This window comes from Schistocerca piceifrons, chromosome 1 (genome assembly GCF_021461385.2).
Source record: "Schistocerca piceifrons isolate TAMUIC-IGC-003096 chromosome 1, iqSchPice1.1, whole genome shotgun sequence".
Taxonomy (NCBI): Eukaryota; Metazoa; Arthropoda; class Insecta; order Orthoptera; family Acrididae; genus Schistocerca; species Schistocerca piceifrons.
The window spans coordinates 576,013,074-576,301,431 of NC_060138.1; the positions used below are offsets into that span (position 1 = coordinate 576,013,074).

Genomic DNA, 288,358 nt, shown 5'->3' on the forward strand with positions numbered 1-288,358 from the left:
GTATGTCCTGTTACATTTTTTCATGTTCTTACGGAAACACCTTGTATATAATGATGTATACATTAAAGTGTGGTAGCATGATCCAAGCCAACCTAACAAAACTTCCAATAAAATATTTCTTTGCAATAACAAGTTAATTTTCATAAAGTTCAAACTGATATGAAGGAGACGTTGAGTCGCAAACAGGCACAACGAAAATAATGCTATACTTTTAAGCGTTTGGCTAAAAGATCTTCTTCTAAAGTAAAAAACGCACACACATTCACGCAAGCATCACACATACTAGTACGCATGACCACTGTCTCTGGCCACTGAGGTCAGACTGCTCGCAGTATTGCACCTCATGGGAGAAGCAACCCATAGGTGATGGAGAAAGGAGAGGGCTGCAGTGGGTAGGGAAACGGGCAGCAGGGTAGGGCTTAGGGAAGGTGTAGTTAAACTTGTGGGAGCGTGCAACGATGCGCTGGTGACAGGGTAGGGCTGCTAGGCAGTCGGGAAGTTTCGGGCGAGGAAGGAGGAAATGGGAAAGGAGAGAAGCAGATGATTTTCCATTGTTATTCTATAGTATGATATCGTGGTGAACAACGGAAAATTCAGATTCGTAGTTCAGATCATGCTCCATGATTTGGAGGTAAACAATTGGTTAAAAACAGTGTGTGTCCTCGCGACGTAGTGATCGTTTGTATTCCATGTGATTCAAAACAATTTAAAATATTAGTATTACAGACACCCCATTTTAATTCGTAGCTCTCTAGCCTTGTGTACTGTGACAGCACCAGAAGGGACTTGTCCATTTTATTAGGTACAACGTTCGTGCTACAATGCAAATAGAAACGTTTCACAACACTTAGCATTATTTATTTAAAGCGATTCAAAAGAAGCTAGGGACAATTATTTGGTTAAAGCGATTCAAAAGAAGCTAGGGCATTGCACTTAGAATACGATGTTAAAGTTTATAACAGCTTTGACCGCTACCGCCTCATGATCTCATTTATGCTTAGCTGTTATGCCTCGACCACTTCCTGGAATTTCGCATTTCATCTTCCCATGCTGGCCTTTTACGATGAGGCGCCGAAGAGTTATCAGCCTTGCTGAAGCTTAATTGTATGCAATTTTAAGACCGATTAAACTGCTATAATCCGCTGTACACGTAAAACGATCGGCGTTAACTGGTCTTTACTACATGCTGCATCGGTGTCCGTCCTTAGAACCTGCATGCAGCCGACGTACTCGATGGGGCCGTAACTCTTCAGAGACGCTTTCCACCTGACAGTGGGTAGCCAAGGACGCCATATCCCATCGACAGCCCAGTGGCTTGTCCCACGCACTCAGATTCCCTTTCAGAGCGGTGTTCTGACCTGTAGTTACCACAACGCATTGCGCGGCTGACGGAAAAACATCAAAGGATCGGGAAGGTGGTTATTAGAATGACTCGTCGCTTGCGCGGTACATTTCAATACATACAGTTCAAAACCATCTTGGTTCGTTTATTTGTGGTTTTGTGGCAGTGGCGAATTTTATTTTTATCTACAACATCTCTTTTGTTAGTACCTACGTTGAAAGTCACTTCTTAAGTACACTACAGCGTCTTCGTTTATTCTATCACTAATAATTTGTTCATTTCCAAAGATGCAATAATATTCTTCGGCACATATCCCATTACGCAGGGAACACGAACCAATATGCATGACCTCACGACATGGTATAACCCGACCTCCATGGACAAAGTTTCGGAAGTTTATATATATATATTGCCTGAGTATTCTGGAATAAGGGACCCCTGGTCCCCAGTGGCTCGTTAAAAAGTAATTACTTGTTATTTTCACTCAAAAGGTAGGAGTAAGCTACAGGGAAAGATGTGTGATATACAATGTGTGTAAGAACCAAGAGGGAACAGTAAGACTGGAACACCAAGAATGAAGTGTTCGGATTAAACAGGAAGTAAGGCTGGGACGCAGTATTTCGCCCCACCTGTTCAAAAAAAATGTTCAAATGTGTGTGAAATCTTATGGGACTTAACTGCTAAGGTTATCAGTCCCTAAGCTTACACACTAGTTAACCTAAATTATCCTAAGGACAAACACACACAACCATGCCCGAGGGAGGACTCGAACCTCCGCTGGGACCAGCCGCACAGTCCACCTGTTCAATCGATACCACGAAGAAGCAATGACAGCAATGAAAGAAAGATTCAAGAATAGGATTAAAATTCAATATGAAAGGATGTCAAGATAAGATTCGCTGTCGACATTGCTATCCTCAGTGAAAGTGAAGAAGAACTACAAGATCTCTGGAATGGAATGAATAGTCTAACGAGTACACAAAATGGGTTTAAAGTAAACCGGAAAAAGACAAAATTAATGAGGAGCAGCATAGATGAGAATGGTCAGATACTTAACATCAGAATTGATGGTCACGAAGTACACGAAATTAAGGAATTCTGCTATCTCGGAAACAAAATAACCTATGATGAATGAAGTGTGGAGGACATAAGAAGCAGCCTACCAAAGGCAAAGAGGACATTCCAGGCCAGGAGAAGTTTACTGTCATCTAACATAGGCCTTATTTTGAGGAAGCAAATCCTGGGAATGTAGGAGCACAGCTTTGTATGGTAGTGAATCATGGACAGTGGGAAAACCGGAACTGAAGAGAATGGACGCGTTTAAGATGTTGTGCTGCAGACGAATGTCGAAAATTAGTGAACTGATAAGGTAGGGAATGAGGAGGTTCACGTAGAATCGAATAGGAAAGGAATAAGTAAAAAATATTGACAAGGAGAAGGGACACAGCATGATAGTACATGTATTAAGGCATCAGCGAATAACCTCCATAGTGCTAGAGGGAACTGCAGAGGGTAAAGACTGCAGGGGAATTCAGGGCTTTGAATACTTCCAGCAAATAATTGAGGACGTAGGTTGCAAGTGCTACTCTGAGATGAAGAGGTTAGCACAGGAGAGAAATTCGTGGCGGCCGCATCAAACCAGTCAGAAGATTGACGACAAGAAGAAAAGAGAGGGGAAGGTATAAAAGAGGCTAAGAAAGAGATTGCACTGAAAATTTCTTCACAACAGTGCGAATGTCTAGAAAAAAATTTGTTCTATTCACTAACGGTGTATGCTGTTGAAAATACTAACGTTCATTTCGATCTTTGCCCTTAGCTTGCATTCGATACTGCTTTGTTCAGTCCCAGTTTTTTTGTTTTTATTTTATTGCAGTGTTCCTTGTGCGTACGTACACAGAAGGATGAATAGGCTTATCGCTAAGGAGTTGGCCGATATGCACTTCGTGTATGGGCTCACTGGATGCAATGGAAGAGCGACACGGCGTCACTACGCTGGGCTGTTCCCGCAGCGACGGTAACCACTTCATAGTACTTTTGAATTCGAGAATTTATTGTTGCAGTACTCTAAATTTTATGTTGTTCGTTCTGGTGATTGCAAGTTACGAGCCTTTTCCCTGACGTGAATATAGTTTTTACAGAAACAGTGGTAACTGGTGTAACAAACTGAACAAATGATAATTACGTTATTACTTTGTAATGATCCACCGAAGACTACGGGTCGCTTACGACAAAATATTCCGAAACCATCTCTAAAAACCTCCGTAATTTTGCCTGTGAACCTCGGGTTCACCCTGCTCAATGTTCCGTCCCTTATGATTCCGGCTGCAATGAGGAACTGACCTTTTTTGCAGTACCTAGCTACGCTAAGTTCTTGGGATTCGTTTAAGCAAGCTCATGTATAAATGTCACATTCGACGTCCGTGTGTGTAGAACAAGCAAAGGTACTCTAGTGCATTATTTGCCTTACTTAACATTTGCTTGTGTTAATTCCTTTCCCTGAAATGCAACACACTATGCATCAAATTAACTCTCCAGTCCTTGGGAGAACGTTGTTTACAGCAGTTTACAGCACTTATTAATTGTAACATGTTTCAAAAAACATTTTCCAGTGGTCTAAGCCGCAAGACTTATGCTTGTTCTCACGGACTGAAACGCACAACGTTTACGAAGAACTGTGTTCGAAGTACATAAATGCGCTGCTCGGTTTTTATATCCATTCGGCAACATCTAAACTCATTAAAGTGAAGGAACCAAAAAACTTACATAGAAGTAAACCTTCTTTTAACCTCACACGTAGCTCCTGGAAAGCTAATCACTTTGTACCTTACGCGGAAAAATTTCCATAGTTCTTTTCGAAGGAAGAATAGAAAATTAGAATTAACATTCCGTCGACAGCGAGGTCGTTAGAGACGGACCGCAAGCTCGGGCTACGAAAGTGTGAGGAAGGAAATCGACCGCACCCTCTTCAAAGTGCCATCCCGGCGTTTGCCCGGAGCAATTTGGGAAAGTCATGGAAAACCTTAATCTGGATGGTCGGATGGGGATTTGAACCGTCGTCCTCCCGAATTCAGTGAGCTAACAAGTGCACCATCACACTTGGTTTGTTCTTTTCGATTTTATCAACTATACGGGATCCAATACGTATGAAACTACGTCTTTGAAACCAGCTTCCAGATTTTACGCAGCACTCTACAAACAAAATTATACCCTTGTACAATCGTTAACATAATCATAGCCAAAACTTGAAGGTAAGCTAAAGATTAAGCTGACCACAAGCATTTTCGTCTATAATTTTACAAAATATTTTTAAAAATCCACACAAAGCTCTTGCGTTTGTGTGCTGTGCAATTACCCAACGTAGTGAAAAAAATCGGTCCCTCCATTCCTAAATCGTGAATCACCTTCCCAACTATTCATCAGTTACGCATCTTTTTTCAGCTAAAGCCCTCCTCATTTGCAGACGCATCCTTTAATTCCTGATATCCAATGTGGCTTATCTCAGTTTTTCCGCCTATGTACGTATACACTGTTGTCCAGAATTGAAGCAACAAACCGCTGTTTCCCCGTCCTGTTTCTAATTCACCATATAGCCATACTAACTGTCAACAGACGTCCGTAGAATCGTGTTCTGCAAGGAAGATGCCAATCCGGTCAACGGACAACCACACCAACAATGACGTCAGGGCACCTATCAAACGGGGTAGTGTTTGCCTGGTATTCCCACAATCACAATCGCTCTGTGCTCTGTCACAGACGGTACAGTATGGCACAGAGAAGACGCCTGCCAGTCACTTTGCAGTGGACGACCGCAGGAAGATTGGAAGCAGGACAGTCGCAAACTGATGTGGCCCGATGGCTGAAAGTGAATCGTTCTGCTGTTTCCCGGATCCTGCGACAGTTTATAGAGACCGAAACTGTTTCCCGAAGACCGGGGCAGGGCCGACCACGTATGACATAGAAAGAGAGCACCGTTGTTTGGCTGTAAGGGCACGACATGCCGCCTCAGTATTGGACTGCAACTGGCATTTGACGTCGCAACACGCACTGGACGTGTTGTACTGAGGCAAACGGTATACAGAAGGCTTCGGCAGAGTGGCGTTTATTGGCGGAGACCTGCTGTCTGTCTGCCTCTGACACGTCTTCACAGAAGGGAACGTCTAGAATGGAGTCGTCAACGAGCCATCTGGACGATTGAACAGAGAGGCAATGTTCCTTTTACAGATGAGTATCGATTTGGTCTGGAGAGTGATTTACATCTGGATGCCACGTGAAGCACGATTTCGGGACCCAGACATTATGAAAAGAGACCGATATTGAGGAGGATCTCTAATGGTGTGGACATGGATTACGTTGACTACTCTAACACCTCTTTATGAAATTGTACAGGGGAATCAGCAAAGCTTAACTGCTGTCAGATGTCGTGACGAGACCTTGAGGCCTCATGCACGGTTGTTGCGAGGTGCTGTAGGCTCAGACTTCGTATTCAAGTACGATAACGCTCCACCTCATAAAGCGTGGCTGGTTGATGTTTCCTTGGAAACGGAAGATATTCCACGGCGGGCGTCGCCTGTTCACCCTCCTGGTTTAAACCCCATAGAGCAAGTCTGGAATGCACTAGAGAGACGGCTTCCACCACATCAACATACACCAACCTCTCTCCAAGACTGCAAGCAGCTCTACAGGAAGAATGGACGTTACTGCCTCCAACATTAGTCTGATGACATCGATCACAGCATGCCCCGTCGTTATCTGGCCATTATTGCTCTCAGAGGTGGTTCAAATGGCTCTGAGCACTATGGGACTTAACATCTGAGGTCATAAGTCCCCTAGAACTTAGAACTACTTAAACCTAACTAACCTAAGGACATCACACACATCCAGGCCCGAGGCAGGATTCGAACCTGCGACTGTAGCGGTCGCGCGGTTCCAGACTGTAGCGCCTAGAACCGCTCGGCACTCCGGCCGGCTCTCAGAGGTGGTCAGACCCCATACTGAGCACATTAACCAGTTGTCGGAATGTATGTACAAGTTGGAAAAAACGAAAAACATTTTTGTCTAGCGTTATGCTTGTTGCAGTGGGTTACGTTCTGTATTCTACAAATTGTTCCTACCTTACTATCACTTGTTCATTTTGATTTGTGTAAAAATAAATACAGTGTTGCAAAATTTCCGTTTGTTGCTTTAATTTTGGATACCAATATAATTCCAGGGCCGTATCAAGATTACTCGATATCAAGTAAAAGAGGGAAAATCTGGCGTACTTACCACCTTTCCGTGTAAAACACTTTAAACCATTTGACAAACTACAGCTCGTTTTCATCCTTAAAGTGCTATTTTCTGAAAAATCTGCATCCATCTTATCACATGCCCCCTCCATCGTTCGTTCTTATCTGGGTATCACTATAAACCACAATAGATCTCTTGTTCTCTATCCTCTTACCTAATTATTCCATTCTATCCCTATATCCTACACACCACACACAGCTACACACGAATTCTTATTTCCTTCATTATATACAAACAAAGACAAAAAAAAGACGTACCGCGAAGGAATTATCCGAATTGGATGGAAATCGGTAGACGTGATGTATATGCATAGACAAACAAATTATTATAATTTCAGAAAAACTGGATGATTTATTCACTTATAATCATCACTTATAAAGAAAAGCGAAACTGCAAATACTTTTTTAAATAGTTACGAGTACCGATGAGAAACTATCAGCCTGCTCAAATGGTTGTTTCCCCGTGACGAAATGGTGAAAGTTTTTTTCTCAGCAGTTCTCTATGTCTTTTTTGGGATGTTGAACCCGAATATCAGGTTTGCTGGGTTGTAAGAGATCGTTCTTTTTTAACGAACAAGGCTAAAAACTCCAACATTTTCGCACTTTTTTCAGTTTTTTGCTTCTACGTCGAAAACTATGCGCTTTTCGAAGATGACCACATTATACAAAATTAAACCAGATGAAATTTCCTACAAAATGCGCTAGTTGTGTTTGATTTAATGACGATCGGTATCGGCTACAGCACGTTGAAAAGCAGTGACTTTTTGGCCCTTCTGCAAAAACGTCAAAAACGTGCTCTCCTGCCCCCTAAAATTCGAAAATATACATGTTACCAACAAACCCCCTACACCACATGAAAGTACATTTAATTTCGCGCAATATAGGTCTGTAACATTTAATTTTCTCATAAGGGGGAAGGGAGCAACGCGAAAATTACGAAAAATACCTTCTGCGTCTATCCCTCAACGGCGCCATACCTTCGGTGTATTACGCTTAAAAGAGGCTGTTTTGAATGAATTCATGAAAAAGCATGTTTGATGAAAACGTTAATGAATTATATTTACAACATACACTGACACAAAAAAATTGCAACAGCAAAAGTGAATGCGTTGTGTTGTACAGGTGCCGAACGTCAGGTGAATGGAGCTATGCCTGTTGCACTTGGTCGGTTAATGCTGCCTGCGGATGCGCTGGAGTTGTCGTCTCATGATGTCCCATATATTCTCGATTGGAAACAGATTTGGTGATCGAGCTGACCAAGGCAACATGTAGACACTCTGTAGAGCATGTTCAGTTACAACAGCGGTATGTGGGCAAGCGTTATCCTGTTGGAATACACCCCACGGAATTCTGTTCATGAATGTCAACAAAACGGGTCGAATCACCAGTCTGACGTACAAATTTGCAGTCAAGGTGCACGGGATAACCACGAGAATGCTCCTGCACTCCAGACAGTAACTCCAGGTGTACTTCTGTCCAGCACACGGCTATCAGTGGCCGCGAAGCAGAATCAGCCGTCACCAGAAAACACAACAGACCTTCACCCTGCCCTTGACTGAGCTCTTGCTTGACACCACGGAAGTCGCAAATAGCGCTGGTTAGCGGTCGGTGGATGCACGTTAGAGGGCATCTTGTTAGGGTGTCTGAAGTAACCGATTTATAACAGTAAGGTGTGTCAGTGTGGTGCCACCTGCTGCACAGATTGCTGAGCCATACGCCGAACACCACGATCTTCCTTCTCGGCAGTGCCACGTTGCCGCCCGGACCCGAGTCTTCTTGCGACCGTACATTCTCATAACCACAGCTGCCAGCAATCACGTGAAGTGGCTACATTCCTACCAAGTCTTTCTGCAGTGTAGCAGTAGGTACATCTAGCTTTTCATAGTCCTATTACACGAGCTCGCCGAAACTCAGGATGGCGCTGATGATGGCGTCTTTGCCACCTTAAAAAGATTCTTGATTAACACCAACTCATCACATTCAGTCTCAAAGATAACTAACGGTCACGACCGTTACAGCGTGTTTTTACAGCCAAACTGATTTGTATCCACATAGTGGCAGTACTGGCGTCACTCTTATGCGACTGGCATGAAATTTCAATATACATCATCTTTCAGATGTAGAAAGATGCCTGCCAACTTTAGTTTATGTTGCAGAACTTCTTGATGCTGCAATTTTCTTCCATCAGTGTATTAGGCACATGACACCGAACAGAAAGATGAATATGAGATCTATATATAGTAACGTAAATGTGTTATGAAATGAGTGAATGTCGAGCCCAGGACCGGGTCATCACTTCGATTAGGTACTCCATCTCGAAAAGAAAGAAGGCATTTAGTGACAGAATATGGCTTGAGAAGACTGATAAGCTGTATTGCAAACTGTCGACGCATGAAGAAATACTTGTGCTGATGTAATGTGCACGGTTTTAGTCTTTTATATCCGAATTGTCAATGCTGGAACACGACTCTTAACATTGCTGACACTGTTTCGTACAGAACAGTACTGCCCGACTACACCCACACCAACATTGTCAACATATAAGCTGAAGAAGCGTCACTAGAGCCGAGGGTTTTCGTGTAGCAATGGGAGCAAACTCATTTTTTATCAACTTCCACTGAATCTCTCCGTGTGAATATCGCTCGAGCACAACTGTCGCACTTTGACAGGAAATACTTCGTACATAATGGATATATGAGTCGCAAATTTGTTCAGAACTATGCTCACTTGACCATACAAATCTCTGCAACAATACTGTTTTACTTGGATCCAAAGCAGAGTTGGCGGAAGGTGAAAAATATTAGTTAGCTCCCAATACCACACAGTCTTCTTCAGTTTGTATCTTGGAAATGCAAGACAGAATGCCAAGGTCGGTTTGAGTGTAGGCGAAACGACTGCTCTGTACGAAACTCTGTTATCAATGTAAAAGGATGAGCTCTAACATGGACAGTTTCAATATAGAAGATAAACACGACCTGGACGAGCCCTTTGCAGTACCATTGTCTGGAGCTGCTGAGACTGCAGAAGGTATTAAGTACGTAATACTTAATTACTTACTTACCTGGCCGGCCGGAGTGGCCAAGCGGTTAAAGGCGTTACAGTCTGGAACCGCACGACCGTTACGGTCGCAGGTTCGAATCCTGCCTCGGGCATGGATGTGTGTGATGTCCTTAGGTTAGTTAGGTTTAAGTAGTTCTAAGTTCTAGGGGACTTATGACCACAGCAGTTGAGTCCCATAGTGCTCAGAGCCATTTGAACCATTTTTTGACTTACTTACTCACAGGTCATACCTGACTCGAAAGTCCATTACCACAGCAACGTATTTTCGCCATCTGTCCCTGTCTTGGGCTATTTCCTTCCATTCACCTTCAACACCTAGGCTCATCAAATCAGCCTTCACATTGTCCTCCCATCTACGTCTCGGTCTCCCCACAGGACATTTTCCTTCTAGGTGCCCTACCAGTACTCTGCGAGCTGCCCTGCCTTCATCCATTCGAGCTACGTAACCCGTCCATCGCAGCCTACGTGATTTAATAATACTGATTATGTCAGGGCTTGAATAGAGTTCGTGAACCTCTTCGTTATGCAGTTTTCGCCACTCTCCGCCAATGTCATCCCTTTTTGCTCCGAAAATTTTCCTCAAAATTTTGTCTTCAAATACTCGAAACGGCTTTTCATTTTGCATAGTGAGAGACCAAGTCTCACACCCATACAGCATAACTGGTAGAACAATAGTTTTGTATATTCTAACCTTTAAATTCCTAGACAATATCCGTGATGAAAGTAATCTATTCAGTGAGAAGTAGCACGTATTTACCGCCTATAATCTCTTCTTCAGTTCGGATTTCATTTCTCGAAGTAATATTTTCCAGAATTAAACATCTTTACTGATCAGCTCTTCTTTATCACAGCATTAATAATTCATTTACAGTTTGTTTTTTTCAGTCGAAGAACAGTAACAACTCGCCGTTCAGCCTGGACACTCCACAGCTGCTGACGCGTTTCCTGGAGCTTCCGTTGTCCAATATCCTTCACCTGGACCGTCTAGTGCCCAAAAAACATTGCCTGGACGATCAACAGCCAAACGAAGCCAAATAAATAAAAAATAAAAAAAACCGTGCACATGGCGGCAGTACAAGTATTTCTTCATACATCGATAGTTTATTATGCAACTTACCTTCTTTTGAAATCATATTTTGTCATTAAATGCCTCGTTTCTTTTCCAAATCGAGAATCTGCTCGAAGTGATAACACATCCCTGGGCTCGACAATCGCCATTTCATGACAGATATAGGTCTCATATTCATCCTTCTATTCAGTGTTATGTACCTAATATGTTGTAAATATAATTTTTTAATGTTTTCATCAGACATGCTTTTCCACCAATTCATTCAAAACAGCCTCTTTTAAGCGTAATACATCGAAGGTATAGGGCCAGTGAGGGAGAGGGAGGTGGGAGGGGTCGTTTGGCTGAACGTCGCAAAAGAAATTTTTCGTAATTTTCGTTTTTCTCCCTCCCCGTTATGAGAAAATTCAAACGTCACAGACGTCTCTTGGAGAAAATTTAATGTACTTTCACGTGGTGTAGAGGTTTTTTGCTAATAAAATGTATAATTTTCGAGTTGTAGGGGGTTGGTGTCGACATTTTTGACGTTTTCGCAGAATAGGCAAACGAGCACTGCCTTTCAGCGCACTCTAGTGTCGGTACCTCTCTTCATAAAACCAACCTGACTAGTGCGTTTTCTAGGAAATTTTATCTACTTTCGTTTTGTATAAAGTGGTCATCTTCGAGATATAAGAGGAAAACTGACAAAAAGTGCGAAAATGTTGAGGTTTTTAGCGTTTTTCGTTGTGTAACAGACCTCCTACAAGGAAGCAAACATGAAATTCGAATTCAGCACGCCAAAAACATATAGAACAGTTGACCAAAAAAAACTTGCGCAATTTTGTTACGAAAACGAGTTTTTTGACTGGGCTGGATGGACTATGTGTGAGTATTTTTAACCTTAACCATGTCGATACGTTACTTTTTCTCCGTTTCTCTCCTATCTCTCAGCCACCACTCTTCCCCTCTTCACATTTATTTGCTTCCCTGCTCCCAGCTTCCTTTCTCTGCCCTTGTCGTGCCTCTACCCTCCACACTCTCTCCGGTCATCAATACCCCCTCCCTCCTCTCATCTCTCTTCATCTCACTCTTGTATACACACAAACACACACACACACACACACACACACACACACACACACACACACACACACACACACACATAATATATATGCTGCCGATATGGTTGCACTATCGGTTGGAGGATGGCATTCACGTATCGCACAGCCGTTACGGCGCCTTCCGTGACCACCAGCGCATACATCGGCCCCACATAATGCCACCCCAAAATAGCAGGGAACCTCCTCCTTGCTACACATACACATGCGCGTGCGCACGCGCTTTCGCGCGCCGCACACACACTCACGTACATGATTGATCTGTTGGTTGCAGCTCTGAGATTGTCTCACTTCCAGCCACTTCTGGGCTACACAGGGTAAGAATGCGCTCTCTAAATTAACGTACTCGTTGAGAAAATGCACCCTAACTGGCGTAGCAGTGCTGTAATACGTTGCCGTACACATGCTGCTCCAAGGGGAGGGTCATAACCACTTCCAAAGAACTATTTATTAAAATAATTCCTATTTTGCATACATAAATTTCCAGTCTTTGTAGTTAAGTTATAGAGACAAAACTATATTACGTTCATCGTAAGAATAAAACTTATGCAAACATTTCATTATATATTATTTCGTGTCTGCTGGGACCACAATGGATTTCGTTACACGAGGGCAGTCAAGTACAACAACGAGGACTCATTTTGTGCAGTGCGTTCCCCGTACATCGACTGAGCGATGATACGGGGAAGTGCTTCACCGCCGCACTTAATTTGGACAGCATTGGTCAGGCAAATGATCCACCTAATTTGCAGTGATATGAACAGTTGCAGTCGGGATGTAAAAAGAGACAGACAGAGAATGTTTTTTTAATTTTTAAATAGGATGAAATTATAAATAGCATATCTCAGGCAATACACCTCTTAGGTAATCAGACGGAAAACATAACGTGCTCTCGATCTTAGCTAATATAGCACGGCTTTGCAATTAAAAACAAGAGTGATGGAAATTCCCGACTTAAACAAGGATAATTTTTCTGTGTGAACTGTGCGCGATGTAAAAGCGCGGTCTTTAGGTTTCACCATATGGTTATATATTGAAGCCACTGAAGGTATTACAGTCAGTCGTCTGGTAATGTCTGAACTCTTACCCTATCCAACTCCGGGTAATATATTTCAGTACTGGATCTGTCGTCCGCTTCGTTCAAAATGAAGCGATCAACAAAATCTCCAAAGCCACCCATTCCTCTTTTATGATATGCTGTTCTACATTTCGCCAGCGTTCGGCAGTGACGCGTGATAAGGGTTCCTGCATTAGATCCAGTACGTCTGGCAGCTTAAATTTGAAGTTATTTCTCGCAACAAATACCTTAACTTGGCTATTGATAATGTTTTCTTAACTTAATCTTTAACAACCTTTCATAAAACATCAATAATTAAGAATTACATTTTCAATGATAACTGGAAATTTGCTTTTGATACACATATCAAAAAATGTTTTGCATCACCTCGGTTCTGAGAGTTCCGGAATCTGTACAGAAAATTGGAATAGAGATCAACATAAACATCATTTACACCCTTTTTATTGCTCATGAAAACCACTCATTGCATGTTGTACCACCACACAGCGAGACTTTCAGAGGTCGTGGTCCAGATTGCTGTACACAACGGTACCTCTGATACCCAATAGCACGTCCTCTTGTAACGATGCATGCCTGTATTTGTCGTGGCATACTATCCACAAGTTCATCAAGACACTGTTGGTCCAGATTGTCCCACTCCCCAATGGCGATTCGGCATAGATCCCTCAGAGTGGTTGGTGGGTCACGTCGTCCATAAACAGTCCTCTTCAATCTATCAAAGGCATGTGCGATAGGGTTCATGTCTGGAGAACATGCTGGCCACTCTAGTCGAGTGATGTCGTTATCCTGAAGGAAGTCTTTCACAAGATGTGCACGATGGGGGCGCGAATTGTCGTCCATGAAGACGAATGCCTCGCCAATATGCTGCCGATATGGTTGCACTATCGGTTGGAGGATGGCATTCACGTATCGCACAGCCGTTACGGCGCCTTCCGTGACCACCAGCGCATACATCGGCCCCACATAATGCCACCCCAAAATAGCAGGGAACCTCCTCCTTGCTACACTCGCTGCTGACCGGGTTGCCTCCAAACACGTGTCAGATGATTGTCTGGTTGAAGTCATATGCGACACTCATCAGTGAAGAGAACGTGATGCCAATCCTGAGCGGCCCCTTGCGGCATGTTGTTGGGTTGGGTTGTTTTGGGGAAGGAGACCAGACAGCGAGGTCATCGGTCTCATCGGATTAGGGAAGGACGGGGAAGGAAGTCGGCCGTGCCCTTTGAAAGGAACCATCCCGGCATTTGCTGGAGCGATTTAGGGAAATCACGGAAAACCTAAATCAGGATGGCCGGACGCGGGATTGAACCGTCGTCCTGCCGAATACCAGTCCAGTGTTTAACCACTGCGCCACCTCGCTCGGTCATGTTGTTGGGCTCATCTGTACCGCGCTGCATGGTGTCGTGGTTGCAGAGATGGACCTCGCCGTGGACGTCGGGAGTGAAGTTGCGCATCATGCAGCCTATTGCGCACAGTTTGAGTGGTAACGCGACGCCCTGTGGCTGCACGAAAAGCATTATTCAACATGGTGGCGTTGCTGTGAGGGTTCCTCCAAGCCATAATCCGTAGGTAGCGGCCATCCACTGCAGTAGTAGCCATTGAGCAGCCTGAGCGAGGCATGCCATCGATAGTTCCTGCCTCTCAGTATCTCCTCCATGTCCGAACAACATCGCTTTGGTTCACTCCGAGACGCCTGGACACTTCCCTTGTTGAGAGCCCTTCCTGGCACAAAGTAACAATGCGTACGCTATCGAACCGCGGTATTGACCGTCTAGGCATGATTGAACTACAGACAACACGAGCCGTGTACCTCCTTTCTGGTAGAATGACTGGAACTGATCGGCTGTCGGACCATCTCCGTCTAATAGGCGCTGCTCATGCATGTTTGTTTACATCTTTGGGCGGGTTTAGTGACATCTTTGAACAGTCAAAGGGAGTGTGTCTGTGATGCAGCATCCACAGTCAACGTCTATCTTCAGGAGTTCTGGGAACCGAGGTGATGCAAAACTTAATGTGTGTATAATTAGAAACAAGAAGATGTGAATTTTTCATGAAAGATGGTGGTTAATTATGTGTTTATCAGCATATATCTGACGAATTTCATATTTAAATGATTTAGGTATTCAAACTGAACGAAAAAAGTTAATGACCAGTGCTATTTACGAACCGCCATCCTGCAGATTGCTCGATTACAGACAGCAATGCTACGTTTGCGCCACGCATTGCCTTCACAGGGTGTCCTTATATTTAATAAATATTGTTTCTCGAACAACTTCAAAGCCGATCTTCTTCGTAATCTAGTGAAAATCGTTAAGGCAATGTATTTCTCGCCATTTTTATCGGCATTCTGCGCACATGCTTCACTCCGAAGCAAGGAGCAGTGTCATCCATTTACACAATCAGAGCACAAGTAGCGTTTACAGAGACTGTGACTGTACACGATATTTCAAATAAAAATTACATAGTTAAAATATGATTAAGAAAAACGTTGATGGCTCTTGATACATTGGAATATCTTAAATTTTCTTTTACAGTTACGTAATAGCAAGATATCTAATTTATAACTTGGACCTACTTCTAAGTGCGTAATAACACAAGTGTACTTGCGCTACAGCTGCTGGCCAATCATCGCGTTTGTGTTTGTTTACATCGGGTTTTGTTCTTATGATGAACAAAGTATAGAATAAAACCTAAGGGCCTCGATAACAGGGAAGAATTCCCATTTTTAGTTACTTGCCTGACGGCTAGCTCACGTGGATGGGCTTTCGACCATCCTGGATGCATAAAACAGCCCAGATAGTTAAATGAACTGCTGTCAGTAACAAATACGACATGTTCGTGAGTCCGAGGAAGTTGAGTAGGGCAAGAAGGAAGGGGAAGATCTTCAACTACGAAATTACGTAACAGATTGACTGGCGTGCCCAAACGCAGACGGAAGCAAATGAAACAAGCAGCATTCTTCCCATTTACACGCTTGCATTGCTACAGCTGTAAGACCTGTCTTCAGAAACGTAATGGTAAAGGAGATACTGTACTGATAACTGTGAGCGTAAGTTTCGATTTTATATCGTATGTGGCATGCTGAAACTTAAAAACAAGGGGTATGTGCACATGGATAATCTACAGTGAAAGTTCTAGTACCTTCCGCCGCGGAAGTCGAACCCGCGGCAGAACAAATGGACGTGGTCAGCCCATAGAGGGCTCCGCCACCGCGGCGGCTATTCCGCGCAGCGGCTCTCGCGCAGCGAGGGCGCCACCGCTACGCCACGTGCAGACAGCGGCCAATAGCCGCTCCCTCCGGTTTCGTATATAGGGACCCGCTCTGCCCTAGTCAAGCATGATTTCTACCTCACCCTTTATGGTCGTCCCATCCAGCTCACCCCCACCCTGAAATACCTTGGCCTCACCCTCGACCGACATCTCACCTGGACCCCTCATCTCCAGACCGTCCAGCAGAAAGTCCATTCCCGCCTCCGCCTTCTGAAACTCCTGTCTGGCCGAACATGGGGATCCTTCTACCATCCTCCACACCTACAAACCCCTCATCCATCCTATCCTCTGTTATGCCAGCGTTGCCTGGATCTCCGCCCCCACCCGCTTTTACAAGGCCCTCCAAATTCTTGAGCGCCATGCGCTCCGCCTTGCCTTCCGTATCCGCCTTCCTTCCCCCACACGGCTCCTGTATGAACTGATCCCCTTCCCTCACCTCCTCCTCTTCCTCCAACATCTCCTCATCCTTTACATTGTCCGCAGGCTTGATCCCCCCCACCCTCTGGTTTCCTCCTTCCTCTCCACCCCCCGCCCATTGCCGCACCTCTATCGCTGTATCCCTCCCTCTCCCTACCTCCACACCCTCCATCTCCTTCATCAGGGCAATTTCCAACGCCTCCCCCTCCCGGATGACGAACTTCGCCATGACATCTACCCTTCCTTCCAACTATAACCTGGCCTTGTCCCCCCCCCCTCCCCAGGGCCCCCTTTTTTCCTCTTCCCTCCTTCTCCCAGAGCGGATTTGCCTCCTTCCCCCCCCCCCCTCCCCTGAGACCCTGCACCCCATACTTGCCTCTTTCCTTCCCACATCCCTCCCTACCTGGCCCTCTTCAGCGCGCCCCCTGCTCATCTCCCCCATCTCTTCCCCTCCCTCCCTTCTTCCAGTCTCCCTCATCTCCTTGCGCCTGGCAGATCCGCTGTTTTGATCATCATCAGTGTGCCACATCAGTGTGTGTTTAGTGCTGTTTCTCCTGTGCGTCAAGAGGTGTGATTTTAATTGTGTACTGCCTTGAGGTTCGCCGTGAGTGTTTGTTATTTGCTACGCCATCCGTCGATACCTTTTATGCTCCAGTCATACTGTGCCTTGTGTTCTTTTAATTGTCGCAGTGTGTGGCTTTTTGTGTGTGCTACTTTTAAACAGTTTTCACAGTTTTTTATCTCCATTTTACGGTCACCCCGTTTTTTGTCTATTGCCTTCCATGATGTTCCCCCCTTTTTTATATCTATGTTCACCACATTCTCTCCTTTGTTATTTTTAAATGTCTTCTATTGTTTGTTCTACGTCTTTCGGCTGAAGAGCAGCGCATATGCTGCTGCCAGCCCGCCCCAATGGGGAATTGATATACAAAATAGAAAAAAAAAACCTAGTCAAGCCAGTCTGGTACTCGCTCTGGAATTCGTTTCTATCTCGGCGGTACTGCGTTCTGGTCGTTGCTTGTTGCTGACATTTGCCTGGCTCTGGTTCTGAGTGGATTTACGTTTGGTGTTTGGTGTTGTGGTTTCCACAAGCCTCCGTTGTTTATCTCTTCCTTGTTGTGCCGCTCATAGTCGGTCGTGGTCGGTTGTTGTCAGCTGTCGTTTGTCTGTCGTCCGACTCGTCCTGTGTTTACCCGGTGGTGCGTGCACCACCGCCGGCAGCTTCCCCGCCTGGCGGCTCCGATCCGCGGCCCAAGGCGTTCCCGCTGTTGGCTGTGGTTACTACATTTGGCGACAAGGTAAACGGAACATAGGGGTATGGAAGAGAAATTACTCACTCTCTTAGAGCAACAGTGGCAGCTCATGTCACAGCAGCAGCAGCAGCAGCAGTTGGAGGTCTTACAGACCTCACTGCAGTTGCTCTTGGACAGGGTCAATAAGCGGGATTCCCTCCCACCTCTTTCCCCAGGTGCCCCGCTTTCAGACACGTTCCCACGTCCGCCGTCGTTCCCAGCGTTCAACGGCGCAAAAGAGGATTGGGAAACGTACCTGTATCGTCTGAAGCAACATTTCACGGCCTTTCAGGTGTCGGATGACTCTCTGCAGCGGTCGTTGTTCTTGTCTTGGGCCTCACCAGACACGTTTTTCTTGCTCCGCAAGTTGGCACATTGGTCGACCCCGTGGCTCTCTCCTTTCACGAGATCTGTGTGTTGCTAACTAACTATTATTCCCAGCGATACCACGTGGTTGCGTCTCGCTTGGAATTCCATCAATACCACAAGCAGCCGGGTCAGTCCTACCGTTCCTAAGTGCCGGATTTGCAAGGCCTCAGCCGCAAATGCAACTTCACGTGCACCAATCAGCAGTGCAAGGCGTCATATGCAGATTCGTTAATTCGGGCTGTGGTCGTTCAACTGGCGCCCGATCCAGAGGTCCGCACTGCGGCGTTAAAGTTGGACAACCCCTCGTTGGAAGACATTCTGCGTATTGCCCATTCCTTCGAAATTGCTCAAGTGGCGAACTAACATCTCATGACGCGGCCCCAGGTGGCATCGGTCGAGTCCACTTCACGCTCCACTCCTTATCGCCGTCGACGGGGCGCAGTCTCGACCGCCGTCGAGATTTCTCGCTGTCTGACGTTTCTATGGCGTCCGAACCGCCGGTCGCCCCTCGACGGCGGTCGCGTGGCCCCCTCCCGTCGTGCCCCCAGTGCTTCTCGACCCACACTCGAGCTGACTGTCCCCATCTTTGGAAGACCTGTTCGCTCTGTGAGAAAGAGGGCCACCTTCGATCTGTCTGTCGTAGCCGCTCGATCCGCCCCCGTCCCGCCACTGCGGGCCAACAGGAAGCCGTCCATGCTTTATACATTGGCTCAAAAGTTATTCCTCACCCTACGCATCTTTAATGAGGACGTCCATTTCCAGGTCGATATGGGGGCCACAGTTTCTTTGGTCAATCTGACGACATATGCACGTCTCGGGTTTCCTGAATTGTCCCCACCCTCCCGGAGGTTGGTCGCCTATGGCGACGGTTCCATCCCTCTCCGTGGGCAGTTTTCTGTTATGGCCATATACAAAAACGTTCCCCGGCCCCTTACCCTATTTGTGGTGGACCACCCGTCGGCTTCGGATATTTTTGGACTAGATGCGTTTACACGGTTTGGCTTTTCCATTCAAGACAAAGTGCAGTTCGTTTCCACTACGGTTCCATTTCAGGACCTAGACGATCTGTGCGCGTCCTTTTCCTCCCTGTTTTCGGCAGATCTGGGCTGCGCTTCCGATTTCCAGGCACACACATCACTTTACTGCCGAACGCACGGCCTCGCTTTTGTCGGGCTCGGCCTATTCCGGTAGCTTTGCGTGCGGCCGTCAAGCAGGAACTCGATTGGCTCCAGGCTGCGGGGGCTATCGAGCCAGTACAATCGAGTGCCTGGGCAACGCCCTTAGTGGTCATCAAGAAACCCAATGGATCGCTTCGTCTTTGTGGGGAGTTTGGGGCTACGGTCAACGCTCAGTCTTTGGTCGAAACTTATCCCATTCCTTGACAGGAAGACCTTATCGCTAAACTAGCAGGTGGCGAGTACTTTTCTAAGATTGATCTGGCAGAAGCCTATCACCAATTGCCGTTGGATGAGGAATCGCAGGCCATCGTCGTCATCAACACACCTTTCGGTCTCTATAAATACAAGCGTCTTCCATTTGGCATTTCCTCTGCCCCTGCGATTTTCCGGCGGTATCTCGAGAAACTTACGCAACCAATACCGGCTTGTGTCAATTACCTCGATGATATCTTAGTCATGGGGCGCACGCGCCAGGAACATCTGGGCAACCTCAGTACTTTATTTCACGCCCTGCAGGCTGCGTGTTTACGTTGTCGACTGGAGAAGTGGAGTTTTTTTCAACCGGAAGTGGAATACTTAGGATATTGGCTCAGTAAAGATGGCATTCGCCCTTCGGACCGCAATGTCGCAGCCATCGATGCCCTTCCCTGTCCACAAAACTTATCGAACTCCAGGTATTTTTTGGGGAAAGTCAATTATTACTTAAAGTTCTTACCCCAAGCCGCCCACATTGCACATCCCCTGAATCGCCTGCATCGCAAAGGGGTATCTTACATGTGGACTTGTGCCTGTGGTCAGGCTTTCACCCACCTGAAGATGCTGAATCTGCCCCTTGCCTGACGCCTTTCTCTCCGGATCGTCCCTTGGTGGTGGCGGCCGATGCCTCAGCGTACGGGATTGGGGCAGTCCTGGCACACAGGAATGAGGATGGGTCGGAACAATCTGTGGCATATGCATCCAAGATGTTAACCCTGTGCAAAGGAATTACTCTCAGATCGAAAAGGAGGCTCTTGCCATTATTTTTGTAGTTCAGAAATTTCACATTTACCTGTTTGGGGCGCGATTCAACATCCTCAGATCACAAGCCCTTAGTGTCGCTTTTTGGGTCCCATTCGCACCTCCCAGAATGGACGGCTCAGCGTCTTCAGTGCTGGGCATTGTTCTTGCGTAATTACACTTACACCATCCGCTATAAGCCCACCAGTCAACACACTAATGCAGATGCCTTGTCACGTCTCCCAGCAGGACCCGATCCGGCGTTCGACCAGCAGGAAGTCCTGCGCTTCCACATCGACTCTGCCCGCCAGGAGACTCTCGATGGATTTCCTCTGACAGCCACGCACATCGCCGCTTCCACGTGCAGGGACCCCATTCTGAGGCAAGTCCTCCGCTACGTGACCCATGGTTGGCCTCCCTACCTTACCCGACGTTTGAAACCCCGTGGCGTCACGTCTCACACAGACTTTCGGTGATGGAGGACGTCCTCCTGTTGTTCACGGGCTCGGACGCCCATCGGGTGATCATCCCTCTGGACTTACGCCACACGCCACTGCGTCCTGCACTTATTACACTGCGGGCACTGGGGGATGTCTTGCATGAAGGCATTGGCTCGATGACATGTCTATTGTCCAGGAATCAATGGAGACGTTGAGCATCTGGTCCGTGGTTGCACAGTGTGTGCGCGTCATCAGGCTAGTCCTCCACAATCTTTCGTGCCCTGGCCAACTCCCAGCCAACCCTGGGACAGGATCCACCTCGATTTTGCAGGCCCCTTCTTAGGCTCCATGTGGCTCCTCATCATTGATGCCTATTCCAGATACCCATATGTGGTTTGCATGGTGTCCACCACCACTGACGCCACCCTCACCGCCTTGACCCAGGTGTTGGCCATTGAAGGCCTTCCTCGGACGTTGGTCACAGATAACGGGCCCCAATTCACGGCGTCCTCGCTCCAGGCCTTCTGCTCTGCTAACGGTATCAAACACATTCGCTCTCCCCCCTTCCATCCTCCATTCAATGGCGCGGCGGAGCCGTCGACCACCACCTCGGCCCTGACCTTGTTTCTAAGCACCTACCGCACTACGCCGGTGGTTGGTCATAGTCCTACCTAACTCCTTCACGGGCGACAACCTTGGACCCTCCTCCACCTGCTGACACCATCCCCTTCTGGGCCCCGCTCTCGCCCCACCCGGCGCTATGCCCCAGGCATGGCCATGTGGGCCCGCTCCAATGGCAGCACACCTGCATGGACGCCCGCTACGGTGACAGTGGCACATGGGCGGCGAGTGACGACCGTACAGACACACAGGGGGCTCGAGCGTCGCCACCATAACCAACTCCGCCCTCGGGCCCCTGCCTTTATTCCTCCCTCACTGCCTTCCCTGCTTCCTGGTGCGGACACATCCCTCGAGGTGGAGCCCTTCCCTTCAACCTCCATCTCCTCGCCGGCTCTGCAGGCACCCCTTCCGCCTCGCCGGGATGTAGCGACGCCCACGGACCCCCTGCCCTCTGGTGACACCTTGATGGATGCCACAGACAGTCTGCCCTCCCCTCCCCCAATGGTCCCTCCGGACGTCTCACAACCCGTGCCCTTGTTCCGTCCGCCTCGGCATCTTCCGGGGCATTTCCGCCCCTATGCACCACTTTCGGGGGAGGGGGGGTGGGGGGGCGGCTATTCCGCGCAGCGGCTCTCGCGCAGCGAGGGCGCCACCGCTAAGCCACGTGCAGACAGCGGCCAATAGCCGCTCCCTCCGGTTTCGTATGTAGGGACCCGCTCTGCCCTAGTCAAGCCAGTCTGGTACTCGCTCTGGAGTTCGTTTCTATCTCGGCGGTACTGCGTTCTGGAGTTCGTTTCTATCTCGGCAGTACTGCGTTCTGGTCGTTGCTCGTTGCTGACATTTGCCTGGCTCTGGTTCCGAGTGGATTTACGTTTGGTGTTTGGTGTTGTGGTTTCCACAAGCCTCCGTTGTTTATCTCTTCCTTGTTGTGTCGCTCATAGTCGGTCGTGGTCGGTTGTTGACAGTTGTCGTTGGTCTGTCGTCCGACTCGTCCTGTGTTTACCCCGTGGTGCGTGCTCCACCGCCGGCGGCTTCCCCGCCTGGCGGCTCCGATCCGCGGCCCAAGGCTTTCCCGCTGTTGGTTGTGGTTACTACAAAAGTAGCCTTCATATCGGAAGGCGTTTTGGCGTCTCTCTGAGCCTCTTTCCCCCAAAGGAAACGCCGAAAGTTAAACATATTTTGAAAATCATCCAAAATATTCAACAAAATGTCACCCTTCACCGAAACCGAATCCTCGATCCGCACCTGGTGGTACAAGTCTTCAGAATTATTGCACGACATTACTCATCGTGCTAATCGAACCTTTCGACTGGGCGTCAGTTTTAAGGTTCTTAAATTAAGACTACCTGCATCAGCTGCCATCACTAAGTGCAGGAAGAACTTGCTACGGCTAACTCCGCGGTAAATGCCAAACTGCTGGAAGACGTGTCATATATCGATAGCCTACTCATATAATGTAGTGTTCTGATTGTACTGAGGCGGTGACGCTAATACTTTTGGTTTTCTCCTGAGATAAAGAGGCACTTAACCAATGTGTGAACTTAAAACTGGTGTAGTTTTCGTTCATGTCCATTATTGGCGTATAGTTTTGAATAATTATAGAACTTTGAAGGTACTATTGTTTTCTACTGTATCGCAGATTCTGTCCGATGGGAAGGAGCTAGACATTCTTGATTAGTTTTCTAAATATTAATGTGTTAACGCATGGAGACATTCGTTGGTTGTAGGATAGGTAAGTTCATAGGAAGGTTGGGTATTATCAGCATAAATTCAAAAGAAGAAAAAGGAAGGTACCGCGAAGGAGTTATCCAAACGGGACAGAAATGACCAGATGTGATGTACATATACAGGCAAACAAATGAGTGTAATTTCAGAAAAAATGGATGATTTGCTCAACAGAAAGATCTTCACAAACTGAGCAAGTCAATAACGCATTTCTCCACCTCTGGTCCTTATGCAACAGTTATTCGGCTTGGTATTAAGGAAGGTAAATTAGGTTTAAAGTCCCGTCGACGTCGAGGTCATCAGAGGGTGTCAAGGACGGGGAAGGAAAACGACCGTGCCCTTTCAAAGGAACCATCTCGGCATTTGCCTGGAGCGATTTAGGAAATCAACGAAAACCTACGTCTGGATGTCCGGACACGGGTTTGAAACGTCGTCTTCCTGAATACGAGTCCAGTGTGTTAACCAGCGCGCCACCTCGAACCACACCTCAAACTGCTACTCCTTTCGTGTACACCACTTATCGAAAAATTTGCTTCGGTGTATTGAATATTTTATGTTGTGTACGAAGACTTCTCCTTATATGGGATACCCTGTTCATTGTATAAAATATTGTCGGGCTTCTTGTCGCATCAATTCATGGCAAACGTGGAGCTGTCGACGATTATCTCCATCGTATTTGTCAGGAGCAATTGGCTCTCAAAACTGCTGCCGTGGCGGCGTTATTAAAGCGATACACGGCTTGTGATTGATCGGCAATCACGTCATGCTGTCACAGATGGTGACGACGTCTGCACGGTGGCAACACCGCTCCCGCCGTATCGTAAACGTTCGGACGAATATCTCTGGCTCAACTCTGCATCGAGAGCTCGCTTCCATGTTCCGCTAAGATTATATCCGGTGTCACGATTGACGTTTCTCTCAGGCTGTCTTATTTCTGCAGCATCTTTAATTACAGAATCTCAGCCTACAGAGCCTGGGACCAAACTTAAGTTTCGTCAAACAATATTTTGTGTTTGTGTGTAAGACTGAACTCAACAATATCAGATTTCTTCAGTTCTTGATTTTTAATATTATGTTGATCTTCCGCACAGCGGTCGGAAACGGTACGTATGGACTAACGTATGTAACTGCTTCCGCACTCATGAGGGAGGTTATAAACCCCAAGCATCCTGAGCCCCAGACTGTCCTTAACAGGGCGTAGCATCTCCTTTATCTTCTTAGAAGGTCGGAAAATAGGTCTTACACCTCCTCTTCCCAGAACTCTATTCTCTGGAAATGAAGGAATACTGTCTGTGGCGCATAACGTGAATGTTAAACATTTTCACGTTTCCTTTTTCTTGGATAACGCTGACTTCATATCACGCGAACTGAAGCCGTTTTTCGGGACTCGTACTTCAGATGATTGATTTCGAAATCCAAGTGGTCCTCGCCAGAGACATTTGTTGCTTCATGTACCAATGTACTTAAAACTGCTCTCTTCTGAACTGGATGATGAAAACTCTGGGCGTTAAGGTATAAATCAGTGTACACCGGCTTGCCGTACACACCCATCCGACTTACGTTGTACAAAACCTCTAAAAATGGCAGCCTTCCTTCATTGTCTGTCTCGGCAGTGAACTGGATGTTTGGGTGCATGCTCTTCGTGTGTTCAAGGAACTGCTCAAAAGCTTATACACCGTGTGGCCAGACAATTAGCGTGTCGTCAGTATAGTGATAGAATGAAGATGGACGAAGCAGGAAAGGGAGGGGGGGGGCAGGCAACATTAACGAACGTTCCTCAAAATGTTCCATAAAAAAGTTGGCCACTGCTGGAGACAACGGAGAAAGCTTAGCCATTCCGTCCATTATTTAATAAAATTTTCCACCATAACATGCCGAAACAAAAGTATTTGTTCAGGCTAATGCTCTGCCAACAGTTTCAATTTGTCCTCCGCTGGAACTCTTGTAAACAGTGGGACCGTTTCCAGACTCCAGAAGACGATGGAGGTAAGCGTCGAAAGCTCGAGGTTCTACCCTGAAATAACGCGGAAAGGTGCAAGTTGTTTTGTATAGGGTCTCCCACATAAAACCAGTATGACTCACGAACCGGTCAATTATCTGTAGTCGAAATGCGTGCGAAGTGGCAACACTACCTCGAAAGTTGGCTGCGCTGCATTTTATCCGAAAGTTCACTGTCGCTGTGTGCTCGTGCGTCAGTTGTGAGAAGCTCTTATTGTGAGTTGTTACAGAAATACGACCGTTTGCATTAGAACAGCGAACTGCTATTGTGGAGTGTTACATAAAGAGAGCCTCCGTCAAGAAATGTAGAGAAATATTTCAGGCGAAGTATCTTCGTAGGAAACTCCCCACGACCAGCGAGATCTGTACAAGAAATGGAGAGCTGAAGGATCCATTCAGAATGTGCGGAGAAATAGGTGACCGACAGTGAGGACACCTGAAACTATAGACAGAAGTCCCCGCATGTCGGTAAGGAGGCTATCACAGCAGGATGGCGTATCTCGTACATTGTGTACTATAAAAATATGAAATTAAAAGCTTATCGTGTGGATTTAAATTTGAGGTTCAGGAAAAAAGAATTCATTATTGTAAATGGTTGTTAACATCAATTGCTAACAGTTACGCGGACGCCTTGCATTAATTCAAGTCAGATGGGGCCTGCTTTCATTTATCAGGTTATATGAAGGGCTTATTTCAATAGTGGTACAAGTCCATTTTTGTTCATTGTGAGACACAGAGTCCTAAAGCTCAACGAGCGGTGAAAAATCTGCAGTTGAGATGCAAGAAATATTCAAGCGTATGGCTTCTTGCTAGAAATGAACCTTTATTTTTGTTTGTTTGGATCATTAATTTCAGAAGCATCATAGGCAGAAAAGTGGAGGTAACGGACTTTTACCACTACTGAAATAAGCCCTTCATATCAACTCCCAGAACAGCAGATACTGGTCGCAGGACAACCCACTTATTCTACCTTAAGAATCTCTCCACTCAGAGAAGTTAGGTGTTTGGTGAGCGTTGTCCGACATGCGCATTATTGGCCTCACATTTTTCAATTACGTCTTAAACAGTGCCAGATGCTTAGAGATCTCTGACCCTTTCTATGCTAGATTAACAGATGCAGAGAAGCTGTATGCAGTATTCCAGCAGGATGGAGCAACCGCTCACACGTCCAATCAAAGTATGGCCCACACCACCAATGTGTTATCTGAAGACATACAGTGGTGAAAATATTTATTGCATCACCATGAATTACTTCGTCTTTTTGTCGTTTGCAGCAGTTTGCTTCAAGTTACACCAGTCCCATTGTTGCTAAACTCTGTTGACATATTCTTGCCTTAATAATCTGACTTCTTCACACATATTTTCCAACAATACAGAACTCTTTGTTTTTGTCGTTTGGTTTTACAATGAAACTAGTGTTTATACTGCCATTTTGAGTTGAGACTTTGCAGTGAGAAGTTGGCAGGGCAGTTGAATTAACGCCAGAAAAGAAAGCTGCTACACTTGCTTATTCGTCTGTTGGTCTCATCACCAGAGAGATAGCCTCTAAGGCAGGATTTAACCAGCCTACGATTTCGACGTTACTGAAAAAACACAGGGAAATGTTGATCGTGAGAAAGGAAGAGGTCGGAAAAGGGCGTCTACTGCCAAACAGGACATAGCATTAAAAAGGCTTTCGCTCAACGATCGTCGCCTGTCATCAACTGAACTAAAGCGAGACTGAGAAGAAATGTGCGACATATCAGTAACCAGTAGAACGGTAAGAAATAGACTACTGGAGGCTGGACTCTCAGTCCGTCGTCCTAGAAGGAAGCCTTTATTGACCAAGATAACGCGTCAACAGTGACTACAGTGGGAAAAGTCACATGCGACATGGACACCAGAGATGTGGAACAAAGTAATCTTTTCAGACGAGTCCAAATTTAATCTGCATGGCTCAGATGGAAAAGTGTCCGTGCGTCGAAGAAAAAGTGAAGAATTTTTGCCATCATGTATAACACATACAGTCAAACACCCACAAGGACAGATGGTCTGGGGGTGCATTTCCAGCCACGGAGTAGGTCGTCTGGACTTCATCAATGGCACTGTCAACGCACATGCCTACATAAGCATCCTTGAAAGGAAGCTTATGCCAACCATTGGAGAACAGTTTGGAGATGTTTCCAATTGCAATTTTCAAGGTGAATCCACTCCTTGCCATAGAGCTTTGAAGGTGAGTCCTATGACTAATATTTGTACCAAACACGAAGCAGGTTACTTTCTTGGTTAATTATCACGTACTTCTACATTTCAGGTAAATTCTTTTCTTCGACAAATAGGGTTCGAGTATTAGAGTGGCCCAGAAACAGCCCTGATCTCAGTCCTATTGAGAACTGTTGGAAGGTTATGGGAAATGCTATCACCAAAAAGAAGGCACGGAATAAACGGGAACTGTTGGAGACCCTTGTGCGTGGGTGGTTTCATGAACTGAGTGAGGAGTACATTAAAAAGTTAATTCTTTCAATGCCTTCACGACGCCAAGCGGTGATTAAGGCGCGTGGTGGAGCAACAAAATAGTAAATGCAACAGTGTGTTCATAAAAGGCAATACAAAAACTAAAATCCGTCAGTGTTATGTTACAACATTGATATGCAGTGTCTCTTTCAACATTAGTATTCATATTTCAGAATAGCAAACAATACCTGACATATCCACTTACACTCATTTTTCAAGAAAGTGTTAAATTATAAAAAACAAACATTTTTATATAAACAAAAATTAAGAATAAAAACAATTTGACAAAAATTATGGTGCATATTCATTTCTGATAGAAATCAAGAGAAATCAGGCAAATTTAGCTCAGTTATTCACTCATTGTAACAAAATTTGTTAATTGTAAGAGGTGATGCAATAAATATTTCCACCACTATACTTGTCATTAGAGGCCTCTGGCGCCCCAGGGCCCCCATGTCTTAACATCCTGTGATTTTTATTTATGGGTCACACTAAAAAGCAAAGTGTATGCTGACAATCCTCGCACAAAAGACAATTTTAAATAGATCATTACTAGCGAAATTAACAATATTACAGCGTGTTGCTGGTAAAGTCATCACACGAAGTCAACGATGCCTGGAAGCTCACGGCCAACACTTCTAGCACCCTTTATAAACTGGTAACTATACTTTTTTTAACGTTACTGTTATCTATTCTTTTTTAGCTAGTTCATTGTTACTTGAATGTCGGGTGTGAGGCGTTCCGGTTTAATGAGAGACACCCTGCACAATAGTGCCGTACGAAAGATTCCGTACTCACCCAGTACATTGCTCCCCTTTCAAAAGAACAGAAAGCACCAAGGACGGTATTTAAAAAGCGAATAGGCCTAAAGGATTACACAGAATGGTACCGATGCGCTACAGGCGACCGACGATGTGTAATGGACGAATAGATACCGCAAACACCCAGTCAAATGTGGGAGAATAAAAGCCGTGGCCGCCGGCCGCGGTGGTCTCGCGGTTCTAGGCGCGCAGTCCGGAACCGTGCGACTGCTACGGTCGCAGGTTCGAATCCTGCCTCGGGCATGGATGTGTGTGATGTCCTTAGGTTAGTTAGGTTTAAGTAGTTCTAAGTTCTAGGGGACTGATGACCACAGCTGTTAAATCCCATAGTGCTCAGAGCCATTTGAACCATTTTGAATAAAAGCCGTGTCTATCAAAATAGACGTCGCTCGAGTGAAAACTGCAGTGTACAGCAATTAATCTTCCGAGCAATTGACGGTGCGAGGAAATGCAGCTCGTGGGAATGAGTGCCGTTTAGAGGTGCAACGGCCGTACAGACAGGGCGGGCGGCCGAGCAGGCCAGTAATTAAACAGCAGGAGGAGCCGCGGCGAAACCTGTTTGTGGCCCTGCCGCCGCTGCCGGGACGCGACAAAGACCTACCGCCGACACTGTGACCCTCCTGTGCCTCAGCCACACCTATTCCCCGGTTCACCCGTTCTGTTCATCGCGATAGCTGATGCAGTTATCATACAGAGAATACACACTGAGGCGACAAAAGTCATGAGATAGCGATATGCGCACATACACTACTGGCCATTAAAATTGCCATACCACGAAGATGATATGCTACAGACTCTAAATTTAACCGACAGGAAGAAGATGCTGCGATATGCAAATGATCAGCTTTTCAGAGCATTCACACAAGGCTGGCGCCGGTGGCGACACCTATAACGTGCTCACATGAGGAAAGTTTCCAACCGATTTCTCGTACACAATCAGCAGCTGACCGTCGTTGCCTGGTGAAACGTTTTTGTGATGCCTCGTGTAAGGAGGAGAAATGCGTACCATCACGTTTCCGACTTTGATAAAGGTCGGATTGTAGCCTATCGCGATTGCGGTTTATCGTATCGCGACATTGCTGCTCGCGTTCCTCGAGATCCAATGACTGTTAGCAGAATATGGAATCGGTGGTTTCAGGAGGGTAATACGGAATGCCGCGCTGGATCCCAACGGCCTCGTATCACTAGCAGTCGAGATGACAGGCTGTAACGGATCGTGCAGCCACGTCTCGATCTCTGAGTCAATAGATGGGGACGTTTGCAAGACAACAACCATCTGCACGAACAGTTCGACGACGTTTGCAGCAGCATGGACTATCAGCTCGGAGACCATGGCTGCGGTTACCCTTGACGCTGCATCAGAGACAGGAGCGCCTGCGATGGTGTACTCAACGACGAACCTAGGTGCACGAATGGCAAAACGTCATTTTTTCGGATGAATCCAGGTTCTGTTTACAGCATCATGATGGTCGCATCCGTGTTTGGCGACATCGCGGTGAGCGCACATTGGAAGTGTGTATTCGTCATCGCCATCGTGTTACGACCCGTGGCTCTACCCTTCATTCGATCCCTGCAAAACCTAACATTTCAGCAGGATAATGCACGACCGCATGTTGCAGTTCCTGTACGGGCTTTTCTGGATATAAAAAATGTTCGACTGCTTCCTTGCCAGCACATTCTCCAGATCTCTCACCAATTGAAAACGTCTGGTCAATGGTGGGCGAGCAACTGGCTCGTCACAATACGCCAGTCACTACTCTTGATGAACTGTGGTATCGTGTTGAAGCTGCATGGGCAGCTGTACCTGTACACGCCATCCAAGCTGTGTTTGAGTCAATGCCCAGGCGTATCAATGCCGTTACTACGGCCAAAGGTGGTTGTTTTGGGTACTGATTTCTCAGGATCTATGCACCCAAATTGCGTGAAAATGTAATCACACGTCAGTTCTAGTATAATATATTTGTCCAATGAATACCCGTCTATCATCTGCATTTCTTCTTGGTGTAGCAATTTTAATGGCCAGTAGTGTACAAATGGCAGTAAGATCGTGTACACAAAGCATAGAAGGACAGTGCGTTGGCGGATCAGTTATTCGTACTCAAGTGATTTATGTGAAAAGGTTTTCGACGTGATTATGGTCGCACGACGGGAATTAATATACTTTGAACGCGGAATGGCGGAGCTAGACGCAGGGGACATACCATTTACGAAATCGTTAGGGAATTCAATATTCTGAGAGCCATTTCGTCAAGAGGGAGCCGACAATATAAAATTTCAGGCAGTACCTCTCACCAAAAATAAAGTAGTAGCCGACGTCCTTCACTGAACGACCGAGAGCGTCGGCGTTTGCGTAGGGTTGTCAGTGCTAACAGATAATCAACACTGCATGAAATATCCGGACAAATCAATGTGGGACATAAGACGAACGTATCCGTTACGACAGTGCGGCGAAATTTGGCTTTAATGGGCTATGGCAGCAGACGACCGACGTCAGTGCCTTCCCTAATAGACGACATCGCCTGCAGCACCTCCCTGGGTTCGTGACCATTACATTTGGGCCCTTCACGATTGGAAAAGTGTGGCCTGGCCAGATGAGTCCCGCTTTCGGTTGTTAAGATGTGATGGTAGGGTTCGAGTGTGTCGCAGACCCTACGAAGCCATGGACGCAAGTTGTTATCAAGGTGCTGTGCAAGTTGGTGGTGGCTCTATAATGGTGTCGGCCGGATATTGCGGAGACATGGCTTAGCCACAGCCTGGGGGATGTTTCCAGAATGAGATTTTCACTCTGCAGAGGAGTGTGCGCTGATATGAAACTTCCTGGCAGATTAAAACTGTGTGCCAGACCGAGACTGGAACTCGGGACCTTTGCCTTTCGCGGGCAAGTGCTCTATCAACTGAGCAACCCAGGCACGACTCACACCCCGAGGTTTTGGCAGAAGTAAAGCTGTGAGGACGGGGCGTGAGTCGTGCTTGGGTAGCTCAGTTGGTGCCGGCACGGTAACTCAGCGTGTTCGGTCAGGGGGTTCGCTGCCCTCTGTAATAAAAAAACTGAGTTAATGGATCAACGACGAACTGAATCGGGTGTCTTGCGACGTCCGCCCAGAGGAGATACATCGAACAAAAACGAACAAAATGAGATTAAAAAAAATAAGAAGAAGAAGTTGGTAGAGCACTTGCCCGCGAAAGGCAAAGGTCCCAAGTTCGAGTCTTGGTCCGGCACACAGTTTTAATCTTCCAGGAAGTTCCATATCAGCGCACACTCCGCTGCAGAGTGAAAATCTCAATCTGGAAGTGTCATATTTATTATATAAAATACGAGAATGTGTATGTGATATTTCAGGAGGTTACAATATTTTTAAATTATCATATTCTATTCTTTCATCAATTCTTATATTAATTCTAATGTTTATTCTTCTTGGTACATTTCCTTGGCGGATACCGATTGTAGAAACATTCGAAATTTGAAATTACCGACACCACGAGCATCACGAGAAGGCACGTTTGCCACAGAGAAATTTCTTCGTATGAATCTCATTCGGAAAATAAAGATCGTTATCACTGCTCAAGATTTCACGCGCTGTAATAATTTGGCGGCAAACCGCGTATTATGGACCACTTTATACGTAGAAAACTGGCGCTTGCGATTCATTATAAACCAAGACACACAACAGGAATTCCTCGAAAAAAATTTCAAAAAGTTTCCCAACGTTATTTAAATATACGTTGGTAAACATTCGTGCACTAATCCTCCACGGCATAGATTGGTAAACAAAAGCAAAAATAATAACAATAATCAGGTTTCGAACACGGGGAGCCGAAGTGTGAAACTGCGATGTAGTCACTGTGCCACCGCTTCTGCTGAATTGTTTACTCGCTAAGAGGCACATAAAGCACCTCGAAAACTTTGACCGTCGTTTTCTCAGAAACGGTCGAATATCTACGGACAAGCCCACACAAGAACTCGCTCATTACGACCCTTCTTTCACTGAGCCAAGTTACTGGGAAATCGGGTTGTGGTACTTGCCGTCAGGGTGGCTTCTGTCCCAAATTTTAGTCAAACTATTAATTTCTACACTGATTCCACTTTATATGGAAACAACTTAGCAAGCATCGAGATTCTGTTTTTCTATCCCTTGACACTAAGTAACCTCCGTACTGTATATGGCACTCTCGTATCTTATTTAAATTCTACTGAAGTTTGCTTCCATTCAGTTACATTCGCCTAATTACATCCTCCCTAACCATCCATCCTACATATGCACGCTGTCTGATCCTTCGCCTTTTTGATGACTTGAGCTCTGCTGGGGTCACTTTCAGTGAGGTGTCTGAATGTCTTCTCCAAGCGCCGAAATCAGAGGAGGTAGTGATGTTGTACGCTCGGGTCCGGAGCAAAGTCTACGTCCTAATTTATCCAAAATACGTTCCATTGGGTTCCACTAGGGGCTCTGGGCAGGCCAATCCATTTCGGAGCTGTTATTTTCCACAAACCATTGCCTAACAGATGCTGCTTTATTACGTGGTCCATTGTTAAGCCAATACAAACAGTCATCATCTCCACTCTATTGTATACAGTACACAATGCTATATAATATGTATGTTATACATGGACTCTATGGAAATAATTCCAGCCTTGGCACCAATGTGCTCATGTTATGATGAGTCAGACAATGTCTACGACACTAATGACAGCACGTCCCACTGCAAGATGATGACAATGTGCCATATTATTGCAGAGGTAGGACAATGATATATTAATCTTGAGTGGAAAGCCTTGCACAGATCTTACATTAGTACACTGTCCAGTCACGTTAATGTGACCACTTGTCAAAAGCCTTAATAACCACCTATTGCAGCGCAGACCTTTGTGCGACACGCAGGAAGAGAGTCAATTAGATTCTGGCACTACCGACAGGAATGTGTAGCCATGCCGACTCCAAGGCTGTGGCCGGTTGCCCTAGGTTTCTCGGTTGAGGATCCACTACACGTACAGCCCGATCGAGATGGCCCCACAGATTCTCGATTGGGTTTAAATCAGGGGAGTTAGATGGCCAGGGAAGTACGGTAAACTCATCGTGGTGCTTTCCTAAGCACGCGCGTACGCTGCGAGCTGTGTGACTCATTGGATTGTCCAGCTGGTAGATGCCATTGTGCCGAGGAAAGACAAACCGTAGGTATGAGTGGACATAGTCCCAAGATAGATGCATACTTGTGTTGATCCATTGTGTCTTCCAGTAGGACGAGTTGATCCAAGGGATACCACGAAAACATTCCCAAGGCCATAACGTTCTCTACTCCGGACCTGAACCCTTCCAGCGGTTCTTTCAGAGCCGTTCACTCCATCTGTCCGATGGAGCATAAAACGTGGTACATCTGAAAACACCACCTGTCGCCACGCTTTGGACGTCCAGTTTCGGTACTGGAGTGTACATTCCAGCCTTCGTCGCCGATGAACAACAGTCAGCATGGGTGCACGAACCAGGCGCCTGCGGTGAAGGCACATACACAACAATGCTCTCCAACCGCTCAACAGGTGCCCGTGTACTCGTCCGTACACATCTCCACAGCCGTCACTCACCCCTACCTTCTATGGCCCGTGGTGCGCCACAGCGGCGTCAGCACCGATTTGGATAACTCCATTTTGCCATGTACGGTATACTTTGAGCACTGTGGCAAGTGAACAGTTTACAGACTTGGTCGTTTCGGAAATGCTTCCACCCTTGACCCGAAAGCCGATGTTCGTGCCCTTTTGGATGTCAGATAAATCGGTCCGTTTCCCATTATGACAACGAATGCAGTGTTTTTCTCGTTCGCCGATCCATTTTTTATACCCTCTGCTGCTAGTGCTGCCACCTATGCCGTCTGTGAGTGGTTATTGCACCTTGATGTCGAACGTAGGCGGTGATGTATGGGATGTGATAGTCCTAAACTATTTTAGAACACATTGATTCACAATATGCAAAGTAAAACTAGATACAAGGCTGAAAAGAAACAGAGAGCAAAAAGTTAGAAATGTAGATAATGAGTATTTATGTAAGAATAGCAACGTATCGAAAACTAAAATAAGCAACTACTTTGCAGCTTACAAGATGGAGATTCTACATAGACACAAGGGGCGATTATTTAAAAAAACTACTAATGCTAATGGTGAAAGATATTACAGTTAAGCGAAAGCAAACAACGTAACTCTCATCATCTTCTGGCCACCATCTTCGCCAGGAGATGACGAGAGTGACGTTCTTCGAAACGTCGCGGTGTTCCAACGCAGTCATTCGAATTCAAGCCCGAGAAGATTTCGTAAGCAGTACCTACCAGGAAAGTCGAAATTCAGAGAAAAAGCAAAGAAACTCAAACTGAACAAGGTATCTATTAAAAGGAAGGCGACAGTTCGAGGTAAAGTGTAATATGAACGTGTATAATATGCTGAATTACGAAAAGCTGTATGAAACTGTGGTGAAAAGGATGTGACAAGATAAAATGATAATTCTGAGAGAAACATACAAAATAAGAATAACATTTATCGAATTTTCTCTAGGTGTTTGGCAGAAAATAATGATAATAATATTAAAAAGGGGAAACGTTTCCTAATGTTCTGCAAAATTATATTTTTTCGCCACGAACCGCTTTTCGGATTCTCAGACCATTTCAGATGACAAATGAATGTCGCAAACACAGATAAACGTGACGTGCGACTTACACAGATAATAACTCTACAGAAAATACAAAAGTGAGAAAGTGTTTATATAGGACACATAAGAAAAATATTACAATAATTACATTAACTAGAAAATGTTAAACAAAATTTGTATGTGGAAATTCATAGAACAAATGATGAGAGATAAAATGAATTTACAGTTTGAATCTAGTATTTGTAATGAAAATTTAATTTAACAAGGGAGCAAATGGAAACCGAGTGTGATCATCTAATAGCGCGCTGGCATTCTGTGACATGTGTTTGTCGATTTCCATTATTTTCAGTAGGGTCATCTATCTGCGTTTTTGACAGAATGTACTCCGCCCCCGGTAGCTGCGTGGTCAGCGCGACAGACTGTCAATCCTAAGGGCCCGGGTTCGATTCCCGGCAGAGTCGGAGATTTTCTTCGCTCAGGGACTGGGTGTTGTGTTGTCCTAATGATCATCATTTCATCCCCATCGACGCGCAAGTCGCCGAAGTGGCGTCAAATCGAAAGACTTGCACCAGGCGAGCGGACTACCCGATGGGAGGCTCTCGTCACACGCCATTAATTAATTAATTGACAGAATGTAGAAGTTCACATTCTGCATCATTTGGATGGTTCTCTGCTGAAAGATGCACAGCAAAGGTCGAATCTTTCTTCTTTAGTTGCCCGAAAATACTCTAGTTAACGAAGTTCGGTGGCACTCGCAATTAAGATTTGCAACACAAGGCAGTAGAAACACACTGTCTGTAGTCTGTCCGAGATGCAGGAGCACGCTTATTTTCACATGTTTGCGCAGTATATCTGTCAGTCATTGTACAGTGCTTGACAAGTAGCAGTATTAGCCACTTCCTGTCTTAATCAAGGGAGAGAGGGGGAAAAAGGGCTGCCCTTATGCCCTCGTCGTCGCCCTAATCCCTCCTGCCTTACTCACACGTTATCTCACACGTTGACACACTTATCATTCGATTTCACAAAAACTATTTGGCCCAAAAATTTGATTTTTACACATCTTCTTGACTGATTCCTTCCCCCCATAAATGACTTAATTTTGAAGAGTTTGCAGAGGTCAAAGTCCATAGCGTATACTTTCCGTATGGTCGATTTTAGTTGCCATAAATAAATGAGATATTGTTATACAGTAAATTTTATATGAAATTTAGGTATATTGTCCACATTTCATTCTCAACATTGTGGCAACTAAAAGCGACCATATGGAAAGTATACTCTATGGACTTTTACCTCTGCAAACTCTTCAAAATTTCGTGCATGGTTTACTATATTTAATGCTGCATAATAACTGCGTTGAACATCGAAACAAAATTAAGTCATTTATGGGGGGAAGGTATCAGTCAAGAAGACGTATAAAAATCGAATTTTTGGGCCAAATAGTTTTTGTGGAATCGAGTGATAAGAGTGTCCAAGCAGTCGGAACACCATGTGTCTGCACAGGCGAGCAGTGCAGTGAGAAAATCGCGCACAGCGCGAAATGCACGGAGCACGTCTTTGTAGCAGCGAAAGGGTTAATGCGGCCTTGGTGGCTTTACTTCATGAACTGCGCGCTCCCCCCTACACGTAAGCTTGCGAACTAAGCTATACTATGGCGCTGCTTCTCTTGACGCGTGCGTCGTGTGCAACTGACAACGCAGCAATCTCCCGCGTCTGGACGGGCATGCGCGAGCCGCCAAGATAAAAGAATTGAACTATAACCTGTTACGATCATATCAACATAACTCTTTCGGCATCTTCCGTTAGAACGACTTGATACGGATCCCAAACACTGAAGCAGAGCTCGAAAATACTATAGTTTTGTACGCAGACAGACAGCACTTCCACATAGTACTCCCAACTAAATCATTTCCTTCCTTTCACCTTCGCTACTAATGGTTCCGCATGTTCGTTCCAGATTTTTCGTTCTTCGTGCTCATTATTATTCATTTATCCACAGGTAAGAAAGCAAAAAATTCCATTCAGCAAGTGAAAATACCAAGTCGTTCTGCGTTTCCTTGGTCACTTGTAAGTGTATTATCATATCGCTGGCTTAGTGTGGAGTGTCTTTGCGGGCGGCCGCGTCTGTAGAGTCGAGCATGGGACACGGAACTGTTACGTTGTATTGTGTGTAGGTCTGCATGTGAGAGGCATTGTTAGTATGGAAGTTGAAGTGTTGCTACAAGTGCTATTACAGTAAAGTGATAAAATAAGCAAATGATTCAGAGGAAAGTGAGTCAAGAAGTAATTTAAAAATGAGCAGTGCCGTCGATAACGGATTTATGTATCCTCTCGTTGCTTGTCGCACAGCATCGATCATCCGAACCGCGTTCGGTCTCCCAGAATGAACCAATGTGAATCAGTAAAAATTAGTTACCATAAAAGAGTGCAGTCAAGTGCCAGTGTCTTGTAGCGAGCGTGAGAACGTGCGCTCAATCATCGCGTTCCGCATCATCAACAATCAACCGCGCCGGGACGGTTACGCGCACGCTCGTACAACTAAGAACTGTGAACTGTAAATTTAACTTTGTGAACAGTGTTAAAATTTACTACTAGTGTCAAGGAGGACTGGTACCAAATATCCGTGTATGCGTGACGAGCGTAAGAACTTTCGTGAGATCATTCGACTTCCACATCATCAACAATCTTCCGCGTCGTGTCGGTTACGCGTACGTTCGTCTGAGTGATATTGAGGACTGGTAATCATCCATTAATTGGGATAAACACTTATGAATTAAAATGTAAACAGTGCAACCTGAGATTTTCTTTAATCGTCTCAAAATATAGTTGTGTTTTAACACTGAGTGGCTCCCCTAAACCCGCTTGCATATTTCGATAGATAATTTCAGGCAAGCCAGCAGCAGTGTGGAGCAGGGCAATACGGCTGCCGCGGGATTATCAGGTACGTGGTGTGGACAGGCCGCACGGTCAAGAAAAGCAGGTATGACAACCAGTTTAAGGTACCCCTCCCTATTGTACTCCCGGGCGTATTACACACTCAGCGACAATATTTTTCTGTACACATCGTCGTCATCTGCGATCACTCTGAAATGCCACAGAATGGTAAATGTGTTAACAACCTCATACGGCTCATTTGAGCAGCATCCTGTCATCCACTGTTAATTTCTTTCCAGTAGCTGTCCATCATAGCCATTGATTTCCGCCAGCCAAAAATTCGTCAAACCAAGAAAATACTCTGCATGATTGAAATTATCACTTAAGTTAACCATGTTTCTTTAAGATCCTCGATTAGATATTCTATGAGAAACGGCAAGAACACATTCGTAATCATTTATTTCATTTTAATTTCACAGTATGAGAACTTCTGGATCAAAAAATGGTTCAAATGGCTCTAAGCACTATAGGACTTAACGTCTGAGGTCATCAGTCCCCTAGACTTAGAATCACGTAAACCTAACTAACCTAAGGACATCACACACATCCATGCCAGAGGCAGGATTCGAACCTGCGACCGTAGCAGCAGCGCGGTTCCGGATTGAAGTGCCTAGAACCGCTCGGTTACAGAGGCCGGCGTGCTTCTGGTTCACTAATGTTTTCATTACAATAGTGATGCGGTCCAATGACGTCGTACGTCACATTTACAAGTGTAATTTCATTTAGTGCAAGTTATTGTTCCGTCCCTTTTAATCGTTTCCACAGAAAACATTATGAATTTCAGTTCTCTAAAATTCATTTCAAAGGTCAACTGTATGCTAGTTTCACGTTGTATGAGTTCTTACGTAGAGGTCGTCCTGTGTTTTAAACGTATTCGCAACTGCGAATATGCGCAACCATCAGCTGCAGAATGGAATGAGGCCAATAAAAATTTGTGCCGGACCGAGACTCGAATCCAGATTTCTCGCTTATCGCCAGCGGTCGCCTTACCATTTGGCTATTTGTGCACGTCTCACGCCCAATCCAAACTTCTAAAAACTGCACTCATGCATACGTTGTGTATATTCCCGTACAGGTGACACAATTTACTTGACAGTCGCTACCTCAGTGTCGGCTTATAAATCTAGTACTGCAATGTTGTTCAGCATACGACGTCCGCATGGTTAACTGAGTGGTAACGTGTTTGCCTACCATGCAGCGGACCCGGGTTCGATTGCCAGGAGGGTTGGAGATTTTCCCGCTAGTGGGCTGGGTGTTGTGTTGTCATCATCATTTCATCATCACCTACACGCGATCGCCCAGGTGTCATCTGAAACAAGACTTGCAACTCGGCGGCCGAACTCTGCCGGAAGGGGCCTCTCGGCCATCAATGACACACCATCATTTCATTTCATTTCATTTCTGAAACCGATGCATGTCTAGAGGAACAGGCACTGCGGCGACTGCAGCCGTTATGAAATAGATTAACTGTATTCGCAATTGAGACTATGCACGGCCTTCATCTGTAGAATGGAATGACGACAATGAAAATTTGTGCCGGACCGGACTCGAAAACGGATTTCTTATATATTGTGAGCGGTCGGCTTGGCTATCCGTGTACGACTCATGGCCAGATCCAAATTTCCACATGTCATCAACCATGCGTCTACAACAGTGGCTCCCAAGCCTGGAGGGTAATTACATCCTGAGGGACAAAATGAAATTTTCTGAGGGGTAAAAACTAAACGAGCCGATTCTGTTTCATCATTAAACTAAATTACTTTCAAAAGATCATTACTATTATCACAATTTTGTAAGACTCTAATAATGATTACATATTATTATTATTATTATTATTATTATTATTATTATTGTTGTTATTATCAGCGAATGTCCCTACTGGAGAAAGATAACCAGGTGATTTTCAATCTGTATTAAGGTTCTCCTTATTTTCCCAACATTTCTTCATTTTCTCCACGAAGACCTTCTTTGTTTCTTCGGCCCACTTTTGTCGGTATGGTTCTGGTTCCCTCTCTGCACTAAACTTCCGCCTGTCAATTTTGCTTCTGAATGTATCCCTGTCTGGTGTGTTTGTTATGTCAATTTTTGCTTTTGCCAAATCCTTTTTAACTTCAGTTACGCTGGCTATGGGTACTTTGAGTATCATCACATAGTCCTATAGACGTTTATTTAGTCTGTTTCCAGGTAATCTGTCTAGGTGTCCATAGAAATTCATTCGTCTCTTTCTGATGTCAGTTTCGATGTTTGATACTTTTTCTGTTGCCTCGGTGGTTTGCAGTTTGTATCCATCTTGTGTGTATCGCGTTCCCAGAATTTTTCTAATAAATTTTCTCTTCACTTTTTTAATTTCTTGTGAATCTAGTTTTCGATTCAATGAGAGTGTTTTACTTGCGTATGTGACTGTCGGTTTGTTTACTGTGTTGTAGTATCCGACTTTAGTGCCTTTTGACAGGCATTTTTTGTAATACAAGACTTGCAACTCGGCGGCCGAACTCTGCCGGAAGGGGCCTCTCGGCCATCAATGACACACCATCATTTCATTTCATTTCATTTCTGAAACCGATGCATGTCTAGAGGAACAGGCACTGCGGCGACTGCAGCCGTTATGAAATAGATTAACTGTATTCGCAATTGAGAGTATGCACGGCCTTCATCTGTAGAATGGAATGACGACAATGAAAATTTGTGCCGGACCGGACTCGAAAACGGATTTCTTATATATTGTGAGCGGTCGGCTTGGCTATCCGTGTACGACTCACGGCCAGATCCAAATTTCCACATGTCATCAACCATGCGTCTACAACAGTGGCTCCCAAGCCTGGAGGGTAATTACATCCTGAGGGACAAAATGAAATTTTCTGAGGGGTAAAAACTAAACGAGCCGATTCTGTTTCATCATTAAACTAAATTACTTTCAAAAGATCATTACTATTATCACAATTTTGTAAGACTCTAATAATGATTACATATTATTATTATTATTATTATTATTATTATTATTATTATTGTTATTATCAGCGAATGTCCCTACTGGAGAAAGATAACCAGGTGATTTTCAATCTGTATTAAGGTTCTCCTTATTTTCCCAACATTTCTTCATTTTCTCCACGAAGACCTTCTTTGTTTCTTCGGCCCACTTTTGTCGGTATGGTTCTGGTTCCCTCTCTGCACTAAACTTCCGCCTGTCAATTTTGCTTCTGAATGTATCCCTGTCTGGTGTGTTTGTTATGTCAATTTTTGCTTTTGCCAAATCCTTTTTAACTTCAGTTACGCTGGCTATGGGTACTTTGAGTATCATCACATAGTCCTATAGACGTTTATTTAGTCTGTTTCCAGGTAATCTGTCTAGGTGTCCATAGAAATTCATTCGTCTCTTTCTGATGTCAGTTTCGATGTTTGATACTTTTTCTGTTGCCTCGGTGGTTTGCAGTTTGTATCCATCTTGTGTGTATCGCGTTCCCAGAATTTTTCTAATAAATTTTCTCTTCACTTTTTTAATTTCTTGTGAATCTAGTTTTCGATTCAATGAGAGTGTTTTACTTGCGTATGTGACTGTCGGTTTGTTTACTGTGTTGTAGTATCCGACTTTAGTGCCTTTTGACAGGCATTTTTTGTAATACAAATTTTGAACAAGTCCGGATGCCTTCTTGATTTTCTACAATCTATTTTTTTTTTTTTTGCTACTTTTTCAAGTACTGTTGATTCATTGATTTCATCGAGATACTTAAAGTGTTTGACTGTTGATTTCACCATAATTTATTTTAAGTTTCGGAATGTCTCATTTGGAACAGATGAATACAATCTTCCCAAAGGAGACCTGCAGGCCAAACTTCTCTGCACATTCTTTGAGGGTCTCGATTTTGTTTTAATGCTGTTTCTTCACTGTTGGCTAGGTTACTAAGTCATCTGCGAACGTTAAATATGGAACGTTCAGTTTTCCTTGACCTCTTCCTAGTCGACTGGCTTTCAGAAGTTTTGTTTTCTTAGTTCCATTTTCCATTCTTTCATCACTTTGTCTAACATTATTGTTGTTGTGGTCTTCAGTCCTGAGACTGGTTTGATGCAGCTCTACATGCTACTCTATCCTGTGCAAGATTCTTCATCTCCCAGTACCTACTGCAACCTACATCCTTCTGAATCTGCTTAGTGTATTCATCTCTTGGTCCCCCTCTACGATTTTTACCCTCCACGCTGCCCTCCAATACTAAATTGGTGATCCCTTGATGCCTCAGAACATGTCCTACCAACCGATCCCTTCTCCCAGTCAAGTTGTGCCACAAACTTCTCTTCTCCCCAATCCTATTCAATACCTCCGCATTAGTTATATGATCTACCCATCTAATCTTCAGCATTCTTCTGTAGCACCACATTTCGAAAGCTTCTATTCTCTTCTTGTCCAAACTATTTATCGTCCATACTTCACTTCCATACATGGCTACACTCCATACAAATACTTTCAGAAACGACTTCCTGACCCTTAAATCTATACTCGATGTTAACAAATTTCTCTTCTTCAGAAACGCTTTCCTTGCCATTGCCAGTCCACATTTGATATCCTCTCTACTTCGACCATCATCAGTTATTTTGCTTCCCAAATAGCAAAACTCCTTTACTACTTTAAGTGCCTCATTTCCTAATCTGATTCCCTCAGCATCACCCGACTTAATTCGACTACTTTCCATTATCCTCGTTTTGCTTTTGTTGATGTTCATCTTATATCCTCCTTTCAAGACACTGTCCATTCCGTTCAACTGCTCTTCTAAGTCCTTTGCTGTCTCTGACAGAATTACAATGTCATCGGCGAACCTCAAAGTTTTTATTTCTTCTCCATGGATTTTAATACCTACTCCGAATTTTTCTTTTGTTATGTTGAATAATAGTGGCGAGATCCCATCTCCTTCTCTTACTCCCGTTTTAACTAAGATTGATTCCGAAATTTCGTCCACGAATTTAATTTTTGATGTCTGTCCTTTACTGTTCTATCAGTTTTCGGGTTTTGGTGTTTAGTCCACGTTCTTCTAGAATACTTAGAGATTGTCTATCTATAGAATCGTATGCTTTTTAAAAATCAACGAATGCGCAGACTAGTTTTAAGATTAAAGTTCTGTTCCGGCCGATCTATTAGGTCGAAAGGCTGATTGGTAATCTGATATTATATGTTCTAGTTATTCTTGAGCCCTCTTTAGGAGACACGATGATAAAATTTTGTAAATAACCGGAAAAAGTGAAATGCCTCTGTGGTTGTTTGCATCTGATCTGTCTCCCTTTTTGTTCAACCGATGAATTAGTGCACATTTTCAGTCCACTGGAATATTTTTTGTCAGCCAAATTTCTTGGATGATTTGAGTGATCTCTCTTAATGAATTTGGATCACGGTTCTTTAGTTACTCAACTACAATTCCATCCTCTACGGATGACTTATTATTTTTGAGCTTTCTACTGTGACTAAATTTCTTCGTGAACTGGAGGTAGTAAAGTTTCATTTCTGTGTTCTGGTTGTGGCCTGGGAAATCTCTTATTTAGTTGTGAGCAATTCAGAAGTTGTGAGGCTAATTGGTTATATAAGTTATCAATAATTACCTTTACTCTATTAGTAGCACTAATGCAGTGGAGCTTACAGATCCCTCATATAGTCCACCCACTACACACATACGTTGTGCTTTGCCTTGTACGTCACTGATGATAAAAGTGAGACATATACGTAACACATGCTAACTATCTCAAGAAAATGTCTTCTCCAAATCGTAGACAGTAATTGCAGTAGTCCAGAAATCGCTTCATTACTCGCTTCGAAATAGATAAACGAATTAATTGAGAGCACAGCGCAGCAATAACTACATGAGGGCTGCTATAGTGCTGTACACATTATTATTATTATTATTATTATTATTACTGTGGCCAGACACAAAGCATTAATGGCCTGAAGTCTTCCAGTCCCTGTCTGTTCTGAAGTAAAGAATGCAGTAATCAAGTAATTTACGAACAGTATGTATAGTGTTCACATTTTAACTTGGTTGCTTTTAAATGAGGTTGCGGTGTGGAGGTCAAGTATGTGTAGCAGAGGAGAGGATTAATGCTGGGGAAGTATGTTTTGTAACAAGTGTTTACCCTGAAACATCCTGGCGGATTAAAACTGTGTGCCGCACCGAGACTCGAACTCGGGACCTTTGCCTTTTGCGGGCAAGTGCTCTAGCATCTGAGCTATCCAAGCTTGGCCCGGCACACAGTTTTAATCTTCCAGGAAGTTTCGTATCAGCGCACACTCCGCTGCAGAATGAAAATCTCATCCTGGAGTGTTTACCTGCATTGTGGATAGTTAGCTCTCCTATCTGAGAAGGAGTTGTGCTAGCACTCGTGATGCACCGCCAGTTCCTTCCTCATTCAAATTCTCTCTCTCTCTCTCTCTCTCTCTCTCTCTCTCTCTCTCTCTCTCTCTCTATCACACACACACACACACACACACACACACACACACACACACACACACACACACACAACTAACTAACTAAATATCACTTCGCTTACATCATTTTAAAAATAAAAGTGTTCCAAGGAAAGTCTTTCGTCCTACAGATTATTTAGGTGCTACAATTGGTGATAATGTGGGGGGGAGGGGGGGGGGGGGGAATAGACAGCAGGGTAGGGGAGAGGGTTGGGGTACTAGTTAATGTCTAATTGCACTCAGGAGTAACGGTCGAAGAAAGGTTGGGAAAAACTGGCCTACAACCTGTACTCGTACATCCTTTAAAGGCAGGATGAGCGTGGATATATCGAAAAAACATAGATACAAGTTAAGAGTATAAATAAATAATTACATAAGGTATGTAATTAGTATTAGTATATAAGTATTTGTATATAGGATCGATTATTATAAGCGGTCGTATCGATTGTGGCGTTCAACCGCTGAAACATTAAAATAATTACGCAGTTCAGTTGCCTTGCCGAGAAGACGGCACCTTTTTTTTTGTTCTGGAAGCCGTCCTGATCGGACGCAAATCTGCCATTGCTGCAGATAATTATTTGGCACACCATCGTTATTATAGACATTGAGAAGCAATCTCGCTAGGCACACAGCAACAGAATTAATGTAAGTGTTTGTGTTATTCAGTTTGCTATATTTTGTGAATACAGTGATATTATTTAATCTTATGTTTCATTTATGTTGCAAGCTACTGTTCCATTTAAACGGCGTCTTGGCAAGGCTAAAGGTTCCGTGTTACAAATTATATCAAAGGTCCAGTACGAACCGAAGTTTGGGAATTAGTCAATGTACGAAGTCCGATAAAGAATCACACTTGGTCAAACTTACAATGAACAGACCTTACGCAGAAAGCCATTGTCAAGCGCGTAAAGTTTGTATAAAGTGATCACATACTGTTATTAATAATTATTATCATTTATCTGTTGTCTGATATTCAAAAACCAGACAGGAAATGCAACGGCGAGAAAAATAAAAATCCATTATATATATTCCTATACGGGTGAGACATTTTACCGAAAATCGCTTGCGCCGTGTCGTCAGATAAACACGATATTGCAGTGGCTATATTATTTTGAATACGATGCACAGATCCTTTGGACGTGCATGCATGCCGAAAAGAACAGGTACGGTGGCGACTTTAGCCATTGTGAAATACATTAAATGCCGTGGAGGTATTTACCGTCTATGCAACTAATTGAAGACAGTTTGTTTATTGCCATACGCGTTTCACTTCTTTCATCTGGGAAGCATCATCAGTGGCGGTGTGGTCCTGGAGATGTATTAGTTAGTTTCCATACTCCAGCTGGCCGATTTCTGGCGTTCTTTCACCCACATTCGCGATGTGACAAATGTGGGTGAAAGAACGCCGGAAATCGGCCAGCTGGAGTATGAAAACTAACTAATACATCTCCAGGACCACACACGAGTTAACAGCGCTGGAAATCGCCACTGATGATGCTTCCCAATTAAAAGAAGCGAAACGCGTATGGCAATAAACAAACTGCCTTCCGTTAGTTGCATAAACAGAATATACCTCCAGGAATTTAAAGCAGCTAGGGGAAAGACGGAAAACATGAAAATGACGATACATTAAATGTATTCTCAGCTGCGAATATGCGCAACCATCAATTGTGGAATGGAATGACATCAATGAAAATTTGTGCACGACATCAATGAAAATTTGTGCACGGAAATCAAATGCGAAAGCGACCGCTAGCGATAAGCGGGAAATCCAGATGCGAGCCCCTTCGGGCACAAATTTTTACTGTCGCCATTCCATACTGCAGCTGATGGTTGTGCATATTGACAACTGCGAATCCGTTTAATGAGTTTCAGTATGGCTGTAGTGACCGCAGTGCCTGTTCCTTAGGTCATGCATGCAATATCGCATTTATCTGCCGACAGCGGACAAGCGATTTTCAAGTAAAATTTTTACCTTTACAGGAGTATACATAATGGATGTATGAGTACAGTTTGTAGACGCCTGGTTGACAACACGTGGATGTTTGGGTGTGGACGTGAGTCGTGCACGGATACCCAAAAGGTAAGGCTACCGCTCGCGATAACCGGGAAATCCGGGTTCGAGTCCCAATTCGGCCTCAATTTTCATTGTCGTCATTCCATTCTGCAGCTGAAGATTGTGCATATTCTCTGTTGCGAATCATTTAATATTTTTATAACGAATCTAGTCGCCGCTGTCCCTGCACGTGTCCAAAGTATCTCTGCATTGTATACAGAATAACACAGGCACTGCAATATCGCATCCTCAGTGTTTGGTGCCATGTTACGTGCCACATACTATGCCGTCAACAAGCCATAATGTTATCGATACGAGCTGCTGAACTCCGACAAACACTGAATACACAGAACTGCTGAGGAAAAGAAGAAATTGGGACCATACATCGAATTCGGGAAACCCAGTGGGGGTCATAAAGCAATCAGCTTATCTTCTCTTCAGTGAGGTCTGCACTTTTTTGCTGTGTTGCTGTTTCAACCGATTATGTAACTCTATTACGTTTTACCCGTGCAGCTGATTCCTGTCAGAGATCATAAAATACACTGACAGAAAAAAATCGCGTCACTAAAAAATTATTAATCTAGAGTGACAAAATTTTTTGAATACATTTATCATCTTTACGTGAATAACACTGCAAGATTCCAGGTTAATGTAATTGCAAGATAAGCCATTGCAAATGTGAAATGCTGGTCATTAATAACTAGTGTAACCACCAGCATGTTGCACGCAAACATGCAAAGTTGCATGTACTGTCTGTTAGAGGTGTCACATGTTTTGTGGTATGGAGTTCCCCGCCTGCTTCACTTGATCCGGCCAATATACGAACAGACAGTTAACGCTATTTCTGAATGACGCTGTAGTTGTCGTCCGATGTTATCCTGTATGTGCTCGATTGGAGACCGATCTGGAAATGGTCCTGACTTCTGTCAAACGATTGGCAGCTGCTGCGAATTCGTGTGTTGGAAGAGCTCCCTAGAGTTGTGTACCTATGATACCGCTACTAGAAGTACCCCAAGTACTGTCCTCTCCTGTGGGTCCTGTCTCCTCTGCAGAACGCACAGGATCTGTCATTACTCGTCCATTTGACTGCGAGTGGTGTGTCAGTCCTGTATGGGGTGGATGGGGAGCAGGGAGGGTTCAGGTTTTTGTACCGATCCCCCTAACCAACAAATATGAGGTGCTGTGTTTGTCTAAAACTGAAACTGAGTCAGTCACCTAAATTGGCGAAACCTGTTTTGTCCGGTATCAAGAGGAGTCAAACGCAAAAGGGTAGGCGTCTATTAATCTTCGGCAGTTCAAACATATGGCGTGATGGTACCCCTCAGGAAAATGGCAGCAAGGGATAGGAAAGGGTAACAGGTGCGCTCAGTGTGTATGCCTGGAGGCCCCAGTCATCATGTTGAACAGGTCATTCCAGTAGCCATTGAGAAAACAGGTTGGAACCAACTGCACATTGTTGCGCACGTTGGAGTAAATGGTGCCTGTCGTCTGGGCTCCGAGGTCATACTTGATCATTCCAGCGACCGTCAGAGAAAGTTGAGAAGACTAATCTTGTGCATGGAGTTTCAACGAAGCTCACAATTTGCAGCATTGTCCCCAGAACTGATCCTGACAATTTGCAGCATTGTCCCCTTTGGTTCTGAGTCGAGTGGAAGGAGTGAACCAGGGACTTAGAAGCTTCTGTGACAAGCTAGGATGCTATTTCCTGTACTTGCGGGATAGGGTAGCGAACTGTAGGGTCCACCTAAATTTGTTAGGAGTGCACTACACATCACACGCTGCTAGTGAGGTAGCTGACAGGGTGTGAAATGCTCATAACGTTGTTTTTTTTTTTTTTTTTTTAGATTAGGCGACGTCCAATTCAGATAACGATAACTGTAGGAAACCCGGAATTGTCAGTGTAACATCGAAAGAAGTGTCCCCCATAGGTGAGAATATTAAAATCCTAATGATAAAGTGCCAAAACATTCGTAACAAAGTGCCAGAGTTGGAAGCACTCATGAAAAGCAGTGAATCTCACATAATACGACATTAAGAAAGCTGATTGAAACCTTTAATTGATAGCAGTGGGATTTTTAGCGAAAATTTAAGTGTTCATCGAAAGGATAGGCAAATGGAAATTGGATGTGGTGTTTTTGTCGCAACAGACAAGCAACTCAAATCCATCGAGATAGAAATTGAAGCTGCATGTGAAACTCTCTGTGCAAGACTCAGTATCAGGGATGGGCATAAAATGGTAACTGGATCCTTCTATCGCCCAGCAGACTCATCTCCTGATGTAACTGAAAACCTTGGAGGAAATCTCAATTCACTTGTACGTAAGTTCCCCATCATACTGTAATCATCAGCAGACACTTTAATCATCCAACACTTAATTGAGAAAATTAAAGTTTTGTTAGTGGTGGACGTGATAAGACATCCTGTGAAACATTGCTAAATCCCTTCTCTGAAGCCTATTTAGAACAGATAGTTCACAACCCCACTCATGATGGAAATGTATTGGATCTAATGATAATAAATAGACCTGACCCCTTTGAGGATGTCCACATCGATACTGGTATCAGTAGCCATGACATGTTTGTGGTAACAATAATTACCAAAATACAGAGGACAACTAAAACAAGCAAAAAGACATCTATGTTCAGTGATATAGATAAAAAATCAGTAGTGTCTTATCTCAGTGAGGACTCTGAAACTTTGTTAAAATGTGTATGAAATCTTATGGGACTTAACTGCTAAGGTCATCAGTCTTTAAGCTTTCACACAACTTAACCTAAATTATCCTAAGGACAAACACACACACCCACGCCCAAGGGAGGACTCGAACCTCCGCCGGGACCAGCCGCGCAGTCCATGACTGCAGCGCCCGAGACCGCTCGGTTAATCGCGCGCGGCTCTGAAACTTTAAGCGCAGGGCAAGAGCATGTTGGCGAATTATGTCTCAAGTAAAAAAAAAAAAATGACCATGCACTGGATAGATATGTACCCAGTACCCAGTAGAACAGTTCATATTGGGAGGGACCTCCATGCTTTACAGTCACTGTAAAGAAACTTATAAAGAAACAGAGACTACTGCATAAATGGTGTAAAACAAAGCGTAGGACTATAGATAGATGGTGAGTGAAACGCGTTTGGTTGTCAAGAGAGCAATGCCTGATGCCTTCAATGACTACCATAGCACAATATTATCAACTCATCTTTCACACAACCCAAAGAAATTCTGGTTGTACATAAGGGCTGTTAGTGGCACCAAAGCTAGTGTCCAGTCCCTAGTGAATGAGACAGGAACTGAAATTGAGGGCAGCAAAGCAAAAGCTGAAATGCTTAACTCCGTTTTCAAATGTTCCTTTACATAGGAAAACCCAGAAGCATTGCCACAATTTAATCCTAGTACCACTGAAAAGATGAAAGAAATAAGTTATTGTCAGTGGTGGTAAGAAACAGCTGAAATCTTAAGACTGAACAAACTTCCAGGGCCAGATGGCATCCGTGTCAGATTCTGTACTGAATTTGCGGCTGAGTTGGACTCTCTTATAACTATAATCTGTCTTAGATCCCTCGAACAAAGGAACATTCCCAGTTTTTGGAAAAAATCACAGGTCACACCCATCTACAAGAAGGCTAATAGAAGTGATTCACAAAACTATCGTCCAATACTCTTGACATCGATTTGTTATAGAATCTTAGAACACATTCTAATCTCAAACATAATGAGATATCTTGAATGCCATCAATGGCAACCAGCACGGATTCCGAAAGCGTTGATCATATGAAACCCAACTTGGACTTTTCCCACATGAGATACTGGGAGCTTTCAGTCAAAGCAGTCAGGTATTTTTTTATTTTCGAAAAGCGTTTGATTCAGTACCACACTTATGCTTTTGTGAAAACTATGATCATTTGGAGTATCAAGTGAAATTTGTAACTGGACTGAGGACTTGTTGGTAGGGAGGACGCAGCGTGCTATGTTGAATGAGGAGCCACCATCAGATGCAGAAGTGTTCCCCAGGGAACTGTGTTGGGACCCTTGTTGTTCATGTTGTATATTAATGACCTTGCAGAGAATATTAATAGTAACATCAGGTTTTTTGCAGATGCAGTTATCTATGATGAAGTACTATCTAAAAGGAGCTACATAAATATTCCGTCAGCTCTTGATAAAATTTCAAAGTAGTGCAGAGATTGGCAACTTGCTTTAAATGTTCAGAAATTTAAAGTTGTGCACTTCACAAAAAGTAAAAACGTAGTATCCCATGACTATAATATCAGTGAGTCACTGTTGAAATCGACGACTCATACAAATATGTGGATGCAACACTTTGTAGGGATGTGAAGTGGAATGATCACATAGGCTCAGTCATGGGTAAAGCAGATGGTAGACTTTGGTTTATTGGTAGAATACTGGGAAAGTGCAATCAGGCTACAAAAGAGATTGCTTGCAAATCACTTGTGCGACCAGTTCTAGAATACTGCTCAAATCTGTGGGACCCATAACAAATACGAGTAACAGGCGATACTCAATGTACACGGAGAAGTGCAGCACGGGTGGTCACAGGTTTGTTTGATTTGTATGAGTGTGTCACTGAGATACTGAAGGAACTGGAAGACTCTTGAAGATAGACATAAACTATCCTGAGAAAGTCTATTAACAAAGTTTCAAGAACAGGCTTTAAATGATGACTCCAGCAATATGCTACAGTCCCCTACATATCACCGAAATAGGGATCGTGAGGATAATTACTGCATGCACAGAGCAATCCAAACAATCATTCTTTCCGCGCGCCATACGTGAATGGAATGGGAAGAAACCATAATAACTAGAATAATGGGACGTACCCTCTCCCATACGCCTCACAGTAGTTAACAGAGAATACATGTACATGTAGATCTGGTGATCGAGCAGGCCAAGGCAACATTTCAATATACTGCAATGCATGTTGGATTACAACAGAGGTTATTGGATGGGCGTTATCCTGTTGGAAAACACCTGGGATTGCTGTTCATGAATGGCAGCACAATAGGCCGAATCATCAACTGATGTACAAATTTACAGTCAGAGTGGTATGCGAAATCGGACACCAGATCAGAGCTCTAGCTGCAGGTCCAGTGCGTCTACCACACAGACAGGTTGGTTGTAGACCCTCCTCTTAGCCAACACACGGCCATCAATGGCACCGAGGCAAAACCAACTTTCATCAGAAAACACAATAGGCTTCTGCCCTGCCCTCCAATGAGCTCTTGCTTGCAAGCACTGAAGTTGCAAATGAAGGTAGTTTGGGATCAGTGGAATGCACGCTATAGCACATCTAGCTCGGAGTTGTCCTCAAAGTAACCAGTTTGTAACAGTTAGTTGTGTCACCGTGGTGCAATTGCTGCTAATCTGCTGCAGATGCAGTACCATGCACCACCATAAGCCGAACAGGATGCTCTCCCCTCTCGGCACTGCCGCGCGGCTATCCGGAGTCAAGTCTTCGTGCAACAGTGGTCTCGTGACCATCGCTGCGAGTAATCATCTACATTGGCTACATTCCTGATTGTTCTTTCTGCAGTATCGCAGGCGGAACTCCGACCTTCTTGTAGTCTTTTTACACGAAATCGTTCAAACTCAGTGAGTTTGCCGCTTTAAAGGTATCAACTCAATACGTTCAATCTCAAAGCTAACTAATGCTCACGACTCTTACAGCGTGTATTCAAAGCAAACCTGATTTGTACCTCGTAGTGGCGCTACTACCGCCACTCTTATGCGACTGTGCGAGATTGGAATAGACGTCGTCTGTGACTTGTAGAAACAAGCCTACCAAGTTTCGCTTATTTCACACAATTCCTTGTTGGTGATGCGATTTTTTTCCTTCAGTGTAGTTTCGATTGCGAAAAACATCCAGCAAACAAGAACCTACTTACTTTTTTTCCGTGTAACTGTGTGGACGTGAAAAAAGGACAGAAAAAGTGGCATCTCTACTTGAAACGTAAAATCAATTTAGTATGTCAAATAGCTAACATGGCTGTTTCTACTGAAATATCATTAAATTGTTACTTTTTGGCCGGCCGATGTGGCCGAGCGGTTCTAGGCGCTTCAGTCCGGAACCGCGCTGCTGCTACGGTCGCAGGTTCGAATCCTGCCTCGGTCATGGATGTGTGTGATGTCCTTAGGTTAGTTAGGTTTAAGTAGTTCTAAGTGTAGGGAACGGATGACCTCAGATGTTAAGTCCCATAGTGCTTAGAGCCATTTTTTTTGTTACTCTTTAATCCCCAGTCGTATTCAAGGAAAGGCACAGATTTTGAGTGACTATTTATAGTTCAAATGGCTCTGAGCACTATGGGACTTAACATCTGAGGTCATCAGTCCCCTAGAACTTGGAACTACTTAAACCTAACTAACCTAAGGACATCACACACATCCATGCCCGAGGCAGGATTCGAACCTGCGACCGTAGCGATCGCGCGGTTCCAGACTGAAGCGCCTAGAACCGCTCGGCCACACCGGCCGGCCTGACTATTTATAGTATTTTAAACGAAATGATTCAGTTTTTCTATACAACTAAGCATAATTTCAATATTACTCAAATTCAAGAAACATTTTAAGCAACTTAGGGGAAACTGTTCCATCAGTTTGGAAGTCAGATCGCTGACGAGACAGATGATTAGTTAACGGAAAAGACGAAAATAAGGGACAAGGAGAGCATTATATTAAACACAGGAACTGTACGAAAAATTCGAGATGGCTAAGAGCCTTAAGACGGTGTCACAGAGTCTGAGGCAAGCTCGCGATGTGATGTGTCGTTCTGTACCACACGCAGACGGTGTGGATGTGAACAAAACAAAGATAAGTCCGTGTACGGTCGCGACGCCGGTTTCCGGGGTGGCCCAGCGCTCTGCGGAACCGGTTCCTGGACCAGCACTTCCGAGAGTCCAATTGACATTTAACGGAACTCTCTTAACAGGGGAAACAATTAAGTGAACCGAACACACGTAGCATGTACGGAATGTCTGGCGAACGTGCCCCCTTCAGAGCGTTCACCTCTGTTGTTTAAGGCAATGTTAGCAACAAACGAGATGAGAGCTAATCCGTAAGTATCATCCTGTCTAATCTTTAGATGTCTTTTTAGTTAATAAAAAAAAATGAAATTAGCCATACATTTTCAAGAACATGTGCAGATTTCCCGAATATATCTTTCACTCTAAAGCGGAGTGTGTACTGTTTTGAAACTTCCTGGTGGATTAGAACTGTGCGCCCAAGGGGATTCAAACCCAGACCTCGTCTTCCCCGGAAATGTTCTTATCGGTTCCGACGGAGTTTCATTCCGCCAGAAGTTTCCAAAACGGCGCAAATTCGCTGCAGAGTTACAGATTCATTCTGGAAACAATCCCCTATCCTGTGGCTTAGCCAGTATTACACTGAGGTGACAAAGCGTGCAGCATCTCGACGTGATATATGTAGATCCAACAAGACGCTGGAAGTCCCCTGCAGAAATATTGAGCCATTCTGCCTCTATAGCCGTCAATAAATGTGAAAATGTTGCCATCGCAGGATTTTGTGCACGAACTGACCTCTCGATTACGTCCCATAAATGTTCGATGGCATTCTTATCAGGCGATCTGGGGGCCAAAATCATTCGCTCGAATTGTCCAGAACGTTCTTCAAACCAGTCGCGAACAATTGAGGCCTGGTGTCATAGCTTACAGTCATCCATAAAAATTCCATCGTTGTTCTGGAACATGAAATCCATGAATAGCTGCAAATGGTCTCCAAGTAGCCGAACTTAACGATTTCCATTCAACGATCGGTTCAGTTTGACCAGAGAACCCAGTAGATTCCATGTAAACGCAGCCCACACCATTACTGAGCCACCACCAGCCTGCACAGTGTCTTGTTGTCCATGGCTTCGTGAGGTCTGTGCCACACTCGAAACCTACCATCAGCTCTTACCAGCTGAAATCGGGACTCACCTGAACAGGCCACGGTTTTCCAGTCGTCTAGGATCCAACCGATATGGTTTCGAGCCTAGGAAAGGCGCTGCAGACGATGCCGTGCTGTTAGGAAAGGCACTTGCGTTGGTCGTCAGCTACCGTAGTCCATTAACACCAGATTTCGCCGCACGCAGTGCTGCTTGTCTGTTAGCACTGACACCTCTACGCAAATGCCGCTGCTCTCGGTCATTAAGTGAAGGCCGTCGGCCACTGCGTTGTCCATGTCTGAAATTTCGTATTCTGTGTCATTCTTGACGCTATAGATCTTGGAATACTGAATTCACTACCGATTTCCTAAACACATATGTCCCATGTGTCTAGCTTCAACTACAGTTCTGCGTTCAAAGTCTGCTAATCCCTGTCGTGCGGCCATAATCATAATGTCGGAAGCCTTATAACACTAGCTTCGTTATATGTCACTCTTCCATAACAACCTAATCTCAAGTCCTGTCACGAGAAAAGCCATGTATAACACTAGCCTATCGTGACATAAGCTAATGTTACCTTCTGAACGGATTTTGGAATTTTGACCGCATGTTTGTCTAACGGATAAGCGTATCGGACTGTAATTTTGAATATATTTCAATTTAATAGAAAGAAACTAAACGGCTTTAAACTTTGGGGTTTAATGAAAGTAGTAAATTTCGTATACGTATAAAAAAATGAGCGGTCGGCAGCCGAATTAGGCACATGAATTTGGAAATATATGTTTAAGAAAATAAAATATTAGGTATTGAAGTTACTTTCATTAATATTCCTCTTTGAATAGTGCACAGGATACAAACGGACACAGGGCACTATGAGATGTGTGTAGCAGTAGTTGCCAGTTATGCACATACTAATAATCAGATAAATCAAAATTGTACCACACTCACACGAAAAACGACTACTCTCAAGATTGTTACTTGGATCATTACTGAATTATTCCCGCAAGTAGTGCAGAACTAAAATTGGACAGGAGAGACTTCTGACTTCACTGACATATAAATACCACAGTTTAAATAAATAATACCACAATCACACTGTATATACTCCCATTTATAGAAATATGTCAAATTTCCTTAGTACCAATAACATTCCAATTATCTTTTTAATATGAGAAGAATACTGTGGAGACCCATAAACTGATATTGTCACTAGTCAAACTCTATGATTATTTCAGCAGCAAAATTCAATTCATCTAAATTTAATTCTTAACTTCACTTGGAATAATTTATGGTCTTACTCTTTTCAAGACAAATTATCCAACTCTGAGTTCGAGTGACTCAAAAAATCGTTCATGATAGCAATCGAGGCTAAATTATGTTTCAGATAAGTTTAACTTAACGTGCCTTTTTCATCACCTTTGAAGCAGGTATTTTAGACAGCAACATTTACACTGTCTGTCACAGAATTTTTACACATTTAATACACTGAAATACATTACTAGTTTGTTTGAAACATGACATTCGGTTTTCTGAACACTTAGGAGCGGATCCTCCATAGGTTCATGATTAGGATAAAAGATACTGTTCTCAACACAGGTTTAAAGCACTTGGATTATTATTAAATCACTCACACAAATTAACTGCTCCACGCTCTGATACATATCTGTATGAATGAAGTTGGTGGAGCAGTGGCGACATAGCGGTGGCAAGCGACGTGGCGACTAACTGTACTCACGGCTCTTGATATTTGAATGCTCTTCACAATTTCTTCTTGGCGGCGTATTTTTAACGTGTTAGAGCAATTCCTAGAGTACCATGCAACAGCCAAATCCACACCCGAGGCAAAATTCCTTGCAAAACGGCTTCCAATTGCCTCCCTTGGCATCCTCGATGTGTACTGTGCAACGGCTAGCCACAGACTGCCTACCGTTCCCACCAAGGAGCCGCCTAGTTCGACCGCAAAAAATTTTTAAATGTGTGTGAAATCTTATGGGACTTAACTGCTAAGGTCATCAGTCCCTAAGCTTACACACTACTTAACCTAAATTATCCTAAGTACAAACACACACCCATGCCCGAGGGAGTATTCGAACCTCCACCGGGATCAGCCGCACAGTCCATGACTGCAGCGCCCTAGACCGTTCGGCTAATCCCGCGCGGCAGGTCGACCGCCAAAATCACCTTTTACATCGCTCCAAGCCACTTCCGTTACGGAGGGACTTCCCTACATCTTTTACGTTATACAATACAAGTGTCCAAAGCATGAACCAGCTTCCAATATACAATCTTTCTTTATAAACATACATATATTATAAAATTTCATTATGTTAAACATTATTTTGTTGTTTCCATAAAAACTTTAAATTTCCTGTCACAAATCAATGACCTTAAGTAACAAAGAACAAACACTTCACAATCACAGATACACAGTGACGTTGTATAAACCTACTTCTAATTGATATATGTGTTACAGCCTGTTCACACGAATCACGTGAGTACAGATGAGCGCTCCGCCAATGCAGTGTCCTTTTCTGCCTCATGTACGCGATACTAACGCAATTTGTATTTGTGCAATCACTATGCGATGACTTATGCCACCTCAGTGCACACTATCAAATTTCTTCAACGAAAAATTTGATTAAATATTCATCATACGTCTTTGAAAACATCTTTGACGTGGCTCAAAAAGGGGTATTACACTGTCATCAAATATTTCGTCACAGTTCCTTCGTAATGGTCGGCATGTAATAACAGAAGAACTGAGAAATTGCTGTTTTTAATACTTTTAGTTTCATAATTCCCAGTCACGAAGCAGGGCAGTGATTTTTTGCAACACGAATACGAAATGTAATTAAACTGATATCACACCTCCTGCTAATGATAACGTATAAAAATCTTATTGCAGTGGAACGTGTGCAGTTCACAGTAGCCGAACCGTAAGCGTATCATCGAAAATCCTTTAACATAAGAAATGAATTGTGACCTTTTGTGTTCAAGTTCAAAAGGAACAACTGATTATGAATATACCCAACTGCTTTCCAAGTATTTTCTGGTGCTGTACGCCCATTGTAGAACGTGTCGCGAAATTCTTAACTGATTTCGGACTCATTTTAGTACATTCAAATCTAGGCACGATATTTACGTTCTTGCACATTAACTGCTGTTTACCCTTATAAAACACCTTTTGATCTTGTCCTTATTTCTACGCCTTCTATGCACCTCTCATGTTTCTCTTTCCTAACTGTAACATGTAGTCCTCTAGCATGTCCACCTATGAAGATTTCTTCTTTATGCACATATTTTAACCTACAGCTAGCACATGTTCCATTACATTTACCACAAAACTCATTTCCTATTCACTTTCAGCTACCACTGCTACATCATCAGTGTGTCGTGCTGTGCTAATTTTCTGTGCTTAACAAACAACAACAGATCTTTAATTCCGTTTTCAGTGAACAAATAAACATCATTGATGACAATAAACTTGCCTTACATCTTTCCTAATTTAGACTTCTTATACAAATGTCAGTGCAGACTATTTAAATTTTGCATTGAAGAAAGAATCTGAATTTCCATCTCCATGCCTAGATAAAAAGGAAAAACGTTTTATTTCATCTCAAATTAAAAAACATATTTCCGTATTTATAGCGACACAATAAGCTGCAAAATACGACCTTCTTTGCATTTTTAATGTGCTTATCGGTTCCATACACACAATAGTTTCGCAGTGTTTTACACAGGCCAACCGCTTTCATTAAACAGAAGACGATCGCTTTCTTCGATCAAATCTATGGCGAGGCATTGGATTTGATCAAATAAATTTGACGAAACGCAACACTGACAAACGTCAAATATATTTGACAATACAATTTTCTCAAACAAAATTTTTAGTGCAATCCGGCCTAAGCCATTTCTCCGCAGTATCCTCTCTCCCGGGAGCTCTAGTCCTGCATAGTAGTCAGAACAACTTCTGTGAAGTTAGATGGTAGGAGGTGCTTGCGGAAGTGGGGCTGTGAAAAATGGAAATTCGTGGGAAGGTCTTATGGGACCAAACTACTTAGGTCATCGGTCCCTAAGCCTACACAAAAAATGGTTCAAACGGCTCTGAGCACTATGGGACTCAACTTCTGAGGTCATTAGTCCCCTAGAACTTAGAACAGTTAAATCTAACTAACCTAAGGACATCACACACATCCACGCGCGAGGCAGAATTCGAACCTGCGACTGTAGCTGTTTCGCGGTTCCAGATTGCAGCGCCTAGAACCGCACGGCCACTTCGGCCGGCTAAGCCTATACATTGCTTGTTGTTGTTGTTGTTGTTGTTGTTGTTGTTGTGGTCTTCAGTCCTGAGACTGGTTTGATGCAGCTCTCCATCCTACTCTATCCTGTGCAAGTTTCTTCATCTCCCAGTACCTACTGCAACCTACATTCTTCTGAATCTGCTTAGTGTATTCATCTCTTGGTCTCCCTCTACGACTTTTACCCTCCACGCTGCCCTCCAATGCTAAATTTGTGATCTCTTGATGCCTCAGAACATGTCCTACTAAACGGTCCCTTCTTCTCGTCAAGTTGTGCCACAAACTCCTCTTCTCCCCAATTCTATTCAATACCTCCTCATTAGTTATGTGATCTACCCATCTAATCTTCGGCATTCTTCTATAGCACCACATTTCAAAAGCTTCTATTCTCTTCTTGTCTAAACTATTTATCATTCATGTTTCACCTCCAAAGATGGCTACACTCCATACAAATACTTTCAGAAACGACTTCCTGACACTTAAATCTATACTCGATGTTAACAAATTTCTCTTCTTCAGAAACGCTTTCCTTGCCATTGTCAGTCTACATTTTATATCCTCTCTACTTCGACCATCATCAGTTATTTTGCTTCCCAAATAGCAAAACTACTTTACTACTTTAAGTGCCTCATTTCCTAATCTGATTCCCTCAGCATCACCCGACTTAATTCGACTACATTCCATTATCCTTGTTTTGCTTTTGTTGATGTTCATCTTATATCCTCCTTTCAAGACAATGTCCATTCCGTTCAACTGCTCCTCCAAGTCCTTTGCTGTCTCTGACAGAATTACAATGTCATCGGCAAACCTCAAAGTTTTTATTTCTTCTCCATGGATTTTAATACCTACTCCGAATTTTTCTTTTCTTTCCTTTACTGCTTGCTCAATATACAGATTGAATAACATTGGGGAGAGGCTAAAACCCTGTCTCACTCCCTTCCCAACCACTGCTTCCCTTTCATACCCCTCGACTCTTATAACTGCCATCTGGTTTCTGTACAAATTGTAAATAGCCTTTCGCTCCCTGTATTTTACACCTGCCACCTTTAGAATTTGGAAGAGAGTATTCCAGTCAACATTGTCAAAAGCTTTCTCTAAGTCTACAAATGCTAGAAACGTAGGTTTGCCTTTCCTTAATCTTTCTTCTAAGGTAAGTCGTAAGGTCAGTATTGTCTCACGTGTTCCAATATTTCTACGGAATCCAAACTGATCTTTTCCGAGGTCCGCTTCTACCAGTTTTTCCATTCGGCTGTACAGAATTCGCGTTATTATTTTGCAGCTGTGACTTATTAAACTGATAGTTCGGTAATTTTCACATCTGTCAACACCTGCTTTCTGAGGGTACTTCGCCTGTCTCATACATCTTCCTCACCAGTTGGTAGAGTTTTGTCAGGACTGGCTCTCCCAAGGCCGTCAGTAGTTCTAATGAAATGTTGTCTACTCCCGGGGCCTTGTTTCGGTTCAGGTCTTCCAATGCTCTGTCAAACTCTTCACGCAGTATCGCATCTTCCATTTCATCTTCATCTACATTCTCTTCCATTTCTGTAATATTGTCCTCAAGTACATCGACCTTGTATAGACCCTCTATATACTCCTTCCATCTTTCTGCTTTCCCTTCTTTGGTTAGAACTGGGTTTCCATCTGAGCACTTTAACCATACAGTAAAGCTGCATGCCCTCGGGAAAAATTACGGCTGTAGTTTCCCCTTGCTTTCCTACTTAATCTAACTTAAAATAACTTACGCTATGGACAGCACACACCCATGCCCGAGGGAGGACTCGAACCTCTGACGGGGGGAGCCGCACGGACTGTGGCAAGGCGCCTCACACCAGGCGGCTACCCCGCGCGGCTGGGTCTGTGAGAGAGCACGTAAGCGGTGCATTGACAGCGCAGTCGATAACAGCATGGTCTGAACAAGGCAATATTCTGGGTTCGTTTCATGATACACAAACAGCATTAATCCGCCAGTAACTTTCAAGATACACTGAAGTCAACAAACCGTTCTTTCATTCGTTTTATTTTTTATATCTTTCAGATCTGCAATACCCTAATACTACCTGTATCATTTTTGTGCACTAGTTGCTGTCATCACTCGCTGTTAATGCGGAGACCCGAGATTCGACTGCCATTTGGAAATGGAGGAGAAGGAGAGAAAGAGACTGCCTATAATGTACTCAACAGTCTCGTAAGCCCAAATAAAGAGCTCCAGAACCAAAGAAGGAGCAACACTGTCAAATGAAAGGAGGGAAATTACGCAGAGCAACGCGCTAGAGCCGGCCTCTGTGACCGAGCGGTTCTAGGTGCTACAGTCCGCGCTGCTGCTACGGTCGCAGGTTCGAATGCTGCCTCGGGCATGGATGTTTGTGATGTCCTTAGGTTAGTTAGGTTTAAGTAGTTCTAAGTTCTAGGGGACTGATGACCTCAGATGTTAAGTCCCATAGTGCTCAGAGCCATTTGAACTAGCTAGAGGTTTTTTTTTTAGGTCTACCGATGTCAAGTAAACATGAACTATTGGATTCAGTTGACGTAAATCAGCATCTATAGGACTGTTACTCTGTTAGTGACTAATGGTATTAAAAGAAATGTTAAAGAACGTAGAAAAATATTTCTATTTAGCTTGTGCGAGTAGTTCAGAATGGTTCAAATGGCTCTGAGTACTATGGGACTTCCAGACTGAAGCGCGTAGAACCGCTCGGCCAAACCAGCCGGCAAAAAACTACTTCCTTAAGACATTAAGCACAATATACCTTTCCAAAGATATATAGCGTCCACTATTCACATCCGAACAGGCTTCAGAAATTACACTCCTGGAAATGGAAAAAAGAACACATTGACACCGGTGTGTCAGACCCACCATACTTGCTCTGGACACTGCGAGAGGGCTGTACAAGCAATGATCACACGCACGGCACAGCGGACACACCAGGAACCGCGGTGTTGGCCGTCGAATGGCGCTAGCTGCGCAGCATTTGTGCACCGCCGCCGTCAGTGTCAGCCAGTTTGCCGTGGCATACGGAGCTCCATCGCAGTCTTTAACACTGGTAGCATGCCGCGACAGCGTGGACGTGAACCGTATGTGCAGTTGACGGACTTTGAGCGAGGGCGTATAGTGGGCATGCGGGAGACCGGGTGGACGTACCGCCGAATTGCTCAACACGTGGGGCGTGAGGTCTCCACAGTACATCGATGTTGTCGCCAGTGGTCGGCGGAAGGTGCACGTGCCCGTCGACCTGGGACCGGACCGCAGCGACGCACGGATGCACGCCAAGACCGTAGGATCCTACGCAGTGCCGTAGGGGACCGCACCGCCACTTCCCAGCAAATTAGGGACACTGTTGCTCCTGGGGTATCGGCGAGGACCATTCGCAACCGTCTCCATGAAGCTGGGCTACGGTCCCGCACACCGTTAGGCCGTCTTCCGCTCACGCCCCAACATCGTGCAGCCCGCCTCCAGTGGTGTCGCGACAGGCGTGAATGGAGGGACGAATGGAGACGTGTCGTCTTCAGCGATGAGAGTCGCTTCTGCCTTGGTGCCAATGATGGTCGTATGCGTGTTTGGCGCCGTGCAGGTGAGCGCCACAATCAGGACTGCATACGACCGAGGCACACAGGGCCAACACCCGGCATCATGGTGTGGGGAGCGATCTCCTACACTGGCCGTACACCACTGGTGATCGTCGAGGGGACACTGAATAGTGCACGGTACATCCAAACCGTCATCGAACCCATCGTTCTACCATTCCTAGACCGGCAAGGGAACTTGCTGTTCCAACAGGACAATGCACGTCCGCATGTATCCCGTGCCACCCAACGTGCTCTAGAAGGTGTAAGTCAACTACCCTGGCCAGCAAGATCTCCGGATCTGTCCCCCATTGAGCATGTTTGGGACTGGATGAAGCGTCGTCTCACGCGGTCTGCACGTCCAGCACGAACGCTGGTCCAACTGAGGCGCCAGGTGGAAATGGCATGGCAAGCCGTTCCACAGGACTACATCCAGCATCTCTACGATCGTCTCCATGGGAGAATAGCAGCCTGCATTGCTGCGAAAGGTGGATATACACTGTACTAGTGCCGACATTGTGCATGCTCTGTTGCCTGTGTCTATGTGCCTGTGGTTCTGTCAGTGTGATCATGTGATGTATCTGACCCCAGGAATGTGTCAATAAAGTTTCCCCTTCCTGGGACAATGAACTCACGGTGTTCTTATTTCAATTTCCAGGAGTGTATATTATGCCTGCATCAGCCCTATATAAAATTATGGTTAGTAACGGGGAATACATCTTACAAGGAAATAGATAAACGCATAGCAGCAGCGTCCGACAGGTGAAAATTACAAGTCATTCCGCCACTAACTCTGTAAACAGCGCATCTGTCAAATAGATGTATACACAGGGGATTGCAGTGTCTCACAAACACCTATGGCTAACTTAGCTATGAAACTGAAGTACCGATTTTGCACTTAACATGCGACAGGGGGATGGAGTACATCGCAAAAATCATAGTTCGTTTAGAGGAATGTGTCAACGTTTCATTACACATGAGATGGAAGTCCTCTGATGACCGACAGGTTTACCGTTAACGATCGCAAGTAGACAGTACTTTAAATCACATACAAAACACGTGGCTGTATACGAGTCGAACGCAGGCTATGTCACGCGACTGATGCATCCAGACAGAGCAGCGGAAAAATTGACCTACAGCAACTACTCCCCCCCCCCCCCCCCCCCGCCCTCTCTAGAATGCAACAACAGTCTACCATTAAACCGTACCTAGCTACAGCTCCGTCTCAATCGATCACCCAGTACACTCTCTGTCATCCTTTAATGCAGATGCATGTAAGTTTAGAAGCGGATGGTTCTCTGCCTTCCTAAAAAGTGTCAAATACAGTAATCAACTCACATGTATCACTGGTACCTCAGTAGACATACAGTATAATGCTGCCTCGAGGGAAAAAAAACTGACTGCTTCCCTGATTCCCCCCACATCCATGTCGACGTTTTTTCGGATTCCTCTTGCTGCCACATACTTGTTCCCATGTACAAATTGTGCTGTGTAAATCAGAGGATACGCAAGTACTTCTTCAATTTCCCTGCATTTCGGTGGATATTCAGTCAATTTATACCCATCCCCCCCATCATTTTTCGCAATTCTATCATTTTTTTTATTTCAGTTCCATCCATGCGATCATGACATAGCCTCTTGTTCCGTGTTCTAGAATTGCTTGTAAATGTAGTACATCTGCCACCACCTATCCCAAATGCACTTATTTGGAGGTGTAGTATATAACTGTACTCGATTGTATCCCGTCACATCCACATTTGGAGAGAGTTTGCACTGTTTTCTGTATGTCTGCGTATATCCATGTGTCGCAGAAGGCTCCCAGGAACCACAGTAGACCCGAGTTAGCGTTCGAGTGTGCATCCGCAGTGCTTTACATCCGGAGTTATACTGGGATGTGGATCAACAATATGCCATGCATGGGATACTTCGATCATTGTCGAATGTCTTTCAACCAAGACCGCAATCATAGCATTTAGTTGTAAGTAGAGGGATAAAATATACATGTTGGTTGGTTTGGGGAAGGAGACCAGACAGCATGGTCATCGGTCTCATCGGATTAGGGAAGGATGGGGAAGGATGGGGAAGGAAGTCGGCCATGCTCTTTCAGAGGAACCATCCCGGCATTTGCCTGGAGTGATTTAGGGAAATCACGGAAAACCTAAATCAGGATGGCCGGACGCGGGATTGAACCGTCGTCCTCCCGAATGCGAAAATATACATGTGACCGATTTCTTAGGATGATGATTCTACCTGTGCATACTCAGCAGTGACCTGTGTGGGGATGATTCACGTTCCCCATTAACTGTAGGAGCTGTCAGAATGGAGAGGCCTGTTGGAGTGTAGGAATGTAGATGACTTAATCGTATTGTCCTCTAGACAACTGAATAGCGAACTAATACTTAGTATGTGTTGGATAGCTTTTTTTTCTCTTCTGTAAGACAGTGCTTCGAATTCTGTTAGCATAATTGTTCTGATTTCCCCCCGTCTGTGCTTAGAGAGTGCTCTCTTTCCAAACAAAGAGAATGCTTTTATGATTAACAGTATTTTCGAGAGCGTGCACAGGCTTTTAGCAGTGAGATCGTTTAACGTTCCTCAGATGTATATTGATAGCAGGACGAACATTTCATGCAATGTGTCAGCCATGCTGGGTATGCGTGCACAGATAGATGCAGCTCGCATGTTGTGTTAGGATCGTTAGGAACAATGCATCCTGTGCTATTCTGTGACATCAGTATCCATAGGTATCACGTCAATAACGGTAAACACATATGCTGCCCAGAAGCATCTCTCATATGGGAGCAGCATGAGTGCGCCTTCAAGTTCTGTGACATCAGTACAACACTCCAAGAACTCTAACTGTATGCCTGAAAATAGAGCCAACTTTCACCTTCTCGCTGTAGGCAGCAGCTGCATGAGAGCAATGGCTCACGCTGGGTTGCGTCCAACGGCAGGTCACGGTGGCACCGACATGTGCATGACTTTGGAGCATCTGCATTCTGCAAATCGGTCTTCGGTCCTGTCCGGTTGCGTCAGCAAAGGTGCCTAGGTCATCACGTGTTTCGAGATGAATGTCTCAGGTGTCAAGTATGAAAGGGATGCCGCTGCCTCATGCCTGAGGGACCTGAATGGGCACCTGTGTGTGTCTTGGCAGCTGACAGCCACATCACTTCACGGGGGCTGTCGTTGCATCACGACTTCTGGGAGCATGTGTGGTAGTCTCCTGTGTGGTCCAGTGGAGTGGGAGTGGTGGGCAATGCATGCACACATTGTTTATATGTCTGTTGAATTAATTTGTGAGCAAGTCTGCAGGCTGTGCTATGCATTATTTCGAGTGTCTGCACATCAGTGTACTGCATTATTTAGGAATAGTTTGCATGTCTGTGTACTGTGTACTGAAATTATTTCAGTAATTTAGTTGTTGTTTGCATGTCTGCAGAGCATTATTTAGCAGTAGTTTACAAGTCCATAGGCTGTGTGGCATGACCCCAAGCATGTCAGAGCGTGTGTTTTGTATCATTGTGATAAATATACTATCTAAAATCCATCCCTAAATAAATTGTTCCAAAATAAATAAAGTATACTCCATCCTCTCTCCAGCAGCCCAGCCCAGGCTCAGTCATTTTCCCCTCCAGACATCCGTCTTAGGTTATGTCACGGAATGGACGACAGTGCCCTCTGGTGGCAGTACTGTGTACTAGGTCAGTTGGACTCCAGACCCCATGGTGACCACACTGTTTCCCTCTATTTCCCCCGATATCTTGGATTACGTCACAGAATGGGCGACAGCGCCCTCTAGTGGCAATACTGTGTACTAAGTCAGCTGGACTCTGGACCCCATGGTGACCACACTGTTTCCCTCCATTTCCTGCACCATCTTGGATTACGTAACAGAATGGGTGACAGCGCCCTCTGGTGGCAGTACTGTGTACTAGGTCATTTGGACTCCAGTCCCCATGGCGACCACACTGTTTCCCACCATTTTCCCCAGCATCTTGGATTATGTCATGGAATGGATGACAGCGCGCTCTGGTGGCAGTGCTGTGTACTAGGTCCATTGCACTCTGGACCCCATGGCGACTACACTTGATGGTTGTACTACCTCTAATTGTTTAAATAAATAGTGCATGCAAAATAAAGACTTGTTCCAGCACATGTCGAGTCCTCTTCCCACCAATCCCTAGGAAGAAGTGGCAGTCGGATGACTTAGGTTAATGAAGGTAGCCCAACTGCCCTTTCTTTCCTGCCATTTTCTTAGGTTAGTAGAGATAGCCCAATTGACGGATCTTCCCTCCAAAATTCAAACTTCCCACCAGTTCCTAGGAAGAGGTGGCGGTTGGATTTCTTAGGCTAGTGGAGGTAGCCCAAATGACTTTTTTCCTGCCATTTTCATAGGTTAGTAGAGGTGTGTTGCATTGTCCTTATGGAAATGAACTTCCCACCATTTTCTGGGGAAGGGAGGGGAGGGAGAGTTAGGTTAATGGAAGTAGCCCAATTGACCTATCTTCCCGCCAAAATCCGCCATCATGAATGACGTCACGACCACCATCTTGGTTGATGTGATGTGCTGTTGCGCCATCTTGAATGACATCATCGCCGACATCTTGGATGCATCTGGCAACAAAGGAGAGTGGGGCAGAACGAAGGCTGCCCTCCCAGTTATGATCTGTGAGGTGGCCTCTTTCACCGTCTCAACTACAGGACAATAATTCATACTGAAATCTATGGGGCTAGTAACCAAAGTTCGCAGTTATCTAGCAAACGCCTTGTTCATGTACCCTCGATTAGTCGAACAATTTTTATTTGTTATTGCATATTTTCATCAGTGTTACCGTTTTGCTATTAAATGTGATCCACTCCATTTTGCGTAAACTTCAGTGCAATTACCATTGTTTCTGTTCGTCTCATTTCATATTGCTTTCAGTTACCTTTTGCATTATACTGGAGAAGTTCTTACGATGTATGGTCCAAGTTTCAAAGATCTATATTATTTGGCAGTGACACACATTTGAGAAGTTATTTTCTTCCTTAACTTCTGCACGCCAGTGTATCCATAAATTCTGATGGTTTGTCTGCACTGTTCACAACAAATAACTTACGATTATATTCACTGCATAAAACTTTGCTGCCTCGTAGGCCTCATAATCTGTTGTAAATACAATAAAGTTTATTGTTGAAGCGTTAAACACTCAGTTAGTCTAGTAAAATTCCTGGCTGAAATAGATTATTGTAAGTCTAGAAGTGTGGCACAGTTATTACAATTAACATTAATCTACCCTAGTGGTATTACCAATTATTTTTACGAGTGTACGCGTGACCGTTCGCAGCGCGGCTGTTTGACGTTTTACTGGTACGATAGCCAAATGAAAAATATCAACGCCCATAAGATTTAGTCCGACAGATTATAGGTTTCTCTTCCACTTAGAATATTCATTCAGATTTAATCCTGTCCACGTTGTCTGTCCATCAACCGTTACCGCGTACGTGATCGTTGTCATGCAAAACGACACACGAGTTAGGATTTAAATTAGTCAAATAAATCACCAATACCAAACCATCAACACTGATGTTAAATGCACAACTTCCGTAGTGAAGACCTTAATTAATTCATCAAAATACCGCCGTTATCCATTTTGCGTCTGAACATCGGCACTGCAGGTGAAACGCACTGTAACATGCCCGTGGGTACAAATGGTCGTGGTCCCTTAAACTGGTTTCGCTTCGACCGAGCACCTAGTCCACAGCGGTCATATTGTACTGCTCCACACAGTTGCTGGCTTGATGGTTTAGGGGAGCCACTCAATATTAAAAACAACACTGTCCTATGTCTGGTATGAACAATTATATTCTGAGGCGATAAGAAAAGCGCAGGTTGCACTGTTTACAATCTAAATCGTAAGTGTTGATGCCAATTAACATTCATGCTGATTATCTGTCCACAATATCACTTGGAAGAGTGTATGCGTAACCGACACAATGCAGGTGATTGTTGATGATGCGGAAGCCGAATGATCAAACAAAAGTCCCTGTACACGTTATGCATACACATATATCTGGTATCAGTCCTCCTTGGCATTTGTAATAACACTGTTCATAAAGTTAATTTACAGTTCTCAGTTCTCACTTGTACGAGCGTGCGCGTAACCGTCGCGGCACGGCTGATTCTTGATGAGGAATGCTATGACCAAACACACGTTATTATCATGCTCGCTACAAGACACTGGAACTTGAACTCTCTCTTTTTTGTGGTAACTATTTTTACTGATTCACATTAATTTATTCTGGGAGGTCGAACACATGGGGATGATTGATGTTGTATGGTACACCATGCAACGGGTGGATACTCAAACACGTTATCGGTGGCACTGCTCATATTTAATTACTTCTTTACGCACTTTTCTCTGAATCCACTTACATATCTTATTACTTCACTGTAATAATACTTGAAGCAACACTGTAACTTCCATAAATATGCCTTTCACATGTAGAGCTACACAAAGCACAACATAGCAGCTGCATGTACCGTGCTCGACTCTGCAATAGCAGCCACTTGCAAAGATACTCCGGAACCAAAACCAGCGATATGACAATACGCTTACATTCTCGCACGAAAAAGTTTTTGAATTGTCAAAGAGAATATCGAAATCTAGATAATTGTTTCTCAGAGGGAGGTAAAGAGATTGCCCCATCCCACGGGTATAGACCATTGCCTCATTGCGGATGAGACATGAGCTACTCACAATAGTAGAAACATAAAGAACAGTAAGTAAACAGATGTAAAATAGAGAAAAAATACATAGCAAAAGAACCTTTCCCACTGTGCAACCTGTATAGCAAAATACAGTTACAATACAGTGGGCAAACAAAGAGTTAATACAATAAGACACAAGAATATTAAGTCTCTGAAATAGAAAGGTTTACAAATACAAGAGGTTAGATACGATTTACAGGTCCCTGAAAGGAGATAAAATAAATATTAGAAGAACACATGTGTTCACTGCTACTCCAGTTAGACAGTATCACTAATGACACTATTAGGCATAAAAAAACTAGAGAATCTCCATCAGCACTAGGCCATCAAAATAATTATTTCACTACTCTCAACACTGCATCACAAGGAAGCGTTCTCTGCACTGAAAGGGGAATGGGAAGTGGTTGTACTGTCGATGCTGCACAGATTGACAGATGTGCAATACAGTCGTCTGCTCTCACTCTCGCCTTGCGGTAATCCGTCCATGGGCGTACATGAAACAGGTTAATGACGCTCTCAGTGTTGTCCTAACAATGCCTATTGAACCTACTCGTAGTCTGTTACTACTATAGTGGACATTACAATGTTCTATCTGATATAATGAACACATAGGGTAATAAAAATAAAATATAAATGAAACTCCTCTAAAATCAATTCAGTTACTAAGTGAATAATACAAAAATATAACAGATACATAATCATTAAGCAGGAGTAATAAGAACTTTTTAAATGAAACCTGTAGACGCTATTAATCACTCAAACCATATCTCTGTCCTGGAAGGAAGAAACATAATATATATAATCCAGATTGAACAGACAGAAAGAGAAAAAAATTATAACATTGCATATGGTGGTAACACATCCTAGTTAAATCTTACTCGATTCAAGTGTCCTCATAAAACCAAACAAATAAGCAGAAATTAATGTTTGTACTAGAGGACAATCAGCTGATATATATACAGATTCACACACATCATGAGGTAGGCTATTGATTATACCCTCAAAATATGTTATATACTCTTTCCACTTGCTATGTTTCCAGTTTCGCACCTGGTCATCCAATGCATCGTGCCCTGAGTCCTGATATCCGTAGCTGCCATGGTGTCCTCCGTGACCACATGGCCACGGAAACCACAGTCATGTCACCTGCCATTATTATTATTCCGGTGTCATCATTTGGTCTATTGTTATGGTTTCAATGGGTATCTGTATAGGGTTCGTTGTTCCCTGATACTCTTCTCTCATCTTCCCCTCCTCCTGTTCCTCGTGACTCAGACAACGTGTCTAATTGGCCTGAACCTGACTTCATTGCCTCTACGTCATCTCTAGGGATTGCTAGCAATTTATGCTAATCTCCAGTTGGTGGTTTACTTATGACCTGGGACACTATTGCTTCTGTCGTCATTGGTTCATCTAAATACAAGTTCCTCTCATAAAAATCTTGAAAAACTATCTTTTAAGTTCTGCTCACGCCCTCACTCAGACCTTTTACCTTGGTATAGACTGTTATGTACTTCATTTTGCTTCCGTTGCGACCAATATTGCTTCAAAAATTCCTTTTCAGAGTCAGCAAAGATTTTACACTAACGTCCTATTCTCATACACCAGGTACCAGCCTCACCTTCCAATCTTGCTGCATCAAAGTGTACCTTTCTCTGCCCCATAATTCAGGTAACACGCCCTTAAATTGATCTAGGAAATCTCTGGAATACCATCTTCCATTTGGTTCGAAGTTCTTAAAATTCCCTATACCAAGAAAGACCTCATCATGTTGTATACCAATTAAGCTAACTCTCGCAATGCTTCCATCACGTAACAGTGATTTCACTTTGCTCTTCAGCTGCTGAACGATCTGTTCCTTAGTCTTGCCTGCCTCACTGTACACCTCTTCTACTTGCCATGTATAAGCATCTTGTTTTAGCGCAACAGCTGATGGCCTGTGTTTACAGTGTTTCACTTCCTCATTCAGTTGTTCGAAATGTTCACCGTAAACCTCAACCTTTTTAGTAAGTTCTTCCTTCACTTCTTTGACATCCGATTCTACCTCTTCAAAATGTTTAGTATTGACTGCAACGCCCTCCTCAAACCGAACGGTAAGTTCATCTATCCTATGATGACTTGACCCAGCCAGCTTCTTTAGAGATTCATTAGGCTCGTCGACCTTTTTACTGAGTCGTTCGTTTACCTCCACTACCGATCTCTTAACATCTTCCTTCTGGAAATAATATCTTCCCTTAATTGTTTGTTCTCACGCTCTACCAATTGCTTAATATCTTCTTTCTGGCACATAATATCTTCCTTTAATTGTTTGTTATCATGCAGTAATGTTTACTACATGTCAACGATGGACAGTTCAGACCTAAGAATACATTCGTCTCGTTTGAGCGTCTCCATGATTGGTGACGACACCACATTCGAACTTCCCATTTCTATTGATAAACTACTGTCCCCTATGCCAGAATCCTTCGACATTTCACTACTATGTGCTTCTGTCTTCGTCTCCAACTGATGATTTCTTTCACGTAAAGAGTCTGCTTTCATCTCCCTGTGTACTGCAGTTGCACCAACCTCATGATTTGGTTTACTGAACCACAAATAAGTCACCCCGGCAAGAAACAGACAAATCACAATAACATTTGTAGCACAGAATGGAAGGCAATACCCATAACTAAACTACAGCGCTGTATGTATTCAAATGCTGTAATTCGTGCTGAGAAGCATACATAACATACAAGACTACATAATAGAAGGGAAAAGGATGAAATATAAGCTTAGGTAAATACAGTTCTGCAATTGTATCAACTGTTGTTAAAAAATTTAGACGACCAAGTAAGCAGAGTCTGGCAGTGATATTTACTTTACTGTATGATGGGCAAAAAAATAAGTAATGTCTCCTAATTTAGTGATGCAAAAGAATTTTATCTATCACTGTTTGTAATTACGTAATTATAGAACGCAATCTGCACTACCAGTTAATTACTCTCGTTGCTTCAGCTGTGTGAGGTAACTTACTTTACGTTGTCTTCTCGCCCTTTTAGTCCTGGCTGTTACGTAGCGCCGACTCAGTTGACGCCGTACCACTATCAGCACTGCACCCTCTCTGTAAAGCGTGGTAATGTTTGCAGCATTGTTCCTAGCCGCCGCTCAAGTCGCAAATGTTTCACTTTTGCCCACAGGTGCCACTAGAGTCATCTACCATACTGGCTGCCAAATAAGTGTACACTTTTGCACATAGGTGCTACTAGTGTCGTCATAAGTGTACCACTGTGGAGTATGTTTACTACATACCACAAGTTCTTTGGACTGACACGAATCGGAGGACTGCATCCACTGTGTCACAAATTCTTTGGCGTACACTCCCACAGCTCACTCAACAAACCAAATTATCAGCCACTGTTTATACACAAACAGTTCACTCTACTAGTTAATTATACAGCACTTCTTACCCAAAACTGCAGGTCCTGTCATGTTCGCCATGTAACACGCCCGGGGGGACAAATGGTGGGGATCCCTTAAACTGGTTTTTCTTCGACCGTGCGCCCTGTCCACACCACGTACCTGATACTCTCACAGCGGTCATATTGTTTTGCTGCTGGCTTGCCTGAAATTATGTATCTAAATATGCCAGCGTGTTTAGACGAGCCACTCAATATTTAACACAACACTGTCCTACATCTAGTATGAACAACTATATTCTGAGGCGATAAGAATATCGCAGGTTACACTGTTTACACTCTCAATACTGTTAATGCCAGTTAACATTCACGATGATTATCTGTCCACAATATCACTTGGAAGAGCGTACGCGTAACCGACATGACGCGGGTGATTGTTGTTGATGTGGAAGCTGAATGATCGAATGAAAGTTCCTGTGCTCGGCATGCATACACAGATATCTCGTACCAGTCCTCCTTGACACTTGTAATAATATAACACTGTTCCTAAAGTTAATTTATAGTTCTCAGTTCTCACTTGTACGAGTGTGCGCGCAACCGTCGCAACGCGGCTGATTGTTGATGATGCGGAACACTATGACCGAACACACGTTCTCACGCTCACTACAAGACACTGGCACTTGAATGCTCTCTTTTGTGGTAACTATTTTTACTGATTCACATTAGATCGTTCTGGGAGGTCAAACTCAACATAGATTATTGATGTTGTATGGTACAACATTCAACGGGTGGATACTGAAACACGTTATCGGCGGCACTGCTCATATGCAATTACTTCTTTACGCACGTTTCTCTGAATCCACTTGCATATCTCATTACTTCACTGTAATAGTGTGGATCGATAGCAATGATGCCATGCAATAGTTTCTCAAGTTGGCACTAGGAGTGACACAGACGACAGCACCCTCTAGCCGGTGCTGTCGAGGTGTACGAGCTCTGCGACTGCTTCAGCCCATTTCATCAGGTGCAGACAGCCAGAACACTTCGCTTCAACTTCGCACCACCTTGCAAGTTATGTAATATGTTTGCATATGTTTATCCACTAGTAAAGGTGCTTTAACTGTATTGGCAATACCGACGTAATTTTCATTTTCCCGTTCCTACCCATGCGCCGCCTCCCAGGCGGGATACAAAAAATAGTACTTGTAGCAACACTTTAACTTGCCTTTCACATGTAGAGCTACATACAGCACAACATAACAGCCCCGTCTCCTGCACTCAACTCTGCAGTTTCTGCCGCCCTCGAAGATACTCTGCAACTAAAACCAGTGATATGACAATATTCCTACAGCTCCACTAGTCTGAACCACTCGTCCTCGGCAGTCATCCTCTGCACTATCCAGGGAAGCTACTGTCAATAATTTAGCTTACGCAGGAGTAAATTGTAAGGGACTGAACTAGTATTTCTTGTTAATACCAGCAAAATAAAACCAGTTGCAAATAAAAAGCGCCATTTACAAGACAAAACACAGTGCACACATAATCGTCTGACGACAGCAAAATGTGTCAAAGACCATGCAGTACTTCGTAACAACAAACTGCTTTCAGTATGTCTTTCTCGTAGGTCTCGTTTTGATGAGCGTGACGTCACAACTGTTTACATTTCTAACAGGTCAGGGGAATATACTGGGAGTGGTGGTTTGAGAAGACTTTACTTTCGAAGTTAATTTCCTTTTACGCAAGATTAATTATGTTACACGTGACAATGTGCTATGAATTTCTTAAATCTTGAAAAGTTAGACTCTCATTCAAAACTTAACGCTAAGAATCAGCCATTATGAAAAATGTAACTGCAACACCAAACGTAGAGGGAAGAGGTAGAAGGCACCATATTAAGACTCGTCTGAGTTTCCCAAGTGATTTATTATTTCCAGCTACAGTGCCCCCATTTCACTTGGTCTGCATCACCGCATCCCACAATGCTGAGGTCACCACTTCACTGTCTGCGAAATGGCTTGGCGCATAATGGCTGCCTCAGTGACCCACGCAACGCCCCACTGTGTGTTGGCCTTGTGTCGCAGAGTTGCATCGGTGTCAGAATGAGCCCGCAGCTGACTCAGCAGTCTTCACCCCTGCCACCTCAGTGTCACTCACTGGGAGCTGCATGCTTCTTCACCATCGTGGTTCAGATCATGGGCAACAACAAGCGCCTGCGATCCGATGTCCGAATCTGTGGCCCTCGCCTCAGGATGCCTCCAGCGTGTGTTAGGAGCCAACAAGTCTGCCCACGGTTGCGAGTCGTGGCGTGGCCCACAGCTGGCGGGCTGCAGACCCTGTGTTAGCCTCAGAGGGTAGAACCAGCGACCTACCGTGGACTGGAACGCTGGCACCCCATCTGCTGCTGTGTGTAGCCAGTGGTGTGACACAACCCACCGTCCACGAGAGCTGCCACACTTGAATGCTTTGTTAGTGAACCAGCAACTATTTATAGGTGGCTGTGCACCTCGGTTTTGCTAAACGTGCCGCTCTGTGTCATGTACTCATAACACTTAGATTGGCCAGTGGGCCCTTCCGCCTGTGACTTGCACCATGCAAACTGCTGCGTGTACTTTTTCCGGCAGTTCTACATGCCTGTGGCCTCTATTTTACTTCGCAACCGCTGTGAGCATAACTCACAGTAAACAGGTCCACGCCTGGCTACAACTTGCGCACTCCAGAATATTGCACTGAAACTAACATTTTCCTATCTTAAACGGTGATGCTGCTACATCATTCCCCCCTTTGGAAAGACCTGGTCCCCAGGTAGACCCTTAACTAACTCTTAACTTGTTTGGGTCGGCACCTATGACATTTCCTTATTTCTAGAAAACTGAAATGTGGTCTTGTGCCCCTTAAAACACATGACACGAAACAAAACGCAAAAATTCCTTACTGGACGACCACTGCTCGATCAACCCCTTACCTACTCGTCTCACGCCCACGGTATCGAATCCTCTGAGACTTGGACTACCCTTGGTTCCCTCCTGGAATTGGCTCTCTGCCTGATCAGTATGAAAACAACACATAACAAAGTTAAGGCTGCGAAGACACTTGGCACAGAGGTGCTCAAAATGATCGATATTTGCCGCCGCCTTTTCCTATACTGAGCGACATGTTGCACAAGCTGTTCGGCTGATATATGCCCCTCTTGCTCTAAAATGGACTGGTTTACAGATCTCAACAGACCTGATTCGAGAGTTTAATTTAACAAGGTCAGATTCTGCCTTGGCAAAAGCTCTAAAGTTGCTTCTGGCCAATACAGCTGTGCCTGTGTAACATTCGATTGTGTGACTGCTGAAAATGACACTGGCAGATGGAAGGTTGGTCCTATTATATTACACTTAGTTCCACTGATAAAAATTCCGTTCCCCTCGAGCTCTATACGTTTCGCTTCTGCAAATGCTCCCTGTTCAAAACAACTTGCTACTACTATCAAGGGCCAGCCCGTGTGGCCGTGCGGTTCTAGGCGCTTCAGTCTGGAACCGCGTGACTGCTAAGGTCGCAGGTTCAAATCCTGCCTCGGGCATGGATGTGTGTGATGTCCTTAGGTTAGTTAGGCTTAAGTAGTTCTAAGTTCTAGGGGACTGATGACCACAGATATTAAGTCCCATAGTGCTCAGAGCCATTTGAACCATTTTGAACTACTATCAAATTTTCGTAGGTGAAGAAGATCCAATGAATCTCGACCTGTTGCAAGCTCAATTTAGGCTCCATGATGCTCCTTGGACAGTCTATTTCTTCCCTCTAGGCTGAAAGTAACTGAAACGAGCATGTGCCCGGATTTGTACTTACCTTCCAGGCTGGACATACCGTTACTTTCCCTCTATGGCAACTCCGTAATTCCTCCCTTTTCATCTCAGCGTACTGGCTGTTAACTGCCGAGATCAGCAGTACCTCTTCAGCTTTTTATTTCTACCCACTTGCTCAACGCTCCCCTTTTCAGTGACCTGAGTACAGGGATCACCATCACCCTTCCTTCCTCTTCAAAAGGACTGCTGTCCGCAGCAGGCTATATTCAAAAACACATACAACATATGAAAATACAATGCCTAATTACTCTAAGCAAACCCAGTGATAAATGACAAGAAAACAAAAAAAACTACAAATACTCTACTACTTTCAGGATTGCAAAGCATACGGTACTTCATGCTGTACTCTATCTTTCTGGTTTTCACTGTGCTTGGCGCCTCTCTTCACTCTCTCTTTCTTCCCCTTTCCTTCCTGTGACACACCTGTAATCACATCTGGGCAACCCTTAAATGGCTGTAACTGCCCAATGTGTACTATCGTTGTTCTAGTTGGCAGCTGAAGTTTAACATTAACGGGGGATGTGGTTTCAACAACTTGGTATGGCCCTTGATACCTCGTGAGGAACTTCTTCATTTTCCCTTTTTGCGTATAGGGGATGGACAGCAGTACACATTGACCCACTCTATACTGCAGTTAACTTCCCTTCCACTTCACTGCGTCTTCCTGCCTTTCCAAAGCCTTCATATTCGCATATGGCATTTTTCGCTCGTACACCACCTCATATGGAGACAAACCGGTATTGGTATGGAGTTTCCATTGTAAGCGCATACAGTATGCTTCAAATACTCGTCCCACTGATGGTGATGAGAATCCACATAAAAACTCAGCATCTTCCAGATTTTTCTGTGTACCCATTCAGTCCTTCCATTCGCCTGTGGATGCAATGCGTTCATCCTCAACTTCTTTATGTTCAACAATTTACACAGTTCCTTCATTAAATCTGACATTGTCTCCGATACACCAAAATTCAAAACACAGTTGTTTACTAATGCTTGTGCGACCATTGCTCCCTGTTGATTTGGCATAGCCACCATCTCCACATACCTCGAAAAATGGTCTGTTATTGTCAGAACGAATCTGTTCCCCAATGGTGTTTGCCTGAAAGATCCTAAGATATCAGTCCCCAACACAGAGAATGGACATATAGCTTCCGGCAGTCGTTGCAACTGTATCTGTTTCCGACTCAGATCTGCTATCTGCGCACATGGTATACAATTCTTGACATACTGATCCACATCTTCTTTCCTACCTCTCCACCAATACCTCTCCGCCACTCTCCCATTCGTCGCTCTACACCCTCCATGAGCAGATAACACGTGATCATGTGCTTACTTTAAAACCTCATCCCTCAGCTTCACTGGTACTACTACCCTTGGCGCTAACTGCGTTTCCCTGCACAGAAGACTATTGTACATATTAAATTGTGGCTGCGTCCCATACAATTTACAATCATTGTCCGTATCCTGTAATTCGACCATACCACTAAGTCATAACCTATGACTTCTACTTTTGCCACCTTTCTACTCAGTGAATCCGCATTACCATGCTTCTTCCCAGGCTTGTGCATCACCTCGTAGTCGAATTCACAAAGCCTCACAGCCCACCTAGTGAGTCTAGTGGACGGTTCCTTCAACACCAACAACCACTTCAACGCAGCATGATCTGTCACTACCCGAAATCTTCTCCCATATAAATAACATTTAAAATATGTGATTCCATAGATTACGCTAAGCATCTGCCTCTCTGTTGTTGAGTAATTCCTCTCTAATGCACTCAACTGCCCAGACGCATAGGCTACAGGATGTTCTTCCCCATGAATTTCCTGACTAAGAGCACACCATAATGCTTGATTTGATGCATTGCATGCTAGTATAAATTCCTTTTCAAAATCTGGAAACATAAGAACTGGACTTGATGTTAGCACTTCTTTCAGTCTGTCAAACGCTCTCTGACACTCTTCTGTCCATTCAAATTTCACACCCTTCCGCGACAATCGCGTCAATGGCTGTGCTAAATCTGCAAAACCCTTCACGAACTTTCGATAGAAATTGCAAATTCTGATGAATGATTGCACTTCCTTAACTGTTTTCGGCTCCTGAAAATCCCTTACAGCCTGTATCAACATCAGATGTGTTCTTACTCCGTTCTTACTGATAATATGACCCAAATATTTTACTTCTTCTAATGCAAAATGACACTTCTACAGGCCCAATGTCAAACGAGCTGCTGTTAACCTCATAAAGACTTCCCTTAATCGCTGTCTATGTTGCTCCATACTACTAGAAAACACTTTAATGTCATCCAAATAGACAAGACACTGCTGTGGTTTCAGAACCCTCAAGACACTGTCTAGCAACCTCTGAAACGTTGCCAGAGCGTTTTTCAAACCGAATGGCATTCTAATGTACTTGTAATGGCCTCCAGGAGTAGAGGACGCAGTTTTTTGACGATCCTCTGAAGCCACCTCTAATTGATGATAACCACTTGTCAAGTCCATTGTAGAAAAGTACTAGCACTGTCCTAACAAGGGAACCTCCCCATCGCACCCCCCCTCAGATTTAGTTATAAGTTGGCACAGTGGATAGGCCTTGAAAAACTGGACACAGATCAATAGAGAAAACAGGAAGAAGTTGTGTGGAACTATGAAAAAATAAGCAAAATATACAAACTAAATAGTCCATGCGCATCATAAACAACATCAAGGATAAAGTCAGCTCCGGAGCGCCGCGGTTCCGTGGTTAGCGTTAGCAGCTGCGGCACGAGGGATCCTTGGTTCAAGTCTCCCATCGCGTGAAAATTTTAATTTTTTTATTTTGGGTTTATGTGACAAACTCATGTTTTCATCACTTTTTTGGGAGTGATTATCACATCCACAACAAAACCTAAATCGGGCAAGATAGAAGAATCTTTTTACCCATTCGCCAAGTGTACAAGTTAGGTGGGTCGACAACGTATTCCTGTCATGTGACACACATGCCGTCACCAGTGTGTGTTTTCCTGTGGAGGAATCGGTTGACCTATGACCTTGCGATCAAATGTTTTCGGTTCCCATTGGAGAGGCACGTCCTTTCGTCTACTAATCGCACGGTTTTGCGATGCGGTCGCAAAGCACAGACACTAAACTTATTACAGTGAACAGAGACGTCAATAAACGAACGGACAGATAATAACTATGCAAAAATAAAGAAAGTAAAATTTTCACTCGAGGGAAGACTTGAACCAAGGACCTCTAGTTCTACAGCTGCTCACGCTACCACGGGACCACGGCACTCCTGAGCTAACGTTCTCCATGATGTTGCCTATGTGGACCACGGACTACTCAGTTTGTATATTTTGCTTATTTTTTCATAGTTCCACACAACTTCTTCCTGTTTTCTCAATTGATCTGTGTTCAGTTTATCAAGGCCTATCCGCTGTGCCAACTTACAGCTAAATCTGAGGGGGGTGCGATGGGGAGGTTCCCTTGTAAGTGGTCCAAAGACTCCGACATATTTGGAATGGGGTATGCGTCCGTTACTGCCTTATTACTGAGGTGTCGGTAGTCACAATAGAACCTGCATTTTTTAATTCCATCCATAGGTTTTTTAGGCACAGCGACAATGCCTGTCCCCAAGCAGCTATTACTATGCTTTATAATACGAGGGTTGTTTTTTAAGTAAGGGCCGTTTTTATTTTAAAAAAAAAAGATACAAATACTTTTGTAAAAAAACTTTTATTTTCTGATTCTACACACTTTTACCTATTTTTCTACATAGTTGCCTTGTTTATTTAAGCACCTGTCATATCGTACAACTAAGTTTTTAATTCCCTCTTCAAAGAATTCGGTCGCCTGCTCCGATTGCCAAGAGTTCACGGCCGATTTCACTTCATCGTCGTCATTGAAGTGCTGCCCGCCAAGATGGTGTTTCAAGTACCGGAAAAGGTGAAAATCGCTAGGAGCAAGGTCGGGGCTATATGGTGCATGGTCCAAAACTTCCCAGCCAAAAGAATCAATCAAATCCCGAGTCTTTTGAGAGGTGTGAGGCCTAGCGTTATCGTGCAGGAGCAAAACTCCTTTTGTCAGCATGCCACGACTTTTGTTTTGAATTGCTCTGCGGAGCTTCTTTAGAGTTGCACAGTAGGCATCTGAGTTGATTGTCATTCCTCGTGGCATAAAGTCCACTAGCAAAACACTGCGCCCGTCGTAGAACACAGTTGCCATAATCTTGCGCTTTGACAGCGTCTGTTTGGCTTTGACATTGACGGGTGAGGTTGTGTGTCGCCATTCCATCGATTGTCGCTTGCTTTCGGGAGTGATATGGGATACCCATGTTTCATCTCCAGTGACAATTTGACTCGACATGTCATCCCCTTCTTCCTCATAACGAATCAAAAAGTCCAATGAAGTGGCAAATCTTTTCCCTTTGTGGTCCTCTGTGAGGAGTCTGGGTACCCACCGAGAACACAGTTTCTTAAAGTGTAGGTTTCCAGACACAATTTTGTACAAAACCGATCTTGAAAATTGTGGAAATTCCAAAGAAAGAGTGGAAATTGTGAATCTTCTGTCCTCACGAATCTATGTCTCGACTGCAGCTACCAAATCATAAGTGATCACAGAGGGCCGACCTGAGCGTTTTTCGTCATGGACGTTTTGACGGCCATTTTTAAACTCTCTAACCCATTGACGCACTTTACTTTCACTCATTGCATTCAAGCCATAAACTTCTGTTAACTGACGATGAATTTCTGCAGCTGATAGGCTTCTCGCGGTCAAAAAACGTATCACTAACCGTATCTCACACGCGGCGGGCGATTCAATAATCATAAACATCATAAAGTAGCACAGCGATGCGTACACGTCAGCTACAGAGCTGCAACTTGCATCAGTGTGAACGGGAAGGATGCCGGCAAATGGCGCGGTGGCTTGTTGCGGCGTCCGCGCGAACTACGGGACTATACGCGCGAACGGCCCTTACTTAAAAAACAACCCTCGTACCATCCACAAGCTGCTGATCAATGAAATCCTCCACAATCGGCTGCAAATAGCTCGTTAATCTGTATGGTTTATGGTAGAAAGGTGCTTCATTCCCTGATGGTATCCTATGTTGAAGTAATGGAATTGCTGGCAACGGTTGTTGCAGAAAAAACAAATCCTTAAATTCTCACAATAAGTCTCCCATATACTCTCTTTCTCCTGCTTTCAAAGGATTTATTTTGTCATGCAATGCAGTTCTATCAGCAGTTAGTGGTTGATTGCTTCGCCTACCTCCCGAACACCAGTCTTCGTCATCTGGCACATCCAAATTCGCTACTGAAACTCCTTTTCTCAAATTCGCGTCTACAGCCCTAAAATATCCACGTTCACGGAAACTACTCGCCCATCTTTCCCCTCCTGTACGCGTAACAATACTATGTTTCACAAAACAACCCAATGGACCCAAAACTTCATTATCCTCCAATGGTTCAATAAGACATATTGTACCCACAGGTAGATTCGACTCCACACTTACCCAAAGCGACTTCCTGGTGCCACCAGACACACACTCATGCGAATTAAGCCTTAATGCTAATGTACGCGGTTCAGTTGGTTTGTTCATTACGTTGAACGCCCCTCACGACAGCTCTACATTGACAACAGTTTCCCCTAGCTAAAATAACATTCCACCAAGTTCCACAGTTCGTTGTCTAAGGTCAATTTTGGCATGATGTTGAGGCAAGAAATCTACTCCTAGGATCATGTCGTAGCCCTCGCTTACCCATGGTACTACCTCCATGCATGCATCAAATCGGACTTTCCCTATGCGAAAGTCAACTGTCACTGACCCCAAAGGTGTGACCACCTTATCCCCCACTCCACCCAACCTACAACGTGGTGGGTCTAACTTCCTTCGTGCCATTAAACTCTTAGTATCCACTGTCACTTGCGCCCCTGTGTCCAACAATATCTTAAACTTTTTAGTTCCTACAGATCCTACCACGTAATATTACACCTCTGCATACGTATTTGTAGCATTGAAATTAAACGGGAGCTCCCTTAGGTGGGTCTTGGGCCCCCTCTGCCGTTTAATGATTGTCCACCTCTACTCACCACACTTCTCGATCCTCCACACTGCTGATTTCCACCCCTTCCTCTATTCCTCGGTGGCTGGGTACACTGCCTCTGCACATGTTCCATACGGCCACACTTATAACATTTTATACCCGCTGTAAACACTATTTGTCTATCATGTAACCCTGTTGCCACGTCTATTTCCTCACTTTGCTTTGCCAGCTGAATACAAATCTTTCGGAGTCCCTTCACGCACTTTCCGCGATATATGCTCCAGTAACCCCTTCAAAAATACACCAGGCGCCCTTTGCTCGGCCTCCTGCAACAGAACACCATTCACTTCATCGCTCCGACCCAACTCGTAAGTGTACTCGTTAATTTCCCTTATCCTGTCCGCAAATTTCTCTACCATCTCCCCCTGTCTCTTCGTCATTGTACTCAACCCCTCCCTAAAGTACCGAGCGCTATTCTGTTTCTTGCACCTTTGTAAAAGCCCCTCCTTTAACTGCTTAAACTGTCCTGCCTTCCTTAAGGCCTCAGAACACCTCACATATGTCTCCGCTTCACCCGTTAATCTAATCTTGGCTACATGTAACAACTGTCCATCTTACCAACCATTCATCACAGCTGAAGTTTCCAAGTCCTCCACAAACAAACGCACATTCTCAGATGCCTTGCCAGAAAATGGAATAATCAGACTCGCAGCAGCTGGATCAATCTCCTGTTGCAGCAACCTAGGCAACAACGACTGATCAGATGCGGTTTCCCGCTCACTCCTAGATGTGACTGGTGACCTAAGGACCTAACACTTTTGTGACACAGACAGAAATAAAAGCAATTTATTCCCCACTCTCTGGAATGCCCTGTTCATGACCATGTCACAGCTTGTGAAATATCAAGAAGGGTCAAGATGAAAAACACATGAGATTTAGCTGCTGCTATTAGGGTTGCCATGTGCTGAGGATGAAATAACTGAAGTGAGTTTTCCTCTGACGTGTGGGCACATGGACCACACTAAGAAGGAATGGCACTACCCTCAATGTTGGAAATGCAAGGAAGTAGGGCACTGAGTGCATCATTGTTGAAGTAAGAACCAGAACAGGCAATGTCAGGACAATCGTTCGTTAAACGACAAAGGGATTGCCTCAACTGTTGGACAGCATTCCCAGCAAAATGAAATACTACAAAAATGTATGCACAGATGGAATGCTGATTGTTGGCCATGGTAAATGGAACAGAACATAAATTTTTAGTGAACACAGGGGCTCGTGTGTTAGTCAATAGTCTGAACCTCTAAAGTAGGAAAGATTAATGGTCCATGATACAGATTATATGTTTTATTATTGGGCACAACACTACTCAGTTTCAGCATAGGAGTAAGATTTCAGGACCATATGGAAATGTTGCCACATGTCAGCGAGAGGTGTTGTGTAATCCCAGAACTTGACTTTCTGGATAAGCATCGCTCAAAAATTGATCAGTCACAAATGGTTCAAATGGCTCTGAGCACTATGGGACTGAACTTCTAAGATTGTCAGTCCCCTAGAACTTAGAACTACTTAAAACTAACTAACCTAAGGACATCACACAAATCCATGCCGGAGGCAGGATTCGAACCTGCGACCGTAGGGGTCACGCGGTTCCAGACTGTAGCGCCTAGAACCGCTCGGCCACCTTGGCCGGCTGATCAGTCACGGTTTCAAATAGAACGATGAGTCACTCTTCACATTATGTCACAATGGTTGCAATCCCAGATCACCAGGCAAATACAGTGGCTCAGACCATGGTGGGCAATTGGCTACTACTTGATATGGCATAAATATTATGTATGATCTGAGGAAACAGCTATGTCATCTATCTCATACTCGTAAGCTTAGGGCTAGCTCTTTCCATTCTCAATTGAATGGAACGTATTTATTACACAATTTCCAAAATTTTGAGCTATATAAATAAATACCCATCACAATGATTGGGATGTGTATTTTCTATCTGGCAAGTCTACAAATAACTCTAAAAGTGTACAACAATACTGGACTCTCACCCTATGAAGTATCATAGTAATGCCTAGAATTGGGAAAAATGGAAATTCATTAAAAAAAAAAGAAAAACTGAAAAACTGTTGCCCAATGTTTGGCAGAGGGTGTAAAAAGCAAATATGAAAGCACTTGAGTGACAGGAACAGACGAGACAGCATTGTCAGTAAATTACCTCTGTATAGAGTTGGACAAGCGATTTGATTGATGAATCCCTTATATACCTAAGGGTAAAACAAAGAAATTCCTGATCTGGTATCAGAACTGTATTGACTCATAGATACGACATCACCTGTCAACATCAAGCTGCAACTGCCAACGAAAACCTCTGTTGTGTGTGTAGGCATGTCAAACCATTTGGATGAATTCTGGACGATTTGAGCACAGACGTTTGCTTTCCTCGTGTTGATTGCATTGCGGCACACAAAATTCATTGTTTACATTTTTTCCGTCTCATCCACTTCATTCTCCTCTGACGCCTCACTCTTAGCATTGCAGCGAATGATGCTGCCACTTCTTCCTTGTCATCATCATATCTGAACTTATAACCTCCATATTTATGATGTTTCCTGTTTTGCAGCAGATAAGATGCTTCTGTCCGCCCTAGTCAGACAACTTCTGTCCACCTGCGTCAAATACCTTGTTTTTTTTTTTTTTTTTTTCCGGCGGCCTCTTATGCACTTCTGTTACTTGAATATCGCTCTTCATTGCGCCAGTGCTTCTACACCTTTTGTCCACCTGTAGATCACATATTTTGGTTCCAGTCAGTGTGCACATTTCACGTTCTATCAGTATCCATACTGTTTGTTCTCCTGCCATTGTTTCCATATCAACACTAGGAGCATTCATATTTTGCTAGCATTTCTTCTGTGCAAAATAAAGACACATAAATTTTTCTTCAGTTTCTCCACGAGTTTCATCTTGGAAACACAATATCTGTTCATACTGTTCTTCGCAAAATTTACTGGTGACTTGATATCTGTAACTGTTTAGTCATGATCTTTCACTACTAGGCTACTCAAGGGTTGGTAATTGTCTGGTTGATTGAGATGAACTATTATCTCTCCCACATCATCCTTGAATTCTTTGTTTACATCACTAACCTAGGTCTTGGGTCCTTTCATTAAGTAGTTCTGTTCTTGGAATTCTTGAGATTCTGAGATACTGATGGCCTGTGTGAATGACGCCATTTGAAAAGTGTTGTGGAATGTTTTGACATGACGTGATGTTCTGTCGAGTGCGAATCGGCTCAATCACGTTTTATATTTTGTAATGGGAGACCAAATGTCCTGTTGTTTCATTACGTGAAATAACTGTGCCAGGTGCACTGGGCTTTGCCTGAAGTCGATAAAATAAAAAATTGCTAAAACAGAAATTATTGCCCCTGAAAAAGTAAGAAATGAAAACAAAATTTCAATGTGCAAAGAATGGCACTACACGACAGTAGGCTGCCTGATGCACATTTCAAGCAACAAGTGTTTCAGTGGCAGGTGGTGAAAGTTTAGCAACTGCAAATGGTTGCAGCAGCTACATACAGGTCTCGTGACGTTGGCCAAATGCGTGGTGTGTCTCCTGCGCAAGCCTCACCCGTGGTCTTGACACGCTTTTGCAGCTGTCAGTCTGTAACACAACAACACTAACTACTTACACACAACAATGGAAAGTCCTGCATGGAGGAATACAAAAAATAAGGAAAAAGCAACCACTCATGTGTAGTGGATCAACAGTTGGAGCACAGAAACATATAACAGAAAACAGCATTCACGCTAATGTGACTACGAAGGCTTTCCCGGCGTAATAATTGATAATATTCTTCTCGGGTGTGCACCCGGATCATAACGTCATCTTGACACAATATTCCAGCGGGCCAACTGGCTGCCATCTTCAGGTGAGAGTGCTGGTACACGATCTCGCCGGAACTGACCACTCAGAGCAAGTGGCGGCCCCTATATAGGGGCATCCTAGCATCAAGTTTACCACGGAGGTGGAAAGTGATGGAAAGTTTCCGTTTCTGGATGTTCTGGTGTACAGAAAGGATGATGGGACACAGTGTTTATCGAAAGCCTAGGCACATGGTCGGTTACCTGCATGCTTCTAGCTGTCATGCATCGTTCCAACGTACGGGGCTCCTGTGAACGTTGGCGAGAAGAGCATATACCATTTCAGATGGAGAAAGCTTGACACGAGAAGTGGATCATCTCAAGGTTGTGTTCAAGCAGAATGGCTATACAGATAAACAGATCCTTCGTGCTTTCCATTTTGGACCTCCGCCTGTACCACCAGAAGATACCTGCAAATCGGTGGCTTTTCTACCTTTTGCTTGGAGCATTTCCTCGAAAATAGGAAGAATTCTAAAAAGATATCATATCAAAAGTATTTTTCGTCCTCCAGCCAAGATTAGAGTGCTTCTTGGTTCAGTTAAGGATGACTTGGGTTTGAGGAAGTCCGGTGTGTACAAGATCCCTTGCCACTATGGGAAGGCTTATATTGGTCAGACAATCCGGACCATTCAGGACCGATGTACTGAGCACCAGCGGCACACACGGTTGTTTCAGCCTGAGAAATCTGCAGTGGCGGACCACTGTCTCATCGAGGGACATAGAATGCTGTATGACGAGACACAAATGGTTGCCCCTGCATCTCGCTATTGGGACTGTGTTTTAAAAGAATCCATAGAGAATCGATTATCTGATAATCTTATTAATAGAGACAAGGGTTACCTTTTAAGTAAGACTTGGAACCCAGTGTTATCAAACATTAAAAAACAACAGTGTGTGTTTCGATCGTCGGAATAATTTTTAATTTTTGATAATGATATCTCGATTTCGCCTGTTTCCACCATTGGGGCGCAGTATGTTTACTTGCGCTAGAGGGCAGTTACGGCACCTTCTCGCGCACGCGTTGTGGGCCTTCTGTAGCCTATATAGGGGCGGCCGCTTGCTCTGAGCAGTCAGTTCCGGCGAGATCGTGTACCAGCGCCCTCACCTGAAGATGACCTCCAGTTTGACCGCTGAAATATTGTGTCAAAATTACGTTATGATCCGGCTGCACACCCGAGAAGAATATTATCAGCATTCACGCTAGTTTTTGAGCACCATCTCCTTTTCCAGCAAAAGGACGCATTCACACACATGACCACACAGACACCCAAATGTGCACTCCCGTGGCCACAGCAGGACTAATTACTGATACTCAATTACTGAAATAGTTGTCTGAACTGAGGACGGTGTGGAGGGGATAGGCAAGGATGCAAGGAGGTTGTTGCAGGAAGATGCAGGTCCTTGCACAGATGACTCCACAGCGACACAAGAAGACAAAAAGAGTACAGAGGATACAACAAAAAGATATGTAGGAATAGGAAAAAAGGGGGATACTGGGGGAGAAAAGGGGAGATGAAGAGGGGAAAGCTTGCCGGTGTGGCCGTGCGGTTCTAGGCGCTTCAGTCTGGAACCGCGTGACCGCTACGGTCGCAGGTTCGAGTCCTGCCTCAGGCATGGATGTGTGTGATGTCCTTAGGTTAGTTAGGTTTAAGTAGTTCTAAGTTCTAGGGGACTGATGACCTCAGATGTTAAGTCCCATAGTGCTCAGAGCCATTTGAACCATTTGAAGAGGGGAAAATGGAGAGGAAAGAGAAGGAAGAGGAGCTGCAGAAGAGGGAGGGAAGGGGGAGAGGGAGAGAAAAGGAGAGGAGAGAGGGAGGGAGTGGACAAGAGAGAGAGACTGAAGATGAGGAGAGGGAGAAATACTGATGGGAGAAGGCAGTGCACAATCTAGATGGTGAAGTAGTGGTGTGAACAGAAGAGAGAAGCGAAAATGTAAGCAGGAACAGGTTAGCGGAGCTTTAGGCCAGTGCGATTGTGAGAGTGTAGGACATGTTGGAGGCATAACTCCCATCTGCATAGTTCAGAGAAACTTCTGCCGGAAATGAGCATCCAAATCGACCACTGGCGAAGCTGCTGTTGAAATCATTTGTGTTGTGGTGTGCAGAAAATTCAGTGCATGGATGGTTAGATCTGCAGTTTGCTCCAGTTTTGCAGTGTCCCTTCATACAAGTAGACAGTTGGTGACATGTTTACATGTTATGTCTCCATTGAATGCTATAGAGTAATTGCAGCATAGCTGATATATAAAATGGCTGCTTTCAAACATGGCCCTGTCTTCTACTAGATATGAAATGCCTGTGAATGGATTGTGGTAGGAGATAATTGGTGGGTGTATGGAACAATTCTTGCACCAGGGAGGACCACAAGGGAATGACCAATCAGGTGCAGAATTGTGTGTAGGATTGGAATAGCATAGGACATGGTTGAGCTTCCAAGGCCAGGGTGATACTGGTGATCAGAGGAGTGCTAGTCGGTGGCTGATTAACAGACTCACTGGTATCCGAGGAGCAGACCGCATGAGAGATTTGTTTATGGACGAGATGGGTAGGATACTGTCTGTCAGTAAAGGCTATGGTAAGGTTATCGATATATTTTGACAAATCCTGTTTTCCACTGCACATTTTGTAGGTACATGGTGAAAGACCCTTGTATGCACATTCTGTAGGTACATGGTGAAAGACCCATGTATATGGTAGAGTTAAAATTTATTAAAAAATGAAACAGCGATAGTGACAGAATCAAAGACCGACCATAAGTGTTGGCAAAGATATTAAATATGAATGCACAGTAAGGCGCACACAAATGAACAAAAAACATCATTCACTTTTTTGTACATGATTTTGTTTCACCCTCTCTCGTATGTTGAAGGATTGTTAAGATGTATTGGTCGGAATATGATGTACTATGAGTGTTTGTATTATATGTGATTCTGAATAAGAGAAGGCTTAATAATAATATTAAGTTTTTATTGAAGTGGAGTGGAGCCAAGTTGGGAGGAATTCCTTCATGTTTTATATCATCTTGAGAGGCACTGGCATTCCCCCGAGTCGGCTGCCTGCATCTACAATTGAAATGTAGCAAAGGAAGCCCACGGTCATATTTTCGCAAGATTAACAAGAAGCAGCTTTCAGAAGACGAAAAATCGAAAAATAGAATTAAAAAATATATAGTGAGGAACACAGAAAAAAGAGAAACTACACAAGGTAAAGTGAATGAACAATAGCACAATTTCGTACACGCAGAACATTTAATAATAATGCAGTTGTACTATCCTTTAATTTTTCCATTCTAATTATCTATATATCCATCGATTTTATTATTATTATTATTATTATTATTATTATTGTTATTATTATTATACAACTGGCGACCTAATTGCCACGACTTCAGGACACCTGTTGCAAGTAGGGTTTGTTAATTATTGTTACAGTAAGAAATTTCTATGATATTGTTATGAGTCATAAAAACTAATTGTCTGTATTTTCTGTTTTCATGAATCACAACGGGTGGCAAGTAAAGCAAAAAGCCAAAAACTGAGGAGAAATTTTTGGAAGGAAATAAGAATTGGTCCAGGTTACGAAAAATTTTCCATAGTAAACAGTTTTGTTTGGCGCAGCAAAGATAGGACGGCTATGCAAGTTGCTTGCTTAGTTACGTTTGGTAGTGCCTCTTTTAATGTACATTTTCCTCATTATTCCTTCCTTGAATTTTATTGTGCAAAATCTACAGGAATATTTCAGTGTGATACGCATAAAGAATTTCAACACAATAGTTTGCATAGTAGACATAAAACGGGCTTTGACATCGCATAAATAACAGTAATCAAGTGTATTAATCAGCATACGAAATTTTTCCATTATTTGTTAAATTTTTATTTTCTCAAATACATACAACATGGCAGAAAAATATATGTCCATTGTTGATAGAAATAGCAAAAACGCAATCGGCCAAGAAGGCGTAGAGTTGCGCGTTCGAACAATATTAACTTCAGGCGCCATGTATGCCTACAGCAGAAAGTTTAAGTAGGTCAGAGATGAATGTCGCAGTTGAGACAAATGACAATGACGCTCCACAGCAGAATAATTTTGAAAACACGAAGTTTACAATTGATGAGACAATGTCACGCATCGCCCAGAGCGATATACCACTCATGAGTGAAACATTGGAGAGCGGTACAAATATGAATCTTGACAACACATTACTAACACCACTTGTTCACAAAACAAACATTAACTTGGAAAGTAAAGCTGAGAGCAACCACAGTAATACAACTGATGCACTGCTGTGACAGTTTATCTAACATAAACACGAAAGTAGATAATATGAACACCAATTTCAGTGATATGAAACAAGACATTAATACCAAAATTGATAATTTGACACAGAATCTGAACATGATATGAACACCGTAAAATAGCAACAGAACACCGTCAGACAATATCTAAATACGACAAAAGAAGAACAAAAACAAGTATTCAAGGATTTGCAAGACATGGTCTCACAGAAGTTCAGTGACTTAGCCAAAAATTTGTGCACTGAAATTGACGAAAAATTGAATGATATGAAAAAACAAGTAAAGCATGAAGTACTTTCTGAAGTTTAACATTAAGGAGTTAAAACAGAAGGTAGATTCTTTTAACGACCATCATGATCTAGTAGAGCAACAGGTAAAGAAAATCTCAGTCGCAAACACAAACACTGAAGCCACGCAGAACCAGTTGTGTTCGACAATAAAAAAGGTAAGCACTGTCGTTAATAAACTAAACAAAGACTATGAAGGTGTACCTTCTGCTGTAGAAGAGCTTACTTTAAGGGTATCAACATTAGATGTTGACTCAGTGTGTGCTAAGAAGGAGAGAGAGATCAATGGAAATCTAAGTGATATCATTAGCCAAGCCGAAGCAGGTATGTACCATTGGAGAGAAGTTAGTAACCGATTGTATGTTATACACAGATGCAGCAGAAAAAGCTATTCATAAAAAAGAAAATGAAATAGTAAACAAGGTAAACATTAACCTACAAGCTGCGGAAGGTAGGATCTGCAGTCTTTTAGAAGAAAATATCACCGGATCTCGAAATATGCATGTAAATAATACACAAGCTACAATGAACAAACCACAACCTGGCAGTATTTATCCACAAACTGTCACAAGTCCTACAGCAAGTACCAGTGACAGTTTGTGACGAAACAAGCTGGGATATTTATGAGAAACGGGAATACGGATAACTGTATACACAACAAACTGTTCCTATAAATGTCTATGCATACATATATTTCAGCACAAAGAAAGACACATTTGTACACTGTACAAGGTACGAAGGCTGACTGGAACATTAACAGAGCATTTAGAGTTCGAAGACAGAGCTTTATGTGGTCGATGTAACGTAACGACGCCACACAGCCCCCCCCCCCCCCCCACCCCCCCAGCGGTACGGAGTACGGCCTGAGCGGGGGAGGTCGTGTGGGCGTCGGCACACGACTGGAAGCTCCACCTCAGTCAGGGCGGCGTGTGAAGGCGCGGTGACGGGCTGCAGGTCCACATCGTAATCAGACAGACAGCGCGAGCGGATGATGCTTCGGTCGGCCCGGGAGTAGAGGTGTGGGGAGGGGTGCCCCTAACACAGAGCGAGCCGTCCGAGGAGATGAACAAACGAACTCTTGATGGATCGCACTCTTGGGGAAGAGACAGGATATGCACTATCTTGACATCTAGTTCCTCGTTGAGTGTCGAGTCTGCAGTGTCTGTAAGGAGCACGAGCACATGGTCGTCGAAAGCGACAATTGACACGTCATCGACTTGGTTATATGGTACATTGCAGCGCAAGTTGAAAGTCGGGGAGCAAGTCTCTCCAGTGGATAAAACATCATCAAAACCTGCGCATGGGGTTGATGACGACATGCCTGGCAAACCCGCATACTGCGGTGATGAATCATCAGAAGGAGAAGACCCTACCAGGGGATGAGCTAACTCATTATCAGACTCGGCAATGGAAAATTCGACCGGATGGTCTGACTGGGACGGCAGAGGGGCGTCGGAGTCTACGAAAGCAGGTATGAGCCTGTGTAGCAAAATAGTCTGTGGTCGATCTTTAACCATAATGTCGAACGTCGTCTCGCCCCTCCAGAGTACTTCAAAGGGGCCGAGGAATGGGGGTTGCAGGGTTTGTCTAACGGAATTGTCCCTGAGCACAACGTGGGAGCACCTAAGTGTCAGGCAATGAATGACTGACAGGTGGGTGTAGCCGTGCATGTCTAAAGTGGGTGTACATTCTACTAATAAAAGTCTGGGGAGGTGGGGAAATCCTCGAGTGCTTGAGGCAGGATAAGTTCCCCAAGTAGAACCGGGTTCTCGCCGAACACGAATTCGGAGATGGTTCCCTCTAAGTAAGGTTTAAAGGTCGAATGGAGACCGAGTAACACCCAAGGAAGCGCCTCAGACCAGAGGCAGTCATGGCACCTGAGTGCTGTTTTAAGGGTGCGGTGCCATTGTTCCACTAAACCGTTGCTTTGCAGGTGGTAGGCTGTTGTATGAATTTTTTTAATACCACTAAGGTTACATGGAATTGTGAAAAGTGCAGACTCGAATTGTCGACCCTGGTCAGTGGTGACGGTGGACGGGAAGCGGAACCTAGCGATGCATGATGAGACGAATCCCTTGGCTACAGTTTCTGCTGTGATGTTGAGTAAAGGAACAGCTTCCACCCAACGAGAGATATGGTCAATTGTGTAGAGGATATATCTGTGGCCCTGTGACAGTGGCAGAGGGGCCATAAGGTCGATATGTACATGACGAAAACATCCTTGCGGAATGTCAAACTTGCCAAGGGGGGAAAGGTGTGGCGTCCGATTTTGTTGCATTGGCAGGAAATGCAGTTGCGTGCCCAGGTTTGACAGCCCTGCTTAACATTTTTCCAAACTAAACACTCGATGACAAGGCATGTGGTAGTGCGGACGCCAGGGTGGGCGAGGTTATGCGAGGCCTCAAAGGTTTGTCGGCGCAACGTGGGAGGGAGCAACAGCCACAGAGTGCCAGTAGAAGAGTCGCATCACACTTCGTCCGAACCGCCGGTGAACTTGGCTTTGGTAAACAGAAGTGATGTCTGAGGATCTGTGAGGAGAGCTTGAGATTCCTCATCAGAGGCTTGGAGAGCGGCAAGGTCAGATAAATCAACGATGCGTGAGATGGTATTGATCTGCGAAAAGAAATCGGCAGGGATGTTTTCCATGCCTTCGATGTAGTGTACGTCCAGAGTAAATTGAGAGACCAGGTCTAAGTGGCGGAAATGCCGAGGGGGTGGGTCCTCGGGAGGGTTGCAGAAAGTGTCTGCCAGTGGTGTGTGGTCAGTGAGGATGTCAGGGTGAAAATGGCTGACAGCTTCATAGACTGCCAGAAGTTCTCTATCAAAAGCAGAATATTTCTTCTATGCTGTAGACAGTTTTTTAGAGAAGAAATGAAGGGGTGAAACCATGTCGCCTTTGATTTGTTGTAATACTGCCCCAACTGCGATGTCGCTGGCATCCGTAGTGATGAACAACTCATCAGACAGATCGGGGTGGGCGAGTACGACGGCGTGAGCTAACGCTGTCTTTAGAGCCCTGAAGCCTCTAGCATATGTTCAGTCCAATGGACTGGCTTAAGGCCCGAAGTCTGTTTGCCGGACAGTGAGTCCGTCACAGGGGCCTGCACGGTGGCGGCAGAAGGTAGATGTCGGCATTAGTAATTTATAGTACCCAGGAAACGTCGGAATTCTTTGTACGTATCCAGGAGTAGCAATGACGTGATAGCCTGCACACGGGATTTGGGGGGCTGTATTCTGTCTGCGGAGATGGCATAACCCAAAAATGTCACAGAAGACTGGTGCAATTGGATTTTATCTTTGCTGACCTTGACACTGTTGGAGTTCAAGGTCTGGAGGACCTGGAATAAATGATCTTCGTGGTCCTCAGTCAACTTGCTGAAAATGAGGATATCACCCAGGTATGCAAAGCAGAAATTGAACTGTCGTAATAGGGGAGCCGGCAGTGGTAATTATCTTGTGTGTCATTCCATCAGTGACGGAAGAGACTGCGAACTGCACACGAGGCTGAGTAAAATCCTGACGTGAAGTTCTGGGACGAGTGAGGCACGATGAGGCATAGCGGTTAGCACGAGTGGGAAAAGGCAGCACAAAAGTCACGTACCTATTATGTGAGCACGGCATGTACTTGCTTGGAGAGGTCAGCTGTGCGCGCAGCACAGAGAGGAACAGGATGTGCAGCGACTGTCTGTTGTCAGCTTTGCCTTGAGTAACCAGCGCAGGCAAGAGAGGCGTTGGCATCGCACGGGGAATGGTGATGGCCACTGAACACGTGGTTGGCGCGTGAGAGAGGGAGAATGTTTACTAACACGTGGGGTGGGCTGCCTAAACAGTGGGCATGTTTGCATTGCGTGCATGACTGTCATTAGAAGCACTTTTTGAAACACATGGCACAGCACACAGCAGGCGTGTGGTGAGTGCAGAGATCACTGAACGCGAATTATCACACGCAATGAATGTTTTTGAACTAACTTGATGAGTGTCCATGCTGGTGTCTGCTGATGAAGGTCGATGAGGTAAAGGAACTGTGGATTGCAGTTGCAGCAGCGAGGTATGAGCTGCGATGAACTTGTCGAAAGTGTGAGCAATGCATTGTTTCAACTCGTCGTTTTGCGAATGGAGTTGCGCTGCTGCATTGTACTTTGACAGTAGATTACTGACGCGGGTCACAATTTTGTCCACGAGCGTGGAGAACTCGCGAACCAAATCACATGTCGCAACAAAAACGGAACGACGAGCATAAGTGCCTGAGCACGGTATCCGAGTATCAGAAGGGTGGTGTAGCACTGAACCTGGGACTATGTGCGGCGAGTGTTTGTAATGGGACAAGAAATCCATACCGAGAATTGGTTCGTCAATGTCGACGATGTAAAAAGTCCACGGAAAACGTGGAGAAGGAGATAGATGCACCATAACCATAGCAGAGCTGACAGTTTGTAATGTTGATTCGTTGACACTGAGTACAAGCGACTTCGTTGGTGAAAAAACGGGAGGAGCCAATGATGTAGGTATGATGGACACATCAGCGCCTGTGTCGAACAGGAAAACAAACCACGACGAAATGTTGGTCACATATAAACAACCGCTCGGCCAAGAGGATGAGCGGATGGAGTGCAATGTTTGAGAACACCTGTGAAGTTCCCTACAGGACTCGGCGTCTTTTAGATCCTGCAGTCAGTGTTTGGGTGCTGGCAAGGTAATCTGCACTTCTTGGCCTCATCCTCAAAAATCTTGTGGTACCAACAGTATGGATCAGCCAGATGTGGCGGTGGCGGTGATTGTGACAGTGGAGGAGGTTGGTCCTCATTGATCTGTTCCGGAATGTAAACCAGGACGTATGGTGTGTTTGCAATTCTTGAGTTCTCAGAAAGAGGAGAGAGCGAACGAGTACTGCCCGGTGGTTTAGATGGCATGGAGGCGGAACGAGCCCTGCCTCTGCCTGCAGACAGCCAGTAAACAGGCCGTGTAGTGCCAACCAGCGGTGAGAGGTGTGCCGGTTGTTTTTGTCGCAATAGTGCATACAGCTGATCTGTGATGCGAAGGCGAGAGCCGATAGATTCGGAGTGCGATAGCAGGTGTATCTGCAGGTCGATAGGTAACTTGGCAGACAGTACCGTCCACAGGGTAACGTCCAGAATCGTGTGTTCACTTACAAGTAGCCGAAGGCGGCGCCAGACTTGTGACGGAGTGCCGTCCCCCAGGTGTTCCTCATACAGGATTTTGATTATTAATCCCTATGGCGAGCAGGCGAGTTGGTCCAATATTGGCTTCTTGGCGAACTCGTATTTTAGCAGCGGCGATGGTGGTGAAAGGAGGAGGTCACAAATTAAATTTGAGTGGTCATGGAGGTGCGTGATGAAACATAGAAATTTAGAGCAGTTGTCGGTCACCTGATGTAACTCGAAAAGGTGCTCCACAAGCGCAAACCATGTAACGGGGTTGTCCTCGTGTAAAGGAGGTAGCTTCGGCAGACGGCCGGGGGGGGTGGGGGGTGTGTGTGGGGGGGGGGGGCATTCAGCGTATCTTGGAAGGCCTGCTGTCTCATGGTAGGATAGGCTGTCCTGTAAACTGGCACTACTGGTGTGGGCGTATTACTAGCAAACACATCCCGAACAACAGCGAGTTGCAATGTCCCTGATGAGTCACGGAAGCATGATGTGGCAGGCATGGTCAGTACCGTGGGAACAAACGGATGAGCGGCGTGTGAGGTAGGCCCGTAAACTGGACCGGAGGTTAAAGGCACGACACTTAAATAGTCCACCTCGGAAATGACACGGGAGGCCGGTGCGGCAGGCACAGACGGTACTACGGAAGGAGGGGGGTAGAAGGGGTTGTTTGGTACTTGGTGTGGAAACAGCAAGATTTTTCTGTGCACATCGGAAATGCATCCCATGTGGTAGGACCATAAATCACTGGTGAAACCTGCTGATGGTCACATTGTCGTGGTACGTGGTACAATGTTCCTGGATGGCGAAGCACCATCAGGTGTGCTCGAACCCACATGGTCGAGAAACTGGGCGACAGATCTGGTGGTTGAGTCTGGAGAACTTGATGTATAAAAATGTCCGTTATTAAATTGTGAGGAAGGCAAAACTGGCATAGCTTGATATCAGTTGACCATGTGTGCGTTTTGCACGAATGGTGGCATTGCACATGGCACTACTGTTACCAACATTGTGGCGCGTAGTGGATCAAAGCACGTGTGCAAATATGGGTCCCTTTTAACACTCTGGAAATCGTCCACTTCATTTTTCACATGTTGGCATGCACAGTCCGGTGACACAAAACCTGAGTCCATTGTTTGAGGTAACGACATTGTATAGCTGCAAAGTTTGAGGTTAACTTCGTTGGAGATCACGAATCACTGTCCGTTAGCGGAGAAACAACTGTTGGCAGAGGATTGGAGTGGCCAGGTAATGGTAGCTGATCCTCCAGATCCTCATATAAAACATTGGGTGAGGCAGCCATGGTGTCGAATGTACAACCTGTTGATTCCACACAGCTGGCATGGAAGTCACAGAAGACGTAGAAACTTCGGGGTCACCAATATGGGAAACTGGAATATAGATAACTGTATATCCACCAAACTGTTCCCATAAATGTCTATACATACATATATTTCAGCACTACGAAAGATACACGTGTACACTGTACAAGGTACAAATGCTGACTGGAACATTAACACAGCAGCTCGGCAGAGCAGTTAAGAGTTCAAGGACCATGCTTTACATGGTCGATGTAACCTATCAACGCCATATTTTTTACTTCCCCTCTTGTTTTGCCATTTGCCACCTTAGATTCATTTTTTCACTTTTAACTTATTACCATTAACATACTTGAGTATAATCTGCATTTCCATAAAAGAGAAAGGCTGGCCCTCAGTTTTAAAAAATATAACATCAGATCTAATTTTGTGCTTATTATTATGAATGTAATTGATTTTGTAATTTATTCCTACTATTCCTGGTAAATACTTTTGTTATAGGTTGAAATCAGTAATTGTCTGGCAACTTAAATTCTATTGTTGACTTATAAACAGATATAAGTTCTGTACTAATTATAAACATTTGGAAAAACAACTAATAGGATTCTTAAAGTATTTATTTGGCTCTATTCAAAAACACGTTAGCAAAGACAGCCCTTAATTAATTCCAAAGTAAGTAACATATTTGTCCAAAGTAGTGTTTTTGTCATTATATCTGTTAATTTCATCATTTAAACAAATAATTCGGTCTAACTCTTGCAGTAGAAGAAACTGTTAAAAAGATGGAATTTTTCAATGTATTCAGTTAATTTAATGAGTTAAGTTTTAATTGTAATTTCTGTAAATTAAACATCACACAATATGTAGTTTCAGTGGCTGTTATTGTGATGATATATAAGGGCCCGATTTTTGGTCCCAAGATAGTCAGTCTATGTCCAAGTTTCAGGTGAGGAACCTGTATTGGTTAGAACAACAACAATGCATTAACTGTGAAATAAGTGTAATAGACTGTATGCTGAAACAATGACAGTATCTGTTCAATATGTACCATATTATGCAACAAGAACTGTGTGCTTAGGTTTTTACTGCTCGTAGATGTTCAACAGTAAACTATCGTAGCAGCTTATCTAAAGAAAGAGACATAGAACTCTCAATAGTAGAACTGCCAACTAGGAATTCTGTAATCATCTGTGTATATACGTCACCAGATGGTGATAAAAAAAGTTTTTTTTATAATCATATGAAAGAGCTGTTAGGGGATTTCAACAACCTCAAAAAAAATATTATCATATGTGGAAATTTCAATGTTGATTTCTCTAAACCCAGTAAATTTAAAGGTGAAATCAAAGATTTGCTGAAGTCCTTTAACCTACAACCAACTATAACTAACCCAACTCGTATAATCACTACTTATGCAACAACCATAGATCAGGTGTTTGTAAATGCAGATAAATATACCTGCAACACACAGACTGCCAACACTGGTTTTAGTGATCACAATGCCCAAATACTAACAATCGCTATTCCAGGAAACACAAAAGCCCAGAAAACTGGAGCTATTGTCAGGAAGTTTAGTAATGAAAACATAGATTACTTTTGTTCTCTCTTGAGAAGAGAAATTTGGACTGATGTTTACAGTTAAAACAACACAGATGACAGGTTTTATAAATTTATGGCCAAATACAATCTTTTTTTTTTTTTTTAAATAACCTTTCCTAAACAAATGTCACTTATAAATTCTGTACACAAACCAAATAAATGGATCACAACAGGAATAAAAATATCATGCCAGAATTAAAGAAACTTATATGAATAATACTCAAAACAAACCACAAATCCTGGATTTATCAACTACTTTAAACAATATAAATAAATATGGATATAATAGAGGGAAACATTCCACGTGGGAAAAATATATCTAAAAACAAAGATGATGTGACTTACCAAACGAAAGCGCTGACAGGTCAATAGATACACAAACAAACACAAACATACACACAAAATTCAAGCTTTCGCAACCCACGGTTGCTTCGTCAGGAAAGAGGGAAGGAGAGGGAAAGATGAAAGGATGTGGGTTTTAAGGGAGAGGGCAAGGAGTCATTCCAATCCCGGGAGCGGAATGACTTACCTTAGGGGGAAAAAAGGACAGGTATACACTCGCACACACACCCATATCCAACCGCACATACACAGACACCAAATATAAATAAATACTTAGACAAGTTATAAAAAAGCAAAGAATGTGGAAAATGACCCATATCCAGCCGCACATACACAGACACCAAATATAAATAAATACTTAGACAAGTTATAAAAAAGCAAAGAATGTGGAAAATGACAAACAAATAAAAAATTCCAGGAATAAGACTAAAGCAACCTGGAGTATCATAAAAAGAGAAACAGGTACTACATCATTAGCCCACAAAAATACAGAACTTCATGAAAACAACAATAAAATAATCAACTGCACAGTAGTGGCTAATAAATTTACCAATTACTTTTCTAACATAGCACACCAGCTGATTACCAAACATTACAACTCACAACCAGACAGCAATACACTCCAGTCTGATACAAAAATTCTTACAAGAGCCCATTTATGTCTCCTACAACACCTGAGGAATTATTTGTCATTATAAAACGCTTACCCAATATGTATTCAGCAGGTACTGATGAAATACCAGATACTATCATCAAAGCAAGTGTAACATCTATTGTAGAACCATTAATGGATATTTTCAATTCATCATTCATGAGTGGTATATTCCCGAAAAATCTGAAAATGGCAAAAATGACACCACTGTAGAAGAAAGGGGACAAACATGAAGCTGCAAACTATAGACCTGTATCAGTATTGTCAGGCTTTGGCAAAATTCTTGAAGAACTATTTCTTACAAGGCTGACAGCCTTTCTAACTAAAGAAAACATAATTAGTGATGTGCAACACGGATTCAGAGCAGGCAGATCAACATATTCAGCTATTTACACCTTCTTAAATGAAATTCTAACTGCAGTAGATAATAAGCAACATGTGTCTGGCATACTTCTTGACCTTAGTAAAGCCTTTGATGTAACTGATCATAACACTCTGTAGCAGAAGCTACGTAATTATGGAATACGAGGCCTGCCAAACAAGTGGATACATTCCTGCCTTTATGACCATCAGCAGACCACTCAAATAAAATACAAAGACAAAAACACAAAAAAATTGTAATTTTTACAGTAATGCACAAAACATTACGTTTGGAATTCCTCAAGGGTCAGTCCTTGGGCTAATTCTTTTCATTCTTTATGTTAATGATTTTTCAGAAAAAATAACTAAAGGGACAACAGTCCTTTTTGCAGATGACACAAATATCCTAATCAAATCATGTGATGAGGAAAGTCTAAAAAAAAAAACAGCTATAGGTATAATACAAAATTTAACACAATGGTTCAGAACAAGCAAGCTAATAATAAATAATGAAAAAACAGTGACAGTCAATTTCCACAAATCACAGAAACTACATCCTGCAAGACCGATTTTCAAAATTGATGGAAAAACTGTCTCATTTGTGAGTCACACAAAATTTTTTGGTATACATATTCAGCAAAACCTAAAATGGGAGACACATCTTAATCATGTAAATAAAAAGTTAAACACACTTACATATGCAGTAAGAATACTCACACAAAATACAACGCGTGCAGTCAGTGATCACAATGTACCATGGTTGTATTCAGTCACTGCTGATGTACACAATTATCTTTTGGGAGAACTCCGTAGGTACAAACAAAACATTTAGGCTACAGAAAAAGATTGTTAGAATAATAAACCGTGCTAAGTACAGAGACTCCTGTAGGCCAAAATTTAAAAATATCAATATACTGCCTCTTGCTTGCTTATATATGTATGAAATACTAAATTTCACAAAAGAAAGTATTTTAAAAGATGGAAATATCCTCAAGTATAACCGTGATTTCCACCCTCATGATACTAGGCAGAAGCATTATTTTCATGTCAATACAGTAAGTACAAACATTTGTAAGAGAGGAGTATATCATACTGGCACAATGCTGTACAATCACATGCCATCCTATTTGAAACAGATGCAAAATTTACAAAAGTTTAAAGTGAAACTGAAAGAGTACTTGCTTGAGCACTGCTTCTATTCTGTTTCCGAGTTTTTAGAGTACCAGAAAAGTATAGTGTGACTGCTCAAATATTCTTAACCAATCTATCATTTTATTTCATTATATTAATTTTGTCATCAATATTCAACATGTATTGAATAATTTTTAATTATTTATCTTTCCAAAATAACGATGTGTGTGATGATGTGTATACTGTTCCAACCTGACTTGTCCTACAACGTTTGTGCAAAATATGTACCTGAACACGATTTACAGGACCAATAAAAAAGTATAAATACAAATACAAATATGTTGATGTTTGCTTGCAAGCTATTAATGAGACTTATCAGAAGTTAAACAACTGCACTGGCCATATAACCGTGTAATATTGGAGGATCGTGAACAGTGAAAGTAAAGAACTATGAAACACAACTGTGCACCTATTGGCTATATCATTTACAGTAGTCAGTGTTGAACATCCAGCCCCCCCCCCCCCCCCCCAATGCACACACACACACCCTCTATTTTTCAGCCAATACAGCAATGCAGTATATCGATACCAAGGACAATCAATGAAGAAATAAAAGAAGCAAACGTCACATATGGTGCCCCGGGTGAGAAATATTGCATGTGGGCACAATAAACTAGAACTTGCGAACTTTGAATAGTGAACTCAAGAACAAACGAAGGAAGTGCAATAGCCAATCAGCACTTGTGTTTCATGGCTACAGTATGACAGCAGCCAATCAGTGACCGGGTTCTACGGAAGCAGCCATTGAGTACAGGAGCAGCCAATCATCACAGACGACTGCTGTAAACAAGATGCCTCACCGAGAGAATTACAATTTGCAGCCACCTTGCAGATGATGAATCGAGATGACAAACACAGCAACAGCAGCTGAAGAAGAAGAAGAAGAAGAAGAGTGAATAAGAATAAGGTAATTTCATAGCAAAAACCATTTTATATTAAGTGATACATGATGAGTCCCAAGTCCCAATGCAGCACAAATTTTCACTATCATCATTCCATTATACAGTTGATGTTTGTTCACATCGCAATTGTGAATACGTTTAATGTATTTCATAATTGCTGTAGGCACTGCAGTGCCTGTTACTTTGTATGTGACTGCTTTTTCAAAGGAAATGATAACAACACACACACTGCAATATCGTAAAAGTATGAATGACACTGTGCATTTCACCATGCACGCTAAAATATACGTCATCACAGTTAAATAAAATTATGATAGTCTCAACATAACACATTACATCAGAAAACAAGAATAGCTGGATGAAAGCACGGGGTGGTCAGAAACAATCTGAAAAGCTTGTAAGGGTGTTACAGGGTATGTTGTGTTGAGAAGTGACATTGTTAAGAGAAAAGTTCAATAAATTGCGCCAGTTCCAAGTTTATTAACACTGAAGGCCATTACACATGCAGATTCAAGCAGCCAGCCAGGTAAAATTAGTGGCAGTTGTTCTCATAGCACAGATGGTAATGCACAAGACTGCTCAGCCTTTGGTTCAGGTTTGATCCTTCTTGGAGTACCAGTACTGTATTGTCTCATGTTTGGTTCTTTATTATGGCATGATGCTACATGTGCTAGAAGATGAAAATGTGCACTAGAAATTCAGTGTACAATCAATACTAGCCAATAGTGTGGAATGAAACACATAATTTCTTATTAACTGACTGCATCTACAGAAAAGGTTGATAAAAGAAACATTTATTTAGCAAATCACAAAAATAACTTCATTATTGTGCAAGGCAATTACTGCTTGACTGCCAAAAATGTGGAAATAAAATAAAATCAGAAAACTGAAACTAATAACATATTTTAGCCTTCCGTAATTATGTGAATGTATTTTAATTCACTTGATAGCTCCTAGCCACAGAAATCCATTTTGTTTTCGTTTGATGTGTGAACTAAGACGAAACAGCAAAATCACTAAACGTAAACTTGGGCCACTATCCCCCTTACCACTACAACCCAGACTGCTCTGCACACGCGCGAATCTGGCAGCTTGGGCACGCCAGAAAATTGCATGACTGCTTCTTGCTACTGCTGCACCCACACTTCAGGTAGCCAGAAGCGGGAGAAGGTACTGCTCATAAGCAACTCAACTGCGCAAGTGCCTGAGCCCACTGGCAACTGTTCAAAATGAACTTAATGTAAACAGTTGTGACATCAAGCCAATCGCAAGTGGTTTGCTATTATGAAGTATTCCACAGCCTTTGTCCTAAAGCTTTTGACACATCTTGCATTTGGCAAGTGCTTGACATGCACTGTGCTTTGTTGTAAATGGTGCATTTTCTTTGAAACTTAAAATTTATTTTGGTTTTATTCTCTCATTTACGTTTTATTGCTGCAGTATTATTCTGCAGTAGTGAGATACAGTAAAATTCTTTGTTAGACTATCAGTTCTTACCAGTCAAAATTACAAAAATTTAACTGAAGACTGAAACAATGAAAAATTCACAGAATTCTAAAAAAAATCCTGGGTTTTTCCCCAGTTTTCTCCCGGATGAAAAAATTCCTGGGTTTTTCCCGAGAGCGTATACATCCTGTATTTCTCTTCTGTTATAATGTCATATAATGACTCGTTCCATGACCATGGAGACTTGCTCCTCAATTTGGTCCAAGGGAATAACATACAAAATACAAATGAAGAAATAGATGGTCAGGTAGCACTCTGGAATTTCACCCATGATGGGAGGCTACGTGCCTTGACACACGTCTCTGTCTTTGACACAAGATGCATGCACGGAAACATATATTTCACATTCTGTTTTAAGTATCAAATTATATGTGAAAAGATGCACACAAAAAAACATCATGAGGATAAATCTCCAGAGATGCAAACTGCAGACTTTTTATTTAAGTTTTTTGTGTAATGTTCGAGTTATGAAACTGTAATTATTTTCTTTTCACGTAGTTGTAGTCATTTATCTAGAAATCTCTGTTAGGATAAGAGCCTGTATTCTTTACATGCTGCACTACAATGTCTTTCTGTTTTTACACTATTATTAAACTATCTCTACTAAGACCTATCATTAACACTATCACTTAGTTGTAATACCCTGATGTTAACAATCCAACTAGGAAATATCATGCGATTCATCAAGCCATAACGGCCCTCATTGTGAAAGTGAGTCTATGTTTCTATAATCCAACAACAAAATGGCACCTACCTGCAGTGAAGAATTTAATATGAATTGGAAGTCCACTTCACTCAACACAAACTATCAGACAGAGAAGATATGAAAACTGGACATTAAAGCTTTTGGGAAAAGAGGCAACTTCATTTGGTGATACAATATCTTCCAATTTCTAGAAGAATACTCCTCGTCTTACTATATTTTATGTAAGTCTGAGTAACAAAACATTAAGTTTAGAATCCAACAGTAAATAAAACCTAGAACATATTGCTGTAGAAGTGATGGTTTAGAAAATTACCTCTATCAAAGCACCCTGAGCATTCCTCCGAAACTATCATAAACCAAAATTTCCTGGTTAAAAAGGATCTGTCTGTTAAATCCTTGTAATATAGATGACTATTACACTACTGCTTCAAACGTCAATAAAACGTTAATTTGTACTTTCAATGATACTCTTACATAACTGACACTGAAATTTTGTGACATTCTATTAATGTAAATTCCCAAATTTATGAAATAGGATTTAGCTACCAAGTTGTCTTGACATAGTGCAACCAAATGTAATGACGGCTTCATTTTCCTCTAATAATACAGGAAATTGATTAAAAAGAAACCAAATTAACAAGAAAATTATATTTAAATAAATATACAATCGCAATATTTATAAATTTACAGTTCTGTACAATATAACACTTTAAGCTTGACAGGAAGATGTTCTTTTTACATTATTTATATGCTCTCTCTTATTGTCTATTTCAGTAATAAGACTGTGTGCAAGGTTCACTGGTGTCACATCTCTTTGCAGAAACTGGGATACAAGCTCTTTTGCTGGCTTTCCTCCTCCGTGTGCCAAGCATTCACGCCTATATTTTTCACCTGCAGATGAACTTAAAGGATTTGCCTCAAAGTATTCCTGCCATATCCAGGAGGCCAATGCTCTTGAAAGTAGATACGAGTAATACTTAGCACCGTAGCCAACCAGGTGAGAAAATCTTAACTGCCATGCCTAAGAAAAGAGAAAATCAAGTAAATTAGCAGACACATCAGAATTGAAACAATAAACAAAAATGAGAAAAGGCTACCACTCATCTTTAGCTGACTGATTTGTCATGATATACATACCTCTCACTACAGATGCTTTCAAAGAGGCTGCTCTTTTCCTGGTGGAAGCACACATTTTTTTCTCACACACAACCAGACACCCAAATACCCCTACTGGTGATTATGACAACAGTTACTGTTGATCAGTGGTTGGTTAGGCTAACAGAAGTCAGAGAGGAAGAAAGATTTGGCAGCTGTGATGGGTATAATTTAGGGGGAGAGGTAGCAGGGAGGTAAAGGGAGGCTTCATAGAGGGGAAGACCTATTTCTCGCAATAGAAGTAGTTGACTGATGACTGAAATGGCAACATTCACATACTGTTGAGAGAGAGAGAGAGAGAGAGAGAGAGAGAGAGAGAGAGAGAGAGAGAGAAGGGGTTGATGTGAAGGGAAATTTTGAGTAAAATAATGGGAAGGGGACTCGTGCAGGACTGGTCAAGAATGGAGTGAAAATTCCAAAAAGTTCAGAGGAGCTGGTGCTCTTTTTTCTCAGAATGGGAGTGAACATGTAAATGGAACAGGTACGGAAGCATTTATTGACATCAATGATGATGAGGAGAGCTGAATTTTCAGCAGTTGGCTGGTCAAGGCTGCAGTTAGCCACATTTTGGCAGTGGCCATTCAGTAATGTGTACATTTGGTTTATCACTCTCACACGAAACACCTCATAGAGCAAAGATGGAATATAATGTGCCTGTGCACACATATAACTTATCATCACTTACCAACCAAGTTATTTTTCCTCCATGAAGAATGACCATACAGTTCCAAAAGCTTTGATTATTATTTTTCTATTTAGGTGTTTTTTATCAGCATTACTAGAAATTTTGTTGCCTGAAGGTAAGTACTGGCCAACTACTCTACCTCACGATAATTTTAATACAACACTACACTAACTGATGAGCGTAGGAGTTTGGGTAGGACATCCTTCATATCAGAGCACAACAATAGCTGAACCCCTGGCAATTGATGTGTTTACTTTTTAATTCCTTTCTGACATAGTGATGGGAATGGTGATGGGAATACTGCCCAGTCATTGATTTACAGTGAATATTTGTGTTAATGCCATTGGAAGAGGTGACATGTGAAATTTGTTTCTATGCTAGCTGTGCACAATATCATTTGTCTGGGAACGATGTGACAAGGGTAACAGTTTATTTGATTAACTCCTGCTTTGTAAAAGAGATGTGGCACCCATAGATGGCAGATAGCCCATTGAGTTTAGAATGACAATGTCAAATGAATTTGAGAACAGCTGTTGAGTTATGGAAGGAAGAGCATTTTCCTTATCATGGGTCAGATCATATGATGATGTCAATGAATTCAAACCAAAAAATGGGTTTTAGATATTGAGCATGTAGGATGAATTCCACTAAGTGATGTCGACTTCTTGTAAAATCTCAGAAAATATTCTGAGCTCAAACATAATGAGGTATCTTGAACAAAACAACCTCCACTAAGCCAACCAACATGGATTTCGAAAACATCAATCACGTGAACACAACTCGCACTTTCCTCACATTACATATTAAAAGCTTAGTATCAAGGCAACCACGTAGAAGCAATGTTTCTTGATTTCCAAAAAGCATATGATTCAATACTGCAAGTACACTTATTGTCAAAACTATGATCATATGGGCTATCAAGTGAAATTTGTGACTGGAATGAGAACTTTTTGTAGGGAGGACATGGCATGTTTTCTTGGATGGAGAATACTCATCAGATGTACAAGTATGAGGTTCGTCCTTAAAGTAAGGTCTCCAACAAGCTCTCATCAAGACGGAATGAGGTAGCCTAAATCAGACAACAGCGTGGGTTCCTTGCTTCACGCACCACTATTCTTGCCCTTCCCCACCTCTCTGCGCATTCTTAGGGTATCAGCTGTTAATGACATAAGGGGTCAAACCCAATTGAAATCCATCACCAGTTCACCAATGTGTACGGAGGAAAGTGTGTGGATGTAAAAAAATGTGCATAACTGGTGCAGGGAGTTTGCGGACGACCGTACAAAAGACCAAGACGAGGCTGGCAGTGGGCGTCTATCAGTTTCGGACAAGACAGCGACGAAAGTCAAAGAAGTTTTGCTTATAGACCAGCAAGTGATCATGTGAGAGATTGTTGAACACTAAGACTACCATGGAAAAGATTTTTATGGACATTTTGAAGTATGCCAGTTAAGTGCAGCGGATGCTCACTGATGAACACAAAAGGAAGTGCATCAAAAGTGCCTAGATGTTTCTGTGCCATTACTGGGAGAAAGATGAGGAATTTCTGGATTCAACTGCAACTGGGGACGAGACCTGGGTCCACTACTTCATGCCAAAGACTACGGAACAATCAAAACAATGGCATCATTCCGGTTCTTCAAATGTCAAGAAGTTCAAGCAAATGCCATCAGTGGGGAAGGTGATGACTTTTGTATTCTGGGATAGGAGCGGTGTTCTCCTGGTCAACTACCTGGAAAGAGGCACAAAAATCAATGGCAAGGTACTGTGAGGCACTGACAAAGCTACACTGGACTACACAGAACAAAAGGAGGGTTTGGCTGACAGAGCGAGTTCGTTTGCACCATGACAACGACTGCCCTAACATCACCAAAACCACGATGGATCTCATCATCAAGTTCGAGTGGGATATCAGTTGACCATCCTCAATACAGCCCTGACTTGTCTCCCAGTGACTACTATTTACTATTTGTTCCCCAACTTGGAACAACGTTTGGGGGGAACAAAATTGTCAAGTGACGAAGAACTGAAGGCAGCTGTCCATTCCTTCCTTCACAAGTTGGCGGGAGAGTGGTACAAGATAGGTATGAAAAAGTTTCCAGAGCATCTTCAAAAACACATCAATCATGAAGGGACTATAATAAAAAATAACTATATAACTGTAATTGGTTTTGCAATAAAATGATGTTTACTATGTGAAAAAGAGATGTAGACCTTAATTTATCAACAACCCTTGTAATTTCGGGTGTGCCCCAGGGAAGTGTGTTGGGACCTTTCCTTTTCACGTTGCAGACATATTAATAGTAAAATCAGGCTTTAATGAAGTACTATCTCAGAGAGGCTGCATAAATATTCAATCAGATCTTGTTAAGATTTCAATGTGGTGCAGAGATTGGCAACTCACTCTACATGTTCACAAAACAAAAAAAGTCAATGGGGCACTGGTGGAATTGGCCGACTCATGCAAATACCTGGGAGTAATACTTTTCAGGGATATGAAATATAATGATCACATAGGTTCAGTGTGGTTAAAGCAGCAGGTGGTAGGCTTCGGTTTATTGGTGGAATACTGGAGAACTGCTATCTTTCTACAAACGAGACTGCTTAAAAATCACTCATGCAAATGGTTCTAAAATATTGCTAAGGGTGTGTGGGACCTATGCCAGATAGGACTAATACGGGATATTGAGCGTATATAGAGAAGTACAACACAAATGGTCACAGGTTTGTTTAATACATGGGAGAGTGTTGTAGAGATACTGAAGGAACTGAACTGGAAGACTCTTGAAGACAGACGTAAACTATCTCAAGAAAATCTAACAACAAAGTTTCGAGAACCGACTTTAAATGATTAGTCTAGGGATATTCTACAACCTCCTACATATTGATCACATAGAGACTGTGAGGATAAGATTAGGATAATTACTGCACACACACACACACACACACACACACACACAGAGACAGAGGCATTTGATTAATCATTCTTCCGGCACTCCATACGTGAATGGACAGGAAGAAACCCTAATATCTAGCAAGATGGGACATGCCTTCTGCCATACACCCTCACGGTGATTTGCAGAGTATAGATGTAGATAAAAAAGTTAGCATTGAATGGTGCCATTGTAACTTGTTAAAATGCTCCCATAAAAAGATTCTCTGTCTTCATAAACCAGCACCTCCAACCAACTATCTGGAATTTCCATTCACACATCCAACACACTAACTGCTTCCACCACCACACATCCACAGTTCTCTCCATTACCCTCAGACTCCTTATTTGTCACTGTGGAATCCACATTGCTGTAAATCAACATCCCCAATGCTCAGATCATATTTGTCCAGTGTCCTCTAGATACCAGACCTACTACCTACTCCCTACTCCTTATGATCAACTACATTCTGACATTTCATTGCTAAAGGTTAAATCCACAAACAATTATGTGGAAATGTCATGATTATCCAGATGACAGTATTCCCTATTCATATCAAACACGCTAACAATACTTCTATTACAATAGCAGTGCTGTGCTGCAATTATTGTACAGCATTCTACACTGAGGCAACACAAGCCATGGGATAACTCCTAATGATATGTCAGACCTCCTTGTGCCCAGTCTACTGCAGCAACTTGATGTGGCATGGACTCATCACATCACTGGAAGTCCTCTGCAAAAATATTGAGCCATGCTGCCTCTATGGCCATCCAAAATTGTGAAAGTGTTGCCAGTGAAGAATTCTATGCATGAACTGACCTCTTGATTGTGTCCCATAAATGTTCGATGGTATTCACGTTGGGCTTTGTTGAAAACACAGGCCGCTGCTTGTGTGGGGTCGGTGCCACAGTTGAACTCTACCATCACCTCTTACCAACTGAAATTGGGACTCGTCTGATGAGGCACATTTTTCCAGTCATCTAGGGTACAACCAATATGGTCACGAGCACAGGATAGGCACTGCACACGATATCATGTTGTTAGCAAAGGCACGTGCATCAGTCATATGCCACCACAGCCCATTAACACCAAATTTTGCCACACTGTCCCAACGGATACGTTTGTTGTATGTCCCACATTGATTTCTGCAGTTTTTCACACAATGCTGCAAGATGATAGGTAATCAATGATGCGTAATGACAGGTAACGATTACTTATCAACGCACTCTGAAATGAGGGACATCCTGCCCGAAACACTACCCACCCCTCCTAAAGTGGTGTTCCGTCACTCACCCAACCTCCACAAGATCTTAGTCCATCCCTATGCCACTCCCAATCCCAACCCATTGCCACAAGGATCATATCCCTGTGGAAGACCCAGGTGCAAAACTTGCCCAATCCACCCAGCAACATTTCCTATTCCAGTCCTTCCAAACATTTGTCCTTCCCCCATCAGAGGCTGAGCTACCTGTGAAAGCCATTTACCAGCAATGCTGCAATCACTCCACAACTTTTTATATTGATATAACTACCAACCAGATGTCCACCAGGATGAAAAGCCACCATCAAACTGTAGCCAAGAGCAAAAAAATGGCTCAAATGGCTCTGAGCACTATGGGACTTAACTGCTGTGGTCATCAGTCCCCTAGAACTTAGAACTAGTTAAACCTAACCAACCTAAGGACATCACACACATCCATGCCCGAGGCAGGATTCCAACCTGTGACCGTAGCAGTCGCACAGTTCCATACTGTAGCGCCTAGAACCACTCGGCCACTCCGGCCGGCTAGCCAAGAGCAAAGTAGGCCATCCTGTGGCACAACACACAGCTGAACATAACACGCTGCTTCACTACCTGAGCCATCTGGCTCTTTTCCTCCATCACCAACTTTTACGAACTGCACAGATGGAGTTATCCTTACAACATGTCCTCCACTCCCATAATCATCCTGGCATCAACCTAGGGTAATATCTTGTCCCCACACCGTTCACCCAACAGTTTCCACGCCCTCTGTCCTATCACATGCTTTCCATTCTCATCTCCTGCCCTGTTTATTTGTAGCCCTCTGCCAATGCATAGGTCCATCTTTCCCACTCCTCTCCTTTTTTGTTCCTTTCTTCCCCACCTCTCTGCCCACAACCTCCTGACACTGCACCCGTTGGCAGTCTAATTCCTGCACACTCCACCAGATAGTGTCCGTCTCACTCCCAACCTGCACACTACTATCCCTTCCCCATCCCCTCCAGTTTGCTGCTTGCTTCCCACATGATGTTGATTTCCGGCCCAAGATGCTGGAGTTGGCGGTCTTGTGCGCATGAAGTGTGCTTGCTTGCTTGTGTGTGTGTGTGTGTGTGTGTGTGTGTGTGTGTGTGTGTGTGTGTGTTTTACTGACAAAATCTATGGCTAAAAGTTATACGTGAATGTCTTTTAATCATGCCTGTCTGCAAATTGACATGTCTTCTTTACAGTAATTAACAATCTATCTTTTCCTACATTGTTGAGATTTCTACCTGGAGTTTCCACTGTTCGATTTTTTCTTTGTGGAATGCATAAGCAGGAAAGCCACACCCACTTCTACTAGCCAGCTCTCATTCATTTCACAGTCATAGTGTGGCCTGAGTAAACTCTTCAAACCTCAGATGTATTGCTGCAAACACTGTTGGAGAAAAATAGTAGGTAATGTTGCTGAACATTTAGCTGAAGTGGTTGTCAATGAAGTCCGTCAACATCCCTACGATATATTGTCAGCAATATGTAACTTTTATTGCCCTTATAAACACACCATTATATCTGTTCAGATATTTGTTTCGTATTTTTATTATTTCTTTGAGGTTCTCCTTCAGTGGTGCGTGATATTAGACAGCAGGAACTCCTACATCACAGCAGATGTTGCATGGAGTTACCAAAGCTGTACCGAGTGCCACGGAGGATCTCAAGAGTATTCCTATGCACTTCCATGGAAATAAGACACAACAATGCTAGTGAAGAAAAAGATAAGAATTTATGTAAAGGCATTAGTTAGTATGAGCCTAGATACTGTTCACATGAAATGTTTGTAGCCACACATCTGTAACAAATGTTTATCGACATTCCAAAACAGAATTATTTTAGTCAATAAAAGTCAGAAATATAAGGAAACACTAAATCACTATTATGGTGGATTTTATATTGGCAAGGCTGAAAAGTGAAGCTGTAGCAATTGGGGATGAGGGGAGGGGGAGACAGATGGATATTACATGAGTGCTGGTATTGAAAATTAGGAAAGATGAAGAGAAATACTGAAAAGCAAATACTCATCATTTTAATTTTGACTCTAATGTTCAGAATCACATTTCACACGGCGACTAAGTGAAGAAGACTGAATCGGTGAGAAGTTTCCTAATTCAAACTACGTCATTACACATGGAAACATTATGGTACAATGTTTAAGGCTAAGCAACTTCATAACATAAAAAGAACTGAAGGCTCTCGAGATCATTTTGAATTTCATTATAAAGCTGAAGATTGGACCAACAGCTAACTTTCTAAAGTGATAAGGATAGAATCTGAAGTAACAAATTAAAATTGGAGCCAAGACTGGGACTTGGAACTGGATCTCCTGCTTACTAAGCAGACGTGTAATCCATGACACCACCCTGGCATTGCAGCTGATACAACTGCTCAGACTACCCTAGTCCAGTGCCCTCGCTAACACAAACTTGAATTCACACCTCAGCTTACCTTAATTTTCCTTAAATCGTAAGTACTGCCGAGGCCCTCTGATATAGGAATAACACCACAGCTTTGTATGTAATGGGGAAACCCTGCCTGTACCTCAGATATAGGTGAGCTACTGCCCAGATGTAAATAATTTTCCTGCAGACATTGAGTCTCAACTTTATCTTCAGTAAGGACAGAAGCTGAAGTAAGGAATTAAAATTTATGCCAAGGCCTGGATTTGAACTCGGGTCCCTGCTTACTAGGCAGATGTGTTTTCACTACTTCATATAGGCAATACTGACGATTTAAGAAGGAGAAAATCAAGATGGGCTGAAGTGTGAACTGACGTTTGTGTTAGGGAGGGCATTGGACAAGGGTAGCCCATGAAGCTGTGTCAGCCACAATGCCAGAGTGATTGAAGTTGATTACACATCTGCCTAGTAAGCAGGACACCTGCGTCCTAGTCCAGCCTTGGCACAAATTTTAATTTATTACTTCAGCTTCTCACATTATTGAAGATAAAGTTGAGACTCAATATGTCTCCAGGAAAATATAATTTGTAAAGTGAGTTGATGGATTTTTTTTAAATGAGACGTGGGAGTGCTGGGATTCAGTGGTCTGTGTGTCACGTGTTAGGTTTACAATGATAGGGAATCAGCACTGATTGGAAGTCAGACCAACACTTAATTGATGCATCTAGAAGTTGCCTAGTGCTTCGTGATTTGAACTTTAAACATTTTTAACATAAATGTATATATCTGTGTCTGACAGAACAGGCCTCACTCATGACGATGCAGCTAGTCCTACATTTCATGTTTACATGTATGTACCAGTTGTGTCATCAAGGACGTCTGTACTGTCGGACATGTCTGACAGAACAGGTACCACTCAGATACATACATTTCTGAAAAAAGAAGGGGACAGCTCCTTGACATTTGTTTCAGTGCGAATGCACAAATATTGTCCAAATATCTGCAGGAATCATGATTTGTGAGTACTGAGTTTAATGGATGAGAGACACTACAATGCATTGTGCAGTAAGTTGGAAATTTGAGTCGGTCATGGACCATGCCCGGCTGGCCAAAGCAGTTAGGCCATGACTCGTAAGAAGTGGTAAATCCAGGTTTGAATACCAATCCAGCACTAATTTTCAACTTTCACTATTGCCTTATTGTAATGCCCTGTGTGACTAGCCATCACATTTCCACCACATTCCTTTCCTTTTCCTCCCGTTCCTACATTTCACATTTACATTTTTAACACCATAGTCACTAAAATATATAACATGGTTGTTGGTACTGAAAGTCTGGAAAAGGGAAATGAAATATTGTAAATCAAATACTCATCAATTTAATTTCAGCTTTGATGCACAGATCACCCTTCAGTTAGCAAAGGCAAAATCTTTATACCAAAAATGGTGATACACGTAAATAAAGTTTCAGTCTATTACTGGCAAATGCCAGAACAAAATCTGTTTTCTTTTAATACCTTCAGACACTGATATTTAATCTTCTACTCATCGTTTTATGGACTCAAAATGATTGATGAGTCTAGCAACGGACAAGTGTTACTTTTACAGGACACAATGGTCCAGTACTCAAGTGTATGGCATGAATGGCTGGGAGATCCTGAAAGGAAGGTTTAGCCACCTAACTGGAAAGGTTTTCACTGTCCTTTGTGCCTGCAGGCAAAGTAAGAGACTTGCCTGCGTGCATATGTGTAAATGCCTGGAATTTGTGTGTGTGTGGGCTAGACAGAGGAGGGGGGTGCTCACATACTTAATGTCCCCTTCAGACGGACATATCAGCAACAATACTGACACATCCCCTCACTTCACTACACACTGCAGAAGTGTTTGGAATGTAGTGCAGGGTATTGGTGAAGACTGGTGATCCGGCCATGGAAGCAGGTTAGCAGTCCTCTGATAAAGAATGATGGATCACACCAAGTGACAACTATTACATATGCTCAACCATGGACATAACCTTACAACTCAGGAGGCAAAAGGAAGAAACAGTGTGTCTGTCAAGATATTGTGAATGATTCCTCAAGATTCTCGGCAACACATGTTTAAGGTTTTAGTAAAACATTCTTAGATTTTCCAGAATGAGACTACAGAAAGTAGATATGATACAGGGTTCTCTATTTTGTTTCTTTTTGAGTGCGCATATGAATTCAGCACCCACAGTTTGCTTGTGGTTGGGGTACTGTTGAGAGTACCAGTAACTGATACCAGCTCAGGCTGACAATGGCATAAGCTGGCAGCTCATCTCATCAGACATGTCTGTCACCAGCAAGACGACCACTGTATTAACCCAAGTTACAGTGGGCTTCATCTGACGTCACAACTTGCTTCTATTCTACATAGTCCTCTACCCACTCACTCACTAACTGTGTCTCGATGAAGATCATATGTTCTAGCATATATTCTGAAGTGTCACAAAATACGAAATGCGTAAGCCTGGGTTCCACTGTTAAGAAGTAGTGTTGCTACTGCTGCTGCGAGCCTGCAGTCATCTCAGAAGAGTTTTATACAGAAAATCATGGCTTTATTTCAGTTAAGTGCTACTACTACATTCCAACAAGAGAACACCTATTCATAAACTGCTAGAATTTTTTAAGCTTGTTCATAGCTCTAACTCATGCCACCATCAATCTCTACCATAGTACAGAAGTTCTCATTGCATTTCAAATTGAATTCATGAAAGAATGGTTCTCTTCCAGAAATATGGTTGTATTAGACATAAAATTTTACTTCCAATTTTTAATCACCACCATTTACCGTTATATAAAATGTTGGTTTTCCCCATTACCACACAATTACAGTATTAAAATTTATATCCAATTACTGTTTCTTTTTTATTAATCAATATTAATTACAATCCTTGATTCCACACTACAGTTGTAAGAGCAAATGTACTTAGAACAAAGGAATTACTTACTGTATTGGCAACACATGGTATTCCATAGTATTTATTTTGAAGCTGTGCTAGAACATCTGTTGTTGAGCCCTGTAATGGGTGGTGACTGTGATAGCATTGGTCAAGTGCTGAATAAAACACTTGTAATTGCATTTCTGATGCAGCAAACAAATGCTTTGATGCACATAAACGAATGAGCATGTCTTCTGGCATTTTCTCTTGAGTCTGAAAATGTCTGGCAAATGTCTGTACAACCTGTGACCAGAAACAAAGCATAATAAAGATAAATTGATGAAGAATATTGGCACAAAATTTGAATTTTCAATGCACAGGTCATTAATATCGTGAGAATGTGGTAGAAAACTGCATCTAGTAACTCATAAATATCACACAGCACTGTAGAAAATCTGAAATGGACTACTCACATTCTGTGCTTGTGTCTGGACTGCTGCACAATTATATTGCAGAAAATTAAAAGCACTCTATTTCTCTCTAATTCCACAGTCCTAACCCAGTTCCCATGCCCACGTTCAACTAACGTTGCATGTACCTGCATGACCTGCCTAAGATCCTCAGAAAAAATGAAAATTGCAAATGGACTGTCTCTCAATCTAGATATTAAAGGTTCACTACTTTTTTCACATTCTCCACTTACAAAGACCCTTCTGTATTTTAGACACTCATGTGTTTCTTACACATGAGTGTCTAAACAATGAAAACAATCAATTTTTGACAGAATTATTTAACTGCATGGAAAAAAATCTACTCACTAATCAGCAGCAGAACACACACATAAAAGAAGGTTGTAATTAGGCAAGCTCTTGAAGCAAGTGGCTCCTTCTTCAGGCAGAAAGGTAGAAGGGGAAGGAAGAGGGGTGAAGGAAAAGGACTGGAGAGGTTTAGGAAAAACGTTAGATTTCAGGAATGTCACCAAGAACTGTGTGTCAGAGGAGACTTACCGCACGGGATGAGAAGGAAAGACTGATTGTTGGAGGCTGCATCAGATGAGATTTGAAAACCTTAGAGCTTAAAGGTGGAAGACAGGGTAATATGCAGGACAGAGATTACTGCCTAAACAACATGCATGAGTTAATAAGAGTGAAAAGCCAAGGGCATTGTATGTAACAGAGGTGGGAGGGGGCAGCGAAAAATAGATGGATAAGACAATGAAAGCTGTAGAAAACTAAAAGGAGTGAAGGAAAGAATAGTTACTGTGAAGAAATGATGAAACTGAAGAAATTAATGTAAATGAAGGCCAGATGGGTGGAAGGTAATGCTGTAGCGCTAGTTCCCAACTTCAGAGTTCTGAGAAACTGGTGTCTGTGGGAAGAATCAAGATGGTGCATGTGGTGAAACAGGCACTGAGGCCGTGATTTACATGTTGTAGAACGTGCTCCGCAACAGGATATTGCGTGTTGCCACTGTACACCCTCTGCATTTGCCCATTCATCCTAATTGATAATTTTGTGGTAGTCATGCCAATGTAAAAGGCCGAACAGTGTTTACATAACATGTGTCATTTCACGGAGGAGGGGGAGTCTCCTGTGAAACGACACGTCATATGTCATATACCAGCGCTACACCATTACCTTGATTCTTGCCACCCACCTGGCATTAATTTACATTAATTTCTTCCGTCTCGGCGTTTCTTCACAGTAACTACTCTTTTCTTCACTCTATTTTAGTTTTCTACAGCTTTCATTGTATTACCTGTCTATATTTCACTGACCCCCCCCCCCCCCCCCCTCTGTTATGTACGATGCACTTAGCTTTTCACTCTTATTAGCTCATGCATGCCATTTAAACAGTAATCTCTGTCCTGTCTTCCACCTCTAAGCTCTCAGGTTTTCAAATCTTGTCCAATGCAATCTCCAATAACCAGTTTTTCCTTCTCGCCCCGTGCAGCCTGTCTCCCCTGACCCGCAGTTCTGGGTGACTTTCCCAAAATCTACCCCTTTTCTTAGACCTCTCAAGTGCTTTATCTTCACCACTCTTCCTTGCCCTTCAACCCTACTGCCGGCAGACAGAGCCACTGGCTATGAAAGCTTGCCTAATTACAACCTTCTTTTATGTGGGTGTTCTGCAGCTGCTTGGTGAGTAGATTTTTTATTTATCCAATTAAATTACACCACAATCAGCAATATACTTCTCTCCTATTAGATCATCAGAGACAGGGTTATCCTGTGAATGATCCTCCTCGTCTTTTATTTACTTATTTTTTCTACTGGTAAATTATGCATGCACTGGAACTATTGAAGTGGAGAATATATAACAATTAAATTCAAATACTTTCAATTTCCACCAAAATCAAACTCCCATTCAAACTGACAAGTTATTTAAAAAGTATTCTCTGATTAACAATATACCCAGATACCCAGATACTGAAACTTCAACACCTCCCTGCAGTTTCTTACAGAAGTTCGTGCCCAAGGCAAATGTTACTGCGAACAATTATCCATATTAAAAGGATGTGAAATTATGTAAACAAATATGCATCTAAGCCAAAGAGACTGTGAAAGAAAAGATACTGATAATTCCTGAATAAATCTCCTACCTGGAAGTAATCCACCTAACTGAACTGTAATAATTAACACTTTGATTGCAGAGCTCTTTCAGAGAATTTGAAGATCTCTATGCTCCATACATGATGGACTATTACAGTACTTCATGTCTGCACTGCCTATGGAGCTTTCAACAGTTGCAGAAGTTCAAAGATTCATGCTTGTTTATCACTTATATGCAGTCAATTTTGATATCAATTCAATAGCAGCACTTCTGGCAGTCATTTGCTTTAAACCCAATATGCAATACTTCCATGTACAGCACATTAGAGAACCAATTACAGACAAAGAGAGAAGAGGGGGGAGAGGGAGGGAGGGGGAGGTAGAGTGAGGGAGGGGGGGAGAGTGTGAAGGAGGAGAGAGGGGGAGGTAGAGTGAGGGAGGGGGGGAGAGTGTGAAGGAGGAGAGAGAGGGAGGGAGGGAGGGAGGGGGAGAGATGAGGGAGGAGGAGAGAGGGAGGGCGGGAGAGATGGAGGGAGGAGGAGAGAGGGAGGGCGGGAGAGATGGAGGGAGGAGGAGAGAGGGAGGGCGGGAGAGATGGAGGGAGGAGGAGAGAGGGAGGGCGGGAGAGAGGGGGAGAGATGGAGGGAGGGGGAGAGATGGAGGGAGGGGGAGAGATGGAGGGAGGGGGAGAGATGGAGGGGGGAGGAGAGAGGAAGGGCGGGAGAGAGGGGGAGAGATGGAGGGAGGAGGAGAGAGGAAGGGTGGGAGAGAGGGGGAGAGATGGAGGGAGGAGGAAGAGAGGGAGGGTGGGAGAGAGGGGGAGATGGAGGGAGGAGGAGAGAGGGAGGGTGGGAGAGAGGGGGAGAGATGGAGGAGGAGGAGAGGGGGAGAGATGGAGGGAGGGGAGAGGGAGGGAGGGGAGAGGAGGGGAGAGGGAGGGAGGGGAGAAGAGGGGAGGGGAGAAGAGGGGAGGGGAGAGGGAGGGAGGGGAGAGGAGGGGAGAGGAGGGGAAGGGGATGGGAGGGATAGGGACAGGGACAGGGAAGGGAAGGGAGAGGGAAGGGGGGAGAGAGGGAGGATTGGTTGGTTGGGTTAAAAGAGGGGGGAGGGACCAAACTGCTAGATCATCGGTCCCTCGTTCTGATTAAAATAATTCCACAACGGTGGGTGTAAAATAACTGAGACATACAAAACACAGCTGGAAGATAGGAGAAAACCACAAGAATGACAGAAGAGCAAACAAACAATAAAATGGACAAATCGGAAAGGAAACCACAGAGAGACCCAAGAAACATGTAGAAGAGATCAAAACAAGAGAGCAGATTACCATGGCTGGCTCACCATGTGAATAAAAGGGAGAAGCCAACACTCTGCAACACATTAAAACCTCCACCTAAAAGCACTAGTGTGGAGGACACAGACAGAAAAAGGACATGGCTAAAACTTAGATCAAATGACAAAGCACACCCTCACAAATAAAACATAAAATAAATCTGCTGCTGAGGCATTGTTGCCCAAAGGTAGGGTGCTGAGAAAGTTAAAAGTCTGCTACAGAGCAGCTAAAAGTGGGCAGTCCAGCAAGAGGTGGACGACTGTCATTTGTGAGCCACAGCACCACTAAGGTGGGTCCTCGCGACGGAGGAGGTAACCATGCGTTAGCCACATAAGGCCAATGCAGAGCCGGTTGAGGACAACTGATTCCCTGCAAGAGTACTGCATGGAAGACTTCCACACATTCGTAGTCTCCTTAATGACATGCAGTTTGTTGTGCATACCGTTATGCCATTCCGTCTCCCAAAGCCGAAAAACCCTTAAGTGTAAGACAGAATGCAGGTCAGTTTCAGAGATGCCATCCCAGAAGCATCCCAGAAGCAGTTTCCGCGTAGCCTGTTTGGCCAGCTTGTCGGCAAGTTTGTTGCCTGGGATTCCGAGATGTTCTGGGGTCTACACAAATACCACTGAAATATGGGACCGTTCCAGGGCATAGATGGACTCCTGAATGGACACACCGGACTCATTCTAAATGCTCCCGTCACTAGGCGAACACCACAGTGGTGCACTGGGTCAAGTAAATGCAATGCTGAGGGTGCCACCAAACCATAAACGAGACTCCCGTAGTCAAGGCAGGATTGAACAAGGGCTCTGTAGAGCTGCAGCACCATAGAGAGATCTGCAACCCAGTTGGGGTTCCTTAGGCCAGCAAAGGGCATTGAGGTGCTGCCAGCACTTCCGCTTAAGCTGACGAAGGTGAGGTAGCGAAGTCAATTAGGCGTCAAAAACCAGTCCTAAGGATCGATATGTCTCCACTACAGTGAGTGGATCGTCATTACGGTTAAGTTCTGGTTCTGGATGAACAGTGCGACGCCAACAGAAATGTATGACACACGACTTTGCGGCTGAAAACTGGAAGCCGTGGACTAGAGCCCATGACTGCACCTTGTGCACCTGGGTACCACTCAGCAACACCAATGCTGGAGGAGCAGTACGAAATTCAGATGTCATCCGAATACAGAGAAGGTGATACCGACGACCCTACAACTGCAGCTAGACTGTTAATAACCACTAAAAATAGAGAGAAACTCAATACGTAGCCCTGCTGAACGCCATTCTCCTGAATACAGGGGCAACAATGGGAGGCACTGACTTGGACATGGAAAGTACGGGGCGACAGGAAGTTTTGGCTAAAAATTGGGAGCAGGCCTGGAGACCCCACTCATACAATGTGGCAAGGATATGATGTCGCCAGGTTGTGTCGTATGCTTTATGCTAGTGAAAAAAAGATGGCAACCAGATGTTGGTGTCTGTAAAAGGCTGTTCGGATGGCAGACACAAGGGACACAAGATTATCAGTGGTAGAGCAATCCTGGTGGTAGCCGCCCTGACATGGAGCCAGTAGGGCCACGTGACTCCAGGACCCAACCCAACCAATGACACACGATACGTTCCAGCAGCTTACAAAGGAAGATGGTGAGGCTGATGAGCTGGTAGCTATCCATACCAAGTCGGTTTTGACCGGGTTTGAGCACCGGAATGATGGTGCTCTCCTGCCACTGCAATGGAAAGATGCCATCGCACCAGATCCGGTAGAAGATGACAAGGAGATGTCGCTTGTAGTCAGATGAGAGATGTTTAATCATCTGACTGTGGATCCGATCCGGCCCAATAGCAGTGTCAGGGCAACCTGCAAGGGTGTTGAGGAGCTCCCACTCTGTAAATGGGGCGTTACAGGGTTCACTGTGGCATGTAATGAATGAGAGGACTTTCCTTTCCATCCGCTGTTTGAGGGTGTGAAAGGCTGGGGGGGGGGGGGGGGGTAATTCTTCAACTCAGAGGCTCGAGCATAATGCTCAGCAAAGTGCTTGGCAATCGCGTTTGAGCCGGTAGATAACACTTCATTGATGTTAATGCCAGGGACACCTATCGGGGTCTGGTACCCAAAAAGATCTCTGATCTTCGTCCAGGCTTGGGAAGGTGATGTATGGCACCCAATTGTCGACACGTACCTCTCCCAACACTCCTGTTTGTGCCGTTTTATAAGCTGGCGAATGTGGGTGTGGAGCCGAGGTGCTATAGGGAAGGGTGCCGCTTATGTCGCTGTAGAGCTCACTGGCGCTCTTTAATTGCCTCAGTGACTTCCGGTGACCACCAAGGGACTGTCTTTTGCCAGGGGCACCCTAAAGAACAAGGGATTGTGTTTTCCGCCATAGAAACGATCGTTATACTGACCTGCTCAATGACAATATCAATGGCACCATGTTGGGGAGATTCAGCAGTGAAGGCAGAGGTGAAGGCTTCCCAGTCTGCCTTGTTTAAAACCCATTTGGGCAGGCGTCCGAGGGCATGACGCCGGGGGAGTGACAGGAAGATGAGCAAGTGGTCACTACCATACGTCACCATGTGCTCTCCAGTGGATAGATGGGAGAAGCCATGACTGCAAACAGAGATATCAATGGCCGAATGTGTGCCATTGGTCACACTGAAATATTTGGGGGCACCTGTATTTAAGAGGCAGAGGTCAAATTGTGACAGTAAATTTTCAACCTCCTTACCTCAGCCACTAAGCATGGTGCCACCCAACAAGGGGTTACGAGCATTAAAATCTCCCAAAAGTAGGAACGGTTTAGGGAGTTGATCAATCAGTGCAGCCCATACATTCAGGGGTATTGCACCAAACCATCTGGAGGAAGACAGTTACTTCCTGTGTCATCCTCATCCTGACAGCCACAGCTTCAAGAGGGATTTGAAGGGGCACAGGTTCACTACATACTGAGTTCAGGACTTAGACGCAGACTCCACCTGACACACTATTATAGTCGCTATGGCTCCTGTAATATCCCTTATAGCCGCGGGAACCATGTTTCCTGGAGGGCAATGCAAAAAGCAGGTGTAAAGCTTCACAGCTGCCGTAGCTCAGCCAGGTGATGGAAAAAACTGTCGCAATTCCACTGGAGGATTACGTGATCATGAGACTGGGAAGGCATGAAACACTCAATGAGGCAGTCTGCGCCTCAGGGTCACCTGCTGCCACCAGATGAGTACCTGTGCAATCGACATCCATTGTGCCCTCAGGGCCCAGCGAGATCTAGGTCCTCAGCGGATGCCAGAATCTCCACCTCATCCTCAGACACAGAGCATGTAGATAGTGGTGGGGTGTGTGCCACCACAGTGCCTTGGTTCTCGGGGGTCTTTTTCTTTTTAGGTTTCTCTCTCTGCTCCTTACGTTTGTCTGGCTGGGAGGGCTTCACTGATTCAGTCTCAGGGACTGAGGAGGACCGTGAAGCCCAACAACAAGCTACCTGTCATTGCTTCAGACACTGGCAAGTGTCAGCTTTGCCACTGGTAGGAACCTGGGAAGGGAGTGACCCAAGGGATCCCTTCCTGGCGAGAGGAGCCAAAGAAGACTTACGCTTCTCCAGCTGAGAAGTGGGGACTATCGTCCCCAATGGTTAGGGGGGTGTTGCTACGGAAGTAGGTGGAGTCTGTGGCTCTGAGAGACAACTGTACGTGGTGGAATGGAAGATGGCAGAACCGTTGTCGTAGCAGCAGTGTAGGTTGACATCATATGCACAGGATGTAACCTCTCATAGTTTCTCTTAGTCTCAGTGTAGGCCAGTCGGTCCAGGGTCTTGTATTCCATTATTTTTCTTTCTTTCTGGAGAATCCTGCAGTCCGGCAAGACAAATGGTGCTCTCTGAACTTGACAGATGTGAGAGGTGAGATGCAGGGAGTATTGGGATGTGAAGGACGTCCCCAATCCCGACAGGTGATGCTGGAAGTACAACATGAAGACATATGGCAGAACTTCCAGCACTTAAAGCACCGCATCGGGGGAGGGATCTATGGCTTTACATCACAGGAGGGTGGCCCCACGCAGCACCTGGAGAATGAGCAGAAGTGCAGATCCATGTCAACGAAGGAGGCAAGAGGTCTCAGCACATGATGGACACTACGCGCCATGGAAGACACCTTTCCCCAATTGGCTTGCTCTTTGGGAAAATTTTGAAAAATGGCCATCAAACACTACAGAGGACCGTGACATAAAGGCTGAAATGTGAGAGACTCCCATTAGTTGCCTCTTATGACAGGCAGGAATACATCGGGCCTATTCTAACCCCCGGACCTGCACAGAGAGAGGGAGGGGGGGGAGAGGGAGAGGGGGGAGGGGGAGAGGGAGGGGGTGAGTAGGAGGGGGGAGGGGGAGAGGGAGGGGGGTGAGTAGGAGAGGGAGGGGGAGGGGGAGAGAGGGGGAAAGGGAGAGAGAGGGTAGAGAGAGAGGACAGAGGGGGAGGGGGTGAGAGGACAGAGGGGGGAGGGGTGAGGGGGAGGGGTGAGGGGGAGGGGTGAGAGGGAGGGGGGGAGAGGGAGGGGGGATAGGGAGAAGAGGAGGGAGGGGGAGAGGGAGAAGGGGAGGGAGGTGGGAGAGGGAGAAGGGGAGGGGAGGTGGGAGAGGGAGAAGGGGAGGGAGGTGGGAGAGGGAGAAGGGGAGGGCGGGGGGAGAGGGAGAAGGGGGAGGGACGAGAGGGAGGGTGGAAAAAGAGAAAGAGGGAGAGAGGTCAATGCAACACAGATTGGCTGAGAGCTCACAACACCATGTTTTTTTCCTGTCTTGTGATTACTTTTGTTGTCTTAGTGTGTGCGGTGCTATTATGAACTAAATTATAATGTTCCCAAGATTTGCAGACAGAAAATACGGTAAGTATTGGTACACTTCTGCATGTGCTTTGTCAGTTCAGTTAATGTAATTTAATATTGATTAAAAAAAAAGGCAAACTGTAAGACATATCTGCAGCAATAAGTATTAAGTTGGCTTTACACACCAGTTTTTGTAGATAAAATGTTGATTGAGGGGAATTTACTAAATATAACTAAACTTATTTACCTCTTTATGACGGACAATCAAGAGCAATGCCATGTCATGCCACTATGATTATAAAATCCGAAGTAAACTTGGCTTCATGACGCTGGTATTTACAAGACAGAAACAGTGGTCACTGAATGTTAAGCAGGAAGAGGTGAATCCTAAAGGCAAGTTGTGGAAAACGACGATTTATTCTTTTCTGTGTGAAGTATGTACTTGGTGCTCTGATGTCAATATTTTGTAGTATCAATTGTTCTTCAAAGCACTGTCAATGTTTGGGACGTAAAATTTGTATGCTGCTAGCAGAGAAACAAAAAGAAAAGTGACATTTTTACTACCAAATAGCCTTTATACAGTTATTTTAGCAGTAGGAAATGTCAATTAACAAATACTGAATCATAATTTTTATCGACAATGATCTCATTGAACATCCACAATGATCTCATCGAAACTGCAAATATGCTGAGAGGGGAAAAATATACATAAAGCTTAAAGGCTACTAATGTCAACAATGAATATCCAAGCAAGAAAATATGAAATCACTTCAGAGCTTCTGAAATAATACAAATGAAACTCATTTTTTGTTGGTTGATTCCTATTTTTTCAGAACCCTGTAAGAAATGGCTTGTACACTGCATCGCACCACACTTTAATTTACCCAACATTTAGTAGCCATACACTAAACACCAAGCTACAAGTTCCGCTGACCTACCACATGTCAGATACATGTCTTGTGATAGTCAACAGGTACAGTAATTCCACATGAATTCTGGAAAAAACATGGTGGCCACTTGACAACATTATCTGTGTCCCATGGATCATTGCCCCCCCCCCCTCTCTCTCTCTCTCTCTCTCTCTCTCTCTCTCTCTCTCTCTCTCTCTGCATATAGGCTCCCTACATAACAGGACTTTGTTATTAAGCATAAGTCACTACTTCAGGTAATAGTTTAATTTCCTATAAACCCAATATATGGCGTTTAAAACGAAGCTCTGTTCTAAACAATGAAATAACATTTCTGTGACAGAACACTTATGAACTGTACAGTAAACCAATGCTAAAGAATAAAAGGTTTTCTGTACTTTGATGGTATCTAAAATAACAAATCAGCAGTAAATAATTTGACTATGACTTGTATTATGAGAATGTGTAAATATATTCCAGTGTAAAAGTGTTTAAATGGATACTCAATAAAAAACACATCACAGCATATGCCTGAAAACAATATTAGTAGCATGAAAAAATCTTAGGCTGCCAAACTCCATGCACACTATCCTGTACTTGTAGAGTTTTTTTCGCTCTATGTCCAATGTGCATTTTGTCCAATGACACAATTCTCAGAAATTATCAGAAAGATGTTATATGTAGATGTCTGTCTAATGTTTGATCTTATTCATTATAATTCAAACAATGAGCAAACAGCACATATCATCCCTGCAGTATCTGCCTGTTTACACATTGTTAGTTGCAGCCACTACCCAAAACATAGTTTACTCTAATACATAAGCTCATAACAAAGTAAAATTACAAGTTTTCAGCAGCAGAATACATCACACATACCAACAGTACATTGAGAAAAATTATAGTCCTCACAGAGTGGAAATCATAATAAACCGAAAATGTACAAACCCTAGGATCTGCAGCAAAATATTCCATCAATACAGAAGGAACTTCAGCAAAGTCAGTACTGCAGCGAGTTCCAGTAACATGCTGATACTTTGTACGAGCAAGCATTGAGTGCATGGCATGTCCCATCTCATGGAACAAATTATCAACCATGCTAGGTGTCAACAAGCTGGGGCTTGACCATCGTGGAGTAGGTAAGTTCAGCATCAGTACAACAACAGGATTCTGTAAAGTTGATAAATTTGAGAACATATTAATTTTTGAAAACAAAATATTGTTGCATGGCAAAATAATGTACTGGGCACAACTGAGTGCTGCTATGGCTCACATGACAAGCCATGGACGAGGTCAGACCAGAGTTGATGGACATTGTTACATCAGGTAATACCAGCTGATATGACAAGAACTGCTGCTACATCACCAGGCAAGAACCACATTAATGGACACCTGAGGAACCAGAGTTGGAATACCAGAAACGTAGCAGAAAGGTGGGGCCACTGCAGCATCGATGACCTGTTTACTTCACATTCAAACTATGGTTTTGTTGTGACTTATTCAACAGAAACCACTGCTGTGGCAAAACAATGTAGGGCCAAGTCCGCATAAATACTCGTTATGCATGCATATCCAAAGGAACATCGCATCATACTCCTAAACAACACAGGCACTGCAATATCGTATTTATTTGGTAACACCAGGTCAGCAACTTTCAATTAAAATGTTTCCCCTGTACAGAAATAAACATAATGGATGTACAAGTACAGGTTATAGACACATGGTTAACAAAATATGAAAGAATAAGTGGGAAATCAAGGTTCGAGTCCCAGTCGGCGGCAACTTTTCCATTGTCATTGTTCCGTTACACAGCTGGTTATTGTCCATATTCGCAACTGTGAATACATTTCATGTGTGTCAAAACAACTGTAGTCACTGCAGTGCCTGTTCCTTCCGACATGCATGCATTTCCAAAGTAGCATTGCATCATACTTCTGAACAACACAGGCCCTGCAATATCATATCTATCTGCCAACACCAGGCAAGTGACATTTAATAAAAAGTCTCGCCTGTACATGAATATACGTAATAGATGTACAGGTACAGGATACAGACACACAGTTGATGACATATGGAAGTTTGGGTCTGGTGATGAAGCGTGCAATGATAGCGTAATGGTAAGGCGACTAATTGCAATAAGTGGAAAATCCTGGCTTGAGTCCCATCCAGCTCAAATTTTCATTGTCATCATTCAATTATACCACTGATCGTTGCCTACAATCACAACTATAAATACATTTCATGGATACTGAGTTATTTCATATGTTAATGAACAATAATTCTATGGTCCCTTTAATCCCACAAACCAACCCACCAATAATTCTACAATGGAAGAAGTAAAGGTAACAATGAGCTATATAGTTGAAGTAAGTGTTTGATAGCCACGTAAAGACTGAAAACATAGCTAAGTTTTCAAATGATGTCCTTATTCAGTGATAAATAGTACAGAACACACATACACCTGCACAGCTACTGTCCCAGCCGACTAAGTTGTAGTGGCACTGCAGCTTGCCGAAAGTGTGGCCACTAAAGCAATTAACTGATAGCTCTTACGATCAAGATACGTTAAACGTTCAATTAATTTGATTACATTTTTCACTTAACCATGTTGATATTTGCAATCAAAAGAGAAAAAAGAGCCCACAAAGGTATTACAAGAAACAATATCGAAGGAAACTGCTAAGATGAGGCAGAACAATCAACAAGTAGTCATCACAGCATATAGCAGAAATTAAACAAAAATGGATTTGTGAGAACTAGAAACTGACCCAGTAAAATTGTATGATGAACTGAAATCGCAATTTATGCAACTAGATGTTAATGCAGGGTCAAATATGTCAAAAGCAGACAGGCTTTAGAATTGTTGGTGAAGCACCTATGTCAGGAAAGGAAATACACATTAATCCTTTAATTGCTGCAGACAAACTTATTGCATACAGTATAAAGTGCTAAGCAACTATGGTCTAATCAGCTCACATGCTCTGAATGACTTGAATTTGGGCTTCTACCTGCTGCAAAGTTACTTGAGCAGCCTGCTTTGGTCGGTGTTGAATATGTCTGAAGAGCTAGCAAGTCCTGTTGTTCAAGGCAAAAATAAGTACTGTAACCATAAACATTACTCAAATAGTTAATTTCTGACTTTGAAGTTCATAATAAACAAGTTATTGTATTACATAACTCACAGAAGTGTAAAAATTGTTTTCGAGATTCATAATAATGCACTTACTGGCAGTTTTTGAAATTATTTTTCAAGCTTGTAACAAAAATGAAGTACTACTTTCACTTCATTTAATCTGTTATCTGTCACTTCTTTGCAACCCAAACATATTACCTGATATTTCACAGGCATTCCTCATGGTACTAACTCTAATAATGAATAAATCTGTCAATAATTAAGCAGATAATTTTAGATTTATCATCTGAGGCCAGTGTTTGATAAGGTGCAAATTTTACAATTTGTTATGTTTGCTGGGACTGGGAATAATCCGTAACAAAGTTTACTTCAAGATGTTTTGTTGTGTACAGCATCATTTAACATTCTACTTGTATGATACACTAACCATCTGTAATACTGCTCTTCTCATATCCCATGTAGAATGGTCGACAGACTGCCTACTGCAACATGTCAAGATTGGCTCAATAAAGCCAGTGATGACAGCACAGCCACTACTAAAGCTAGAGAAATCACAAATGACTGCTGGTGATACCATGCTCCAGGAATTAGGTCTCACTGGCAAACACTTTAATCCATAGGTAGCATATATGGGTCAATGTCATAGCTCTATAACACTGCTCTGTTTATGTTTGTGTCATATCATATGTCAGACTGGCTTTCATTATTGGACTGATTTTGGTTTCTTTCTTGAATATGTGCACAAAGATTTCAATGATGATTCTCAGTTTTGTATTATCGACATAGATGAATCTTCCTTGTGGACTTGTTAAAGTTGATCATTTGATGACCTTGCTTGTCACAGTCGGGCTATTATTTTGATTGTGTCAGTGTTTAAGTAATGTCTTCCATACTGTACAATAAAGGAGTTAATCAAGAGCATTAGAGTTCTATCACACCAGCAATTATTGCAAACAGTAACAACAATTATTCACTTTGCTGAAAAAGACCTGTTTGGAAGAGTTTAGTGACTATTTGTTCCTTAGACTGTAGCAAAGTGAGTATATTAATTATCTGTAATGTATTCAACACGTAAAACAACTCACAATGACAAACATTCTCTCACCCTATTTAATAGCTTATCAAACATCTGAAGTACAACTGATGGCACATGGACAGCTGTAATTGCTTATAACATCAAGTTCAGTTATTATAAGACAGTACAACTATTCAAGTAATGTCAGTCATGGTTCAGACTAGCAAATGTTCAGAATGACATTTTCATTCTGCAGCACAGTGTGCACTGGTAAGAAACTTCTTGGCAGATTACAACAGTGTACCAGGCTGAGATTCAAACTTGGGACCTTCATGAGCAAGTGCTCTATTCACTGGGTGCCCAAGCATGACTCACAACCTATCCTCACAGCTTAATTCATTCTGGGGACATCTGCAAGTTGTGGCCAAGTCATGTCTCTGCAATATCCTTTCTTCTAGGAGTGCTAGTTTTGCAAGTTTCACAGGAGAACTTTTTGTGAAGTTTGTAAGGTAGTAGACAAGGTACTGGCAAAAGTAAAGCTGTGAGGGTTGGTCATGAATCGTGCTTGGGTAGATCGTTCAGTAGATCACTTGCTCACAAAAGGAAAAGGTCCCAAGTTTTAGTCGCAGTCCAGCACACAATCTTAATCTTCCAGTGTGTTCCGTACCAAATACTTCAACAACACAACCTGAATTTTAAACAACTACTTGGAGGTCAGAACAAAAATACATCGGCGAGTGTTAATACATCCACAGTACACAGGTATCTGAGCAACGGCACATCTACAGCACTGTGGGGTAAGGCAGGTTAATGTGCTAAAGCACATACAAAGCATTTGGGGAAACATACAGTGCTAAGTTTTAGTACACTTATGGCACTTAGAGGATTATTGTTGGAGATTTTATTGATGAACAGATACAGAGTACCTCATTGGACAGATATTGTGAAGTTCTACATACAGACAGGCTCCACTGAGAAATGTAAAGAAATATTTCAACTGAAGTATCCTGTAGGAAACTTCCCACAACCGACATTATTCAAGATTTGTACAAGGAATGGAGGGCCATAGGAACTGCCCAGAATGTGCAGAGGCATAGGCGACTGACAGTGAGCACCCTTGGAACTACAGACAGAATTCGCACAAACATTACGAAAAGTCCTCACAAGTCAGTGAGGAGGTTACTGCAGCAGGCTGGTGTATCTCATACATCATGTCATCGTATACTAAAAGATATGAAACTAAAAGCCTGTCTTGTGAGTGCGTTCCAGAGTTGAAATTTGCTGGAAAAAAAAAAAAAGTTCATTATTCTAACTGGCTGTTAACATCAATTGCTTGTGATTACTTGGACCCCTTGCTTTACATTGTGTCAGATGTGATGTAAATTATAAGAATTGCAGCTACTGATTGTAGGACAACCCACATATTCTGCATGAAGAACCTCTCCACTCAGTTGTCTGGCATTCACATTATTGGCCCATATTTTTCCATTAAACCTTTAACAGTGCCAATGCAGTATTCCAACGAGATGAAGCAAGTCCTCATACATCCAACCTATATATGATCCACATCACCAATGTGTTCTCTGAAGGCAGACTTATCAGTACACGTCTCTGGGCTCCAAAATCCCGATTTAACATTGTGTGATTTTTATTTATGAGGCACTCTAAAAAGCAGAATGTATGCTGACAATCCACTTACAATAGACTGTCTTAAGTGGAACATTACTAGAGAAGCAAACAACATCAAACATACAGAATTACAGCGTGTTGCTGGTAATGACATCATACGAAGTCATTGAAACCTGGATGACAATGGCCGCCACTTTTAACATCTCTTACAAAATGGTAGCTACATGTCTTTTTAACATTAGTATTATCTACTCTTTTTAGTTAGTTCATTGTTACTTGAATCTCGGGTGTGCAGCGTACCTGCTTTATGTGGGACACACAGTAGATTAAAATGCTATGATGAAGATAAATAATAGTAATTAATATCGCTGGGGTGTAATAAAAGGATATAGTTAAAGAAAACAGTCCAATTATGTGAAGAGTCAAGTACATCCCACTAACAATAACATAAACGTATCCCTTAGGGTGACAAATTTAGTTGGGAGAAATAATAAAAAACACAAACAATGACTTATAAATATATATCTCTGAAGGAGATATTACAATTACACCCCCAAACTTCAATTATTTAATGAATTTTCTACAGGAAGTGGTGCTTCACACCTCAATAGTCAAAACACACACACACACACACACACACACACACACACACACACCACAACTTTCATACTGCACGAGTCACGGAGCAGCTAAATATACGTTTGTTACAATGATTGGCTCTTTCATCTGTCATTAAATATATGGAAATCATTGCTATTCACCTGTAATTCAACATGTGATAATAACTGGTACTCTTAAAAAATGTGACAAACTTGCCTGCAATTCTCCTGGCAACATGTCATACACTCCCTGTAGATTACTACAAATACACACTTTTTCAAGCTTCACTGAAAAATGTACACATTTGTGATCTTCTGCCTGCCTATCAGCACTATAATTTTCACACTGCTGTTTGCAGAAGGATACAGTAGCATAATAGAAAAACATTCTTAGCATACTATTTATTGTCTGCATAATATTATAATGAAACAAAGGTTCTTATACACTACATTAAAAGTATAACAGGCTATTACCTTGCTGCAACCAGCATGCCTCCATGATTGGTGCAGTTTATATTTCTTTTTACCTTGCAGCTTCTCACTTCACTTTCATAATGCAGTATGTACTGCTTTATTCATTCACCCAAATACACTATTTCTTTGATTTTTATGCATTGTGCATACTGAAGATGTTCTGGTTCTGGTTCTCAACCCCAATGAATATAACAAATTTTTATATTTGTACTTTTGTGTTCAGATTATGTTCTACAAAAAGCGTGTTCTTGTCCATAGACAAACTGCAGTTTTGGCCTATTGTGAAGTCTACTCTTGTGGCTAGCTATTCACGTGTCACAGAAAACGATGTTGATGAAATGAGACTGCAGTGATCAATCCATGCAACAGATCACTTGTGCAAATACTCTGAGAATCAACACTAATGAGGATAGGTAGCAATTCACCATAAAGATGACCGTTGAGCCACAAACAGGCATGTAGAAAAGACACCACAATCTCGCAAGTAAATCTTTATAAGAAAATGAGAGCACATACACAATCACACAATCTCCCAGACACAACTCCTGAATATTTGACCACTGTCTCTGGCTGCTGCATCAACACACTCTGAGAACTGGATTCAAACAAACCACTCCTCACACCTCCCTGCCTCTCTTTGGCAGCTGCTAGGCTAGCGGCAAGAAGTGGTGGCAGCACTGACTGCAAGCTGAGAGGATTGGTAGGAAGGGGAGAAACAGTAAGAATGAGGAGGTAGGGAAGCAGTGCCCAGCAAGCGACACTGCATGACATCTCATAAACAAATCATTTCATCTACTGAGACAAAAATGAGATTTTCCCAGTGTTTTTTCATTTTTTTTTTCAAATTTCCCTGAAATTTCCTGACATGTTTGAAATTCCCTGATATTCCTTGATTTCCCTGATTTCCAGAACTTGTGGCAACTCTGAAAAATTAGTATCTGAAGCTGGGCAAACTACGCCAGTGGCAGCACCAATCATCGGCACGTGTGTGTGCAGCTGCCTAACCTGTGATCAGCCATCAAAGGAGACTTGTGTTTATAATATTTGTAGTATTCAATTCTTACAAATGATGATTATAACTAACACAAACAATTTAATTCAACTTTAATGCTCCCATTTTGTAAAATTTAATACTTCAATCCCATGTTTTTGCAAGTGCAACAAGTTCCCACTGTAACGATGATAGCTAGGTGAATTCACATACTGCAAGTGATACACATTTTATCCTGATACCCTGCGGTCAGCAATGTTTTCTTTTCTGCTGGACAAGATCATGATGGGCCACAACACAGAGCTGAAGCAGCATGCACTGTTCACAAATTGGCTAACAAACTAAACCTACTGAGCATTACTTGGAATTCATGGAATGGCACATTTGCTTAACTAATACATCTATCAGTTCCATATTGAGATTGCCAGCATAGCTGGCCACATCAAAATATGATTACCATCATCTGATTACAAGATGAGAGTGACTCAATATATAAGGTAAGCAGAGCATTAGATACATAACAACAATTAATTACTCACTCATGTTATCTTCAGTATGAAATATGAAGTAACCAAATGTCTACATTAAACTGTTCTTAGCCACAGGTATCTATATTTACCTGGTAAGATCCATCAGGTAACTCCTTTCCACCTCGAATAGTGAAATGGCAGTCCTGATTTGGTTTTCCTGGTCTTTCATAAAAGTCACAATATATATGGCCCAGAAGTCCTTCATCTTTGTGTACCACTATGGAACAAATAAAAAAAAAAAAAAAACCACGCGTAAGTTTTACACCTGTAAGGGCAGTCAATGTAACTCTGCCGAAAACATTTTCTGGTGTACATAAAAGTGTCGTAATGTAAAAGACTTATCATTAAATTTGAGAAAATATAGACAATATCCCTTCTTTGTACTGAAAATAAAACAAAATACATCACAAATTCAAGTAAAGTTTCTTCAGGTGCAAGAAGGGGTAAAGATTATACTCTAGTGTCACTCAAATCGATATAGAAAAGCCAAAGAATGTGTAAAATTCTTCTTTATGTAGCTATCAACAGTTCAGCACCTCTACTATTTGGTGAGTTGTTATCTTAACTTCTTCCATTGTTCGTATTCCATCGAGAGTTTTTCAGCATTTGTAATTACATATTTTTTACAGAAAGAAATCTCAGTTAAGAACTATAATGACATCAGTAGTACTAAATAGCTTAAGGGCAGGTATAAACTCACCAACTGTTTGAAGTACTGAGTCACACACACACAGGGTCTGTTCAAAAGCTAGTGAAGTTCTCAGACTTGTTTATGTCTATCCACAATTTAGGGCCTCATCTACTGAGTGAGTTGTTACCTTTACTCCAATTATTTACACTTCAACTAGAGCTTTCTGTTATCATATTTTTATTGCCTCAGTTGTTCTAATAACACACACAAGACTACAATTTATTGGCATTACTTTACCTGCAAGCTTGTAGACATCAGGAGACCAAACTTCTCCTGGACGTACTTCATCATTCACTAAGCTAATGTTATAAAGACTATTTGTCAATGTATTCAGACCCTCCATACATGCTCCAAGGGAAAGATATGGTGAAAATTCTGAGCTTCCAACCTGGAGCCAATCACGTTTCACTTTCTGGGTAAAATATGGAGTGTCCCATGGAGCTAAATTTTGCTGTAAGAGAATTGTCAAATTAATTCAGTTGGACCTTTACACATGTCTGCTTGTGTCTGTATATGTGCAGATGTGTGTGTGTGTGTGTGTGTGTGTGTGTGTGTGTGTGTGTGTATACCTGTCCCTTTTTCCCCCTAAGGTAAGTCTTTCCGCTCCCGGGATTGGAATGACTCCTTACCCTCTCCCTTAAAACCCACATCCTTTCGTCTTTCCCTCTCCTTCCCCCTTTCCTGATGAAGCAACTATGGGTTGCGAAAGCTTGAATTTTGTGTATGTGTTTGTGTTTGTTAGTGTCTCTATCAACATACCAACACTTTTGTTTGGTAAGTTACATCAACTTTGTTTTTAGATATAATTCAGTTATATGGTAGATATGAACTGCAGTTCTCATGAATTTGATGCACTATTCCCAAATTAATTTATTTACTTGTTGTTGACTCAATCAGCAGTGCCCTTTGCTATTACTATGGCATTCTTAGTACTTCCACTATACCTATGTGTTCTACTATATCTATATGCATTTCAAAGTAATATACATCAATGGGATCCAATTGGAGAAATAGAGTGCTGGAGTACATTAACTTCAATTGTCATGATTTTCTTTGAATGTGGGTCCATGTTTCCAATAAAAATTTTAAATGATTCCATTTTGCCTGCAACTGTCTGTTTTTCATTTATTTTCTGTACTACTGCACAATTTCGGCCTTCGGTCAATTTCAAATATCTATATTAATAAAAGGCTATCTCAGTTCCTAGTTCACAATTCCAGTTCTAAGTTGCCTCGCTAACAGCTTCCAAGGGAAACAAAAGTTTTACTTTCAGTTTTTCACATGAGTGATGAAATTTAAATATACTTTCATAATATACTCATTAAGAAGTATAATCTTATGTTACAGCTTTAAAACAATAAGCTGAGTATTACAATTAGAAACTGTGTACATGTCTTGAGGCAGCATAACTCACCACGCGCAAATACCCAGACTATATAGATTCACTATTTGAGAATGAGGGACTTACTGACTTGCAACAAACTTTATACATACTTTCAGACCTCTACGAACCATTTTCCTCATTGACAGCCCCCCCCCCCCCCCCCCGCCCACCCTACACGGACATACAAGATGATGAGAGGAAAACATTTTGTCACTTATTACATTTTTGCTGTTCATGCAGTAAAACTTGAGCATTAGAAATGATATTATAATTAATTACTTCCTTACTGTCAACTTTATTTGCAACGCAATTTGGAGACAGTATCCACATATACCACTGAAAGTACCTGCAAAGTTCAAGAGATACAATGTCAAATATTGAGATACGTAAAAAACTAGTTTCTGATTAAAACAGAGCACCAAGTACCCAACTCTTTTCTAAACTTCTTATTCTTATATGCTTAATGTCAAATAACTAACACACTAACTCTCTCCTAAAGTAATCAGAACTCTAAAGCTGTTTTATAAATGGGAGTTCAGTTCTTTAAAGAATTGGGATTTACCGTTCTACACTTATTTGTTGACATTATCATCCTGATGACCAACATCAGTGTTGGGAAAGGTCGAAGGACAGAACTGTATGATTGTGCAACAATAAACAAAAAGCTGGCAGATGCAAATGGAGTGAAATCATTTAAAAATTTTAACAGTCACGTTTTCCATACTACAAAATAATTTTTTTCTCCTTGCTATCTTTCAAAATATTGCACAAGACATCTATTTCCTTTCACATGAGTGTCTTTACTAGAAGTGGATAAAGGAAAAAAACAGACAAATATTACAACAATATCATTTTTACATAAAAAATTATGCTATTATTTTTCAATTTTTGCTTTTACATTTACGGCACTAAGATGTGATAGACAACTCTCACCAAACATAGTGTTCTCTTTCAAATTTTCTTTCAGTTCATTTTGGGTCCATATAGATTTCACCACATTTGTATGCATTGTTCCATTCAGAAACATACTACAAATATTAAACTACAATACACTGAGATTTTTCTTCACTGTCACAGAATAAGAACCACAGATTATGTCTCAAGTGTTTATTGATGGCACAGGAGTAACTGATGAACATTTAATTCTTCTGTACCATGTTCTACCTTAAAATGAAATACAGCAAGAGATACTAATGGTTTTGTATATTTACTGCTGCTACTACTCGTAGTGTGGCTTCAGCTGCCACAGACTGTGGTCACGTGTGTGTGAGTTGCATTTGCGTATGTGTGTGCATGCGTGGGTGTGTGTGTCGGCTGTCCTGTAACCCTCCTGGCCTCAACTTTCGTAAGTCATTGTCCTCACCCACGTAGTCCCATCATCTGTTCCCATTCCAGCACTACACAGCCCTCTATTTCATCAATCCACTGAATCTCTTTACTTCTCTCCTTTTCAACTAACACCACCCCCACACCCTCCCACTTTTCCCTCACCTTCCGTTTAACCTCACAACTGCACCTAGCTGCCCTACCCTCTCTCCACCTCGTCCATGCAAGCTGCCTAGCAGCTCTTAACCATCCCCCATACCTACCCTGCTATTTGTCCCCCTGCCTGCACCAGCCTCCTCCTTACCTCCATCCAGTTGCCTCTCCTATCACGCAATGCTGCTACTACTCGTAGTGTGGCTTCAGCTGCCTCAGACTGTGGATATGTGTGAGTGAGTTGCGTTTGTGTATGTGTGTGCATGTGTGTGTGCGTGGGTGGGTGTGTGTGTGTTGGCTGTCTAATTTTGATGAAGCCTTTTTGGACGAAATTTCACTTTGTGACAGGCTTTTTGTTGTGCCTATCTGAGACTCAGCATCTCCGCTATATGGTGAGTAGCAACTATCCCTTTCTTAATATTGTTACAGGCCATCCTAGATTTTTGATTGTTTCACAGATTTATTGCCTAGTTTCAAATACTAACACCAATTTTGGTACTTTATACAGCACATACATTTCAACACTTTCAATTTCTATATGAACTTCTCAAACTGACAACAAAGCCTACCATACAACATTCTTCAAATTTATTAGTTCCAGGAATCTGCTATTCGCATGGTGTACAATTTCATTCAATTTTATTTTCTGTATATCTCACATACAATAATAGATTACTTCCACGTCTGTAAATTTTTAAAAGTGTAAAGTGTGTGTATGCATTAGGAGAATAACAGAGTATTTACAGTAAGCAGTAGGGATAAATTGCTAGAAGTATGTGATGGGTAGCACAATATGGAGGGAAAGTGTGATCAAAAGAGGAGAAATCAGACAGGATGGACACAAAGGAATGATTCAAAAATTCACTGATACTTCTAGGTTTTCCAGTAATATTTTCCACGATTTTCAAATTTTATTTTCATTACACAATTAAATGTGTGATTGTTTTCTGTTGGTAATTAAATCTGGTACAAAACTCACCAAAATTAAGATGACATGTTTTATGTTCATTTAAATAGTTAGTTTTTATTTTATTCTTTTTAGTACATTTCTGTAGTTGGCATTTTATAGCTAATTTGATAGTCCTAGAAAATGAATATAATTTAAAATGAGTAACACAAAAATAAGCTAATAACTTGTTGTATGAACTAGTACACAAATTAAAATTCTAATATTTGATAGATCAAATTATAGAAGATTTTTACATGCTCATCAATAGTACTGACTCATCTATAAGTTTAGCTTTTCTTGACACCAAATCTTTTTATTTGCAATACATTTTCTTTTCGAATCAGTTATTGTAGCTTCTTTTTTCTGATGTTCAATTTCTTCTGACAATTTTCAAAGCGATTTCCAATGACGCTGAACTAAAGATTTTAAACTTTAAGACTTGAAACATCTCCATTTGTTTCATTTAGGATATAGTCATATATTAATGAGTGAACAATTAAAATTTAATTTTTCAAGTTCTCAACAAACCTTTCAGAATTGACTGGAAAACCTCTTTCAATATTACGGAAAATAATGAATTTTTGAAAATACAATGTAATTGGATGGATTAAAAATCTACTCGGCAAGTGGCGACACGAGAAACACACATAAAAGCTATTACAGTTACAAGCTTCTGGAGCCAGTGGCTCCTTCTTCTGGCAGAAGCACTGAAGGCGTGAAAGAGAAGTACTGGCGAGGTTTAGAAAAAAAGGATGAGTTCAGAAAAGTTGCCCAGAGCCCCCAGTCAGAGGAGACTTACCAGATGGGATGAGAGGGAAAGACCTGGGTTCAGTGTCAGGTTTGATGTAGGAAAGTTTTTGGGACTGGGTTGCAGAGAGATATTTTCAGTTGACATTACATGTGAAGGAAAGTAGGTCCTTCACCAAATCACCATGATTAAATGCAGGTTTAGGGCTGATAGTGAGACCGTTGGATAACACACATAAATCAAGAGGGGAGTGCTTTAGAAGAGAGGTTGAGAACATTGTACTGTTGTGACTGATCCTTGTGATTGAGTTGTTATTGGTCTGAGATGCGTTGGTGAAAGCTGGGGGATGTTAAGGAGGTGTGCCAAGCTCGGTTTGTAGGGGAGCGAAGGTTGATGGTGTGGCTGTTTAGAGAGCTGCAGAGGGGCAGGAAGGGAAACACCACTGTTGGGGTAGTTTACAAGACAGTGTGATAGCTTTCTGAGGTAAAGTTTGGCATGCTGTTGCAGTTTGAAGTGGCTTGTTGTATGATACCATTCAAGGAAACAAGAGGGACAGATAACTGCAGGATTTTGTAGAAGGAGAGAGTTCTGGTGGAGTGGAAATTGGCAGATGAGGCAAATACATCATATATCAGCAGGGAAGTGGAAGAGGTTACTGTATTTGAAACTGTAAAACTGGCTGGTGTAGAGCAGGATTACATCCAGAAACAGCACCTTTCAATGTTAGGCCTTTGGGAGTAACTCCAAGGGAAAAGCAAGTTTCAAGAAACAGAATGCAGGACATTAGTTTCGACAGTGCAAAAGCATGTTTTTGAAAGGAATCGATGTAATATGTGACAGAATTCATCACGGCAACGGAGGAGGGTTTGGAATGTTAGGGACTATGGGAGTGGCAAAAAAGAGAATCAGAACGTGGAAAAAGATAGAAAAACTGAAAAAACCAGGGAAAATGATTAGGAAAGTCAGAAAAATTCATACAAGAAATCATGAGAATTTACAACGGTTAACAAGAGGTAACGAGTGGGCGAGAATTTCTCATCAGAAAAGTGGCCTATAGGATATGAATAAATGATTGGAAAAGAAAAAAATTGTTAGTGAAAGTTGTGAAAACAGACAAAATTTTAAAAATCTGGCAAACAGAAAGAGGAATTCATTGGAGAAAATACAATCTATTGTGTCTGGCAAATAAAGTAATGTAGGAAACGAGTAAAAGTCGATCAGAGTGGTTTGGAAAAAAAACTAAGGCCAAAAACATGAAAGAATTCCATGTAAGCAAGGTAAATGGAGAGTGGGAAAGAAAACAGCTGTCAAATTTGCAAATAAATTGGTGAGAGAGAATCGGGAGAAGGTCCTGCAGAGTAGTGAACCATAAATAAATCATTATATGCAAATTCGTAAATAACAATGGAATTGTTATATGCAAATTTGTAAATAACAATGGACTCATCTATGTGCACATAAATCAGTACTAGAAAAGATGCAGAGTGTAATAAAACTGGTTATGGTGAGATAAATGTACTAATAGATCTTGTATCATATGAAACGACTGATACCATATTGGAAACATAAAAATCAAATACCCACTACTACCTAGCTAAGCGAAAATGTTTAACTGCAACTTTTCTACACACTTAATGTAATACAACAAGATTATGGACTTCTCAAAGAAGATAAACAATTAGTTATATTTTATTATGAAATGTATGTCCCATAATATGATTCTGCATAAATAGATCGATATATGATATTTTCTTTGCTACATGTTGTTAGAGGTAAATCTTTGTTTTTTTGTGTAGTTGGTTGTATGTGTAAAAAGTGTGAGGATGGAGTACAAGTTGTGTGCGTTATACTGAATTGTATTGTAAAGTGAAATGACTGAAAATGTATGTGTTATTTACCAGAAAGTCCACCAGTGCTTACACGATTTCATTTGAAGCAACCCAATCATCTCTAAACGATCATAAAAAATTAAACCAAAGAAAGGAAATGGATAATGAGCCTTCAACTCACAACAAAGAAGAGTAACAAAAAAGATGGATATTATTAATAAAACTGGTTATTTAAATTCAATCGGCATTATCTCTCACTGCAGTGTATCGGTGACTCAGTGTAGCAAGCACTGAAAATGTGACCAGCCACCCAAATCAGTAATTTACTTCAAAAATGAATGACTCGAGTTTGGGCAATCTGGTGGTCAGAAGAGGCAAAATGTTGGTTAATCTAGGTGGTACAGATAAATAAATGAGTGGACTGACACATAAGGTAGAAAAGAGATGACAGTTTGAACAAGACAGATGACAACAAAGACTGACAGTAGGGATACATAAGAAGGAACGATGGCCACACAAGCTAATGTGTCAATGAAAATAATCAATTTCTGAAAATATAATGCAATTGCATATATAAAAAAATCTACTAACCAATGGGGAGAACACACATAAGAGGTATTTCGATCTGCAAGCTTTTGGACCCAGTGGCTCTTTCTTCTGGCAGAAAGGTTGAAGCTGAAGGAAGAGCGATGATGGATAAGGACTGGCGGGGTTTACGAAAAAGAGGTAGCATTCAGAAACATTGCATGGAACCCAGAGCTCAGAGTAGACTTACCAAACAGGATGAGAAGGAAAGACCAATATTAGGATTGCCAAGAGATAAAATAATAACTATCTTTAACAGTTTTACTAATGATTGTGGACTTGTATGCACAACAATTAATTCATTCTAAGAATCATCTAGCTGAAGTCTGAGAGCATAAATCAATGAAATCTTGAATAAATTCATCAGCTGCAATAACACTGATCCCCAATTATCATCATTCAAAATAGTGAGTAGACTTTTCAGTCTCTCACTTACGACTTTAGGAAAATGTACAAGACCTGGCTCAAAACAAGAGACTGCTTCAGTAATCATACAAAGTAAGGGTATTATGAAATCAGTTCGGCATCTTTTCTAAATTTTAAAGTCATAAGATTGGTGACTTTTTTGTTATTTTATTAATTCTTTGATAGCGTTTTAACAACAAATCTGAAGTGTATCTGACTGTACAGAAGCAAATTGCTTTTATCAATCAAGTGTATACTTGATAAGAAATCAGCAAACTCCAATACAACTGCTTTGATATACTTTCACATTATATTTTGAATATGAGTCACTAATGAGTTATTCGGAAATAGTGCGACAGGAGTATTAGTTTGATATTCTTGTAGGAATGGTTATGATTCTTGCTAATGACTGAAAGAATGCTAATTTCACTGGCAGAAAAGGATCTGAAAGAGCTCCTCTTACAATTTTGTAGCTAGTCTTTTTTGTCACACTATAAATCCTCCACCATTTTTTAAGGATTCCAAATAATTTCAACAGCACGAGCAGTAACACTTTCGTTTTTTACCCAATGGACTCACAGATTTTTTTAGGATAAACATTTGATCCTGAATACTCTGTTAATTGAAGGCGATAAGTTGGTATGTCTTTAAACAGGCAGTAAACTGGCCTTAAAAACTGAACAATGTTCCAATTAGTGGCTTCAATTCCACGTTTAAAGGCACCATGCATGATATGAAAACTGCAACTGCTCATATCAAGATACACTGGATCACCGATTGCTTTAGCAGTCTGCAGTTTTGATTTCAGATCTCTGAAAAATTTATGATTAACATTTGGTACAGCTAGTGAGATTTTTGAAATTTTATTAAGGCATATAAAAGGAAGAAGGATTTCCTTGAATGACAGAAGAAGATCAGAAGCCCACTTACGGCGAAGAAGAGTATATGTTAAGAATTTTGCACAAATTTCAATTTTTTCATTGACCCAAAATCAGATATTTACATGCATTTGAGTTTCCTGACAAACTTTATTGAGTGATTCACCAAATCCTATAGCAAAATGATTACAAGAAGTAACAGATTCCCTCAGTCTATCTTTGTAATACGGAGCAGTCCCATGATGAATTGAGTGCACAATTTTAGTTCACTGCAGTTCCATCCTTCTAGCTATTTCACTACTGTCAAAGATTTTTTAAATAATTAAATTTCTTTTCCAGCTGAGTGCATAGACTTGTGAGTTATCAGTGTCTGAATACACCAAACTATTTCTGCAAAGCTTACTACTTCTTTGAGAAGAAAGCAGCTGACAGTATTTTATGATTCCCGAATGTGCGGTTCATTTTCTTGATTTATGACTGAATGAGAAACTGTTAATTTTTCTATTAATTGTCTCAATACTAGTATGTTGTATGTGAGATAAAAAAAACTTTGAAGAGGAGTGGCACTTTTGTAGATTTTAACTTTGCGAACATATTTTTGTCCTCTAACTTTTACTTCGTCCGCAGCTCGTGGTCTCGCGGTAGCCTTCTCGCTTCTCGAGCATGGGGTCCCAGCTTCGATTCCCAGCAGGGTCAAGGATTTTCACCTGCACCGAGATGACTGAGTAGTGTTGTGTCATCTTCTTCTTCTTCTTCTTCTTCTTCATCATCATCATCATTCATCCCCATTACAGTCTGCCCCCGGTAGCTGAATGGTCAGCCCGACAGAACGTCAATCCTAAGGGCCCTGGTTCAATTCCCGGCTGGGTTGGAGATTTCTCCACTCAGGGACTGGGTGTTGTGTTGTCCTAATCATCATCATTTCATCCCCATCAATGCCCAAGTCACCAAAGTGGCGTCAAATTGAAAGACTTGCCCCAGCCGAACAGTCTACCTGACAGGAGGCCCTAGTCACACAACATTTACATTTTTTATCCCCATTACAGTTGGAGGGAGGTAATGGCAAACCATCTCCACTAGGACCTTGCCTAGTATGGTGGTGTGGGTCTCCCACATCATTCCCTTACACTCTGTCAAGAGACATGGGACTGCATTTCTATTTTTTCAAACTTTCACTGCAAATATTGCAGAAACAGAAAGCGCTACTGATGTGTGGTTTTCACAAAATGGTCTCATAGTCAGAGGCTCATATTGCTAGCCAATAAACAGATTGTAATAAGGCTAAGAAAGTGTATTTTTTTGTTCAATCATACAATTTTTTTAATGGAACAATTCCTATTGTCATTAATAAACAAAGTAGGGCAAATTAGAATGTTAGTGGTGTTTGTTGCAGGATTCTAGTGCTAGTCAATTACAAGACATTGTATTTTGAATTATACCATATTTTGAAAAGTTCCCACACCAAAACTTAATACACTACCTGTGGTAGCACACACCAAAGGAAAACACAAGTGCATACACTAGTAATGTGTATTCCGATCAGTTCAAACTGACCATCGGCAAAGGCAATGCACGCTTCCAGTCTGGTATGGAATGACTGATGCATATTTGCTAGTATTTCAGCAGAGATGTCCGAGCAGGCTGGACAATACGTCGTTGCATATCATCGAGTGTGATTGGTACATCTTGTAGAAAGCATCTTTCAGCTTTCCCTATAGAAAAAAAGTCTACAGGCATCAATTCTGGGGAAAGGGCCAGCCAAGTTACAGGTCCTCAGTGTCCAGTCCAACAATTTGGAAACAATTTGTGAAGATATGCTGTAGTACTTTGTGCACTTTGGGCTGGACAGCCATCATGTTGGTACCACACGTCCCTTCAGTCAGGAGAGGAATGTCTTCTAGCATTTATGGAAGATGGTCTATTAGGAGGCTGCGATACTTGCATGTGTTCAGTGCTCCATCTGTGAAATACGGGCCTATGAGCTGATTCTTCACTATCCCACACTAAACGTTTACACTCCATGGATGCTGATGGCATTGTCAACAGACCAACCGTGTTCCACAGCACGCGTTTGCACTAAATACATGCTGATGATCCATCTGGTAAAGCCAACGGGGATTGTCAATAGACAAATAATAAATGTTTCAGCAGTATAACAGGCCATGATTGGCACGAGTGGCTTCATCACTAAACAGGACACATGATGTATCTGGAGTATCCTATATTAATGCCCATGTACAGAAGTTAACACAATCCTCATAACTGTTCCCATGCAGCTCTTGATGAAGAGACATTTGATAGGGATGTTACCTATGTTGATGAAAAATGCGTAGGACATTTGCCTGTTTCATCCTCATGTGATTGCATGGGAGCTAACGAGTGGATCAACTGCAATGGCAGCAAGAACATTAATTTCCCCCTCTTCTGTCATCACTTGTCTTGAAGCGTAGTGCCGTATACCGATCCTGCCTTGGAGGCGGTTAAGTGGGAGATGTGTCTCAGAGCTGGATAGTGGCAGATGGTGACGCGAGACTGGACGCGCACGTAGTTTATGTATCAGTTGATAGAGGACAATATTGAATAGGGGACTGATTTAGTTTCGATTGTGCCCACTAGAGTGCACTAAAGTAATAGAATGTTTTTCATAAACTGTTCTAGTATTTTCATAAAGTGTTATAATGTCTTTTCGGGTATGTAAAATGTTATAAATGTGTTTTAGCAGTATGAATGATGCGTGAGTGAGGTTTAAGGTTAATATAAAGATAATTGTTTAACAAGTTATGTAGTGGGATTTTGTGTGGGAACATTTCAAAGAGGTATGGATGTGGACAAAGGGGATTTTAGTAGAATAGATTTGTAAAGTAAGTTTATGGTAAAGGGAAAGTTAATTCAGGTATAAATAACAATAGTAAATAACTTTATGCATAAACAAAACTTCAGCATATTAAATAATTACGTCGGTAAAATGTGCAGTCTTTAGGTTTACTATTTTGCGATTGGTTACTGATGAAAAGTGCGGACTGACACGGGAGAATATTGTTTTGCTATTGGCTGTTGAGTAAACTGACCAATGGTAAAGCAATATTCTTCGCGCGCCTTTCTCTGCTGGTAGAGAAGCCTGAGAGTATTCTAGAAAGGAGTCGGAGCCTAGCCATGAAACAGTTTGGACGTGTGTAGCAGTAGTACCAATGGAAACGATAAGTTGCCGGATATAGCAGTGTTTCATACATCGAAAGTGTTGTAAAGTGACGGCATAATTATTCCGATGGGTGTGTAGAAATTTTGGAATTTTTAAGTGAATTTTGTGATGAGAAAAGACATAAATTCCGCTTGGCGTATCGAGCAGGTCGGTGGCTAAAAACTGTGACTGCATTAGGTACCAACAGACTTAATATTTGTCGAGCATTCTCAATCAAAAACAATCCATATTTTTGTAGCTATTACGTTTTCGGGAAATGCAACACCATAAACTTGCTAATGTGAGTGAAAGGGATTGTGAGTGACCGTGTTAAGACTAGCATGGGTTTGGCAGTGATACTTGTTCACCTAAGTTTCAGAATATTTTAATTAAGGACAAAATTTCTGACCTTTCATTTCGTGTGAAAACTTTCTCCCGAAACGTAGATTAGTGACTTTAATTGCAGCCTGGTTCACGTCAAAGTCCATTAGGTTTCGCTCAGCTTCCCTACTGATGATCTGCTGGGACAATGTTCACAGGTAGGTGCAGGTACGTCGTTCAAGGGACGGAAGGAAACGCGTTGCCGCAGTCTCCTGTTACACTGTCTACATATTACACTACCATGTTCATGTAACTAGTTGAAGAGGTTGATAAATAATTACTGGGATGATAGATGTCTATTGGGACATCTTAGCACACACTGTACAAGAATGAACTGCATTTTTCGTACACTCTCCATACCCCACGAGCGTGTCAGCTTTTCCTGCATTGTTAAAAAAATACACTTTCTAAGTATCATTATTACAATCAGTTTATTGGCTAACAACATAAGCCCCTGACTACAAATCCACTCTGTGAAAACTGCACATCGAAATCACCACTTCCAATGCCATTTCCACATCTAAAAGCAGTCTCGGTACACTTCTTGCTGGATCATGCGAAGCGCCACCTCCAAATTTTCTTTTATCTCATCTATCATTGCAACTCTCAAGGTTTTCAACTTTGGAAGTAAAAAAAATCTGAAGGATAAAGCCTAGTGATTTTGTTTTTTGTGCAATAATCATGAACCAACAGGGTTGAATGTGTGGGTGCATTAACGTGATAAAGAACGGTACCTGTATCAGTTGGAGAACACTGCTAAATATACACAGTATGTTCCACGACTCAAAGTTTCCACAGTTTATACCACAGAACAAAATCAAAAATACCGTTCTCAACAATTATGATATTATCCCAAACAATGATGCACAGCAAGCTTCCAGATGTAGTCCATACATTGCATGCTACATTGTAAAAATCGTACTGTCATAAAGTAACACTTCTCTGCAGTAATTAAAAAATAATTAAAAAAAGATATTGGGTAGTTGCAAAATAATAATAGATTGCCATGATACTAAAATACTGCATTTACCATAAATGTCTTCCATAAATGTATGAAACAGTCCCCACATAATATTTGCCTTGTAAGTAGTACTGGTATCTATGATGTTACAACAGAGTATATTTTGCTCCTTACAAATCACAGGTTTCCAGAATTTTTAAAGTTCAGAAATGTCTTTGCTCTGGCAGGGGCATTGTCTTGCTATTTATAGTCACCACTGTCCAAATGCTTCTGGTCAGAGGCAAGTGTGTGTGTGTGTGTGTGTGTGTGTGTGTGTGTGTGTGTGTGTGTGTGTGTGTCTAGTAGTTTATAAGGAACAGTCAAATGCTGCCTTATCATGCATAAACTGTCTGAAGAATTTGCTAAGATTTGATTACAAGTTGAATGAATTAAGATGGTTTGTAGAGTAAAAGTATTTTATCACACGGTTTATTTGCAGAGTGGTGGGTAGAATCATTTATGAAATTTGTGGGTGAAACAACATGGTTTTTGGTTATAATTTCCATAGACAGAACATACTGACATTTGTACATAAATGAAAAGGAAATCAGTTAGGCTTGTGTTTTGTGTTTTATACTTTTGATGTCCAAGTATAAGAATGTTGTCAGTAAAATAATAAACACCAGTAAATAGTGTTGTGAAAGCTCAGCTCAGTAACAAGGAAGACAATGACAGTCCAGGATTTAAAGAATCTGTTATATGAAACTAATGGTGAAATCTAGTGCAAGTAAAACTTCAATGCCACAAATACAAAAGCAAGAAGAGCTACAGAAGATCTCACTTAGTAGCAAAACAGAGCATCAGCAACCTTCAAGTATCAGTCAGTTGGATACAGCAGCACGTTTCAATGCTATAAAAGAAAGAACAAAAGAATCTAAGGAAAATCGAGAAAGTACAAAAGGAAAGTCAAGAGGAAACTGCAACGGAAGTAAAGGACTGACAGGAAACAGCCAAGCTAGAATGTTAACTGTTTAAAAAAAAGTCAAGAGAAGTTAATTGTAGATTTTTGAGATAAGCAGGACAAGGTAATTGTGGAACTTATGGAAGCAGAAATGCAATACACTGCCAAACGGGGAAAGGTGACTGATGTCAAAAAGACACGTAATAAGGATTTAAGTATGGTACAAAAAGACATGGAAAAAGCATGCCGAAAGGTTTGTACAGAGAGAAGTAATGGAAGTACATTTGAAAGGGCAGGAAGAAGTAGTTATATTGTTAAAAGATGACATAAAAAGAGTAGATACCCTACACATAGTAGTAAAAAATATAAAACAGAATACTGACTGTCGTGCTAAGCAAACAATTAACAAGAGGATGAGGAATGAATTGCAGTGTGTTGCAAGTCATATCAAAAATCAGGGTGAAAGGAGACCCACAAGTGGAATCTGGTAACTAGCTGTATATCCAGTAAAATTAATCCAAGAGGCAAACTACATTCAATTGTGCATACAAGGTCCGTTCAAAAAATTCCAGAACTTTGTCCACTAAATTTTTCTATGCTTACCTTCGAAATACTCCTCTCCACAACTGATACACCATTTCCAATACTGTTTCCTCTTCTGGAAGTAGTCTTGGTACATCTCTCACTGGATCATGCATAGCACCGTCTGTAAATTTTCTTTTATCTCGTCTATCATTGCAAATCTTAGTCCTTACAACAGGGTTTTCAACTTTGGAAATAAAAAAATGTCCACAGAGATCAGATCTGAAGAATAAGAAGACGAGAAAGCATAGTGATTTTGTTTCTACTGCAATAGTCATGCACAAACAGAGTTGAATGTGTGGGTGCATTATCATGAAACAAGAGTCATGAATTTCCCTGCCACATTTCAGGCTGTTTCCTTCTCACATTTTCTCACAGGCATCGCAACACATCCCAATTATACCATAACAGTTTGTTCCTGTGAGACGGATTCACAATGAACTAATCCTTCAAAGTCAAAGAAAACTATCAGCATGGCTTTGACATCTGACCTGACCTGACAAGCTTTTTTTGGTCTTTGAGAACTTTTCCCGGCCCATTGTGATGATTGAACCTTGGACTCAACATCACAATCATAGACCATGTATCATCAACAGTTATGATTCTCTTAAGGAACATCTTGTTCTCATTTGTGCAATCCAAAAGTTCTTCACAGATTCGAGGCGAAGGTCTTTCTGGGCTTGACTTCTGAGCCAAGGGACGAACTTGGTGGCAACATGATGCATTCCAAGATGCTGTGTACAGATTTCATGACTTGATCCAACTGAAATGATACATTCTTTTGCAATCTTTCAGACATTCAGTCTTCGATTGGCACACACAATTCCGTTTCCACTCCTTACATGAGCATTGTCGGTAGTCGTCAAAGGGCTTCCTGAACAAGTGTCATCTTTAACTTCCATCTGGCCATTTTTCAACTATGTGAACCATTCAGAACACCAAGTACAGCTTAAGCACTCATCACTGTAGTCTTCCTGCAACATTTGATGTTTCTCTGTAAAGATTTTCTTGAGTATCACACAAAATTTAATGCAGACACATTTCTCCTCTAACAATGCCATCTCAAAATTCATAAACTGTGTGACAGAACGTTCTACTCGATACAGCACTCAACAATAACTAACAGACATACAACAATGAAACTTCTGGCAGTTACACATTAAACACAGACCTGTGCAGGTATGCAAACTAAATTTTGCTCCAACATACCAATGGCGCAAAATCACAACGTTCCAGAATTTTTTGGACAGACCTCATAAATGCAATTTCTGCAGTTTACTGTCAGAAACTGAAAAGTAGATGGCCAAAACTGCTTGCATTGTAAATGAGACGAAGACGAGGCTTATAATTCGGGGACATGCTTAGGAAAAAAAAAAATTGTGGTTCGCAGTGTTCGAGACAATGTTCCTGGCAAAATATGGATCTCAAAGGAAAGAAGACAAGATTTTAAATTCAATTTGCAACCACCCATACAACCAGAGGTATGACTGAACATACTCTGAATTTTTGGAAAAGGGATCAGAGAGAGATCAGTATTTGGAAGCACCATATGGGGAACGTCACATGGTATGCTGGGTGGTGCAATGGCTGCCATGTGAAGTTTGTAGGCATCTGTTTGGCACAAAAATTGAAACTGAAGAGCAGATATGACAAGTATCTCCACCAACTGGAAGAGAGGAGAGGTGAGAGGAAACACTGGTGAAGGAAGCAAAAGCAGACATGATTACCACCACGAATGTGAGTGAGATGATTAAATGATTACTGCTCACTTAATTACAGACAGTGACACAGGAGGAATCAAATGACAGGGCAGTGTGCAGTTAAGGTCAGTCGTATGCATGCAGACCCGCACGAAGCGGAACAGGCAGAGCCGAAATGGCATGCCACTACCCCCCTCCGCCTCCCCCTCCCCAAATCTTTAAGAAGACATTGATGAAGTTGACAATGATGCAACCAACCACAATTGGGCTAGCAGGAAGACTGAGTGTCACCCAAAAATAAAAGAACTCAAATGTTTATGAACAGTGGTTTGTCTAGTGTTCCATACGGTTTATGTTAGTACACTGTACGTGAGCAGCAATGTAGACAGCCAGTTTTGCAAACAGTGGAACTAGTACAACACCAACCAAAAATGCAGGCGTTTTACACACTGTGCACATTTTGATTTACGGTTACGAGTATAGATGCTGAGCCACACTATTGTTTATATGTCACAGAACAGAGATCTGGCACCACAGTCCTGTGCTACCCCTCACCTCGTTCACTGCCAAGGACAGCCAAAGAAGTGGAGGCTGCAAAGGAGGGGAGCTGTGCACCAGCTCTGTTTACGGTACCTCTCTCCTGGGAGTCAGGAGGTCACTGACCACCCAAGCAGCTGGCAGACCGAGCACGCCAGCAGCTTGCTGCCACAATGAGATAATCAGTGCTTCAACATGCAAACAGGCACACCATCCCAGGCATTCTCAGCAGTAGTAAACAACAAAAATCAGCTACAAGATGTGTGGCAAAGTTAAGGCGTTGATTATGCGTGTGCTTGTGAGGATTTTTTTTTTTTAGTTCTTATGTTTTTCAACTTTTTCTGCCACAAATACTTTACACTAGCTAATTTATTTGAACTAAGGTCACACTGTATACATTTACGACACACTGTTTACCCTTGAGGTATAATTATTTTCACTTTTCGCTTTTGCGCGTGTGTGCGTGTGTGCGTGTGTGTGTGTGTGTGTGTGTGTGTGTGTGTGTGTGTGTGTCTACATCTACATCTACATTTATACTCCTTATACTCCGCAAGCCACCCAACGGTGTGTGGCGGAGGGCACTTTACATGCCACTGTCATTACCTCCCTTTTCTGTTCCAGTCGCGTATGGTTCGCGGGAAGAACAACTGTCTGAAAGCCTCCGTGCGCACTCGAATCTCTCTAATTTTACATGTGTGATCTCCTCGGGAGGTATAAGTAGGTGGAAGCAATATATTCGATACCTCATCCAGAAACGCACCCTCTCGAAACTTGGCGAGCAAGCTACACTGCGATGCAGAGCGCCTCTCTTGCAGAGTCTGCCACTTGAGTTTGCTAAACATCTCCGTAACGCTATCACAGTTACCAAATAACCCTGTGACAAAACGCGCCCTCTTCTTTGGATCTTCTCTATCTCCTCCATCAACCCGATATGGTGCGGATCCCACACTGATGAGCAATACTCAAGTATAGGTCGAACGAGTATTTTGTAAGCCGCCTCCTTTGTTGATGGACTACATTTTCTAAGGACTCTCCCAGTGAATCTCAACCTGGTACCCGCCTTACCAACTATTAATTTTATATGATCATTCCACTTCAAATCGTTCCGCACGCATACTCCCAGATATTTTACAGAAGTAACTGCTACCAGTGTTTGTTCCGCTATCATATAATCATACAATAAAGGATCCTTCTTCCTATGTATTCGCAATACATTACATTTGTCTATGTTAAGGGTCAGTTGCCACTCCCTGCACCAAGTGCCTATCCGCTGCAGATCTTCCTGCATTTCACTACAATTTTCTAATGCTGCAACTTCTCTGTACACTACAGCATCATCCGCGAAAAGCTGCATGGAACTTCCGACACTATCTAATAGGTCATTTATATATATTGTGAAAAGCAATGGTCCCATAACACTCCCCTGTGGCGCGTCAGAGGTTACCTTAACATCTGTAGACGTCTCTCCATTGATAACAACATGCTGCGTTCTGTTTGCTAAAAACTCTTCAATCCAGCCACACAGCTGGTCTGATATTCCATAGGCTCTTACTTTGTTTATCAGGTGACAGTGCGGAACTGTATCGAACATCTTCCGGAAGTCAAGGAAAATAGCATCTACCTGGGAGCCTGTATCTAATATTTTCTGGGTCTCATGAACAAATAAAGCGAGTTGAGTCTCACACGATCGCTGTTTCCGGAATCCATGTTGATTCCTACAGAGTAGATTCTGGGTTTCCAAAAACGACATGATACACGAGCAAAAAACATGTTCTAATATTCTACAACAGATCGACGTCAGAGATATAGGTCTATAGTTTTGCACATCTGCTCGACGACCCTTCCTGAAGACTGGGACTACCTGTGCTCTTTTCCAATCATTTGAAACCTTGCGTTCCCTAGAGGTTTGAGGTACACGGCTGTTAGAAGGGGGGCAAGTTCTTTTGCGTACTCTGTGTAGAATCGAATTGGTATCCCAACAGGTCCAGTGGACATTCCTCTGTTGAGTGATTTCAGTTGCTTTTCTATTCTTTGGACACTTATTTCGGTGTCAGCCATTTTTTCGTTTGTGCGAGGATTTAGAGAAGGAACTGCAGTGCAGTCTTCCTCTGTGAAACAGCTTTGGAAAAAGGTGTTTAGTATTTCAGCTTTACGCGTGTCATCCTCTGTTTCAATGCCATCATCATCCCGGAGTGTCTGGATGTGCTGTTTCGAGCCACTTACTGACTTCAAGTAAGACCAGAACTTCCTAGGATTTTCTGTCAAGTCGGTACATAGAATTTTACTTTCGAATTCACTGAACACTTCACGCATAGCCCTCCTTACGCTAACTTTGACATCGTTTAGCTTCTGTTTGTCTGAGAGGTTTTGGTTGCGTTTAAACTTGGAGTGAAGCTCTCTTTGCTTTCGCAGTAGTTTCCTAACTTTGTTGTTGAACCACGGTGGGTTTTTCCCGTCCCTCACAGTTTTACTCGGCACGTACCTGTCTAAAATGCATTTTACAATTGCCTTAAACTTTTTCCATAAACACTCAACATTGTCAGTGTCGGAACAGAAATTTTCATTTTGATCTGTTAGGTAGTCTGAAATCTGCCTCCTATTACTCTTCCTAAACAGATAAACCTTCATCCCTTTTCTTATAATCCTATTAATTTCCATATTCAGGGATGCTGCAATGGCCTTATGATCACTGTTTCCCTGTTCTGTGCTTACAGAGTCGAAAAGTTCGGGTCTGTTTGTTATCATTAGGTCCAAGATGTTATCTCCACGAGTCGGTTCTCTGTTTAATTGCTCGAGGTAATTTTCGGATAGTGCACTCAGTATAATGTCACTCGATGCTCTGTACCTACCACCCGTCCTGAACATCTGAGTGTCCCAGTCTATATCTGGTAAATTGAAATCTCCACCTAAGACTATAATACGCTGAGAAAATTTATGTGAAATGTATTCCAAGTTTTCTCTCAGTTGTTCTGCCATTAATGCTGCTGAGTCAGGAGGTCGGTAAAAGGAGCCAATTATTAACCTAGCTCGGTTGTTGAGTATAACCTCCACCCATAATAATTCACAGGAACTATCCACTTCTATTTCACTACAGGATAAACTACTACTAACAGCGACAAACACGCCACCACCGGTTGCATGCGATCTATCCTTTCTAAACACTGTCTGTGCCTTTGTAAAAATTTCGGCTGAATTTATCTCTGGCTCCAGCCAGCTTTCTGTACCTACAACGATTTCAGCTTCGGTGCTTTCTATCAGCACTTGAAGTTCTGGTACTTTACCACTGCAGCTTCGACAGTTTACAATTACAATACCAATTGCTGCTTGGTCCCCGCATGTCCTGACTTTGCCCCACACCCTTTGAGGCTGTTGCCCTTTCTGTACTTGCCTGAGGCCATCTAACCTAAAAAACCGCCCAGTCCATGCCACACAACCCCTGCTACCCATGTAGCCAATTGCTGTGTGTAGTGGACTCCTGACCTATCCAGCGGAACCCGAAACCCCACCATCCTATGGCGCAAGTCGAGGAATCTGCAGAACACACGGTCACAGAACCGTCTAAGCCTCTGATTCAGACCCTCCACTCGGCTCTGTACCAAAGGTCCGCAGTCAGTCCCGTCGACGATGCTGCAGATGGTGAGCTCTGCTTTCATCCCGCTAGCAAGACTGGCAGTCTTCACCAAATCAGATAGCTGCCGGAAGCCAGAGAGGATTTCCTCCGATCCATAGCGACACACATCATTGGTGCCGACATGAGCGACCACCTGCAGATGGGTGCACCCTGTACCCTTCATGGCATCCGGAAGGACCCTTTCCACATCTGGAATGACTCCCCCCCGGTATGCACACGGAGTGCACATTGGTTTTCTTCCCCTCTCCTGCTACCATATTCCTAAGGGGCCCCATTACGCGCCTGATGTTGGAGCTCCCAACTACCAGTAAGCCCATCCTCTGCGACTGCCCGGATCTTGCAGACTGAAGGGCAACCTCTGGAACAGGACAAGCAGCCATCTCTGGCCGAAGATCAGTATCAGCCGGAGACAGAGCCTGAAACCGGTTCGTCAGACAAACTGGAGAGGCCTTCCATTCAGCCCTCCGGAATGTCTTTCGCCCCCTGCCACACCTTGAGACGACCTCCCACTCTTCCACAGGTGAGGGATCAGCCTCAATGTGGGCAGTATCCCTGGCAGCCACAGTCTTAGTCTGATCGGGGGATGCGTGGGACGAACTGGCCGTGCCTGGCAAACCCCCATCCGGACCCCCACAGTGATGCCCATTGGCAACAGCCTCAAGCTGCGTGACCGAAGCCAACACTGCCTGAAGCTGGGAGCGAAAGGATGCCAACTCAGCCTGCATCCGAACACAGCAGTTGCAGTCCCTATCCATGCTAAAAACTGTTGTGCAAAGAACGTCTGAATTAATCTATGTTGTTGTTGTGGTCTTCAGTCCTGAGACTGGTTTGATGCAGCTCTCCATGCTACTCTATCCTGTGCAAGCTTTTTCATCTCCCAGTACCTACTGCAACCTACATCCTTCTGAATCTGCTTAGTGTATTCATCTCTTGGTCTCCCTCTACGATTTTTACCCTCCACGCTGCCCTCCAGTACTAAATTGGTGATCCCTTGATGCCTCAGAACATGTCCTACCAACCGATCCCTTCTTCTGGTCAAGTTGTGCCACAAACTTCTCTTCTCCCCAATCCTATTCAATACTTCCTCATTAGTTATGTGATCTACCCATCTAATCTTCAGCATTCTTCTGTAGCACCACATTTCGAAAGCTTCTATTCTCTTCTTGTCCAAACTATTTATCGTCCATGTTTCACTTCCATACATGGCTACACTCCATACGAATACTTTCAGAAATGACTTCCTGACACTTAAATCAATACTGGATGTTAACAAATTTCTCTTCTTCAGAAACGATTTCCTTGCCATTGCCAGCCTACATTTTATATCCTCTCTACTTCGACCATCATCAGTTATTTTGCTCCCCAAATAGCAAAACTCCTTTACTACTTTAAGTGCCTCATTTCCTAATCTAATTCCCTCAGCATCACCCGACTTAATTAGACTACATTCCATTATCCTTGTTTTGCTTTTGTTGATGTTCATCTTATATCCTCCTTTCAAGACACTGTCCATTCCATTCAACTGCTCTTCCAAGTCCTTTGCTGTCTCTGACAGAATTACAATGTCATCGGCGAACCTCAAAGTTTTTATTTCTTCTCCATGAATTTTAATACCTACTCCGAATTTTTCTTTTGTTTCCTTTACTGCTTGCTCAATATACAGATTGAACAACATCGGGGAGAGGCTACAACCCTGTCTTACTCCCTTCCCAACCACTGCTTCCCTTTCATGTCCCTCGACTCTTATAACTGCCATCTGGTTTCTGTACAAATTGTAAATAGCTTTTCGCTCCCTGTATTTGACCCCTGCCACCTTTAGAATTTGAAAGAGAGTATTCCAGTCAACATTGTCAAAAGCTTTCTCTAAGTCTACAAATGCTAGAAACGTAGGTTTGCCTTTCCTTAATCTTTCTTCTAAGATAAGTCGTAAGGTCAGTATTGCCTCACGTGTTCCAGTGTTTCTACGGAATCCAAACTGATCTTCCCCGAGGTTGGCTTCTACTAGTTTTTCCATTCGTCTGTAAAGAATTCGTGTTAGTATTTTGCAGCTGTGACTTATTAAGCTGATAGTTCGGTAATTTTCACATCTGTCAACACCTGCTTTCTTTGGGATTGGAATTATTATATTCTTCTTGAAGTCTGAGGGTATTTCGCCTGTTTCATACATCTTGCTCACCAGATGGTAGAGTTTTGTCAGGACTGGCTCTCCCACGGCCGTCAGTAGTTCCAATGGAATATTGTCTACTCCGGGGGCCTTGTTTCGACTCAGGTCTTTCAGTGCTCTGTCAAACTCTTCACGCAGTATCATATCTCCCATTTCATCTTCATCTACATCCTCTTCCATTTCCATAATATTGTCCTCAAGTACATCGCCCTTGTATAGACCCTCTATATACTCCTTCCACCTTTCTGCTTTCCCTTCTTTGCTTAGAACTGGGTTTCCATCTGAGCTCTTGATATTCATACAAGTCGTTCTCTTTTCTCCAAAGGTCTCTTTAATTTTCCTGTAGGCGGTATCTATCTTACCCCTAGTGAGATAGGCCTCTACATCCTTACATTTGTCCTCTAGCCATCCCTGCTTAGCCATTTTGCACTTCCTGACGATCTCATTTTTGAGACGTTTGTATTCCTTTTTGCCTGTTTCACTTACTGCATTTTTATAATTAATCTACAGAGAGCACAAACAAATCGACACAAAATTTAAACGGTTATTAAAATACAAGATTGCCTAGTAAATGCAGTAATGCTGCTACTTGTGCACTGCTGACACACTGCTTGGCGGCAGAAGGAGACTATGCGATTTTACACTATTCAGGTACTAAAACGCAATGCTACAACTCTCAAATACTATAATACGCCCGAAATTTATGAATTAAACAATGCAAGTACCAAAAACACGCAAAGAAATTAAGAATTAAACTATGTAACAAATGAGTGAGCTAGGAGTATACGACTTTCTGCTGGCAGCTGCTTATCCAACGGCGGCAGGGAGCACACACTGTGTGTGTGTGTGTGTGTGTGTGTGTGTGTGTGTGTGTGTGTGTGTGTGTACGCAAAAGGTCAGTGAAACAAAGTAAAACATTCTTCTCCATGGTTAGAAGCATGGCAGATAGTAAAGAATTTTTCTGTTTTGTTTTTCTAGTTTTCCTATATTGGCATAATCATGGTAAACTGATCTCATTTTCCACCTGAAAATTTATGCTCTATTTTTTTATACAGGCTTACGGTGTTTGACAACCTTAAGCAAACAGCTGATAACTAATTAGCTTTCGAGTTTGATGAAAATGTATGTTTTCTTTGCTTGCTTCAATGTAGAACGCCGTCCATAAGGTGGATCCGTTGTATCATATGTATGTTGTCCCATGACAGAATGTGCTATGAATCAATGACAGACCCATTCATTACTCAGTGCTACTCAGAGACATACAGTACAATATACAATACAATAGAGCAGTACCACTAAGTTTCGCAGAACTCACTAACATGCACCTTGTCTATGGTGAAGTATATTACAATGCTCTCACTGCTGAAAGACTGTACAGCGAACAATTTCCTAACAGGCATCATCCGTCACGATGAGTGTTTATTTCTCTTGATCGACGAATGCAAAAGACTGGTTCATTGGAAAGAAGAAATGAAGGACCTCGCAACACGAGGACCACTTGCAGATCCGATTCTCAAAAGGAGGTGCTGGAATGTGTTGCAGCAGACCCCACTACAAGTACTCACCATTTTGCACATGAAATGGGAGCTGCACATACTAGCGTGTGGCAAGTACTCCACAAACAACAATTACACCTATACCACCCAAGGCGACTCAATGCAACGCTTGTGACTGACTTTGCACCAAGGTTCACACTGTGTCAGTGGTTGCTCTAAGAAGGGATTGATTGACAATTTTCCTGCAACTCATGCTGTTTTATGACGACGCCTCATTTGATCATGATGGTATTTCGAGCAGCAAGAACAGCCACGTGTGGGATGAGGAAAACCCTTACACTGTAATAGAATCACACCATAAAGTACGTTTTGCTGTGAATATTTGGGCCAGCATTGTAGGTGACAATCTCATTGGGCCAAATCTTCTATTTGGCTGTCTAAATGGCCACCTGTACTAGAGGTTCGTGCAAAGAGATCTACTTGAGTTGTAGCAGAACGTACCCTTGGCTGTTCGTGAGAGGCTGTGGATACGATACAATGGAGCACTGTCTCACTTCAGTGTCAAGTCTGCAACAATCTCAATGCTGTATTTCTTGGTTGCTGGATTGGAAGGGGAGGTTCTATTCCACAGCCTGTGAGGTCATCTGACCCGAATCCTCTTGATTATTTTCATGGGGATATCTAATGACACTTGAGTATGAGATCCCAGTGAATATGGAGATGGAATTAGTTGCCAGAATTGTAGCTGCCTGTGATGTGATTCAAAACACACCAGGGATATTTGTCAGGGAGCATCAGAATCTTGTTCACTAATGTCATGCTTCCATTGAGGTTGATGCCTATCAGTTTCAGCACATTTTGTAAGATACAGTACAAACGGTATGCTCATTGTGTCAATGATAGTAACTGCAGTTAAATGTAACTAATGTAAATTAAAAGTACACAGTAATGTGATTTTATTCCTATTAGTTCCTTAAACTGGCTTTGCCGACCCCAGTTTCCCTACATCAAATTCTCTACATCATGTTAAATTTTTGCTCACTCTTACAGAGGCACTACATAATTGTCATGAAAGTATAGATTCTGTTTGGATATCCTGACCAATGCTTATGTATAGGGCACATTTGAAGCACAGTAATTGTTTAGTTTTGGAAATATGTTCAAAGTAGTTATAATTCATACTCCTTAACAATATCAGAAATTATCTTTGGCAATACTGAATGTTAAGAAAAGTGTGGACGAGTCTAGCCACTGTTATGGAATATGTTACATGCCTAAAGGTCAACGAAACAAAGTAATATGATCTGTACTGTTGTTATTTTAAAGTGACATTTTTCCATTTTATAACTAAGAAACTTTGATACTCACAAAGTATAAGAGAGACAGTTAAGTTCATTTAGTATTGAAGCATACTCCCTCCGTAAAATTCCCATATTCGAATCCAACAGACGCAAAATTAATAAATGAAATATGATGACGAGCTTTATAGTCTTAATAATTGGTACCAACTTTCAACTATAATAATAATACTAATAATAATAATAAATAACAATAATAATAATAATAATAATAATGCCGTGTTGCTCAAAGGCCTTGTGCAAGTCTTTGGACTGAACACCACTTTGGCAACTAACCTACTCCATTGATCCTGTAGAAGAATGAAAACTTGCAGTTTAAAAGTGGAATCTGAAAAATGTCTTGCTCCTAATGAAAGCTAACCTCACTGAAAGGTGAAGGCTCAGTTAAAGGCAAACTGAAATATTTCATACCCCACCCAGAATCTGAGCCCATGACCTTCCAGTTTTCAGACACGGTCTTTACCACTAGACCAATATGCCTGACAATTATCAGAAGAATTTATGGAGCACCCCCATCCTTGTTCTTGTTTAAAAAAAGAAGGGGAGTGATAAAGAAGAAGAAGAAGAAGAAGAAGAAGAAGAAGTAGGAGCTTAAATGGTTTACATTTAGTGTGTCATACTCTTCTACTGGGCACCAACAAACAACTGTTATTTGCTGTTAAATCCTCCTGTTGCTACCTCCTTTCAATAATCAGCACACAGTGCCAAATAACAGTTTGGCATACTATGGAAAAGCTACTTAATCATTGTTTACAAGCAATGAACTGAGTAAAATAATTTAAAACCTCATTTTGGAAGTAGAAAATGTTAATGCACTCAATGTAGATTACAAAACAGGGGAACACATTTAGGTAGTACACATTTCAGACATAAAACAAAACTTGTTTACTGTCTTCACTCATCAAAATACGTAAGATTATATGTAGTTATTAAACTTACTTGTGACAGAGGATCTTCTTCACATTTCATTCTCATCATAGTATGGAAATCAGCTGCTGCTCTATCCCACAACTGTTCAGTTAAAATGTCCAAAAACTCATTTACAACACTGGGCATTTCAACAATGCTAGCTTTAAGGGCCCTAGAACACAAAACAACAGTGGTATTTAAAAATCAATTAAATAAAATGATTACTTTTCATCTAAATGCATCACAAAACATGTAAAAGTTTATATATATACATATAGTAACTTACCAAACGAGGAAGCGCTGGCAGATAGACACAATAAAAAACACACAAACACACACACAAATTTCAAGCTTCGCAACCCAAGGTTGCTTCATCAGGAAAGAGAGAAGGAGAGGGAAAGACGAAAGGATGTGGGTTTTAAGGGAGAGAGTAAGGAGTCATTCCAGTCCTGGGAGCAGAAAGACTTACCTTAGGGGGAAAAAAGGACAGGTACACACTCGCGCACACACACACACATATCCATCCGCACATATACAGACACAGGCAGATATGTCTGCCTGTGTCTGTATAGGTGCGAATGGATATGTGTGTGTGCGTGTGCGTGTACGTGTGAGCGCGAGAGAGAGTATACCTGTCCTTTTTTCCCCCCTAAGGTAAGTCTTTCTGCTCCCGGGGCTGGAATGACTCCTTACCCTCTCCCTTAAAACCCACATACTTTCGTCTTTCCTTCTCCTTCCCTCTTTCCTGATGAAGCAACCTTGGGTTGCGAAAGATTGAAACTTGTGTGTGTATTTGTGTGTTTTATATTGTATCTATCTACCAGCGCTTTCTTGTTCAGTAAGTTACAGCATCTTTGCTTTTTATATATATTTTTACCACGTGGAATGTTTCCCTTTCACTGCAAAGGTATTGATGTCTGTTGAGTAATTTTTTTTTTTCTTTTGACACACTTCTCATACTTTATATACATGTATGGCCATGTTCTAATGATTTATATTTTCCTAAGTTTTAGAAGACTTGTCAAGAAGACAGATTAATCTGTTGAAACCTGTTATGCACAATCAAATATTTCAGCTGACAACTGAATACAGTTTTGGAAAAAAAAAATTAAAGACTTTCCAACTGTCATCAAGTGACAACAGTTATTGGGGCAATTGGCAATATTGTATTCAGAATGAAGTTTCTTCCACATATATGTCATTCCAGAACAACCAATTCTGAAGAATCTGGTTATACAACAATGGTGTGCAACGGAAAGAAGTGTTCAAAGGCTTTTCTTCTTCTTCTTCTTCTTCTTCTTCTTTAATCAATGCTGCCATTCCTCCAATGTGTTAATGGTTGGTAATCAACAGGAAAATTGCAAGTGAGGATTTCCACTCAGCTGCTGATTTTCTGTTTATGCAATGATGAGACTGAAGAAAAAGCATGTCTAGGATAGTTTCAGAGTTAAGCCATCAGTCTGAGTAATATTAACTCTTTGTTTCTTTGTGATAGCCCTCTTTGGTATTTCCTACTTCTGAGTCCTCTTTGGCATTTGCTAATTCTGACTATCAAAGTTTTTATTCATTCTTGGAAAGAGACATGTAGGATCATCATGTCTGACACTGTAGCTTCCAAAGCCCTTATCACATTTTAAGGCTTTTGTCGCTGTTGCCGGTTTTTCCATATTAATAGCATTCATTTTTTTCTGGATTTGAATTCTTCTGCTTTCATGAATATTTTAATAGCACAAAAAATTCTGAATCCCTTTTCCAATTGTACTCTGTACCACTATTCAATATATGTCCTTTTTAGTTCTCCTCAGGGTTTTAGAGAATAATGAACTTCCTTTTGATGTTCATGGACTTTCTTTTCATGTCCATGAATATTATTTTCTATGTTTCCCACAGTTTTTTTTTTCTTTTTCCCATTAAAAACTGCATGGTTGGTTGAAATGATGTTATTCAAGAGACACTTGATATGAGGATTTTTTAAACTAAGATTACACCTTCACTTCTTTGTGACCAAATGTTAAAACTTTGTTTCTTAATTCATTGGCAACTTTCCCTACTACTACATCTACTGATTTCTTTATAGCTTTTTAAATATATAACCTTTCATTATTACCATCTGACTTCATAGATGTTAATTGGTTATTTTTGTTTGGTACAAAATTCAATTTTTTCTTCATGTAATAAACTGTAATTGAAAAACTGTGAATTTTTGCACTTACTTTGCTTGTTTATTTACAACATGCTCCATTACACACTATTTGTAATACTCAATGTATGTATTTTGTGTGTGTGTGTGTGTGTGTGTGTGTGTGTGTGTGTGTGTGTGTGTGTGTCTTGCTGGCCAAATATTAGTAGTGAAAATTTTTGCCATCACCAGTGTTTGGACCGCCTTACCACCAGATCAAGCACCACTGCACAAGTGTCCATTACTGACCTCAGCCGTGGAGGCAGGTAATACTGGAGTTTGCAATATTTTATTCTACAGTATTTTATTTAGTACAAGTGTATACCTGGAAGATCATAAAAAGGAAAGAAGGAAGATTAGGGTTTAACATGGAGTTATCAATGACGTGACAAATGAGAGAACTCAAATTCAGACTGTGTTAAGGATGGGAAGAAAAACAACCACACCCTTTACAAAGGAACCATCCTATCATTAGCCTTAAGCACATTATGAAAAGAACAGACATCCTAAATCTGACCTGCCACCTCCCAAAACCAGTCCAGTGTCTTAACTACCGTGCCACCTTTCTAGGTGAAAATTCACAGGATAATGATCCTACCCGATAGCTTCCATATTCATTTGACTGTTATTTGACTTGCAAGTTGCTTTGCTGGTTGTAAATATATTATTATTTGATCAAAAGTATCCAGACATACTAAAGTAATGAAGAATTCACCACTAGATGTCGCTACAGGTGGACCTGTCAATATAAAAGGAAGGGGGGATATTGTGTGGTCAGTAGAGAAGCTGTGAAAGCAGAATCAGCCAGTCAAGATAGTTTGGTGACTTTGAACATGGACTAGGCACGAGATGCCAGCTGAGTAGTAAAACCATGAGGGACATTCCAACCCTTCTGAAGTTGCCAACTCAACTGCTGGTGATGTGATTGTGAAGTGTAAATGCCAAAGAATAACCATAGCTACACCAAAATCAGGTAGACTTCACATACTGACAGACAGTGACCATGGAGTATCAGTGCGGAGGGTGGTTGTAAGAAGTCACATACAGTCAGTGGAAGGGACCACTCGTGAGTTCAAAAGTGCTACTGGCAGTTCAGCTAGCTCGACAATTGAGCATTGGGATTTAACAAGAATCTGGTACAACAGGCAAGCAGCTCTCCATAAGCCACAAGTTTCTGTAGTCAATGCTAAGTAACAGTTGAGATGGTGTGGAAAGTGAGGCCACTGAAGAGTGGATAACTGGAAATGAGTCATTTGCACTGACGAATTACACTGTAGCCTGTAGCAATACGATGGAAGAGTTTGGGATTGGCGAGCGCCTGGAGAATGTTACCTGGTGCCATGTCTAATGCCAACAATGAAGTATGAAGGAGATGGTGTTTTTCTTGGTTAGGGTGTTGTCCCCTTATTGCCTTAAGATGATGCAGAATTTGGAAGGATATGCTCACATTCTACAGCATTGTGTGTTACTTACAGTACAGTACAGTACAGAAACAGTTTGGAGATGACTGACTATATCAGCATGAAAATGACACCCTGTAATGAAGTAGTATCTTTGAAGAAATGGTAAGCAGATGATAACATTCCTGAAACAGACTGGCCTGCCCAGAATACCAACAACCTAAACCAAATGAAAGATCTTTGGGATGTGTTAGAACATTGACTTCGCTACGTGTCCCAGTTCCCAACATCACTAATTCTTTATTGTCAACCATTCCTCTAGAGACATTCAGAAAGTGTCCTCAGCAGAGTTCATGTCACTGTAAAGGTGATGGGTGGACACATCCCATATTAATGTCCACTAATATGTGTCCAGATATTTTTGATCGGATAGCGTATTTTGATTGTTTTGAAGGTTGTTCTTGTACATCATTTTCCCTGCAGAAGATATTGGTTTCTTTGAGATTACTGAAAGAGAGAAAATATTACAGGCTTAAAACATATAGCTGCGGGTATTCCTAATTGTGAGTTTTATCATATTTAGTCACTAGTTTGTGAAGAGCTCATAATGGCCTTAGATTTGGTAGTGTGTGTGTGTGTGTGTGTGTGTGTGTGTGTGTGTGTCGAGGAGGGGAAAGAGGGATAGATAGTGCATTGAACAAATTTTGGAAAAATTCTCCCAGTGTTGCAATATATTACAATGTGTCTGTACTGTCACTTTGTTCACCACACGGCTACCAGACAATTTGTGGATATCATGCTTCCATGATATAACAACCCTACAACTGAGACACTGTACACTACATCTGTAAGGGGCAATGGTAGACATGACTACAGTCCCATTTAATCCACGTTAATATTGCCATATTCCAATTTCCTAAACAGCATCATACTGGCTGAGGTATTCTCCACTTTATACCCTAGTATCAAAAAGATTCATTAGTCCAGGAAACTTTCCTTCCCTTTTCTTTGAGTTTCCTAGTTGCAGTATTTCCAACACTGATAGGTGGGACACAGTCAAAAATAATTATGTTTGTAATATTTATTGATGTTTTTTCTATTTTTTCAAGTACAGTTCCATTTACCTGACAAGAAATAAAATGACCAGCGTTGTAAAAATGGTAATGCATGTCAAAACATGACGAAAATGAAAAAATATAAATGAAACTCATACTTATCTAAATGCCCTTGATATATGTAAGCTGTATATTACTGAGGAAAAGTGAGTTCTGTAGACTATACGAACTATGACAAAGTTGGGTAATGGGAACTGGCAGTCGGCAAGAAGGCAGCTAGGAGGAGGAGGAGGAGGAGGAGGAGGTATTCAGACAGTCGTACTTTGGGTATACGCAATAGATTTGACCAACTGTCAGTGTTGAGTGGAGAGGAGCCTCTTGTAGCTGTCGGTGTAGGAAACCTCAGCAGTTAGGAGGCCTAAGTCAGCTGCAAAGTCAAACAGAAAGAAGAAGGTTATGCTGTCACGTAATTCACACAGTAGAGGTGTGGGTCAACAGTTGCAGGAAGTGCTGGGGAGTGAGTACCAGGTCAGCAGCATTGTGAAGCCTAGTGCAGGGGGAAAGATGGCCAAAAATTCGACTGAGTTTCGCCCAGACTTGTGAAGAGGGGGTGTGCGGTCCTATGGCAGCCACATATCATTCCCAACAAATCCATTTCTGAAACATGATTAGGTAACGGGCCCGGGTGTGGAATCGTTTAAAGACCAGAAGGAGAGCAGTAGTAGGGTGCCACTTGAAGCATTGAAGAACACGGCGGTGGTCTTTTATGGCTGCAGCAATTTCTGGAGTCCACCAAGGAGGAATGGCAAGGAGGAATGGCTGAAACAGCTGCGGAAAGAATGGTGGCAGTCAGAGTCTGTGTAGACTCATCAATACTACTGAGTGGTAGTACAGGAGGGATGGTAGCAGAGGAGAAAGCACCCCAATCAGCTTTAGAGAAGGCGCACCTGGGAGGGTGACGGAACGAGATATACCGAAGGAAGGACAAAACAATCGGGTAATGACCACTGTCACATAAGTCATCATGGACACCCCACTGAATGGAGGGAAGAAGGCCAGAACTGCAGATGGAGAGGTCAATGGCAGAGAAAATGCCTTGTGCCACACTAAAGTGTGTGGGAGCACCAGTGTTTAGGAGACAGAGGTCTAACCCTGCCAGAACAGCTTCAACTGTCCTGTCCAGGGCAGTAGTTGTGTGACTACCTCAGAGAGGGTTGGGGGCATTAAAGTCCCCTAGTAGCACGAAGGGAGAAGGGAGTTGTTGAAGAAGAGTGGTTAGGGCAAGGGATGTAGGCGGCCTGTCAGGCGAGAGGTAGAGATTACAGATTGTGATTGGAGTGGCCAGATGGACCCTGACAGCAATTGCTTCCAGAGTGGTATGGAGGGGAACCCATTTACTAACAATGTCCTCGTGGACCAAGGTGCAAACACCACCAGAAGCCAGAAGACTGCAAGAGGCCAATTCGGTTTCAACAGAAAGTGTGGAACCCACAAAGGATGGGTGAGTAAGAATTGACAAAATGGGTCTCCTGGAGAGCAATGCAAGCAGCAGAGTAGTAGGAAAGAAGGAGTTGCAACTCCAGGAGGTGATGCAAATAACCATTACAATTCCACTGGAGGATTCTCAAGCTGGAGTCCAAATGGGAAGCGAACAGACCGGAGCTGGTCATGCGGCCAAATCACGTCACAGATAAGGATGGGGTAATGTCCATATAGATGGGGTCAGACTCTGTTGGTTCATTGGCTATTGGCTGAAGGAGGGGAAGGCGGCACTACAGGGGGTACCGGAGGAGCCTTGCCCTTGTTCTTGGCAGACTGAAGCGAGGTCGGGCACGAAATTACACCTGGTAATCCTGGCGCCCACTGGCCACGGATCATGTGGTCGATGTAGAGCTGCAGATGGTCTTTCAGGGGGGTGCCAGGAAGAGGAAGGAGTCCCAGTACCAGCGGCTGCTGAAGAAGGGCAGCGCTCCTCCAGTGGTGGCGACGGGAGAGGGGGGGGGGGGGGGGGGGGGGACACGATGTTGAAACCTTTGTCACTTCATGTGCAAGAAAAAGGAAGTTGGTAGATTTCCTGAATTCATATGATGTGGCGCAGACTGTGTTTTTTCCAACTAGGGTGCAGGGGAACAGTACCACAGCCATGACAATATTTTTATTCATTGTTCATTACTAGACGGGCATTCTGTTAGTAAAAGGGCGAATGGCCTTTCAGAACATGATGCACAAATTTTAACACTAAAAGGCTTTTGTACTCAAACAAATGTCACATATAATTACAAATTATGTAGGAAAGCTAAACCTTCGGTAATAGAGAATTTTTTAAAGCTCGTCAAGGAACAGAAGTGGCAGGATGTTTATAGTGCTGATAACATAGATGACAAATATAATGCTTCCCTTAACATATCTCTCATGTTCTTCGAGAGTTGCTTTTCATTAGAACGTTCTAAACCGGGTACTAGCAGTACAAGGCACCCTGGGTGGTGGACTAGTGGGATAAGGGTATCACGTAGAACAAAGCAGGAATTATATCAAAATGTTGGAAGTAGTCACAATCAAGCTACAGTAGCCCATTACAAACAGAATTGTAAAATGCTTAAAAATGTTATTCGGAAGGCAAAGAGTATGTGGTGATGTTACGGTTTGTCTGAACAGGGTAGTGAAAGGAGGTCAGAACTACTGCACAGTGAAGTTACTGATGGGTTACAAAACAGAAAAGGACTGCAAGAAAGAGGTGATCAGGCCTGAGTTGTACTTAAGGCTGGTAGAGGCACTGCTTGTACCTCTAACTTCAATAAAGTGATAATAGTAGGCAGTTGTTTCACAAAGGGAAAGCTCACAACAGCAAAAAGGTTAAAGCTAGATGGAATTGGATTACTAATAAATGGGACACGATGGAAATAGTGGGACCTACTTTCTGTCTACCTGCCACAATTTTGGGAATAACACATCTGAGTACCACACAGCCTCAACTGTATTAACCAGAGGGAGCTACAGAAGTGTTATCAGTTGTGAATCTGACTCCATTGAATCATACTTTAGCACCCTTGTTAATTCAATCCATAGACAAACTCAATGAGCTGAAGGGATGAAACTTTAACTAAGTTAAACTAGAAAGGTGATCTAAATGATTAGTGGAAAATCTCATATAAGATGTGAAACAAATACTAACAAAGAGATAGAGGGGCTGGCCTGTACTTACCTCAGCTCAGTACAGCCGATAGATACACATAACACAGAACTGAAAATTTACATTCCTAGTTTTTGGAACTTTGTTCCTTCATCAGGGAGGAGAGAGGGGAAAAAAGGGAAGAAGAGAGAGTGGATTCAGTTATTCACAACCCAGGTTATGAAGCAACAGGGAAAGATAAACAGGGAGGGTAGCAAGGATGGAGGCATGGTTGTCAGAGGGAAGCCAAAGATATTCTACTGTAAGTACTGTGCCAGCTTCAAACCAAAGAGGATGCATACAGAAGTAAAGAGGTATATAGTATAAAGATAAACACAACTATGTAGGATGAAAAGATGTGTGAATGGCTAAAGAGGAAAGGGAAAGAGGAGAAGACTGAAGAGTGAATGGGAGTGAGGTTGTTTAACGTAGGTTCAGTCCAGAGGGATGGCGGGATGAAAGGATGTGTTGGAGTGCAAGTTCCCATCTCCGCAGTTCAGAGGGACTGGTGTTGGGTGGGAGAAGCCAAATGGCACATACGGTGTAGCAGGTTCCTAGGTCCCTAGAATTATGCTGGAGGGCATGCTCCGCTACTGGGTATTGGGCATCTCCTAGGCGGACAGTTCGTCTGTGTCCATTCATGCGCTCAGCCAGTTTGGTTGTTGTCATGCCGATGTAAAAGGCTGTGCAGTGCAGGCATGTCAGTTGATAAATGACGTGTGTAGTTTCACACGTAGCCCTGCCTTGAATTGTGTATGTTTTACCAGTAGCGGGGCTGGAGTAGGTGGTTGTGGGGGGATGCATGGGGCAGGTTTTGCAGCGAGGTCGGTTACAGGGGTAGGAACCGCTGGGTAGAGAAGGTAGTCTGGGAATATTGTAGGGTTTAACAAGGATGTTACGGAGGTTAGGGGGGCGACGAAAAGCAACTCTGGGTGGTGTGGGGAGAATTTTGTCAAGGGATGATCTCATTTCAGGGGTTGACTTGAGAAAGTCATATCCCTGGCGGAGTAATTTGTTGATGTTTTCGAGGCCAGGATAATATTGGGTGACAAGGGGGATGCTTCTGTGTGGTCTGGGGGTAGGAACATTGTTGTTGGACGGGGAGGAATGTATTGCTCGGGAAATCTGTTTGTGGACTAGGTCTGCAGGATAGTTGCGGGAGAGGAAAGCACTGGTGAGGTCATTGGTGTAGTTGTTGAGGGATTCGTCACTGGAGCAGATACGTTTGCCATGAATACCTAGGCTGTAGGGAAGGGAGTGTTTGATGTGGAAATGATGGCAGCTATCAAAGTGAAGGTACTGTTGTTTGTTTGTGGGTTTGATATGGACAGAGGTGTGGATGTGAGCTTCAACAAGATGAAGGTCAACATCCAGGAAGGTGGCTTGGGTTTTGGAGAAGGACCAGGTGAAATTCAGATTCGAAAAGGAGTTGAGGTTATGGAGGAAATTAAGGAGTGTTTCTTCACCATGAGTCCAGAGCACAAAGATGTCATCTATAAAACTATACCAGGCCAGGGGAAGCAGCTGTTGGGTCTTCAGGAAAGCCTCCTCCATGCGGCCCACGAAGAGGTTGGCATAGGAGGGAGCCATCCTGGTTCCCATGGCCGTTCCCCTGATTTGTTTGTAGGTCTGGCCTTCAAAAGTGAAGTAATTATGGGTGAGGATGAAGTTGGTAAGTGTGATAAGGAACGAGGTTTTTGGAAGATCTTCGGGTGGGCGTTGGGAAAGGTAGCGCTCAAGGGCAGAGAGACCATGGGTATGTGGGATGTTTGTGTAAAGGGATGTAGCATCTATGGTGACAAGAAGGGTTTCAGGTGGGAGAGGATTGGGAATGAATTTCAGGCGTTCTAGGAAGTGGTTTGTGTCTTTGATGTAGGATGGGAGTCTGCGGGTGATAGGTTGTAGGTGCTGGTCTACCAGAGCTGAGATACGTTCGGTTGGGGATTTGAATCCTGCTACAATGGGACGGCCAGGATGGTTCTCTTTGTGGATTTTGGGTAATAGGTAGAAGGTAGGGGTACGTGGCTCAGGTGAAGTGAGTAAGTCTATGGAAGCCGTTGTGAGGCCTTGTGAGGGACCTTGGATTTTTAGGATTTTTTGCAGCTCAGTCTGGATGGAGAGAATGGGATCTTGGGTAACAGCTTTGTAGGTTGAGGTGTCAGAGAGTTGACGCAGTCCTTCTGCCACATACTCCACACGGTCAAGTACGACAGTTGTGGAGCCTTTATCCGCCGGGAGGATGACAATAGAGCGGTCTATTTTCAGCTCCTTAATGGAGCTCTGTAACATCCTTGTTAAACCCTACAATATTCCCAGACTACCTTCTCTACCCAGCGGTTCCTACCCCTGTAACTGACCCCGCTGCAAAAGCTGCCCCATGCATCCCCCCACAACCACCTACTCCAGCCCCGCTACTGGTAAAACATACACAATTCAAGGCAGGGCTACGTGTGAAACTACATATGTCATTTATCAACTGACATGCCTGCACTGCACAGCCTTTTACATCGGCATGACAACAACCAAACTGGCTGAGCGCATGAACGGACACAGACGAACTGTCCGCCTAGGAGATGCCCAATACCCAGTAGCGGAGCATGCCCTCCAGCATAATTCTAGGGACCTAGGAACCTGCTACACCGTATGTGCCATTTGGCTTCTCCCACCCAACACCAGTCCCTCGAAACTGCGGAGATGGGAACTTGCACTCCAACACATCCTTTCATCCCGCCATCCCCCTGGACTGAACCTACGTTAAACAACCTCACTCCCATTCACTCTTCAGTCTTCTCCTCTTTCCCTTTCCTCTTTAGCCATTCACGCATATTTTCATCCTACATAGTTGTGTTTATCTTTATACTATATACCTCTTTACTTCTGTATGCATCCTCTTTGGTTTGAAGCTGGCACAGTACTTACAGTAGAATATCTTTGGCTTCCCTCTGACAACCATGCCTCCATCCTTGCTACCCTCCCTGTTTATCTTTCCCTGTTGCTTCATAACCTGGGTTGTGAGTAACTGAATCCACTTTCCCTTCTTCCCTTTTTTCCCCTATCTCCTCCCTGATGAAGGAACAAAGTTCCGAAAGCTAGGAATGTAAATTTTCAGTTCTGTTTTATGTGTATCTATCGGCTGTACTGAGCTGAGGTAAGTACTGGCCAGCCCCTCTATCTGTTTGTTAGTATTTGTTAAACTAGAAAGGAACTGACAGAACTTGAACAAGCAGTGCATAAGAGAACATAGTGACAAAAGTAATCTTGAGCAAGAAGTGGACCAGAGCCAACTCTATCAGCTGCCATTAAATTTGTCACTCTAGTTTTGCATAAGGATAATCTAGCTTAAGCTGATCCTTGGGACCAGGTCTTATTAAAGTGGAGGGCAATTTAGTGCACCAACCATATCTGATCAAAAATGCACCGAGCAGGAAGTAGATTGCAGCAATGCCAGCAGCTGGCGAGTGCAGATGTTGTGCTTTATAAAATATATCATCGTTGTTACAACATTGCGAGGCAAGACAGCCCAGCGAGATGTGGAAACAGTTTACACAGCAGTACCTAAGCAGAAGGCAAAACCACAGTTCGGTTCTGTGACAGGCCAGTTCGCCTTGAAACCATGAAAGCTGGATCCGCCATCACACTGGACCAGCACCGGCCCTGGGAAGCAGTCTGCCAGCCATCTACGCAGGGTAGTGGGTCACTGCTGTTATGTCACCTGCTTGCCACCTGCTGGACAGTGCTGGGGCAGGAGTCACACCACCACACTCACAGCCGTAGTTGGCTGAGGCCACCTGGACCAAAGTGGCCCCTGAGAGAGGCAGCTGCGTCACAAGCTGCTGCTCAGCCAATGTTGCACTTTGTCAGCATTACTAGGGGGCAACACACAGGAGGCTGCTGGACGCCTCGGCCACAAAGCTGCTTCCTCTATCAAACCATGGCAGGGAGCCATAATAAAGCAACTTAGGAACTTCTGATTGTTTGAATGGTATCGTACGACATCCCCCTGCATCCTCAATCCACCAGCCACCAGATTTTGTACCACTTACAAGTAGCTGGTCAGAAATATCTGCCTGTCCTGCACAGAATAATAATCTGGGCAGCCTTTTGTAATACAATGATGGCTCTCTCTCTCTGCTATCTCTCTCTCACACACATACTACTCCCAGTAGAAAAGCTCTCCCTTCATAATCTGCCATGAATAATCGTCATATCAGATAATAAATAGCAAAAGATGCATGTTTATGTAACTTTGTCATACCAACTGCATGAGCTAAAGTCATGGATGGAAACGTGTTTCCATTATATAGCAAAATTCCTTTCAGCCTAGTTTTCGAGGAGCCAATGAACACACACCCATCTTCAGCTTTCAGATCAACACACAGTGACTCTATCAAAGAATCAACATTGTTGTAGAAAAATAGGTTCTCCTGTTTAAAAGATAAATGCTCAAATTACTTTTGGTATTCACAAAAAGAACTTACTTTCGTGCAATCCTGCAGGAGGTATCAGCTTTCCAGCCTAGCAAATAATTCTGCTTTACTTTTAGGTAACCCAAGATAACAAACCAGATCATTTAAATCCCCCTGTGTTAGAAAGTGAGGTGCATTGGTAATAATTCCTTCCACAAAATCTGGAGCATTCTGTTTTAATTCAGTCATCCAAACTTTCAAAATCTTCAGTCACATTTTTGGTCATCTGCAGGAAATGATCCATGGAGCATTGATCGAATTGCTGTATAATTAACAGTATGTTTGGACTTTGAATTAATTGCAAATATATTTGACAAGCAGAAGTAGCAGTCTGTTAAAAGTTCTGCCACATTATAGAAACTGCAAAAGGCATATGTCAAGATCCTTTTAACTGGCCAGTTAATAATGTTACTCATTTGGTGAAACATGTTTCTGGAGTAGAAAACTTAATCTAGTCTATTTTATTGTCAAAATAACATGTGTAAGCTCTTTCAATTTGGGGAGACAAATTTTGCCTCTGTGCTTTTAAAGTGAAATCGACACAAACACAACAAGTATTGTTTTTATCATTTACACTTTTTTTGAGACATGTTCCTCACTCTAAAACGCAATGCTTAAGAAAGCACACTATTATGCAACACTACATTTGTCAGTTCACAGCTGAAGAACACACAAGATTAGCTTCTTTCTTTAAATAAAGCTTTTACGGCTCTGGCAACCAAAAAGGACACTTTCTTTCTTTACCAAGTCTTCTTCCTTATCTGTTGTTGCTGCAAATCTTCTCCTGTGTGGGAAATCCATCTGTGAACATTGTTGGCTTTGCTGAAGTCACAGACAATAATCACCCAAAATAAATATGTCAATTGATGACTGAGCTAAATAAAATCATATTATTTTACTAACTGTGGTTAGCGCTCTATACTAATAAACATGATAACAGTTCTTTTTTATATATTACAAAAAGCTGGTGGCTGATAGAACACTTCTGACTTCATTTTCAGATTTGGCAGATGAAAATAAATATGAATCAACTGAAATTATTTATTTATCATGTCCATTGTTGACCAGCGTAATTAAACTCATCACATGATTTTATTTATTTATTTATGAGCAATTTTTTGCACTGTATTTCACCTATCTGCTGCTCAATGCCAAGTTACTCAACAAAATCCCAGCTAACGCCCAAGTCGCGGCCCTATGTGGCTGCTTAGTAGATGTCACCTCAGTCAAACCAACCAAATTCTCATTGATGCCAATATACCTACCTGACATCACAGTCATGTTCCATACTAAACTACAAGCAAGGAAGAAAGCTTAATTTAATATAAACATAAAAAAATCATTAACAATGGGGCATTGGCATTGCTGATGAGGGCAGAGAAGAAAAGTGGTTGCAGCCTTGTAGAAATAAGAATCCTGCCATTTGTACTTGTGGCTGTGGGAAATTAATCTGGATGATCAAAGATTTTAGATCCACTCCTCCCTAAGATAAGTCCATTTTCTTCACCACTGCTCCACATCAATTAGTACACTTGAATTCTTCATTCTCCTGATTAAGATTCTACAAAGGAACATGTGTTGAGTGTGTAAAGGTGGGCTACTTATCAAACTGTATACAAAGAATCTTCAGTGTCATAAGTGACTATTATGATGCACTACTCATTTTATCGAGAGAAAAATAATTCCATAAATCTCTGCACTACAGGTTTCTTTGTAAAGCAGAAACCAGTTTGACTACATACACAGTTCAGTCAGAATATCTACATCAGACCCAAAAACTTTAAAAAATTATGTTATGATCAATGTAATACATTTTCTCTTGCTACAGTTACACAATACCTATGGCTGTATGTTGGAAATCCACAAAGTTTGGCAAGTTCATGTCGAGCCTTCAACATTTCTTCCAGTAAATATTCTTGGTGTCCATCTGGATAAAGAAATATCCGGTATGCTGCCTCACGTGCAGCTGCATTTGGAGAGTCAGCATAAAGACCAGTCACTAGCACCTGGTCACCATCAATAGTGAATCTGAAGATGAACAAGACACCAAAAAAATTAGACAGTACACAATATAAATGTGTTGCACTGATTTACCTGCATTCACTGCCTGTTGCCACATATCAATCTGACAAGAACATTTCTTCCTATTTCTATCATAATAATTATTCTCTGCTGTACACAAATAAAATACATGTTTCTACTGACACAATATAAACACAAAGAAGTTACTCACAAATGTCTGATGTTCTTTGGCAGAACTTCTTTCGGAATAGCACGAGGGCTTACAGCACCGGCCATAAATCTCTGGCCAAGTTGCAGAATATAGTCATTGAGCTCCACAACACGACAACGGTCACTTTCTGGAAGGTGTATACCACACTGCTCAAAGTCAAAGAGGAACAGTTGTGCTACATGTTCATCCACTGGTGTAGTTTCAAATTTATCCTTGTTTTCTGCAACATTTCTTAGAGCTGAATACAATTCTCGGTGGGTGTTTAACCTAATAAATAAACAAGTTACAGTTACGTTTTACATACCCAAGTAAACAAAAAAAATTATATTATTATCCTTGAAGTAAAAATAATGGAATGAACATGAAAAATGACATTTCACAACATGTTTTTTTTTGGAAAGAAAACAATTCTCAAAATGAATTGGACATTTATCACTGTGTCCTTTACAAGTAGTGCGACTAATGCAGAAAATGTTAATCACTTCATCTCAATCCTAGTAGACATGACCACATTTACAGTGAACTCTGTTACATTATTTACTAATATACTCAAGGTTATAATTCTAGGTAAGTACACTTCTAAATTTTTTGTACCATTTGAACACACAGAAAATGATTCATTTCAGTCAGCCTAAGTAACTTCACACAACAGAAAAATGAATGTCATTACAACTTGATTCACTATTCTCTTTAGTACCACACCACAGGCTGTTTATGAACACTAGTGGAGACTGCACTGAACAACTTACAAGATGCATCTTAAAAACATCATGTTAGAGGGGGACACTGGCGTAAGGGACCAGAGACAATGACTGAATGCATCGCGCTATGGACTGAGCATAAAATACTGATACGTACACATTCAATTCAATGCAATGCACTCCAAGTCAATTCAATTCTTTGTGATAAATTTTAGACCCATTACCTGGAAACTCCCAGCAGGTTGTACACGCTCAATAAACACTATACACAGTGCTTTGTATTACATATATATGCAGTTTAAAAAGTCAGAGGGACAACATTTTAAACATCTGCTTTACTTTTTCATGATTGTTTGGTGTCAGAATTTTGTTCTGAAAAATGAAACCTTTATTTAACAGAAACATATATATCCTGTTCTCTTCTTACAACATATGTTGATGCTTTGACCAGAAATATAATACAGTGTCATAAGCCAAAGTATGTAGGCCCTCCATGCACCATCTTCAAGGCAAGCTCCTGACAAGTCTGCGAACATTTGCTTGTGAAATTTTTTCCCTTTCTCAATAAGGACCTCTACAAGTTGTTCAAGAGTCTGAGGTGCTACAGGATAGACCCAAAGTTGTCTGTCTAGCATAGCCAATAAGTGCTCAATAGGATTAAGGCCAGGACTCAGATCAGGGCATCCTAATGTTTGAATACCAAGATCCTGTAACATTTCCATAGTGGCTGCTGCTCAAGGCACTCTCTCATTGTCTTGTTGCAGGATACACTGGGGACCCATTACACCATAATGAGCATAACAGCACCCACTACTACCTCACTGATGTACCTTTGAGCATTAAGTTGGCCTCTGAGCATCTCAAAGCCCGACCAGCCATCAACTATGATGCCACTCCTCACCATGTCCAAGCCACAGCCGACATCATAGCGTTCACCACAACAACAACATACAGGTATACATCCATCGCTCCATGCTGCATGAAAGTAGGACTCCTCCGTAAATAATACACTGTACCAGTGACACAGCTACCACTGCCTATGTTCCGCAATGAACCAAAGTTGATCTTTCATGTGCTGAGCAGTTAATCAAGGGGATGTGATGAGGTCTTGTCAGTCTTAAACCGGCATCTCAGACTCTGTTGCATATTGTTTGGCTACTGGTCCTGAGCAGTTGCAGTGCATCATTGGAGAGAACAATTAACCAAATATCAGTCATCTCTGGCCGATGTTTTCTGTTTTCTCCCCTGTCGTGCAGATAATGCACGAATAGTCCAACCTTTCTGCAGTAATGTCACTGGCCGAACATGTCCTGCCTCTGTCAGATGCCTCAGGTTGACTGCTGAAATGTACACAAAGAGTATAGAGACACACTTTTACTTACATTCAATAGGTGGCAGAGTGAAAAATTGCTCATCCATTTCACTCTTATGCGTAGCATGATAAATTTGAATACTGCCACTTAGTCATGGCTTTCAAATGTATTGTGGAGGACTGCTCTCATTATTACAACACATCTGAAGACTAAAAGCAACAGTATATATCTTAATAAGGGATTATGTACATGGTACATTCAATCAAATGCTTGTCCCTCTAATTGTCTTGAGCAATGTAGTTACAATGAGGAGTTATAAGGGGAGCAACTATTGTGCTGTTAATGCTGTTGCTGTTAATTAATGTAGAAATAAAACACCACTGAAAACATAATTAATTAAAAACAATAAATAAAAGGAATTTAATTACATGAATAACTTCCAGCTTATATTATTACACCAGTTTCTGGCAGCTTTGGAAAAACTTGACGTTTGCCAACTAATTATAACTGTACTTTCCCTTATAACTATTGCTGCTTCTACACTGGCTTGCCCCCCTCTCCGGGAATCTGCATGCCTCCACAATACTCGAGTCTATGCACAACCACGTGGGTAGCCACTGCACATTTTATTACTTTTTAGTTTCTCTTAATTACGTTTTATTCATGTCTATCATTCTCTGTTATAGAGGCAGCAATTTTTGTTAGTCTTCTGCTTTGTTCCTCTGATCTGTTGACTTTATTTTGATATTTAGAGTACCCACTTAATCCTGAAGACTTAAAGTTGAGACGTTCATTTTTTTTGGTATTTGATGTGCAATAATATTAACTTTTGTACCTGAATTTTGATCATTTACAATTGTTTGCAAATCAACATTCAGTTGCCTTTATTAACTCCCTACCTAAGAATAGGGGCAAGTGAAAATGACGTGACAAGAGGAAACCATTCTATCTACATTCACAGAGTGTTGTGTTCGTAAATCCCACTCGATATAGATGTTTGGGATGTGGACCACAATCTGTTAATAGGTGCATCGTACCTCAGGTAAGGTGAATGTCATGCATACCGAACCCATTCTTAATGCTTGGGAACATGCAGCATATCCTTGTGTACCAATCAGCTTGCCATCCATCTAACTTGCAGGTTTGTAAGTGTCTTTCGTTAGAAATATGAGCTCCTGCAGTCCTGTACACTCTGACATAGTTCATTCCCCAACCAATACAATGTTTCCCTGTAACATATTACGATCTCCATTGGATATAATATGAGAATCACCAGTACCCTCGACAGGTGTGCTGTGATAGCTACCAGTGAGCTTGAGGCGAACACTCTGCTGTATCCATTACAGGTCACAACGCCCATATAGTACTAGGGACAGAAAGTTGGCTCAAACCAGACGCAAAAAGTAATGAAATCCTAAACTCAGATTGGAATGTATACCGCAGAGACAGGCTGGACAGTGAAGGGGGAGGCGTGTTTATAGTGATAAGAAGTGCAAGAGTATCGAAGGAAATTGACGGAGATCCGAAATGTGAAATGATATGGGTGAAGGTCACAGTTAAAGCAGGCTCAGACATGGTAATTGGATGTCTCTATAGGCCCCCTGGCTCAGCAGCTGTTGTGGCTGAGCACCTGAAGGATAATTTGGAAAATATTTCGAGTAGATTTCCCCACCATGTTATAGTTCTGGGTGGAGATTTTAATTTGCCGGATATAGACTGGGAGACTCAAACGTTCATAACGGGTGGTAGGGACAAAGAATCCAGTGAAATTTTAAGTGTTTTATCTGAAAACTACCTTGAGCAGTTAAACAGAGAACCGACTCTTGGCGATAACATATTAGGCCTTCTGGTGACAAACAGACCCGAACTATTTGAAAAAGTTAACGCAGAATAGGGAATCAGCGATCATAAAGCGGTTTCGGCATCGATGATTTCAGCCGTAAATAGAAATATTAAGAAAGGTAGGAAGATTTTTCTGTTTAGCAAAAGTGACTTAAAGCAGATTACAGAGTACCTGACGGCTCAACACAAAAGTTTTGTCTCGAGTACAGATAGTGTTGAGGATCAGTGGACAAAGTTCAAAACCACCGTACAATATGCGTTAGATGAGTATGTGCCAAGCAAGATCGTAAGAGATGGAAAAGAGCCACCGTGGTACAACAACCGAGTTAGAAAACTGCTGCGGAAGCAAAGGGAACTTCACAGCAAACATAAACATAGCCAAAGCATTGCAGACAAACAAAAATTACGCGAAGCGAAATGTAGTGTGAGGAGGGCTATGCGAGAGGCGTTCAATGAATTCGAAAGTAAAGTTCTATGTACTGACTTGGCAGAAAATCCTAAGAAATTTTGGTCTTATGTCAAAGCGGTAGGTGGATCAAAACAAAATGTCCAGACACTCTGTGACCAAAATGGTACTGAAACAGAGGATGACAGACTAAAGGCCAAAATACTAAATGTCTTTTTCCAAAGCTGTTTCACAGAGGAAGACTGCACTGTAGTTCCTTCTCTAGATTGTCGTACAGATGACAAAATGGTAGATATCGAAATAGACGACAGAGGGATAGAGAAACAATTAAAATCGCTCAAAAGAGGAAAGGCCGCTGGACCTGATGGGATACCAGTTCGATTTCACACAGAGTACGCGAAGGAACTTGACCCCCTTCTTGCAGCGGTGTACTGTAGGTCTCTAGAAGAGCGTAGCGTTCCAAAGGATTGGAAAAGGGCACAGGTCATCCCCATTTTCAAGAAGCGACGTCGAACAGATGTGCAGAACTATAGACCTATATCTCTAACGTCGATCAGTTGTACAATTTTGGAACACGTATTATGTTCGAGTATAATGACTTTTCTGGAGACTAGAAATCTACTCTGTAGGAATCAGCAAGGGTTTCGAAAAAGACGGTCGTGTGAAACACAGCTCGCGCTATTTGTCCACGAGACTCAGAGGGCCATAGACACGGGTCCACAGGTAGATGCCGTGTTTCTTGACTTCCACAAGGCGTTCGATGAACAGTCGTTTAATGAACAAAGTAAGAGCATATGGACTATTAGACCAATTGTGTGATTGGATTGAAGAGTTCCTAGATAACAGAACGCAGCATGTCATTCTCAATGGAGAGAAGTCTTCCGAAGTAAGAATGATTTCAGGTGTGCTGCAGGGGAGTGTCATAGGACCGTTGCTATTCACAATATACATAAATGACCTTGTGGATGACATCAGAAGTTCAGTGAGGCTTTTTGCAGATGATACTGTGGTGTATCGAGAGGTTGTAACAATGAAAAATTGTACTGAAATGCAGGAGGATCGGCAGCGCATTGACGCATGGTGCAGGGAATGGCAATTGAATCTCAATGTAGACAAGTGTAATGTGCTGCGAATACATAGAAAGATAGATCCCTTATCATTTAGCTACAAAATAGCAGGTCAGCAACTGGAAGCAGTTAATTCCATAAATTATCGGGGAGTACGCATTAGGAGTGATTTAAAATGGAATGATCATATAAAGTTGATCGTCGGTAAAGCAAATGCCAGACTGAGATTCATTGGAAGAATCCTAAGGAAATGCAATCCGAAAACAAAGGAAGTAGGTTACAGTACGCTTGTTCGCCCACTGCTTGAATACTGCTCAGCAGTGTGGGATCCGTACCAGATAGGGTTGATAGAAGAGATAGAGAAGATCCAACGGAGAGCAGCGCACTTCGTTACAGGATCATTTAGTAATCGCGAAAGCGTTACGGAGATGATAGATAAACTCCAGTGGAAGACTCTGCAGGAGAGACGCTCAGTAGCTCGGTAAGGGCTTTTGTAAAAGTTTCGAGAACATACCTTCACCGAAGAGGCGAGCAGTATATTGCTCCCTCCTACGTATATCTTGCGAAGAGACCATGAGGATAAAATCAGAGAGATTAGAGCCCACACAGAAGCATACCGACAATCCTTCTTTCCACAAACAATACGAGACTGAAATAGAAGGGAGAACCGATAGAGGTACTCAGGGTACCCTCCACCACACACCGTCAGGTGGCTTGCGGAGTATGGATGTAGATGTAGATGTATTGTTCTGTAGCTCTCTAGTCAAAGGCAATGTGCCCTGATGGTGGTAGTGAAGCCCATAATGATGTTGAAGATAACTTCATGAAATGACCAAACAATATGCAATGGTAATTTATAGCTGATAGTGTCAGCACAGGCAATCTTGTGAATAATTTTTGACCGCCTTCTGAGTAGTGGATTTTACAGGTTCAAGAAAGTTCTTTTTCTCATCAAACAGAATTTCTAGATACATGCAAACGGTGCTGCATTTTACAGGGATTATATCGAGCCTCATTTAAGAATTCCTGGGAAGAGACAGCCTTCTCTTCAGTAGTATGTAAGTGGTTTTATGGACAGCTATAGCCAGTTCTTTATAGATGCATTACCGTTGCACCTGAACAAGCACAACATTTATCTTTTCCTCAAGTCTCATCTTTGAGTCTCCCAACGTAACTACTAGGAAGTCATCCGCCGCAACACCACCTTCAACATATCTGCCTCACATAACAGAAGTAACAGGGGTTCAGTACTAGCATCCCAGAACAGTGGACCATTTATGGAGCCTTGAGGACAGCTCTTGGAAACCTTTTTGAGGGCAGCATTTGGTAATCTTTTTGATTACCCTACCCTGCCCTGAGAGCCACTGGATGCTATGTCCACTACAACAATCGATAAAATTCTTGTACAGAAATTTCGGCACCCCAAGATCTCTTGGGCTTGTGAACACTGCAAACTACCACAGATTATTCAATGATTCTACAATTTCAATCGTAAGTGCATTTGCATATTTCGGACTCACATTTTCTGCAGTCAGAATAGCTCTATTACTGCATAATCTATTTACGTCTCTTTTCGGAATCTATACTGGCACTGATTCAAACCCAAGAGCTTTATGTGCACCTGCAAAGAGTCACAAAGCAAGAGTTCCTGATCCTAGGCACAGACATTTAATAAGTAAAGGAACTTGTAACTTTAGAGTGATGCTGTTTTTTTTTTATTTTTTATCCTTTCTCTTTTTAATCACTAGTGCCTGAGATGTTTTCTAAATTGTCAGTATCCAACCAATTTTACTTGCAATGCCTAATTCAGTAATAGTGTCAAATAAGGCACTGCCGGTGGATCTGTCATCTGTATTACCTCAGGTGTAACGCCACCCAGAACCAGTGCATTTCCAGTTTTGAATTTGGAAATTGAAAAAGCAGCTCCTTCCTGAGCATGAGGTAACTCCAACATCTGGTGGTTGTATTCATTACCTAGTTTTCTTCGAAGATGTGCATGTATTTCAGAATCTTTGTTTGTGTTATCATCAGGAACTATGGCTGTTAGCAGGTGTTCAGCTGACTCCCTCCACCTAACCATCATTCAGCCATCTTCTTCACAAACTGCGAACATGACTGTAGGTCCTCTAACCTTTCCAGTCAACAACTTACACTAGACTCATAAAAATCATGGGATAATGGTATGCACACATACACTATGTGATCAAAAGTATCCGGACACCACCAAAAACATACGTGCTTCATATTAGGTGCACTGTGCTGCCACTTACAGCCAGGTATTCCATATCAGCAATCTCAGTAATCATTAGACATTGTGAGAGAGCAGAATGGAGCACTCCGCAGAACTCACGGAGTTCAAATGTAGTCAGATGATTGGGTGTCATTTGTGTCATACGTCCGCACGCGGGATTTCCGTGCTCCTAAACATTCCTAGGTCCATTGTTTCCAATGTGATAGTGAAGTGGAAGCGTGAAGGGACACATACACAGCACAAAAGCGTACAGGCCGATCTCGTCTGATACTGTCAGAGACCGCCGACAGTTGAAGAGGGTCGTAATGTGTAATAAGTAGACATCTATCCACACCATCACACAGGAATTCCAAACTGCTTCAGGATCCACTGCAAGTACTATGACAGTTAGGCGGGAGGTGAGAAAACTTTGATTTCATGGCTGAACGGCTGCTCATAAGCCACACATCACGCCGGAAAATTCCAAACAACGCCTCACTTGAGGTAAGGAGCATAAACATTGGACGATTGAACAGTGAAAAACGGTTGTGTGGAGTGACTAATCACGGTACACAGTGTGGCGATCCGATGCCAGGGTGTGGTTATGGCGAATGCCCGCTGAACATCATCTACCAGTGTGTGTTGTGCCAACAGCAAAATTTGGAGGCAGTAGTGTTATGGTGTGGTCGCATTTTTCACGGAGGGGGCTTGCACCCCTTGTTGTTTTGTGTGGCACTATCACCGCACAGGCCTACATTGATGTTTTAAGCACCTTTTTGCTTCCCAGTATTGAAGACCAATATGGGGATGGCAACTGCAACTTTCAACACAATTGAGCACCTGTTTGTAATCCACGAACTGTGGCGGAGTGGTTACACAACACTCACGGCCTGTGGCGGAGTGGTTACACAACAATAACATCCCTGTAATGGACTGGTCTGCACAGAGTCCTGACCTGAATCGTATAGAACACCTTTGGGATGATTTGGAATGCCGACTTCGTGCCAGGCCTCACCTACTGACATCAATACCTCTCCTCAGTGCACCACTCCGTGAGGAATAGTCTGCCATTCCCAAAGAAACCTTCCAGCACCTGATTGAATGTATGCCTGCGAGAGTGGAAGCTGTCATCGAGGCTAAGAGTGAGCCAACACCATACTGAATTCCAGCATTATCGATGGATGGTGCCACAAACTTTTAAATCATTTTCAGCCAGGTGTCCGGATACTTTTGATCACAATGTGTACAAATGGTGATGGTATCACATACGCAAGGTATAAAAGGACAGTGCATTGGCAGAGCTGTCATTTGTACTAAGGTGATTCATGTGAAAAGTCTCACGATTTGATAATGGCCACACGACAGAAATTAAGAGACTTTGAACAAGGAATGGTAGTTGGAGCTAGACACATGGGATGCTCTGTTTTGGATATCATTAGGGATTCAATATTCTGAGATCCACAGTGTCAATAGTGTGTCGAGAATACCAAATTTTTGGTATTATCTCTCACCAAGGACAACGCACTCGCCGATGGCTTTTACTTAATGACCGAGAGCAGCAGCATTTGCTTGTCAGTACTAACAGACAAGCAATACAGCATAAAATAATCACAGAAATCAATGCGGAACATATGATAAATGTATCAATTAGGCGACTGTGGCAAAATGTGGCATTAATAGGCTATGGCAGCAGACAACTGCTGTGAGTACCCTCCCTAAGAGAACGACATCACCTGCAGCACCTCTCCTGGACTGATCACCATACGGAGTGCACCCTAGACAGGGAGAGAGAAAAAGCTGATGGTAGGTTACATTGTGGCACAGACCCCACGAAGTAATGGACCCAAGTAGTCAACAACACATTGTGCACGCTGATGGTGGCTCCATAATGGTGTGAGCTGTGTTTAAATGAAATGGACTATGCCCTCTGTCTGATCCAACTGAACTGATCAGTGACTGGAAATAGTTACGTTCAGCTACTTGGAGACAGTTTGCAGCTATTCATGGACTTCATGTTCCCAAATAATAATGGAATTTTTATGGATGACAATGCACCATGTCACCTGGCCACAGCTGTTCGCGAATTGGTTTGAAGAACATTATGGACAGTTCGAGCAAATGATCTGGCGTGGCCACTCATCAAATACTTATGCATCATATTTAAGAGTCAGTTCACGCAAAAATATCTTGCACCAGCAACACCTTTGCAATTATGGATGGCTATAATGGCAGCATGGCTCTGTACTTGTGTAGGAAGCTTCCAACAACTTGTCAAGTCCATGCCACACAGAGCTGCTACACTGTGCCAGACAAAAGAAGGTCCCACATGTTATTACGAGGAATCCTAGACTTTCGCCACATCAGTGTATATGGTCTTCCTCAAATGTCAAATTACAATTGCCTTCGAAGATACTTCTCTCAGTGTATTCTTTCGATTTACTAAAGCAGTGTTTTATAGTACAGCTTAACTGCCCTGTATTCATGGAGCCTTCCAGCATGCTCTGGTCAGCCTAAAGCTGCTTCTTGATTTTTACCTTCACCTCAACATGGAATATTCTGGCCTGATAATTTCTCTTTTTATTATGGATATAAATGTCCTTTATTCTTTGCAAGAGCTCAGTTAGTAGCCGTGCACTATGTTTGCCAGAAGCAATTCCATTGGAAATGTTGCAGTTTAGACAATTAAGCCATCCGAATCTGTTTTCCTGATTTTCAAGACAATAACAGTTTCCTCTATCTCTGTTGTTGCAGATAGAGGAAACTGTGATTGTCTTGGAAATCAGGAAAACAGATTGGGATGGCTTAACTGTCTAAACTGCAGCATTCCCAACGTAATTGCTTCTGGTAGACATGGTTCCTGACAATTGCTTTACAATCACTGGACGTAAAGTACTGCAGCTTTTGTCAGCTATTAACCTTAGATGCTGGTACCTGGTTTCCTAAAGTGACATCTACGTGACTAGCAACACTGCTCGTTCCTTGAATGTACTCAGATGATGCTCTAGATATAAAACAATGAAGTCTAGTTCTTATATAGCATCTTCTAGTATATCACCTCACTCATCAGTTTACCTACAGCATCACAGTGTAGGTTTTGCATTTGCATCTGTTGCCACAAGGAAACATGGACCTCATCTGCATGGAGCTACCACCTTGAGGTTACCTAGAAAATAACCTACAGGATATGAATACTGTATTGTATATGATTACTACAATCCTCTTTAGTCTGTGTGTCCTTCATTTCAATTGTCGCCATATGCTTGTCACATAGCTACGCCACCTTAGTCGCAGTGAATTTCCTACTCTTCATGACGATGCCACAAACTGCCTAATCACAGGCGGTAATTGTAAGATAATTCCAAGAAAATGTGGGAGCCTATTGTTTCTATAACATTGTTCTTGTAAACAGAGTATATCAACACCAACTTGTCAATTTTTCATATTTCAATCACAGTAAAGCACTAATATGTAGTATTGTGTTCCTTATATGTACATAAAGTGTGAACAAAGCACTTCAAGGAGGAGGTGTAAGGGTCAAAATATACGCAATCCATTTGCTTTTAACAAAATCTCTGCATAATTGCTTGATGTCAAATGGTTCATTTCTCTGCAAGTGTTCATTGTGGCAGCACAGAGACTTCTGAACGCAGGATTCGACCCACTGCTCTCTGGCAAAAGTCGGACAGTGGCTGGAGCTCTGTCCCAGGATGGAACTCAGTGCTGGTAGCAGCATGTGCGGATGGCAGGCTGACAGTGCTGTGGCACTGAGGAATTTAGTTCCAGCAGTGACAGGTGCAGCCCAACCCCAAACACAAGGATGCTGCTGGCAATGCCCTATCATCTCACTGTCTGGCATGACCCTGGCATCACAGTGTTGCTGCTGGGCTCTGGTGACCAGAATGCTTCTGCCTCAAAATTCAGACCCATTTATATCATTCCAAGGTGAATTTTTTTCACTAAAACCTGGCACCTAGACACGTACCAATAACAAAAGACTTGTCCTAGTGTGTTGACATCGACCCACCTGCTATGATTATTACCACTTTGCAGTGTGTTTTTGCACCGAGTGCAGTTAGTCTCGTCTCGCAATCCCCTTACGTGCACATTATTCTGACCCACATGGTGCTACACTGCAACTATTAATTCAATATTTCCTCATGGCTTTCTTACTACTTCTTATTATCTTTGCTAAAAGACTGGGTAGCGTCACTACACTACCCACCCCACCCCCTCCACAGAGAAGACTCAGTCCCTTGGGCCTTGCTCTGGACTGGTTCTGTACCAAAATTACTATCACCCTTAATCTGTAAAACAAGACAATACTACTAGAGTGGTTATTCTTAGCTACTATACGATTACCATTTTAACCTTTAAAAACTACATAAATCTATTTCTTGTCTCTTACTTGTACAGCAGAACCTTGCTTAGTGAACATAATTTGTTCCAGAATCTTACTCATAGTGCAAAACACTCATTAAGCGAAACAATTTAGCCCACGTAGATTAATGTAAAATACAATAATGTGTTCCACGCAGAAAAAGTATTAAAAGTTTTATCTCATTCATGCAATTTATTCAAAAAAAATTATACATACAGTATCATGCACCCTGTGAACCATGGACCTTGCCGTTGGTGGGGAGGCTTGCGTGTCTCAGCGATACAGACAGCCGTACCACAGCAGCCTTTTCAGTAGTTGCAGGGGCAACAGTCTGAATGATTAACTGATCTGGCTTTGTAACATTAACCAAAACTACCCTGCTGTGCTAGTATTGTGAACGGCTAAAAACAAGGGGAAACTAAAGCCGTAATTTTTCCCGAGGGCATGCAGCTCTACTGTATGGCCAAATGATGATGGCATCCTCTTGGGTAAAATATTCCGAAGGTAAAATGGTCCCCCATTCGGATCTCCAGGTGGGGCCTACTCGGGAGGACGTCGTCATCAGGAGAAAGAAAATTGGCACTCTATCGGATCAGAGTGCGGAATGTCAGATCCCTTAATTGAGAAGGTAGGTTAGAAAATTTAAAAAGGGAAATGGATAGGTTAAAGCTAGATATAGTGGGAATTGGTGAAGTTCAGTGGCAGGAGGAACAAGACTTCTGGTCAGGTGAATATAGGGTTACAAATACAAAATCAAATAAGTGTAACACAGATGTAGCTTTAATAATGAATAAAAAAGCAGGAGCATGGGTAAGCTACTACAAACAGCATAGTGAACACATTATTGTAGCCAAGATAGATACGAAGCTCACACATATCACAGTAGTACAAGTTTATATGCCATCTACCTCTGCAGATGAAGAGATTGAAGAAATCTATGATGAGATAAAAGAAGGGAGAGGAAAATTTAATAGTCATGGGGAACTGGAATTTGGTAGTAGGGAAATGAAGAGAAGGAAAAGTTGTACATGAATATGGAATGAGAGTAAGGAATGAAAGAGGAAGCCGCCTGGTAGAATTTCGCACAGAGCATAACTTAATCATAGCGAACACATAAGAATCATGAAAGACGGTTGTATACATGGAAGATGCCTGGAGACACTGGAAAGTTTCAGACAGATCATATAATGGTTAGAAATAGATTTAGGAACCAGGTTTTAAATTGTAAGACTTTTCCAGGGGCAGATGTGGACTCTGATCACAATCTATTGGTTGTGAACTGTAAATTAAAACTGAAGAAACTGCAAAAAGGTGGGAATTTAAGGAGATGGGACCTGGATAAACAGAAAGAACCAAAGTTTGTAGAGAGTTTCAGAGAGAACATTAAGGAATGATTGACAAGGACAGGGGAAAGAAATACGGCAGAAGAAGAATGGATAGCTTTGGGAGATGAAATAGTGAAGGCAGGAGAGGATCAAGTAGATAAAAAGATGAGGGCTAGTACAAATCTTTGGGTAACAGAAGAGATATTGAATTTAATTGATGGAGGGAGAAAATATAAAAATGCAGTAAATGAAGCAGGCAAAAAGGAATACAAACGACTCAAAAATGAGATTGATAGCAAGTGCAAAATGGCTAAACAGTGATGAATAGAGGACAAATTTAAGGATGTAGAGGCATATATCACTAGGGGTAAGATAGATGCTGCTTACAGGAAAATTAAAGAGACATTTGGAGAAAAAAGAACCACTTGTATGAATATCAAGAGCTCAGAAGGAAAATCAGTTCTAAGCAAAGAAGGGAAAGCAGAAAGGTGGAAGGAATACATACAGGATCTATACAAGGGCGATGTACTTGAGGACAATACTATGGAAATGGAAGAGGAAGTGGATGAAGATGAAAGGGGAGATATGATACTGCATGAAGAATTTGATGGGGCACTGAAAGGCCTAAGTCGAAACAAGGCCCCGGGAGTAGACAACATTCCATTAAATCTACTGATAGCCTTGGGAGAGCCAGCACTGACAAAACTCTACCATCTGGTGAGCAAGATGTATGAGACAGGTGAAACACCCTCAGACTTCAAGAAGAACCCTACCATCTGGTGAACAAGATGCATAAAACAGGTGAAATACCCTCAGACTTCAAGAAGAATACGATAATTCCAATCCCAAAGAAGGCAGGTGTTGACAGGTGTGCAAATTACCAAACTCTCAGTTTAATAAGTCGCGGCTGCAAAATACTAACATAAGTTCTTTACAGACGAATGGAAAAACTGGTAGAAATCTACCTCAGGGAATATCAGTTTGGATTCTGTAGAAATGGTGGAACACGTGAGGCAATACTGACCCTTTGAATTACCTTAGAAGATAGGTTAAGGAAAGGCAAACCTACGTTTCTAGCATTTGTAGACTTAGAGAAAGCTTTTGACAATGTTGTCTGGAATACTCTCTTTCAAATTCTGATGGTGGCAGGGGTAAAATACAGGGAGGAAAAGGCTATTTACAATTTGTATAGAAATCAGATGGCAGTTGTAAGAGTCAAGGGGCATGAAAGGGAAGCAGTTGTTTGGGAAGGGAGTGAGACAGGGTTGTAGCCTATCCCCAATGTTATTCAATCTGTATATTGAGCAAGCACTAAAGGAAACAAAAGAAAATTTTTGAGTAGGAATTATTAAAATCCATGGAGAAGAAATAAAAACTTTGAGGTTTGCCGATGACATTGTAATGAGACACTTAAAGTAGTAAATGAGTTTTGCTATTTGGGAAGCAAAATAACTGACGATGGTCGATGTAGTGAGAATATAAAATGTAGACTCACAATGGCAAGGAAAGCATTTCAGAAGAAAAAAAATTGTTAACACTGGGTATAGATTTAAGTGCCAGGAAGACTTTTCTGACAGTATTTGTATGGAGTGTAGCCATGTATGGAAGTGAAACATGGACGATAAATAGTTTAGACAAGAAGAGAATAGAAGCTTTTGAAATGTGGTGCTACAGAAAAATGCTAAATATTAGATGGATAGATCACATAATTATTGATGAGGTACTGAATGGAATGGGGGAAAAGACAAGACACCAAAGAAGTGGGAAACGGAGGACACAGTGGTCAGGATCATATTTGATCTAGAAGTAGATACAGAAATGGCAAAAATAACAGAAAATATGAGAATAGTGCATTCGGCAAAAGCATGAATACGGAAAACAGAAATGGAAAACTGATAAAATTCTGGGGGGAGGGAGGGGTCGGTTCTCTGACGCAATGCAAAATGAGCTGCAAGAATTTGCATCAAGGCAGATCAAGTATGACCATGACAATACAGTAACAGAAGAATTATCACAAGAGAATGCACAACCAATAAAAGAATATATAAAACCAAAATTTAAAGATATAGTAGGAAATGTAAAAGTAGGACTAATTTTAGATTTGGGTAGCAACATTTCAGTGATTGATCACTACGACGTCAACCAAAGTGCTCCAATTCTCATCACTACACAATGTCCATGCAAATAAATACAACTACAAGGGAATGTCCTCCATCGTAAACCTCCATACATAATAAAGATACTAACTCCCAAAATTATTTTTTTTACTCAAATGTACCACAATGCACAACTATGTACGCTTGTTCATTTATATATCTAGCTGGTACAGAATTTTCCTTTTAAACACATGGTTTCCTTGTCTTACCAACTATATAGTGAAAATCTCATACCCTCTCAATTGGCACTAGCTTTAGTGGATGAAATATCTACTACTCACTCACAAATGAAACATGCTGCACAGCCGGGTTTTAGTGATCTGCTTAAAGCTTTGCAAGATCAGATAGTGGCCCTTGTCCTTAGGAATCTGTAATTGCAGGAAAAGCTGCAAGAAAAACTAGTCACCTTTTTATCAAAAAGTAGATGTAAACAATCAGGCAACTCATGAGAAATCCATTACACACTCTGAAATTCCTTCTCTTGTATCATAGCCCCCCCCCCCTCTCCCCCCTCCCCTCCAAAGGCAGTTTTCCTACTGTTAATTTCATACCTCTGATCTTGGAGAAAATGTCAGAAAACATCACTGCATTCTGCCAAAGTCTGCACGATACTTTCAGAATACATCCTTGGCCTGACGAGTTTCATGTTAACACTTGTATAGTGTGTCTAAAGAGGGTCGAAGACGCAAACTGCTATGAAGACTTTGTTGAATCATTATGGAATGCCTGTAGCTTCGATCAAGAGGTTATCTGTCCAATTCACTGACACAAAAGGTGTAGGTGTAGCTTTGACCAAGAGGGTATCTGACCAATACAATGACAAAAAGGGAGTAAGTTTTTATCATGACAAGCTCTCCACCCACCGCCAACACATCAGGGAAGATTTTGAGGATTTTGTCGACTAAATCTGATCAGTTTAAAGTTGTACTATTCTGTGGTTGGACAGAAGGAAAGTGATGTGCTCCTTGAAGAGGCAAAGGTGAGAGCCATGAATGTGTTTATCAAGGGGATAAATCTGCAAATGGAGAAATTATTGTAGGATCACTTTTGTCTTTACAAGAAGCTGTGCACCTTACATCAATTACAGAAGAAGCTAAATGTTTTGCATTATCTTCCTCTGTTGGTAATGATTTTTGTCATGTATTCATTATGGAGACATACTGTAGGTGTTGTTGCACCCAGCCGAAATGTATTGTGCCCCTTGCTGTGTTAACTGTGGAGAGATTGATCACTTAAGTGCCAACTGTGACCATTCATGACCATTCATGGAATAACTGAAACAGAAACTGCAGAGGATTCCAAGGGTATAGAGGCAACAGAGGATATGGGAATGGAATAGGAGATAGTGTAGCTATCACCCTGAGCTCCCATTAGAATCTTTTATTTCTATTAGTTTTGAGGAGTAAGCAAGGTGACAAACATGTATATAAAAGGTAACATACTGGTAAGAACTTTAATAGACATGGGTAATCAGGTGACCATATTACTTTTAGCCCCTAGTGATAAACACCATTAAAGTTTCTAGGCTGCTCCATCAGTGAACTGGGGACAGAAACTATTAGTCCGTTGGGGACATGAGAGTTGAGGTGGAGATTGATGAAGAGAAACATAAATTTGATCAGGAAGACCTTAGGAAAAGAAGATAGGACTTTGATGTTATTCTTGGGAATAATTTCCAACACTACTTTCGCAAATTGTCCGACTCAGTGATGGTGCATAGATTTGGCAGCAATAGCATTGGAAAGGTCAGAGTAATCCAGGAAAAGGTCTAATCCTCAAAGTCACTATAAACCATGTATCCTAATGTTGAGGGAGCACAGCCCTGAACTCATTAATAGTGGAATGGTAAGAGTTATCTGAATAACAGCCGAGATGCAAGACCCCGCAGGAACTATCTTTCTGGTCAATCTGCTCACCACAAAGTTCTAGACCATCTCCAAGTACATGCATTTGCAGAACCAAAATTATTACCAGAGAAACATATGTTCCTACTTGCTTAGACAAATTTGTAAAACAATATATATAAATCCACATGGAACATTATTGGCCAATGGACCAGAAATAGAAGCAGTAAATGTTGAACATTTTCAGATAGAAAAAATATGTTCTCGGGAAACTTCGAGGACCTACCATTACGTAAAAAAATGATCCATGAAGAATCAGAAAACACTGCTGAACAGAGAAGTATATGCAACAATGTCAACCATCAAAAATCACTTGAGAAGTAAATTAAAGCATTTATCACAGCAAGACAGAAACATGTAGTACCCCGTGTTAAAGGAATTCACAAAGCTGTTCAATGAAAGACAGTATTTACCAGCAATGGATTTAACAAAGATCAAAGTTCCAACTGAGGATGCACAATCAATAGTTCAGAAACCTTACCAAATGCTCTATCATTTGCATTATGTCATAGAAAAAGCATTAAATCACAGTTGATGTGGGTATAACTCAGCCTTCCTCCAGTCCTTGAGCATTGTCCATTGTCAAAGTACCTAAAAAGAGCTTCAACGGAGAATAAACTTACACCTCTGTGTTGATACATGAGCAGTAAATTGAGTTACGGCACCTGACACTTATCCAGTCCTCCCAGTCAACAAAACACTCAACCACTTGGGAAATTGCAAGTATTTTACCAATCAGATATGAAGTCAAGTTACATCAGATAGTCACAGACCCTCACAATAGACCCTAGATGGCATTTGTCATCCCTACTGAGCTATATGAATTCCTCAGAATACTTTTCAGACTTAAGAAATGTGCCAGCTACTTTTTAGCAGTTTGGAAATTTCCTGTTATGTGGACTGAAGCCCACTCTTCGTTTGGTGTACATCAACAATATCACTGTCTTTTCTCTGTCAATAGAGGCACTACTAAGGAGCATACTATTGCATGCAAACCTGATCTTAAAACTAGAGAAGCGTTCTTCTGCAAAGTCTCAAATGCAACACCTTGGCCACATCATTATAAATTTTGCACATATTAAACCTAATACACATCTCATGGAAGCCGTTAATGACTTTCCTGCACCAAAAAATGTAAAAGAACAGTAATCATTTCTAGGTCATGCAAACTGTTATTGCAGATTCATGCAAGTTTACACCATGGTCATGAAGTCTTTTACTAAATTACTGAAAAAGGTAGTACCTCTCCACTGAACCACAGAATGTGATGTGGTAATGTAGCAAATTAAATATGTTTTGATAAAACCCCTCTATAAGCTTATTCAGACCTTGAAAAACCATTTATTCTATTATGCTACTTACTCTGTTCTATGTCAGGAACAAGACGGTGTCAAGAAATCAATTAGACATGTAACCTCACAGGTTAATAAATTAAGTACAGTACTACCAAAAGGAGCTAACCTCTGGTATCCATTGTAAATTATTGTAAGTGCTATCTTTAAGGGCAGATGTTTTACAGTAATCAGTGACCGTACCGCACTGTTATGGCTTCAAAATTTACAAATACAGTAAAACCCTACTTTTACACTTTTCAAGGGACTTCAAAAAAATGGTGTAAAACGCGGGAAAATGTAAAATGTGGGAAATAATGTTTTAAGCTGTAAAAGTTGCATATAGGATAACCACTTGCATCTTATGTACGATATATGTACATAACAGCCATGAAAAGACTTGTCAGGGACCTGTTTATTATCCAATAAAAACTGCTGATGGAACTGACAACTGTCTGGAAAGTAGAAACGTTTGACTCAATTTCATATGTCATAATCGATGTTTTTGAAAGCCTGTAGCTGTCATTCATTATTTAAATAATGAAATACTGCACTAGTTACGTATTTTTTCACGCTTAGCACGACGCGTTTCAAGAATTTTTTCTCGTTGTCAAGTGTAAATATGTAAATAAGTACTTTGTGTGGTGTTTGAATATGTGTTATTCTGCATCTCTTGCACTGTAGTCGTCTTTTTGAGGTTATCAGGTACTGTGCCTCATCAGTAATGTAGAACACACACACACACACACACACACACACACACACACACACACACACACACACACACACAAACGCGCGCACGTGAACTATCACTCACATTGTTTGTGTAACATCACAAAAAATACGTATGCAAATATTGCACTTGACAATGAGAATAAATTATCGAAACACATTTTGCTCAGCATGAGTAAAGTACATAACCAATACTGTGTTTAAACAAAAAATGTGCCCTGGTGTCAAGAAACTTAACCACGTAAATTTTTTGTAAACACTACTGCACAGCCAACATCATTCTTTCTCCACAAACATTTTTTCGTATTGCGTAAATCGCGGGAAAATTATAAATATATTGATGCAAAATCATGTGCAAATTAACATTGTGGCCATAGGAAATCTGACAGGACCAATACAAAATGTAAACAGCAGGGAAACATTAATTCTGGGAATGTTAAAGGGGGGTTATACTGTAGCTGAATCACATAGGGGCTCTAAAACTTAGTGAGTATGGTTATGAAGTCCGACGTTAAGTCCAGGAAAACTTCATTACAATGTCAATGTGCTAAGCAGGAAAGTCAGTGTGTTGCAAGCAGATAAAATGCTAGCAGGTGAATTTGAAGAGCCACAGGGTAAAGATGAGCAATGCTAGCAACTTGCTGCCCTGCCAGAATTTGTCTCTGAAGAGGCATTTCATATGGTAAAGCCTTGGAAGGAAACCGACTTGTGATACCAAAAGTAATACAGCAATATATAATTGTGCATTGTCATGACAGCACTTCTAGCGTTTTGATGACTAAGAGTGTGTGAAGTGTATGTGCGAACTTCCCACTTCTCTTATATGAGTCGACTTACTTGGTGTACACAACCGATCTTCTTCTCTGGATAGCTGGCTTCTGGAATTTCTACAAACTTCTTCTCCGAAGAATGATGCTAGTTACAGGAACCTTAAAGACTCTCTCTCTACTTGCAAAAGAATTAGATACTCGAAGAATACTTTTCAACAACTATCAGTATATCTGAGCTACATAAAGAACCAAATTCACACTTCGCACTTCTTGTAAGTCACTCATATCATCCCACATTAGAAACAGATTTAAGATCATTTAGCAAAGGGTTGACTCAACAACCATAACTCTATTACAAACATATGGTAAAATACGTCTTGCCTCCAGCAAGCCCAAGATAAGAGTTTATTCACAATTCCAAATCCCAATTGTTCTTTTTTCAATAACAATAGCCACAATTACAAACAGCACAGAATAACACAGAAGTTACTTGGTTCTTCCATGTGCTTTCACCACGACTTCCATTCATCACCCGACCAATACTTGCCGGTGCCTTTCAACCGCTGCATCGACCTTTTGCTCGCAACTGATTTCACACCTGCACACACAGGCACGTGATGCACAGTAGATAGGGTTCTCCTGCTCACATCTAAAATATCGTGTGTTCGAGACGGTGGAAGGCCGAGTGGTCCTAGAATTTATGCAGAAATTCTCAAAACAGTGCATATCCCCCCCCGCCTCCCCCCCTCAGATCAGACACACAATATTTTATACATAATCATTATGCACATAACATCACTCAGAACAACATTTCATATCATAAAAATATACTTTTCTCATACTTGTTTCTACATACATCTTTCACTTTAACAACAATCTTTTTTCTCTCCAGAACAATCTTTAACTGATATTTCCTTTATTCTGTTCTTATTTCACCTTGACATCAAGACCCGAACATTTTTTCGTCTTTTTAGTCATCTTTTATAATATTTAAGAACTGTGAGGACTCTCTCCTTATTTCCAGTCGTAAACTGCAGGTGTTCATGACACTCGAGTATTCTATTATTTCTAGCCTTTGTACTACCTTTTCTTTAGTATGTAATAGCTTGATTATCTGTTGTAGTTTGGAAGAACTCAAGGCAAAATGAAAGTGTTCTTTTTGACACTCGTGAACTTACATAAAACGTAATAATGCTCGTTGTGCCTAGAATTCAAACTTTCCAGAATAATCCCTACAAAATGTCGTGACTTTTGTCACAATACTATCCCTTCCCCCTAGGCTCAGTACCTCTACCTTGCCTGTGGGTTGACCATATGAGAGCACTTCCTCTTTCCATTTTTTGGTAGGTATGCCCCTTTATAAAACACTCCTATTTTTTCAGGGCACAGGTCATCCTATCTCCAAGCAGGTACGCCTGCCCCCATATACTTAGCAAATGCCGGGTATGCTGCCCTTACCCTGTCTGAGTAGGCCTCACGGTTCATTACCCCAGTATATGCACACTATAATTATTTTCTGGTAAAGTTACAAATCTACTCTACACTTCGCATATACTTCTTAATACTTCATCTAATCCCTAGAGTTCTCCTCTACATATCAACTTCTATACTTCCAGTAGATACCGGGTCTATATACACTATTCAGTAGATAATATGCTTACCTAGGCTATTCGAGTCCCACTAACCTACAATTCCTCACTTGATCCGAGTATTTATTACACTGACTTTTCTTGGATGACTACCATTAGTGTTTTGTTCTTAGTTGCACGAGTAAACATGGCTGGCGCAAGGCTTACATTCGATGAAAGGAAGTCAGTTTTGAAATGGTATTTTAAGTACGAAAACATTAATGAGGTTCAACAGCAATGGCGAAATGAGTATCAAACAGAGCCACCAACACATTTAACGATTCGTCGCATTCAAGACGAAGGCTGTGTTAAAGATGTACACAAACAACGATCTGGACAACCTGTAACAGTAAAAAGTCCAGCTAACTCCTGTCGTGTGTTACAACAATTCACTCACTCACCACACAAGTCTGTGAGTCAGTGTGCCCATGAAGTGAGTCGCTCAAGTGTTCGGTGAATTTTGAAGACAGCAAAGTGGAAGTGCTCCATTCCACAATTGCTACACGCAATGAACAAGGAAGACCCAGATCACAGAATGGAGTACTGTGAGTGGTTTACTAACATGGTGCGCAACGGTGAAGAGTTTGCAGCGATGATTGTGTGGTCTGATGAGGCACAGTTCAAACTAAATGGTACAGTAAATCACCACAATTGCAACTACTGCATCCGAACGTCCATGTAGAGAAAGCCGTGAATTTGCCAGAAGTAAATGTGTGGTGTGGGTTGTCTTACCGGGGCTTGATTGGGCCATTCTTCTTTGACGGCACAGTTACTGGTGAGGTGTACCTTCAGAAGCTTCAGACATCCATTTTACCTGCCATCCGAGACTTGTATGGAGATGAAAGAGTTTACTTTCAACAAGGTGGTGCCCCAGCCCACTACCAAAATCGTGTTAGGGCGTATCTCGACGAAAATCTACCAGGAAGATGGACAGGCCGTAGAGGTGCTGTGGAGTATCCACCATGTTCCCCAGACCTAACTCCTCTGGACTTTTACCTGTGGGGAACACTAAAGGACGTCATTTATCGACAAAAGCCATGCACATTAGATGAACTTTGAGAATCCATTGTACATTCATGTGCAAATATCCAACTGAACACGTTGCAGTCAGTTCGTGCTGCTGTTCGGCAGCATCGTTTGTGTGTGGATGTTAACGGTGACCATTTCGAACACCTACAGTGATATCTTTAAGTTGGACTTTAAGCTACACTTTCACCAAAAATGAGACAACTCCGTCAATTAGTTTGCAAGTAGTCTGATTCTTCGGCCTTTTTATTGAAAGATAAGATGTAGGTTATTAGAAACCACGGAAAGTAGGAAGGACTTCTGTGACAGAAGTATGTGAATATGGAAAAAGGGAAAAAATAGGAAGATCCTCAAATGAGAAGTAAGAAAGGAAATAAATAGAAATGGTTGCTAGGATTGAAGAAGAGAAAGAAGATAGCCACAAAGACAGGAAACCCTTCCCATCCCCCTTCCCTGTGATCCCTACCTCACAGGTACTTGAGTGAGGCACCAGAGGAGATTTGGTGTTAAATCGTCTCCTACAGAGCGGACATTCCCACCTTCACCCTTGAGGTACCCGAAGGAAATCTTAGCAATCCTATGGAAACAGCATGTGATGAAGAATCAAGCACACTTGTTTGTGAGGGTTGTTTGAAAGGTGTGATGTGTGCTTTGTGTTAGTCATGATTTGTGTGTTCTCGTAAATCATGCTTTTATCCGCAATACCCACCCCTTTCAGAACTGATATAAGCCCTCCCATCTACATCACATCTCATAATATTCTATACAAAGTAGAAAATCTATATACTATGTTATCACAGTTGTTTAATTAGTCATCCAATATTATATTTTCTGCTAACCATAGTGTACGGATCTCCGTGCCGGCACGTTCACAGGAGCTCAGTCCGTCAGTTCACCTGATGATGGCGACATGTTTGATCGCCGAAATGTTGTGCCCGTTGGACACTGTAGACCGGCAGCATACCCGTGGATATTTTGATTATCAAATACGCCGGGAGAAACTCAAGAATCACATCATACACCTTTACGGGGAAGAGATGTATCGCAGCATGAAGAAATTTGAAAAGTTGCGCCACCGTAGATGTCGTTTGCTAAGTAATCTTGCCTTTCTAAAGAGATGTCGTTCCAAGAATGTTGTTCCAAATTTTGCTAAGGTTATGCATCACATCGATTCTGCAGCAGCTAAGAGAATCAAGAAACGAGCCAGCCTCGCATTGGTATGTGAGAGAGTGCAATTCACCCGCCGGAGCCTTGAGTTTATCTCACAGGAATTACTCAAACTACATTTGCAACTGGCTAGTAAGTTCACTTCTTGTTCCTGGGATTGGATTGATGGTGTCACCTGGGTGTCAGCTGATTCCGCCCATAAGAAGGCTACAGGAAGTCAAACAGCTAAGGTTTCACGTCTCCTAGACAAACCATCCCTGCAGGTTCCGTGCAAGACTGTCATCAATTTGAGTGGCATGGTGTTGAGTAATGATGCGGTCTCGGTTTTGCAGAAAGGTCTCAACTTCGCTCCCACCCCCAAGTTCACTCCGGTCGCAGAAATTGTTAGTGCTGTTGAACAGGTTGCAGCTCAACTTCCGCCAGAATCAGCCGAGGAAATACGTCGTGAAACTTGTCGTGCGTTGACGAAATCCAAGTCGATAAAGTCAAATATCAGCAGTAAAGAGAGGGCGGCCATTCGTGACCTGAGGGAGCGCTCTGAAATTGTTATCTTACCGGCTGACAAAGGCAATGCTACAGTTGTTGTCTCCCACAAGGACTACACTGATAAGATGCAGAGCCTGCTAAATGACGATTCCTACCGGAAGATCAGCGTTGGCCCTACAAAGAAGGTGGAGAACAAGATAAGGGCGCTTCTCAAGGACGCAGATTTACCGGAGGGTGACGCTAAGAAATTGTTACCCCATGGTCTGGTACCGCCTAGACTATATGGACTCCCGAAGGTTCACAAAGAGGGGGTACCATTACGTCCCATTGTCAGCAACATCAGGGCACCTACATATTTGTTGGCCAAATACCTGACGGGAGTATTAAGTCCTTATGTGGGTAAATGCCCTCATCATATCCGTAATTCCGTGGATTTTGTTAAATGCCTTGATAGCTTCAGGTTGGATGAGTCAGATATCATGGTGAGTTTTGACGTCGTTTCCTTGTTTACGAGGGTACCCCTGCGAGAGTCACTAGAATTGATTAGTCAGAAGTTTGACGAGAAGACCACTGAACTTTTTAGGCATGTCTTGACTTCCACGTATTTTCTTTTTAATGGAGAATACTACGAACAAACAGAGGGCGTCGCCATGGGTAGCCCACTCTCACCGGTGGTAGCAAATTTGTACATGGAGAACTTCGAGGAGGAAGCCCTGTCGTCATCCGTATGGAAACCTACTTGCTTTTTCCGTTACGTGGATGACACGTTCGTCATCTGGCCACATGGTATGGATAAACTCCTTGACTTCCTTACACATCTAAACTCCATACACCCCAACATCAAATTCACTATGGAGACTGAAACGGAGGGTAAATTACCTTTCCTTGACGTCTTGGTCAAGAGAAGGGCTGACGGCACCCTAGGTCATGGGGTGTATCGGAAGGCTACGCACACTGATCTGTATTTGCATGCAGACAGCTGCCACCACCCTTCACAGAGGAATGGGGTACTTAAAACTCTAGTACATAGGGCGCGCACTATCTCTGACGCAGAGAGTCTACCCCAGGAATTGGAATATCTGAGAACTGTATTTCGAAAAAATGGGTACTCAGAGTGGCAGATTCAACGTGCTCTCCGCCCAACCACTGCAGCACAACATGTTGAGATGGATGAAGTCACGAGGGAGGAGGTAGGCACTGCATTTATTCCATACACAGGCGCACTCTCGGGGAAAATCGCCCGCATTCTGAAGAAACACCGGGTCGGAACTGTGTTTTGTCCTCCAAATAAAACTCGTGCACTGGTGGGGAGCGCCAAAGATGACCTCGGTTTGAGGAAGGCCGGCGTGTACCAGATTCCGTGTCAATGTGGCAAGTCGTATATTGGTCAGACGATGCGTACCGTCGAGGATCGATGCCGTGAACACCAGAGGCACACTCGACTGATGTATCCGAGCAAGTCGGCGGTCGCTGAACATTGTTTGTCGGAAAATCACGCCATGGAGTATGACCGCACGAGGATTCTGGTACAGACATCGAGATACTGGGACAGCGTTGTTAGAGAGGCCATCGAAATTCGCACCAATGACGACCTCATAAACCGTGACTGTGGCTATAATCTTAGCAAGGCTTGGGAACCAGCGATCGGGTTAATCAAGAGTAAATCGAGCAGACGTATAGTTGTGACGACCACGGCGGACAGAGCCATCACACCGACGTCATCTCAGACGCCGTCGCAATCTGTTCCACCGCGCGACCGAGGCGCTGGGCGCGGACGGCAGAGGGAGCGCGCCGCGGGCGGAGGGTATTTAAATCGGCTGCTGCCGCGACCGAACCCAGTTCTGTCTGAGCAGCCATAGCGTACGGATCTCCGTGCCGGCACGTTCACAGGAGCTCAGTCCGTCAGTTCACCTGATGATGGCGACATGTTTGATCGCCGAAATGTTGTGCCCGTTGGACACTATAGACCGGCAGCATACCCGTGGATATTTTGATTTCAAGATGTTGTTTTATGAGAACTAGGTCACCAACTTGGTATTGAGGTTCCACACATTTTGTTGTGCCTTTTCAACTAAGTTCTTAGAAACTATTTCCTGTTTCAGTTCGTAACCGACAACAGGTTGTTCGGGCCAATTATAACAATTTAATCACAGGTTCTCCTACAAAGGGTTTGCCTATTACTTCTAATGGTGTCAACCCAATCAATACATGTGGTAATTCATTAAGAATAAGTTCAAAATCTTTAATTTTCATTGCCTTTAAAGTATGTTTCTCATGGCAGTAGGTACAGCATAGTTTTCCAAATTCCTTCATTACTCGTTCACACAGATTCGAGGACAGGCTATAGTTGGATATTAGCACTTGACAAATACCTTCCCACACTAGAAATTCTTTAAATTCATTACTCATGAATTGTGAGCCATTATCCGTAATAAACCATTTTGGTTTACCTACTTCCAGACAGTATTGTAAACAGTGTATAACTGTCTGTGTATTGGCTCATTTGACTGGATATAGTTTAACATATTTTGACCAACACTCTATGATGACCAAAATGTATGACACTCCTCCCTTTCCTTTTGGAACTGGTCCAAAAAAATCTGCTGCTGTGAGATCGTACAACAACTTAGGAATAATCGGATGCATTTTGTACTTCATATGAGTATTATTCTCTTTCACTTTCTGGCAAATTTCACAAGTTCTTATCAAAGATGCTACTTTATGTCCTAGCTTCTTAAAATAATAAAACTTATTCATATGGGCTATACACTTTTTTATTCCGAAGTGTCCATATCCTGTATGAACACACCACACAAGTGTGTCTTCCATTACCTTTGGAATGCATAAGCACCAACGTTGCGATGTTACGCTGTCTCTCCAAAGCAAATTATGACCTATAATTTTCCATTTTCCTACTTGATTAGCAGGTAAGGAATTCCAATTAGACATAGAAAACATTTCTGTAAAAAAGGGATCATGATGGATATTTTCTGTTGTTCTTTGAGCCATCTCTTGTACCCTGATGTTTGGATATTCTGCTGACATAAAATTAATTACAAAAATAATGCTGGGTCCTTCCGTACGTTTTACTTCTTCCATTCCTATTGGTAGCCTAGACAAAGCATCCGGTACAATTTTCTCGGAACCTTTTAGATATTGTATTCGAATATCATATTCCTGTAGGAATAGCATGCATTGCATTAACCTACTGTGCAACAATCGTCTACTCATTAGAAAGGAAAGAGCTTGATGATCAGTATAAACATGGACTTCTGATCCCCATACCAGTGTTTGAAACTTCTGAATACTTCATACAATTGCCAATAGTTCTTTTTTGGTAACTGTATAATTTAATTCATGCTTATTTAGACTACTGCTAGAAAAAGCTATGGTTCAGTGTTCTACATTATTTAGAGCCCACTCTCCTTGCAATAGTTCTGCAGTAATACCGTAATCAGATGCATCTGTTGACAAAGTAATACCGTAATCAGATGCATCTGTTGACAATTTAAATGGTTTGCCCGTAACTGGATGGTGTAATACGGGTGATTCAATAAGTGCTCTTTTGACGTTTTCAAACACATCATTTGCCTCTTGATCCCAAACCCATGGTATTCCCTTTCTTAATAAACGTAAAATTCTTGGGTCGTTTAGTTCTTGCCCTCGTACGTACCGTCTGTAATACCCAGCCATACCTATCCATATAACTGTCTTACATTTCTAGGGTGTGGACATTCTTTAATAGCTTTAATGCATTCAGGTTCTGGTCTAATTCCCTGCACCCCTACAAAATGACCTAAAGACTTACACTCTTGGCGCGCAAAATACAATTTAGATAGCTTTATCATAATACGTTTTCTTTAAATCTTTTCAATGTCTTACTCAAGGTTCAACAATGTTCTTCCCAAGTAGCTGATATTATAAGGATATTATCTGCATATATTATCAAATCCTTTAGCAGATCTCTCCCTAGTGCTTCATCTAGCGCACGTATAAATACGGACATTGAGATATTTAGTCCAAACAGTAATACATTAAAATGATATAATTTACCATCAAACAAAAATACTGTATATTTTTTGGATACCAGGTGTAATTTTGTTTGCCAATATACCACAGTCAAATCCATCATGCTAAAGAAACTCGCCTTTTCAAATTTTGACAAAAATTCATCGATGTTAAGTGGTCTTTCTCTTTCTGTCTCTATACGTATATTCAATGTATGAGCGTCTAATACTAATCGTACTCTGCCTGTAGCTTTCTTTACCACAAGCAAAGGATTATTCATTACACTATAACTCTGCTCTATAATATTACTGTCAATTATTTTGTTGATTTCATCCCTAACAGCTTCTTTCAAACTTACAGGTATTGGATTTGGCTTACAAAAAAATGGTGTGTCATCTTTGATTTTGAACTTACATATGTAGTCGCTGTATTACCTGGACGATCGGAAAACACTATTTCATATTCCATTACAATTTTATATAAATCTCATCTTTCTTGTTTGGTTAATATTTAGGATTCACTGACTTTGTCTTGTATTTCAATTTGATGTGTTCCTGGATCTACATTATTGATCTTTGGTGACAATTGTGCTGTAGCTGTTAATCAAAAGCAATGACACTCAGTTGTTTGTTTTCCAATGTAGTTTCCTGTCACAAAGGGTACCCAATATCTACTGTCCCCTTTACCAAAACATAGAAGATTTTTGTCAAAGTTCAAGATAACTTTAGACTCTAATAGCCAATCTAAACCAAACAATACATCTCTACTGATATTCTCTACTATTAACATCATCTGACGAAATAATATATTTCCAATGCTGCAGTTCTCTTGAGGTTCGTACTTTACAACCTTACTTTTTGTTCCTGTTATTTAAACTATGTAAACTACGGTCACTGGAAATAACGGTAAGTGTTGTTTAGTCTGTAATGAACTAAAGGATGTGTTGTAAATGAGTGATACCCCACTCTCTGAATCTATACATATGTTAACCTCGGAATTTTCTATGGTGTCTGCTACTTTAGGTTGTGGACTGTTTGTAATCAAGCTTGGTTCTTCCAGTAGCAACCATTCCTTTGTAGGTATTTTATGGGTAAAATTATCATACTTGTCTGGACTAAGTCCTCCTAGTGTATTTCCATGACATGCGCCCTGGCCCTGGATCAAGATCGCACTACGTTTTCCTCATTATCAGTCATCACAGGTTAGTTACCAAAGTGAGATACTACGTTACCACTTTGTATTCTATCATTAGTTGGTACAAATTCCGGCGAAGTTACTGGACCTAAACTCGAAGGTGGGTGCTTTTTCTGATAACTGTCATTGCCATTTTTCCTGTATACTCTAGCTAAGTTAGCCTCAAGTTTTTTTTTTAAATTATTACCACTGTTCCTTTTGTAGTTTGGATTTTCACTTTGGTACAAGTTTTCATTGTGGTCCTTATTTAAGGCATCAAGTGCATCTACAAAGGACAACAACTCTTCTACCACTTCCCATCTCTTACCTAAGATACCTTTCCTCACATATATGGGTAATCGTCTAATTAAAATCCGCACTAATCTTTTTGCTCCATCGGCTTATCTAAGTACTTTGCACATGTTAGATGCCAATCAAAATAATTCCTAATTGTACCCCAAGTATTATTGTAATAACAAATCTGATATTAACTTCTCCTGGGCACTTGAGGACCAATACTTCTCCTTAAATTTCTTTTGAAAATCTTCCCAAGAGGAAATGTTATCAATATTTACTGTGCCCCATTCGGAGGCTTCTCGTAGAAGGTAACCCACAGCAAATTCAATCTTTTTAGAATCCTCCCAGTTCTTTGGCATAGCTTGGTTGAATCTTTTCAAAAAACGAGTTGGATGGACATCTCCATCTGGCTTAAACTTAAGGGATTGTCTCGATAACCCCGAATTTGCTCGCCATCGTAAATCAGTAACTACTTCACTAGTTAACACAACATTGGGTGAAGTTGTCTGTTTTTCCACTTTGTCCTGGATAAGTTTGAATTCTTTCCACAAGTCATCTATAACCTTTCGGGTATCTGAAAGTTCAGAAGAAACAATAGGCGACACATTCCCAGATGTCATTCTCTCTGTGACTTTTTGATCTATAATCCCTCCAAATTGTTCTCCAAACTACTTATATTTACTATATCAGAGTTTTGCTATCTTCTCTTGGAACCTTCTTTCTATATTATCCACTCACATACTTACATCAGTAATTTGCGATTGGATTATTGGCATTAACTTATCTTGCTTTTCAACACTCTCTTTTAAAGTATACAATCCCTGCTTTACAGCATCAAACTTAACATTGCATACATTTTCAAATAATCCTAACTTTTCATTGATTTCTGATTCTACAGTATTATATTTTTCCTCAATATCAAATTATAACTTTTTTGCTAAATCTTGTAATTGCTCATTCTGTTTCTGACTAAAGTCAGTGAACAGTTGATTTACGTGAATGTCCAAGGAATTGGTTCATTCTTTCTTTAAGTCTAATTTCAAATCCTCTACTTTGCCACACAAGATGTCAAATTCAATCTTTAAAGCATTAATTCAATCTTTAAAGCATTCACGCTTTCACACAGATTAGCAAATTCTTTGCTCTGCAAGTTGACTATGGCATTTAACAATCCTAAAGTTTCATTCTGACCATTTAAACGAGAATGTACTACTCTTAGTTCCTTACTTAGAGCAGCATTTTGAGTTTTGATTAGATTTACTAACTCAGACCAGTCAGGCCCTTCTTTAGTAATTCTCATAGCCATGGCTGGTCCTGACGTCCCTCCAATTTGCTGAACGTGATCCATAATTTTACAAGCTTTAGACCTTGTGAGCATTTAAAAATTAACTTTAAGTATAATAACTACATTAATAAAGTTCATTAAAGGGTTTGTATCACTTCTTGCTAAGGTACTAAAGTTCTGTTTTGTGCTCACCCGGTGTAGAATTCTTGCAGCATAGGTGAGCGGATATGACGGCAGGTCAGCACCAGTGAACAGCAGCTGGTGCCGGCAGCGTTGGATGTAGGCTGGTTTCAATGTCTGCATCCCCATGACGAATGTGAGAGCTGTATACTCCCTACACCAGACCTTCTTAGTCGTATCTTTCTAGGCATATCTCTTCTTAGTCTAAACATTGAGATCTTCTCTCCGGCTTTTCAAGTTGTGACTTTCTTATGTCTTCTCCCTTATTTGCCTTTACAAATTTTCTCCACAGATACTCCAGCATAATCCAGTTACTCTTAATGGTTCTCTTGTCGTATTATGCTTAATTGCTATGGCAACACTTGATAGTTTTTTCTATCTTTTTCGTCCCAAAATACCTGTTTTCTTCAATCCTGTCACAGTTGCCATGTTCTAAAATTTTGACGACAGAGTGTGTGAAGTGTATGTGCAAACTTCCCACTTCTCTTATACGAGTCAACTTACTTGGTATACACAGCCGATCTTATTCTCTGGATAGCTGGCTTCTGGAATCTCTATAAACTTCTTCTCCAAAGAATGATGCTAGTTTCAGGAACCTTAAAGACTCTCTCTACTTGCAAAATAATTAGGTACTCGAAGAATACTTTTCAACAACTATTGGTATATTTGAGCTTCATAAAGAACCAAATTCACACATAAATATCAGACTTCTTGTGAGTCACTCATATCATCTCACATTAGAGACAGTTTTAAGTCAATTTAGCAAATAGTTGGCTTAACAACCATAACTCTATTACAAACAAATCGTAAAATACGTCTTGCCTCCAGCAAGCCCAAGATAAGAGTTTATTAACAATTCCGAATCTCAATTGTTCTTTTTTCACTAACAATAGTCACAATTACAAACAGCACAGAATAACACAGAATTTACGTGCTTCTTCCGTGTGCTTTCACTACAACTTCCATGGATCACCTGACAAGTACTTGCCAGTGCTGTTCAACTGCTGCGTCGACCTTTTGCTCGCAACTGACTTCACACCAGCACACACAGGCACGTGACGCGCAGTAGATAGGGTTCCTCTCTCCCACTCACATCTAAAATATCATGTGTTTGAGACAGTGGAAGGGCAAATCTAGAATTTACATGGAAATTGTAGAAACATTACATGTTCTAGCTTGCTATAGTGTGCAAAAAATGCCAATGTGGAAGCTAAATATTGGGGGAAAGGTCAATGGCATGATAGATATAGAATATTATACACACACATGTATTTCTTATGCATAGTGTGCACAACAGACTAAGCCTGAAATTCTGCTGCAAACACTGCCCGAAGCTTCAATGCCCTTGGAAATATTAATCTGGATATCCAACAAACACTTCCACAAACAAAGCAGGAAAATAAGTACATATTATTGATCATTCATCAGTTCTCATGTTTCCTCATCTTGTTCCCAATCGCTGAATCGACAACAGAAATTGTAGCAAAAGCATTCATGATTGTACCCACACACGCACCTGTTCGTTCAAAGCTACCCTAGTCGTTACATATGTCTTTCTTCAGGGCTCCAAAACTATGGAAATTGCATGGGGAGAGACTGAGACTGCACTGAGGATGGGTAAGAGTTTCTGGGCGAAACTTCTGCAGTATAGTCAAAACAATCTTGGCAACAGGTGGGCAAGTTTTACTAAAAAGGCTTTTTCTTATATAAAAGTATTGTGGATTAAACAATGGGAACTAATCTTTAAAATTCAGCCACCTTCTAATTTTTTGAAGTGTTGATATTCACTTTTTGATTCTGTTTTGTGTCACCTTTAATACTAGGAATTTTGATCAACGTTAACTGAAAGAATTAAAAGAAACTATTGCTTACAATGTTCAGCCCCAGCATCCACAAGCCATATTAATCTGCAACATTTTCCTCAGGGCCACCTCTAATGTTAGTCACATGACTGTCGCATATGATGAACTATATCTGTTGTTGTGCTGTTAAATGTTCGGTCACTGTTCAGCCACCAGCACTGCACCATCTGGCCATTGTGTATGCCAGTAAATAAAGCCAACTGGCAAATATAGCAGGTCAGGACTTTGTTATCCCCAGCTACACAGGTAAGCCCTCAAAACAGGTCAGCCCCACTACAAATGAAAGGAGGAGAAATTGTGTAGGTCACTCAGTCAGTCTAATTGGTATTTCAAATCTCTATGTTATTTCTAATTTTTCATTTCAACGTTCTCATGCAATGTTCAAGTAAAATGCATTCTGACCTACACGCCAAGTCGGATCGCCACCTTAGTAAGGGTTGTTCGTTGACATGGAACGATAAGTTATGGGGCTATCATATGGTGGAACAAAGAACAATGGAAGGTGGCTACTAAAGAGCCTGGAAAGGTACAAAGATTGGCCTGCTTAACCGTAACAGATGAAATTAGCAGCACAGCCACTGTTGGGATGGAAACCATGCTGGGCATCCCCCATTGCACCTTTGGGTTACAATTGAGGTGGCAGATTAACAACTGGAAATAACTAAAAGCTTTAGGAAAGCCAGAATCCCACAACAAACAGTGTGTGTGGTGAGTAAAAGAGTGGTCAGGGATATGTCTGTCAGCTGTAGAATAACTTCCAGCTGTTTCAATAAACCTTTCAAGATAACAACTTGAAGTAGTGAGCAGTGGAAGAACAAACCTCAATACTGCTATAGCCTAGTTTACTGAAGGATCAAAAACATATTAAGTGCTGGGTCTGAGGTTTATGGGATGCAGCCTACACTAGAGAGAGTAATCTCTTTAGGGTAGCTGACCACAATATTCCAGGTGGAAATATCTACTACCAGAGTATGCATGGAAGATAATCTGCATAGGTGTGACAAGAATCATGCCATCTACATTTATTAACAAGCAGCTCCAAAATCTCTATGAGCCACTGCAACAAGACCAAATACTGTTGCCAAATGCCATGAAACCCAAGTGAACCAAGGATAAAGCAACAGGGTAAATATGCTGTGGGCCCCTGGTCACTTAGGAATCAGTGACAATGAACAAGCTGATAAGCTACCTAAGACAGGTACATTGACTCCATTTGTTGGAGCAGAACCTGTTCTAACCATCAGTAAGGTGGTGGTAAGATGAAAACTATGTAGCTGGATTAGGAGGCAGCACACAAAAAACTGGACTAAGATCCCAAAAACAGAAACACAGCAAACTAATGATGCCAAAGTAATGTTTCTAGAGAAGTTCTGAAATCCTGAGTTTGAACAAGAGACAGATTAAATTCATGGTAGGACTGATGACCAGCCATGGAAACTTTGAGAAACACTTACAAATGATGGGCATAGAGAAAGAAGTCCCTAAGTGCAAACTGTGTTATGAGGGGTTTAAAACTGTGCCACATTTTACCTTCCAATGTGAAGAATTGGAGGCCAAATGAAACAGAATATTTGCTCATTAATTCCTGAAGGAACTGTCCCTGTGTAAAAGGCCTCCTGCTACTGGACTTACAGGGAAAGAAACCATACAGTAAACTCAGCTTCAGTATGGGTAACAGTGGGCTAAGGCCACTGTTGTTTTGTCTCCCTGCATTAATCAGGCAACCAATCAATCATTTATATTCTAAATTTTTTTATACTTATAAATTTTTCGGTTTAGTTTCATGTGGGACTTCATAAAAATTGCAAGTTATGCTGAATACTGAATTACTACTATGAACAATAATGAAACTTTATTAGAATTTCCATAGAGTAATGGTGCAACTGTATTAAGTGAACTTTAATATTCAGCAGAATTGACCATTGGCATTTTATCACGCTCCTGGTTGCATGAACAAGAAGTCTATGTTCCCTGGTTTTGAAAGGTCACACTGATTCAGGTTTAATAGAATAAACTCTAATTAAAATTTACACCAATACATCTATCACCTAAATTATATAGTCTAACAATGAAAACAATCATTTTTGACAATATAATGTAATTGGATAGATAAAAAAATCTATTCATCAAGTGGCAGCAGAACACGTATAAAAAAAGGTGGTTATAATTATGCAAGCTTTCGGAGCCAGTGCCTTCTCCTTCCGGCACAAGGATTGCAGAGGAAGGAAGAGGGGTGAAGGAAAATTACTGGAGAGAGCTAGGTGACGGGATGGATTCTGGAAAAGTCATCCAGAACTATGTGCCAGGGAGACTTACCACACAGTCTTCCCAGACCTTCTGGGTGACTTTTCCTTTGCCCCTCTTCCTTTCCCTTCAATCTTTGTGCCCGAAGAAGGAGACACTAGCTCCAAAAGCTTGCTTAATTATAACCTCCTTTTATGTGCATGTTCTGCCGCCACTTGGTGAATGGATATTTTATCTATCCAATTTCATTCAATTGCATAATCTGGTCCATATATTCGCTTAACCTTTCACCTCATTGCTGCTATTTTAGAGACAGGTAATTATAATGGTGTGCATATAACCCTGGACAATGCAGATTAATTCATTCGCACCCTCTTCAGTTGTGCTGGCTTATGGTAGAGTCGGAACTTACAGAGCAGTAGTCATTCGGTATCTCTGACTCGCAACTCCCACTCTGGTTTGTGTAGTCATACAATGATTACCAAAGTACAAACAGCAACTAAAAAAGTAGAAATATTCGTATGTTCAGTAAACTAGACAAAGAGAAATGAGGAATTCGAAACATGTAGGAGCAAATAAAGGTACTGTGGGTCAAGTTTAGAAAAATAGTTGTGCAAGCACTGAATAGATATGTAGCGAGTAAAAGAAGTTTATGGTGGGAGGGGACCTCAATGGTATACCTACAGTGATATACCAAAACCTGCAACAACATTGCACGATGCTTGTGAACCTGCACATTCAGTCATTAATCAAGAAGTAGTTGGGTTTAATGTGGAATCCAAATTACAGTGAAACACTGGCATTATCTACAAACACAGAACACAGCACGGAGAGAAAAGTTACTTCAAGTGCCAGAAACAAATTCTAGATCTAAATAGTATTCAAATTCTCTACACATCACAACAACATTATGATCATGCAGTTCCTAACAAAGATAACAGCCATCCAAACTTACTTTTCAACTATTCCACTGATGCTAACACATGCATCTTCTGCTGCTTGTGAGTATGCTGCTTTTGGATGAGCAATTCTAATGAACTCAGCCAGATCTGCGACTTTGCATAACGTATCTGACAGTTCGTCAAAAACTTCAACCATCTTTCGTGACCTTCATACAAAAAAGAAAAACATGAGACAACAATGCTGGATAAATCTGAGTAATAATTATAGTCAACAGTCCTCTGAAACACACAAAAAACATAAGACAGTACATTATAAACTTAAAGAAGATATCTAGTCTTTTGCAATTTAGGAATGCAAAGGCATATTTTCATGATTTGCACTTTGTGTTTTGAAAAACTGTTTCATCAAGTTAAGTTTCACCTTCAATTCCAAGTGAAGAATTAAATGGTTTCTACTGGCAGCCAAAATAATAGGTAGTAAAATTTTTGGACTGAAAGCTTCCAGGAATGGAAATTTTCTCTTTCTTTGTATGTATTATTGTGCTTTTTCACAAATTACATGAAGATCACAGTCCTTAAATACATCCTCAATAAGCATCTAATAACACCACACACAGCTAGTTAGATTAAAATAATAAGAGTTACTGAGCATTTTGGCACTGAACTTTCACCAGCCTTCTGAAAGGAAAAACAAAACACTATTTGCTGCTAGGAGTCCATTCCCCCTTTCTAAATATATACCTGTTAATCTTTTGTGTTGTTATTATAGTACATGTCATATTTCATAACATCTGATCAGAACAGTGCATTCACTGTCTGTGCCAATTACAACTACCTAAATTTGTTTCTCGCAACAATTAGGACATACTGCCTCATGAATGCTTCTACACATGATAGATGCAGTACTTCACATGAATCATTCCTGTGTGTCTGAATATGGTAAGAACAGGTGGTTCAGTTGAATGACCACATGCATTTCACAAAAAAAGAAATATAAATTAATTATAAACCACATGTCAACTCCATATAGATAAAGGAAATAAATGTTAAAGTAAAATACAGAGAGCATCCATAGACCATTACCATAAATAAACAGTTATTGATTACAGCCATAAGTACTTATTTCATTTCTTAATAATACCAAAAATAAAAAGAAAATTCAAATGGAAATTAAACAGAAAAGAGGCTGAAATTACTAGATACAACTTAGGAAATCTGTTGGAAGAAGTAAAAGAAAAAATTACAAATAAATGGAAAGTAACCTGACAAAACCTGACTGGTTCAAAAGAACAAATAGATGTAGAAAGCACATGGAGACTCATGAAGAAAAGCAAATCTTTGCTTGAATTATTGTGCTTTATCCAAAAGTTATATGAAGATCAAATTCTGGATGAAGACATCTGAGGAATGGTATCAATGTGCCTATTAAACAGACTGATCTCCATACCTCAAGAACTACATGAGGACTACCAATGCAATTTCCACAGACACAGTGACACATTAGATCATTTGTCCCCCCTCAGATACATTACTGAGAAAGTGTGGGAATTCAGTGTAAATTTCCAAAAGGCTTATGACGGTGTAATATAGTAGTGAAAATCAAATGGCATGGTTTACAATTAAATACAACACTTAACACTGAAAGCATGTTTATTACGATCACCAGCTAACGACCAGAACAGAACAGACTTCCTGAATGGAGAGTGCTGTTATTTACACAAAACATCGAATGTTTGAGAACAATCAAACATTACCAATATAATATGTTTCAAAATATTCCAGAGACAATAAATACGAAATAACAAATAATTGCTGTTGGTTGGATTTGAACTGGTAACTCTAAGCATGCCAGCTAGCGACGTTAACTGCTACACCACACATCACATCTAGCTCAGTCCTTCTCTGAACTACTCCGTACAGCACAATATTTCATTTAGCAGGGCAATGCAGCACTTGTTTCTTCCAGCATTTGGTGTGGCATTTTGCAGTTGGCATGACTTTCTTCACTTCTGCAGAATCATGGCGTCAGCACTGTTTATCCTTGGCTATTTATTTGTGATGTAAAGGACATTCACAGGTCCAGTGGTTTTTTGCACAAAATAGGCATTCTAGTAAATCATCATCCCAACTTTTAATATGAACGGAAATCACAGAAGGGAAGAATGAGAATTCTCAATATCTATTACGCAGTCACACAATCGACAGATGCCACAAATTCACTATGCAGCGCATTACAACACTATGCAGAAAGAATTTAAAGATTTAGTAGGCAATAAAAGAGCAAAACATTACAACAATCAACAGATGATTTGTATGAGATTCATTGGTCTGTACATCAATAAGCATTTCATACTAAATTAAAGTGCGCGTCATATATGTTGGCGACCGAGTTTAGGTTCGTTCTGCGCATCTGACGTCACAAATACAGTCAGCCAATAAACAGAGAATGATGTTGCCAGATCTCGACTGCAGTGCAGAGCACAGACGAGTGTCTCCAGTTTTAAAAACATTCAGTCTTCAGTCATAAATAAAGTAATAGAACAAAAGCAATGTCTTGATAGCAGACTTTCTTTTATAGAAAGTTTGGAAAAAGCATTCTTTATACCAATTGCTTCATATTCTATTAATTACTTAAAGCAAACAAGCAATAAGACTCCTAACTCAGGCGATAGCAAGGAAATGTGTTTGTATCAATCTCACGAACCGCTTTTTTGCAATAAAGAACAGCGGTAACTGTTTATTTCCTATTGTACTTCGACGAAGCATGAGTAATTCATAGTCATACCAACAGTGTTTGTCAGTATTTTGCGTGACGTGTTAGACTCCTCATGGATCATTGCAGCCTGACAAGTAACATTGGTGTAACGGTTAAGGTGTTGAGCTACAAAGCGAAAGGTTAAGGGTTCAAACCTTGTGCAGTGCATAATATTTTCTTTATTTAAAAACAATATCGAAGTGTCTTACTTCACGAATTTTATTCGTTTGAATGCAGTTTTTTGAAATTTCTAGTGCTTTGGCTCTTCATTAACCCTTTCGCTGCTGCAGACACGTGCTCCCCGCATCATCATTTTGTCATCACTGCACTGCTCGCCTGTGCAGACACATAGTGTTCCCACTGCTTTGACACACTTATCATTCGATTTCACAAAAACTATTTGGCCCAAAAATTTGATTTTTACACATCTTCTTGACTGATTCCTTCCCCCCATAAATGACTTAATTTTGAAGAGTTTGCAGAGGTCAAAGTCCATAGCGTATACTTTCCGTATGGTCGATTTTAGTTGCCATAATGTTGAGAATGAAATGTGGACAAGACACTTAAATTTCATATAAAATTTACTGTATAACAATATTTCATTTAATTTAAGTACCACATAGGTGTCGTATGTAATATTCCGTCTTTCGCGACTGTAATAAAAGTTTTATTTACACTGGGCGTGTTTGGCTTTATTTTAAAGCACTTCAATCAATAAAAGGTATGGTACATACACAATGGTACTCATGTTCTCTTTCTTGTTTTTGTTCCACAGTCGCAGTTTTACCAATGGTATTGAAATATATTCCTCTTCTGCAACTGTAATAAGCGGCTTATTTAGACCAGACGCGTTTCTCTCTTTCGAAGCATCTTCAGCGGACAGTATTTTGTCTCCTCCATTGCCAAGTCACCTTTCGTAGTTTTGTGCTGCGGTAACACAATATTCAACGTTTGTGTCGGCTGATCAGTGTTTTAGAAAATAAATGCTGCTTGTGTGTGCCACACACAAAAATTATATTTGACATAGCTCAGAGCACTTCACTGATAGACGGTATATTCAAGTCCTAATGTTTTTGTTAGTCCACAGTTTTGTTTAATGTATTTTGTCTACTTCCTTTTGATTGATTGAAGTGCTTTAAAATAAAGCCAAACGTACCCGGTGTAAATAAAACTTTTATTACAGTCGCGAAAGATGGAATATTTCTCAATATTACATACGACACCTATGTGATACTTAAAATAAATGAGATATTGTTATACAGTAAATTTTATATGAAATTTAGTATATTGTCCACATTTCATTCTCAACATTGTGGCAACTAAAAGCGACCATATGGAAAGTATACTCTATGGACTTTTACCTCTGCAAACTCTTCAAAATTTCGTGCATGGTTTACTATATTTAATGTTGCATAATAACTGCATTGAAAATCGAAACAAAATTAAGTCATTTATGGGGGGAAGGTATCAGTCAAGAAGACGTATAAAAATCGAATTTTTGGGCCAAATAGTTTTTGTGGAATCGAGTGATAAGAGTGTCCAAGCAGTCGGAACACTATGTGTCTGCACAGGCAAGCAGTGCAGTGAGAAAATCGCGCACAGCGCGAAATGCACGGAGCACGTCTTTGTAGCAGCGAAAGGGTTAATGCGGCCTTGGTGGCTTTACTTCATGAACTGCGCGCTCCCCCCTAAACGTAAGCTTGCGAACTATACTATGGCGCTGCTTCTCTTGACGCGTGCGTCGTGTGCAACTGGCAACGCAGCAATCTCCCGCGTCTGGACGGGCATGCGCGAGCCGCCAAGATAAAAGAATTGAACTATAGCAGATACAGAGAGCGTGATGAAACTGGTGGTGCAAATAGTAAATTTTCTGAAGTCGCTAGCACTATTACATAGTCAGTTGCAACAGTTTTTGATGAAAATGAGTGAAGGGTATGGTGATATTTTATACTACTGTAAAGAATGCTGGTTAAATCAAGGGGAATGCCTGGAATGATTTTTCGATTTAAGATCCTCTACTGATGAGTTTCTAAAGGAAAGAGGAAAGCAGGAATGGAAATTAGAACATCCAGAATGGATTGCAGACATATCACTTCAAGTGTACTTGGGTGCACACGATCCACAGTAAGACCTTGCAAGCTGAGAAAGATCTCATTTCTTATTTGGTGGGGATGCATTAACACAATCACATTGTGGAAGGGGCAACTACTGACAAACAAACCATTCATTTCCCTGTGCTCACTGGCATTGAATGAAACACAAATCTTGAAGAATTCGTTGTCATGTTGAAAAAATTAGAGGAATAATTTTCTAAATGTTTTGAGGACACTGACAATCTCATTTACATATACATGGATACTATGCAAAACACATTTAAGTGCCTGGCAGAGGTTTCCTCGAACTACCTTCACAATTATACAATCTCTTATAGCGCTTGGAAAGAACGAACACCTATATCTTTCCGTACGAGCTCTGATTTCCCTTATTTTATCGTGGTGATCGTTTCTCCCTATGTAGGTTGGTGTCAACAAAATATTTTCGCATTCAGAGGAGGAAGTTGGTGATTGGAATTTCGTGAGAAGATTCTGTCGCAACGAAAAACGCCTTTGTTTTAATGACGCCCAGCCCAAATCCTGTATCATTTCAGTGACACCCTCTTCCAAATTTCGCAATAATACAAAACGTGCTGCCAGTCTTTGAACTTTTTCGGCGTTCTCCGTCAATCCTATCTGGTACGGATCCTACATCGTGCAGCAATATTCTAAGAAGAGGATGGACAAGCGTAGTCTAGGCAGTCTCCTTAGTAGATCTGTTACATTTTCGTAGTGTCCTGCCAATAAAACGCAGCCTTTGGTTAGCCTTCCCCACAACATTTTTTGTGTGTTCCTTCCAATTTAATTTGTTCATAATTGTAGTTCCTAGGTATTTAGTTGAAATTACGGCCTTTAGAGTTGACTGATTTATTGTGTAACTGAAGTTTAACATATTCCTTTTAGCACTCATGTGAATGACCTGACACTGTTTTTAGGGTCAACTGCCAATTTTCGCACCATTCAGACATCTTTTCTAAATCGTTCTGCAATTTGTTTTGATCTTCTGATGACTTTATTAGTTGATAAACAACAGCATCATCTGCAAACAACCTAAGACAGCTGCTCAGACTGTCAACGAAATCGTTTATATAAATATGGAACAGCAAAGGGCCAATAACACTACCTTGGGGAACATCAGAAATCTCTTCTGTTTTACTCAATGACTTTCCATCCATTATTACAAACTGTGACCTTTCTATCGGGAAATCCAAATCCAGTCACATAACTGAGACAATATTCCATAAGCATGCAATTTCACTACAAGCAACTTGTGTGGTACAGCCTTCCGGAAATCCAGAAATACGGAATCAATCTGAAATCCCTTGTCAATAGCACTCAACACTTCATACAAATAAAGAGCTAGCTGTGTCTCGCAAGAACAATGTTTTCTAAATCCATGTTGACTGTGTGTCAATAGACCATTTTCCTTGAGGTAATTCATAATGTTCAAACACAATATCAATGCATATCGACGATAATGATATGGGCCTGTAATTTAGTGGATTACTCCTACTTTCCAGTCTTTGGGTATGGATCTTTCATCACGCAAACGGTTATATATGATTGTTAATTATGGAGTTAATGCATCAGCATACTCTGAAAGGAACCTAATTCGTATACAGTCTGGACCAGGAGATTGCCTTTATCAAGTGATTTAAGTTGCTTCACTACTCCGAGGATATTTACTTCTATGTTACTCATGTTGAATCAAATTCTTTGTCTTCTTTTGTGAAGGCATTTCGGAAGGCTGTGTTTAGTAACACTGCTTTGGCAGCACTGTCTTCAATAGTATCTCCATTGCTATCACGCAGAGAAGGCATTGATTGTTTCTTGCTACTGACATACTTCACATACGACCATAATCTCTCTGGATTTTCTGCTAGTTTTGAGACAAAGTTTCGCTGTGGAAACTATCGTAAGCATCTCACATTGAAGTCCGCACTAAATTTTGAGCTTCTGCAAAAGGTGGCCAATCTCGGGGATTTTGCGTCTGTTTAAATTTGGCACATCTGTTTTGTTGTCACCCATTTTGTGTACCAAGGAGGATCAGCTCTGTCGTTTGTTAATTTATTTGATACAAATCTCTCAATTGCTGCTGACACTATTTCTTTAAATTCAAACCACAGCTGGTCCACACTTAAATTATTAATTTGGAAGGGGTGGAGATTGTCTCTCAGGAACGCACAAAGTGGATTTTTATCTGCTATTTTGAATAGGTATATTTTTCGTTTATTTTTGGAGGATTTGGGGGGTTATAATATTCAATCTCGCTACAACAACTCCGTGTTCACTAATCCCTGTATTCATATTGATGCTAGTTATTAACTCAGGATGATTTATTACTAAGAGATCAAGCACGTTTTCACAACCATTTACTATTCACATGGGCTCACGAACTAACTGCTCGAAATAATTTTCAGAGAATACGTTTAGCACAATTTTGGATGACGTTTTATGAATACCTCCAGAATTAAATGTGTATTTTCACCAACGTATCGAGGGTAAATTAAAGTCACCACCAACTATAAGCGTATGAGTCGGGTATGTGTTTGAAATCAAACTCATTGTTCTTTAAACCTTTCAGCAATTGTATCATCTGAATTGGGAGGCTTGTAAAAGGATCCAATTATTATTTTATTCTGGTTGCCAACAATGACCTCTGCCCATACTAACTCACAGGAACTATCTGCTTCAATTTTGCGACAAGATAAACTACTACTAACAGCAAGAAACACATCACTACCAACTGTGTTTAGGCCATCCTTTCGAAACACAGTTAGGTTCTTCACAAAAATTTCAGCTGAGCTTATCTCTGGCTTTAGCCAGCTTTCAGTGCCTATAACAATACGAGCATCAGTGCTTTCTATTAGCACTTGAAGCTCTGGTACATTCCCAACACAGCTACGACAATTTACAACTGTTATACCAATGGTTCCTGTATCTACTTTCTTCCTGTGTTCGGCCTGCACCCTTTGTGACTGAAGCCCTTCTTGTGTTTTCCCGAGACCCGATAACCTAAAAAACCGCCCAGTCCATGCCACACAGCCTCTGCTACCTGTGTAGCTGCCTCTTGCATATAGTGGACACCTGACCTACTCAGCAGAACCCAAAACCCAGCCACCCTTTGGCGCATGTCGAGGAATCTGCAGCCTACATGGTCATAGAACCGTCTGAGACTCTGATTCAGACCCTCCACTCTGCTCTGTACCAGAGGTCCGCAATCGGTCCTGTTGACTATGCTGTATCCTGTGTTCTTCATGGAATGATTCCATCGGTATGCACACAGAGTGTACATTGGTTTCCTTTCCCCTTTTGGCAGCCATGTCCCTAAGGTGCCCCATAAGGCGCCTAACGTTGGGGCTCCCAACTACCAATAATCCCACCCTCTGTGACTGTCCGGATCTTGCAGGCTGAGAGGTTTCCTCTGAACCAGGATAGGGGACGGCATCTGGCTCAGCGACAATGTCGGCCACAGACAGCACCTGGAACCTGTTTCTAAGACAAACCGGGGAGGCCTTACTTATGGCCGCCTGGAAGTCTTTCGGTGCCTGCTGTGCCCCAGGGCAACCTCCCACTCGAACACAGGTGAGGGGTCAATCTCAATGGGAGTAGTAACTGGGTTGGCCACCAGTGAGGACCGATCGGAGGACTCGGACGTGCTGGACATCCATTGGATGCCCACAGCCGGCCCACAACAGTGGTGCTGTGTAACCAATGCCATCACAGCCTGGAGTTGAGAGCAAAGTTTCACCAACTCGGCTCGCATCTGCACACAACAATCACAGTCCCTGCCCATACTAAATGACTTGGAAAACTAAACTATCCAGATAAGCGGACTATCTGCACCTGCTGCGGAACTCTAGACACTGACGCAAACCCAGGAGCTGTGTCTAATAAATTAGATTAATACGGAGAGATTCAAAAACCTAAGTACTGAAGCACTCAGGTGAAACTAAATAATTCGCCCTTGATTACGAACTTGCAATATGTCACAAAATCAGTTTACTTTTCTGATGCAAAAGAAAATGTGAAAACTGTGGCTATTAGATATTAAATTAACATGCAGAAACTAGAGAAAGTAAACTATTAAAGCACATTGAAGATATTATAAAATTTGCTCCTTGTTAGGAACTCGTAAAATTCACAAAATCGGTTATCTCCCTGTTGCTGCATCTGTCGCAGCTGGCTGCTGCCTCATATCTACTTCCCAGCTGTTTTAGGTAGTGTTTTAGTTGAAAGTGGACCTATACAAGCACAGATGGAACCGATCGATCTGCAATGCAATTGCTGTTTAAAACATTTATTCTTTTCCAATAAAACTGTCTAGGCGTTCTACATTGTTTTCCTCAGAAGGGGAGTCCACATTTCCATCATTTCCATAATGAGGTTGCAAACATGATGCAATGTTTTGATCAACGAATGTATGCAGAAGGCTATTTTTAATTACGAAACTAACTGAGTCACAATTACATGGCAACCTTAGTGATAAACTGTCAGTATGAAGACAGTTTGTATGGGATATAAATTTTATGTCTTCAGTACACTAAAAATAATTACATAATACTGAAAATTTAGTGTTAGTGATACACATTATTATGAAATACGAAATCAAGCACCTTGCGAGACATTCAGTATTTCTTGCGCAGCTGCACTGCCATCTAAATGAGCCACATTCACAGTTTAGCCCTGTGCCCACACAGACAGCACGGCGTGAAATCAGGGGAAGTGTACAGCCAGGAGACAGAACTCCGCACACATGCAAAATTCTTAGTCATCTCTGATCCAAATCTTGTCAATGGCAGACTTCATGGCAGTACAGGTGGGTCCTGGCATTCTGGCTGTGTTAGTCACATCCTCTTCATTATGACGACTATTGAAGGTAGCCTCTCGCATTGAGCAGGTTTCAGTTTCGTGGAACAAGAAGCCCACATTGTCAATTGGCATCTCAGGATTGTAGTAGGGTTTCATATGTGGAATGTTCTTTTTTCTTCTTTGTGAATTGTCATATGCCTTGACTTTGCCTATGCTGATCAACAAGTGAAAAAGGATTCAATACAGCCCACAGTAGCACTTTGGTAACTTTTCCAACCAGTACTACCACGTTCTGCACAGGTGTAAAAATTCATGCCAAGTCTCCTGAGTCGTACCTCACTAGCCGGTGCTTGGCACTCTCGGTCTTTCTACCAAGGTAGCAGAAGTGTTTGGTGTTTCAAGAACTAGCATATCAAAGCTTTTCACCACATACAGAGAAAGCAGAAATACATTAGCTTCTAAGTCACATCATGGACAAAAGTGTGTGTTGAGTGATTATGACAGGTGGTCACTGAAAAGGATTGTGACAAGAAATAACAGGACAAAAGCTGTGAAAGTCACTGCAGAACTGAGTGTCACACTTGTGGGTGCTGTCAGCACCAAAACAAAACAAAGGGGGCTCTGCAAACTGGGAACTACAGGCAAGCTAGATTCCAAAACTACTCATCAGTGATGCAAATGCCTAAACAGGAAAATGTGGTGCTGAAACCACAAAACCTATGGTACAATTGAAGAAAGTCACTGTAATCAACATCTAGCTGAGTATACACCCCCAGAGTGAACTACTGTGGAGATTTGGTGATTTACTTATGATTCGGGCAGTCATATCATGTTATTCCATGGGCCCCATGCTACTCTGCAAGGTCACATTACCACCAAAAATTATGTGACTATTTTGACTGATCAAATCCACCCCATGGTGACGTGTTTGTTCCCCAATAGTGATACTGTGTTCCAAGGCAACAGGCCCCTCTTCACATAGCATGCATTGTCCAAAACTGGTTTTGCGAATACAAAGATGAATTGTGCCACCTTCCCTTGTCACTACAGTCACAAGATCTCAATATTATTGAGTCTCTGCAGTCTACTTTGGAGAGAAGAGTGTGTGATTGTTATCCATCTCCATCATAGTTATTACCAGAACTTGCCACTATTTTTCAGGAAGAATGTATAAGATTCCATTGAAAACCATACAGGACTTGTAGTTACCCATTTCAAGAAAACTGAAACCTGTTTTGAATGCCAATAGTTTTCCTATACCATATTAGGTAATGTGTTGTATTCTTGGCATTTCCATATTTTTGTCCATTTACTGCATTTCCATCTCACCCAGGTGTTTTAGTACTTTTCTTACTTACTGCTCAATGTTAGAAACCATATCCATGTTTTGGATTTGAGAAAATTACATAATCTGATTAAGGTAGATTTTACTGTACTCAAGACTTATTACGTCAGGAGAATACTATTGTCACTTACTGTTACAAAATGATGAACCACTTTTCTTGCTTCATTCTGGGACAACAGTTTCTTTTATGTTTTAATATTGTGATGTTAATAATAGTGCTCTCCAAACAATAATTTAAGGTTACAGACATTTCTGAGATGTCCGTTGAAAATGAATGTTCAATACCCTCAAGCTCCCAACACGTCATTTGCTATAAATATCATTTGCTCCGGCTTGAAATGTGACAAGTGACTATGGCAGCTTGATTCATAATATGCTCCTTGTCTTTGACTCCCAGATAGCCATGCTCTACAAATCAATAATGTAGTAGTTTATACAAGGAAAGTGAGTCTATATAAATTCGCTAGCATTTTCCCCATGCATAGTCAAGCCACATTTCACACCAAAGATGTTTGTTGTATGTTTAAATAGTAAGCCCATAAGAATTATCATTTTGTGATATAGGCAAAAATTTGGCTTAAAAAATTTCTACACAAAATAAAATTCTACTGCAGTGTTACCAACATCCTGTCAATAGTCACGTCACTTAAGGTGCACCAATAACTTAAGATGTTACCTCAGTGGAGAAACCAACTCAGCATATACAGGATGTAATTCAGGGAAATTACTAAAAACTTAAACTGATTGAGTCTATACATCCTTACTACGTACCCACAGTTTTATGGTTGTGCATTTCGCGCTCATTTTATGTGGCACTGATGTTTGAATATACAACCCTCTTACTATTTTAAAGAATGCCCATAATTTAAACGAATGTACAGTTACTATGCAGTTAATGACATAACACCCCTTTAATTAGACACAGAAACGCTAAAACGAAAAACTTTTGTTTTACTTACAGAACTAACCAATCCATAAACTACATTTCATACAAAAAAATGTAGATATCATAGGTGCCCATACCTGAGGGGCAAGGGAGTCCATACACCCTACCCCCGCCATACATCTCACGGAAAGGAAAGAAATATGGTACAGTCAGGTGTTATTATCAAGTCAAGAAAATGATTTAAAAGTTAATATTATGCAGGTTTTTAATAGAGTCAGAAAGAGACCTTTTTATGTGTACTTACAAGTCACCATTTGTCTCCCAAAATATTAAAAATGCCCCGTAACCCTAGGTCTTGCCTCCCTGACCCCTCCCCAAATTGACATATACAGGTGCCCTTGGTTCATACAATTCTTCTGAATTACTAATTTCAGTATGGAATTATAACTTAAATTTTAAATTTCCGATAAAAAATGCTGAGCAGTTTCATACACAATACACAATCAGTCAGAAGGAAGGCTACATACTTTCAGGGATGACAGTATCAGTGATTCTGAACACAAAAAATTCATATGGACATATGCCCTGTTCTGAATGGTTTCCAAGATAGAACTAGTTTAATGGACATTGTTATTTACTTTTTACGTTATTCAGTACATTATCACTGTTTACAATGTACCACAGTAGTGTGAACAAATTCAAAATGAACAATTTGATATAGGACACTTGTGGTCTATCAAGTCAGGAAACTACCTCAAACTATTAACCCTAGAGAAAAAAAATGAAGGGGCCTTTTTTATACAAAATTTATGGTACTTTAAATTTGTGCTGTGACAGGTTCTCACTGCAGGTTGCAGTTTTTAAGTTAGATAAGCATAAAAAACTGACATTAAAGGAGTTCTATCTCAGAAACCATTCAGAAGAGGGCACATGTCTATATTATGTTTTTTGTTCAGAACCACCAAGATTATCATCCCTCAAAGCAAGTACCTTTCTTCCTGACACCCTGTATACATTCATAAAAATTATTCTCCGCACCTACATACTGTACTTCAAAATATATTTACCTGTTTGGATCACATGACTCAGCTATTAGTTTGTCTGTTTCCAAAACAGCATTCTCTTTCATGGAATAAAACCCGTCATAGGTTCGTAGTTCTGGCAGTCCAAACAGACCCTTTCAGAAAAGGAAAGCAAGCATTCAGATAAAAACATTTAGTTGAAAGCAGTGGCACAATGTCATAGAAAAGCAACATGGCAATACAGATAAAATTACATAGAATATGTTTTGTTTGCTACACATTTGTTTCATATGGAACTATCTCAATCATAAAGCTCTAAAGGAGTATCACGTCCTGTGCAGCTGCATGCTGTTAAAGAAGCAGCAGTATAGCTTAAATAAAATAACTTTGTAACTGGTAGATGTCAGTAGTAAGTGGCAGTGTTTCCCAGCATTAGCAGCAAACCATGTGCTCTACAACTGATAAAAATTACAGTATAATTGGGTCTTCCCATCCACCCCATGTAACTGCCTAACTTGGCAAGGCTCATCGCTTTTAAAAAAAATAGCTAGTGCATCATACAGCCTGCAATAGAGCTGGAGTTGACTGGCACCAGACCTCTTTCACCTGACTCACTGAAATGCCAATCACAGTGTTGTTTTAAGCAAAGTGTAGTAGCTATAAATAAGATCAGCAGTAAATACTGTTTGTATAACTTGGAAACAAACTATCACAAAATTAAAAAGTTGAAACACAAGCTGTGGCTTATTGGAACTGAAAGCTGATCTCTGCAATCCTTGTGTTTCTCTATTTGTATAATTTTTTTTTTAGGATCAAGCTTGTCTTTGCTATATTGGACTATACCCTCCTGCTCCTTATCACATCTTAAGTATGCAGCCTTGCTGTACTATTCAAAGGCCACCAAGCCCCTCATTCAGGAAGCGCATATTTTTAATGTCAATATGCAGCAATTATTAATAAAACAAATAAATTCCTTAAAAGAGTCTACAATATTTGTGGACTTTGGAGAACAAAGCCATCACTTAGCCTAATATATTTTCATTTATTACAACATTTTGATTATTGCCATCAGCAGAGCTGTAATATTATACTTTAATCTTAATCTTCATGTGATTCTTAATTTAGGCCTCTGTGGGCAGAAACATTGGTCATGTGTGGGTGAGTTGTGCTTCTATGTTAGAAGTAGGTCGTTTGGCCAAAAGCTCACATGTACAGCAATCTTTTTGTTGTGCCTGTCCACGACTCAACATCTCCTCTACTTGGTGATTAGCAATCTACACTTTTCATAGTACTGTTGTTAAAAAATCCTCTTTTTCAGAAATGCTTTTCTTGCTATAGCTAGTGTGCATTTCATATCATCTCTAATTCTACCATCATCAGTTATTATAATTCATATACCACTTTAGGTGTCCTATTCTTTCCATTATGTTGTTATTCTATCCAAAATATTCCATTACTTATATTCATGTACAATGGTGGTTCCCAACCTGGGGGTAATTACCCTCTGATTTTCACAATAATGTAAGACTCTAATATTGATTATATAAATTATAAATAATTACTTTTTCTCAATTAGTAACATTAATGAGGCGGAGGTTATAGATTCCTCACATAGTTCACCCAGTACACACATATGTTGAGCTTTGTCCCATACATTGCTGATAATAAAAGTGAGACATACACATAACAAATGCTAAATATTTCCAGAAAATGTCTTTTCGAAGCTGTAGATAGTACCTACAATAGTCCAGAAATTGATTCAGATAAATGAATTAATGAGCAGTACAACACAGCACTATCTACATAAGGGCTACTATAGTGCTGTACACAGTTTTATTATTATTATATGAGTGGTTAGGCACAAAGCGTTAACAGCCTGAAGTCGTCCAGTTTCTGCCAGTCCAGAAGTAAGGGGTATGGCAAAGAAGTGATCTACAAACGGTAAGTGTAGTGCACACATCTGAACTTGTTTACCCTCACTATGCACAGTTAGCTTTCTTTTCTGAGGAGGAGTTGTGGGCAGCAGTTTCGATGCACCATGAATTCCTCCATCATTCATTCTAAAACACACACACACACACACACACACACACACACACACACACACACACACACACACACAAATTAAATATCATTCATCTTTAATTATTTTAAGAATAAAAGTGTTCCCAGAAAAGTCTTTCAATCTACAGTTTAGTTAGGTGATAATGCGGGGGAGGAGGCCTGGGGTACTAGCTAATGTCTGATTGCACTCAGGGCTAATGGTCTAAGAAAGGTTGGGAACCACTGATGTACAATGTTAACAAATTCCTGTTTTTCATAAATTCTTTTCTTGCCAGTCCACATTTCACATAGTCTATACTTCAACCATCATCAATTATTTTGCTGCCCAGTTCAATTACTAGTTTTAATTCTTCTTTTCCTAATGTCATACCTTCAGAACATCCTCCTCCTCCTTTTCCAGGCACTACTGTCCATAAAGGGCCGATGCTTTGTCAACCACCAGTCTCCTCCAGTCTTCTCTATACTTCAGCAGGCTTCTCCTGTTATGTATTCCCATCCCAACTTTCTCACATTCGTTTCTATATCATCCAGCCATCACAATCTAGGTCTCCCCATTGAGTGGATACCCTCTGGCTTTGCCATTAGCACCTTCTTTGGCACTTGCTGTTCTTCCATTCTTTGCACGTGCCTAAATCACAGTAATTTTCGTGCCTTTACATCTATGGTCACAGTGGATTTTTTTAGATTTCGTACAGTTCCTGCATAGGTAATAATTCTCCAGAGACCAGTTTCAAATACTGTCTCATATATCTTGCACAGTACTTTCTGTCCCCATCCATCCAAGGCATTTCTGACCTGCTGTGTTATTGTCCACATTTAGGACACATACATTACAACTGGTTTAATAATTGTTTTGTAACCTGGCATCTTCAACTGTCTTGAAATTTTAGAGGACTCCAATAAGTTCAATGACTTAAAGAAGCTGTAACAACACCTGTTACCTGCAGCTTTTTGCCTTTATCTCTGATGGTACCATATTATCTTCAATAACTATTCCTCTCAAATGCTTGAAGTGGTCGACTCTTTAAGACTCTTCAAACTGGTCAGCACCTCTCCACCTTGTTTTTTTCTGGTATTGATAACATATTTTGCATTTTTTCCCTTACGTATGACCAGGCCAAGTACTGCTACTTCACATTCAAAAACCACATAGTTTTCCAGCAAATACTACCTGCTTCATCCAAGCATGTTACACTACGTGATAAAAAGCAATCGGACACCTGGCTGAAAATGACAAGTTTGTGGAGACCTCCATCGGTAATGCTGGAATTCATTACAGTGTTGGCCCACCGTTAGTCTTGATGACAGCTTCCACTCTCGCAGGCATACATTCAATTAGGCGCTGGAAGGTTTCCTGGGGAATGTCATCCCATTCGTCAAGGAGTGCTGCACTGAGGAGAGGTATCGATGTTGGTCGGTGAGACCTGGCATGAAGTCAGCATTCCAAAATATCCCAAAGGTGTTCTATAAGATTCAGATCAGGACTCTGCACAAGCCAGTCCATTACAGGGGTGTTATTGTCATGTAACCACTCCGCCACAGGCCGTGGATTATGAACAGGTGTCCAATAGTGTTGAAAGATGCAGTCGCCATCCCTGAATTGCTCTTCAGCAGTGGGAAGTAAGAAGGTGCTTAAAACATCAATTTAGGCATGTGCTGTGATAGTTCCATGCAAAACAACAAAGGGTGCAAGCCCCCTCCATGAAAAACACGATCAGCCAGAACACCACCACCTCTGAATTTTACTGTTGTCAGTACACACACCGGCAGATAACATTCACCGAGCATTCGCCATACCCACACCCTGACATCAGGTCACCACATTGTGTACCACGATTCGTCACTCCACACAACATCTTTCCACTGTTCAATCATCCACTGTTTACGTTCCTTACACCCAGCGAGGTGTCATTTGGCATTTACCAGCGTGATGTATGGCTTATGAGCAGCTGCTCGACCATGAAATTCAAGTTTTCTCACCTCCCGCCTAACTGTCACAGTAGTTGCAGTGGATCCTGATGCAGTTTGGAATTCCTGTGTGATGGTGTGAACAGATGTCTGCCTATTACACATAACGGCCCTCTTCAACTGTCGGCAGTCTCTGTCAATCAACAGATGTGATCAGTCTGTACATATTTGTGCTGTATGTGTCCCTTCATGTTTCCACTTCACTATCACATCGAAAACAGTGAACCTAGGAATTTTTAGGAGTGCAGAAATCTCACATATAGGCGTATGACACAAGTGACACCCAATCACCTGACCACGTTCGAAGTCTGTGAGTTCCGCGGAGTGCCCCATTCTGCTCTCTCACGAAGTGTAATGCGTACTGAGGTCACTGATATGGAGTACCGGCAGTAGGTGATGCACAATGCACATAAAATGAAAAACTTATGTTTTTGGGGGTGTTCGGATACTTTTGATCACACAGTGTATGTTGTCCACAAACGTCATATTCTGAGTCATTCTCCTGAAAACAGTACCATCTGTTTTGCTTGGCAGTTTTCGCATGGCTCTTGGAATTGACCTATTTGATTTGACTTTATTCTGTTACCCTTGTTTTATTTATGATAACATTCATCTTAAAACCTATTTCAAGACACTGTTCATTCCATCCAACTGCTGTTCTACATCTTTTACCATCTTTGACAGAATTCCAGTGTCATTAGCAAGCCTCAAAATTGTAACATCTCCTCCATGAACGTTAATTCCCTTTCCTAATTTCTTCTTTGCTTCTTTCAAAGTTTTCTCAATGTACACAACAAATAGGGTACAACTCTGTGCCATTCCTTTCTCAACTATTGCCCCCCTTTCACGTACTTTGACTCCTACAACTACCATCTGGTTACAAGCTGTAGATAACATTTTGCTACCTGTATTTTATTCCTGCTACTTTCAGGATTTCAAAGAGTGTATTCGAGTCAACATTGCCCAAAGCTTTCTCTAAATCCATAGATGATGTAACATAGGTTGGCCTTCCTTCTTCCTGATTCTAACGTAAGCCACATGGTCAACATTGCATCATGTGTTCCTACATTTCTCCAAAACCCAGACTGACCTTCCCCAAGGTCAGCAACTCCTAGTCTTCCCATTCATCTACAAATAATTCATGTTAGTATTTTGCAATGACTTATTAACATCGTGGTTCACTAATACTCCTAACTGTCAGGACCTCTTTTGGGGTGGGGGCTGGAATTATTAAATCCTGCTTGAAGACAGGTGGTATTTTTTTTCTGTCTCTTACATCAGGTGGAATAGTTTTGTCAAGACTAGCTCTCCCAAGAACCACAATAGTTCTAAGAGAATGCTATCCAGTCCACAGGCCTTATGTTGGATTAAGTGTTGCAGTCATCTGTCAAATTCTTTGCACAGTATATTGTCCATGTCATCTTAATTACTCCATCTTGCTAGTCTATAATACTGTCTCCAATTTATTTTTCCTTGTAGTGCCTTTATATATGTTCCTTCTGTCTTTTGACCTTTGCTCCTTTGCTTGGCATTGGCTTGCCACCTGAAGTCTTAACATTCATATAGATACTTCTTTTCTCAAAAGGGTTCTTTAATTTTTGTACAGGTGGTATCTATTTTATCTTCCCCCTTTCCCATGGCCATGTCTGCTTCTACAGCTTTGTGTTTCTCCTATAACTATTTCTGCTTTCCCATCTCTTTTTGTCAGCCTCACTTTTTTTAGACTTCTGTTTACATTTGTCTGCTTCACATTCTGCCACTGCACTTCATTAATCCTCACTATAACTTCTTCAACTTACATACATTTCTTTTTAAATTCTGTAACTGCCTGACCCAATTAAGAGGCCTAGCATTGCACATTCTAACTCATAGAATGCCAATTCTTTTCCCCCTGCCCCCTCCACAAAACCCTTGCAGTATTTTATCCAAGAGGACGCCATCACCATCATCATCAAGCCATACAGTATAGCTGCATGCCCTTGGGAAAATAACAGCTGTAGTTTCCCATTCTTCTCAGCTATTCACAGTACCAGCACAACAAGACCAACAGACTTAAGTTCCAAGGCCACATCAGTCAATTACCGCTGTACCTACTCATTAGGTTGTTGCCTCCTCTTAGTCTGACCTCTCACAGACACCTTTCCAATGTGCTTGCACCTACAGTACTGCTATTTGTATAGTTGAGGCATGCAAACCACCCCATCGCATTAACATTCATGGGGAATGGGCTTTTACAGTTCCTTAAATTTTCTTTGTCCCCTAACTTTTAAATCAAAATTATTATTACCTTGTAGGAATTATTCAGCTATGATTTCATACGTAGGAAACCTGTGAATAATTCTGAAAGTTTCAATTTCATCATTCATCTCCACTGTTATTACCGTTAACTAAAATTCTTGGTGGATTATAAATAATGGAAGTCGAGTGAAGATACCACGTCCCAGTACACAAGATGCACTCAGTGATTGGAATATCAACAAGCCTGAGAACATATGTGGGGGTACCCAAAAGGAACTGAACAAATTTTTTGGTGGGCAGAGTTTTTGTAGTACCTTGATTGGCCACTAGGAGCACATACAGCAAACATTTCAGAGTCAGTAAGCCAAGTGCCGTCACTGAAAGAGGTCAGGATTAGTTTTGACAGAGTTTATAGTGACAACTGTTTTTGTAACGGCTGATTTTCGTTAACGGTGTGTGGCAGTGAACTTTTGCTTTTTGCTCGGAAAAAGTGGAACAGAAACTCTTGGAATTTTAAAAACGGCATATAAGGACAATGATATGGGGACAGGTCAAGTGTTCGGAAATGTTGGAAACATTCATGCATTCACCAACAAAGATCGAAGGTGGACCACTGTAATTATGAAGCTGTCGGTAGTGACATGCAGTTCAGTGCAGCAAATTGTGACACACCCTTTGGGAATGAAAAGGCTGGATGCAAATCTGTGCCACGACTGGCAAAAAAAACATGGAAGCTCTCTGTGCTCTGAAATGATCAAAAAATTATCACAGATGACAAAACTGATGCTATTCTTACAATCCTCAATCAAGGCAACAGTCAAGCCAGTGGAAGACATCAAGTTCCCCTCGCCCCAAGAATGCTCAAAAGGTGAAATCAAACATTAAAAGTGCTTATTTGTTTTTTCAATGTGCAAAGGCTATCAAGAGTTTCTTATAAAGGGTCTGACAGATAACCAGGTCTTCTACTTTGAAGGTTTGTAAAGATTGTGCAACAATGTGCGGCGGAAGTGGCCTGATTTGTAGCAGTCAGGTGACTGATTTTTCTAACATGGCAATGTCCTCACTCCCATAGCTCTGTCTATACAATTATTCACCAAAAATGGTATGACCTCTGTTCCTCACCCCCCATACTCACCCGATCTTGACCTGTCCAACTTTTTTTTGTTTCCAAGAATGATAAAGACACATAATGGAAAAGCATTTTGCTGATATTACTGAGGCGAAGAAAAAAATTGTGGAGGCACTGTTAAGCATCACAAAAGATGAACTTAAACAATGTTTAAAAAAATAGTAAAAACTTGCAAGTGGAGAGTACTTGACAGGTACTGAAGGTTTGCGTTTAAAATCTTAATAAATAATATAAAAAAAGTTTGGTTTCTTTTGGGCACCCTCTCATATTGGCAGTTGGCTTTCGTCTCATGATCTTTGGCACCACATCGCTGGTAACAGACTAGGAGTGAGCATACAGTTGGAGGTTATGGATGTGCCACACCACATCTGGGTGCCTGGGTGCCTTCCCCTGGACATTCTGGCTCTCCCCTTGTTACCTGTAACACTCACTCATTGTCGCACGAGAATCCAGGACCCGTTTGGGTTGAGTCTTTCTTATTTCTTTTTAAAACTGTGGTATTGTTTATGAATTTCAATGGCCTCCCTGGACAAACAGCCAAGATAGCTCTTCTCCATGGTGAGAAGCTGCGTGTCAGTGAATTTTATAAAATAGCCACCCGAACACAGTGCGTGTTCCACAATGGCTAATTTCCCCAGCTGTGCCAATGTCTACCAACATTTATGTTCAGTTATACCGATGGAGTGTCCGGTCATTCCAACATACACTTTTCCACATGTTGCAGATGACAAAGAGGAGAAACACGATGGTAACGACCAGGGGAAAGCTCTCAAGACACTAGCACAACAGGTACATGTAATCTCTAGCTGTCACAGTATCAAAACACCAGAAATATCATTAAATAAATGACAGTTGAAGATCACAAGACAAAAGCCAACTGGCAATAAGTCAACAGTCAGTCACAAAAGCCTCAACAATTTTGTAAGACGGAATGATCCTAAGCTTTCAGACCTACCCTTCTTCAGAGGTAATTTGAGCAAGCACATTTGCACAATTAAATCCATGCCAGCATACACATGAGTATACTGTTCTGAGAAGGTGGAGGTTTTCTATTAGCTGTGAGAAAGGATCCATACAAAACATTACCAACATTCTCAGTCTTATTTGCCTGCCTCTCGATTATTCAGCACCTCAATTATATGGTTAGCGGTCACTTTTTATCACCTCCATTATTTATTGGTAACACATCAATTACAGGCTTATTTCCTTTCTGTACATGTTAAATGGATGTATGTATTTCATGGCTGCATCTATTCTTGCCCTCAGTTGCCTTTCCATTTTCTTTCTGTATCTATTAAGAACTTATAAGAAATATTTTAGGCAGTTTTTATGACAAATAGCTGGTCTTGATGGTTCAATCCAAGATCTTAGCTGATCAACTGAAATCATTATACAGCATAAAATTTCGATTTTTGCTTTTTAAGTTGTGGTTGTTCTTCTTCTTTTCACCAATAGCCTATTTAATAATTCTTCTGTTATTGAGTACCGTTATAGGCTATCTATCTTTCTCTTCATCACTTGCCATGTAATGAACTTATAATGTCATTTTTCATATTTTTGTTTATTAGTTTTACTTTATGCTAAAATTACCTTATTCAATAAAACTGGATTTGTGATTAGCTCCATTTGATTGCATTCTTTGTCATCTCTGGTATCAAATTACAGATTACCTATGCAACCATGTCATTACCAGGTCAATCCATTATCCTTTCAATATGAAAGAGGCACTCTCTTTAAAGAATTGGAGATAGTACAAAGTCAAACACCTGAAATCTTCTGGGAAGAGCGTGTTACCTTCTAGAATTGAAAATTGGCATATTCACTATATATAATCGCACAATCTCATTCTAGTATCTATTCAACATGTCAATTAACTGTGCAGATGCTCTACACGTGAAAACTGATAGTCACTAATCATAATCACACGATATCATTCTGGTATATATTCCGCATGTCAATTGTCTGTGTAGGCACTGAGCTCTGTCACACTGAAACAGTCAGAGAAGGCCCTGTGACATGTTTGAGCACTGCTTGCCAAGATTTAGTACTAGCTATACATTCATTGGTAGGTTAGTATACCACACTTTTAGTTAGCCAGGTGCCCGACTGTGATGTGAGAGGTAGTGGGCTGTCAATATATCAGCCTTACTGAAAGCATTCTGCAGCAGCTAAACTTGATCAGTATGTCTGAAACGAAAAGCATTCCTAGCTACTTCCACACCTTTATTAAATTCTATAAGAGTAAAATATTATGGAGCATGATGAAATGACTGATCCTTCTGTGTCAGGCTACATCAAGTCGGCACAAGCAGGAAAACACAGAGAAAACGGAACTAGATAACACCAAACTATTCGTCACTGGACTTGAGAAGTTATAGTAAATAGAGGACCTACCAAAATAACGGTCGGAATGGGTCTTCTATTCTACAGAATCTTGGAGTAAGGAAGGTGTCTGGTAGAATCTGCTTCATAAATAATAACTTAAAAATAAAATAACTGATTCTGAAGAACTCCATAGCTACAAGTCCCACAAAAAAGATATACCTTGGAAATGAAAAGTTTACGACTCGACCTCCTATTATACTGACAAAACAACACAATTCTTTTGTGTTATCAAAAATTAAGAAATAAGTTGGGTGAATTTTTAATTATATGTTTACGAATGGCAAGAGGTATATTCGAAGAAGCGTTTAATACTGGCGTCAAATACGCACAGGACGAGGTTGGTGTATGGAACTGGAATACCATCCCTCCCCCTGTGTTCTGAAATCTTGATTGGGTCTAGTTTACGTTGAAAGCTAACAATTTGGCTGTGAGTTATCGAAGCTAACGAATGTGTGTGCGGTAGCAAATAAAATAGTTCTGTGCTACTAAATCTGACGTTGTTTACAAACTTACCGACATCATAGCACTTTTTAAAACGATTCGTTAATGTGGCACTACTATGCGACCACCAAGTGAAAACAGCTGGTTCGAAAAACGAGACTTGGAAGCCGTGTATTGGCACTTTGGTAAAAAGGAGATATTCGATATACAAACAAAGCCGATTTAACCAAAAGTGTGCTATGTATTAGTCAACTCATGGTTGCACAATATACAGTTACTTCTACATCCATACTGTGTAAAACACTGCGAACTGCATGGCAGACGGTGCTCCCATTGTATCAGCTATTAAAAGCTTCCATTCACGTACGGTGAGCGGGAAAAATGATTGTTTATACGTCTCTGTGAGCGCTGTAATTAGTCTAATCTTGTTCTCGAGATCCATATTTCGGTGTGACATGCCATCTTCAACAAAGAGCATAGCTATAAACTGAAAGGTAAACAGAAAGCATAGCACTCACCACATCATCTTGTGAAATGCTGAAGTTTAATTTTCTTGCTGGTCTACTGTTGAAAGCTGTAGCAAGGGGTGACCACGTGCTGACTTTCTGGACGCCAACTTTATTAAATGTCCCATTTTTTATCTTAACAGCAGCGAGTTTCCGAAAAACTGAAGTCATATTTACAGCACTATAATTCAGTTTTTAGAATGACAATTAGTCAGTTTCCATATGATTCTGCACTGTTATTTTTTAGCACGCCAAGCAGCAGGCGACGGAAAAAGTTATTAATTTGTTTTTGTTACATTTTATAAGTTATTATTTGCAACTATTTTCGCACGTCAACACCCATATTTACATTTTGAACCATATGAGGGCACTTTGCCTCAATACAAAGATCTTCAGCATTAGTGAAGACTATACAGTGAAGGACTATTCTAGGAGGTGGAGTATTTAGGTCGATTCACACTCGACGTGAATCTTACCTCCATGGGTACATCAAAACATTCAACGTTACACTGAAAATAGCGACATTCAAACAGACCTTTAACGGAATAGAATGTCAACTCTAACGACCACTGGTAATCTCAGATGTAGCCGAAAACTTTAGAGGAAACCTAGGGTCGACAGAAGCGTCCGATCCAACGCGCCAGCTTTGACCCGTGACGTAAGAGTGTTGTGTGTGACGTCATGACGGCGCGGAGTTTGGTTTGAGTGTGGCTGTCTCCAGTTCTGTTTTATCTTATTTTATTTACTTTTCTGATCTGTTCGTTCTATCTCGTGAGATTTTTTTAAAATTTAAAAACACTTATTACTTATTTTAATTATCTGTTTCCTCGAATTTCTGTTTTAGTTTATTATATTTATCTTCCTGATCTGTTCGTTCTATCCCGTGAGATTTTTTTTTTAAAGACAAAAAACACTAATCAGCTACTGAAGCATCTCTATCTTCTATGGGTTGCAGGGATTACGACCCCTGGGGAGGTGGGTGGGTATTGATGCATGGCTGTCTTCACTTACACGTTGTAGCTACGCAAGGCGTCTAAATTTGTTTATATTTAGTTTGCCCCCCACCCAAAACACCCCATTTCCCGCGCTTGTCCCGTTAGTGTCATTAGGCTTCTTGTGGAAAGTGTGTGTGTTTGTTTTTGTTTCCGCCATATTTGTGACGTCATGGGTCAAAGCAGACGGGTGGGATCGGACGCTTCCGTATTTCCGAAACCTAAGTACACTAGCACGTAAGTTACCGTACTGTCATCAGTGGAGAAGACTTTAAGCCCAGCTAACAGTGGTCGTCACTTCAAACGACAGTAGCGCAACGCCACGTCACAACGATTCATTTAACCCAGTATCAGTGACCTCTATAGCTTAGAGATCACTGCCCACTACCGAAAGGTGAAAATGAAGTTATGAGTTAACGTGCGCGATACAAAAATTCAGACTACAGTATCGAAACTGAGGAAATAGCAGTGGTAAACTTGTGGCGCCTCTGACGTAGAGCGCGCTATCTTTGAATATGATCCCTTTGGACAGCTTGTGTGCTATGATCTCCCGGCGCGCAACTTTTGTACTGCTATGTGTATTCTCGCTTGCTTCAATGTCTAATAAATTCATTTACGGTATCTAGAGTGTGTTATTACCGACTGCGATATGTGATAACAACAGTGGTGAGCCCGACTTCGTCGTCTTATGATCGCGAGTTGTTTTGTGCTTCTTATCATCATTAACGGACTTCCTCGTTGTCTTTGGAACAATGGATCTACCAGTGTCTTTCTGTGCTAGTGCCGTGCACCCTATTAACTGTTCTTGCGTATATACACATGTACGTAATGCGGGTTTGGTTAAAAGTGAACAATTATTTACGCCCGGTCACCTAACCTTAACCGGCTCAACACGGCCACTGTCAAGTGCAGCAGTTCAACAATGGCCACAACATGGACAGTGCACGCAGCCTAATGACGTCGTGGACGATCACCCAGTTAAGGACATTGTGGTTTACCCCTCGCCTACGCAGTCACCTTCGGTTTGGTTTCATGTGCCGACGAAGTTCCAGAACTGTGAGTCCAACATTCCTATGCACAGGCTTGCGCCTTCTCATATACTTAGTGTCACAGCAAACCCCCGCACGTCATCTTGGAGACGCTGATCGCATCGACCGCGCCTGTTTCTGCGAACATTGTTCCGTGGTTACACCATGATCACCTTCCGCCCACTTTGGTAACGGCACCAGCCATTCCGCTCGCGCCGGTTACTGGGTCAGCCAACCATGGCTGCACTGCGACTGCATTTAGCCCGCTGTTGCAACGGCACCGGCTGTTACACCAGCATCGTGTTCATCGTTGGGCCTGCAGTTGGGACACACCGTGCCAACTTTTGTACCTGCGCCCTCCACATCGTTTGCTACATGCAGCCACCCATCGACGTAGATCTTGGGCAATGCACCGTCCACTGCTACTGCACTTTTGGTGTCAGGGGCTTCCTGCGCAGCACACACGGATCTACATCTGCCAGTGCTCCATCAACATGTGTTACCCGGCAGGTTTCCTAAGCTGCCTGCTTCGCAAAAAAATAACCCAAACACTTGGTTCGCGTTAGAGAATCACCTACTGGATATCCACGGTATTTCAGATGACGACGCACATTTTTTCTGCCTGATGAGTCACATTCATGCTCATCCCGACTTCATCAGCGATCTGCTCCTCTTACTGCCTGCTTCGCACAAGTATTCAATGGCGAAAGCACTGCTCATGGAGCGCCTTTCTCTCCCACCAGCGGAGGCTATCCACCACATTATTCACGACAAGCACCTCGACGACCGCACACCTTCGCAGCATTGGTGGCGCCTTCGTGCATTAATTGATGATCAAGCATTACCTGATGCCAAGCTTTGAACTTTGCGGATAGTCAAACTGCCTTCGGAGCTACAACTTCGCCTGCTATCACACGTTGCTGACCCTCTCAAGGTTCACTTACACATGCCCGATCGAGGTTATGCTATAATTCGTCACTGACACCGCCTGTCATGGACGTCACCATCACCGTCAGTTGGCACGCCTGCACCTTTGGTTCTGCGCTCTGCATGCAGAGACTAGTGCACCCGCCTCAGCATCTCAGCCGCCTGTCAGGAGCTGCCACCTAGTGGCCTATAGGAGGTACTGAATGTAATCTCCTGACAGCAGCTGACCTCACCTGAGCAAATGCCCGAGCAGCCACCAGCAACGACACATCCAGCTGCGGCCCCCGGCCACTCCACATCACCTTGCCTGCAAGCTTAACTGTTATGCTGGTACCATGCTACTTACGGGGATGCTGCACACAACTGTCGGCTGCCTTGCGCCTACCAAAAAGGTGAAAATGAAGTTATGAATTAACTTGCGCGATACAAAAATTCAGACTATAGTATCGGAACTGAGGAAATAACAGTGGTAAACTTGTGGCGCCTCTGACGTAGAGTGCGCTATCTTTGAATATGATCCCTTTGGACAGCTTGTGTGCTATGATCTCCCGGCGCGCAACTTTTGTACTGCTATGTGTATTCTCGCTTGCTTCAATGTCTAATAAATTCATTTACGGTATCTAAAGTGTGTTATTACCGACCTGTGATACGTGATAACAACAGTGGTGAGCCCGACTTCGTCGTCTTATGATCACGAGTTATTTTGTGCTTCTTTTCATCATTAACGGACTTCCTCGTTGTCTTTGGTACAATGGATCTACTACCTGTTTCTGGTGGTCACATTTAAGCACCACGTCCCATCACACTTCTTCACGGAACCTACTGTCTGATGCTGCACCACTCGCTCCAGTGGTGTGAAATCTCTACATCACTGACTGGTCATCGGGCACTCCCTTTCTCGTTGGCTCTGGCGCCGACGTCAGTGTTATCCTGGCCAAGCACGCAGGCAACATGCCTTCACCTTCTAACCTCGCTTTGATCTCTGCTAATCATTCTCCTATCGTGGTCCTTGGCTCCATCAAGATTTCACTTCGCCTATCACCAATCCACACCTTCCCTTGGACTTTCCACGTCACTGACGTGGATGAACCTGTGATTGGGTTGGACTTTCTACACCATTATGAAATTCCATCAGACCTGCAGGCCGCCATGCTCTGCCACACATCTGGTTCTACTGTTCCATGCTCGAACGAGTTCAGCCTGACTTTGCTCTACACCTCCTTGCCTATGTTTTCCACATGTGCTTCTCTGCTCGAGCATATTACTACACAGCTCTCTAATTTGTCGGACGTTCGCACACAAATCGACGAACCCCGCACCCAGAACGATGCGTTACACACCCACAATGCCTCTGTCTCTGCTGAATTGTCACACACATGGCGTACAATACATTGCGTATCTGCAGAACTGCAGCAAGGTGAAACAACACATGCTTCTACTGCGTCTCCTCACCACATTGCTTCTGCATTGAGCATTCCACTGACTGCTATCATTTCCACATCGCCACAGACGAATCTCCAAGACACACCTGATCGCACTACTCAGGATTCCTCGCATCACGTGGCTACTGCGCCACGCCTTCCTTCATTGACTACAGCTGATGCCTGACCCATACTGCCCTACCCCAGCAAGGTCAGTGAACTGTCATTGCATGTGGAACCCTTCTGACCCCCCCCCTCTTGCTGGTCTCTCTTCACAGGTATCTGCCATCAGTAATGGCACTTGTCATAGGATTCGCACCACAGACAGTCCACCTGTACATTATAATCCTGGGCCCCTTAACGCTCCCAAACTTCTGTGCGCAAAAGAAATTGTTCAGGATTTGTTGGCTTTAAGCGTGCTCCGCCCCTCCGATAGCAACTGGTCTTCACCTATCCACCTTGTTCCTAAAAAGAATGGATCCTTATGCATGTGCAGGAACTGCAGGTCACTTAATGCTTGCACAATTATCGATAACTATCCCTTTCCTCATATATAGGATTTCAAGCAATTACTACATGGTTCTCAGTTCTTTTCTGTTTTAGATTGTTCGAAGGTGTACCATCATTTCCCTATGCATCCGCTGGATATTTTGAAGATGGCCATCATCGCACCCTTTGGCCTATTTCAATACTGTTACATGCCTTATGGATTGAAAAATGCTGCACAGATGTGGCAGCGGTTCATCATTCCATTTTGCTACCTCTGTCATTTGCTTACGCTTACTTAGATGACATACTGATCTTTTCCCCCTCTGCTGAGGAGCATCAAGTCCACCTCAGTGCAGTCCGCCCACCCCTCGTTGCCAATGGCGTGGTGACCAACCATGATAAATTTGAACTCTGTTCCACATCAGTTACGTTCCTAGGCCATACTGTCTCTGCTGACAGCCTTCCGACCGACGTATTCTCGTGTCGAAACCATACTTGATCTCCCTCTTCATGAAGCCTATGCTTAACTCCATAGTCTTCTGGTTATGGCAATCTTTTACCGCCGCCATATCCCTCAGGCTGTCTCCCTTTAATTGGCCCTCACTGACGCCTTCTCCAGCAAACACACCATGGGGAAACAGAAGTTGGACTGGACCAAACCCATGCTTGACACATTTGGTATCCTTAAAATTGCACTCACGAAAGCCATTACTCTCTCCCACCCTGACCCTGAGGCCCGTGTTTCAATCATGACTGATGCCAGTGACTCAGCTGTGGGTGCTGTTTTACAATAGCACACCGCCTACTCCACCCAACTGCTCCATTTCTTTTCCAAGAAACTGACTAAGAGCCAGTGTAAGTTGTCGACTTTCGACTGCAAACTTCTCATAGTGTACAAGGCGATTAAACACTTCCATAGTGATCTCGAGGGGTAACCTTCCATCATCTACTCTGATCACGAGCCTCTTGTGGATGCTATTCATAACCTGGCTAAGGACCTTCCGCCGAGATGTTTCCACCATAAGGACTACATCCGTTAACACTCTTCTGACGCATGCTATATCTGCAGCATGGAGAATGTGGGACAGAATACCTATTTGCATATGTGTGCTAACCACACCATTGAACTTGGATAAGCTCTCCTGACTTCAGACCGAAGACATCGATATACAGTGATTTGTTTCACACAACGAGTCATTGCTCACTGTGCAACCTCATGTCCTTCTCAGATCGATAACCCCGGTCCTTTGGGACATCTCTATGGGCACTCCCCACCCCTTGGTACCTTTGGCTCTTCAGCATGGGGTCTTTAATGCTTTGCACAACTTGGCCCACCCAGGAGCACAGGCCACGATGAGACTGGTTACTGAACACTTCGTCTGGTCCGGCGTGAAGCGTGACTGCCGCACTTGGACCATGTGCATCCCACGCCAGCACAGCAAGGTCACCAGGCATGCCCAACCTTCATTAGGAAAGTTCAGCATTTCAAGATGTCGCCTTTGGCACATCCACATCAATGGGGTTGATCTGCTTGCCCCTTCTGAGGGGTACAGATACATATTATCAGTCATCGACCGCGTAACCTGCTGGGTCGAGGTGGTCCCTCTCGTTGGCATCACCGTCGAGAGCATTGCTCACTCTTTTGTATCTGCATGGATCATGTGGTTTGGCTGTCCCCTTCCCTCACGACTGATCAGGGACAACAGTTCGAATCTGTGCTCAACTGTGTGAGCTCTGCGGTGTCGCTAAATTCCACACCACTGTCTACCACCCACAGGCGAACAGCCTGTTAGAACGGTGGCACAGGGCCCTCAAGGCCGTGCTGATGTGCCACGATGAGTTATGGTCCAAGGCCCTCTCATGGGTCTTGCTTGGCATCCGGGCGGCCCATAAAGAAGACTTGAATGCATCACTGGCTGAGATCCTATATGGAGAGCTCCTCCTCCTTCCAGCTGAGTTCGTGGAGGACACACTATCCGATGATACTGTGGATATTCTGGCCCTTGTTGAATGGGTTCATGTGCAAGTCACACACCTGTGCACCCCCGCCCCCCCCCCCCATCCACACCCTCGTTCCACCCCACTGGTGTCTGTTCACAAGGACCTTGCATCATGTGAATTTGTGATGCTGCATAACAACTCCATGAGAGCATCCTTGCAACCACCTTATTCGGGCCTTCACCGCATGTTATCTCGAGGTGTGAATACATTCGTAATTCATCTAAATGGACGACCACAGACTGCGTCTGTTAACCGCTTGAAGCCGGCATGGTCCCTCTCTGACCTGCATTCCAACACTTATGATCTGCCTGCTGTTGCTGCCACTCTGTCTCCTGATGCTGCGGGCTTCACTTTGAGTGACATCCCAGTGCCTACGCAGCAGTTGGCCGCCTGGGACTCTTGCAACGCAGATTTCAATGCTCCAACTTCTTGCGCCGGCCACTATCTTCAACTGCCGCAGTGGCATGAGTTCATGTGAGGTAGCTTCCCTCTGCAATGTTATGCACTTCTGGGGGGGGGGGGGGGGGATGCTCTGTGGCGACTCTGGTGTAGAGCACCCTATCTTTGACTATGACCTGGTTTATTAATGGCCGAAGCAAACTTCATAATGTATGAGCTTCATCAGTTTCATATGGTAAAGTGCTGACCAGGGCAAGAACGTTTCAGAACATAGACATTTACCTGCAAGTGAAAAAGTATACATATGAACACATCAGACGATATTTATAAGAGAATAAATAAAGCCTGTTTACTTTATCCATTATTTCCATTCCTAAGTAACTAATAACATCTCAAAAAGAAAGTTTTTCCTCCTTCATTAGAGGTGACTTTCTCACTTATAAAGCTATTTAATAAAAATTGCTTCATCAATTTATTTCTTTAATTTATATAAAATGTGAGTGTCATCTCTGTTCTGTTATTGTAAAGCCTCAATAATTTTTCGCTTTCAGATGTCTGACATATTTGTGAAAGAAAACTCACCGGGAAAAATATCGAAGTCCTCACAGAATATTTACTATTTGCCATGAAAACGAAGCACAATAATATAATAAAGTTTAAAAAGATACAGATACGTGAAAACCACTGCTACAACTTGACTGAGCATAGCGAAAATGGGTTAACTTCCAATGTTGGCAGAGGGTGCTGCCGTCAAAACTTTCTTCCCAATAAACCTTGACGTGAGTGATGTGATGGTTCGTTGGTGGCCTGTATGAACTCCACTATGGGAACCTGTCATTTATATATCATCACATAACATAATTACTCAGTTATTTCTCTAAAGCGATTGTGCAAGAATATTGAAGGTCTCCCTAGATTCCATAATAAAGCTGGGCAATGATATTGTACAATATTATTGATTCTTTGAGTATTGGAATAGTTGTGCTGTGATAATTGCTCTACTTTGTTGCATTCCAAAAAATAAAAGAAGATGGCTGAAGAATTGATACAAGGAGCATGAAAGATTCGCTCATGAAAACCCCCGATTGAGGAAAACAAGACTATCACAAATTTTTGTATGTTGATCATCCAGCATTTGACGCATTACAGGAAATGGTTGACCCCATGATCAAAAAGCAAAGTACTACAATCAGAGATGCAGTTTCACGAAGTCAGCAATGATCTGTGATGCCATGATACCTAGCTACTGGTACATTCGAAGACCTGCAGCTTACAAATGCAGTTTTACGTCAAAGTATTCTCTGGAGACATAGTTATGGAAATGTGTCGTGCAATAATTCATGGACTGAAGGACTACATCTGGGTAAGTCATGCATACATACACATATTGTTACACAACAGAATAGTAATTAAGTTTAGTGTAATGTATCTAAACAAAATGAAAGAAAAAAGAGTCATACTTTTTCTTTTGTTTTGATGATAAATCTTATTATCTATAACAGCTTATGGTAAATTGTACAGTGTAATAAGAACCAAAGACATAATTCTGTGAAATAACAAATGAGAGTTGCCAATTAGACTACATTCAATTACTTTTAGTTAGTCTCTTCTGTCTGTGATGAGAGGTTGAGAAAGCTCAGACACAACAGTGCTCTGTAACAAAAATGCTTAAGTGCAAAATGTAATTGGCGACATTTTTAAAAGCAAAAGCATTCTTTTATTTCTCTTTGAAAATATGAAGGAAGAATTATTGGTGTACAAAAACCACAGGAAAGCAGAACACAAAAATCACTTCCGACTGCTGAATCCAGGCTACATGAAAACAATATAAGATGTGTTGGGCGGACCACAGCTAATTTACAGGAACCAAGATACTACAAAATTTTGAGGTAAATGCCAATCTTAACCAAAATTTATCAAGAAAAGACAAAATACATATATGTTAACATTTTCTCTAGAAAAGGTTATTGTAAAAACTTGTACCAAATATCTCTTTCACTTTCTATGAGGGCCGCCATATTATTGTAGTGGTTGGGTGCCAGGAGGTGCCATATTAAAACTCAACAAGAACTTTCCACATGATTTATTTGTTTCCACCACAGTGCTCCATACACCTCGGTCCACGTCACAGGGTCCCTCAATGCTGAGGCCACCATCCCAGTGACCCAGTGAAACGTGCTGTTGTGTGTCGGCCTTGTAGGACCACATAGTCAGAGCTGCACTGGCAGCTGGCTCAGCGGTCTTCTTCCCTGTTGACTCAGCGCTGCTCCGCTGGCAGCCGTGGAGCTGCCCGTTGCATCCTTCCTCGGTGGCGTAGCTGAGATCGCGGCGACCACAAGTGCCTGCGATCCAGCATCTGAATCTGTGGCCCTTACCTAGGGATGCTTCCGGCGTGTGTTGGAAGCCAGGACACCTGCCGGCAGTAGCGAGCCATGGAGTGACCCACCACTGGCTGGTTGGCTGGCTACGGACCCCGCATTGGCCTCATAGGGTCGAACCAGCGACCCGCTGTGGACTGGAAGGCTGGTGCCCCATCTGCTTCTGCGTGTAGCTGGTGGTGTGACAAGCCTCGCCATCCAGGAGAGCTGCCACACTTGATTGAATCTCGTTAGAAAACAACACCTATTTATACTCAGTTGTGCACCTCTATTTTGGTAACATGCCACTCTGAGTCACGTACTCACCACCCTTGGGTTGTGCCAGTGAGCCCCTTCTGTCTGTAACTTGCACCATGCATACTGCTGCATTTACTCTTTTCAGTGGATCAACGGCCCTGGAGCCTCCATTCTATTTCGCAACTGCTGGTCAGCGTAACTTAATGTCAAGTAGCCCACACCTGGCTGTAACTTGTGTGCTCAGAAATGTTGCACCGAATTTAACTTTCCTATCTTAAACTGTGGTTCCACTACATTATCCCCCCGACCCGGTCCCCGGGTCGACCCTTAACTAGCTCTTAATTTATTTGGGTCAGCACCTATGGTATTATTTATTTATTTATTGTATGGCTCATAACATCACACTAAAAATTACAGAAACAACACGATTTTTAAAAAATCACATATGTATAAACAGAGCAATAAATAACAGTTTGTATATAAGGACACCGCCAATTGTAAATTTACACTCACAGAAGAGCAATCACAAGCAGACGTCCAGCTTAGAAAATAAATAGTCGATTGCCTCTTGGGTCGCCATTAGGAAATCCTGTGGGTCACCCTCGTATGCCCTTAGTGGGCATTCCTGCATGATGTGTTTGACCATCTGTCTCTCAGCGCCACAGTCGCAAGCGGCCGAAGGAAGTTTACCCCATCTGTGTAAGGAGTCGGCGCATCTCCCACAGTTGGTTCTGATGCGATGAAGAGTTGACCAAACTTTGCGAGGGCAATCAAATCCTTTTGGTTTACTAAAGATGCATGGCTTACTGTGGCAGTTTACTGCTGTCCTGCTCTCCCATTCCTCTTTCCATCGGTCATTTATTTTAAAGTTCGTTTGGTGCAGAGCCTGTGCAGTCTTTAGTGGAGGATGCCTAGACTGGAGTCGGTTTCCTTGGAGGTCATGAGTATCCTCATGGATTTGTAATTGAGGATTGGTCATGATTTTTTGGAATTCTCTAACCAGAGCGCGTTCACGGCACAGGTTAGGAGGGGCTATGTTACTGAGATCGGGCAGCTACACTGTAGGAGTTGGCCTGATTGTGCCTGATCCGTACTATTAGAAAACTTAAATGTGGTCTAGTGCCCCTTGAAACCATGACATGAAACAAAACGTAAAAATTCCTTACTGCATGACCACTGCTCGATCAACCCCTTACCTACTCATCTCATGCCCTCAGTATCCAATCCACTGGGACTTGGACTACCCGTGGTTCCCTCTTGGTATTATCTCTTGGCCTGATCAGAAAGAAAACAACACATAACAAAGTTAAGGCTGCGATGACACTTGGCACAGATGTGCTCAAAATGATCGTTATTTGCCGTTGCCTTTCCGTATACTGAGCGACATGTTGCACAAACCCCTCTTACTCTTACTCTAAAATGAACTGGTTTACGGATCTCAACAGATCTGATTCCAGAATTTGATTTAACAAGGTCTACATCTACATCTACATTTATACTGCGCAAGCCACCCAACGGTGTGTGGCGGAAGGCACTTTACGTGCCACTGTCAATACCTCCCTTTTCTGTTCCAGTCACGTATCGTTCGCGGGAAGAACAACTGTCTGAAAGCCTCCGTGCGCGCTCGAATCTCTCTAATTTTACATTCATTATCTCCTCGGGAGGTATAACTAGGGGGAAGCAATATATTCGATACCTCATCCAGAAACGCACCCTCTCGAAACCTGACGAGCAAGCTACACCGCAATGCAGAGTGCCTCTCTTGCAGAGTCTGCCACTTGAGTTTGCTAAACATCTCCGTAACGCTATCACGGTTACCAAATAACCCTGTGACGAAACGCACCCCTGTTCTTTGGATCTTCTCTATCTCCTCCGTCAACCCGATCTGATACGGATCCCACACTGATGAGCAATACTCAAGTATAGGTCGAACGAGTGTTTTGTAAGCCACCTCCTTTGTTGATGGACTACATTTTCTAAGGACTCTCCCAATGAATCTCAACCTGGTACCCACCTTATCAACAATTAATTTTACATGATCATTCCACTTCAAATCGCTCCGCACGCATACTCCCAGATATTTTACAGAAGTAACTGCTACCAGTGTTTGTTCCGCTATCATATAATCATACAATAAAGGATCCATCTTTCTATGTATTCGCAATACATTACACTTGTCTATGTTAAGTGTCAGTTGCCACTCCCTGCACCAAGTGCCTATCCGCTGCAGATCTTCCTGCATTTCGCTACAATTTTCTAATGCTGCAACTTCTCTGTATACTACAGCATCATCCGCGAAAAGCCGCATGGAACTTCCGACACTATCTACTAGGTCATTTATATATATTGTGAAAAGCAATGGTCCCATAACACTCCCCTGTGGCACGCCAGAGGTTACCTTAACGTCTGTAGACGTCCCTCCATTGATAACAACATGCTGTGTTCTGTTTGCTAGAAACTCTTCAATCCAGCCACACAGCTGGTCTGATATTCCATAGGCTCTTACTTTGTTTATCAGGTGACAGTGCGGAACTGTATCAAACGTCTTCCGGAAGTCAAGGAAAATAGCTTCTACCTGGGAGCCTGTATCTAATATTTTCTGGGTCTCATGAACAAATAAAGCGAGTTGGGTCTCACACGATCGCTGTTTCCAGAATCCATTTTGATTCCTTCAGAGTAGATTCTGGGTTTCCAAAAACGACATTAAACGCGAGCAAAAATTATGTTCTAAAATTCTACAACAGATCGACGTCAGAGATATAGGTCTATAGTTTTGCGCATTTGCTCGACGACCCTTCTTGAAGACTGGGACTACCTGTGCTCTTTTCCAATCATTTGGAACCTTCTGTTCCTCTAGAGACTTGCGGTACACGGCTGTTAGAAGGGGGGCAAGTTCTTTCGCGTACTCTGTGTAGAATCGAATTGGTATCCCAACAGGTCCAGTGGACCTTCCTCTGTTGAGTGATTCCAGTTACTTTTCTATTCCTTGGACACTTAATTCGATGTCAGCCATTTTTTCGTTTGTGCGAGGATTTAGAGAAGGAACTGCAGTACAGTCTTCCTCTGTGAAACAGCTTTGGAAAAAGGTGTTTAGTATTTCAGCTTTACGCGTGTCATCCTCTGTTTCAGTGCCATCATCATCCCGGAGTGTCTGGATATGCTTTTCGAGCCACTTACTGATTTAACGTAAGACCAGAACTTCCTAGGATTTTCTGTCAAGTCGGTACATAGAATTTTACTTTCGAATTCACTGAACGTTTCACGCAATGCCCTCCTTACGCTAACTTTGACATCGTTTAGCTTCTGTTTTTCTGAGAGGTTTTGGCTGCGTTTACACTTGGTGTGAAGCACTCTTTGCTTTCGCAGTAGTTTCCTAACTTTGTTGTTGAACCACGGTGGGTTTTTCCCATCCCTCGCAGTTTTACTCGGCACGTACCTGTCTAAAACGCATTTTACGATTGCCTTGAACTTTTTTCATAAACACTCAACATTGTCAGTGTCAGAACAGAAATTTTCGTTTTGATCTGTTAGGTAGTCTGAAATCTGCCTTCTATTACTCTTGCTAAACAGATAAACCTTCCTCCCTTTTTTTATATTCCTATTAACTTCCATATTCAGGGATGCTGCAACGGCCTTATGATCACTGACTCCCTGTTCTGCACCTACAGAGTCAAAAGTTCGGGTCTGTTTTTTATCAGTAGGTCCAAGATGTTATCTCCACGAGTCGGTTCTCTGTTTAATTGCGCTAGGTAATTTTCGGATAGTGCACTTAGTATAATGTCTCTTGATGCTCTGTCCCTACCACCCGTCCTAAACGTCTGAGTGTCCCAGTCTATATCTGGTAAATTGAGATCTCCACCTAAGACTATAACATGCTGAGAAAATTTATGTTAAATGTATTCCAAATTTTCTCTCAGTTGTTCTGCCACTAATGCTGCTGAGTCGGGAGGTCGGTAAAAGGAGCCAAATATTAACCTAGCTCGGTTGTTGAGTGTAACCTCCACCCATAATAATTCACAGGAACTATCCACTTTTACTTCAATACAGGATAAACTACTACTAACAGCGACAAACACGCCACCACTGGTTGCATGCACTCTATCCTTTCTAAACACCGACTGTGCCTTTGTAAAAATTTCGGCAGAATTTATCTCTGGCTTCAGCCAGCTTTCTGTACCTATAACGATTCCAGCTTCGGTGCTTTCTATCAGCGCTTGAAGGTCCGGTACTTTACCAATGCAGCTTCGACAGTTTACAATTACAATACCGATTGCTGCTTGGCCCCCGCATGTCCTGACTTTGCCCCGCACCCTTTGAGGCTGCTGCCCTTTCTGTACTTACCCGAGGCCATCTAACCTAAAAAACCGCCCAGTCCGCACCATACAAACCCTGCTACCCGTGTAGCTGCTTGCTGCGTGTAGTGGACTCCTGACCCGAAACCCCACCACCCTATGGCACAAGTCGAGGGATTTGCAGCCAACACGGTCGCAGAGCCATCTCAGCATCTGATTCAGACCCTCCGCTCGGCTCTGTACGAAATGTCCGCAGTCAGTACTGTCGACGATGCTGCAGATGGTGAGCTCTGCTTTCATGCCCCTAGCAAGACTGGCAGTCTTCACCAAATCAGATAGCCGCCGGAAGCCAGAGAGAATTTCCTCTGATCCATAGCGACACACATCATTAGTGCCGACGTGAGCGACCACCTGCAGATGGGTGCACCCTGTACCCTTCATGGCATCCGGAAGGACCCTTTCTACATCTGGAATGACTCCCCGCGGTATGCACACGGTATGCACATTGGTTTCCTTCCCCTCTCTTGCTGCGATATCCCTAAGGGGCCCCATTACGCGCCTGACGTTGGCACTCCCAACTACCAGTAAGCCCACCCTCTGCGACCGCCCGGATCTTGCAGACTGAGGGTCAACCTCTGGAACAGGACAAGCAGTCATGTCCGGCTGAAGATCAGTATCAGCCTGAGACAGAGCCTGAAACCGGTTCGTCAGACAAACTGGAGAGGCCTTCCGTTCAGCCCTCCGGAATGTCTTTCGCCCCCTGCCACACCTCGAGACGACCTCCCACTCTACCGCAGGTGAGGGATCAGCCTCAATGTGGGCAGTATCCCAGGCAGCCACAGTCGTAGTCCGATCGGGGGATGCGTGGGATGAGCTGGCCTGCCCCGACAAACCCCCATCCGGACCCCCACAGTGATGCCCATTGGCAACAGCCTCAAGCTGCGTGACCGAAGCCAACACTGCCTGAAGCTGGGAGCGAAGGGATGCCAACTCAGCCTGCATCCGAACACAGCAGTTGCAGTCCCTATCCATGCTAAAAACTGTTGTGCAAAGAACGTCTGAACTAATCTACAGAGAGCACAAACAATTCGACACAAAATTTAAATGGTTATTAAAATACAAGATTGCATAGTAAATGCAGTAACGCTGCTACTTGCGCACTGCTGACACACTGCTCGGCGGTGGAAGGAGACTACGCGATTTTACACTATTCAGGTACTAAAACGCGATGCTTCAACTCTCAAATACTATAATACGCCCGAAATTTATGAATTAAACAATGCAAATACAAAAAACACGCAAAGAAATTAAGAATTAAACTATGTAACAAATAAGTGAACTAAGAGTATACGACTTGCTGCTGCAGCTGCTTATCCAACGGCGGCAGGGAGCACCATAGAACACCAGTATAGTAGAAGTGCAAAGACCACGTTATTATACGGAAACACAGAACGACACCGGTGCTACTTGTGGCCTTGCTGTGAATTTCAATACGAAAAAATATGGCGCGAAAATCTCTTATGTTTATTTCTAAATACGTGAATTAGATGACAATATTTTTCATTTGATCATTGAATGTGGGCCGCATAGTGCAGTAATAAAGGTTTTTGAGATCTTGCAAAGTAATATATAAATCTCAATCAAAAACAAACATGAACTACTCGTAGTTGCAGTTTACATTGTGAAAATTTTCGTAAATTACGACGTCACCTTTTGACCGTGAAATTTTTTTGTAAAACTCAATATTGCGATTTTGGCCATGTGACCATTATCATGTGGAAATAAACGAGCTTTAGCACATGTCAGACTAAAAAATCATCTGACATTGCATGCATATATAAATGATTTCTACGTTTCCACATCTCCTAAAGCACATTATGTGCACTCGCATGATCGAAAGTGGAATAGTAGGTTACACAAATAAATAACTACACAGCTAATGGATAACCAAGAGGACATTTACAAAAAAATCTGTGCTACAAACCAAGGATGTACTGTAAAGTCTACAAAATCCGATTTATCATTTTCTCTGTTGATTGTTATTTATGGATATTCAGTCATCTGAAATTGAACTTCTGCACAGTTCAAATAAATTTATGAAACACACAAAATACTACTTTACATCAACTGAAAAACAAATTGGGAGCAGAGCAGGTAGACACTCCATGAATGTAGCCAAAATGTTTTTGCCAATGAGACATACAAAGAAAATGAACTGCAACACATAACATTTTTTTTTCTTTCTTCCCCAACTTGGCTGTTATTTTGGCAACACCCATCATGTTTAAATAATGAAAGAAGATGCTGGTACAACATTTATTATTAACATTTTTATTTATTTACTTCCTCTTTGAAAACTGTGTTTGGTACACTACTGAAAATTAACACAAATTCCCTTTGACAGCACTTTATTCATTATACTTTTAGAATCCAGTCATCACATCTAGAAAGTGTTAAGTTATGTTCCTGCTGAAGTGCCAGATTTTGTCAAAACAAATCAAAGGCATGATTTTGATACAAGAACATGTAATTCTCTGCTTTTAACACAACATTTGTATATGTATAGGGAGCTTACTCTCATTGTACACATAATAAACAAAATACAAAGTCTTTTAACATGATTTGAACTTCTTTTTAAGTTGTTGCATACACAATTTCCTTTTGTTTGTAAATTTCTTTTCTTTCACATACTTGTATATTATAAATGGAATACTTGTCTTCAGAAGTCTCTCATCAATGTCACGTTTATTACAAATTGTTGTATGAGACAGAACAAATGTTTTTTTTTTTAATTATCATGTTGTCTTGTTGTGTGACCATGACTATTTAGATACTCATACAGCTGATCATGGAGTGCCCTTAGGAAAACCATGACTCTTTCACTTGCATATTTCAAATGAGAATGCTCCTCACTATTCTCTTTAAATGAGGTAAACAAATGATTTTCAGTCACAACAGAGGAGTAGACACTGGTATTACATGTTTCACAATCATCTGGTACATCAATGGCTTTTAGTACATAGCCTGCTACACAGGCTAAGGATTGTTGATCTTCTACAGACCCAATGATACCATCTGAGTAAGAATAAATTTTCTCAGGTGTATCAGTGTCATTCATCTCACATTCACTTAAATGTTTACTCCTATCACTAGCGGCCAAAAAGTGACACAAACTGCTCACAGGAGTGTAATAATCATTTTCACAGTTACTTACACTCATGGCTTTGAAAGGCAAAGTCATATGATTGACAACACAAGTCTTCAGAGCTTGTACAAACTGAAAACAAGTTGGGTTTGTATTAGCAATACCATGTTGTCTTATACAACAAAAGAAATTTTCTAAAGCATCTTGCTTGAACGCCTTTAAATTTAAGTACTTAAAGCCGACCACTTTCAAGGTCTTCCACAAGAAAATAATAGACTGTAATCTAATCTGCCAACCTTTTATGAAGCTAAACATATTAGTCTTGTTTCTTCCCGTTTTTAAATCTATTATTTGCCAGCTGCCTATTTCCCTCAATATGCTATACCACATTTCTAAATGTGGCGAATTTTCTGATAAAGCACACCTAAATGGTTTTCCATCCCTGGGATATTGCTCATTACTGTTGAGTGAATCAAAGAGATTATCTACCTTTTCCACAAACTCAGCTGTGTGTATAGCTTCAGATGGTAATGTGTGAGTAGAAACATATGTTTCAATTGCAGCTGCAACAGTATGGCTCATTTGTGCAGCAGCAACTTTTACCTTCATTTTGACTTGGGAATCAGAAAAGTTAAAGTGTTGTGCTTTTAATTTCGGTAGAGTTTTGAACCGTTTTTTTATCCAAAAAGAACACTGTACTGATGTACTCAAACTTTGCTGCATTGTGAGGTTCAAATTGAATTGTATTATCTATCAAAGCATTTCTAGTGTTTTTGAACATATGTGGTACATCATAAATTGTAACAATTGGTTGATTATTGACGACAAAATGAAATATACTGGGCTTCAACAAATTTGCTTCACACAGTTGCTTAAGGGCCTTTTGGTTTGTTGCATTCTCATCACATACAGTACAAACCACTTTGAACCCAATATTCTGTAGTTCACTTATGATGTGAACAATGAGTGATTTCAAATGGGTGTAGTGGAAAGTGGTTGCGGTAAAGTAATATGCTGGAACTTGTTTCCAAGTTCTGTGAATGCCTTTCAGCATAAAAACCAATGCTTGACTAGCAGCTACAGGTGAACGTCCTAAATGACCCAAGTCCTGATACCCATAGATTAGCTGTTTGTGTGCATCATAGTACATACCATCATCCAGAGACATTTCATCTAACAGTAGAGCACAATACTTGTCATTTTCATGCATATTACTTACTTCCCTTGCTAAAAAGTTTAATAAAGCTGGATTAAGTCCTGTATCAAATGGTATGTGGAAAAGCATTACCTTGAGCAGCCTGACAGATGGAAGGGAGAAGTATGTGGCCAAATATCTGTACAACCGGGGACTACGCTTATAAATAGATAAAGCAAATGCCTTATCTTGTATAGACCACCGTACTGCTGTGGACTGCATATTGGCATTTCTGAACTGACTATTAATAAAAGTTTTAGTCACATCATTCAACTCTTCTTCAATTAACTGAAATTTCCTGTCATCATACAACTCTTTTAGAATTTTCAATTTATTCCTCTCATTCTGTAGCTGTTTTTTCAATTTACACACTCTGGAAACTGTAATTCTATGCAGTTTATACATTTTGTGTTTTCTTGGAGTTAAATCACGTTTAGAAACGCCGGATCCCATTATACCTGGACTACTTTCAACATCATAAAAAGGTCAGGATAAAAAGCTGGACTCACCATCATCTGTGCTCTGTAAAGGGGGACTGCTTCGTTGTATTACTGTAGATTTTGCATTGTGACCTGTCTTGTGCACACTTATATTTGCAACCGATGTGGTGAAACCGCCACCACCACCACCAGTGTAACACAGATGGTTGGGGGGGGAGGGTGATACAACACCAATTCCATGTGCTTTGGTATAACACCAGGATTTAGCCTGTGTCTAGTAAAGTTCACAAAATCTGCTTCATAAAAATGATCCTCACACACATAATAATAACTACAGTTGACACCTTCATCTATATTACAGATCAATTTCCACTTCTTTAAAGTCTCACTTTTTGATGCAGCTGGAAATTTATAGAAATGTTTATTCTTGTGTTTGGAATTTGTTTTTACATAATAACTACTCCTGCATCCGAGAAACTTGCACGAGTATTTCAATTTCAATCTCAAACTGGATTCTTCTCTTCTTGCATGATCCATCCTCATGTGTCTGAAATGTTATTCAAACCAAAAATTAGGAACGAGAAAAAAGATCAGGTATGGTTTACATTGATTAATGTTAAAGAAAACTCAATGTGAAATTAATTTCACTATCAAAAATCATATTAGCTTATGTCTAAATGCAGCTATCCTGTACTGAAGTATTGATAACTGTTATCATGGCTTGTAATCTGATGTGGTATTGCTACAAAATAGCGAAAAAACGAAACAAATTGTCATTTCTGCTATGGATATGCACATCACTCTATATATAACTGCGTGAGCGTAGTTGCACTATATTCCATATTCAACACTACTTCGTTAAACAGTGCTATCAGGCAGTAGAAACACTGCTTATTGTACCATTTCAGCATCTAGATACCATCGTAGATACCAAATTCAACTGTACATTATCAGTAACAGTTACAGCTGTAAATCTGTATTACATTGTGTTGAGCATTAAAGTGCGAGAAGATTTCTACTGCATTGGATATTGCCACAATAATACGTGAAAATGTCCAACTGCTTGAAGGACCCGCTTTGTGTGACTTCTACTGCATTGGATATTGCCACAATAATACGTGGAAATGTCCAACTGCTTGAAGGACCTGCTTTGTGTGACTTCTACTGCATTGGATATTGCCACAATAATACGTGGAAATGTCCAACTGCTTGAAGGACCTGCTTTGTGTGATTTCCAAACAAATGTCTTATTATGTGAGAACAAAACCTTTGTCGATACAACAGCGACAAACACTTTTTACCTGGATAGAGTGTTATATACTGTACAGAATATTTACTGTCGAAAACGGGAAATAGAACACACTCGAGGCATTACGAATCAATTGTAACACGTCCAATATTTGGTATGTAGTAAATGGCACAATAAATGGTACTTATTATGTCACTAAGAGTACTTCGTGGCAAAAAGGAAGATGAATCAAAGCCAGAATTATATTCCATTACAGGATTCGGAAAGTTGAATATCAACTATGTCAAAAGCTGCTAGCATGGGATTCTCGGATAAATTCTAGTGTCCGATACCACCCGTCGGCTTTGACCAATGACGTCATACGTAAGGCAAAGATGCTGCAATGAACAATCTATGAATGGAACGGATCATACTCTTAAACAAACGAATGTAGCTGCCGTAAAATAATCATGGGGGTATAAGATACCTCCATGAAAATAATACATTTAACGTGACTATTATTTACGCGCGAATTTCATTACAACGAATTGAAGATGACTGAAATAAATAAGAACACGAGAGCAATTACGAGCGCATATATTACATTTTACAAACGTACTGCAAAAAATATCTAAATAACGAACCGTCTGAATAGTTGAAATCGGTAACTAGAAGCAACCTATGTAGGACATTGTTTCTAGTTACCGATTCCAATATTACTGTTTGTTGCCCAAAAATATTATAACATATCAGAACCGTGCTTAAAAAATGATCTTGTTAGCGAACTACTGAATACGACCAGAATTTCAAAAAATGAAAATCTTTACATACAGTACTGCACACACTAAGAAATAAAACGCAAAAATGATCAAACCTTGCACCGATAACTATAGTACATGAAAGTCACGCCAGGTACAGTAACTCCAAATAACACTCAGTAAAATCGATACGCCAGAAGCGGCAGCAAAAATAAGAGAAGTGTAGCAGAAACATCGAAAAGGAAAACGTAGAAGTGGCTACATAAAAAGAAACTTACCGCATATGAACTTCCAAAGGAGTCAAAGATCGAGGCTGACAAGAACGAAAGAAGGAAATAACAAGAAATAATAATGTTAGAAGGTCAAACTGTAACGAAAGAAGCAAAATCCAGAATAACTAATGAAAAAAATAATAAGAAACACAAACTGCCAGGAACGAATGAGGTACCACCCAAACCAGTTCTTCCCTACCACCCGCCCTCAATCAGACGCAAAACTTTAAAATAGTAAAAAAATGAAACCACGAGTCAATAACATAAACCCTACAGCAAAGACACAGAAATACCCCTCGGATCACCATTGTAATCAGAAAATAGTAAAACGAGAGAAAAACCTCCCTCCAGAGAAACCAAAAAAGTAGCACTGGCACAATGCAGTAACATAAAAAAACGCAATGTAAAACAATAAAAAGTATCAGACCCACCAACACCTAACTAACAAAACGAGGCTTGTACATTTTGCTGACTACTTTCATAAATGCAAGAAATAAACAGTAACCTTTAGGAATACTCTTCCTCCAACAGCATTCGTCTAAATGGCCTTGCAACACAGAAATCCTTTTCTTTCCCTGCCTGACAACAGATTTTACAGCCCCCAAATACCCCTCGATAGTACTGGTACATGCCCCCATCTTATAATCTTTAAACTGAATATTGTGATTCACGACCAAATGATGATAAACCCTTTCACCCAACCCCTTGTATGGAGGAAACCTATCCAACATGACTACAGAAACTTCTTCCACATATTCTTCTATTAAAGATGTCAAGAATTCCATTGTCCAATTTGGTACAACCCTAAATACGTCATCAGCACAATCTCGTCCAGAAACTACTACTCCAAAAACCTTAAGCCCGACAACCTCTTCCACCTTTTGTACTTTCTCTTTCCAAAATGTGACTCATCTACCTCAACTGTAACCCCTGCCCCCTCCTCCCCCCCCCCCCCCCACAGTGACTCCGTATACTTTACGAATTCCCCGCAGGCTCTTCTACAAAATGAGAACCAGTCGACTACAGTGCCACACGAAACCCATGCTTCGTGCATGACAGATTTACAAGAATATTCATAGCAAAAATAGAAGGTTAGCATGACAATTACTTCTAAATTCAGTCTCGATCTTTCGAACCACGTCACCTAGTATATGCATCTCCATATGTTATTTTTTCTGCACCTCCACATGAATTCGTCGGATGTTCGTGATGATGCTACCTTTGTCAAAACCATATAATTTCCACAGACACTGCCCTTGCAAAATTCAGCAATGACGCCCAATGATTGCAAAAATTTTATAGTTGATTTACGGTCACTCATTTTCTGAAGCAGAATTTTTGCAGTAAAAGCAACTGACTCGTCCTTAACAAACAGCCTCAGAAATAAAGATCTTATAAATCACGACTACTTATAAATCACTACTTTCATTAACAAAAGATGTCGAAAACAAATTATGAGATGAAAGCAAAACAATCTACAGCGTATTTTTAATATATGCGCGTAACGAGGAAATCCAGAGAAATAATTTAACGTTCATCGACAGCAATCTGCGGCACAAACAAAATAACATCACACATTATGTCATTGGTCAAAGCCGACGGGTGGTATCGGGCACTAGAATACAAGGAAATATGAACAGAAATAAGAAATATACTTACCCTTTAAGTAAACTGAGCAACGGAAATTGTATTTCTTTGCAGTAACAAATATACAAGAGTCCACAGAACGTAATGTGATGATACAACCTTGTGTTCTATATGAAACAAAAGTAAAAGAAGTAAATATTGAATCATCACACCATCAAATATTACGAATGCATCCAAAAATTAAGCAGAATAATAGCAGCATACTTACACTGCAATTTAAACGAAAAATCACGATCACGTTGCTACGATACCAAAACAATTATGGAAGACTACGTCTTCCAATAGGAACACGAGACTATAAATTGCTTAACTTGCAGCGCTCCAAGTGGCCTGGGACCAAACCAACGTCGTGTTACCGGAAATCCCTATATGAGTTTCACCCCCCTGGGGAGCACGCTGGCTGTGACCAACCGACACTGGCCGTTCAAAACGAAAACAGAAGACAGACGACTACGCGAATTTACACTATTCAGGTACTAAAACGCGATGCTACAACTCTCAAATACTATAATACGCCCGAAATTTATGAATTAAACAATGCAAATACCAAAAACACGCAAAGAAATTAAGAATTAAACTATGTAACAAATAAGTGAGCTAAGAGTATATAACTTGCTGCTGCTGCTGCTGCTGCTTTCTGTCTTGGCAAAACCTCTAAAGTTGCTTATCGCCAGTGCAGCTGTGGCCATGTAACATTCAATTGTGTGACTCCTGAAATTGATGCTGGCAGATGGAAGGTTGGTCCTATTATGTTATACTTAATTCCATTGATTAAAATTCTGCTCCCCTCGAGCTCTATACGTTTCGCTTCTGCAAATACTCCCCACTCAAAACAACTTGCTACTACTAACAGATTTTCATAGGTGGAGAAGATCCAATGCATCCCGACCTGTTGCAAGCTCAATTTTGGTTCCACGATGTCCCTTGGACAGTCTATTCCTTTTCCCCTGGCTAAAAATAGCTGCACCATGCACGTGTCCCATATTTGTAGCTTCACAGGTTTTCCTCCAACATTCTCTATTTTTTATCCAAACCCAACACCGTGATTACTTTCACCCTTAAATTACATTATTTGAACTGGTGCAATAAACACGACTTTCCTGACCCAGCATTGTCGATAACTAAAAATTTAAACAGGAAATCGTACGACTCTGACATCGTTCAACACATATTTATTACGGGTTTGCCGCAAAATTTACAACGAAGCATTTATTTCTGCAGAACTGCGTTTGATTTTTCCTCCAACAACAACTCCACATATGTCAGACGCTACACAGGCATGACCATCACCCTTCCTACCTCTTCAAAAAGACTGCTGCCCCTAGCAGCCTCACAATACTCGAAAACAGGTATAAAATACAACGCCTTATTAATCTATGCAAACCCAATGATATATAACCAGAAAAACAACAAAAACCACAAACACTCTACTACTTTCTGGATCGCAAAGCATACAGTACTTCATGCTGTACTCTATCTTTCTGGTTTTCTCTGTGCTTAGCACCTCTCTTCAGTCTCTCTTTCTTCCTCTTTCCTTCCTGTGACACGCCTGGAATCTCATCTGGGCAACCCTTAAATGTCCGCAACCACTCAATGCGTACTATTGTACTTCTAGTTGGCAGCAGCTGAAGCTTAACGTTAACGGGAAATGTGGTTTCAACAACTTGGTATGGCCCTTGATACCTCGTGAGGAACTTCTTCGTTTTCCCTTTTTGCGTACGGTATAGGGGCTGGACAGCATTACCCATTGCCCCACTCTATACTGCGGTAAACTTCTTTTCCGCTTTACTGCATCTTCCTGCCTTTCCAGAGCCTTTGTATTCGCCTTTTGTACCCATTTACAAACATCCCTAATTATCCTTGCAAACTGACGTACAGATTCACCGGCCCTTCCTTTCTGTAGCCTCACTAAATCAAACGATGACGGCATTTTTCGCCCATACCCTACCTCATATGGAGACAAAACGGTATTTGTATGGACTTTTGCATTGTATGCGCGTATAATATGCCTCAAATACTCGTCCCACTGATGGCGATGAGAATCCACATAAAAACTCAGCATCATCCCGATTGTTCTGTGTATCCGTTCTGTCCTTCCGTTCAGCCAGTGGATGCAATGGGCTCATCCTCAACTTCTTTACATTCAACAATTTACACAGTTCCTTCATTAAATCTGGCATGAAGTTGGTCCCTTGGTCAGTAATTATTGTCTCTGGTACACCAAACTTCAAAATACAGTTGTTTATAAATGTTTGCGCGACCATTGCTGCCTGTTGATTTGGTATAGCCGCCATCTCCACATGCCTCGGAAATGGTCTATTATTGTTAGAACGAAACTGTTCCCCAGTGGTGTTCGCCGAAGAGGTCCTAAGACATCAATCCCCAACAAAGAAAGTGGACATGTCGCTTCCTGTAATCGTTGTAGCTGTATCTGTTTCCGACTCAAATCTGCTCTCTGCGCACATGGTATACAATTCTTGACATAGTGATCCACATCTCCTTTCCTACCTCTCCACCAATACCTCTACGCCACTCTCCTATTCGTCACTCTGCACCCTCCATGACCAGATAACAAATGATCGTGTGCTTCCTTTAAAACCTCATCTCTCAGCTTCGCTGGCACTGCAACCCTTGGCCCTTACTTCGTTTACCTGCACAGAAGACTGTCGTACATATTAAATTGTGGCTGAGTCCGATACAATTTACAATCGTTGTCCGCGTCCTGTAATTCTTGCCATACTGCTTGGTCATAACCTATGATTTCTACTTTTGCCACCTTCCTACTTAGTGCATCCGCATTACCGTGCTTCTTCCCGTGCACCACCTCGTAGTCGAACTCACTAAGCCTCACAGACCATCGAGCGAGTCTAGTGGACGAATCCTTCAACCCCAACAACCACTTCAACGTAGTACAATCTGTCACTACCCGAAATCTTCTCCCATATGAATAACATTTAAAATATGTGATTCCACAGATTACGCTAAGCATCTCCCTCTCCATTGATGAGTAATTCCTCTCTGCTGCATTCAACTGCCTAGACGCATAGGCTACAGGATGTTCTTTCCCATCAATTTCCTGACTAAGAACACACCCTAATGCTTGATTCGATGCATCGCATGCTAATATAAACTCCTTTTCAAAATCTGGAAACACAAGAACCGGACTTGATGTTAACACTTCTTTCAGTTTGTCAAACGCTTTCTGACTCTCTTCTGTCCACTCAAATTTCACATCCTTCTGTAACAATCGCGTCGACGACTGTGCGAAATATTCAAAATACTTCACGAACTTTCGATAGAAATTGCAAATTCCGATGAATGACTGCACTTCGTTAACTGTTTACGGTTCTCGAAAATCCTTTACAGCCTGTACCAACCTCGGATCTGTTCGCACTCCGCCCTTACTGATAATATGACCCAAATATTTTACTTCTTCTGATGCAAAATGACACTTCTCCAGGCTCAACGTCAAACGAGCTGCTGTTAACCTCATAAAGACTTCCCTCAACCGCTGTCTATGTTGCTCCATACTACTTGAAAACACTATAATATCATCCAAATAGACCAGATACTACCGTGGTTTCAACCTGTCTAGCAACCTCTGAAATGTTGCTGGAACGTTTTTCAAACCGAATGGCATTCTAATGTACTGGTAACGGCCTCCAGGTGTAGAGAAAGCAGTTTTTGGACGATCCTCTAGAGCCACCCGTAACTGATGATAACCACTTGTCAAATCCGTCGTAGAAAAGTACTGGCACTGTCATAAGTGATCCAAAGTCTCCGCTATGTTTGGAATGGGGTATGTGTCCTTTACTGTCTTATTATTGAGTTATCAGTAGCCACAACAGAACCTGTATTTCTTAGTTCCATCCGTAGATTTTTAGGCACAACGACAATGCCCGCTCCTGAGCAACTATTACTATGCTCTATAATACAGTCCACAAGCTGCTGATCAATGAAATCCTCCACAATCGGCTGCAAATGCCTAGGTATTCTGTATGGTTTACTGTAAACAGATGCTGCATTCCCTGTTGGTAGGTATCCTATGTTGAATTAATGGAGTTGTTGGCAACAGCCCTTGAGGAAAAAGCAAATCATTAAACTCCCACAATAATTCTTCAATATGCTCTCTTTCTCCTCCTTTCAAATGCTTAATTTTGTCACGCAATGCAGTTCTATCGGCAGTTAGTGGTTGTTCGCTTCGCCTAGCTCTCGAACACCAGTCTTCGTCATCTGGCACATCTAAATTTGCTTCTAAAACTCCTTTCCGCAAATTCGCGTCTACAGCGCTAAAATTATCCACGTTCACCGGAACTATTCACCCGTTGTTCCTCTCCTGTACACGTACAACACGACCTTTCACAAAACAACCCAGTGGACCCAAAACTTCATTATCTTCCAATGGTTCAATAACACATACTGTACCCACAGGTAGATTCGACTCCACACTTACCCAAAGCGACTTCCTGGTGCCACTAGACACACACTCATGCGAATTAAGTCTTAATGCTAATTTACGCGGTTCAATTGGTTTGTTCATTACGTTGAACGCCCCTCACGACAGCTCTGCATTGACAACATTTCCCCTAGCTGCAATAACATTCCACCAAATTCCACAGTTCGTTATCGAAGGTCAATTTTTTGGCATGATGTTGATGGAAGAAATCTACTCCTAGGATCATGTCGTAGCCCTCGCTTACCCATGGTACTACCTCCATGCATGCATTAAATCGGACGTTTTGTATTCGAAAGTCAGTTGTCACCGACCCCAAAGGCGTGACCTCCTTATGCCCCACTCCACGCAACCTATAACGTGGTGGAGCTAGCTTCCTTCGTCCCATTATATTCCTAGTAGCCACTGACACTTTCGCCCCTGTGTCTAACAAAATCTTAAACTTTTTAGTTCCTATGGATCCAACCACTGAACATTCCACCTTTGCATATGTATTCCTAGCATTGAAACTAAATGGGAGCTCCCTTATGTGGGTCTCGGGCCCCCTCTGCCGCTTTACGCTTGTCCACATCTGCTATCTCCACTTCTCCATCCTCCCCGCTGCTGATTTCCACCCCTTCCTTGGTGACTGGGTACATTGCCTCTGCACATGTCCTGTACAACCACACTTATAACATTTTATACCTACTGTAATCACTGTTTGACTAGCACGTACCCACATTGCCACGTCTATTTACTCACATTGAATTGCTAGCTGAATGGCCGAATACAAATCATTTGGAGTCCCTTCGCGCACTTTCCGTGACATATGGGTCGGTAACCCCCTCCAAAATACATCAAGTACCCTTTGCTCGGCCTCCTGCAACAGAATACCATTCGCCTCATACTCTGACCCAATTCGTAAGTATACTCGTTAATTTCCCTTATCCTGTCCGCAAATTTCTCCATTGTCTCCCCCTGTCTCTTTGTCACTGTACTTAACCTCTCTCTAAAGTATTGAGCGCTATTCTGTTTCTTGTACCTTTGTAAAAGCCCTTCCATTAACTGCTTAAACTGTCCTGCTTTCCTTAAGGCCTCAGAACACCTTACATCTTACATATGTTTTCGCTTACCCGTTAATCTAATCTTGGCTATTCGTAACAACTGTTCATCAGACCAACCATTCATCACAGCTGAAATTTCCAGGTCCTCCACAAACGAACGCACATCCTCAGATGCTTTGCCAGAAAACGGAATAATCAAACTCGCGGCCGCTGGATCAGTCTCCTGCACCCTAGGCAACAACAACTGATCAGTTGCAGTTTCCCACTCACTTCTAGATGTTAATTCATTTCTCAACTGCGTATTTTCTGCTGTCAATTGTGCTACTTTTTCCAACAAAACCCATACTGCTTGTGGTTCAGACACACCTTGCGTTCCTGACTCTGCCATTGTGTTGCTTTCATTCCCAGTTAGTCCCGAAAAAAAACATTTAAGTACAAGAACAACCTGACTTCCTACAGCGCCAAATCACACTCAGTAACATCATACTCAAACCAATACAAAAGTAATTAAATACCACAAAAAAATTTACTGCCCCAAATACACTAACACTTACTTTGACAACAAAAAATACTATGCCCAAGCAAAACATCTAAAATGTGGCTTGCCAGGAGCCATACTCGAAAAAACAAAAAAGAAGGCAAGAAAACGTCCAATACTCAAAAGAAAACTGGTCAAAACTCACCACATCTTGTGAATGTAATGCAGGCGGTGGGCTTGAACGTCGTACTGTACAGACGACATCCGCTATTCTGACACCAAATGTAGCGGAATGAGGTAGAAGGCACCATATTGAGACTCATCCAAGAACTTTCCACATGATTTATTTGTGTCAACCACAGTGCCCCATACACCTTGGTCTACGTCACAGGGCCCTGCAGTGCTGAGGCCACCACCCCAGCAAACCAGTGCAATGCGCTGCTGTGTGTCAGCCTTGTAGGACCGCGTCATCAGGGCTGCGTCAGCAGCCGACTCAGCTATCCTCTTCCCCGTTGACTCAGCAATGCTCGGCTGGGGGCCGCCGAGTGGCCCACTGCATCCTACCTCGCTGGCATAGCTGAGATCACGTCCCACCATCAAGGAGAGCTGCCACACTTGATTGACTCTCGTTAGAAAACGGCACTTATTTATACTTTGCTGTGAGCCCCTGTTTTGCTAACGCGCCACTCCGTGTCACATACTCACCACACCTGGGTTGCGCCAGTGGGCCCCTTCTGTTTGTAACTTGCGCCATGCATACCCCTGCATTTACTATTTTCTTCAGTTCAACAGCCCTCTAGCCTCCATTCTACTTCGCAACCGCTGGTCAGCATAACTTACTGTCAACTGGCCCACGCCTGGCTGTAACTTGTGTGCTCAGAAATGTTGCACCGAATCTAACTTTCCTATCTTAAACTGTGGTGCCACTACAATATGATGACATCATTATGTTTTTTGTTCATTAGACTGGCGACCTCACAGGGACTGTGCCTATCGGACGTTATAACTGCTATTGTTCATACCATTGTGAAGAACTTCAGTGTTCATACAATATTGATGTACATTTTCTTTGTTGCATGATACAAGATCGTCAAAAAAGTACACTAACAATAGCCCAGAAGAAAATTTGGAAAGCAACAATATAAGGAAATACTAAACCAAAACTGAAAAGGAGATTTACTTAAATGCACAAATGAGCACATCAGAGGAAGACGCAGTGGGGCCAAGTTTTACCATTTATCGTTACCGGTCTGTAGCTAGATTCTAGAGGAATAGATCATTACTTTCCTTCCCTATAGCAATATCAAAATCTCTTGGCAAGATAAAGTTTGTTGTTTGAATGGTTCTCAGGTGTCCAGCTGGATACGATCGTCGAATGCCCACTATATTTTTGCAAATAACCGTTCTGCCAACATCAAATGGTGCTGATGCAATGGTCCGTCCGTTCTGTGCCGCTAGTATTTATCCTTCGCGGATCCAGGTGCGATTCCATGCTCCAACAACGTGTAGCGCGTCCAGTGGTGAGGGGATCGTAGACTGGGGTAGGTGGTTGGGTGGAGGGAGAGGGGGCGCAGTATCTCTTCGGCGGCCGTGGCGGAATGATCTCGTGTCTGCTTGCATCGTCACTCCTTGATAGAGCTTAATACTGATTCCCAGGGCTTACTGAATTGGTAACCAGTGTCCCTGTTAATGAGTTTGTATATTACGCTAATTTCTATAGTCTCTTTGAAGCTGCAGTCTCAATAGTTATTTGTGGAGACTAGTACTTTTGTCTCATCATAATTCCCTGTGTGCCGAGAGGTTATACAATGTTATGCAAGGGCAGATTGGCTTTGTTGGCCCAGGCATCGATCCGCCACCATATGAATTCTTTGGACTCCACCATATGATTTTTTGTTGTTGTGACAGCTGCACGGAATTTTGTATATGTTCGCTTTCTTGAGGCGTACAGCGTCTTCCACTGTTCCTAGTAAGGCGCGTGTCTTAGCCAGTGTTCAGAAGACAGTCTCGATCTTGTGTTGCCTCAATAGTCTTCCTACTTTGGACAACACATTGCCTGCAGCAGGTGGAAATGCCAGGCCTTTTTTCTCTGTTTCTCTTCTTCCATTTGTTCTTAATCTTGGGCCCTCCTGTGCTTCTGTTGTCAGAAGAATAATATCTGGCATTCCCCAAGGACGTGTTATATGCCCTCTATTGTTACTGATCTATATTAACGACATACGACAAAAAATCAGTAGCCGTCTTAGATTGTTTGCAGATGATGCTGTCATTTACCGTCTTGTAAAGTCATCAGATGACCAAAACGAATTGCAAAGTGATTTAGATAAGATATCTGTATGGTGCGAAAAGTGGCCGTTGGCCCTGAGTAAAGAAAAGTGTGAAGTTATTCTCGTGAGTCCTAAAAGAAATCCGCTAAATTTCGATTACGCGATAAGTTACACAAATCTGAAGGCTGTAAATTCAACTAAATACTTAGGGATTACAATTACAAATACGCTAAATTGGAACGATCACGTAGATAATGTTGTGGGTAGAACCAACCAAAGACTGCGATTCACTGACAGAACACTTAGAAGGTGCAACAGGTCTACTGAGGCCTACTAAAGAGACTGCGTACACTACGCTTGTCCGCCCAGTTCTGGAGTATTGCTGTGTGGTGTGAAATCCGCATCAGATGGGACTGACAGATGACATCAAAAAAGTACAAAGAAAGGCAGCTCGTTTTGTATTATAGCGAAGTAGGAGAGATAGTGCCACAGACATGATACGTGAATTGGAATGGCAATCATTAAAACAAAGGCGTTTTTCGTTGCGACGGAATCTTCTCATGAAATTTCAATCACCAGTTTTTTCCTCCGACTGCGAAAACATTCTGTTGGCAGCCACCTAACCTACATACGGAGAAATGGTCATGATGATAAAATAAGGGAAATCAGAGCCCACACAGAAAAATTTAAGTTCTCGTTTTTCCCGCCCGGCGTTCGAAAGTGGAACGGTAGAGAGACAGATTGAAGGTGGTTCGTTGAACCCTCTGCAGGCACTTTATTGTGAATAGCAGAGCAATCACGTAGATGTAAATGTAGAAGGCCCTTTGGATTTGGTGGTTCTCATATCCATTCTTGCAGAACACAGTCACCAGGTATCTGAGTTCCATCGATAGGTTCTGTTCATCTGAGATCATATGTGCTCCTTCAAAGAGGCCATAGAAATTCGCGAAACAGACAAACTCGTCACCGGGGACACTATTTACCAACTCAGTAAGGTCTGTAGAACTAATACTAAGCTCTGTCAAGGAGCTGCAAGCAGACACGAGATCATTCCACCACAGCCACTGAAGAGGTACTGTGGTCCCCCTACCACCTACCGCAGCCTGCACATCCGCCACCACCAAAAATTCCGCGCGCCGTCAGAGCACAGAATCACGCCTGGACCCGCAAGGGATGAATAGTAGTGGCAGAGAGCGGATGGAACATTTCATCAGCACCATCTGATGATGGCAGAATGGTTATTGGCCAAAATATCATGGGCATTCGACGATCGTACCCGGCTGGACACCCGATAACCCTTCAAACAGCATATACTCCGAAAAAGCCTCAGATCACGTATTACCAACTTCTACAGGGAATATATGTACCTCCCCCATGAATCATGGACCCCTCCACCCATGAACCATGGACCTAGCCATTGGTGGGGAGGCTTGCGTGCCTCAACGATACGGATAGCCGTACCGTAGATGCAACCACAACGGAGGGGTATCTGTTGAGAGGCCAGACAAATGTGTGGTTCCTGAAGAGGGGCAGCAGCCTTTTCAGTAGTTGCAGGGGCAACAGTCTGGATGATTGACTGATATGGCCTTGTAACACTAACCAAAATGGCCTTGCTGTTCTGGTACTGTGAACGGCTGAAAGTTAAGGGAAACTACAGCCGTAATTTTTCCCAAGGGCACGCAGCTTTACTGTATGATTAAATGATGATGGCGTCCTCTTGGGTAAAATATTCCGGAGGTAAAATAGTCCCCCAGTCGGATACCCGGGCGGGGACTACTCAAGAGAACGTCGTTATCAGGAGAAAGAAAGCTGGCGTCTTATGGATCGGAGCGTGGAATGTCAGATCCCTTAATCAGGCAGGTAGGTTAGAAAATTTAAAAAGGGAAATAAACAGGTTAAAGTTAGATATAGTGGGAATTAGTGAAGTTCGGTGGCAGGAGGAACAAGACTTTTGGTCAGGTGAATACAGGGTTATAAATACAAAATCAAATAGGGCTAATGCAGGAGTAGGTTTAATAATGAATAAAAAAATAGGAATGAGGGTAAGTTATTACAAACAGCATAGTGAACACATTATTATGGCCAAGATAGACACGAAGCCCACGCCTACTATAGTAGTACAAGTTTATATGCCAACTAGCTCTGCAGATGACGAAGAAATTGAAGAAACGTATGATGAAATAAAAGAAATTATTCAGATAGTGAAGGGAGACGAAAATTTAATGGTCGTGGGTGACTGGAATTCGGTAGTAGGAAAAGGGAGAGAAGGAAACGCAGTAGGTGAATATGGAATGGGGCTCAGAAATGAAAGAGGAACCTGCCTGATAGAATTTTGTGCAGAGCATAACTTAATCACAGCTAACACTTGGTTCAAGAACCATGAAAGAAGGTTGTATACATGGAAGAACCCTGGAGATACTAAAGGGTATCAGATTGATTATATAATGGTAAGACAGAGATTTAGGACCCAGGTTTTAAATTGTAAGACATTTCCAGGTGCAGATGTGGACTCTGACCACAATCTATTGGTTATGAACTGTAGATTAAAACTGAAGAAACTGCAAAAAGGTGGGAATTTAAGGAGATGGGACCTAGATAAACTGACTAAACCAGAGGTTGTACAGAGTTTCAGGGAGAGCATAAGGGAACAATTGACAGCAATGGGGGAAACAAATACAGTAGAAGAAGAATGAGTAGCTCTGAGGGATGAAGTAGTGAAGGCAGCAGAGGATCAAGTATGTAAAAAGACGAGGGCTAGTAGAAATCCTTGGGCAACAGAAGAAATATTGTATTTAATTGATGAAAGGAGAAAATATAAAAACGCACTAAATGAAGCAGGCAAAAGGGAATAAAAACGTCTCAAAAATGAGATCGATAGGAAGTGCAAAATGGCTAAGCAGGGATGGCTAGAGGACAAATGTAAGGATGTAGAGGCTTATCTCACTAGGGGTAAGATAGATACTGCCTACAGGAAAATTAAAGAGACCTTTGGAGAAAAGAGAACCATTTGTATGAATATTAAGAGCTCAGATGAAAACCCAGTTCTAAGCAAAGCAGGGAAAGCAGAAAGGTGGAAGGAGTGTATAGAGGGTCTATACAAGGGCGATGTACTTGAGGACAATATTATGGAAATGTAAGAGGATGCAGATGAAGATGAAATGGGAGATTTGATACTGTGTGAAGAGTTTGACAGAGCACTGAAAGACCTGAATTGAAACAAGGCCCCGGGAGTAGACAACATTCCATTAGAACTACTGACAGCCTAGGGAGCGCCAGTCCTGACAAAACTCTGCCGCCTGGTGAGCAAGATGTATGAGACAGGCGAAATACCCTCAGACTTCAAGAAGAATATAATAATTCCAATCCCAAAGAAAACAGGTGTTCACAGATGTGAAAATTACCGAACTATCAGTTTAATAAGTCACAGATGCAAAATACTAACGCGAATTCTTTACAGACCAATGGAAAAACTGGTAGAAGCTGACCACAAGGAAGATCAGTTTGAATTCCGTAGAAATGTTGGAACACGTGAGGCAATAATGACCCTACGACTTATCTTAGAAAATAGATTAAGGAAAGGCAATCCTACATTTCTAGCATTTGTAGACTTAGAGAAAGCTTTTGACAATGTTGACTGGAATACTCTCTTTCAAATTCTAAAGGTGGCAGGGGTAAAATACAGGGAGCGAAAGACTATTTATAATTTGTACAGAAACCAGATGGCAGTTATAAGAATCGAGGGGCATGAAAGGGGAGCAGCGGTTGGGAAGGGAGTGAGACCGGGTTGTAACCTTTCCCCGATATTATCCAATCTATATATTGAGCAATCAGTAAAGGAAACAAAAGAAAATTCGGAGTAGGTATTAAAATCCATGGAGAAGAAATAAAAACTTTGAGGTTCGCCGATGACATTGTAATTCTGTCAGAGACAGCAATGGACTTGGAAGAGTAGTTGAACGGAATGGACAGTGTCTTGAAAGGAGGATACAACATGAACATCAACAAAAGCAAAATGAGGATAATGGAATGTAGTCTAATTAAGTCGGGTGATGCTGAGGTAATTAGATTAGGATATGAGACACTTAAAGTAGTAAAGGAGTTTTGCTATTTGGGGAGCAAAATAACTGATGATGGTCGAAGTAGAGAGGATATAATATGTAGACTGGCTATGGCAAGGAAAGCGTTTCTGAAGAAGAAAGATTTGTTAACATCGAGTATAGATTTAAATGTCAGGAAGTCGTTTCTTAAAGTATTTGTATGGAGTGTAGCCATGTATGGAAGTGAAACGTTGATGATAAATAGTTTAGACAAGAAGAGAATAGAAGCTTTCGAAATGTGGTGCTATAGAAGAATGCTGAAGATTAGATGGGTAGATCACATAACTAATGAGGAGGTATTGAATAGAATTGGGGAGAAGAAGAGCTCGTGGCACAACTTGACTAGAAGAAGGGATCGGTTGGTAGGACATGTTCTGAGGCATCGAGGGATCACCAATTTAGTATTGGAGGGCAGCGTGGAGGATAAAAATCGTAGAGGGAGACCAAGAGATGAATACACTAAGCAGATTCAGAAGGATGTAGGCTGCAATAGGTACTGGGAGATGAAGAAGCTTGCACAGGATAGAGTAGCATGGAGAGCTGCATCAAACCAGTCTCAGGACTGAAGACCACAACAACAACAACATGATGAAGAAACTGGATAAGCTTCGAAAACAGGAAGGATGTCTGCCAAGTTCTCTCGCCTTCTTGTTAAGTTGCAGGGAAAGACACACCGTACCTACTTTCGCCAAAGTCGTTCATAACATATGCACACCTGCAGTGAATCGTATGAAGTGAAGAGCCAGCCTGGCCCTGGACAGGGTAAGGATTCGCTACACCTGACAATAACTCGATAAGAATGCCAAGAAGCTGCTGTACCTTCACCTGCAATTATACTTCGTGCTCCAAGGATACACCTAAAGGAGCTAACGTTACAAGAATCCGACGTCATAGATAGCTTTGATGTCTCGTCACTATTTACACAAGTCCCCCTGGAAGATTCTATCAACTTAATCAGTGAGAAATTCAGGGCAGAACTGACACAACTTTTCAGACATGCGTTAAGATCGACCTGCTTTGTCTTCAACGGCCAATACGACAAGCAGACTGATGGAGTGGCCATGGGGAGCCCTCTGTCTCCAGTGGTAGCTAACCTATTCATGGAGAGTTTCAAAGAAATATCCCTGGAAACCACTGAACTGAAGCCCGTATGTTTCTTCCGATACGTGAACGACACATTTGTAATCTGGTTATAAGGATAGGATCAACTACAAATATTTCTACCACATCACAGTTCCATCCTTAATAACATCACTATGTAAATCGAGGAAGGTGGACAACTACTCTTTCTTGATGTCCCAGTGTAGCGCAGGTTAGATGGCTTGCTAGGTCACAGTGCCTACTGCAAGCCCACATTCACTGACCTGTACCTACATAATTATAGCAGCCACCATCTGGCTCAGCTAAACGGAGAGCTTAACTCCTTGATACCCAGTGCACATACGATCTCGGGCGTACAGAACCTATCAACGGAATTCAAACAATTTGAGACTGTATTCCGCAAGAACGGATAGTGCAACCGCCAAATGCAAAGAATCTACCGACAACAGAAGCACAGCAGGGACCAAGACGAAGAACAAACAGAAGAAGAGTAAAAAGGCCTGGTGTTTCTACCTTTTGCAGGCGACGTGTCGTCCAAAATAGGGAGAGTATTGAGGCAACAAAAGATCGACACAGTCTTCCGACCAGCAGCTAAGAAGCACACCTTACTAAGAATGGTGAAAGACGATGTCGGCCTGTAGAAAGGTGGCATATAAAAATTCCGTGTGGCTGTGGCAAATCCCGTACCAGCTAAACAGTTTGTATGGTGGAAGATCGATGCAAAGAACACAATGCTACACCCACCTTGGCCAACCAAGCCAATCTGCCCTAGCAGAACATTGTACAGCCACTGTACACACAGGGAATTATGGCAAGACAAAGTACTAGCCTCCACAAATAACTACTGGGATTGTATCTTCAAAGAGACCATAGAAACCCGTGTGGCAGACAATCTCATCAACATTCATCCACAGGGAAACTGTTTACCATGTTTACCAACAAGCTCTATCAAAGAGGAATGGTGCAAGTGGACAAGAGATAATTCCGCCACGGCCACCGAAGAGATACTGTGCCCCCTCCTCCCCCCCCCCCAACCACAGACCGTAGCCTCCGCTCCCCCCACCATCAGACGCGTCACGCGCCGTCGGCGCACGGAATAGCACCTGGATTTATTTATTAGCGGCAGAGAGCACACAGACCATTGCATCAGCACCACTTGACGTTGATGGAACGGTTATTCGCCGAAATGTCGTGGGCATTCGACAATCGTATGTGGTTGGACACCCAAGAATCCTTCAAACAGTATATATGCCAGAAAAGCCTCAGATCACATTCAAAGTTTGATATTTGTATTGAAAAGAATTATGGTAACCTGACACATAGTATTCAGTTATCACATGCACCTTAATATTGTTTTGCATGTATTATTATTGACTGAAGTGCATTTTACATGAAAATAATAAATCAAGTACAAAATATTTACACAAATGTTTTTGGTGTTCTCTGCTTTCACATCCCACATTGTTGGTAGTGATTTAATTTACAATGAGAAAAGTCTTTCCCATATTCATTCCAAACTCTGCACATACTACACAATAAGAACAATACGGTATTGCAGAAATACTTGTGGACTATGGACTGCCCAGTATTCAGCTTCTCTGGCATGTCACCAGTCTCGTCAGCATGGAAACACTTAACTCCCCCGTCCAAGCCCCATCTGTAGCTTAGTATCTCCCTTCATTTTATTGTACCTCTTTTCAAATGAATTAATAATTTCCTCTTCTAATACAAACAATCCTGCTGGAGATTCATCTGCAGCTAAGTATTATAGCAGAGATTGAAATTACCACTTCAGTTGTAAGGTTCTTTTTAGTTTCCCATAGTCACTGAAAAATAAAAAGAATCTTACAACTGAAGCGGTATTTTCAACCTCTACTTCTTCTAATAATTCCGTGACGTAAAAGTCAGTCTGTGTGTGCATCTTAACTCCTACCAAAAGTTCAAATGGTGTCCTCCCACTACTTCTGTTGTAAGTTGAATTCATGTCATGTTAAACTGACTGTACCACCTTGTACCATTCATTACGGCTATCAGTACCAAGCTTACCAACGATTTTAGCCAAAGTAGAATTGATCTCTTCAACCTGTCCATTGATTCTAGGGACTCCTGTTGTTATTAAAATGTATTCAATTTCTTCTGTAGTGCAATACTCCTAGAATTCTTGAGAAGTAAAGCAAGTCCCCCTATCTGTAATTACTTGCACGGTTTTCCAAAATTAGTTTGCTGTAATTCCACCTTACTAATTCTGTTGATTTTGTAGTCTTTGTGGGATACAGCCAGGTAAACTTGGTAAATGCATCAGTAATACTGAGAATGTGATTGCATCTTTTGTGCATTGACTGGAGTGGTCCAATATGATCCCTGTGATATATACCTAAAGGCTCACTTCCTTTGAATAAGGGATGAAGGAAACCTACCTTATTTCCAGATTTCTTACTCACAATTAAACATTTTACACAATTTGAGATCATTCTTTACACCTTGGCAGTCAAATCTGCTACATAAAAAACTTCTTCTACTTCCTCCTCAGTTCTCTTAATTGTATAATGACCAATCTCATGCACAAGCTTCATGAATTTTAATTGCATAGTGTGTGGAACCAGCAAACAGTACAATCACACAAAGACTTAAGGCATCTAAATGTTTCATCCTACAGCCAGATTGGCAATACTAAAGCCCTTCTTGCTATTATTGGTGACAAGTACTTCATATCCATAGACTTTTGGAATGAAGCACAATCTGTTGCAATTTTAAAATGCATTCCTAGTAAATGCGGCCAGAGTTTCTATAAGGCGTTAATAGTGGTTACAACATCAGGCTAATAACTGCTGTATTTTTCCTCTTGAGGTGTTGTTTGTTTTATTCATATACGACACTGGATGGATCTTATAATCATCTGCAGGTGTTTGTAATAACATGGCTCCAAAACCTTCTTTGCTTGCTTCTGTGTGTAGTTCAGTTTCACATTTTGGGCTGTAGATTTTTAGACCTGGATCCGATGAAAAAATACCTTTGAGCATTTCGAACACTTGCCTCTGTTCTTCTTCAAATTTATGTCCTCTATTTTTCCTCAGTAAAAATCTCAGAGGTTTGGCAGTAGCTGTGTAATTTGAGACAAACTTCCTAAAGTTTCCTGTTAGATTTAGGAAACTTTGTATTGTTGCGATAGATTTATGTCCTGGAATGTTTTGAACAGCTATTTTCTTCTCAGGTTGAATTTGACCACACCCCATCACTTACTCAAGAACCTTAACAGTTCTTTTCAAGAAATGGCATTATGCAAAATTAATTTCAAAACTGTATTCTGCTGCAGTTTTTAACGCTAAACCAAGCCGCTTACCTGCATCATCATCACTCTTTGTTGGTATTAAAGTATAGTCCATGTAAATAAAGTTGACGTTCTCTTGAGCCAGTTCCCAAAAAACAATGTTCATAAAACGCTAGAATACTGCAAGTGAATTTGATTAGCCAAATGGAACTTCCCTGAACTGAAACTGCCCTGACTGTGTCACAGACGAGGTATATTTTCGGCTTTGTTCTTCAACAACAACGTGAAAGAAACCATTCTTGAGGTCTACCTAAAAGATCTTCTATGAGGAGCAATGGATAACGATCATTCACTGTGATCTTCTTTATGTTTCTGTAGTCTATACAGACATGACAATCCCCATTTTTCTTTTTACAACTATGATGTGGCTAGCACATTCAGATTAACTTGGTTCTGTTATTCCTTGATCTAGACTTTGGAAGTTAGCAGGGTGGGTGGAGCAGTTAATTACTCTGAGATTTATTCCACATGACTACCATTATGATTAAACCGAATGCTGGAATGTGATACAAAATGAGTTGCATACTATTTTTAATGTATCAGGGCCCGTGGTGAGTCACTTGAGAGCCTTGATGCCACATAGTTTTTATTAAATCGGGCGCGCAGCATGCCAACGTCCAGCTAACGTTTGTTATTTGTAGTAAGCTCCACAGACCGCTACTTTTATACTTCACGAAGATATTTGGTTCTTAAATATAGTCCTGCTCTCCCGCTCTCGATACTACTCACTGTAAGCAGTCTTGGGAAGTAACAAATCGACCAAGTAATATTGTAATGAAAAAGGGTGTTGCAGCAAATAAGAACGCTGACCTAACGTGACAAATAAAATATAGTTCAGAGGCGCAGTGTCGTCCAATGAAGCACATGTTACAAGTGCAAAGGATTGCTATTACATTATTACTTGGCACCTGTAGTTAATCCGAGAGCCCAGAAATGACAGAGTATCAGGTTAATGTCTTCCCTTATGCGCCTTATGATGACACATCTCTCATTTCTGTTGCTAAACTATCTTCACAATGAATCCAGGCTCTATCCTTCAGAACAATGCAATGTACGTTAGCCCCTCCTAAAACAATGTTTTCTCTTTACGTACATAGAATTTAGATACCGGTTTCACTCAGAGTTAAGCAATTAATTTTGCACTGCCACACAGGACTTCTAATGATTTAACTACAACAAACACTCACTCGCCTGAACAATACTACATTACACAATGAATTTAGATTCGTTTAACTGCACTCGACTCTAAGACAATCTTGCGTACAATAAAACCTTGAAGACTTACCGAAAGTTTACACCAGCGCCGAGCCATGCAAGAAATCACTTACCCAAGTCGATGAGACTGCAACTTGATTGCGATACGCGGTTCTACCGTTGTTCTAAACTTCATCAGAGTTCCAATAAGACTTACTATCACACAATCAAAACCAATGCCCTGTGTACGGTTTTACTGGCGTATTAAATTGCGGAATAACCTATCGCTACTCAGCTGCTGTTTCAGACACTCGGAGCATTGCCTGGAAAGCCGTTTGTAACTGTAAAAGTACTTACTGACCAAATAAAGATAGCATTTCATCGGAGCGATCAGATACGGGTCTGTCCATCAAGAAGTACCCAGAGCGGCCTTCCAGAGCGAAAGCGCCAATGCCAAAACAAGCGCTCCCCTCAACTTTATTCCTAACTCCGCGCCGACGGGTATCATGTCGTTACGCATTTTATAAACTAATGAAAGAAAATAGCATGTAAGGGAGGAAATCGTTTTCTTAAGCCATGTCCTCAATTACGTGCTTTAGAGTACCTTTAAAATATATTTTTCTTAACCTGAAGGTTTAAGAACAAGTGGGACTATTTTCTCTCTACGCCGATATCTCGCAATATCGCTATCGAAGTTCCACAGGAGGGGTTCCCCTCAGTATTCACAATCACTCGCACTTTCTGATACCAGAACGGTATTACTACATTGAAATTGTTCTAGAAGGTACTAGAAGCTCATCATTTGCCCGCGCGATTGGCACTCCCATCTACATACGTCCACATCCACCAATGCGCCTTACTGCTCGAGATGACTCAAACCCTTCTATACCAATCGTTTGATCTATGCCTGCCCACAGCCCTCTGCATGCTCTCATTTACATTTACTCTGATTAAAGACGAAAATATATTAACTCACGTCGCCTTATAGGTGACGAGCTTAACTTTGCTTTAAATTTGGGTGCAGCACTTACGTATTATTATTACTATAATTACTATTGAAGCCTTTAAACAAATTTGCAAAATAGAGTGGGTATATTTAAACAGTATTGCATAACGTAGTTGCCACGTGACAACTTCATTGCCAACAATTTTTTTCTCTCCTGGTGACAATCTTCTGGGTGAATTAGACGTATATTAATTGTTGTTCTCCATTCTGATGCCAATGGACTTTGTCTTTGCTTGGGTGTGATTAATCATTAAATCTTCGATGTGTTTGATTCTTTCATTAGTACGAAAGCTTTAATATCTAATAGTGACTTGTCTGCTACATGGATACATGGAAGATGAGCTTCCTCTTATTTGTTTCAATTTGCGTATCATCAGTCTCAACAATGCCTGTAAAACATGCTTGTGGAGAGACGAAGTTTTCTCAAATCCTGTCAAGACTACAACCGTTTCTTGAAAACTTGGAGCACAAGCATTCATAATATATTAAGTTGGCAGTCACAGTCAATTAGCACCGACATCTCTCAGTTACTTCCTGGCACGTTTCTAAATTTACGGTTGGCAATACTCTTCTTAACAGTGTTTGCATTGATAGCCGCCTTTTGGCTATTCTCCTTTGTGCATTCAGATGAGATATGTCCATACTCGTTGCAGTTGCAGCATCTCTTTCCCTTGCTCTTGTAGTTGCAACCACTATAGGATTTGTGACCACTAATTGAATAGTTTTTGTTTGGATCCCAAGCTGTGATTTTAATATTTCTACTACTTGAGTTTAAATTTTCATTGTTCTATCTTTCGTTACTTCTCTTTAGCAATGACTTCACAGCTCTTTCATACTGCCTCATTTTTTTGTCCTTAAGCTCTTTCACACTTCCAGCACATTAAAGTAGAAGTATGGTGACTGAGTCGTCTTCTATCCCGTCAGTCACATACTAAAATACCGAGTCGTTTTCGAAATCAGCATGGTTGCAGTTTCCTTCATTACGAGAACATATTCTTGAAGAGACACTTCCCGTTTCTTCTTTCCTCTAGACCGCAACTGATGGATCTCTGCAGCACTTTTTTTCACTTCGAATTCTTCCTGCAAAGCTCAAGTGCAGCTCATGGTGAACAAAAAGCTTAGCGAGACTTTCACATGACTTTATTGTGAAAACAAGCATTTGGATTTCACTCTAACCCACTAAAAATGTGGCTCCCTCGAAGTCCATGATCCACTTTAACTAGATAGTATTGGGACAACACGGGCATCATTCCAGAGTACCAAGAGAGCGGCGATGATGTCACCCAAGATGGTGACGATGACGTCCTCTAAGATGGCGGATTTTGGCGGGAAGTTTGAATTTTGACGGGAAACGCCACACCTCCCACAGAAAAATTATGAAAATTTCAAATTCCAACATGATAATGCGTCACAACGAGAAAAATGACGGGAAAAACGGACATGTCTTTTTTATTTAACCAGTATCAAGCATGTGTGTTCGCCACGAGCTCTAGAGCCCATCTGACTTAGTTGATATCTTCACCGCCAGAGAGCGCCACTGTGACATCATCCAAGATGGCGGATTTTGGCGGGAAGTTTGAATTTTGGCGGGAAGAAGGTCAATTGGGCTGGTAAATTCGGTAAGAGCTAATGAGAATACTCGACTGATTGTGGTGGGATATAGGAGTGGTGAGAACATTTGAGTATGTTGGGAGCAGGAAAGCTATCACGTTATGTCTGGAAAGTGGATGTTAACTAATTCTGAGGCACTATAAAAGTACGGAGACTTGGAATTGGCTGAGATTTTTTTTTCCACAAAGCCATGTGACGTAAGAATAACATTGAGAATGTTTTATATGGCTATGTGTCAGTCATGCTGCGGCAGGTACGTGTGGTTGAACGTGTGTGTCAACAGGTTCTGTGCTATTCTGCCTTCAATGGTAAAGACAAGTGGCGCCTGGGGATGGCTCGAATATGAGACTGGCGTGAACACGCTTTGAAATGCTATGACAGTATAACGGTGACTATAGAGGCATGCAACTTTCAACGATGTTCAATGACGCCGGCTCGGTGACTGATGGAGCACGCGAAGCCTGAGCTGCGGCTGCCTCACTTCGTGGTAGTATGTAGCTACGCACGGTGAAGCGTGAGTCAAACGTGATGTATAGTCCATTAGAATCGCTAAGGAGAAAGCAGGATCTGCTATTATGCGACGGAATTCTGCAGTGTCTTCGCCGGACCGCAGTTAGAGTGAGGGTAGCGAGGAACGTCCCACGCGCGCGGCTCTGCTTGGTTTGCACACTATGTAAATAAGCCTCTGGTCATTAATGGCGCCTACCTACAACCTTGGCCTGCAACTCGCGGTTGCACTCCCAGCCGACCACGTCAGCACGTGTGTATAGGCGAACACGTATTTGGATAGGAATTTCTCAGGTGTTAATGTGTGAATGGGGCTGCTGCCCCCTCATGTTTGCAAAGCCGAGCAGGGACCTGCGCGCGGTTTGACAGCTGATGGGCGTGTGACTTCACAGTGCACAGGGTGTGGTGGAGGGTGCTTGCGCTCATCTGTTGCGTTATTTTGCGAGCGGACCTGTAGGCTGTGCCATGCGTTATTTGGACTGTTTACGAGTACTGAGTGTGTCTGCACATCCGTGTGAAGAATTATTTAGGAGCAGTTTGCTATTATGTACTGAACACACGAGTTGGTTGCATGTCTGTGGACTGTGCAATATGACCCCAATCTCATTAGTGTGGATGTTTTGTATGAGTGTGATAGATATACTCTATCCTTAAATAAGTTGCTTGAAAATAAATAGAGTGCACTCCATCCTTACTCTGGCCAGCAGCCCAGAGCAGGCTGAGTCGTTTTCCCACCATCTTCCCTCACCATCTTGGTTTACATCACGAAAAGGATGACAGCGTCCTCTGTTGTTGGTACTGAGTGCTAGGCCTTGGGGAGAACACACTGTTTGCAGCCATATTGCATCATTAGCTGGTGTCACGGAGGCGTCCTCTGGTGGCGACGAAATGTACTAAGCCAGTTGGGGTCTGGAGCTCGTGGTGAACCCACTAGGTGACGCCATCTTAGTTTATGGTACTAGTGTCATCACCTGACGTCGCTACAGCGTCCTCTAGTGGCACTGATATGAACTAAGTCAGTTAGGGTATGGACTCAATGGTGAATACATTGGGTGGTGGTGCTGCCTCTAATTCTTTAAATAAAGAGTGGTGTATGATTTAGAAAGTTGATGATTAGCAAGCATGTTTGCAGGCTCTTTTACATGGATTATTATTTACACAATTTAAGAGTTGTTTGGCTCTCTCGACGTAAACGTATTGTATTATTTAGAAGTGGTTTGGATGTCTGTAGATTGTGCATGCGTTATTTTTGACGGTTTACAATTAGCAAGCATGTGTGTAGGAGTAGTTTGCGGGTCTGTATGCTGTGGGACATCTCAGAGTGTGTGTTCTGTGACAAATATACTCCATACCTAAATAAATTGCTCCAAAATAAATAAAGTACTCTTTCCTATCTCCATCAGCCTAATGCATGCTGAGTCCTTTTATCACCCACCCTAGGAAGAGGTGGCGGCTTGGTGACTTAGGTTAGTGGTGGTGGTGAGCTTAGTTTGTAATAATTTTCTTACGCTGGTAACGAAAGCCGAAGTGACCTTTCTTTACTGCCAGAATTCAAACTTGGCGCCAGTTCCTAGGAGGTGCTGGCAGTCAGGTGACTGAGGTTAGTACAAGTGTGCTTTCTTTCCCTCAATTTTCTTCGGTTGGTAGCGAAAGTGCAAGTGACCTATCTTCCTGCGATTTTCTTATGTGTGACGCATTATCATGTTGGAATTTGAACTTCCCGCCATTTTCTGGGGGGAGGGGGGTTAGGTTAGTGGAGGTAGCCCAGTTGACCTTCTTCCCGCCAAAATTCATACTTCCCGTCAAAATCCGTCATCTTGGATGATGCCACAGTGGCGCTCTCTGGTGACATAGATATCAACGAAGCCAGTTGCACTCTAGAGCTCGTGGCGAACACACATGCTTGATACTGGTTAAATAAAAAATACAGGTCCGTTTTTCCCGCCATTTTTCTCGGTGTGACGCATTGTTGTTGTTGTTGTGGTCTTCAGTCCTGAGACTGGTTTGATGCAGCTCTCCCATTATCATGTTGTAATTTGAAATTTGCGTCATTTTTCTGTGGGAGGGATGCGTGGCACTTTCCCGCCAAAATTCAAATTTCCCGCCAAAATCCGCCAACTTAGATGACGTAATCACCGCCTGCTTGGATGACGTCATCGCTGCCATCTTGGATAACAGTACATTGGAATGATGCCCCAGTTGTCAAAATGCTCTAAATATCTGTCACTGCCACTAAATGACTTAAAAGCACCCTCCACCTCACGAAATGACGGTGGAAATTTACATTGACCTCGTGAAAGGGGGCAGGAATCGTGTTCCCTTTTACCGTCACTTTCTAAACTGGAATCTGTCTCCATCTCTTCAAGTAAACTCGATATTTTATTGCTACCCATCTGGATGGCGTCCTCTTCTTCATCATCAGCATCATTACTATCCTCCTCATATTCTATGTTGTCTTTAATTTTCACCCCAAGTTTGTCAGTGCTGGGTAAATATCATCAAATCTCAGCAGTCATTTCACTTTTGGCCCACTATCTTCACAAAATGTACTGGATATTACTCCTAACTCTGCTTCAGTGATTGACTTCTTAGCTTCCAGTTCATCAGATGGTGATTGAACAGTAAAACCAGAAAATTCTCTCACGCGTTTCCGATTTCTTCTGTCCTCTGGAACTGTTCAGAAAATTAACTTATGTAGAGCTTTAATCGTTTCAACTGGCGCAGAGTTTATATTGTTGTTTAGTTTCCCGATTTCAACGAACATTGCCGTTTCTAGTTTTTTTCTTCTTTTTTCATCGGCTATTTCTCCTTTCGTCATGCTTAAAATTTCCCCTTGCCTCGCTCTGCTGTTGCTAATCGTCGTTGTAATGTGAATCCTAGTCGTAGATCCAAAATCACCACAATTACACGTCGCTACGTTGTCGCTGGCAAAACGACGCTCAGGAAAATTCATCGAATGCATCGTAGATTAGGAGACAAAAATGCATCGTCACTTGTTCAGTTGATTTCGGGCGGAGCCCCCAAAGTCTGTAGAAAAAGCGTTTCCTACTTTCATGAAGAACTGTTTATAAATCTCCTAGTTGCAAACTTGAGTACTCAATAGTAGTAAAAAATAAAAAACAATAAAAAAGCCCTAATCGTCAAACTCGCGTTTTTTCCATGAACATTTTTTCTCCATGAATACACGAAACTATTGTGCAATATTCATCTTCTCTGGTAGGTCACCAGTCTCATCAACAAAGAAACCCTTTAGCCACCCATCAGAATACCACAATATATATATATATATATATATATATATATATATATATATATATAGTGGGATTCGGATGGGGGGTTGCATATTTATCTATGAACGTATTTAAGAAGCACCAACTCTAGATTGTTAAAAATTCAGAAACATTAAGTATGATTACTATGAGGTTTTACCAACAAAACAAGATGGTATAGAGTTGCTCTGCTGTTAGACTTGATCGTCCCAACACCTTCCATAAGCATTACTTGATGGTGCCCAGTTTCCTCTCCCACCATACTCCCCACCAAGACTTCTGTGGTGTAAAAAACTTCCAAGTGTTCCATTAAGTTTTGGGTGTGCAGCCGCAAGAAATCTCCTTCTTCCTCTAATATTTCGGCTGTATAACATTCAGCCATCTTCAGAGTGAGCCGCAAGACTGCCGCTCCAGTGCTCGCTTCGTCCCTTTATACTGTTGTACCGCGCGACTGCGCATGCGGCCACAGATGCAAATGCGCCAGAGACGTTGGTCGGCGGCAGAGACGTGCATAATGCGCGAGTTGTATCTATGACTCCGCAGTTGATCTGTTTTGGCATATCGATATATCATTGTAAGCTGCACTGTGACGACGTCTTTGCGAGTTTATTACAGCAAGTGCCGGATTCCATGATTTATCAAGATTGAAACCACTATCTCTATTAATTAAATTCGTCGTCACGCGAATTGCAATGGCCTCCTTCACTATCGAGTCCCAGAAGGATGATGTAGTTGCAAAAATTTCGACGTTGTCAAACAACATGCTGTGACCATTATCCATACAGTGCTCTGCCACTGCCGACTTGTTAGGTTGTAAAAGTCGTGTGTACCTCCGGTGTTCTGTACATCTTTCTTGGACAGTACGAATTGTTTGTCCGATGTAAGAAAGGCCACATTCACAAGAAATATGTGGAGATCAGAACATGTCTAAATAAAGCTGAAATCTCTTTGTCAAAACTTCTTTCAATAAGTTGTAGAGATTCTGGAAGGGGAACCTTTGTAAATGAAGCCACCACACCAAAACTAACTAATATATCAGATGGGTCCAATTTCAATGATTTCAGTTTACTAATGAAGTCAGCCGAGTTTCTTATGTGGTGTGTACATTTTCCCACAAGAGGCCTCAACAATGATGCCAGATATTTGGCAACGTCATAGGTCGGAGAACCTATGTTACTCACTATGGGGCGTAGGGGAACATCTTTCTTGTGGACGTTTGGTAGTTCATAAAGTCTAGGAGGCACCGGACCACTTGGTTTCAATCTCCGAACAACTTCTGGTGGAAAGTCTTTGCGCCGCCAAAACCTGAAGATTCACAACTTCCAAGTGATTCCATCTTTGGTGAGGAAGCTATGGGTCTCTGAGGTGGTTAGTGAGTTTCACAGTTCCGATAATTCTTGGTTAGCAGCGTGAAAAGTCTTTGCATTACCAGTGTAGATGGTGTGCGGCAATCCACTTCAGCTAGCAAAGCTCTGTAAAGCCATCAAAAATGTGTTGGTGTTCATACTGTAGCAGAGCATTAAATGTACTGCATATTTTGTTGTGCAAGGGAAGAGTATTATATAGGCCTTTCCATGGTCAAGCCTGTCTTGATGTAAAGAGGAGCAGCAAAGTCTTTGCTCGTAACAGTAAAAGTCGTAGATGGTCTCATTTGATCTGTGGGTGGGGGACCTTCAATTTGTTTTCCTCTTGCAGTCTTCATGATCTTGCTTGGTAAGCGTGTATGCAGCACTCTTTTAGTGGTTTGACGACCATTAAGTACCGAAAATTCTTGCCAAAGTTTGGATAACACAATTCAGACACCAAGATGATGAAGACCAATATGTGTTTGAAATATGAGGACTCTGGTGAACAATCTAGAAGTAATGGTGAGGTCTGTAAACTGTAGTCTACACCCCAGACGAATGAGTCCGTCTTCAATGAATGGATGAAAGTGTCCAGTTTGAGAGTCTTGCGGGATCAGTTTACTATTCTGGAGTGCATGTAATCAATCTTATTATGCTCGCATGTCAGACATACTCATGCCCATGTGTGACAATCTTTTTGCACTCTGGGCCACACAACATTTGAGAGTGCAAAAAGATTGTTGCGCATGGGCATGAGTATATCTGACATGCTAGCGTAATAAGATTGTTAGACATGCCTTCACAGCTGTTACTCATTTTCTGATGCCACTGGCAAGATATCTGCACATACATGTAGAAAATGCAGGGCTGCTAACACAGTCCGTGGGATAACACAAAAAATATCATCTAAATTGACTGCAAGGTTGCTAGTACACACCTTGTTCTCCAGGTTTATCATTCCGTGAGACATAACTACGGATCGTTGGCGGCAATTTGAAAGCCAACTTTTTAGTGAACTTTTACTACTGTGCAGTTACAACTACCTCTAAATTACAGGCTATCATCTAGCCAGCAATGAAATGGTAGACGGATTCACTGCATGCTCAAAAATTTTCTAGTGTGAAGATTATCATCATGGTCCAAAGCAGTACCCCTAGTCCTACTCGGATAAAGAATGAAGGTAGATATACAAATTTTTTCCACACAAATGTGCTATGGCTAGCAGCTGAGGATTCCAGGAGAATTAATCTTCCCGGCATCCACTCAACTAGTTGTTCCTGTACAACGTACACAGTCTGTACAACTCATCATCGCAATCAGGAACATTCAGCCTCCCAATTCCGTTAAACATGGAGACTGGAGGGAGTTTTTTCACAGAGACCTAAAAATCAAGTACTGTGTGTGGCTCAAGGATGATATGTTGCGTCCACCTCTCATTTTACTGTACTCTGGACACTACTGGGCAAATACAAGAGGGATTCACCATTTCAAGATTGAAAAGGACGACAGAGAGGAGACAGTCTCAATAGAGCAGCTCAAATCCACGTACACCAACAAAGGTGCACTCCATTCTCACTTTCTTATTCCACAACATCGCACTCCAACGTTGGAGGCCGACGTTTCTGCAGATATTTGCACTGAACCCTCGGCACCAGAAGAGGGCATTGAAGCGACAACTGCAGAACAGAAGCAGCCTTAGGCTGCACCAGCTGTTTTCATGAGAACCAACAGGCACATCAAGTGCAAGTTCTCCGAAATACTGGAGACACCATGATTAAAAAAAAAAAAAAAAAAAAAAAAAGGGACAGGGACTGATGTGATGATATTATTAGTCCACATCACCACAATAAGTGACCGAACCTATAAAGATTATCTTTGCTGCAGTCGGCATAGTTACAGTTGTTGACTCTTATAAAAGTTATTAAGTACCTCCAAGACGTCTCTAAATTTGCACAATTTTTCGTGAAGCGTAATAAAAAATAGCGATCATCCAGGGGTGAGATTGAGAAATTGCGCAATAATATTGAGAACATCAAAAACGTTTGAAATATTTTGCGCTTCCTGGAAATATTGTGCCATCTGTGGGCAGTATCAACAGTACTGAGTGTGTTTCGCATGCTACAGTCTGGGGACGTTTGTATTCGCAATTTGATGTTGTCATCGACTTTGAACGTGTGAAATTTAAAATGACTGCAAAATAAGAAGATAGAGCGTTTTCATTGCAGTGCATAGAGCTCTACAGAAAGATGTCTGTACTGTGGGACATAAAAGACGAAAGTTACAAAAACAGAAACATGAGGAATGAGCGCTATGAAGTTTTACTAACGAAATACAATACAAAAAGCTGTATCACACAGCCGCAATTGGAGATGTTGTAAAAGTGCAATTATTTAAGGACAAATTTTCACAAAGAGGAGAAAAGAATGATTTATTACAGGAAAAGTGGTGCAGTATCAGTATTTCGATCAAATGAATTTTTTTCTCAACCAAGATGCAGTGAGCTTTGTCAGTACATTGGAACCTGTAGATGAGCTGGAAGAGTCAATCAGCTGATTAATTACACTCCTATGAAATGCAGAACAGCCGGTGATAAAACATATATCAGGTTACTGAATACGCATGTCAGGCTATCAAAAGCCATTCAAGCCCTCCTAATGAGGTTTATCTTCACAATATACTGTACCCTCGCCATTAAAGTTACTTATAAGAGAAGTTACATTTTTAGGCATTCAGTTCATCACATTCTCATTTCTGATAAACTCTGTTGTAGGTCAATGAAACTGAGACTGTAGGTCGCCCATGGCCTCCAGTTAAAAGGAAGAAGAGTCAAGAGGAGATCGTAACTATAGCCTGACAGCACCTGCTTATCACAGAAAGTGGCTCTACGCACATTGTCAGTGCTGAAAATTGAATGAAGTCGTCGAGACATTTATATCTCTGAATAATGATACTCTTTATAACGACATTTATATCTCTGACTAATGACACTCTTTGTAAGATATAACATGTAAATTCTTTGACATACATGTGATCTGTGACCTGTGAATAAAGTGTGTCAAGACTACAAATCGCTGTTTGCTAATGTGATTCACGGTGTAAGAAAATGGTGTCGATACCCGGCAGGTCCCCAGAACTGCTGTTTTGAATCATGAATTCTGGATGCACATTACGCGACATTACCACGAGGGGTTTACAACAGTGGCTCATCACGCGATGCAACAAACTCTCTGACGACGATCACCTGCATACACAGTTAAGTTCAACTAAACTATCACGCTATATACTTCATAGCGCCATTTGTAAAGCCAACTGATCACATCATTGCCCCTCTATACTGCTACTGCAGCTGTTCGACTGTTCCTTTAATGGTTATCAGATCTCACGCTATGCCTGCATTGTGTTCATGACTGATTCTGCCATCTGTTTGCTGTTTACCAAACTACTGTTCGCCAAATTCTCTTGACTCAATTAGTTGCAATCACTTCACGGTGTCTGATTTGGAAAACACTGAGAGCAACCATCAGTTACAATGCTTGAAAAGAGTACGGGAGAGAGCAAGAGCTGATATTAAACGTATTTAGAACGAAGTACACAAATTTAATGACACAACTACTATTGAAGATTAAGGATATTCCAAAAATCGATTGCAGTAACTATTGTGTGCTCTTACAGATCTTAATGACAACACACACGGTCTTCTCGACTGCGACGGCGCTCATTACGCTGCTGATGTGTCCAAATGTGATGAATACATAGACGCAGCCAAGCGCCCTATTGTGCACACGTCATGAGGAATAGAGGGGAAACTTACGAATTCCATGGCTCATACTATTATCAGTAATAAACAACCTGCTACGACAGTCACTTCAGTCGTTCCACCGCCTAATACCAGTTTGCCCAGTATAAACTTGACACATTTTCTGGAAATGTTGAGAACTGGGCTCGTTTTTGGGAACAACTCCGGCAATCGGTTGACTAAGATCCCACGATATTTACCATTCACAAACACATTTTTCTGCGTGGCTCCAGAAGGGGAACCAAAGTATTTAATTGATGGTATTACTGTGATCTCTGACACATTTGAAGAAACCAAGAGAATCTTCACAGCATGCTATGGCGGTAAAAATATAATTATAGAAGCTCACCTGGACTATTCAGAATCTATTAAAGCCAGTCAGTTTCCGAATCCAGAATCCCTTAATTCTACTGCTATCGAGTGCAACCGCCACATCCAAGCTTTGCGCACGCTCGGTGAAGATGTAAATGCGTATGGTCGCATGCTGGCACCAAAACTTCTCAGAACTGTTCTAGAAGATATCGGCCGATGCTTGCTCATCGATGTCAAGCAAACTGGTCTTTCCGAAGGGTGCATACTTCAGTTGATGGAATTTATAGGGACGGAAATAGACGCAGCGCTTGCTTCGTAGAAGATTCGCTGTGACAATAAAACGTTGACTCAAACTCGCACAGCTGCAGCCCTTAATATCCGTGCTAATCAGGGACAAACATTACTCAAGGGCAACAAAAACTACGGTCCATTTTG

At 42.0% G+C, this 288,358-nt stretch overlaps 1 protein-coding gene across 4 annotated transcripts; it reads right to left on the reverse strand.

Moving 5' to 3' along the window:
* Positions 1–105,246: 105,246 nt before the first annotated feature.
* On the reverse strand, positions 105,247–235,653 carry LOC124801987 (mitochondrial intermediate peptidase). Of its 4 annotated transcripts, none has more exons than XM_047263113.1 (11): positions 235,279–235,652; positions 224,581–224,690; positions 211,676–211,828; positions 175,210–175,476; positions 174,816–175,004; positions 160,738–160,879; positions 134,851–135,064; positions 134,012–134,139; positions 126,500–126,721; positions 116,032–116,265; positions 105,247–105,634 (listed from the first exon to the last, which is right to left on the reverse strand). In XM_047263113.1, the coding sequence occupies exons 1-11, from the start codon at positions 235,435–235,437 to the stop codon at positions 105,323–105,325; spliced, it is 2,130 nt and encodes a 709-aa protein (XP_047119069.1). In that variant the 5' UTR covers positions 235,438–235,652; the 3' UTR covers positions 105,247–105,322. The 4 variants fall into 4 exon arrangements, with proteins under 4 accessions (XP_047119069.1, XP_047119070.1, XP_047119071.1 ...); XM_047263114.1 differs by lacking the exon at positions 235,279–235,652 and adding an exon at positions 235,053–235,214; XM_047263115.1 differs by lacking the exon at positions 235,279–235,652 and adding an exon at positions 234,833–234,954.
* Between the last annotated feature and the right edge of the window lie 52,705 nt (positions 235,654–288,358).

What these genes read in the sequence shown, in the direction of transcription:
- LOC124801987 (XM_047263113.1), bottom strand. Translation starts at nt 235,437, where the DNA reads ATGACTTCAGTTTTTCGGAAACTCGCTGCTGTTAAGATAAAAAATGGG. An exon ending in TTTCCAACATACAGCCATAG is followed by an intron (nt 160,880 to 174,815) that starts GTATTGTGTAAC and finishes TTTGTGTTCTAG; the next exon opens with GGCCCTTAAAGCTAGCATTG. An exon ending in ATTTTGCTGCAGATCCTAGG is followed by an intron (nt 116,266 to 126,499) that starts GTTTGTACATTT and finishes TTCTGGTCACAG; the next exon opens with GTTGTACAGACATTTGCCAG.